Genomic DNA, 288,358 nt, shown 5'->3' on the forward strand with positions numbered 1-288,358 from the left:
GTACCACTGGGGTGCAGTAATCGTTTGTTTTTTTGTGTCTATAATTCACTTTAAATCAGACACAGTAAGCACAGATCAGAGGACAATTATCGGCACATCTGTCAGGTGGAGACGGATGATAAAATAACTCAACAACAGCTCAGTAAACAGAATTACGCCCTGATGCCACAGCTGCTGGGTTATTTAGAAGACTCAAAACAAGTGAAACTACAGGGCGAAATACAACAAACAACTTCACAACTTAGATCAAGCTTTTTCCAGGACTTTCAACCTCATCTTACGGTCTTCATCAGTGGATAGAATTTGCTCTTTTGACAAACTACTTTTCCCAAGGTCAAGAATGAACGTCCACACTTTGTTTTAGTAAGGTATAAAGTAGGTGGATATTACTAATATACTATTCAACATGTATTCTAGAGTGGTGGAGTACAGATGTAAAACATTAACACTGTGTCAAATGGTAGCTTTAAAGAGACAGTTCACCCCAAAATCAAAAACACATACCTTTCCTCTCACCTGTAATGCTGTTTATCAGTCTTGATTGTTCTGGTGTGAGTTGCAGAGCGTTGGAGATATCAGCCATAGAGATGTCTGCCTTCTCTCCAATATAATGGAACCAGATGGTACTCGGCTTGTGGTGCTCAAAGTGCCAAGTCCATCCATCCATCTTCCATCTTCTAACTGCTTCATTCTCTTGAGGGTCGCGTGAAAACTAGAAATATTCTCTTGCGACTGTACGCCTCCACAAACCTGTCAAGCTGCAGTTACAGTCTCCATCCATGTCAGTGAAAACATGGACGCTTCACACACAGAAGATCTATACAATCAGCACAGTTTCAAGATTTGAGTCACCAATTCAGTGTTTGACCAAATGTCTCCCCTTCTGTTCCTGAGATATGATGTTGGGTAATGGATGCATGTATCATGCAGAACATTATGATGTCAGAGTGAAGCCGACCTTTGACCTTTTGGATATAAAATATCATCACTTCATCATTTTATCCTGTTCGACATTTGTGTAAAATTTTGTTGTACTACGCTAATTAATTGCTGAATTATGGTCAAAACCATGTTGGTGAGGTCATTTGACCTTTGAACTTTGACCACCAAATTCTAATCAGTTCATCTATGAGTCCAAGTGGACGTTTGTGCCAACTTTGGAAAAATTCCCTCTGGGTCACAGTGACCTTGATCTTTGAGCTGTGACCATGAAAATCTCATCAGCTCATCGTTGAGTTCATGTGGTCATTTGTGCAGAATGTAAAGAAATTCTGTCAAGGCGCTCTTGAGATATCTTGTTCATGAGAGTGGGACAGACGGACAACCTGAAAGCATAAATCCTCTGGCGACAGATATTGCCGGTGCGGAGGCATAAAAGCTCAACATCAATGTCTCTTTCCAGACCTTGTTGTGAGCAGTTCCATGTGGGAACTACACCCACCAACCGTATCACTGTGCTGATGGAAGTGTGCATCTACTCATGGAAGAGAGGCTCCAGCACATGGCAGGTTGACTTGTAAACAATAATGGCGTCCTCCTCGGCTGAGCTGTACCATTAGCTAGCTCAGTGGTGCTACGTGAGCTAGCAGCAGATGCACTCCCCCTGTCAAAGGAGAAAGAAGATAGTTCCAACATGGAACTGCTCACAACAAGGTCTGTGGATTATCTTGAGTGACCTGGTCATGATTTCTGGAAAGAGACATTGATTTTTTAAAAATAGGTTAGTACTTAATACAAGTATGTAAATAAGATCACATTTTAACAACGATCATATAAAGTTCCAGAGTCACAGTGCTCTCACATTAGTATCCAGATCTCAGTGCAGACAAGGACAAGTGCTTGACGGGGAACACAAACTGAAGAAATATCAACTTTATGAATCAGCTTTAGTTTTGATTTTATAGAAAACAAAAATATGATTACAACTTAAAACAGAATGAAAGGAAAGAATATCTTCTAGTCTTGGGAAAAATCTAAAATAAAAAACAGCTGTAAATAAATAACAAATAAGATTCATAATTTAATTAAAGACACACTGTGCAAGATTTTACTAAAAACAATGTGTGGTCTCAAACAGCAGTAATCCCTCTCAATCATCACTAATGACCCACTAATGAGGTTGGGGCTTCAGAGTTTCATTTATAAACATTGTGTACGCACAAAATGAGGTCTGAAAGAGGCGTACGCAACTTCACACGCAAAAAGTTGTGATCTATAAAAACAGACTTCATGGGAGAAACTTTGACCCATACTTAAGAATGTTTTGGAGACGGGAAATTAGCGATGCAGATGGTGAGGTGGAAGCCTGATTGTAGAAATTGCTGAATATTTTTTGGCGCCAACATTTTTGGCTTTTGTCTGTACGTACGTTTTTAGTATGGATCCTACACACTGTTTTATAAATGAGACCTCAGGGGCCAGACTGTACGCAGCAGACATCCAAGAGACACAGCACAGACACGCCAAACGAGAGTGAATCTGGGAATGGTTTTTACTTTCACTTTCCCTGGTGAGTGTGTTTTCAAACAGTAACCGACAATCCTGCACAGTATATCTTTAAACAAAGTCGGGGCAGGTGGAATGTCACATAAGCAGTAACATTTAACAAAGTCAAAGAACAGATATTCAGTCACTTTGACCCCTTTAGCTTTCTTTAAATGTTCCAATCTTCTTCAGTGCCACTAGTATCACTTTACAGTAGGTTTAGCCACACATGAAAATTCAATTTCCGTCAAAGAAAAAGTCCACAAAGTTTTCACGGTAAACTGAGACATCTGTTCTGAATCAGCTGAGGTGGCGGGGTTGCCAAAGTCCTAATTGAGGGCTGATACAGTTCCCTGGTTTTGTGCTTCCCTCATTGTTTTTGCTGCTATGGTTCCCCGAGTTCCCCCTCCATGGTCCGCACCAGCACGTACAGCTCAGCAAGCCCGACGACAGACGCAACGATCACAGCTGACAATACTCTCTGGAAAACACATGACAGAATCAACAGAGCCAAAGTTAGGGAACCTTAAGGTAGATGCAACTTAAAGGTCCAGTGACATCATGTCCACGAGAACTCAGTATGATCATCAATAAAATAAAAACAGGAGTAGTTGCACTTAATCGCGTGTAGCTAAGTGTGTCTACGTGCCAACTACGCGTACAGTATACATGTAAAACTAAATGTCCTCTTACCGCCGCGGTGTCTGTGAACAGATACTGACTCCCCATATACGAACAGGCAAAAGCAGCGACCACTGTGACCAGGAAGTTGAAGACGGTCGCCACCACCGCTTTGACTGATCGCACTGAAGAAAGAGAGGGGGAAACAAGTTCAGAAGAAGAAGTTCATTTACAATATGATGTAAATATAATTCAGCCTCTGACTGCAGGAATTATGATTATAATAAAACAAGCTTTCACTGTAATAAAATATGAAGCACAACACTGACCTTGCCGTCCAAAATCTGCTAATGTCCCAGTGCGGTTGATCTCCTGAAGACAGAGACAGATGTGTGCAAATCTTTATTGTACCCAGTAAAACTGTCTCACTATAAAAACAATCAGTGTCACGTCTTGACCTGGACGCATCAAAGATAAGATGAATATGTTAATTTTATGTTAGCATATACCAGAACGTACCTGAGTGTTGACGTTACGTGTGATCCTGTTGTATTCCTCATTTGCCAGTTTGGCTTTGATCCTCTCCAGACGTGCGACTAACTCTGGGTTCTGAGAGAGAAGTCACAGTTTGACTTTAGCTGTTTGCAGCAGAGGTTTCTTCATCACGTAGTGACGATGACGGTTTTATATCAAGCTCTTTGTGCCCTCATTGCATTCAAATTATAAAGGGATGTAGAGGAATGAGTTGCACAAACCGGGCTCAGTCATCAAAAGTCCCCTGGTAGTTTTAATCATCTCAAAGCTTAAAGGGATAGTTTAGGATTTCTACCAAGCTTTGGGGAGAAGTAGGGGAAAATAAACACTATATGTAAAAGCAAAATGGGAAGCTGAGTTAAAGATTCAAATAACAGAAGAGGCGTTTTCATGACACCCAAAATATAGAGCAGGAAGCTCAGTACACAGCAACGATGTTGGAGGCTGTGTGGGAGCTTGGAGGTCGATCACCTGCATATATTTTAGGAACTGAACAAAGATCAGGTCATACTGGGAAATATTAATGTGGCTGTTACAAATGTTTTGGAATATGAAATTAAAGGTGTTGTGATGAGAAAAGATATTTACTTCACATGATGTAAGAAAGCTGTCACCAGGCTCAAAATAAACCTCCCAAAACAGGAACACTGGCTGGAAACTTTTAGTGATGGAAAAGTTGACTCACATTTTGAGAGTTAAAGAGAATAGATTTAAAAATAACTGGGAACATTTATATAAGACATGACACCAACCGAAAGAATGCCTGACTTATCCATACACAGTATATCACATACAGTAGACATCTGACATGTGAGTCTGACATGGAAGCTAAGTGATGTACTGCTGTGGAGGGGTCAGCCACAAACGTGTTTTAGCCACCTAAAGAAAAGTCCCACCTAAGAAAATCAATATCAGTTTAAGTGTACGCTACACTGAGAGTATTTTCACTGCTTTACTTTAATGACAGACTGTTATTTCCTATGAGAAAATGGAGACGTTCTATCTGTCTCTTCAAAGCCAGACTCCATTGAGAAAAACACTGATTTAGCACCACTGAACACAGGAGCTGCTGGTCTACTGCTGCCTCCATCAGTTAGTGTGTTTGTGTTATTGTGTGACTTCTGCATTTAAAAGGTTTAGCTCAGATTCACCAAAGTCACACAGTAACACAAACTAACTAACTGATTGAAGCAGCAGTAGACCAGCAGCTCCTGTTTTTGGCAAGCTTAAATTACTGTTTTTCTCAATGGAGTCTGGTGGCTTTGACGAGAGCATAGATGGGAACTGAAGCCGTTAATGGCTTCCCTGTTAGAAAAGGCTGTCTGACAGAAAGATAAAGGGGTGAAAATAGTCTCAATATAGTGTACATTTAAACTGTTATTGATTGTTTGGATGGGAAAAATTTGCGGTCCCCTCCACAGCAGTAAATTTCTTAACTTCTGTGTCTGACTCCAGCCTGCTTCTCCAAACTTGGTGTACCTCTCACAACCCCACTGCCAAAAACACTGGACTATCCCTTTAAACAAATGCTATTTGAAGTTGTTATCTTGTCTCTCTGCCTTGTTCGTGCATCCTGTGAGTGCAGCTTCACACTCATGGATGTGTTCTTGGTTAAACAGACAAATATAACACTTCTATATTCAGATTAAATCACATCAATGGTTTCACTCACTCTGGGAGGCTTCACCACCTCAGGCAGGTGCAGAGAGCTGTCCTCCAACAACTCATGCAGGTAGAAAGGATGTCCTGGAGGAAAACAGCAGTAATATCGTGGTTAAATAATACGATATAATGTAGTTTATTTCTACACTACATATATTATAAATAAGACATTTTACCTTTGTCCTGGAGGAATGTCTTCAGTCTTCTGGCTGTGCTGAAGGACAGAGTTGTTGGCTCTGGTTTATTCAGAGTCTCCTCCAGTTCCTCTCTCAGTCTTTGAGGCAGAGACGAGTCCGTGTTTTCCAATAACTGCGTCACTTTATTTCTGAATTTATCACCGACGACAAATGAAGACGCCATTTTGAATCACACTGACTCTGACTGGACGGTCTGATATTACACAGCTCTCTAGATAATACACCGTTTGTCGAGCTAACAGCAGCTAAAGGTAAAAACTACAGCCAAGAGAGCGGCCATGTTGATTGCCTTGTGACACAATGGCGTCATTGCTCACGTGACCAACTGTTTGATATTTATTATTATTGGGGTTTTTTTTAATTATTTTTTATTAATACTCGTCGTGAGCTAATTATACGTTGACATTAATCAATGAATTAATTCGTATTAAACTCAAATGTTGCTCGCGACTGTACACGTGAGTTCCTGTGGTACCTTCATGGTCTCGAATTAAAATTACAAAAGCCAAAACTGTATACTGTATACAGTCTGTGGATTGAACACATATGCAGTAAGGTGTTTATGTTGAGAAATAAAACTACAATTTAAACATAAGTACTTTTTGGAGCCATCTGTTTTCCGCGTGGCATCTCTACCTTTAATAACATAAGATAAGATAAGATTTTATTAAGCCCACACAAGGGAAATTCAGCAGCTCAATATTCAGAAGCAAAAGAAAAACAAGCAAAGATTCAGTGCTAAAAAGGATAGAAATATTACAAAAATACAAATTAGATAATAATAATATTAAATCTATACACACTGGGCCTATATACACCTCTACTTATACAGATTCTGTATGTCCATGATTTATACAGTAGCTGCACAGATTAAATGAAATACACACATGGTGTGCAGTATATTGACTCTAGGGTTATAGAAATATAGCCTACAAATATTATTGCACAGTAGTGATGAAATATTGAACAGTAGAAAATTTTACAGGCATGGATCACAGAATAAATATAAAAAACATGGATATATGCATATTAATGTGAATATGTATGGATATGAATAAACAGAATATGTTTATAACCTGAGGTAGAAATAGTGTAAATTAGCTGTTGTGTTGTAAGTGGTTGATGATGGAGACAGAGACAACAAACAGTGTGACATGATGTCATGTTGTCTTATTAAAAGTTTGGCTGCTGTTGGACTGAAGGACCTGTGGAAGTGTTCTTTCTTGCACTGTGGGTGTCACATTCTGTTACTGAAGGAGCTGGTGAAGGCCCCACAGTCACATACAGGAGGTGAGAGGTGTTGTCCATGACTGCAGTGGTGTAAGGTAGATACAATAGGCCCCAGTGCACATTATAATGATGGGCCCTCTCTGATTTCAAACACAGACTTTACACTTGACAATTTCAACATCATTGCATATCTGTTTGTGACAAAAAATACCAAAGAAAATAAGAAATTATTCATTTAATTTTATAATTGTAATTTATTTATAGTTTATGTAGAATAAGCATATCATTTGTTTAAGATGCTACTGACTTTTTTACAAAAGAAAAATTAAAAATAAACATGACAGAGTTGGGTTAGCCTTCTTCGAGGGCATATATAGCAAATGGCACTGGTCTTAATTTAATGAAAGATGAACAGTTGTGTTGTCTCCTTTGTAGAGTTTAAGGTGTACGGTGATATAAAAAAATTAATGGTTATCATACCATGTAAGCTTGCCTACAATATTGAAAAAAGACAATGCAACTGGATGGAGAATCTCAACCCCCAAACTTTTTACTTTTTAATATTGCATTAAAAGAAAGGTTTCAGGTAGGGTTGCAGCCTCAACTTTATTTTACGTTTTACACATACTTCCATTAAGAAATGGTTTCAAGTTTCAACTGAAGTAATAAAACATTTGCTCAACTGAAAATAACCCCTCTCTTTCATTCCTTTAAGAGTCATTTTGTCTTTTAATAATACTTCTGTAGTACTGTCATACACTATGATATTTTCTGGACGGTTATTGTACTGTGAAAATCTCACACCATTACAACCCTACTAATTTGTATGTGATTTTATTTTTGAATGACTCATTTGATGCAAGGAGCAGCTGGTCCCTTCTTAAAACATACTTTTATCAGAGAGCCTTTCCTGATTTTATTTGAGTTCATTTAAACTGTCTTTTATTTCTTCAGTGTTTATGCACTAAAGTGTTTTTATCAGGTCTTGTCTGTTTTAATTTTCAACATGTAAAGCACTTTGTAACTCTGTTTTGAAAAGCGCTTCATAAATTATCATTATAACTATCATAAATAATCCTTATTATTATAATATAAATATATATCACATTATAAATTATTATTATTATTATTATCATTATTATTGAGATTATTATGGCTCACGTTCCAAAAAGTTTGGACACCCCTACCATAACGGCTCAAGCCAGGTTTTGATAAATACGACTCTTCAGTGGTTCCCTGAAAGCAGCATCAGCACAACGCTGTAAATCGTGTGTGTGCGCGTGCCACGGCTGTAAAGATGGCGGCCTGTGCGTTACGCCGAGGCTTGCTGAGCACTGTCAGTAAATACAACAAGAAGCACACACACAGAATACTGAGTGTGGTCGACAGCAGCAGCGGGTTTGACGGGTTCAGACCGCGGGTTCAATGCCGGGCATGCGGCCTGTCCGGCGGGGTCCAGCAGAGGAGGTTCATGTCGTCACGGTAAGAGACGCAGCCAGTGTCCTCCCCCGTCAATGCTAACATGCTAAAGACTTTAGCTGGGTACGAGCCCTTCAAGATGGCACCGTAAAGACACCGGCCACGTTGTTGTTGAGCGGACAGATGGTGTGTGATGGCGTGTGTGTTTTAAACACGGTGTGTGAACACGATGTGACGTTCAGGGGCAGGTAATGAGGAAAGTACAGGTGTCCTCTGGAGCTCAGCAGCTAGCTTGGTAACTAGCCAGCATGGATTGAGCAACACCTGACACCGTCTGACCTGACTGTCTCCAACATGCTGACTCAATCATGTCAAATCACGCACTAACTAAAAGTTTACACCCACAGTGGAAGATTATTCTTTAATAATCTGGCATGATAAATATAAATTAGCATTAGTAGCATTGTTATAATCCGTTTATAAGAGCCATGCAGTGCTCAGGAAATTATCTAACATACTGGTTTATGACATAACGTTATCTGACTGTTATCTAACTGTGTCTAAATGAATGAATTAATTAATTCGATCTTCTATTGTCAGTGATGGAATGTAATTAAGTATATTTACTCAAATATTTTTACTTAAATACAAATTTAAAGTTCTTGTACTGTACTGGAGTTTTTCCATTTTTTGTCACTTTCTATTTCTACTCCACTACATCATAGAGGTGTTTACCTGGTTTTGTCACCAAAACATCAGCCATATGTCTTGACATTTCCTTTAAAATGTGTCGTTTTGTCACCAGAACAATTTCTGCTAAATGTCCCAACACCTCTTTAAAATTACCTGGTTTTGTCACCAGAAACACGGCTGTTAAATGTCCCTATGTCTCATTAAAAATGTCCAGTATTGTCAACAGAATAAAAGCTGCTAAATGCCCCAGTGTTTTGGTAAAAATACCTGGTTTTCTGACCAGAACGCCTGCTAAATGTCCTGATGTCTCTTTAACAACACCTGGTTTTGTTGACAGCAAAAACGTCTGCCTAGTGTCTCAATGTCTCGTTAAAAATACCTGGTTTTGTCCCCAGAAAATGTCTCCTAAATGTTCCAGTGTCTCGTTAAAAATACTTGGATTTGATACCAGAACAATGTCTGCCAAATGTCCCAGCGTCTCATGAAAAATGTGTGGTTTTGTTGCTATAACAATGTCTGCGTAATGCCTCAGTGTCTCATTATATATACCTGGTTCTGATAACTGAATAAAAGCTGCTAAGTGTCCCAATGTTTCGTCAAAAAATCCTGGTTTCGGGGCATCGTAGCGTAGTGGATAGTGCTGGGTGCCCCATGTACAGAGGCGATGCCTCGCTACAGCAGTCGCATGTTCGACTCTGGCTTGCAACCCTTTGCTGCATGTCAACCCCCACTGTCTCTCTCACCCCATTTCACTCTGTCCTGTTCATTAAAGGCAAAAAGCCCCAAAAATAATTTTAAAAAAAATCCTGGTTTTGTCGACACTGAAAATTTCTGCTAAATTTCCTGATGTCACATTAAAAATATCTGGTTTTGTTGCCAGAACAACATCTGCAAAATGTCTCGACGTTTCATTAACATTACCCGTTTTTTTCGACAGTAAAATTGTCTGCTTAATGTCCTGATGTCTTATTTAAAATACCTGGTTTTGCACCTGAAACACGGCTGTTAAATATCCCGACATCTAGTTAAAAATACTGGTTTTGTCTACAGAATATCTGCTAAATGTCCCAAAGTTTTGTTAGAAATGCATGAATTTGTCGCCAGAAAAATGGGTGTTAAGTGTCCCAATGTCTCATTGAAAATACCTGATTTTGTCAACAGAATAAAAGCTGCTAAATGTCCCGACGTCTTGTTAAAAATATCTGGTTTTGTCACTTGGCAGTCTGCTTAAGTAGCTGGTTTCGTCACCAGAAGCACAGCTGCTTAATGTCCCAATGTCTTGTTGAAAATACCTGGTTTACAACATTTGTTAAATGTCTCGGCATCTTGTTAACAATGCTTGGTTTTGTCGACAGTAAAATTGTCTGCTGACTGTCCTGATATCTTTTTTAAAATACCTGGTTTTGCACCTGAAACGCGGCTGTTAAATGTCCCGAACATCTAGTTAAAAATACTGGTTTTGTCTGCCAGATGTCCCAAAGTTTCGTTAAAAATGCACAGACTTGCCGGCAAAATAATGGGTGTTAAGTGTCCCAATGTCTCATTAAAAATACCCGTTTTTTTGTCAACAGAATAAAAGCTGCTAAATGTCCCAACATCTCATTGAAAATATCTGATTTTGTTGACAATAAAAATATCTGCTAAATGTCCCAATGTCACATTAATAATATTTGGTTTTGTTGCCAGAAGCACGTCATGTCCTGATGTCTCGTTAAAAATATTTGATTTTGTTAACAGAACAAAATCTGCCAACTGTCCCAACATCTTGATAAAAAAATGTGGTGTTGTGGCCAGAAACATGGCCGTTAAATGTCTTGACATCTCATTGATAATACCTGGTTTTGTTACCAAAACAGCACCTGCTAATTAATGTGACATGTTGTTAAAAATACGTGGTTTTGTTGCCAGTAAAGGCTGCTGAGTGTCCCGTCGTCTTGATAAAAATACCCAGTTTTGTTGTTGTTTACTTTTACTGTTCATACTTTAATTATATTTGCTGATTATACTTACATACTTTTACTTGAATAAGGTTTTGAATGCAGGACTTTTACTTGTAACAGAGTATTTTACTCATTTTACTCTTGTAAATGAGCTGAATACGTCCTCCACCGCTGCTTGTTGTTTACAGAGCACTTGTGCTGTTTGACATTATCCTGTTGGTGCCTGATAAAAGCTCAGTAATTTTACTGTTATAACAATTCTGCTATTTGCTATTATGTAAGATTATTCACTATGAGGTTATGAAATCCTCCTCCACACACACACACAGGAGAAAATAAACCCAAACAAAATAACAACATCATTAAGGGACTGCTGGTTATTTATCGGGGGGAGGAAGTGATAAAAGACGACCTCACACACCATGACGAGCAGTTTTTGTGGATATGTAAGTTTACAGATGAGTAACATGGGGACAGTCATGGTGACGCTGCACATTACTGGTGGTTTAGTCATGAAGCCCAGACTGCTGCTCTACATTCTGAAGAGCTTTCAGCATTTGTTGTTGTTGTGTGGGTGGAGGTGGAGATGGAGGTGGAGCAGCTCTGTATGTCAGCCACACACTTAACTTCGGTGCGTGGCGTTCACACCATCAGCAGCGACTTATGATGGAATAAAAGAAACCTGGCTGTGACCCAGTGCAGAGAGAAACCAGTGGGTCTTTGTTTCTGTAGCCGCCTTCGTCCGATCAGCCAGAATTAAAAAGTTGGGATAAGAAATCAGGTCGGGTTATGACAGAAAGCGAGCGAAGTGTATGTGTGAAACGCAGCCTCTGTGAGAGAGAGGTGGGTGTGCAGGTGGGTGAGTGCCCCCTCAGTTGTTGGAATAGCAGCAGTGATTCAACACCAGCTTGTATCTCTAACTTTAGTTTATGTAACAGTTTTATTGTGTAATCGCTCCTCCTGTCTTGTTACTGTGGCTGCCAACCTTTCCCCCGACATGATGACAGCTCAGTGTCACACTGACCCGACTACACTCCATCAGTACAGGAGGCGAGGGCTGATGTGAAATGGATAGATCCTGTGCCGATTGGCAGGACAAGTTGTTGACCAGGGTAACTTATCTGAAGCAGGTTCTTGTATCGGCTAAATTTAGGTCTGATTATCTTGGTCCACACAGTGTGTTGACATTTGTCAGGTTGTTGCCGGTAGAAACACAACAGAAGAGCATGTTTTAAAAGTGTTGAGCTGCTGAGGCCTCGTGCTCTGATTTACAGGTCTATGAAGACAGTACATTACTGAGGATCTTACATCATGTATCTGTCTACAGTGTTTTCTATCAGAACACTGGGGTAATAATTAAATCATTTTAGTATCGCAGAGGGAGGACAAGGCAGTCAAAGAGCACTACATGATGGCCTTACAGTTGGCTCAAAGTTGTCATTTCAGATAGAGTGCTCCAGGGACGACATTTTTCTGAAGTTAGCAATGCACTGGTTCCAGTGTCAAAAAGTAGGGATGCATGACAATATCGACACGTCTGCGGTAACGGCAGATAACAGCATTCAAATGAAATATTCGCATCAGCATAGGCACATGTCTGCTGATATGACAGGCCAATAAGATGGTGATTTAGTTACGCAACTTCATTAGTTGAAATAGGTCAAATTTGGCAGCACGGTGGTGCAGTGGTGAGCATTGTCGCCTCACAGCAAGAGCTTTCCTGGTTTGATTTTACATGTTCTCCCTGTGTCAGCGTGGGTTTCCTCCAGGTGCTCCAGCTTCCTCCCACAGTCCAAAGACATGCAGGTTAACTGGTGACTCTAAATTGTCCCTAGGTGTGAATGTGAGTGTGAATGGTTGTCTGTCTTTAAGGACGCGTTCACACTGGCACTATTGGGTCCGCTGTAAACGAACCTGGTCCGCTTCCACGGATAGTTCGGGTCGTTTGGAGTGGTGTGAGCGCTCATTCGAACTCTGGTGCAGACTAAACCAGCGAAACCTGGTCAGCTTGAAAACTGGGGGTCTCGGTTCACTTGCAAGTGAACCCTGGTGCGGTTCGCTTACAGCGGGAAATGCTAATGGACTATCTGGCAAACCAAAGACAGGAAGTGACATAGAGCGTAGTGCATGTTGGGTAGGAAAAAAACAAAGCTAACTGGGAGAAGCCGAGGTAAAAAAAATAAAAAAAGAAAGAAAGAAAAAGTTGTAAAATGTCTTGTGGGCAGACGTGGAGTTGTAAAAACAGAAACCCCAAGACTGCATACATTTGGTGTTGCTCCATTGTTTTTGTGGTGACCAAGCCGGCTGAAGGGGATGGATTTCCGTTTTCTTCTTCCTCATGCTTTTTTTCCTTCTTGGTCAGGGGTCATTTCAGGCAATACCCCCCCGAACGAGCAGCTGTTGGTTTGGTCCGCTTTAAAAAGTGCAGTGTGAAAGTGAACCGAACCAAATGAAGGTGTGGAATTTTTCAGCATTCCCCGTCCAATTGAATGGAGCCCCCCGGAGCATCCTGGTGTGAATGTGCCCTAAGTTGAAGTAGTTTAGTAAAGAAGAGCACTGCTAACAAGGAAACGTTAATGGAAAAGCATGACTGAAAATATTTTTAAACATCTGCTTTACAAATGAAATATAATCTCTGATGGATCAATGCAGAACTAGGCTGAGCCATCATGAAACCAAAAAATATAAAACATAAATCTCCCCGTCTGGTTAGTGGGTCCACACCATGACCTCACCTCACCGGTGTATTTGACAGTTAGTGTAGCCAGAGATACAACTCATCCACAGAGCGGCATTTACGTCACCACGACCACTTGGCCACAAACAAGTCAAGGGAGATTGAGGCTTACATAAAATCATATCCTGTCCATGTAGGTAATTATTTGTCAACTAGGACAGATACCATGGCTTTTCCCCCGTAGGCTGACATTTGTTTTGTCAGCTGACACAGTTACGAGTTAAGTGGTACACCGGTGCACTGAAATGGAGCGTATCATAACACAGGAGACATGATGTACAGAGCAGAGATCCTACATGCTGCAGCAGACCATAAAAAATTTAATTTAATTTCAGTCCGTCATATTTCTCACAATAAAATCAGGTTACCTTGTGATTATTCTTGTGTAACACACCCATGATAAGAAAATATCCTTGAACCAACGTAGTGAAATATTAAATCCTACTGTCCATATATCCACCTCATTAATCCCCACTGTGAAGATTAGCTCTGTAGGACGCACACAAGTATGCGTGTTATTTATTTCAAGTGACCAGCTGTTGTTGTCAGCAGTAGTATGTACTGTAAGTCTGCGTGTGTGTGTGAGGCTGCAGGCGAGGATGTGGAGATTAGGTTGAATGGTCCTCCTGTTTGTTGACGCGGGACAAGACGAGGTGTTTTATTCAATCTTGTCAGAGTTGTGATTGAGATTATGACTGAATGGGAGGAGACAGGCCGCAGGATGTTCCCTCCTATAGGGACGGATGTAAAGAGTCTCTATAGGAGGACAATCCTGAAACCTCTTCACATCACAGCGCAGGGATTTCCTGTCGAGCTCCTCAGGGACTTACGGACTGTTTGTCCATATATGATGTTCTTATCTCAGACTCCATGTTGTGTTGTTGCCTGTATGTTAGTCTGTGGTCTGGTGTTTTTCTTTTGATGGCTAAAGTTGGTGACACACACACACACACACACACACACACACACGGTCCAGTGTGTAATGGTGTTGCCTGTTTTTGGCAGGAACAGGCCCGAAGGGAAGATTTTGGAGACAGTGGGAGTGTTTGAGGCGGTGAAGCAGCACGGCAAATATGAAACGGGACAGGTAAGTAACGTTCAGTCACCAAACACACTCACACACTATTTCAAATGGGCTGGTATAGCTGCGAGAGCCCCCTTGCTTATTCGAAAACCATTAGGCTCAATATAGGATTTATTTTTAAGTTCTGCGCCAGCGATAGCCGTGGCCGGATGCATTATGTTTTCGAGTAGTCCATCCATCCGTATGTATGTACATCCCAGTCTTGTGAACATGCTATCTCAAGAACGCCTTCACTTGGACTCACGATTGAACTGATGAGAGTGTGGATACCCAGACCCAACAGGACCCATCGAGTTTGGATAACAAATCAGAAATTTTGCTCGGGTTCTGTGCGGTATCAGCCCTCTTGACATGCTGCTGTGTTGTGCTATGGCCTATTTAAGTGCTGGATTATGTTATTTACGTGACAACGCCTGAACACAACACAGGCCAGTAGTTCCATTTCAGGCAGCAGGTGATAAATGTTCAGACTGAACTCAAGAAAATGGAGGACAGTAGACAAAACTTGTTATCAGGAAAGTTTAAAACTGCAGAGAACCATGTCAGGTAACGGGCTGGGCTCGGTTTTAACTGTCTCGGACTCGGGTCAGGTTTGGTGAGGAAAATGTGGCTTGAGCGGCGCCCTAGAACTGATCATAATTTAGTGGTTGAAGATCAAAGGTCAAGTCACTGTGACCTCCCAAAACATATTTTTGGCCATGTTTTGGGGGTTGCTTCTTGCTTCCTCATTAAATTCTGAGGTTTTGTGGGTCCCTGAACGCAGCACAGGCGAGATTCTTCGAGGCCTTTTTGGGGCTGGGTTAAAATAATCGATTCATCCGGTTCAGTCTTCATTTGAATGACCCGATATTGATTTAAAAATCAGAGATCAGTCTGTTACTATATGTTTTTCCCCACAGATGTGTGAAGCTTCAACCTGTTAATCTTGCTGGTGGTAAATTATTGATGGTAGTATTGTGAAGCTCCGACATCACCCGCTTTTTTATCTGACTTAACTGTTTTAATATCACTGTTGCTGCTCTAGAAATGTTTATTCATGAAATATTCAGATTTAATCTATTATTCTTTTTTTTTTTAAATAATTCCATGTCAAATTTACAGTTTTAGTTCTCTGAGAATCTCTTTCACATTCAAGCTAAAATTGGTGTTGTAACTGAAATATCCCCGATTGAATTGAATCGGGAAATCAGTGACGATACCCAGCCCTGTCCTTTTTTAACCCTCAGCAGCAGTTGTGGAGTTTTGAGTCATGGTGTTGATAATTGATCAGTCGATCTGATCAGATCGATGGATCTGTGAGTGAAAGCAAACATTTAGACCCAGCACAATGAACGGTAACGCATCACTTTCACTGCGCCTGGTGTTTCTGCTGCTCCGTCTGTGACCAGAGTACACTTTTGTAAAAGCAACTTGAAGGGTTTGTGTAGGCGTACAAGTGCAAGGTGTTAATTGTAGTTTGAGTATTACTAGTTTTATTTTTACTGTCCTGCATTATCTGGTCTGTTAAGTTTTGATGGATCTGTAACTTTGTGATGTTATGATTTGATCCTGTCAAGTAACTATAATCCCATCTAATTTCTGCCTCAATCAAGTATAATCTCTCAGCAACTCGTCTAATCTCTGCTTGTTGTTTTGCTCTCAGCTGTTCCTCCACAGTGTGTTTGGCTACAGAGGCATTGTCTTGTTTCCCTGGCACGCCCGACTCTATGACAGAGACATCACCCCTCCCATGTCTGACAGGTAAACCTGCATCTCTGGCTGCAGACCGCACCAAACAGCCCCTCAGTGGCTCGTTATTTGGGTGAGACTTATTTAACTGAGATCCTTTTGTCTCTCCTGCTGTCTCTCCTCAGCAAACCTGAACCTCCAGGAGCTCACGGCTCGAAGGAGGTGAAGGGGAAGACTCACACCTACTACCAGGTCCTGATCGACACCAGGGACTGCCCTCACATAGTAAGTCACTGTGAAGTGTGTTTTTCTTTGAAGACCACCAACTACTACTCTACATGTCACACACATCCTTACTGCTCTTAAGAGAGAGACTATGGGGGCAGGGGGGTGTCAGTTTAAATGTTAAACAATGCTGTTCATTACGGGAAGCGAAAGCCCCTCAATCATCAGTTTCACTATGGAACACTGATACTAATTGAGGTTTAACTAGCGACGGGAACCAAGGGCATGGCTTAAATTGGTCAGAACCGTACTCTGCTCCTGCAGCGGTCTGTACTGACTGTGAACATTTCTCCAGCCTGACAGACCCAGTGACTGTTTACAATCATTGGACAGACTGAACAAAAAGATTTTCAAAAACCTGAACTATCCCTTTAAGCTGTAGCGACCCTGAATGAGACACCTATTTTAACACATGAGCATCAGTCTGGAGGAGAAGGTCGGTTGCTCACACATTTCTCCTCTGTCCTCTGCAGTGAACAACAATTATTAGTTAGCTAGAAACATTCTGTACCGCACATACCGCACATTCTGCTATCATTAACCATGTTGGTGGTTCATACCTCCTGCTGTTAGAGAGTTCGTAATACACCTGTATACTTTGACTGTGTGATAGTGCTGTGCAATGACTGGACATGTTACAGGGAGACAAAGGCACCACTGTGGTGGACTCTAGCTATGGTTGTTCATTAGTGTCTGACTCATCAGTTGTGTGACTGTTGGTTTGTGTTTGACAGTCTCAGAGGTCTCAGACAGAGGCAGTGACGTTTCTGGCCAACCATGATGACAGCAGAGCTCTGTACGCTATCCCAGGTATGCACACTGGCCAGGACGCCACACTTTATAATACGTCACTGACTGTTGGCCACATATCAATACTGGTTCTCCTGTATATCCCATTTGTAACAGTTTTAATAGGGCATTCATGATAAATGAAAAAAGATGAAAGATATTACCACTTGAGGATAAAATATTCTGATTCTTGTTTGACCTCAGTTTGATCCTCGTCACCAGTTTAGCTCCCATAGCATATCAACCTTCCCATCTGAGGTGGTTATAAGCGTTGTCTGTCTCATCCCCATGTGACCGTGTGTCTGTGTTTCTTTCCTTCAGGTCTGGATTATGTGAGCCATGAGGACATCCTGCCCTATAACTCCACAGAGCAGATCCCCATCCAGCACGAGCTGTTTGAGCGTTTCCTCATGTACAACCCTGCCAAATGTGAGAGCTCCTCTGGAAAGTCCACGAGTTTTACACTAGACTCACAAGTCAGTCTTTAGACGCTTTGCTTAACTAAAGACTGATGACTTTCTCCCTGATTTTGTGTTTAGATGGGCGGATACAATTTCAGAGTTTAAAAAAACTCCCTACGTTGCAGAACCAATAGTAAATCCACAGGGCGGTCCTTCGGTGGCTCGCTGAACTCTTGTGCTCGTAAACATAGTCCCACTAGAAACACGTGTAGCGGTACAAAATGGCTCAGCCGCGCTCGCAGAAAACGCCGTCAAAGTTAGTGGATATTTGACGCGTTTGCGGCGACACATTCTCGCCAACTAAAAGAAACAAACATAATCTTTTACAAGGCCATGACTCATCCGTCCGGCTGGACTATAGAGGGAATTGCCTTGTTGTTTACAAATACTTCCGGGTAGAAAACCAGCAGAGCTTTTAGCTATATATACATATACATATATATATCTCACATTTTTCACATCACTGTATCACCGTTTAGACTAATCCGATGTTTGTAAAGTCTATAAACACAATGATTGAACAAACATTACTATTTCTGTGTGCACGTTTAGCTGGGCTAACTGTTAAAAAAATATTTTTTCCAGCGGATATCTTAGTTACAACATGATTGAGCTAGCAAAGCAGTTTTGTGTTTCTATGTGTGGTATTTATTCAGTTCTGGGAAATCACGATGTCTAGAAAGCATCAGTGCCTGCAGCTGACAGGGACAGCTAACACTAGCAGCAAAGCTAACATCAGGACGCCATCTGTTAAAAGCCTCCCGTTGTTGGATACAACATGAAACTACTCCAGTTAGCTCAATCATGTTGTAACTAAGACATCCGCTGGAAAAATTATTTTCTTCACGGATGAGCACACGTTTGATAAAACGGAGTTAAATCTCTCGGCATCCATTTTCAAGCTCTCTGTGTGTTTGTTTCCTTGCGGACGAGAAAAGGGGGAGCACACATTTCCAAGAAGGCGTGTCCTTTTCAAAAATGCAAGAGGCGTTGCTTTGTTGCCGGCCGTTTTCGCCGGTGTGTTAAACACACTTTAGAAAGGAGTGTCCCCAGACTATCAGAAGGCGGAGATCTCTGATTGTCTGGTGGCGAGACTAGTTTTACACAGATCTTTTACAATGGTCACATGTTCACCTCACTGACTGTGTATATAAACAGCCATGTTTGTAAGATTCGTGACGAGACAAAACCGTTTTAGAAAGCTGTGGAGAAAAGTTGCAGCGGTGTGAACTGGCCGGTCTGAGCTCAACTCAAGCCGGCTGATGGTGTCACCTGCAATTCAGTTGGTCAAATGGCCAGCAGCTGGTTTTAAAGCACGTCACTTGTTTCAGCAGCCAATCAGCTTGTAGTGAAGTCCGCTGGTCAAGTCAAAATGACTGCAGACGGCGTGCTGCTTGCTGCAGCAGGTGCTCCGTCCCCACTGAGCCCTCTGTTTCTGTTGTTATGGTGTGCCGGTGTCAGACGGTGGGTCGCTGCTGCTGCTGCTGGCTGTATGTGCTTATGCCCCGCCCACACACACATTCTCAGTGACTGATTAATTGGCGCTGGTTATTTATATTATTGTGGCGTACTGATTATGAATACAGTCCATCTGATGCTGGTTTTGTTTCATCACAGTAGCCAATATCTCACTGTGACTATTCTCATTCAGATTTTAAGATGCTACAAATTATATTCAGCCACAAAATAAGTCTGAAAAGCTGCAAATCAGAACAGAAGTACAGAGAGTTGTTGACAAGAGATGATACACCGTCTCATCTAGTTACATTGGTGTGAACTGGCGGGCTTTTGCAACGACATATTCCAAGTGGTTGTCTGTTTCAACTCATCTCATATGGATCTTTGGTCTGAACTGGGCTTAAGTGTTCTAATGAACATACAGTGAACACATTTCATCCTCCACTAGTGTCACTGTTACTTTATATAGTCAAAACAATATTTTATTCTAATGCCAGGTTCATATTACACCACATGTCACTCCGCTCTGACAGTCAGTACGTCAGATTAGGCCATTATTGAGTTATAAAACCCTGCTGTGGCGTTGCCACAAGACATGACAGACTACACGTTGGTCCATGACCTATCATCACTGGTCGTCTTTCACGACATGCATGATGTCGTCTGGCTATTCTTGTCCTATTTTTATTATGATTTCAGTCACTGTGTCCGTTTATGTCCCGGCCAGACTGTTTTTGTAGTAACACAAAGTGCCACAGGAGCTACATTTGAAATACCTCATGAAAACTGTGCAAGTCACTGAATCCTCCACAACAAGTTTCTTCAAATGTTTCACAATAAAAGCCTTTTCATAGGAATGCATGATATTGGATTTTTTGCCAATATCCGATATGTAACTTTTTTGGCTGATAACCAAGATAGACATCTCCACTTTTTCCTTACCTAATTTTAGTGATCAAGTCTCTTCTGTCGTGAAATTAACATCATATTATTCATGCATACTCTTGTTGTGACGGCCCACCAGCAGATGGAGACATGAAATATAATACTTTTCAACGTATGTGATATTCATTGATTGTGCAACGTAAGAAAAAGCATGTCAGCTGATTCATTTTAAAGCCGATGTCGGATAATACTGATGACGTACCGATATTATTGTGCGTTTATAATATGAATGGATTCTCTCCACCAAAACGATAAGTGGCTTTTAACTAATAAATGTCTGTATTTCCCTGATAAACAAGTCTTATCTAGTTTCATCTTTAGTTCTGACCTCTGACATTAACCAGTGACTTTGTAGAATCAACAGGAAACAGTTTGTCAGTAAATATTTGTGTTCCCTGTCGTCCTCTGCAGCTCCTCCGTTCACAGCCAGAGACACCCTGAAGGCGTGGCAGGAGAAGAACCACCCCTGGCTGGAGCTCTCAGACGTGCACAGGGAGACCACAGAGAACATCCGAGTCACCGTCATCCCCTTCTACATGGGCATGAGGGTAAGTCACCAACATAACTGTTCGGACACTGCCACATCTTTAACTGCCTGGGAAGCTGGGTGCTACTCTGGTGCCTACTCTGTGCCAACTTTGAAGGGCACGGAGGCAGGTTGCATCTGAAGTTGCTAAGCGACAACAACCAGCACCGTATGATAGCCTACTTACTAGAAATCCTCAGTTCAGAACTGACCTTCTCCCAGGCGTTGTATTTTAACTGTGTTTTAGGCCTAAAATGTCCTAAAACGAAGCTGCTGCTGGATGCTCTCTAAACATGACCTGTAGTCTCACCAGCTTGAAGCTCATCTACGTTGCATTGATGTCATTTTGGCAATCAACACTCTGGCCTTTGGGCTCCTCATAGCCATTTTCTGTTTTTGTTGCCTTTGTAAATGCTAACAGATTTTTCTCTTGTTCTCAGGAGGCCCAGAACTCCCATGTTTACTGGGTGAGTAGCAGATTTTTCTTTCCTGGGGGGAACATCCTGTGGAGTGGTCCTGAAGGACCGTCACTGTGGGACATTAACACCAGCGAACCAGCCAGGCGCCACTATATTTAATGGTGACTGTTAGACTCATCTTTTCCAGCAGACTCAGTGTGTTAACGTGTGTGTGTGTGTCGTCCTCCTGCAGTGGCGGTACTGTATCCGCCTGGAGAACATGGGCAACGAGGTGGTGCAGCTGAGAGAGAGGCACTGGAGGATCTTCAGCCTGTCAGGAACCCTGGAGACGGTCCGTGGACGAGGAGTCGTAGGCAGGGTAAGTACACCACAAACCACACACACTCGCGCTCACATGCAGTGTCCAAAACCTCAGCCATCTGAAGATAATGTTAGTTTCCTTTTTTTACCCAGTGAACAGTATATTTTGTTGTGGCTTGACTTGCAACTGAACATGTCGCCTGTTTCATAGAAAATACTGAGATATGACTTTTTGTCCACATTGCTCAGCCACAACTGTAGTATATATACAAATTATAATAGATATGCAGTACACACAGAGTTTGTGTAACCTTGTCACGTTGTACTCGTCTCTGTGCCGTCGTCACAGGAGCCGGTGTTGTCTAAAGAACAGCCTGCCTTTCAGTACAGCAGCCATGTGTCTCTACAAGCCCCCAGTGGACACATGTGGTGAGTGTCCTCATTCTTACATCAGGTTACTGTCACAAAAATCACATCTCTGCTACAGTTTCTACTGCGTACTACATCCTCCAAAGGCTAAACTTAACTTCTTACTGGACGTGTTCGTAAGCGTCCCCTGTGTGCACAGTATTCCTCGGTCTTTTCTTGTGCTCTGCCACTAATTTAATTTTGTCTTTAGGGGGACGTTTCGTATCGAAAGGACCGATGGATCCCACTTTGACGTTCGCATTCCCCCTTTCTCCCTGGAGAGCAACAAAGACGACAAAGCCCCCCCTGCTGGCTACACGTTCTAACTGCGAGTCGTCACCTCCCACCTGTGAGGCCCCGGACACGCCGTCAGTCCTGGTCCTGTCTGGGATGTTTAGAATTGTCCTCCCCCGTAACATCGCCTCAGTCTTCAGCATAAGACTAACGCAAGTCAGGTTATGCAAAGGGAAAGTATTGCATCTGTGAGAGCGCACCCCACAGCAACATGTCACTGATTAAATCATATAGGATAGACGAACTGATGGCTGTCCTGTGCGTCTTCACTCCACGTCGTGTTGTAAGAGACGTGCACGGTCAGGTGGAAGAGCACTGGGAGTTTTGGAAGGGGAGTCAGTGTTACCAAGCTGAGCTGGACATGTTGTGAATCCAGTAGCTGAAATATTGAGCAGGTTGTTTTTGAGTGTTTCCTGCTGAGCTCTGGGTTCATGAAGAGAGCAACAGCTCCAGCTGAGCTTCACACTAACACTTCAGTCGTGAAAGTCAAAAAGTAAGCCATCACTCAAACTACATGTTACAGGCTCCTCCCTGATATCCATGTTTGAAGTTATGACAACAGGACGTATGACTTTGATCCTGGACCCTGTTTTCCTGTCATGTTCTTTTTAATTATAATACATCACAGTTTAGTTATGTCAGACCTCCGTGGGCCACTGAAGAGAAGGAAACAGATGGAGTTGTGAGCTGGTCGTAGTGCTGACGTTACAGTGTTGTACATTGATGCACAGTGGATGGAATCAGGAGTGTTTGACACTGATCAACAGAACAAAAGACTCTTTAATGTCAAAACTAAATCACATCTCTACAAATTAATTTCAGCCAATTTCTATTCACCTTCGTGTCATTAAGCAGATGCACCTTTGGCAGCAATTTTAGCCTTCTGCCGTCTGTGCAGAATTGTCTGTCAGCTCTGAACATCTGAATATACAGCAGGGATACCTAACTTGCTTTGTCTGGGGGCCACTTTGGCAAAATGACCAGGGGCCAGTTGCAGCAGCTCTGAGGTGTACTCAGGAGCGTTTCCAGGATTTGAGGACATTCAGGGCTCAGCCTGTACGTCTATCAGGGGTCCAGGGGATCTTCTCCCGGCACCTTTTTTCGATAAACAAGCTCTATTCTGTATCTGGATGCATTGATTGTGAAATTCAGGGCCAATACCAATGTTTAAAATAACAGTTTGTCCGATAGCGGATACTTATACCAGTGCTTTTTTGTTATTTATTCCCCCTTTTTAAGGAAACAAAAAAAACACTTAATTACAATCTTCATTTAAAGCCATTCAGTCCTTTGACAGAGCACAAATTCAATCAAACACATTCATCAAACTACCTCTCAAATGACCTTCTTTCACATAACTCATTTTTTTAATTAACTACTTCAGAGGCCTTTATACTGTATATGATATATGACAATTCTCTCTCTAATATCTATTTTATATTGCTGTGAAAACATCAACAAATTTCACCTTCAAACAACTTTATTTTTTCAAGTTTCTCGACAAAAAATACATTTTACAAGAATACACTGAACACATCATGGGAACATTATAACTTACCTTCGCCCAGTACTCATTTTTACTGACTAGGGTTTGAACGCATCACACTGTAACTCAATCCAACCGCTGTTCACAATCATTGATACAACAGGCTGCGTCCTTTCTTCCTGAAGGCGTCTCGTGACGATCTCTGTTCTTCCTAAACACGTTTTCTATCATCCCCGGGATGACAGTACGCTGTTAGTCTGGAGCCCTGCTTTATAGCGTGCGCAAAATCTATGTGAGGTCATCTTATTTGCCCATAGGTCAATGGCAGTCAACAAGGTGAATATCAGCTGATATTCGGCGGCCATTAAATCAATGCATCCCTAAATTTGATGCTTTTTTATTCAGTCAGGCACCTTATTGACATCAGAAGAACAAAAAACTGTCCCAGTGTGAGTCCATTTATTGTCACAGAGAATTAGAAAATGGTGGTGGTGCCAGATTTGGCCCGCAGGCTCTAAGTTGAGTTTTACTTGCATACAGTCTCAGGTCTCTTGGCACATGGACACGCAGTTTTTAAGAGCATCTTGCCCTCTTGACACTTACAGCTGCGCCATATTCTTTAAATTCTCGTATGACTGATTCGACTGAACTGAGTTACATTCAGCGTCTCTAAAATGCTCCTGTTTCCCCTGAGTGGAAATTTTTGATGAATGTGTTACAGATTTGTGTGAAGAGCTATTTGCCAAGAAACCAGCCGTGGAATCCTCCAGATACAGATGTGTTAAACCCTAAAATCACTCGTCTCTTCTCGACTTCACACTGATCTCTACAGTTAGCTGCCCCACTTATATTTAGGTGTGAATACCTACACCATCAGTTATGAAGAGATGTGGTTCATCTTTGACATTAAAGTCCAATTCTATTGATCAGTGCTTCAGAAACTTAATTCCATCTCTGTGATTCGGTGTCGTGAAAGATCAGACTAAAGACGTCAGTGGGCGGGATGAATGCTTTCATCAGCAGTGAACTGTACGTGTTGACGGCCAAAAAAAGAATCCCGTCTTAGCTGGGAAGGAGGTGAGAGTCAGGTCTTAGTCGTCACACCATAAAGTAACAGGAGAGAAGTGTGAGAGTGTGTGTGTGTGTGTGATTTCTTCTCTGCTCTCTGTAGAAACCAGAATGAAGTCTTTATCCCGTACACACACGCTGGATGTCGTTCGTTAAGGCTGACTGTTTGACTCTGTGACGCGAGGCGAGAACTTCTCTCTGTTAAAATGAGGAAAGAAACTAAAATCTGTTTTGATAAGTGACCTGAAGCAACGACGATGGTTGAAATACTACTGTAAATAGAGTTGTAATTAAAAGCAAAACAAATAAATAATACCTTTTGAAAAGTACAGCGACATTTCTTGTCAGGTTGTTTTTTTAATGCATGTAGCTGTTAGCCTCAAACGTGCTCCTGTGAGGTCACAACAGGTGTCGTCTGCACATGGAAGGGAGGTTTGTATCTGTTAAATGAGCTCTAATCTTAAGTGGGAGTTTTTTTTTTTATGCCTCCGCACCATCTCATGCTGGTGAACACAATCTTGGGAGCACCTTGTGTGAGTTTCCCCAAATTTGGCACCAACGTCCACACGGACTCAAGCATGAACTGATTAGAATTTGGTGGTCAAAGGTCACTGTAACCTTACGTCCGTCTCATTTTGTGAACGTGACATCTCAATAACGCCTTGGACGAGTTTTTCCAAATTTGGCACAAACATCCACTTGGACTCAGATGAACTGACTAGAAATTAGTGGTCAAAGGTCAACATCCCTGTGACTTCGTCTGTTACATTCTTGTAAAGAATATGTGATAATCTCAAGAACACCTTGAGGGATTTTTTTTCAGATTTGTCTCAAACATCTATGTCACTTCAATGATGAACTGATTAGAATTTGGTGGTCAAAGGTCACTGTGACCTTGCGTCCATCTCATTTTGTGAGCATGATATCTCAAGAACTCTGAGGGGGATTTTTTCCAAATATGGCACAAACGTCTACTTGGACTTACAAGTTAACTGATTAGAAATTGGTGTGCAAAGGTCAAGGTCCCCATGACTTCATCTGTTGCACTCTTGTAAATGTGATATCTCGAGAACACCTTGGGGAATCTTTCCAAATTTGGCACCAACGGACTCAAGCATGAACTGATTAAAATTTGGTGGTCCCTGTGACTTCGTCTGTTGCATTCTTGTAAAGAATATGTGATAATCTCATGAACACCTTGAGGAAATTTTTCCAGACCTTGCGTCCATCTCATTTTGTGAACATCATATCTCAATAACGCATTGGGGGGGGGGGGGGGGGGTTTTCCAAATTTGGCACAAACGTCCACTTGGACTTACAAATTAACTAATTAGAAATTGGTGTGCAAAGGTCAAGGTCCCCAAGACCTCATGTGTTGCACTCTTGTAAATGTGATATCTCAAGAACACCTAGGGGGACTCTTTCCAAATTTGGCACAAATGTCCGCTTGGACTAAAGGATGAACTGATGAGTTGATGGCCAAAGGTGGTCGTGACCTCGTCTGTTGCATCCTTGTAAAGGCAATAATCTCAAGAATGCCTTAAGGGGATTTCTTCAAATTTGGCTCAAACACTGACCTCCACTTCAACGATGAACTTATTAGAATTTGGTGGTCAGAGGTCACTGCAACCTTGCGTCTGTCTCATTTTGTCAACATGATGTCTCAAGAACGCCCAAATTTGGCACAAACGTCCATTTGGACTCACAAATTAACTGATTAGAATTTGGTGCTCAAAGATCAAAGGTCACTGGTCATCTACCTCAAACTGGAACGACCATCATTGACTTGATTAAGATCTTAAGATCCTTCCGCAGACGACTTAACACCCATTCACACCTGCACCAATCTGCCCCTAACGACACACATGATGGCCAGGTGGGTCCACCTGGGACTGGGACTCTGCACCAGTCAGTTAGAGCTGAAGAAGCCTCATGAATGAGAGGCAAAACGTCTTCACAAGAAACTCAAGCAAGTCCAGTTGCCTACGATTACCATGACCTTGACGACTGAGAATCTTCACCGACGACCCTGCTAACAGAACCGTACTTTACTGACATCATAGTGTTATGTGAAAACAATTTCCTGTCTATTATTCAGTATCATATCTCAGGAACGGAAGGGGAGATATCTGGTCAGAAACTGAATTGGTGACTCTAATCTTGAAACTGTGCTGATTGTATAGATCTTGTGTGTGTGAAGCATCCATGTTTTCACTGACATGGATGTAAACTGGTTCAGGGTGGCACACAACCACACTGCAGTAACTCTAGTTGAACACTGAAAACTTTTAAGCATTATACAGTATATGTACCTCCTTTTCTAATACTTAACCACTGCTATTACAAATTATATCTGTTGTGTGTTTTACAGCCACATCATAATTATTAGCAGTCACCACCAGAGGTCAGCGCAGTCCCATCCATGGTCACTGGCGTCCTGTAGATCAGTGATCACATTTACTGAGGGCTGATAACATGTAAATAACTCATGTGTATCTTCTTCATGAAACTGAAGATATGCCCATGACTTCATCCTGGTTCATGTTAGCCTTTAAATGAACAGCTCAGACTGACAGTGTGTCTTGTGTCATCTATGCAAATGACCAAAATCAATAGGAAAATCTGCCTGTTTAAATTAATGTCCTGCTTCCTGGTGCGGACAGAACAAGACTCAAGGTCATTTATTAACTACCAGACTTTATTGCTTCTAGTTTTCTCAGCAGTAGAAACAATTGCACAGCACTGGGTCTGTTTAATTAATGTGGGGATGTGGTTTTGTGCAGACCAGCTGTGAGGAAATACAGGCAGGGGGACAACATTTTATAAAGAGGGCCCTTCATCCACAAACATGGGGGGTTCCTGATTCCTGTACATTATGTCTTGTAAGATATAATCCAATCAATCATATTTCCATGTGTGTTTTGTATCTGCTTGCATCTACTGTTTAGACCTTGTTTTCTTAGTTTGAAAAGCAGAAGTAATCACATGTGTGCTGGGCTGAAAAATGTCCTTTGAGAAAAGTAGCTACAGAGCTGTACCACACTGTGCAGAAGAAAGAAAGATTAAAGACAGGATGTATGACTCTTCCTCAAACACACAGCGACCCCAAACCACATTTTACCCAGTGCTACTGTCAAAGAGGGACACTTCAAACACACTGTTCAACTTGGTCGGTTATTGTTATTTGTAAGTTAAGGGGACCCAGGGCGGGTGAGTACAACAATCATTGACTTTCACCTAGCAGGCCAGTGTTTCCTCCCATATGAGCGTAAAACCAAAGCCTGTTCTTTCTTCCTAAACTCAACCACCTGCTTGTGTTGGCCACATGTAACCAAGTACATCTTTACTATATAATGAGGAAAACTCTGTGTGTGTGTCTGTTCCATGTTTTTCTCCTCACTGACTTGGTCAATCCATGTGAAATTTGGCACAGTGGTAGAGGGTCATGGGAGGATGCCAATGAAGCATTATTACATCAATTGACCAAAGGGGGGCGCTATAGCAACTGATTGAAATTGCAAACTTTGAATGGGCGTATCTCATGCCCCGTATGTCGTAGAGACATGAAACTTTGCACAGAGATGCCTCTCCTCATGAGGAACACATTTGCCTCAAGAACCCATAACTTCCGCTTATATAGATTTTCCGCCATTTTGAATTTTTTGAAAAACACTTCAAATGGATCTCTTCCTAGGAAGTTTGAGCGATCTGCATGAAACTGGGTGAACATAATCTAGGGACCAATATCTAAAGTTCCCTCTTGGCAAAAGTTGGAAAACTTACTAAAACTGAGCTTCTATAAGGCAATGAATATTGCGGAGGGCGTGGCTCATCACATAAAGGTGTATAACATCTCAAGGGTTTCACCCATCACCACGCAACTTTGTAGGCATATGACCACACATAATCTGAGGGGACCCCTCCATTATTGACCCCATCAAACAAAATGGGGGCGCTAGAGAGCTCATTTCTTATCTAGGCCTAACCGCCATATGGATTTTTACTAAACTTGGTAGATATGTAGAACAGGACGCCTCAAGGTGACTGGAGAAATTTAACTCTAATTGGCAACTGGGTGGCGCTATAACAACAGAAAAATGCTTCAAAATGGCTAAAATGTGACCGATCGCTGTGGCTCCCCCTGTGGACCAATGTTGGTGTTTTCTAATGTTTGGTATGACTAAGTCATGGTATGGTATGCTGTACATAATCACGGAAACTGTCAGTGTGTCATTCTGTCAGTCAGTCATTCTGTCTATCCCACGTTTTTCTACTCACTGACGTGGTCAATCTATGTGAAACTGCACATAGGCATTGAGGACTGGCATAGGTAGAAGGTGACAAAGCTACCAATGTCTATGGACTAGTTTATTACTGAAGGGAAAAAAAACAACGTCAATACATGGTGTTGTACCATCATAGTGCCTTTATTTTGAAAGAGACTGTATGCAAACTGTACATTTCCTGTGAAAACAGAAGTGTATTTTGAAAACAGACAATGCATGTAACAGGCTGAAGTTGACACGGCGTCCCAGAACGTCAACAACCAACACACCCAGGGTACCTTGGACGTCATATGTGGACGTGACCAAACGTCGATATGTGAGGAGGTCAGAGTGAGAATGTGTTGAATTGTTATTTAAGTGAGATGGCGTCAAAACCACATTAAATAAAAGAGATTAATATGAACATCATGACATCCCATAACAAAATAACATTTACAAACTATCCCTCATAGCCGCAGAACCCATGGGTGCATTTCAAATCATGTACTTTTTCTTTAGTACTTCAGGTTTGAACTCCAGCTGCCCTTAAAAATTATATACTGTACTGTTGCACGCAGTATGCACATAAGCAGGATATACTACTATTTCAAGCACCCTGAACTTTGACCCTCTCTTTCATATATCTGTTACCTTGGAGATAAAACAATGTTCACCGAGCGGAGGTCGACCAGTTGAGCTCTGCTGTTGTTAACTGCATGCATTTTAAAGTCTGACATATTGATGATAAATTACAGAGGTGATTTATTTCTCCGTCACCTGTGGCCTTTTGTTGTTGTTTATATTTATGATTATTTTGTTCAATTAAACAATTAATATCCCTGTTATCACTGCTCCACTGGTCATCAGTCACTTTTATGTGTTGTCATCCGTCACTGCAGCTTCTGTCACCTGTCAATCACCTGTTTGAGTCTCAGTGGATGTGACGTACAGCTCTCGAGACTGTTTTACTGGTCGCCATGGAAACGTTAGAGAGACGATTACAGTCATTGTAACAGCTGTCACATTCTGTCTGCTCATGTGTCCCTGCAGATAATAAGATGGAAATCTCATGTATAGGGTTGTTCTGTGAGTGAACAAAATGAATGTCTGTATAACATGTAGACTGCAGACGCTCAGATACAGAGATGGTTGTGAATGAGGGCCGAGCTATGACTAAAAAAATCAGGTTGGCCTGTCAGTTACATCAGGAGATCTTCTTTTCTCGCCTTTATATTTGGCGTTACGCAACCTATAGTGTCCACTGCGATAATACACTGCATTTTGATTTCCCTCTACAGCGTATATTTCTACATATTTCTGTATCATGATGTTGTTGAATATTATTTCTAGCCGACATGATTCAGGTAGTGCTTTAATAGGCTACACTTCCTGTTTTACATACACATAAGTTTTGATTTTTTAGTCAGCTACTGAAAAATACTACAACATTAATGTCTATATTGCAATGAACTGTGGATATGGAGCCTTTAACACTTCCAGACTTCCCATGAACACGCCCACAAAGTCTGCAAGTTTGCAAGAACGATGAAGTCTGGATATTTGGATTCAGCCATACTGCAAAATCTGACCAAATGTAGTAGAACATCCTGTATTTACTATGTAAAGGACATAATTAACTATTTTTGGCACACTATATAGTATAGTAGTGTGGGTGTTGGAAAGCACAGTATATTATTTAATCTCATACTTGCTAATGATGAGCTCAGTGCCCTGTTCCCACCAGCACTAACCCTTCAGACATGGTACCTAGACCCTCGGTCTGTTCAGACAGTCCTCTTAAATGTGGGCGGGGTTGTTGTCACTCACTGCTCCGTCCAGCACTCGCTGTATTTCCTCATCAGCGGTGACACAGATGGAAGTCTGCACCTGGTTTATCGTCCACAGAACGAGGCTGCACGCCCACATTTTCAGAACAAAATAGAACAGGCTGCAGTGAGAGTCTCTCTCCGTGGGATATTTAAAAATAGCAGCTTTGTGCATTTAGTCCTTCTCAGGCAAGCTCAGGGGTTTAGTGTTGCTGTAGCCCACAGGAACGACGCTCCACGACCCTTTTTTTTCTCCACATGATGATTAGAATATTAGATTAGATCCACTCATCACTAAAAGTGTCTATCATCCAAGAGAGACAATAAAAACTAAAGTGATGGTCAAAGTTGTCACAGTGAAATTTAAGGTGTGCTGATGGATTCACGTCATCAACTCATGCATTGAGTAACATTACAAGTTAACGTTCCACCTTAAAAGTTGCCGGCAGTCGGCCCAGTGAATGAAGTTATTGTTTCTCAGACTCCAGCTGCTGTGAGAGGCAGCAAAGCATCCTTTCATTTTATAGTTACAGTTTACTAATAAAACTCTCCACAGTATGAACAGTGGTTACATGAGCCTCAAAACCAGACACAACTCAGCCCTGAGCAGAGTGACCGTCCTCTACTGACCAATCAGACTGCAGTGTTCACAGCTCCACCTTTTAGTACCACATCTGTGTGCTAGGTACCCCAACAGAGCGGGGGACCAAACATGGGGACGCTAAGGAACGCTTCTGTTGGTACCATCCACAACTTTTCACAGTGGAAATGAAAAAAAGCGAACTGAACTGAACTGAACTGAACTGTACTGCTTGGTGGAAATGGGGCTATAGAAATAGAAGTATACACATGTAAAGATAAAAATGATAAAGCTTAGCACTTTACCCATTGTATATATAGCCTATATAATTTTATTTTGTTTAATTTTTTGAGGGATGCATGATAATAGATTTTTTGCCGATATCCGATATGCCAATACATCCATTTTTTCCCACCTTATTTTAGTGATCATCAAGTCTCTTCTGTGGTGGAATAAACACCATATAATGCACGCATACTCTTATCATGACGGCCCACCAGCAGATGGAGACATAAAATACAATACTTTTCAAAGTATGTGATAGCCTATTTATTCAGTGTGCAAAATAAGAAAAAGCATGTTGAAGCTGTTATCGGCCGATATCACGACGTGCCGATATTATCATGCATCCCTATTTTTTTTTTTTTTTTTTTGTCAATAAATTGATACTACTGATAATCACCTATATGCCGATTTTATTAGAGGACCACACATAACTTTATAAGCTATGACTCATCTTGACCAGATTTATGCATATGAAGGAAGGAGCAACACAAAATGAAATTGCCACATTAATGAATGGAGCCTGGCACCTCCTCGCCCTCCCATAGAAGATGCATGTCGTCCCTTGAAGCTGAGAAACTGCAAACTTGACCGTACGTGGTGCTCGTGCTCCTCCCTCCATCACTCGGTGAGGCGGGTGGACTCGTGCTCACGTGCACTCGCCGCGCGCCCCCATTCAGTTGCACAGAGGGTGCGATACATAATTCAGTCCCAGTAAGGGAACACCTCAGTCTGTCCTCTCCTGACGAGCCGCGGAGCTGCAGCCTCCTCACAGATACTGCTGCGGCTGCTTCCTGCTCCGGAGCTGAGCGGAGGAAGGGAGGATCAACCTTGGAGAAGGACGAAGCAGCCCGGGCTGGTCGGATGGTTTCAGCCTGTGCATGACTTCCAGCGGCGGAGGAAGGACAGACCGTCCGCGGTGAGCTTCAGGAGACGTAAACATTGCCATGCCCTGCTTCATGCACCACCTCCTCTGATCGTCTCCTCCTCCTCCTCTGGGATCTGTTTTGGAGGATAACAGCAGAGGAGAGTGAGAACATATCGCTGCTGTCGAAGGTAAACATGTTGGGGAGGTGTTGAAGTTGTGTTTGGGATAGGAGGCTGCAGCGGGCCACGCTCTGCTCCGGAGGGAGGCATCCTGCATCCTGACCGTGTCCGTGCTGTGCGGCCATGCTGCAGGCGGCATCCTCAGACCTGTTCCCGACCTGAGCTGCACTCTCTGGGAGCAAGTTTACAAAAGCAGAAAACTACACTTCAACTTCTTGATGTTTTGGAGTGTTATCTTGTTTCACTCTCTGCTCTGTGTCACTGGGTGATGATGAGTATTGTTCCTGAGCAGTTTGGGATCTTATTGCTCTCACTGCTTCACACATCAGCCCCAAACTGCAGATGTGATCAGCTGCAGACATTTTGATGAGCAAAGCATCTCAGACATTAATCAGACGTGCCTCTGTGGGACCGGCCTTGTTCTTATCAAAGTTCACGTTAACGCAGCACCATGGGCGCCAAGCAGACCAAAGGCCAGGAGCCTGGAGGGGCCAGCCCTCAGCACAGCTGGAAGCGAACGCCCACCAAGGAGCGAGGAGACATCTTGGCCTCCCTCATGCTGAAGTCAGGGGACCGACTGAGCCGTGGTGGGACGCCGCCGCCCTACCAGCGCCGCATCGGTATGATCCAGGAGATGATGCTGATGGCCAAGCAGGGGAAGCAAGACGAGGCCACGGAGATGCTGAAGACACTCCGACAGGTAGCTGCTAGTGTGTGTGTGTGTGTGTGTGTGAGTGAGTGAAGCTCTCAGGGGTCAGAGCATGGATGTATGAGGAGAACTGGATACAGCACTGAACGTGGGGCCCCGTTCATTCCTGGGAGCTGCTCAGGAGCCAAAATGGTTAAACTGCTGTGTTTAAAATTACCCGATCAGACGGCTAATTACATACCAGCTGCCAAGATGGCGCCTCATTCGGGTAGAGTGGCTCACCTGGCACATATGGCAAGAAAGTTTCTAGGTTCCAGGTTTACTTTCGTGGTATGGGGCCCACCAAACATGCCTCGCTGAGTTTCTCCTGTCGGCCCCGCCCGTGAGTTTCCGCTGAGCCCGTAGACGATGACACTTTTCTTGGCATGAGGAAAGTTTTACAAACGTAAAACCTCCATGGCTCAAAAATTCATGACATGAAGAGTTATATTTGATGTTTGCAGGCGAGGTGTCCTGTCAATAGTTTTATAGAGTTCTCTTATATAATAGTGGTCTATGGGAAAAATGATTTTGGGCCACAGTGTCTATTGGGAAAAATTTGCTGCAAGGCTGAACTGCTTTCCTGGACACCTGAGGCGCACTATGGCGTCTGAGCTTTGCCAAGTGCAACCAAGTGGCTAACTTCCGCCATCTAAACTGGTAGCTTCCGGTTTAGCACTCTGCTAACTTGAATGGGGATGAAATGATTTAATCTTGCGGCTCTTCTAGAGTTTCCGAATGTTATCGGACTGACTGTATCAAGTCCTGATAGTGAAAGGAGTAATTTGCAGGGATTGTGATGCTCAAATATGTATCCATTGATTTACAGACATCTCTTTCACCATGTAAGTCTATGGGAAAAAGTCATTTTTGGCCGTAGGGCATCACATGACGGACCTCAGTAACTGCTGTACAGCTGTTTGGCCCATGGATGTATTAGGCCCAGATAAAAAAAGATTTGCAGGTTGCAAAACCCGAGGCGCTGCTTTTTATAATTGAATGCCACTACTGGAATAAAAAAACCCAAAACGCTTTGCTGTGTCTTTTTATTGTTGCCAGGCAACCACTTCATCACCTCCTTACCCTAAGCTTTGTGTGTAATCAATCTACTGTTTATTTTATTGATTTTATTTCACAGTAATTAGTAGCTACTCACTAAAATGTTGAGGCAGAGGGTACTGTCTGTAGCTCTGGTTGAGGGTGAGAGGCTGTCAGCAGATAAACAGAGATCTGTGTGGGTACATGAGACCCTGAAAAAGAGGCTGGATCATGGGGAGTACCACCAGTTGGGCCAGGAGCTTCTCCTCCATCATGGACGTTTACAGGTATATTTAGGATGACTCAGGGGCAGTTTGACAACCTGCTGTTTATCATCAGGCCGTATAGCTCTGGGTATCCAGCAACCGCTACCACCAGTTGGTCCAGGAGCTTCTCCTCCATCATGGACGTTTACAGGCAGATTTTAGGATGACTCAGGGGCAGTTTGACAACCTGCTGTCTATCATCAGGCTGTATAGTTCTGGGTATCCAGCAACCACTACCACCAGTTTCTCCTCCATTGTTTACCAACTGTAAACTTGTTGTCATGACCACCACAGAAGGCCCGCCTCTCAAATCATCTGATTGGATAATGGGAAAAGAGATGACGTGGGGCGCTTTTCTGCTTTGAATTAAAATTTTTTCAACTCCAGGAGTTCAGAGCGCTCTGGGAAACACGCCAGGTGCCTAGAGTGCAGAAATACCAGGCCCGTCCCAACACAAAAACAACAAGCAAAAAGCTTCATTCTCCTTAACAACAATTATGAAAAGCCGCCTCCATCTGCTAAAATGCTTTCGACATCTGCGGTGGCCGAGAGAGGTCACAACACACGCAAACTCGTGTTTGCAATGAGGCTAACACATGGGCTTTTTGTGCTAAGGCTAGTAATACAAAGCAGACAAAGACTACTTACCCATTTGTGGTGCTAAATATTATTTCTCCAAGCGTTGGAATAATCACTGGTGCGCAAACTTGCCCAGCCTGGGCTTTGGGTCCAAACTCACTTCTTCTTCTTTGGGGTTTATTGGAGATTTGCAAACACGGTGCACTACTGCACAAACTGTTCAGGTGTGGTTTGTACGAACCAAACTTCTGAACGTCTTTTCGGTTTTGGTGTGAATACACGTGTGCTGCTGCTACGCTTGTGGACCGCTTCACGACCACATCACTTGCGGTGTAAATGAGGCCTTAGGACACCTGAGCAGGACCGGAAATGCCAACTTCCGCCAGCCAAGCAGCTGACATAGGGTTAAATGCTCTGCTAACTTGAAAGGGAATAAAATTATTTAATCTTGCGGCTTTTCTGGACTTTTTAAATGATATTAGAAAAAGTGGATCAAATTTCGATAGGAAAACAAGTCATTCCGCAGGTGTTGTGCCACTTAAAGAAATGTATCCACTGGTTTACAGATGTCTTTTTCCACATGTAAAGTCTTTTTGGGTCCACTGGCATCACGTGACGGACCCTAGATTGCAGAACCACTGGTTTGGCCATTACGAAAATTAGCTTCAAAGCCCGGTGTACTTCCTGGGGGCCTGGGTCAGAGGTGCGCATTTCTAAAACAAGGCCACAACATCCCTGACTGGCTCGCTGTCTTTCTCCTTCCTGTGTTAATTTCCTTGGGTGTAAGCATGTTGGTTGATGTCATCACTGCTGCTGAGACAGAAGCCAGGCTCAGACTGACTGAAGCAGCGACTGACTGCCAGCGTTACTGATGAATTGAGCCACTTTCTGCTTGTATGACTGAACATGAGCCTCCTGGCTGGACCTGTTGTGCTCAGCCTGGCTCTGCTGCACTGGCAGAGTGTCGACACTGCTACGATTTATAGCCTCTCTCTGTCTTTCAAGACATTTGCAGCGCTCGGCTGGCTGCTGCTGCTGCTGCTGCTGTTGCTACAGAGAGGAGGGAAAGCCCAGCAGCACACTGAAAGAATCTGGTGAGGTGGGAAACAAAAGAGATGCAGGAAAATGAAAATGCCACCAGTTGAAATGTGGGATTTGGGGAGCTGTAAAGAAAGAGAGGATCTGAGCGTAACAGGAGTGATATTATGTGAAGTTAATCGAATACGTGTTTGTCGTTGGGATGAAAAGAAAACGAGAGAGGCCAGAGAAGATGGTGAAGAGAGAAACAGACTCATAAGCTCTTATCCCTGAAGACAGCACGGCTCACAATCCATATGCTGCCTGTGTTCACTGTTTATCCCCCGATGACTCAACCATGAGGAACAGCCTCTCGCTTACACACACACACACACACACACACACACACACACACGCTGCTTTCATAGTTTATTGTTTGGGCTTTAGAGATTTCCATCAGCTCCTTTCTGTTACTATTTACAGTTTCCTGGTTGAACCCATTTAGACAGTTAATCCTTGAATCAATGGTGAACAGTGCAGCGAAGCAAACAGGCTTAAAGATGAAGGACACCTCTCCATCCATCATCATTAAGAGCGAGGGATTACCATCTCTGACACTGCTTGATTAAGCCATGATACCCCAGAGGAGAGTCGCTTTCTCCAGTCGGACAGTAAAGGCACAACAAAACATCAGTGTGGTTACAGTCCCTCCCATTAAGACCAGTATAAAACACACCTAGATTAAGACTGGGCTTCATTTCATTAAAAAAATGAAGGGTTATTTTATAGTGAGGGAAAAAAGCCAATTAATTGTTTAGTCAGTCAAAAGAAAATTGACAATAACTTTGGGGTCTCTTTGGTGTAAGTGCCAAATCTCCGTTTGTTGCTAGGCTAATTTATACAATGTAAAATGCCATAGGCTTGTGCTAATAACGTTAGCATGTTGTATTTGTTTGGAAAACGTGTTTAGTATAAGACAGTTGTTTTGTCAGTGAACCTTGTGAGTTGTAATGGAGCCAAATTTTGTAACGTTATTTTTTATTTTTTTTTTTTTAAGTGCATTTATTTCACACCAGACCACAACAACCAGACAGAACAAACTACAGACACCAACATACCAATACAGCGACAGCACAGTTAGAAAACAACAACGCCTGGCCTGAAAAGGGGATGGACGAAGCATAGCTTTTAAATTTCCATCCCCCATTTACATACATACATAAAGACACATAAAGACACCATCAAGAAATACATAACAACAAATAAATAAATAAAAAAAACAAGCAAGCAAACAAACAAACAAACAAACAAAGACATTGCGAACTCCTTCAACAGTCTTACATTTGTCCTATATTTATTTATTTATTTAATTTAATTTAATTTAACCACCCCCATCTTCCCTACTGTACAAATCAAACATCTGTTGTTTAAACTTTCTTTTAAACTCACTTAGGCTTTTACTATTTCTAATGCTTTCGGCCAAACTATTCCACATAATTACTCCCCAAACTGAGACACTCATAGATTTAAGGGTTGTCCTTGTGAGCTGCTGTGCCAGTTTATGTTTACCCCGAAGGTCATATCTCTTGGCACTTTCCCTTTCACAGAAAAGTCCTTGGATGATAACAGGTAGTTGATTATGTTTCGCCCTGCAGGCAATTTGTACAGTTTTTAATTTAATCAAATTTAGAAATGCAGCTGCCCTCAAGAACAAGTCATTAGTATGTTCATTGTACTTTACATTGCAAACGATACAGATTTCCTTTGTTAAATGTTGCTGTTGTCCCTGGCTTCATATGAGTAGAGGAAAAGTCTGCTAGTTGCTAGGCTAATTTATACAATGTAAAATGCTATGAGCTTGTGCTAATAATGTTAGCATGTTGTATTTGTGGGGAAAATGTGTCCAGATAAAGACAAGTGTTTGTCTGTGAATGCTGCGAGTTATAGTGAAGCTGATTTGTGTACTTGTGTTTGAAATTGTCTCTATTAATCCATGTTTAATGTGTGTTTAATGTGTGTTTTGAATCACTAAACTTTAGAGCACTTCACAGAAACCTCCACTGCCGACTAGTGTTTTGGAGGTGTAACTGCAGAGTGACACAGACACACCACTGCACAAGTATAAATGCTCACAACGACGCAGGCTCTGCCTCACAAGTGTAAATCCTGCTGCTACAGCGGCAGTGTTCGGCAGTTACTAACTTGACTACATTTCTCAGTAGCATGGTGGTAACGTCACAACTTTCTGAGTAAAATAGCTTTTCAGTTATGAAGTTGATTAATTGACCGAGAAGCGCAGCAGTGTCCACAAAAGTTACAAGCTCTTTTTCCAAGGAAAATTTATGAACTGTAGCGGACTTTTTTTTTTCTGCGGCGGTCAGGATAATCTTGCGGCTCCAGGTCGTGGCCCTCTTGGATATGCTTTTTCATATCTTGTATTTTCTCTTTGTACTTATTTTTTGATAATTTTCTTATTTCTAGTTATTTATTTTTCTTCTTCTTTTTTCTGTTTATAGTTGTGTTTTTTATGCATTTGTTGGTGTTCTGCTGTCATACATTGGTGTTTGAGGATGTTGTGATACAGTCAGGTCCATAATTATTTGGACAATGATACAGTTGTCATCATTTTGGCTCTGTACACCACCACAATGGGTTTTAAATGAAACAATGAATACCTGCTTAAAGTGCAGACTCTCAGCTTTCATTTAAGGCTTTGTTCAAAAATGTAGTATGAACCGTGTAGGAATGACAACCATTTCTTCACACAGTCCCCCGACTTTAAGGGCTCATAAGTATTTGGACAAACTAACATAATCATCAATTAAACAGTCAGTTTTAATACTTGGTTGCAAATCCTTTACAGTCAATGACTGCCTGAAGTGTTGGACACATAGGCATCATCAGATGCTGGGTTTCTTCCCTGGTGATGCTCTGCCAGCCCTTTACTGCAGCCGTCTGCACTTCCTGCTTGTGTTTTGGGTGTTTTGCCCTCAGTTTTGGCTTCAGCAAGAGAAACGCATGCTCAGTTGGATTCAGGTCAGATGATATGACTTGGCCATTGCAGAACATTCCACTTCTTTGCCTTAAAAATGTCTTTGGTTGCTTTTGCAATATGCTTCAGGTCAATGTCCAACTGCACTGTGAAGCATCGTCCAATGAGTTTTGAAGCATTTAATTGAATCTGAGCAGATAATGTAGCCCCAAACATTTCAGCTTTCATCCTGCTGCTCTTGTAAGCAAGACAAGACTTCACTAGAATAAATACAGAGGGTTTATCACAAGATGCAAACCACTGGTTAGCCTTGAAAATGGAAGGCCAGATTAGAGTTTGTCAAAAACCATCTAAAAAGCCTGTACAGTTGTGGAACAGCATACTATGGACAGATAAAACAAAGATCAACTACCAGAATGATGGGAAGACAAGAGAAGGAAGAAGGGAAGGAACTGCTCATGATCCAAAGCACACCACCTCATCAGTGAAGCATGGTGGAGGTACTGTTATGTCATGGCCATGTATGGCTGCCAGTGGAACTGGTTCTCTTGTATTTATTGATGATGTGACTGCTGACAAGAGCAGCAGGATGAAAGCTGAAGTGTTTGGGGCACCATTATCTGCTCAGATTCAACCAAATGCTTCAAAACTCATTGGACGATGCTTCACAGTGCAGATGGACATGGACCTGAAGCATACTGCAAAAGCAACCAAAGACATTTTTAAGGCAAAGAAGTGGAATGTTCTGCAATGGTCAAGTCATATCATCTGACCTGAATCCAACTGAGCATGCGTTTCTCTTGCTGAAGCCAAAACTGAGGGCAAAACACCCAAAACACAAGCAGGAAGTGCAGACGGCTGCAGTAAAGGGCTGGCAGAGCATCACCAGGGAAGAAACCCAGCATCTGATGATGCCTATGTGTCCAACACTTCAGGCAGTCATTGACTGTAAAGGATTTGCAACCAAGTATTAAAACTGACTGTTTAATTGATGATTATGTTAGTTTGTCCAAATACTTATGAGCCCTTAAAGTCGGGGGACTGTGTGAAGAAATGGTTGTAATTCCTACACGGTTCATACTACATTTTTGAAAAAAGCCTTAAATGAAAGCTGAGAGTCTGCACTTTAAGCAGGTATTCATTGTTTCATTTAAAACCCATTGTGGTGGTGTACAGAGCCAAAATGACGACAACTGTATCATTGTCCAAATAATTATGGACCTGACTGTATGTACAATACTCATATGACAGGTGATAGTGATTTGGTCGTCAGGCCTCTGCTCCTCAGAGTTGATCTCATCTAATTAGTGGCAGCAGCTGACTGATTAGGAGTCTGTTTGTGTCTGAATCTGCTCTGTGAAGCACTCATGTCAGTAGCTGTGATGATAGTCAAGGACTGAAATGTTTGCTGCTGTTTTTGACCATCTTTTATTATTTTTGGCACTTTGAGCACCTTCTGTTTGTGCACGCATGTTCTGAATATGTTGATCTCAGCATGTGAACCTTCTTGTGGCTGTCCAGCTCAGTTGCATTGATGTGTGGGTATTTCTGCTGCCACACTTTAAGACAAAACATGAAGTGGTTTTTGTGCGTAAACTTAAACCACACTGTTGCTGAAGCGTAAACAAGTGTAAAGTTTCAAATGTAACGTATTCGTGGCTTGCAGAAATGTTCAAAGTAGAGCTGTACCTGACTCCGAATGATGTCAGTTGAATCGTATTCAGCTGTTTAATATGAATATTCGACGATTAGTTTTTTTGTTGTTGTTTTTTTCCTATAAGGATTTAAAGTTTGAACGGACTTCAGTGTGACAGTAGCATTCATGTTTTACAGTAAACAAACTAACAGCGCTAACGACGGCTCAGAAATGTGCAACAACATTTTTTGCTGACTCTAGATTTCAAACAAAAGCCAGAGACTTTCATATTAATCTCGCACTTCCAAACAGAAGAGAGAAGACAATAGCTATGTTTCCATCCAAAAGTGATTTAAATCATTGGGAAATGCGCATTAAAAGAAATACAAATCCTGTGTGTTTCCATTAAATGTACGGACTTTGGTGAAAACTACGAACTCACGTGAGTTTTCCACAGAACCGGAAACAAAACAAGTCTCGCATTCTTCTTCTTCTACGTTTTCTGGCGGTTGGCAACCAGCTTGTAAATGCAGTACCGCCTTCCCGACCCGGAGTGTGGATATCACCATGGAGAGAGGTGCGCTACGTCAGACTTAATTCGAACATAACTGTTTCTATCCCCCGTTTTGCGAATCAGCATTTTTTCGAATCAACCAAAACCCGGCTAAAGCGAGCGTATTTTAGTTTGTGCGAATCAGGGGACTTTAATTTGAATTTTGGAGTTTCTCTGAGCCTTATGCTGGAAAGTTTCTCCTTCTCTGTATCGCTGCATCACGTCTGCAGCTGTCTGTGCCAAAGAGTAGTGTGAAAGTCCAGAGCATTCACTCTGTAGCAAAATCCAGGGACCAAAATACCTCAGAAGTACACTGACCTGCGCATTGAGTAGCAAAAAAAAAAGCTGACTGAGGAGTCTGACAATTCGAATCTCTGACTTTCAGGGAGCAGCCCCACTTATATTAATTAACTGACCCTATTTGGAAACCTGTGCTGTAGCTGGAGATGCAGTGATGGTTTTTAAAGTAATGAGATATAAAACTGCTTGTTGGTGAGCTTTACTGGGAATCTGTCCCGTCATCCAATCCACACTGACTCCATCTTTCCTGAACGTCTCAGCCGTCTGTCAGCAGCAGCTCCTGGGGAGCTGAGTGGACAGCTCCAACCTGCCCTCACCAAGCTGACTGACAGCAGAATTTTACTGAACAAAAATAGCTTTTATTTTAGCTCCAGTGGAAGAAATCAGCAGTGTTTTTATGTTTCCTTCCCCACAGTGAGGGAAATCTGCCTGTAGTTACCTGTCAAGTTTTGGATTTGAAAATAAGGGAAATTTTCCGGCGCCCGCCGCGAGCCGTCCCACCACCCCAACCAAGCTCCAGTATCCCTTACATTTTAAGACAGGTGTACAGGACATCTAAAATAATCACTTGTCAACCACTTACTAACTACAATTAGGTGATCAGAATCTGATAGGCCTACCTTTGTTGACACTGAAATGCTGTGAACATTCCTACGTTATAATACAGCGTAATTGAAAACACAAAAGGGTATATGAAGCACATTTATTTATTTTACATATTGACAGCTATGAGTCAAACAGGCAAGCTCAAGGACTGTGGGAGCCTTGATCAGTGTAGATACAGGTTATCATGCTTCCCTGGTTTGTTTCAGTTTTATGCTCAGTTGGTACTAAGAAAATCTCCCCCACACCATTACACCAGCAGCAGCAGCCTGAAGCGTTGATACAAGGCAGGATGGATCCATGCTTCCATCTGAATGTGGTTTTTCCAATCTTCTATTGTCCAGTTTTGGTGAGAAAACCCGTGTGAATTGTAGCCTCAGTTTCCTGTTGTTAGCTGACAGGAGTGGCACCTGGTGTGGTCTTCTGCTGCTGTAGCCCATCTGCTTCAAGGTTGGACAAGGTGTTGTTGCTTCAGAGATGCTCTTCTGCACACCTTGGTTGGAACCAGTGCTTATTTGACTTCCTGTTGCCTTTCTATCATCTTGAAGCAGTCTGGCCATTCTCCTCTGACCTCTGGCATCAACAAGGCATTTTGGCTCACTGGATATTTTCTCTTTTTGGGACCATCCTCTGTAAACCCTAGAGATGGTTGTGCTGAAATTCCCAGTGGATCAGCAGTTTCTGAAATACAACACAGCTTTACTAAATCCAAATGTAGCTTAAATGGCTTTTACATTCAGTTTTCTCCCGTTGACTGGGTGAGTACACGTGATAACACAATGTGATAGATTTTTCCCACCTGACAGAAGAAGCCACTGCTCTATAAAGGCACTGTTATTCTGCTGGTAGCTCATCTAAAGAGAACAGCTTAAATTGTCAGTTTGAAGTATTGTTCCTCGTCTGGCTTCTTGGTAATAAATTTAGGCATCATTTACAAACAGCCACTCTCCATTGGACCTCCATTATGGCGCCAGATACAGCTGCTGGGAGATTTGTGGTGAACTATAAAGCCTCTATCAGCACTTAGTGGACCTCTTCTAACGTCATTAAGTGGCTTGTGCGCAGTTTACACATTTAAGATGTGTCCTTGTCTCGTCAGTTGTCATATGAGGACATTTGTGTTGGTTATTTCAGCACCAAGCTGTTTGTTATGCTGCAGTATGAAGGAGGACGGAGGAATGATTGTGTAAACACACAGAACCCACAGCTTTGATCCAGTGAGTCAGGGGTTGAGGTCAAGCTCTCTTGACCTCTGAAGGATTTTTCCTCGCTGCTGTTTGTGGAGCTGGGGATTAGAAAGAAAGTAACGTCCATGAGCATGATGCACTCCAACAAGGTAAAAGCATGGATGGATTACTGGACAGGTCTATTGGGCACAGACCCAGGGGACCAAAGTGTCAGGGCCCCCTGACCCTCACTTGAACAATGTCACTCAAATTATCTGACCAGGAAGAGCCTCAAAATAACCAGAAAGGGACACAAAAAGACCACAAAGAGATTCAAAACACTGCAAAGAGTCACATAATAACAACATAAATGGGCAAAACGACAAGAGAGACACCAAACTTTTCCAAAGAGAAACAAAAAGACCACAAAGAGATGCAAAGAAACTGCAAAGAGACAGAGAATAAATACAAAAAAGAGGCAACACAACCATAAAGAGACACAAAGCGACCATTAAGAGATGCAAAAAACTGCAAGGAGACACAGAATAACTACATAACAGAAAAAAACAATGATAAAGACACAAAAGACCAAAGATGCAAAGAGACACAACATAAATGCAAAAACGGGCAAAACAACTACAAAGAGACAAAAAACAACAAAGAGACTCAAAACAACTACAAAGACAAGCAAAGAGAGAAATAAAATAAATATAAAAACAGGCATAATAACTGAGACGCAAAATGACTACAAAGAGACACAAAACAACCACAAAAGATGCAATGAAACAGCAAAGAGACACAAAATACAAACAAAAACAGGTAAAACAACAATAAAGCAACACAAAACAACCACAAAGAGATGCGAATAAATATCAAAGAGACACAAAATAACTACAAATAACTACAAAAATAGACAAAATAACTACAAAGAGACAAAAAAAAACTATAAAAAGATGCATCAAAACTGCAAAGAGACGCGACACACATACAAAACAGCCAAAACAACATCAACGAGACACAAAATGACAATAAATAGATGAAAAGAAACTGCAAAGAGACACGATATAACTGCAAAACCAGGCAAAACAACCTCAGAGACACAAAATGACTACAAAGAGACAAAAACAACCACAAAAAGATGCAACAAAACTGTGAAGAGACACAGAATGCATACAAAAATGGGCAAAACAAGAAAAAAGAGATGCAAAGAGACACAAAAAAATGCCTAAACAGGCACAACAATTACAAAGAGACACAAAATGACCACAAAGAGATGCAAAGAATCTTGAAAGAGACACAAAAGGAATCTAAAAATTGGCATAACAAAAACAAAGACGCACAAAACAACAACAGGGATACACAAAACAACAACAAAGACCGTATGTCTTGTTCCTGTGTAGGAGAGGTGGTGGGGCCCTTTGCATATCTGTGCCCAGTAGTCTCTTGATCCGCCTGTGGGTCAAAGTAAACACTATGAAGAGACGCTGCGACAGGCCGAGGGATGAGTGTGTGTATTTTATGTATTTATCAGCAGAGAGTTGGAGGCACGGAGGCTAGAGGAGGCTGAAAGATGAAAACAGCAGGTGTCCATGTTGGGTCAGGAAAACTAAATTGGTGACATAACCATCATCGGTTGCATTTGGCTTCATATTTGGGGTGTTTGTGCTCCGGTGGAACAGTACACGGCGGATAGATCGCACTGTGAATTGGATAAAGACAGTTACAGAGGATAAAGACAGCAGAGAGGGAAAATCACCACGAGGGTTAAACTGCAACAGACACTGATGAAGAAGAGAGGATTCAGTGTTGAGTGATTACAGAGACATTACTGAGAAAACCAGAAGAAATGACACAGAAGGAAAAGAGAGGAGAGACCGTGCGAGGGGAGTCGCTCTGGTTCTCCTCCATGTTGCCCGGAAACCATGGCGATGGCCGGAGGACTCAGGCTTAATAGACATTGATTAATCAAGCAGGAGCTCTGTTAAGAGCTAATGAGGAGGCCACCTTCTTAATCACTGCCCTTCAATAAACTAGACACTAAAGCTAGCGTCTCCTCACCACTTCCCCCGGGCTGCCTCGAAGCCGCTCGCAAATCTATAACCACCAGGGTCTGTGGAAACCTCCACAGGCTCTAAATTTATCCTCAGTGGTTCCCTCTGCAGTCTCTGCTAGTAAACAGTAGCCGTGAGTGGGATTGTTAACTCGTCTTACGTTATGTGACCATTGTTGAGTCAGATAATTAGGGGCCGTTTTACGACTGAAGCTTTAAGCCATGATGATGGCGTTGTTAGGCCTGAGTGTCCGAGGCTTCAGCCCTGAATGTTTTATGTTTAGCCTCAGATCTATAAGAACAGACCTATCCATCCATCGATCCATTTTCAACCACTCATCTGAAGCCAGGTTGCGGGGGCAGCAGGCTAATCAAAGCACCCCAGACATCCCTCTCCCCAGTAACGCTTTCCAGCTCCTTCTGGTGGACCCCGAGACGTTCCAGTGTGTTCTGGGTCTGCCCCGGGGCCTCCTACCAATGGGATGTGCCCTGAACATGTATAACGGGAGGCGCCCAGGAGGATCCTGATCACATGAGCAGAGGAAATCTCTGCTAGTTGCTAGGCTAATTTATACAATGTAAAATGCCATAGGCTTGTGCTAATAACGTTAGCATGTTGTATTTGTGGGGAAAATGTGTCCAGATAAAGACAAGTGTTTGTCTGTAAATGCTGCGAACTATAATGAAGAAGTGAAGCATCTTTTCCAGATTGTCCATCTGCTCCAGATGCATTTTTCCGACTCAGCTCCTCATAATTATGACATCTGAATGATATGACGAGAGGGCAACAACAGTCTGTTTCTACATGACTAAGTAGGCTGTGCTTCCTGTGTGGTGACATCAGTGACATCGCTGTGACATTTCTTGCTTGTAGTTTGAACATCTCGTCTCACCACACTAACAGGTGACATCGTACACAAACTGGCACAAGGTTGAATGTACGTCTGTAGAAAACTGCACTTGAAAGAACTTAAATTAGCTGTCGATGGAACAGACTGTACAGACGGCAGGCAGCTCTCGCACCACTGTGATTCAAAGTGCAGCCAAGACAAAGCTGAATCAATCAAACAGCACCATGTTGAGACGCTGCCCTTCAAGAGCTGATAAGACCTGAAACAAAGTAAGGAGGAGGATGTGAAATTAACAGCACAACGTATGTAAAAGGTTGTCGTCTTTTATTGCATTAAATAGTTTAATCAACACAGTGTAAAGCACCACAGGGAACATCCGCAGTGAGCTGAGCTGAGAATTAAATCCTCAGGAACACTGGGGGGAAGTTCAGAGCTTGAAAACAGACTAATGAAAAGACGGTGGGTAAAAATAAAATATATTACTGAGACAAACTTTGTGCAGAATTAATATTGTGTCGACTATAGCATCATCATCAGGGGCGTTTCTAGGATCTGAGGACACTGGGGGCTTAGCCCATCCAGCAGGAATTCTTTTTAATGTACAAGCTCTACTTTGATGCTTTCTTATGCACTCTGGCAGCCTGTTTACCCTTTAAAAACTGGGAACCCTAAATAGGGACTAAATTATAACGTTAGCGATCTGGAGTCCTGCAGGTGAGAAATACGCTTCACCCTGCTCGCACACTACGGCTCGGGAGAAAGTGGTCTGGACGTGAACCAGAGATGTGCCATATCATCTCGCTTACGATAACACCAGTATGATTTTTAATATGATATGAAAACGTATTGATACTCGCAATATTTTGACTTGTTGACATATTGACATCACACTGTTACCCACGGCAACAACAAGCTAGCTGAAAGCAAAAAGAGGAGCAGCTTCAGTAGTGTGGAATAAACTGTGGCATCCTGAATGTTTTATGAACAGCTCCGGACTTCTCAGACTCTTTTAGTGACTTACCGCTCAGAGGGAACTCATTCAGCGGCTCCTCTGGCAGCAGCACAGCGTCTCTCCCTCTCCTCTCTCACTGGTACTCAGTGTCATCAAGTGATTTTGTCATACACCTTTGGTAATGTAAACCTACGTGACGCTCGCAGCTCAGCAAAAAACTCCATACATGCATAGACGTTGGAACTAGGGGTGCGGGGGGTGCGGCCGCACCCCCTCCCATCCGCACCCTGCACCCCAGCCTCCCTACCCACTGCATTACACTTTAAAAAAACATAAAGAATCTGAATTTAAACTCAATTTGTCTGACTTACATTTATCTCTTTAATATCATTAATGCATAGCTCTATGCTTTTGATGTGATATGCAACCTGCCTGACTACATACAGTAGCCTTGGCATCCAGGATGTTGTGTCCATCCTGCAAACCTTGCAGCCCCAAACCCGCTCCATGCTGTCGGAAGTAGAGAAGCTCATTAAGCTCTGTCTGGCCCTGCCCTGCATCCCAGCATTCTTTCTCAGCCTTGCACAGGCTGAAAACCTGGCTGCGCAACACCATGACGCAGGAGAGACTAACACATTTGGCCATTATGAACGCTCACAGTGACCTTATGGATGAGAGCGATGTCTCGACCCTGCTTAAAATCTTCATCAGTAGGTCAACTGAGAGAAGGTCCACTTTTGGAAATGCATGAAAGCTCTGAGGGCCGAATTCACAAAGAATGAACTGCGGCCGCTGATAGCACCTTGAATTGCACTTCACTTGCACCTGCAGTTTGCTCCGTCTTAACGTCCTATTCACAAAGGATATTGCGCTAATGATATACCAGCGCAAACATGCCCACAAAGTTTGGCAGCTGAGTGCAGTTTGCCCCTGATTTGCCCCTGATTGCAATAAGCCACACATGGTAGAGTTATTTTTTTCACTTAACTTTGTGTGACTATTAGTGCTGGTATTAATTAGACTTTGTTTGTCAAAGTACTGAATACTGTATACCCTCATGTAGTGATGTCTGCTGGTGAGTCAGTCTAACAGTGTCGGATGGGTTGAGGCTGTGGATTTGACCAAGTTTGACCACTTTATCACTATTCCCTCTCACTTGTAGCTGTTTTTTCGTTATCTTTTGAATTTAATATGAATTATGGAAACGTTTTTGTTCACGTTTGTTTCCCCCGTTTCGTAAAATAAATCATTGAAAGTTGCTTTTGAAGTGCGTGACAGAAGTGCGTTTTGAGAACGACCGCAGACTGTCACCTGTTCAACACATCAGTATCTTCAGATGCCATTAAAGTAATAATGATTATAATAATAATGTCAAAATATTATTTACAGACTGATTTAACAGACGATCACTGCTGCCACGATCACTGGAAAGTCTGGGCGAGAGGCTTCCACAGAGGAGCGCCCAGTTTGCACCAGCTTTCTAAAGACGTTATTTACTTCACTCAAACTGCGTGTGGCTGTTAGCGCTGGTGTTAGTGAATTAGACTTTGTTTATCAATGAGGCTCATTTGCATAAATATATATTATATTTTTGCGCCAAATATATGCATATTACCTCATTTAAATACGTGCAAATAACACCGGAGCGCCGAGATGCAATCTGCTTGGCAGCACAGTTAGTGGAGCATTTCACCCTCTGCGCATGCTTTGTGTTTGCTCCATTTTTACCGGTTTAGCGGCTGCAAAAGCCACGCAATCCTTTTGTGAATTCGGCCCTGAGTCAGGAGTGCAGACTTTCCTTTTTTGCATTCAAGGTTACCAATAATGTTATGTTCCTTAAATGGCTTGATTTAGTTATCAAAGTTTAATTTTCTTAACAATAAAGATACCGTGTTCATCCATTCTAGTTCTCTTATAACTACATGTTATTATAAAATAACTTCAAATCAAATCCTTAATCATTGATAAGTGTGCGTGCTTCCCTCCCCCTCCCAACAAAAATCTCGCCCCTCCTCTCAGAAAATAGTTCCGATGTCCATGCATACATGTGACTGTGTGATAGTTGTGGTATCATAACAGCCTGTCATAGGTTACAGTGTGATGATTAGAGGAGAAATGGCAGAGCATAAAGGTCCAGGTGGAAAAAACAACTCAGTCATTTAGGATTTTACTAAAAGAAGGAAATCATGGGGCGTCGGTAGCGTAGTTGATAGTGCCGGCACCCCATGTACAGAGGCATTGCCTCGCTGCACAGGCTGCGGGTTCGAATGTGGCTCATGGCCCTTTGCTGCATGTCAGTCCCCACTCTCTCTGTCTCCCCATTTCACTCTCTGTCCTGTCAATAAAGGCAAAAAGCCCATCAAAATAATCTTTAAAAAAAGAAGGAAATCACCTGGGCCCGTATTCACAAAGATTCTCAGAGTCCTCTCAGAGAGCTCCTAACTTGGCCTAAAAATTCCTAGCAAGGAATCTTAGCTTAAGAGTGATTCAGGAAGTTTCTGAGAGCAACTCTGAGCAAGGAGGGGACAGAAACGTTTATCTTAGTGAGGAGGTGTGGTTGACCCCGTTGCTAGGTAAGACGCAGTCTTCTAAAAGCTGTGATTGGTTGTTACAAAAAAAAGCGCTCCTAGTAATGAATGGACAGTGAAATGAACCAATCATAGAACTTAGACTGTATTAAGAAATGTGTAATCGTGAAAATAATTTTATGTCATGATGATGAAACTCAGCAAAATTAACAAACTCTTAACAGTTTTTCACCTTAGGAGCTCTCTTAAGGCCTAAGATGCTTTGTGAATAACTTTAATCTTACAAAGGGAAAATTCTAAGAAAAATCTTAGAATTCGAGGAATTCTAAGATTTTTCTTAGAATGACGTCACAAAGAGCTACTTTTAGTCTTAGGATTCTTTGTGAATACGGGCCCTGTTGATTTACATACACTAGTCCATACCCATTGGTAGCTGTGTCACCTTCTACCTATGCCAGTCCTCAATGCCTATGTGCAGTTTCACACAGATTGACCACGTCAGTGAGTAGAAAAACGTGGGACAGACAGAATGACTGACTGACAGAATGACACACTGACAGTTTCCATGATTATGTACAGCATACCATACCATGACTTAGTCATACCAAACATTAGAAAAACAACACCAACATTGGTCCACAGGGGGAGCCACAGCGATCGGTCGCATTTTAGCCATTTTGAAGCATTTTTCTGTTGTTATAGCGCCACCCAGTTGCCAATTAGAGTTAAATTTCTCCAGTCACCTTGAGGCGTCCTGTTCTACATATCTACCAAGTTTAGTAAAAATCCATATGGCAGTTAGGCCTAGATAAGAAATGAGCTCTCTAGCGCCCCCATTTTGTTTGATGGGGTCAATAATGGAGGGGTCCCCTCAGATTATGTGTGGTCATATGCCTACAAAGTTGCGTGGTGATGGGTGAAACCCTTGAGATGTTATACACCTTTATGTGATGAGCCACACCCTCCGCAATATTCATTGCCTTATAGAAGCTCAGTTTTAGTAAGTTTTCCAACTTTTGCCAAGAGGGAACTTTAGATATTGGTCCCTAGATTATGTTCACCCAGTTTCATGCAGATCGCTCAAACTTCCTAGGAAGAGATCCATTTGAAGTGTTTTTCAAAAAAAATTCAAAATGGCGGAAAATCTATATAAGCGGAAGTTATGGGTTCTTGAGGCAAATGTGTTCCTCATGAGGAGAGGCATCTCTGTGCAAAGTTTCATGTCTCTACGACATACGGGGCATGAGATATGCCCATTCAAAGTTTGATATTTCAATCGGTTGCTATAGCGCCCCCCTTTGGCCAACTGATGTAATATTGCTTCATTGGCATCCTCCCATGACCCTCTACCACTGTGCCAAATTTCACATGGATTGACCAAGTCAGTGAGGAGAAAAATGTGGAACAGACACGCACACAGAGTTTTTGTCATTATATAGTAAGATATGTCCCAGGGGACATTTTTTGTATTTGGGAGCTGTTTAAATGTGTAATTTGTGGTAGATTTTATTTAGTTGAACTATTAATATTGTAACAGAATCTGAATCTCACTCTGAGTTACTGTTGTTGTTCACAAACTAAAGAAATGAGAGATCATTTTAGTTTTTACTGAATATTTGAAGCAAACTCAAACTATATTGCTTATTTTGTTGCAGTTTCATGTTCTTAAATTAATAATACAATTTTAGGGGCCATATCGCTCACCTCTTGTGGGCAGAGGAATGTGTGTGATGTATCAGGTTTGTTAGTCTTTCTTGCGAGAGAAACGAAACTCTGATGCAAGTCTCCTGCCGATGGCTTAAAGAAAACGACGTGACCATTTATACTCCATGTTTACGATATAGTAGTTTTATACATCCCATGTGGAACAAGCTGAGAAACATCGAGTATATCCAATATATCTCCCACCTCTAGTATCAGTACTTAGGACCTGGAAAAGCTGAATGGAATGCAGCCGCCATTTGTGTTATTAAATACGTGTTTTTCATCCTGAGACGTATCAAAATGTCACCCTGCAGAAGAGCTCTAATCAGCAGGAATAATCAACAACACCTGTGCGTCTGCTCAGACCTTTAATATATGAAAATATTAATAACAATAATGATCAAAGAACCTCCGTCATATCAGGGGTGGAGGCAGCGTCTGGTCAGTGTGTGATTTTTAATAAAGGTCAATACCAGCTTCGTATATGGCTCCTCCTGCCTCGGTTGCCATTTCCTTTTATTTACCCAAGAGCCTGCACTTGAGCCCTGGTGTTTGCCGTGTCTGTCTCCAGCTCCGTCTTTGTTCGTGTTCGGCCGGGTTCAGGCCTCCGCTTTGATGCTGACCGCCACTAATTAGTGTGGGTGGTGCTTTCTAATGAAAGAGGAGCCCACACTGTTTTCCTCGTAGCATAAATGGTTTCTGTGTGCGTGTGCACTCTGTCCCCTCAGAGTTCAAGGAAGTAGACAGCGCATTTTTATGTTGTCCTCGTCATGTATATTTCATGAGAGGCCATTGTTAATAATGTATGGCTTTTCTGGAGGGTGAATGTTTATGAATACCTCGTGTTTGCTGTTGTTTCAATGTGTTCGTGATTTTTGTTTTTCACTCTTGTCACCACACACACACACACACACACGCACACACGCCGTCAGCACTCTGTCGTACATACATTAGTGGTTGGTTGGTAAACCTTCTCGTGTCTGGGCTCAGATTAGAGCGAGCTGGGAGATTTATTTCCATTCTGGGTTGATCTACAGTATTTGCATAGCGCTTCAAATCCTTATCACACCATGACGAAAGACACATTGTGTGCTCCTGTGACTCACCCTCTCACACAAACACAGAAATCATCTGCATGCTTTGGTTCGTCTGGTACCAGCGTCATGTCTTAATGCAGGAGAATTTATCAGAAAGCTTTCAAATGTTGCTTTTTCATTGAAGTTCGCTTTTATTCAGGACAAATTTCCTCTGAGGAAATGTGGTTTATTTCTACAGATTGCAAAAACAAATTGTCATCGGCTGTTTAAGGAAAGTTTGATAGTGTGGGGGAAAAGGTTATTTGCTTTCCAACCGAGAGAGACATGAGAAGACTGACACTCCTGTCACATGGACTCTGTGGGCTCTAGTTTCCCGGCACAGCGCAGGGTGGAGAACCCCGCGCAGAGCTAGTTTCGAGCAGCGCAACCCGAGGCGCGCTCAGTTTGGTAGTTTGGCAGACCGAGGTGCGCTGAGATGGGTGTGGCGGCGCAGCAGGGGGAGGTGTCGACAGATCCAGCTTGGCGCAGTGACAGTTTCGTGCCAAAAGGCTTCGCCGAAGGTGCGCTAAAAGCTCGCCATCTGAAACCAGGTCTACTGTCAGCGCAGGCGGAGCGCAGCCAGTGTAAGTGGCAGTTTGGCTGACTGGCGGACAGTGCGCACATGTCACCAAAACCTCACAGGCAGGTTTCCAGAATATCAGACACATTAACGATGCAATAAAAAAACACTTTTCAATGCAGCTATCTGCAATCAGCACATAAACGTGTCTCTATATCGACTGTCCCGTCACATCTGATGTCAGATCAAAGGGGATTGGCACCGTTTGGCACGTTTGGCACGCGTAATGGAAACCCAACCTGATTTGATTAACACAGCTGCAAACTAATGAGTTCACATCCCTCTCAGCCAACCACAAACAGCCACAGCATCAGATAGGGAGTATATATTCAGCATCTGTCATCTTAGAAAAGTCAAAAGAAAAGAAACAGAGTGAGACTGCGAGAGAGAAAGAGAGAGCGCGCACGCACGAGGGAAACGCAACATTGATTTACAATTGTGGTGACCCCCTCCCAGGCTACCTTTGCATCATCAGCCCGTGGAGGTCTGCTCGCAGTTCCGTATATTCGGACACTGCGAGCTTGGACCTCCCGGACCAAAACATCAGTTTCCTCCTGGGAGAAGTTTGTCCGTCTGACGCTGCTGCTCTCTTCTGCCATGGTGAATTGAGTAAACTGTCATTACGCCTTCGTGCGGCGCATTTAAGGGCGAGGAGAGGGGCTCATTTGATTGGTGTGATGTGTGTAAAACCCACTCCACGCCTTCTCTCCTCCCTCTTTCCGACTTGTGCAGGTAGGAGGGACGGAGGTGGGAAAGAGGAGTAGCTGTGCCAGCGCGCACGGTGTGCCAAACTTGCAAAATCCGCCTGGCCACACCCAGTTGGCGAAGCGCAGGTGCGCTGCGCCTCTGCCTCGCCCGGTCTGCGAAACTAGAGCCCTGTGTGTCTCGAACAGGGGTAGGCAACCTGCTGCCCCAGAGCAATGTGCAGCTCTTCAGCCCCTCTCCTGTGGCTCCTGTGGCTTTGACCAAAAATGTTATATGGAAATGAATAATGGTTATTTTTTTTAACATGTTGTAGGCCTAAAGAAATTCTTACATTCTTCAATCGTAAAAATGTGAATGTGAATTATATGGAGGCTGATCTCGTCCTCTACTTGGAGGGAACGAGCTCCCGTTTGTCATTTATTTCCCATTCTTCTTCTTCTTTGAGTTAGCCGCTAAGTCCCAAACATACAGTAATACTTAATGAAAACGCGATTGTACCTTTCACACAGTAGAACGAGGCGGCATAATGGTGCATTATTCCCACCCTGTAAGTGGCTTATGAGTCAGACCCACCCCTCGCTCCTCCACAGCTCCACCCTCTCGCCCAAATATGGTCATGTCAAGCTCCAAAAATAAAAAGAAGATGGTGATGGCTGAAATCCTGAACTCAACTGCAGTCCACAAACCAATGGGTGACATCACGGTAGCTATGTCCATTATTTTTTAAGTCGACCACAACAATAACCACATACTGGACGCCAAGATGGCGCCCCTGTTCAGTTCAATAGAACAGAAGCCAAACCAAAGCAAGGCTGATGAATGTTCCTGTGGGCTGAAACTGCAGCTGATAGAAATAAGTAGTCAGCAGTCTGTGTTCGTAATACACAACCCACCAACCAGGCATCATGGAAAGACTGATAAAGAGACGACGTACCCACAATGCATCTTGTTTGATTGTGTGATCTCAAGTGGAAACTGTGTGGGTCTGTGTATCCTGGTCGGCAGTGGCGACGGCACATATCATAACATACACCTGTTGATGCACTAATCATAGGTTTCTGCTGTGATGCTATTAATGTCGCTGTCATCTGAAAATACAGCAGCTGATTCATATGTGTGTGTGTGTATGTGTGTGTGTTTGTCACTCAGTCACGGCGCCTGTCATTATTTACTGCCCCGCCCACACAAACAATAGGCAGCATGGAAACCTTGGTGAGTCATACCTTTCTGTAGGAGAGCGAGCAGCTCTGCCTCCCTCTGTCTTTCTCTAAGATGCATTCACACACACACACACACACACACACACACACACACACTTCCAGAACATGTTTTGAACCCACTGTCATTAGCAGTAAAACAGTGAAAAACAGACTCATTACATATTGTGTTGTGCCGCAGCATTATACAAAGGATGCATACACCCCCTCATATACGTGTCATTAACCCCGCAGCTGCTCACAGACTGTCGTCTTCATGATGGTTACTGAGACAATAAAGAAGGAGGGGACAAATAAACATAAACACCTCATGACATAACACGGTCCAACACACAGAATTGCCTTAATTCTTGGTGTCACAGATTCAACAAGGTGCTGGAAACATTCCTCAGAGATTTTGGTCAATATTGACATGATGACATCACACAGTTGCTGCAGATTTGTCAGCTGCACATCCATGATGAGAATCTCCCGTTCCAGCACATCCCAAAGGTGCTCTATTGGACTGAGATCTGGTGACTGTGGAGGCCATTGGAGTACAGTGAACTCATTGTCATGTTTGAGATGATGTGAGCTTTGTGACATGGTGCATTATCCTGCTGGAAGTAGCCATCAGAAGATGGGTACACTGTGGTCATAAAGGGATGGACACGCTCAGCAACAATACTCAGGTAGGCTGTGGTGTTTAAACCATGCTCAGTTGGTACTAAGAAAATCTCCCCCACACCATTACACCAGCAGCAGCAGCCTGAAGCGTTGATACAAGGCAGGATGGATCCATGCTTCCATCTGAATGTGGTTTTTCCAATCTTCTATTGTCCAGTTTTGGTGAGAAACCCGTGTGAATTGTAGCCTCAGTTTCCTGTTGTTAGCTGACAGGAGTGGCACCTGGTGTGGTCTTCTGCTGCTGTAGCCCATCTGCTTCAAGGTTGGACAAGGTGTTGTTGCTTCAGAGATGCTCTTCTGCACACCTTGGTTGGAACCAGTGCTTATCTGACTTCCTGTTGCCTTTCTATCATCTTGAACCAGTCTGGCCATTCTCCTCTGACCTCTGGCATCAACAAGGCATTTTGGCTCACTGGATATTTTCTCTTTTTGGGACCATCCTCTGTAAACCCTAGAGATGGTTATGCTGAAAATCCCAGTAAATACTCAGACCAGCCCGTCTGGCACCAACAACAATGCCACGTTCAAAGTCACTTACATCACCTTTCTTCATCATTCTGATGCTCCGTTTGAACTTCAGCAGCTCGTCTTCACCATGTCTACATGACTAAATGCATTGAGTTGCTGCCACGTGATTGGCTGATTAGCTATTAATGAGCACTTAGTGAGTGATTATGATGGATTATCATATTGGGCTGTTTCCCTCCACAACTGGTGCCCTAGATTCAAGTCTGGGGTCAATAATGAGAAATTACAGCCTGACCCGCACCTGGTGGGTTCGTTGGAGCCTGATCAGGCTCGGGCAGAGAATCAGACCTCTAAAACGTGCAAGCTACATTTCCACGTGTATTTTAGAGGTGTCAGTATCTAATGAGCAGATTACCCAGACTTTAACTGACCATGCTGACGCCCCACAGAGGATCAAACCTCTCCATTTTGCACACTGTGTGAGCTCGAACGAAATGTCAGGATTCCTCATAATCTAATAGGCCGGCTGCCATGAAGTGAGCACATTTAAGCTACCAAGGGAGCCCGTGACCTTTCCTTTACTCCCACACTCAGGACGAACTTTACATTTTTTTTGTACAGTGACTGAGGCTCAGATAACAGCAGAACCATGATGTCATTCATTGTGTCCAGTGCTTTTATTCTGCTATGAAGGAATATGCAGTGCTAGACTTCAGTCCTTTGGATGTCTTTAATGTAGCATGATGGATAATTTAATTATTAATGTCAAACAGGCTGAATATATTCCGACCAGCACGTTGCTTTGACTTGGTGTTAGAGTTTTGTCACAGTCCTCAGAACACCGTAACCTGCTGCAGTCTAATCCTCTGCTGTGTCCTTGTGTGTTTTTGTTTTAGCAGAGTTGTCAGTCATGTTGACTTTTTAAGATTTAACAAGAGCGGCGTTCATGCGTGACGCTCTGCCAACAGGTTAATGCTTCGCCGCCTTTGATGGTGCTCGAGATGTGACAAATTTTCATTCCCCCCACCAGCAGGCAGGCTGACAGTCAGACGGCAGGAAGCGATGCAACAGGTTTTAATTTAATGCTGAGGGGGGCAGAGAGTTTACAAAGCAGCGTGGAAAATGTAAAAGCCTCTCAGATTTAAGCTCAGTCTTGCACACCAGAAAATTAAGTGTTTGTGTGTGGACTCTTATGTGCATGAATGATTTTGTACCTTTAGTTTTGTGGAGTTAATGTGCTGTCCTGTGTTTGAGTTGCTCTTGTTTTCCTTTCTTGTCCTCTTTTGCCCCCGCGGTGATACCTGAGGCTGGAGGCATTGTGTTTTTCAGGTCTGTCCATCACATTATCATGAACACGATATCGATAGAAAACCTTGAGGGAATTTCTTCAAATTTGGCACAAATGTCCACTTGGACTGAGTGATGAAATGATTTGATTTTGGTGGTTAAAGGTCAAAGCTCAAGGTCACTGTGACCTTGTCTGTTACATTCTCGTGAACACCAGACATTCCAGAATAAACTGGTGACACTGTGACATCATAATGTTCTGCATGCAAAAATGTTAACTTGGACTCAACGATTAATTGATTAGATTTTGGTGGTAAAAGGTCACTGTGACCTTGCATTCAACTAATTCTGACTGTGATATCTCAAGAACACCTTCAGGGAACTTCTTCCAATTTGGCACAAATGTCCACTTGGACTGAATGATAAAATGATTTGATTTTGGTGGTTAAAGGTCAAAGCTCAAGGTCACTGTGACCTTGTCTGTTGCATTCTTCTGAACACCATATCTCAAGAATACCTGTAGGGAATTTCTTCAAATTTGGCACAAACTTCTTCTTGAACTCCAGAATAAACTGGTAAGAATTTGGTGGTCAAAGGTCACTGTGACCTCACAAAAAATGTTTTTGCCATAAGTCAGGAATCCATTTGCTAATTATGACAAAATTTCACATAAAAGGACATATGAAGAAGGTGATGTTTTTTCAAATCCCAAATGTTTTTGCCATAAGTCAGGAAACCATTTGCTAATTATGACAAAATTTCACATAAAAGGACATATGATGAAGGTATGACGTTTTAAATCCCAAAGGTCAAAGGTGCGACACTGTGACATCATAATGTTCTGCATGCAAAAATGTTAACTTGGACTCAACAATTAACTGATTAGATTTTGGTGGTAAAAGGTCACTGTGACCTTGCATCCAACTAATTCTGACTGCGATATCTCAAAAACACCTTCAGGGAATTTCTTCAAATTTGGCACAAACATCCACTTGGACTGAATGATGAAATGATTAGATTTTGGTGGTTAAAGGTCAAAGCTTAAGGTCACTGTGACCTTGTCTGTTGCATTCTCGTGAACACCATATCTCAACAATACCTGTAGGGAATTTCTTCAAATTTGGCACAAACGTCTACTTGGACTCCAGAATAAACTGGTAAGAATTTGGCAACCAAAGGTCACTGTGACCTCACAAAAAATGTTTTTGCCATAAGTCAGGAATCCATTTGCTAATTATGACAAAATTTCACATAAAAGGACATATGAAGAAGGTGATGTTTTTTCAAATCCCAAATGTTTTTGCCATAAGTCAGGAAACCATTTGCTAATTATGACAAAATTTCACATAAAAGGACATATGATGAAGGTATGACGTTTTAAATCCCAAAGGTCAAAGGTGCGACACTGTGACATCATAATGTTCTGCATGCAAAAATGTTAACTTGGACTCAACAATTAACTGATTAGATTTTGGTGGTAAAAGGTCACTGTGACCTTGCATCCAACTAATTCTGACTGCGATATCTCAAAAACACCTTCAGGGAATTTCTTCAAATTTGGCACAAACATCCACTTGGACTGAATGATGAAATGATTAGATTTTGGTGGTTAAAGGTCAAAGCTTAAGGTCACTGTGACCTTGTCTGTTGCATTCTCGTGAACACCATATCTCAACAATACCTGTAGGGAATTTCTTCAAATTTGGCACAAACGTCTACTTGGACTCCAGAATAAACTGGTAAGAATTTGGCAACCAAAGGTCACTGTGACCTCACAAAAAATGTTTTTGCCATAAGTCAGGAAACCATTTGCTAATTATGACAAAATTTCACATAAAAGGACATATGATGAAGGTATGACGTTTTAAATCCCAAAGGTCAAAGGTGTGACACTGTGACATCATAATGTTCTGCATGCAAAAATGTTAACTTGGACTCAACGATTAACTGATTAGATTTTGGTGGTAAAAGGTCACTGTGACCTTGCATCCAACTAATTCTGACTGCGATATCGCAAGAACACCTTCAGAGAATGTCTTCAAATTTGGCACAAATGTCCACTTGGACTGAATGATGAAATTATTAGATTTGGGTGATTAAAGGTCACTGTGACCTTGTCTGTTGCATTCTTCTGAACACCATATCTCAAGAACACCTATAAGGAATTTCTTCAAATTTGGCACAAACATCTTCTTGGACTCCAGAATAAACTGGTAAGAATTTGGTGGTCCAAGGTCAAAGGTCACTGTGACCTCACAAAGAATGTTTTTTGCCATAAGTCAGGAATCTGTTTGCTAAAATGACAAAATGTCACATAAAAGGACATATGAAGAAGGTGACATTTTTCAAATCCCAAAGGTCAAAGGTGTGACACTGTGACATCATAATGTTCTGCATGCAAAAATGTTAACTTGGACTCAATGATTAACTGACTAGATTTTGGTGGTAAAAGGTCACTGTGACCTTGCATCCATCTCAATCTGACTGCGATATCTCAAGAATACCTTCAGGGAATTTCTTCAGATTTGACACAAACATCCGCTTGGACTCCTCAATGACCAGATTAGAATTTAGTGATTGAAAGTCAAAGTTCAGTGGGACCTCACAAAACATGTTCTTGGCCATAACATCAGGAATCCTTGCACTAATTATGACAAAATTTCACAGTGTTGAAGTGATGACATTTTATATCCAAAAGGTCAAAGGTCAGCTTCACTGTGACATCATAATGTTCTGCAAAAACTCTTTTCTGGCCATTACTCAACGTCATATCTCAGGAACAGAAGGAGAGACATTTGGTCAGATACTGAATTGAATCTCTAACAGTTTGTTGCAGCTTGGTCTCATGAAGTGGCAGTGGAAGTGGGTGGAGCTATATGGTTGTCTGAGGGTAATTGCATAGCAGGGACTTCCTGGACCCACTGGTTTCCAGTGAATAAGCAACCCCCATCAGTAGCTCCCAGAGGACTGGGGCTGAGCTTGTATAGTAGCTGTATGTTTAATGGCTGAGGTTGTGCGAGACTCCAGTTTGTGTGTGTGGACCACGTTTGGTTTTGTTAGTAGATTCAGCACTTTAGATTTGTGTGTTGTATCAGGTTTGTTACCTTTCTTTGACGCAGACACCAACCTAAAGCACTGTCTTTTGTTTGGAGTGTTGTGAAGTTAAGGATTGGGCCTTGACACACTCACTGTGGTCTTGTGCATTTCTCCTCAGCCTTTTTTGCCCTGCCTTTAACCCTTCCACTATAATCTTTATCGATTCCCTCTACAGTTCTAGAGATGCTTCCTGTTGTCCCATGGTTGCAGATGTCTGAGTGTGGGGAGTATTGGTGGGGGATTCTTAGGAGGGGCACTTTGTTTGTGTATCACCTTGTTTTAAAGGGACTAAGGACTGGATAGTTCAGTGTGGAATGCCAATTTTAAGTGTTTATTTTCTGTTTTTTTTTTTTGTGGGGAGGGGTGGGATGACTGTCTCCGATGGGCCTCTCCCTCCAGGAGCCTGGTGGGCGGAGTCAGGTCATCAGGGAGATTCAGCTCACCTGGGCAGGCTGCAGGACTCTCCTCTGGCCTCCACCCTGTTTGGTTTTGTTACGTTTTGCTCATCAGTTACATTTTAGTTCTGTAAATTAAACTTCATTTTAGTTTAAACTCATGTGTTGTCTCCACTCCTTCATCCAGCCTTGAGCCGAGTTGCAACAGTGACTAACCTCGGGTGTCCACCTTGAAACTGTGTTGATTGTAAAGATCATCTGTGCTGCCTGGGGAAGATGTGTGTGAAGCACCCATGATTTCACAGACATGGATGTAAACTGTGACTGCAACTTGCGTAGAGGCAAATAACCACACGGCGGTAATTCTAACATGAGCCCACTGAGCTCTCCCATGTGTATGAAATCTGATACATAAACACATTGACTGTCTTGCTTATATGAGTGCTGCCTATATATGTATACGCACTGCATGTACAGTTGTGTAAGTGATGATATGATGATCTCATTTTATGTGTGTGTGTGTGTAGGACCTGGGCATGGAGTCAACATCTCTGGATGATGTGTTGTACCGCTACGCCAGCTTCAGAAACCTGGTTGACCCCATCACGCATGACCTGATTATCAGCCTGGCACGATACGTCCACTGCCCCAAGACGGTATGACACACACACACACACACACACACACACACACACACACACATATATATCATCTAACATGAAACATACTTAACGAAAAGTGGCAATTACAGTAAAGACGTTTATGCGCGCTCACACACACACACACACACACAGGCTGATGTGATTCATTTCGTCGCTGCTATCAGATGATCTCCTGACTCATTTCGTCGACACTATTGGGTTACGGAAGTGCTCTAAGTGGTTGTGTGGCTGTGTGTGTGTGTGTGTGTGTGTGCCCTTGAGGGAAGCACAGCTCCTTGTGTTTGTTCATTCATGTCGTCCAGTGTGTCATTGAGGGAAAGACGGGGTGACAGCGGCCATACTGGATGAATAATGCCGGGAGGAAGGAGGAGTGATGGAGATGAAGATAGGAATTAAAAGGCCTGATGTGTAACTGTAGCGTGTAGGGATGCTAATTTAGAAGCTTGTTTGTGAGCCTGTGTTACAGCAGACTCTGCTGTCTCATCATCTCTTCTTGTAACGCCTGTATTTTATATTTAATCTATATTTTTACTGTTTAACTGACGGTGTTAATTGTCAAATGTCTGATAAAGTAAATTGTTAACATCCGTAGTAGCATGGTTTGTTGTGCTGACACACCATTGCCTCAGCTCTGGCTGCATTTTTATCGTTTAACTATAAAAAATCTGAGAACAGCCATCATTTTATTTCTAGACCTCTGAATGACATCTCTCCTCGTGCCTGAAATGGTGCTAAAACATTTCTGAGATGATAATTGTTCTAGTCTATGTCTAAGCACTGTGTGTCGATTCCATTTTCGGCTGACCTCGCCAAGAGCTCATTAAAAACACCATCTCCGCTCCTTAATTTGATGCATTTCCTGTGAAAACAGGATGCTGGAGATTTATTTATTTATTTATTTATTTATTTATGTATGTATTTATTCTTTACACAGACATAAAACTGCATAAAATCTAAATAGTAAAACAGAAAAAAAAATAAGAAGAGTGTCAGGAGAGGTCAAGAGGCCACAGGATTATACAAACTGACCTCACCTCAACTTATGGAGAAAAACAACAGCAAAAAAAGTGGACAAAAGAACTGAACTAACATTATACAGAAAAATACACCAAGAGATAAATGACAACAGGAAGCACACCGAGCAGTCAGTGAAAAATAATCCAATAAAAACCAAGAAAGACACAGTGCAGAGAAAAAAGGAAATAAAAAGGAAAAATATATTTATATACGAGTCAAGAAATAATTAGACATGAATTAAATGTGATGATAATTTAGTTTCAAATGTTCTAAGGATGAAGAACTCGTGACAACATGTACTTTGGTGTTCCACATCTGTGGAGCTAATTAAGCTGTCTAGAAACTGCTGAATGATGATGGTAGAAAAGAAGGTAAGAACATATATTTATATATACACATATGTCTGATGAGTATTTATATCATATACAAAGCTTAATACTGTGATTTAAAGTATGCATATCTACACCAAGACCCATAGAAAAAAATGAAGATATATACTTAAGAGTCTTCAGACTGTGACAAAAATGATTATTTACCTTTTGTTCATGAGAGAAATTAGGCATAATCCAAATAGAAAGTGGCTTTTGAAAACAAGAACTGCAGCATTTTTAAATCACCTGCTCCGTTTGTTTTGGAGAAGAAGAGGACTTCTAACCAGGAGAGCACAATGACAATTTCCATCAGCAAATAAAAACTAATTTATAATGTGAGATACAGACGGATGGACAAATAAACCGACTGACCTATGGCTAAGCCACGCCCCCCTCCACTCACTCGGACAAACTATCAACATTCAGTGAGCAGCGCTATGGCAGGTGTCACAGTACACGGCATTTCACAGGAGGCAGTTGATGATTTTTGGGGACATAACAATCAGATGTCATTGAGAAGTAACCAAAAGGGCCTAAACTACGCATTGGAGGGATATATTCATCATTTTATTGTTGAGAAGGTCGATGAAAAGCTTAAATTACAAGCCAAAATTTACAGGTCACAGTGTACGCTTGTGAACCGCATCTGGTTGCCGTCACCATCAAAGACAACAAGTTAAAGTGCCACTGAAGTTAAGGTTTTTGGCTCAGAATATGAGAAAAGGATAACGGCCTTTTTACCATCTTTACCAAGAGTGTCTCTCCGTTAGTTTGGTGCTACAGTATTTACACTGAATCATTCAGCATAACGTTTGCCAACCTTTGTTATCTCTGCCATTACAGATAAGTTAATGAAGCTAAGCTCCAGAAGTTAACGTTAGCTTAACTAGAGCCCTTTGGACAACAGCTAACAATGATGTACGATCACCAAAGTACAAAACTAGAACAAAATAGGCTAATGAACTCCCAGCAAACAAGGTGACATGATGAACAACACAGCTAGGAGCTAACGTTAGGCTAACTTTAGCTAACGTTAGCTAGAGATGTTAAAGATAACTTTATATTTCTTTCCAGCAAAGTGACAATATGTTGCCTCAAACACAACGTTGACTTACCTTAGAACAGATGTAGACATCATTGTTAATCTTATTCACGTTGAGTTGATGTTGTGGTCTAACGTTACCACACAACTTTATCCAAAGGAGACACTTTTCTCGGTTGAGATGTGGTTTAAAGTGTAAAAAATACACCTGGTCGCCCAGCCTCTCAGAATACCTTGTGTTGTACATGTGCCCCATGCACACCGTTTGACCATTTTTAAACTTTAAATCTCTGAAAAAGCTCATAAAACCGAACAACCTGACTTTCTGTAATGCATTTCAATGAACGTCCAGGCAGAGAATGTCCCAGTGTATGGGAATGGCTATACGCACTGTGATTGGCTCATCGCGTTTGAGGGCGGGGCTTAGCCATAGGTCAATTAGTGTTTGGATGCAAAGTCAACAACCTGCACGCATCTTTATAATTACAACCCTCCGCCCCCAAGAAATATCTGTTTTGCATTCAGTAACATAATCTCTGCCAGTTCCTTCGGCACGTTGGGCTAAAATCATCTGTAGTCCCACCGAAAATTTAACAAATTAAAAAAAAAAAAACACCTGGGACAAACCACAGAAACATGCAGCAGCACAGTCTTTAAAATAAGTAAGCTAACGTTAAAGGAACAGCATGTACGATTTATAGGCATCTAGCAATGAATTGCAGATTGCAATTCAGTGTTCATGGTTCGGGTTTTTTTTATCGTGAGCTGAATTATCCACAAAGGTCTCTTACTCCTCCTTTCCCCCCTAAAAAACAGAGGGACTGCGAACTATAATGGCCAATGCAAACAGGTGAACGGCTCTATCTAATGCCAGTGTTTGGATTGTCCATTCTGGGCTACTGTAGAAACATGGCAGTGCAACATGGCGATCTCCGTAAACGAGGACCTGCTCCCTATGTAGATATAAACAGCTGTTTCTTAGGCAACGAAAACACAAAGAAAAACATACTTATTATATGACATTACATTTCTGCCAATTCACTAACAAAGACCACGCCGATAAGATAAAGATTTCGAATGGTTTATTGCGTATGATGATTTATGGGTTCAGAGGAAAGCGTGAAGGGGGTAGGGATGAAGGCTGGGTTTCTGGGTAGCAGGCGAGCGCATAGATGGATGTGTGTGTGTGTTGGGTCGAAGGCAGGAACACAGGAGGGATCCTGGGAGTGAGACCGAGTGGGGGAGTTGTCTCTTTGTGAGCTCGGCTTCAGATAGAGCCCCCACTGGTTCCTGTCTGCAGAAAGGAGCAGAGAAAAAGATGTAAGAGGCGAGAAGGGATTGGGTGGGTGGGATGTGAGAATGCATCTGGTGTGCTTAAATACTTTTGGGCGGAAATGGGATGTGTTCGAGGCGTGGTCTTTGTTCCCTAGCCTAGTTATAAAACTACATTATATCCCCCTAAATCCTAAACACTGGACCTTTAATGTGACATTATCGAGGGCTGTGGATGGAACCACATCCTCCTGCTCGAGCTAAATCCACAACCTGATCAGTGGTATAGTGAACAGGTCAGTGAACGCAGCTTCTGAATGATCAAAAGAGACTAAACTTTTCACTCTGAAAAATCTAAATCTTTTTCTAATGTTGCTTTGACTGAAAAGTGAACCAGATTTGTATTGTAACTCCCAGAATGCACTGTGGGAGCTAAGAAATGCGCATTATGAATGCACAGGCCACATCCTGAGAGAGACTTTTCACAGGTGTTGAAGCTGCAGAGGAAATGGAAGATGAGTATTGTGTACAGGTGGTGATGGGTGAAGAGAGAAAGGCTGAGAGGAGCAGAGGAGGAAGAATAGAAACACCAGAGGGGGTCGTGTTCTGTGCAGAAAGGAAAGCAACAGGAGGGAGGAGGTAAAGAAGGAGGTAGAGGTGTTGTTCCCTTGTTCCTGTCTGACACGTTTGATCGCTGCTCTCTTCACTTTCATGAACCGTCAAAGATATTTGAGGCGTCACTGCTTCTCTTTTGATTCGCTTTAGCAAATGCAGCCTCTATGAATGTCATCCCTTTTTATCCAAAATCATCTTTGTATTGGTGCAGTTTTTACTACAAAACAGAAAAAAATAATCCAAATCATCACATGCTCTGATTGATCAACCTAAATTAATCTCATACATCAATTTTAGCTGTGAAAGTATTTGTAAAGCTGGTGGATTTTGGACACAGTTGTCCCCCTGTCCTCGACCACCCAAACTGGTCTGCAGTCCATTTTATAAGGAGTTAGTGAGTCACAGGTAGACTGACTCAGTTTGTGTCTAAACACCTGGTCAGGTGTGGCTTGATGAGGCTGACTGCTAGCGTTAGCGTCAGAGGCTGTGCTAGCTCGGACACCCAGGGTCACTGCCAAACACTTTGTGTTGAGGTGATATTTCAGGCTTTAAAGGGAAATTTCGGTTTATTTCAACCTGTCTCCTATCGTCCTAAATTTGTTTCAAGTGACTAGTGACATAGAAATAATAGTTAGCATGTTAGCCGTTAGCCTAGATACACCCGGGGCGCACAGTAGCGTCAGACCTATTAAAACGTAAGTGAACGGGCAACCTTCAAGTGCAAAGTTAGTCCACTTTATCCCTTTAGCTCTGCTTTCCAAAGCGCAGCCGAAATATATCTGGCGAGCTCTAGATAAAGCCCAGCTGGATACTATTCCAGGTGGAGGTGTCTCGTCCTCGGTCACATCCAGACCTTGAAAATAAGGCTGCAACCGGTCCCATTCCTTGCAACAGAGGCATTCCTCTTCTGTGGGCACTGGGACACAGCATTCACAGGTACACCACCAATCTCCAGAGCTACGCAGCCTTGCAGCAGCCATTCGTTCTCTACCTGTTGCGCCTCTCTCTCTCTCCTCCTCTGTTCTTCAATTTCACGAAGCTCTTCTTCAGTGTATCCTTCCAGCTGTTGCTGCTTGTTCAGGCACACTATGAGATCGCTGCTTGTTCTCGCGATATTTCGGCCGTGCTTTGGGAAGCAGAGGTAAATGGTAAACAAACATGGCAGCACACCGGTAAGGTAAGACAACACGTTTACATGTCATTTCTATATGTTCTCTGACATTTATCCTAACGATATGAGGCGGTCTTTGTGGAAAAAAAAGCTTGTTTAGTGGACTAACTTTGCACTTGAAGGTTGCCCGTTCACTTACGTTTTAACAGGTCTGATGCTACTATGTGCCCCGGCTGTATCTAGGCTAACGGCTAACATGCTAACTATTATTTTTATGTCACTAGTCACTTGAAACAAATTTAGGATGATAGGAGACAGGTTGAAATAAACCGAAATTTCCCTTTAAGTTCTCCGATGGTACAAAAATTCCTCACTGCAGAAACTGCAGACAACACTGCTCCTATCAACAGTTCCATCTAGGTGTTTTTTAAGTGTAAATGTTCCATTCACGGGGCTGAGCAGCGTTGTCTCGTCTGTCTCCATCATGTGATAAAGCCACAAAGTCTTCCACAAAGGATAAACCAGTGTATCCTGACTTATAGCTCTTTCACCAAGCCTCCTCGCTCCTAGAGATGTCAAGCACAAACTGGAAAAAGGATTCACAAAGCAGACTCACAGACTCAGACAAAAGTTCAGGGTCTTTAATCAGGCTCGGGTCGGTACACAGGCAAAAGTATCCAATATATCAACAGGCAGAAAGAGTCAGTCGGAACACAATTAATCAGCGTTAATTACTTTAACACATTATTTTCTCTGTGATTAATCAAAATTAACACATTATTTTGACAGCCCTAAAAATGTCATGATTTGGACACAGTCATTGAATATTTGCAATCCTGTTACTGGTGAGGTCATGCGGTAATTTAAAGACAAAAAAACAAAACTCAGTCAGACTTCAGTCTGTCGTCAGGAGGTCAATCTAGTTTTCTACTCGATTAAAGGTTAAGTGTGTCAGATTTAGCAACCAGGTTTCCCTCCGAAGTCATCGAAATCTGCTTGGGCAGTGACTTGTGGTGTCAGACACCAACAAAAAAAGCTGTCCTTTCATGTCGGCATGACACTCGGCCCGTTGCTGTGATAGTTTAATGGTTCCCGGCAGCGTCCGGGGGAAACATGGCAGGACAAGAACGAAAATATAGGCAGCGAAAGTCCGAGTTGGGCAGGTGGGAGGGGAGCAGTGTTTGCTTCCTGTAAGATTGTTTAGCCAAACACTGTTCTTTTTTCCTAAACCTAACCACGTGCTTTTGTTGTTGAAGGAAGAAAAAGTAAATTTGCTGTGTTGTACCGACATAGTGCTTTTATTTTGAAAGAGACTGTACGCAAACTGTACATTTCCTGTGAAAACAAAAGTGAAATTCAGGCCCTCATTGGCTATGGAGGCCATATCAACAGCATTGGAAGCTCCCATTGGCTCGAGTGAGGTGTCAATCAAAAGGTCAGGAGTTCACCTCCATCATGGCAGCCCACAGTCAGTTTGTTTAAATGCAGAACTGCAGATAATATGAATAACAGCTAGAGAAATATGAACATTTGAAATGATGCAACAGTAGTTAATGGAGATCTATGGATGTAATAATGTGTTGGACTAAATATTTTGCTGGATTTAGATCGTCTGAACCTCAGAAAGTGCATGAGACTTGAAGTGGTAGCTGTGTAAATAGTGATTTGGTCTGTGGATTATGATGAGACTTCATAGGTGAGATATAACTGTTTATTTGTTTGTTGTTTGTCTGACAGAAGCATTTATTGAACCTGCTGTGGTGGCTGTATGGCAAAATAGTCCGCATTAATGGCACTGCAAGGAGTGTAGCTTTCTAATGATAGGTCACATGACTAAACTGTTGAAACAACAATAAATACAGCAGCTGTTTTACATATCATAATCATCAAAAATCGTCTAAGAAGAGTTTGAGGGCAGGCCGTCGGATTTCTTACAGTGTAATGTTTTATGTCCAGTTTTGTTTTGTAGAGATTTAGACACGTCAGTGCCAGAGTTGCCTCCCTATGTGCAAATGTTCCACCAAAACAAATTCCCTCACTGCCTCGTGGGCCTGGCGCTGCCCAAGACAATTGTGATCGGTTTCCAGAAATACACACACCCCAGAGCGTTTTTTCCCTTTGTGCGAATTATACGGTGTTTAGTTAGACCTTCCTCCAGAGCTGGCACAGCATGAGGCAGGTCTGGGTATGTAACCTGCCACTGTGTTATTTCATACAGCTGTGGTCGTGGACATTCAGTCAGTACGCTGTGACAGAATGCATACCACGACTTTAAATGGATGTCCTCTTTTAGTCTCGTGTGTTTCGGTCAGTCCAGAAAGCAGAGAACTAATTGAATGAACCTCACTGAGCTCACAGCCTGAGTAATTTGTCTGATTAATATAAACACGGCTGGAGGATTAATAACACCTTTCCACAAATAAACAAAGGGACTGAAAAACCTGGTTAGTCAGACGCAGGGTTAATAGATTGATGTATGACGGTGCATAAATAGAAATATAATCATTCATTACATCGGCGCTAATCTCCTCTGAGCTACAGTACGTGCATGCATCGTTCAGGGAAATAGAAGGAGAGGGAGAAATAAAAAGATAATCACAGTTTACTCAGTGGATCACTAAAAATCAGGCACGAGCACAGATCGACCCAAGGTGGTTTTCTAATTCATTCAGTAATTTTATAATTTTTATTTATTTTTAAAATTTGCAGCATGGCATCAATTCTTAGTTTAAAGTGTACTGTGTGCCCGACAGCTGCATTTAAGTTGAGTCCCGGCCCCTTCCTCTTGAACTTCCCTTGTGTCAGCCACACACTAGCGCCTTGCAGAGCAGCATTACGTCTCCCTGACCTCCCGTCATGGACAGCCAGGTAACAATGGTGTTTGGCCTCAGCCTCAGCATTGTTTGTCACTGCTGTGAAATTAAACCCATATTAAAACATCTCAATACAGCCGGTCTAATTTAGGCAATAACTCAACATTAAAGGGATAGTGCACCCAAAAATGAAAATTCAGCCATATGCCAATGGAGGCTCAGGTGAAGTTTTAGAGTCCTCACAACACTTACGGACTTGTGCGCGAGACCAACGAAAGCATGTGAACACACATGAATGCGATGCCCATGTCTTACGGTCTCACGCAAGCATGCACACGAGTGTGGTGCACAGAGAGGCAGTCAGAGCTACAGGCTCCAATGAGGCTAAAAACAGAGTTCAAATGACGTTTTTCCAAACAACTTTTTATGTCGGGGCTTCAGGACACTTGGATCACTACGGACGAGCAGTATGGAGATACTTTGTGGTTTCAATTATGTGTTTTTGGACGTTTGAATCTGGGGCGCCGTCAGCCTCCATTAGGTGGAGTTGTGTTGCTACCTCCTCTCCCCTTGGATCTCCACAAGTGATGTGAGGACTCTAAAACTTCACCTGAGTCTCCCTCGGCATATGGGTGAGTAGATAATGGCTGAATTTTCATTTTTGGGTGCACTATCCCTTTAAGCTTAACAACAAGTAAGATATTTTAGCATAAAATCACACCGTCTCCCTTCAACAATCTGGCAGATTCGGGTTCACCAACTGCCCAGCATGAGCAGCAACAGATGCTGAATTGCTTTCCCCCTTCAACACGTCTTTTTAAACCAAAACTCAATTTGAAATTATGTTTACATCTTCTATGTCTCGTCTCAGATAATGAATTAAAACAAAAATGACATGCAGTTCAGGGCTACGTAAGGAGCGCAGAGGAGAAGAGGAGGAGTGCGGGGTGCATGCGTCTGTTCTTTGGGATTCTTTAAGAATATTTAAAACTTATTCAGAAGATAAATTGACTATTTAAAAAAGAAAGTAGGAGAACAGAAGGAGGAGAGGAGGAGAACTACTTGAGAAGAGGAGAGCAAAGAAAAGGATTTCCTTTGAGAGGAGAGGAGAGGAGAACGCACTTAGCCTGATTGTTGCAGCTGAACACAGTCCTGTTTTGTAGTTTGGAGGGTTGATTGGTTGATTTATTATTTTAATAATTCAAAGCGTTTTTCAGGGCAGGTAAAAACCACTTTGCATGTGCAAAATTTTTTAAAATTGATTAAATGATTTTTTTTTCTTTGCACCAGCACTTTGCACACTAGAAAAAATAAAATAAAATATGATAAAATAAAATAATATGAAATAAAATAGAATGAAATAAAATAAAAATATGCCAGATGCCCTTTTTCCACTTGAGTACCTGCCCTGCAAAATGTCTGTGCACGACACTGCTAAAAAAAGTCACTATATGCCACAAACAGCAACTGTTTTCTATATTTCAATATCTTCCAGTCATTTTATTTATTTGTTGCAATATTACACACACATCATTCATAAAACTCACTCCAGTGAATCCCTGGATGATGCTGCTTCTATCAATAATAAAACACACTTGTTTGTAATTAGATTACAGTCAATCCAGTTTGAGTTCCAGCCCGGGTGGTATCGATCGATTCTATAGTAAATATGAAATCAATCAAACTGCATTATCTCCATCATCCAATCAAATAAGAGCAAAACTGTCTTTTAATTAAAGGTCAGTGTAAGAACGTGAAATATTGATCTTAATAAAACCACGCTGTGTTGAGTTGTTGGAGTGGATTTCCTGGACGTTTCTTTTATATAACGTCATTATTTTATTATGTAGAAGAAGAACAAAGTATGTGTGTGTGTCGTCCATGGACACAGTGTAGACTGAGGGGAGATTTCTATACAACAGGAGAGTAATGGGCCTTTACCTCTGTCACTTTTGGCCACGCCGATTTGATTTTCCATTATCAGTTTAGACACGCCGGGCCAGGTCGAGCTGCTCCATAGATGGACCTTGCCCTCCAGCAGGTAGAGGTGACGTCTCGCAGACCCTCAATGACCCCTGTTCTCTCCCCAAACAAGTCGTGTGTGTTATGAGACTCTCCTCACCTCTGTCTGCAGGAGACCAGAGAGAAAGGAGTTTTTAAAAGTCTCTGTGTGTTCAGCTCTCAGTACGTCTGTAGCTTCTAACTGAATCTCTGTGGTTTGGAGTTTAGTTTCTCTTTTTAGATATCTGCTTTATTTTACTGTTTCATGTTCACTATCAGCTGTATCAGAAGTTGTGTGAAGTTGCTGCTTGAAAACTCAAAATTACCTTATTTTACTGCTTCACAAGTAAAGTTTTTACGTAACAAACGGGGGACTTTTATTGTGTAGAATCTGCAGGAAATGAAATGTGTTTATCACTGAATTAGCAGAACTTTGTTAGCGGCTTTTCTTCAATAAAGACAAGTCTGATAATACGGCAGGGAGGAAGAGTGAAAGCAGAAACAGCCACAGTGAGATGTTGATGAAGAACTGCAGAAAACAGGCTCTTACTGCACGTGAAACTTGACAGGAAGCTGGATCTGAAATGAGATGAGACAGTGGTTACCAAAATAAAACAGGAAACACAGGGATGACAAATAAACATGAACTCAGGGAGCTTGACAGGTCATGACACGAGATGCATTTAAGGACCTGCGACGTCCTTCAAGATGGAGCACTGAGATTAAATTTTTGGGTCACAAGCCAGAGGGTGGAGGAGATGAGAAGAGCAACAGCCTGCTCAGAGCTAACATGGCTAACGTGGCTAGCTTTGTGTACTCACTAATGCTCACACACAGTTGCTCATGCACGTTCTCCCTTTATAAAACACCTAATCACTCTGGCAAACATTCACACATAAAAACACACATGCACACGTACAGATAAATGCAGACGTGCTCATATGCAGTTTCTTCTTCTTTTCACTTTCCCCCTCACACTCACACTCACACTCACACACTTCCCTCCTGGGTCTCACACAGACACACAGCAGCCTCCACAGAGTCTGTGAAAGGTCTAATCAGTGCAGTGTGACTGCAGCTAAGCAGGGAATCTATACAGCAGCTGAGAAACTTTGCTGCTTTGTCACTGCAGCTGCCGTGATTCTCTCTGCTATTCTTCCTATCCCACACCTCCTCTGTCTCCTCTCTGCAGCCTTTAAGTCCTCTCTGTTTCTCACTTATCTTCTGTGTCATTCCATCCATCCGTCCGTGTGAATCCCTCTGCTCACTGCTCTGCTTTACTCGGCCCAAAACACAGTGTTTGTGTTTGGCCCTGCTGTTAGTGACAGTTCATTACACTTCAGATATGAGCGAATCAGCTCGGTCCAGCTCTGCTACACAGCGTCTGTGAAGGTCATGTGGCAGAAGTGCATTGGCTTCAGGATTTAAAGGTGAAGTGTGCAAGATTAAGGAGGATTTGGTGTCGTGTAGCGGTGAATTGCAACCAGCTAAAACTTCTCCTGGTTAGAATTCATTCAGGGTTCATTGTTCAGGAGGTTTTTATAGGGAGCTGAATTATCCACAGAGGTCTCTTCTTCTCCAAAACAAACAGACCAGGTGATTTAAACTCTGAATAAAGCAGCATGACGTTACAAATCAGTGCATCCCCGACGCTGTTCGGCATCAGGGAGGCAGGCAGTCACATGACACATTGTTTGGGTTAAACATGAGCATGTTACAGTCCTGGAGGATTATTAATGTGCACCTCCTCCTGTACTGCCTTAATATGCACATTCAGCACATCCAATGCATCAAAACGTTGTTTTCTAGTTGGAGCCGCGCCTCGTTTTCAAACTGTATGGTTTGACTAAAATGAACAATGACAGCAATATAGTCCACGATGAGCAGCGCTAAAATCAACCTGCGTAGTTGTCCCTCCATTGTGACATTAGAAAGTGTCACATTTATCTTGCAAGTGTACTCTTCTTCAACGTTTGCTTTACTTCCTGGATTTTTCCCACATGGAAATTCTGACCAATCAAGAGCAGCTTTCTCACACAAGGCATTTGATCTGGTCCTCTTGTAAATGCTGCTGTGAGAACACGAACCAACTGTATATCTCACACCAACCCTCCAAAAACACAGCAGACATCAGTGTGTGTTATCGACGCCCCTGTCAAGAACATAAACCTGACATACAGCCATGACAGTGAGTCAGCTGTCTGCCAGGTGTCCCCCTGCACCTCCTGACCACTGAAACGAGAGCAATATGATTTATTCATCCAAACAATTTATCTGCAGAATGGATAAAGAGTTTTTCCGTAATTTACCAGAGCATGCAGTGAAAAATAGCTCTGAAGTAATGGCTCCATTTGTACCGAGCAAAATAAGTTTATCAGCAGGCTGGCCTGAGGGGAGGACCAGAGATGAAGCAGACAGATAAATAAGACAGAGGGATGGAGACAGAGGAGAGGTCACGAGTTCTCTGGAGACCGCAAAGATTCATAGATGTGTTCAGTATCAATAATGTAATGAGAGAGAGGAGGGGAGGGCGGGAGAGACGAAGGCAGGTCAACAGAGGAGGAGGAGAGAGGAACAAAACAAACAAAGGAGGAGAAACAGGGACATGAAGAGAGAAGAAGTGAAACCATGAGGCCATGACCGGATGCTGCAGCTGCTCGTCATCGACCCGAGCCTTTTCTCATTCAACACAATCCACTTCATGAAGCCTCGCTGACATGACAAGACTTCTCTTTAGTGTACGTTACCAAAACATCAATACATCTCTGCACAGATAAACAAGAAACAGAGATGTTGCACCAAAATGTTTCTCTAAAAACTAAAATATTATTAAAGTATCAAAATATTTACTCCTAAATGTGTCTGCTGTAATCATATTATTATATATTTAGAAGAATATAATATCTGTGTGTAATGAAAACCTTGGGACGTCAGTGTTTCTGCAGCCACATTTTATTTTCAGCTTGACATTCATGCGTATTTGAGTTTATCCACTGTCTTTTAAAAGGTTTTCAGCGGACCAGGAGCTAAAGGACTTTCTCAAGCCTTTAAGAGAAAATCTAAAACAGCAGAAAGGTATTATGGGAACACAGGAAGTGACATCAGAATAAGAAATTGAATGCACCACGTGTACATGTAGACAAGGACTTTGGTTTATTGCAGGTGTCACGGCAGAAAAAGATGATTTAGGTGATTTAAGATTAAAATCGGTATTTTTCAACCTGGGCTCTATTTCCCCATGTGTATGTGTGCGTATGATTCATGGGTACAACTCGTTTTAAAATTGGTTCAGTATTGAGGGAGGTGGATGCAGCCGGCAGTCGTGAGGTAGATATGGGGGCAGATGCGTCCCGTATAAGTTTGCACATTAAAAGAGCTTTTTTTCGCCACTGACCAGTTCAGATCACCAGTGTTATCTCTGTAAATAGCATACTAAGAGTTTCCCTGACCCTTCACTTCCTGTGAGCTGTGTGACATCATCTCGCGAGAGCTTTGCTTGTTGCCGGAAGAAAACAGAGGAGCCATGCAGAGCGCTGCTCAGAGTGACGCTGGTTGTCCCGGAGTACAGCTGAGAGTTTTACTGCATCGATTGAAAACAATGGTTCGTGTTTGTGCTTATCCGAATTGCAAGAACAGGATGTTGCGCAACACCCTGTACAGCTTTCACAGGCTGCCTTTGTCAGACGGCGAGATGCTGAAGTTGTGGCTAGTTGTGCTACAAATGGATGCTAACACTCCTGTCCAGATGCTGCGCCTTGCAGACCATCGGGTCTCACTTCTCCCAAGATGACTACTGCCAGCCGAAGAAGAGAAGACATCCAATCCCGAAACACCTCTTCCTCAAGAAAATGGCTGTCCCACGAGTAGAGAGAGCTACAGACACAGTGGAGCAAAGGTCTCGCGAGATGACGTCACACAGGCCAGAGGTAAGGGAAACGCTTAGTATGCTATTTACAGAGATAACACTGGCGATCTGAACCGGTCAGTGGCGAAAAAAAACACTTTTAATGCACAAACTTATACGGGATGCATTTGCCCCCGTTACCGTGTTAGCTCGTTTCGCAGCTCCCGGCTTCATTCGCCTCCCTCAATACTGAACCAATTTTAAAACGAGTTGTACCTATGAATCATACGCACACATACACATGGGGAAAATGCAAAATTGTCGGACTTTTGACATTACGATAACACGGCAGTTAGTGTAACTATGCTGCCTCATAATGTTAGCTGGTTAGCTAGCTAGCAGAAGTCCCCTGTCGTCTGTCGTTCATCAAACGAAGCATGATGAATGCAGCAAACATGATAGGTAGGATGAACTCAACCCGAGACTCTATTATAGAGAGTTAGAAATGTAGATGGCTCGCAGCTTCCTGTTTAAAATAGTTACGTATGCGCGAACGTAATCTGAGTGGACGGAAGTTCGCTGCATAGATCAGCCTCTCATTGGGCGGAACGAGCCACCCGCTGAAGTCTCGCCCTACCACCTCCGGTTGCAGTTTTCAACACGTCCTTTACTAACTTTTGCGGTGTTTGATCTTGCGTGGATGTAGCCATTTTTCTGCCATGGTTCACGTCCTGTAGGTGATATTTTTGTGGGCGTGTTACACCAAAACCTGTCCCACCCCCCGCAATATTTTTGTAAGCGCACAGTTGCTGTGGCACCGCCCAGAACGATTGTGATTGGTTGAAAGAAATACAAGCAGCCGGGGCGTTTTTTTTTCCAATCTTAAAGTGAGAGTCGGCCCAGCCAGACCTTTCTTTTCTTGACAAAGGTCTGGTGAGCGAGACTAGCATGAACGTGACCGACGCAGTGACGCAGTGAGTGGCGTCCCAGTTCCTAGGGAAAGATTTCTACCCCTACCCCTCGTTGCTTCATTTTGAGGGCTAAGGGGTAGTGGGCAAGGGGGGTATTGGGATTGGGCCTAAGTCTAAGTCTAAGATACACATTATTGAGCAGATTAATAGCGATAAATTAAGTTCTATTATGCTCAGATTAGATGCTGATAAAGCTTTTGATTCAGTTGGGTGGGAAGTTCAATATTTGGTAATGAATAGATTTGGCAGTCTCTCTAGCTCCACAACTCTACATCGGGCGGGGGAGGCTGCTGGACAGACCTGGTAAACCCAAACGTGCAGTGAGGGTGAACTAGGAACGTCAGGCTGAGGCCTCTGTCTGTGAGATCTTTGACTCCCACCAGTAGAGTATAGAAGATAGAGTTTATACAAGATATATATTTTAAAGGAAAATAAAGACGTTACAGTTAGCAGCGCAGCAGAGCCAAACACTGAGACAAGATTACTGAGAATATGAAGAATTATGAAACTCTGTTCTTTCACTATGAATCTAAAAATGTGTATTTACACAATAAATACAAAGTGTCCTCGACTTCTTTCTTTCCTGCAGCGTCCGACCACACAGACACATTTCCAAGAACATCTTCACAGTTTCTCTGCGGGAATCATCGTCGCTTCATTTAATTTGAAAAATGAGAAAAAAAATCATTCGACAGCCAAAGAAGTGGAAGAACTCGTTCTGTTTCCCTCCGGGCATCAATTCATTCACTTTCACAAAGGCTGTCTGCTAGAAAATTGTTTTTCTGCTTTACTATCCAACTTCTGCCCTTCACACACACACACACACACACACACCTGAACAACAATGTGGTACCTCACAGTTTAGGGAACTGAACGTCTTTGTTGATAGCACTTCGTCCCCTCACCATCTGTTTTAGACTGGATACTGGGGACCTGCAAACCTGACTCACCACCTGAATAAATGCATTTCAATATGGGTGGAAGCCTCAACACACACACATACACACACACACACACACACACACACACACACAGGCAGCTCTGGTACAGTGGAGGGTTGTGATGACATTGAGTCAGGCGGGTAGAGATGAGGCAGTGCGTCACTAACTCGTTCACTGCTCCCCACATGATGGAAACTCAGAGGGTTCATTACACTGAGTAGTAAATTGAGACGTTGGTCGTTTATGAATTGCCGTTATTTTGCGTCACGGCCAGAAAATGTAGTTTCTCATGACTGTAATTTAGATGTCAGTCATCGGGGGTGCTGAGGAAAACCATTTCATCGTGAGAAGGTCGTGCACATGCTTTGTACAGAACATTTTTCATTTCATGTTTAATCATGTTTAAGTGCACTGCACGGAGCACAGACGTACAGTTCAGACACTTGATGGCGAAGTGAATGTAACGCAGCGCACCAGGTGGGAAATGGAGAGTGATTATGGACACAGGCAATCAACGCAGCATGTAGCGTTGAATTCCCCAGCTTCACAGTGTGTGTGTGTGTGTGTATGCTGTAAACGTGTGTGTCCTGTCAGATCAGAAAGTTAAGTTTGACAGAAGGTGTTTGCTTATTCTTTGCTCCACTGGTCCTTAAACCCTTTGATTATCTGTCTCCTGTCTGTTGCTGCTGTAACACTTCACTGCTCTGTCTTATTCTGGCTGATGTTGTGTCCAACATGACATTTCCTCTCTCTGTTCCCCTCACTCCTCTGAACCACACACCTGCTGCAAATACATACCTGTCACTTATTTATGTTCTTTTTCTGCTGCCCTTTGTGCTGAACGATTGACCGTCTACTAAGGTCCGTTGAAAGATTGTTTTGCACCACCCGCATTTCGACACAGGGTTGATGCAGAATAAAATCCTCTGACGCCAGTTTTCGTTGTGTCCAAACAGTGGAATTACAGTCTGTCACTTGATGCCATTGGGCCCAAGAAGACTTTTTCCCATTGACTTACACCGCAAGAGAGACATTTGTAAATCAATGGATACATTTTTTTTGAGTGTCACAACCCCTACGAAATGTCTCGTTCCGCTATAAAGATTAACAAGATTAAATGATTTTATCCCTGCTCAAGTTAGCAGAGTGCTAAACTGGAAGTAGCTGGCTGCTCTGAGCGTCTATCGCCCTAGTTTTTGCGGTGTGTCCCGCACCGTCGGCACTTAGGCGTCACCAGCGGCTGATTGAGCATGTTGAATCGGCGGCGGAGCTTGTCGGTGAGAGAGATCACTCTGATTGGCTGTTCAGGTTTTATTTCCTCCCCCCTGTAGCGAGTGAATCTGCCTGTAGTGAAACCGGGGCTAACCGGTGCTTCCTCCTCAGGCTCCACTTCACTCAGCTGCCCCACAGACCCGCTGCTTCTTCCCACTTTAACCTGAATAACAAACTGGCTGGGAGCGGCTAGCGGAGCGTTAGCCGCAGCATGACCGGAGGGAAGCACAGCCAGTTAGCCTCTGCTAGCTTCCCAGCTAGCTCCAGCTTTCCGTTTGGATCCAACTGGAGCACCGAGCCCTGGTTTGTTATTCAGGTTAAAGTGGGAAGAAGCAGCGGGTTTATCGGGCAGCTGAGTGAAGTGGAGCCTGCGGAGGAAACACCAGGACCGTCTGGATGTAATAGTCCGTGGAGGTGCTGCGGTGCTCGGCTACACAGATAGGAAACCCCTCGGCTGACAGGATGTACCACTCTCTCACTCCGCTCTCTCTCACGCAGGCGCAGAATGTACGTGCTACTTGGCCATCGGATGTAGTCCGTGTAGTGTGTTCAAATGCAACTGACACAGGGTGACATGAGGCGACGTAGACGACACAACAGTTGGCTTTCGTTGCCGCTAGTTCTTTGATGTCGGTTTGGTGTGTCCGCACCTTAAGTCGCCAATCACAAACGAGTCAAAGAAAGAGTCCCACTTCTTCTTCTTTGATGCATCACTTATTTTTCACATCTGTGTCCATAAACCATTCAATGGTACAAATTTTCACCAATACATTGAGCAGCACACCTGATTTCTTGCAACACTTGTCCTTCAGTGAATGGTTCCTACCTATACTGACAAGCCCCATGACAGAACAGTGACCCCTACAGGACAAATTAGGAAGGTTTCTGTTTGTAGTCCGTTTGTAGCGCCACTAGTGTTGACCAGTGATGTTTAAACAGGCTTTGGTTGCATGCAGGTAAACAGTCTTTGTGGAGAGTAAAAGAGGGAGAACACATTGACCTAAATTCAATCTCTGAACCCATCTGCTTTCATCTGATGACGATTTAGCTTTTTATTAGCTTTTATGTTTAGAGGGGTTAGCCAAAATGTTGTCTGGACCTCTACCAAGTTGCAGACTGAACTGGATACAAGTGAAAGAAGAAGTGTTGGTCCGGATATGTGCTGGCTCATAATTAATGATATGAGTTACATGTGTGCTTTTCAGTGTCATGAAAACATCCCTTTACATTTCCAATGCTGTTGTCACATATCTATGTCACATAGTAAACTAGTAAACGTCAAGCCAGTCACAACTCATGGTTTGAATGTCTTGTTTCCAGAGGTAGGACTCACACAGTAAACTGTCCTTCCAGTGATCAGTAATCCATGTTGTGGATCAGCTTTGTCGGATATTATATATTTACCAGGTTTATGTATCAAGGTATCGACCTTAGTGATAGTGAGTGCACTGAGTGATTTTGGTTATTACAGGACAGAATCAAAACTAGCTTACAGATGTCTTTGCTGATATATGAGCAAACAGTTGCCTTGTTTCACGTTCAGCAGACACAGAAACATTAGCATTCATTTGGAGTTAGCTGTCTGGCAGTTTAGCTCTAATATTCACCCTCTTTGTACCTCTGTTTTGTGAGTAACCCAGATGTAATAAATAATCAGATGAGTAACTTGTGCAGATATATATTGATGAGGCGACAATTTGTGAAATAATTAAATAGATTATTATAATTGAATGTTTTTCCATCATTGTTTTTGATAACTGTATTTTTTTTTAAATGTCACACTGCCTCTTAATATGCCCTTTATTTCACACGTCTGTTTTTATGTCATGATGACATTTTTCCCAACAACACTTTCATTTCATGTCAAGTTTTATTTCATAATGTCACTTTTCTTGAGTGGTGCTGTCATCGCCCCCTCACCCTTCAGCTGACAACTTGTTGTTACCTCTTATAGTGACAGTTTACCGGCTAGTGTCAACAGCCCATGTCACGCCCTCACAGGTTACCTACAAGGCCACTGCCCTTAAAGGAGGAAAAAGGGTGATCCAGTAACATTGTGAACACAAAATCTTAAGAGCACTTTTAGAGAATTTCTCCCAATTTGGCACAAACATCCACCTAAACTTAAATATAAATTATATTAGAATTTTAGATTTGGTTAGATTTGTTGGTGGAAGGTCACCGTGACCTTGCATCCGTCTCATTCTTGGGAACATGATATATCAAGAACACCATGAGGGACTTTCTCCCAATTTGGCACAAACATCCATTTTGAGGTGAATGAATCAATCCACTTTGAGTCAAGGATGAGGTGATTAGAATTTGATACTCAAAGGTCAAAGGACACTGTGACTTGAACTTCAGCAGGTCGTCTTGACCATGTTTACATGCCTAAATGCATTGAGCTGCTGCCACGTGATTGGTTAGATATAGATGTTAACTAGAAGTTGAACAGGTGTCCCTAATAAAATGGCCAGTAAGCACTTGGTTACAGACATGTCTAATTTGTCCTTTTGAATCCCGGCAGAAGGTTATTCTCATTAGCTGACGGTCGTCTGTAACTGAACTGATCGTGTGTGCGTTTCTGTCTCTGTGTGTCCGACAGGAGGGCGACTCTCTCGGGGCGATGGAGAAGGTCTGTCGTCAGCTGACCTATCATCTCAGCCCCCACTCTCAGTGGAGGAGACAGGGCCTGCTCAAGAGGAAACCTCAGGCCTGGTGAGTGTGTGCGTGTGTGTGTGTTGCTATGGTACAGTATGTGTCCTCTGTTTTCGTTAAAATCTCAGTGTGTCACCAATGTGTCATCATCTATTGCCCCTTTGGGTGTCATGGAAAAATCTACTGATGTCTCTGTCTCTTATTTTCTCACCGTCTCATGGACACAGTTGGAGGTGAAATCAGCTCCTTCTGTGTCACCTCTCTTTGCCTTCTTGTTTCCCTCTTACTGTCGTATAGTTCATATTTTTATGCATACATTAACATCTAAATTATATTTGAATTATGTGGTGCGGCTCTCAGTGAGTCTTCCAGAATCACACAGCTAAACGCTGCTGGATGAGTCGGCATTTGAAGTTTTAGGCAGTCAGTTTTTTCTCCTCTCTTACTTTTTGCACCTGCATTATGCAGAAACTTCCTTTTAAAAGTCTGCAGCCAAATAAAAATGGAGATTTGGATGGATTTAAAACATACAGCAGGGTTACACAATATGCAAATCAGTCATGGAAAGTAAATACAAACAACTAATCCACTTGTGTCTCCAGCTCTGTAAAATACAGCCAGCAAAGAATTAACTTCAAACTGCTGGAAGCTGTTTTCAATATGAAATATTTTATGTATGCAGAACACTCCAACTGTTCAGCGTTCAGCTCCACTGAGGCTTTGAAAGCACCTGCCTCCTTAAGAAATGTTTGTTGTTAGCTTTAGGTCACTGGATCTCAAACTATGGTACATGGTTCACATCAGTGGGGGTATGCAAGCTTTCAGTAGTGGAGAGTTGCTCAAACTTTCTTTTTACCTGAGGGCAGCTACTTTGTGTATCATGTGGCCTGTTATAAAAGTAAAACACATTCAAATGAGACTGAATGGATGGGGCATTTGGTGCGGTGTCTGCAGTGATGCAGGCGCTGCGCTGGACCGTCGTGGTGAAGAGGGAGCTGAGCCAGAAGGTGAAGTTTTCGATTTACTGGTCCATCTACGTCCCAACCCTCACCTATGGTCATGAGCTCTGGGTAGTGACCAAGAGAAAGAAGTCACGGATACAAGCGGCTGAAATGAGTTTCCTCTGTAGGGTGTCTGGGCTCAGCCTTAGAGATAGGGTGAGGAGCTCAGACATCTGAAGGGAGCTCGGAATAGAGCCGCTGCTCCTTCACGTCGGAAAGGGGTCAGTTGAAGTCGTTCGGGCATCTGATCAGGATCCTCTTGTTAGAGGTGTTCCAGGTACATCCCACTGGTAGGAGGCCCCGGGGCAGACCCAGAACACGCTGGAGGGATTATATATCTCATCTGGCCTGGGAACACCTTGGGGTCCTCCAGGAGGAGCTGGAAAGTGTTGCTGTTGGAGAGGGACATCTGGGGTACTTTGCTCAGCCTGCTGCCCCCACAACCCGGCCCTGGTTAAATAACGCAAATACCGCCATCTTGGACATCGCGCAATGCATTGTGGGTATGCACCGAAGCACTCTGGGATTGAAAGCGTCCACCGCAAGCACCGCAACGTGTGTAAACAATGGAGTCTCCCTGTTATTTGGAATAACGTCGTCGTTTGTATCGCTAGCCATGGGTGGATCCAATCGATGTGCTGTGTACGGGTGTAGCAATGATCGCCGATATAAATCCAAGTAAGTTTAAATGCATATGTCCGTAGAATTATTGTTAAATGTTCTCAACTTTAAGTAACTTCTCTCTCCTGGGTGGATGTGTTCAAACAAACGAACATGTTTCACTAGTTTTTATTTTGAGTCGTTTACATTTATTATTGCTATTGTCGTTATGTTAATAATTTAATCAGTTTACCAGTAGTTTCAGTCAGATTACAGTAAATACATGTACCGTAAATAGTTGTACATAAAGTATGTTCTGTCTGTCTGTGCGTATGAATTGGGTTCACGGGAGCACAATGGAAATAAACCAAGGACTTTTGTGTTATCCTTTTTTGCAGTGTTTCTTTGAAAACTGCAACTGTACTGTTAATCAGAATTTGCAAATAAAAACCTCCAGCTCCATCCATTTGTTTGCTATTTCAGTGCAGTCTTGCATGCAGACTGCACTGTTCCATTTCTGCAAAACAAAACTGAAACGAATAGTATATAATAATTAGGTGTATTCGTTTTAGTTTGTTTTTTTAATCATAATAGGGGATATTTTTCAGGGTCAACATGTAAGAAGTTCATAATCTGTATTACAATAAAAACACAATTCAGTAATGTAATCCCAATCTCAATAAAAAATGGATGTGTTAATATGCCCCCTCATGTTGACACACATTTGACTAAACTGACCCATTAAAACATGCTATGTTTGAGTACACACATAATTTCAGTTAGTTGTTAATTTATTGGTATACATTCATGTTTTAATGTCATTACTTGAGTCTCATATCGTAAAATGGAGGTTAACTGAATGTTTACCAGATTTAGACATGAGCTAAACTATGCTATTTGTGTACATTAAATATCTGTTGTGATATTTTAGGTGGATAATCAAAGATCATGTTCCTGAGCTTAAGTTCCACTTATGCCCTCCCAAATGGCGACCTCTGTGGGTGAAGCTCATCAACAGAAAAGACCTCCCCAAGATCACTGATCACACCAGAATCTGCAGCAATCATTTTGTACTGGGCAAACCAATTGGAATACAGCCCCATCCATCCCTGTACATGAGGGGCTATTCAGACAAGGATAGCCACAGTGACAACATTGAGATTCAAAGAATCATTAGCAGCTGGTCTCCAGATAATGATGAAAGCACATATCTAACTACAAGGCATGGTAAGGTAGGTTTTAAATCTAAGCAGACCGTAGGCTATCTCTGCTTTTTATTAACGTGTTGTTAATGCATTCTTATAGTTATTTTGTCATTTGTTGTTTCTGTTTTATATTGACCTGTTAGTATGAGGGTCCAAGGAAAATGAATTTGACCCTTTGCAATGTTTTTATTGTGAAGTATTTTTAAGGTGTGATAATAAAGTCTTTCTGATTGTAAAGGTGAAGAAAAAGAGTGCTGAGGACGTTCCCACAAAAAAAGAGAAGAACAGACCTCGAGGATGAAGCTTCCAGTCAGTCCCCAGGACCCAGTGAGGAAGCCACCAGTCACACTCCAGTCAGCCCAGTGTCAGGTGACCACAGCTACAGTGATCATCATGACACTGTACCAAGTGTTGGGTTTGAGTATGCTTCACAGCCATTAACATCCCAGTCACCATACAAATCATCACCATACAAATCACCATCATACAGCACCTCTGACCTGCAGGAGCAGCACAATTACTGTTTTAAGCCAGCAAGTGCCTGCACATGTTCCTGTGTTTGTGAAAAGTGCCAGATGAAATCAAAGCATGTTGTGCAGGAGAGAGAGATGGAATCTTATCTGACAGAGACATTCAGGAAGAACTGTTGCATGAGAGAGATGACTTTGAGAGAATGTTATCACATGAGAAACAGTCATTCCCAGTACTTTATGATATTTCTGCCATCAAGCATTCAGATGAATTGATGCGTCTGCACACAGGCATAGAAAACTACGCCATCTTCCAGTGGATGTTTAATGAGGTGCGGTCAAAACTGCCCTCAGTACATTATTTCAAAGGTGCGCAGTCTCAAAAAGTAAAGAGGTACCAGATTGTTGCAGAAAAAAAGCCAGGGCCGCAGAGAAAATTGTCCCATGAGAATGAACTTTTGTTAACTTTGATGAAACTGAAGCTCAATTTGTCTCTCAAGTTTCTTGCCTATCTTTTTAAAATCTGCACCAGTGTTGTATCTCAGATTATTTCTACATGGCTGGCTCTGCTCGCAAAAGAATTACGGCCGCTTCTCTATTGGCCTACACAAGAGCAGATACACCTTTACTACCCTGAGTGCTTCAAAAAGTACAAGTATGTGCGTGCCATCATAGACTGCACTGAGATACCCATACAGAGGCCTTCACTGGCAAAAGCCAATAGCCAGATATACTCACAATACAAGGGAAGACCTACTGCTAAGGTTTTGGTGGCATGTACACCAGCAGGAACGGTGTCTTTTGTATCAAAATCTGCAGGGGGATGCATGAGTGACAAGGAAATTGTCAAGAGGTCAGGTATCATTGACATGGTAGAAAGGGGTGATATCCTGCTTGCAGACAGAGGGTTCAACATCCAAGAGCTACTTCTAGACAAAGGAGTGAGCCTTGTAATCCCTCCATTCTTGAAATCCAAAAAGCAGTTTTCAGATGCTGACGACAGGAGAACCAAACAAGTTGCTAATGCTCGAATACACATTGAACGTGTTATTGGCAGGATTAAGGATTTTGACATCATGAAATCTGAACTCCCATTAGACATGTTCGATATTTTTGATGACATTGTTGTTGTTGTGGCAGCGCTTATTAACTTACAGCCACCCATAATTCCACTTAAGTGTCACTGAGATATTGGACTCGAGTACAAATTTGACTAAGCAACCTTGTACCTTGAACTTGTAGTTGGGTAATATTTCCCTAAGAGTATCTATACTTTGACGCAATTACTGGACTGAGTACTTAATCCACCACTGTCAATACTGTAACAAAACAAAACAGGAATATTGTATAGCCACCCTTTTAGTGTCTTGTCTTTGTACATGCAATGTATTTGTAAAGAAAAACTAAAAACCGTACTTGCAGACTGCAGTATTCTTAATGAACATTTATTATATAAAAGTGAAATGTATTGTAAACAAACAATGCAAGAAAATGGGTTCACAAAAGTGCCGTAGAGCATTGTGCATTTTTGGTTAACAAAACAATTTATGCATTTGTAGTGCAAAATAAAAGCAAATAAAACAGGTATTTTGTGTGTTCCCTTTTTTGTTTTCTTTTTTTTTTTTTACAAATCATGTGTACTTTTTCTTCAAGTGCTGTATATTAGTGCATTAAACGGTACACAGTACGCATAGGCTGGAGGAATGTTCACTTCTATATTTCAGTGCACTTAACCAGGGTTTCTCAAAGTTGGTGCCATGACACCAGTCCAGGGGTGCCACATATCATACTTGAATTAATGTTTAAACAGTTCACATTTTGCACAAAACCAATTGGTCACCGTTTTTTGGAGGAAGGCCTCCTGACCATTTAACCCTACACATGTCCAATGTGACCACTCCTTGCAAGAGTAACAATAAATACTCATTTCTTCCATTGTGTGTGGTGTTGGAGCAAAAAAGTCAAGGTCCTGAGCCGTGCCAGAAAGCTCGCGACCTCGCTCTTCTCTTCTCAAACGGACTTTCTTTGTCTTCCATTAGATATCAAAAACTCAAATACTCAGAGGTCAAAAAAAATCACTGGAGACACGTAGAATCAGATGCAACTGAGTTTAATGTGCTCGCAGGCAACAAACACATCACAACTCAATGAGTCAAGCTCCAGAGCAAGACTGAAATTTCACTTTTGCGCTGCTCCCTTTTATGCTGGTGAGGATTCGAGAGAATCTCCACCTTTTTCCTTTAGTCCATCCTACCCACTGGTGGCAGGCCTTTTTGCCTTTGTTCAGACATGCCCAGACATGTCCCTATGGTTTAATCTTTTTCTCCCGGCCTACTACTACTGTCTACTATTACACTTCCAGGCAATACATGGTATGGTATGTGTGTGTTTTCAATATATGAATACGCAAACTTGTGTAAAAGTGCTTTGCCATACATGGATACATAAAACATGGTTACATGAACTCCAACCTTAATCAACTTATGCAAAATAAAACATTTAAATCTTACACTAAATTCCCCCCTTTGGGGCTACATAGTCCCACTAAATACTGAGGGAGGAAAATATACATTTCCCCCTTTGGGACCAGAAGGTCCCATACTATAATCTACATGAATCAGCAAGCTTGACAGAGGAAAAAATATATTCCCTCCTGTGGGACTTGAAAAGTCCCATACTACAGAACCATTATCAATATACATCACACATAAAACAGTTCCAGCAATAATTCCCGTGAACACACTTCTATCTAATTGCTCTGAATGTTATTGATGTAGTAGTGTTTTGAGTACAAGAGTTATACTGGGTGCCCTTGCTGTCATTTTCCATTGCATGCATGATTAATTACAATAACCATCTCATATACAGGTCACAGTAGGTATGGTACATATCAATCTTGGCTATTAATGCTGCCCAGTTACTGTCCGTCGGACACATAGGTGGATGTGCCAGTCATCCGCAGGCGCCGGTAGGACGCCACCTGGTCCCTCAGCATCTCGATCTCCTGTTGCAGCTCGTGGTGGTTGACCAGTTGTCGCTGTAGGTCATCCCTAGCCTGGGCTCAAATGGGGCTGGTCCTCTGACATGGCTGGGCGCTCTTGGTAGGCCAACCCTGGATTCTGCTGCTTTGGATACAGGGATCTCCACATGCTGGCCATGCTCTGCACCTGTGTGTTGGAAAGGACATTGTTTAGTTCAATTCACTTCCCTCCTTTTCCTCCTAATTGCCCCGTGGTATAGATAACCTATATATGTTAATCAGTCGATTGTTAGTATGGGTTTGGTAACAGCAAGGTTTTTCCTGAATCTATTGCCAATTATTTGGTTATTTCTTACCCTGAATCGGCTCTCCCTCTATACAACCTCGTATTCCCCTTCCAGGTTCCCCTTCATTGGCTCATATAAGTTTATACTGTCAGCCATATTCTCACTTCCTTCCGTATTGTCAATCATGGTTTCATATAAATCGTTGTTCAATCTAGGTGCATAGGATCTTATCCACGGTTTATCTAGTTTCCACAATTTGCCTTTCTCGGGGAGCTTTTCCTGCTGTTGTATCAGTTTAATAAATTGTCCCGTGGCCATTCTCATGGCCCTTCTTATCAGGATCTGTACTAGGGGAAGGACGCAAGAGATTATCAAATATTACTCCTACAGAAAACTTTTCTAACCAGTCAAGAATTGATGAGGTTTTAGTGTTCCAATTAGAGTGGTGTACCTGTTGGTCTCTTAATCTACGTATGTTTTCTAAAGCTTAAGTCAGGTTGTCGTCTTCGCCTGTATTCATGGGGATGGCTGTACAGCATTCTTCCCCTATTACATCACAGACACCTTGGTCTGGGGCTAGCCACTTTTGCAATCCAAGTCTGATTAGTTTACTTATGGATGGCACTTTCCCACCGGCATTGGAATTCTCTAACCAATATTCGATATCACCTCGGGCTACACAAAAGGGAAATACAATATCTTGAGCCAAATGCACTACTGGTGGTACTTGAAATTATTTTTTAATTTGCTCAGGAGCCCCCTTAAGACTTGTTGGGCAGATTTCCCTATTACTGGCATAATTGGTTTTCACTGCCGCCATCCACATAATACACTGCGCAAAACAGGTATCTCGTTGTTCACAATCCTCTATACCCGGGAGGGGCCTAACTCTAGGTAGGCCTAATTTTCTATGGCAGGCTATGCACAAGCTGTTGGTTACCTGTTTGGTGGAGTACTCTAACCACTGATAAAACATATTAGATCTCCATGTGGTACTTCTAATTAGTTCGGTGTCTCGTACTGGCGTATTTCTGGTTCTTCTATGGGGGTTTCGGTTTTAGTTTGAGCCATTGCTAAGCCAGTTCTACGGGTACTGTGTGCCAGGTGTCTACATTGGCACATTTTTCATTATCACACCAGACTCTTGCTGTCACCATCCCTTCTACATTACATTATGGTCCTATAGACCGGCCATGCAACCTAACATTTCCTGGACCTTCCACTAACACATCATCATAAGCATGTGACTTATAGTAAGTCAGCTGCATGATCTCTCTGTAAGGTATCTTGCCCTGTTTTGCGGCCATGGTCCCTAGTGCTACTGCACACTCGCCTTGTTGTGCCTGGCCTTGTCTGTCTGGTTCTGCCCCTTCACTCTGTTTTACTCCTACCAGAATAAGCAACAGGGTTAGTAGCATTATTATTCCCACTTTAATTCCTCCCCCCATGTTGCCTGTGTTCTCAACCTTTCCCTGTGCTGGTCTATTGGGGGGCTGTTCCCTGGGCTGTTCCTTCTCTGGGGTCTGAGTCTCCTGAGTCTGTGCTGCCTCTGTCTGAGTCTCCTGTGTCTGCGTCTGGCCTTTCTGTGCTTCTAGTTTCGCCTGTTTCTAAGCTGCTACTTTCTTCTCCCTGCTCTCTTTCTGCCTCTGCTCTCTCTCCTCTCTCTGTTCTCTCTGCGCTTGGGCCCTCATCATCAGCCCTGCGGCTACTAGGTGGCGACTCATGAGGTTCATCGTCAGCCACTGAGGATGGGGTGTTTTCCTCTGAGGTGCTCTCTGTCGACACCCTCTCTGGGTTGTTATCTCTGCAGCAGTGGTTAAGATGGAACCAAACGTCCTTACCTTCAACTTTCAAGGCAGTTGGTGTAGCTAATATGACCTTGTATGGACCTTCTCTGCGTGGCTGGTCCCACTTCCTTTTGAACACCTTGACGTACACCCACTCTCCAGGAAGTATGCGTTGAAGGTCTTCTGGGATTTCGACCCCTCTGTCCTCTGTGGTGCCTTTCACCTGCTGGGAGATAGCCCTATGGATACGGGTTAGACTTCGTAAATAGTCAAACATTTCATTTTGCAGTTGCTCCAATGGGGGCCCTTCGTAGGGACCCCTCAAATATGGTATTGGCATGGGTGAACCCATAAGCATTTCATGCGGTGTTAGATGCGTGATTCTGCTAGCTTGTGAGCGCATTGACATTAGTGCAAGCGGTAAAGCATCCACCCAGTTAAGCTTGTCCCCACTATCTACTACTATTTTTGCTATTTTTGTTTTCAGAATCCCATTTGCTCTTTCTACTGCCCCCTGTGATTGAGGGTGGTAGACACAGCCAAACTTTTGTTTGATGCCTAGTTGCTTCAGTATTTCTTGTATTACATTAGATAAAAAGTGTTTTCCGTTATCTGATGATATGGTATCCGGCATCCCAAATCTCAGGAAGACTTCTCGGCAGAGGAATTTTGTAAGTGTTCTATGATCTGATCGGCTGTAGCTGTTACTTCTACCCATCGGCTGTATCTGCATATGACCACCAAGACGTATCACATTCTTCTTACTCTGGATTGTGCGCCCATGTCTATGTAGTCTAACGTGAGGTGTCTGAAAGGACCGTCTGGAGGTGGTATATGTGCCAGTGGGGCTGTAAAAACTCTCCTGATGTATCTTGCGCAGATCTCGCATTCGCCTAGTACTAGTACTCTATCTACCTCTTGCACAGATCTCGCATTCGCCTAGTACTAGTACTCTATCTACCGTGGCTGCCATGAATGGTGACCACCATGTTGCTCGCAATTTCCGTAGGATCTCCCCCCTTGCGCAATGGTCATTACCATGCGCCCAAATTATAGCATGTCGCAGCAACAGGGTTGGTAGTACTAAATTGCCATGATTATCTCGCCAGAGACCAACACAATCTTGGATGGTTAACATGGGTGCCATTACTGCACCCATTGCTGCCTGTTTGGCTGCTATCTTGCTAGCTATCAGCTAGGTTATTATCTTTGGCTATCAATGAATCAGTCTTTTGGTGGGCTGGACATTTGATTATAGCTAGGGCTTTGGGGAGGAGCATAGCCTCCCACAAGTCAACAATGGCCTCCCCATGTGTAGCTGGGGTGCCGTCTGCTCTACAAAACCCTCTCTGTTTCCAAATGTTTGCGTGGATGTAGCACACTCCATATGCATATGCTGAATCTGTATATACATTCAGTGACTTTCCCTTTGCTAATCTACATGCTGCTGTTAGAGCTTTTATCTCTGCAAGCTGGGCGGAGCAGGGCTGAGCAAGTTTACATGATCGTATAGTCACAAAATTCTGATGGTTATTGAGCTGTACAATTCCATAGCCTGCATGACTACCTGTGGCGTCCTGAAAACAGGAGCCATCAACGAACAACGTGAGATCAGCTAAAATGGGCTGATTATGTAAATCTTCCCGAGCGTGCATAAATTTGTCTGTGTCATGAAGACAGTCGTGGTGTACCTTCTGTGGGTAGAACCATTTTGGTGGCTGGATTAATGATGGTACAACGTTGAATGAGCAGTTTTTATAACATAGTCACAAATCCATGGCCGACTGTATCCTGTCATGCCGAGAAAAGACAGCATTTGGCCCACCGTCTGTGGTTGAGGAGCCTAACTTACTGCCTCTATCTGAGATGGGGCAATGCACTTTTTATCCCCACTCAACTGTCTGCCCAAGTACTCTACAGACTGCTGGCAGAACTGCAATTTGTCTTTACTGACCTTGTGTCCCCTCTCTGCTAATGCTATGAGCACTGCAATGGAATCTTTTGACATTATTCTTTTGAAGAGCTACAGACAAGCAAATCATCTGTATATTGTAATACAGTGCTTGGCACGTTCAAATTAGCTAGGTCATAATGCTGACATTCATAAGTGAACGCAAACAAATATTGAGAGTCTGGGTGTAGTGGTACACTGAAAAAAAAACAGAACACAAATAAATGACTGTATACCACTGTGTGTCGGGTGGTATGTCTGAAAGCAGCGTGTGTGAATCTGGCACATGTGGCGTCTCTGTTTTCCACCACTGTATTAGCTACTATTCTGAAGAAGTTGGTTTCTTGATTGGAAAAATGAGCGTTTTGCACGGACTTCTAGTTTTGACCAGAACTCCGGCCTTTACCAAGCCCTCAATTGTGGGTCGGATACCATCAATGGCATGCTGCTGGAGAGGATACTGCCTCTGATATGGTAGGCTAGCATGTGGTTTTAGTGTGATGCGAACAGGTTGCGCTGATTTTATCAAGCCTACGTCTGTTTTATGTGCTGTCCATAGCTGTGGTGGAACTTTACTCAACAACTGTGCGTGTTCTTCTGTGACTGCTATCTGTGTGGGAGTAGTACCATCTACATGTACCTTGTCTGCGACTGTTTCATCACCTGTCTTAGTTGAGATTCTGATGTATTGTTTGTCATCTGAAATGTGGATGTATTTGTTCTTGGTGGGTAACCGCTCTCGCACCTGCAGTGCACGTCCGACCATTGGACCCAGATGATGAGACTCATAACCTTCTGCTAACATCAGTGTAACGTGTGGTGCAGAATTTGGCACCTGAAACCATCCTGCTAATTCTTCTGGGAGGCGGACGGTTGCCCCCACACCTTGAGGTCCTAAATACATGTCTTCACTAATGATCAGGCATGGTTTTTATTTTATTTTTATTTTATTTTATTTATTTATTTTTTTTGAGCACTGTGTCCCTGCATTCTTTACAATCTACATGAATCTGGTCCGCGTCATACATGAGCGTGCAATGCAGTGGCAGATTGGGAGTATGTGCTGTGTCAAAATGTAACCTGACCCATGGTTCCTACTGAATCCATGTCTGTTTGAGGTGAGACTCTTCTGATGTCAGTTGGAGCCAGTAGACCAACGCCTGTGATGTCTCTGTGGCGTTCCCGGGCAGCTGTGGCATCATGCTTTGTGGGGGGTCGTCAGAGAAGTCTAAATATAGTCCATCTTGAGTACTCATGATCTTAGTTTTGAGAGGTCACAATATATCTCTGCCTAGAAGGTTCACTGGCGTATGAGCTGAGTAGAGTAGGGGTGCAAAGATGACTTTACCGGCGATAAGCATTGGAACAGGCTCTGTCAATGGTATGACTTGTGATTTCCCAGAGAAGCCTATGGTCTTGATGGATGACTTAGAGAGGGGGAGTTTAGAGCCTTCTTTTCCAATACATGAATACGTAGCCCCTGTGTCCACCATAAAGGGATATGCTTGTTCGTGGGTGACAACAGGTATAGTTGGTTCGTTGTGTGGCTGTAATGAAATGACTGGTGACATTACTTCCCCCTCAGGCTTCTCTGGGCAGCCCTATCATGGGCACCCTGTCTCGTCTTCGGCCAATTTTCTGCTGGACCTTCCCATGGGTTGACTGGACACTCCCTGTGTCGGTGGCCGGGCTGGTAACAACCCCAGCACAGCTTGTTAGGTGCTGCAGGATTCACTCCTGGAAATCCTGTGTTCATTTCCTGGGAGCCTGATTGCTGATAGGGTGCGGCTCGCTGATAGGTTTGCTGTTGCGGTGGCTGGGGTCCTGGAGGAAAGTTAGGTCCCCTTCTCCATCCTCCTCGGCCTGCTGGTCCTCCCCTAGGTTTGCCTCGACCCCGCCCCCTCGGGGGCCTCTGGCTATCGTTGTTTCCACCTGCTTATTGTGGATAACAGTAGTGGTAATGTGAGGCATTGCATTGTCAGTGTTCTGCGTGTGGGGAGCGTCTTCTTTCATCTGCTCTCGGTCTTCGTATCCCTGGCCAAGGTCACTGTGAACCTTCCCTCCACTTGGCCTTCCATTGTTGTTGCTGCTCTTGCCTCCCCTACTGAGCGTAGTGGGTATTGTCCCGTCTCTGATGGTGATGTGTCTTGTGGGTATGGTGGTGGTGATGCTGGTAGGGGTGGGGCTGTGGGTATCACACCCGTCGGTGCCTGTGGGTCCTGTGGGTCCTTGCTGCGCTCTGCTTGCACCATTTGCTTCCCACCCCCTGTCTGTCTAAACCACCCTAATACCTCCCTTTCTTTAACCCTTTTGTTCTTTTTTTATAACTCGCCTTAGTGTCTTTTGCCTCAATGTGTCTTAGTTCTGTCTCCACCTCGTTGCAACATGCCAGGTTGAAGGTTCCATCTTTAGGCCAACAGTTTTTCCCTGATGTTCTTTTGTGCCATTTAGTCACACAGCGTTGGATTCAGTTTCTCCAACCTGGATGTTGTGTCATCACTATCTCTGTGGGTGTCAGAACCCCTCTTTCCATCTTTCCTTGGTTGGCTCCCATGAAGCCTTGTTAACTTTACTCGTTCTTGGAATTTGTGGTTGCTTGTCTGTTTCTTTTGTGTGTATCAGTGCTAGTAATTTCCCTACTGTGAAGGCAGTTTTGTATTATTTTTCTTCAGAGGTTATATTCTAATTTATGTGACCCATCTCCTCCCAAATTAGCTTTTCTAGGCATGACAACAATCTGCAATCTTGGATTAAATTCCACTCCATTCTCTAAATCTTGAAATATTACCTGGTTCAGAGGAAGTGAAGCTACGGGTCTGTTTTTATAATCATCACACAAATATTGCAGCAGTGGATCTAATGAGCGGGGAGTCCACAAATCATTTAAAATCGTCTCCCACTGTATACCTGAAATTCTTCCTTCACTTGTTTCAATTGGTAAATTTACTAACTATCCAAAGTTTTAATCGAATGTCTTGCTCGTCTTGCCACTGCTTCTCACCCTCGTTGTCTATGTAGGTTCTTTCTAACCCGAAATGTGTTCTTTATGCCTCTAGTATCTACTTCTCTATGAAAATTGGGCTGAGCAACATTGTATGACTGATGGCTTCAGTCATACAATGTTGCTCAGCCCAATTTTCATCACTACTGCTGTCACCCTCTTCCACCCAGCTCTTAACAGCTTGATCTCAACTTCTTTTTTCTTTATTTTATTACTTATTTTATTTATTATAAAACTATATTTATCATTTATAATTTATTTATAATTTTATTACTTATTCTATTTATTTATGAAACTATACTTATCACTTATTTTATTTATCTATAAAATTAAATTAAAATAACAGATATTTCTTTTTTATTCTCCCCTTAACAGCCAAACAGTTTGTATGGAGTTCACCCGAGCAACTTGTTCACTCAGTGAAACATGTGGACTTTTTGTTGGCACCGTTAGGTTTCCAGTCCCCAGACAATTTGTTGGCACCGTTAGGTTTCCCTTGTCTGGTTTTGTTTCACTGAGACACTGTTAATAACTACCTCATGTAACAAAACTTCGAAACAAATCACATAAAACAAACACACAGATACCAGATTATGATAAAACATTCAGGCCCCAAAATGTCAAAAGAATTTTCTTTGTAATGACCTTTAACCCAATAGAGATCAGAACCAAAATATCAAATTTTAACAAAGCTTTGTTTTTTGTATAAGCCCACTTCTGTTGGCTGTGTTCCTCACTCCGTGCTGGCTGCATTCCTCACCCCCTCCCTTTGTACTCTCTGTTAAGTCAGTCTCCCAATGATTTGTCAGTCTTTTTACAGTTACATTTTATTCAACACTTCACTGTATTTACAACACTTTATACAACACTTCATGCATAACTTTTTTAGGCAGGTTACATTGTGCTCACTATAGTTAATTCCGATGCTACTAAATATATTACAGTGTATGCACAACAACTTTATAGCTTACAGTTAACTTTTTACATACATTTACACTTTTGATCGATCTGTTTACTGTTTTTTCTTTTTTCTTATTTCTTTATCTCTTTGCTTTTAGCGTTCTGCCCGTTTCAGACCTGTTTGTCTGTGGCGACTCTCCTGCCCTCTTGGCTGAGAGATCATCCTTTAAACAGCGGTATCCACAGAAGCTTTATGTCTCTTTAACCCTATATCCGCCCGTGCAGTCCTGCCGTCCAACACAGCACACCTGCCCCTACAGGCTTAAAGGTGCGCCGAAAGGATAGGCAGCGGTATCCACGGATATGGTTTTGTATATCTCTGTTTCTCTTTTGCTTTTTCAACTCTTATTACCGGTTTCTTTTTCTCTTCCCTGTTTTAACTCTTACAGGTTTTTTTTTCTCTTGTGCACTTCTTATTCTTGTTTGTCTTCTTAATACTTTAAATACTTTACTCTTATTACATTCCTCACTACATTTGTTACCGTACATTCAGCATACACACATTCACTCTTTCTTTTGCCTGCTTGGTTACTCTAGCTCACTCCCCCACATTCCCCACACACACATACACTCACTCACTCCCACATTCACTCTCCATGTTTATCTCTCTAACTTCCACACACACACATACACTGTGTTGCATTAGATTCAGTTGTCTCCAGCAATATATCAGCTATGTTCCAATGTTGTGTTATTAGTTAGTAATTTTTACATCACATTTTAGGTTCTTTAGGAGAGGAATTTGTCAAATACCTCTGACCTGGGCGGCTCCCAACTGCACCGCAGACGCACCCGGTTTAGGCAGAAAAAAGGCTCTGCTTACCTTATCTGGTGGCCACCTGTACGTCTGATGCGTAGCCAAGCGTCCCCGATCTCAGGATCCGACCTCCTCGTCCTCCTACGCTGGCTCGCCAAATAATGTTGGAGCAAAAAAGTCAAGGTCCTGAGCCGTGCCAGAAAGCTTGCGACCTCGCTCTTCTCTTCTCAAACGGACTTTCTTTGTCTTCCATTAGATATCAAAAACTCAAATACTCAGAGGTCAAAAAAATCACTGGAGACACGTAGAATCAGATGCAACTGAGTTTAATGTGCTCGCAGGCAACAAACACATCACAACTCAATGAGTCAAGCTCCGGAGCAAGACTGAAATTTCACTTTTGCGCTGCTCCCTTTTATGCTGGTGAGGATTCGAGAGAATCTCCACCTTTTTCCTTTAGTCCATCCTACCCACTGGTGGCAGGCCTTTTTGCCTTTGTTCAGACATGCCCAGACATGTCCCTATGGTTTAATCTTTTTCTCCCGGCCTACTACTACTGTCTAATATTACACTTCCAGGCAATACATGGTATGGTATGTGTGTGTTTTCAATATATGAATACGCAAACTTGTGTAAAAGTGCTTTGCCATACATGGATACATAAAACATGGTTACATGAACTCCAACCTTAATCAACTTATGCAAAATAAAACATTTACCTGATTAGTGATTAAATCTTACACTACAGTGGGTCACCCACCCATTCCTTTGTGCACACAACACAAGGACACTCCACAGCTGATGAGGTGGGTGTAACCACGTTTCCTGCACTGGATGGTGGTGGCTCATCGCTTGTGGCACTTTGGAGAGCCTCTGGACCAGATGAACTGGCTGTCCCCCTTTCCTCACCTTTCTCCATTGAGCTCTTCAACATCCCTTCCAGTAACTCTGGTTGAATCACAGACTGGAAGAAAATTGTTGACTTTGCAATTATCTCCTCCACTAGCAAGGGGTCGAAGCTGATTTCCTCTGTGTAGTATCTGTTGTATGGGGAAGCAGTTTGAAGAAAGAAGTATCCCACATCTGCATCGGTGACCAGCATCTGTAGTTGAACTTGGAAGTAGTAGGGATGTGTTGCCTTCAGCTTTATTTCACCTGTTTGTAGGGAACAGCAATATTTCAATTTATACTCTTTTTTTTATATGACACCCATTTGATAGACAATATGGCAATATAAGCAAGTTAATTCTAATCAACTCTTAAGTGATGTTACTTCCCACAGAATGAGTTAAACATTTTATTTTTTTGGAAATTCTATATTCAATCATTTCATTGTAGCTTTAGAAGAAACCACTGGACCAAACCTGTTGGTGTGATATGAAGGCAAGAATCTGGTTGTTCAGCAAACTTCGGGATACTGAGAGCTCGATGCTTGAAGGGGTTCTTCACCTCAAGGGGACGAGTGCCACAACACTTGCAAGTTACAAGTGCATCTGGTGATGCAGCCATTATGGGCAGCTGGCTGTACAGAATAAGTCCACAGGGGGTTGTTTTCATGCCCTTGTGCTTACGTCGGTTCAGCTTCTCAAAGTTGTGCACAGCATATTTTTCATTATAATTGCCCCAGTGGATAGCTGGTGAGTGAACTGGTGGCACATAGTTCATAATTTCTTTCAGCAAAGCAGTATTCCTACTGTTCACTTTTTTAAACACTCTATGTGCTTTGCTGGCTGTAACACGCCCTACTCTGTAGTCACGCCATCCATCTGAATTACTCTGGTCTATTGTGTGCTGACACACGGCTGAAACATCATCTTGGTCCAACTGCTGTACAGCTGCCTCAAAGAACTGATCTTTGGAAGAGCAGTGTGTAGCTGCTAGGGATGGGAGTGTGGGGGGCAGCACAACATTCACTTGCTGTAGTGGATCTTCAAGGGCCTCCTCCCATTGTACTACACCACAGTCCCTCATGTCAGGTAATGCATGTGCTGGATCAGGGGCAGCTGGCAGGAACATGAGAATCCCAGCGCTTCCATTTGTAGCTTCTCGGAGCCCCTGAAGGTCCATGCCATAGATGGATTTTTTGGTTCTGTGACGTAGAGCTCGAGGGTCAAACTGGAACCTCCGGGTATGACACACTTTCTCCTCAATGACACAGTTTCCTGAAAATATAAGTACAAATGAGTACAAATTAAAAAACTGGTCTTAGGTGACATGATTTGGCAGGCTGAGGTGAATAGGATTTTGTGGCTTCACAGATGCTAGAGAGTAAAAACAAGACAGGAGACTTGTAGCTCAGTGGACAGTAATATGAAATGGACTTACTACATAATGTTTGGGTTTGTAATACAGTGAGTTATTAGCATACATTTGTAGCAGCATGTCACATCCATAGAAGGGAATAACAGAATATAATAAATCACAGAAAAGGACAGCCAGCTACACCAAATAATTGATAAATTCAATTATTAAATGTACACAAAACATCACCTTTAACTTTCTGAATATGGATGTCTTCAAGGAACTCTGCACTGTGTAGCTTTTTGGATGGCGCATGCCACTTTTGCCTCTGTTGAGTCACTGTTGTGTTTTCCCCCCTCGCCACTCTCTCGATCACCGTATGGCAAAGGGATGCCACATGCTTGCATGTGCCACGTAACCTTTGTATTATGAAAGGACATGAGAAAAACAATGGTTGAGTGTGTTGGTCAAAACATTTTCAAACTGCAAATAAAATAGAAGAAAGGGTGTTTGTCTTACTACAAGTCCAAGGAAAAAACTCACATCAGGTGCGTAGGCCAAACAAAATGTCAAGAAGAAAACAGGAAAAGCCTGCACACTGATCAGAAAAATGGAATGTCCACTCCACTCCAAAGGTAAACGGATGTAAAAGTTCCATATTTAATGGTCCATCAAAAATATAAAAATATAACAGGTGCAACCAATAGTGAAAAAAAACAAAAGAAACAGATGGCTGTGTAGCCAAAACATTTCTGTTCAGTTTTCTTCTGTTTCTTTTGGGGGTTTTTTCACTATTGGTAGCACCTGTTATATTTTTATATTTTTGATGGACCATTAAATATGGAACTTTTACATCTGTTTACCTTTGGAGTGGAGTGGACATTCCATTTTTCTGATCAGTGTGCAGGCTTTTCCTGTTTTCTTTCAAAATGAAAATAAAAAATTGAAAATGTGATTTTAATAAGAATGATATTTTCTTGAAATGAACGTGATATTGTTTGTCAAATCAATATAGGCTTGCCCTGCAGGACAGGAGCAGAAGGCATCCGCCAACAATGCTTTTGCCTTGTGTACAATCAACCAGCATTTATAGGGTGCCAGAGAGGTGTTGGTTTCTCTGATCACTGTGGCCTTCACGTTTTCACCATTGCCATGATATTGCACGTTATGGACATGGTCTGACATGTGAAGGGACTTTCCATCCCTCAAAGCCTCGGCACCATCAGTTAAAATGTCAATTGCTCGGTTTTCTATAAGAGAAAACACATAGGCCTATTTAGTTGGCATCATTACTAAATGTATACATGGCAAAGAAGTAAAATGTATAGCCTAATAGTAGCCTACATGTCATGCAAATTGCCAGAGCAGATGAACAAGACAGCTAACAAGTGTTAAAAAAAGATTAGGAAACATATTCTCATGGATTACTTACTTTCGTCAAAGTATGTTTCTATACCACTCTGTAACAGATGTGGATAACTCGATGGGCTGTCTTCCCAACCATCTCGGAGGATATCAGGATCAGGTAGGCAGATTATGCCCCCATCTAAAATTTATTTGGACAACCTCTGGTTCGCGATTTCTTTATTATATTCTTCCGGTGTAGCCTTTGGTTGAAGATTTAACAAACATGCTGCACGGCAACGGGCAACTAAATCTTTTTTTAATGCATTTGACACTACAATATCGCGTTCTGATAAATACTGTTTTAATTGACGAACAGTCATATTACTAAAGTGATCTTCTGTGTCCATCGCGGCCGTCTGTCAGAGACATGATCAGAGACTGTACACGGTGCGGAGATGGTGTTTGGACGCTTTCAATCCCAGAGTGCTTCGGTGCATACCCACAATGCATTGCGCAATGTCCAAGATGGCAGTATTTGCGAAACGGGTTATGGCCATGCTGTTTTTACCTCGCCAAAACTTTGGAGCGTTATTTAGCCCCCTTGCTGAGAAGCTAGTATAACATGGTTGGTCTGACTAGATTCCTTTGGTCTTCTAGTTTCATAACTATCATCACTCTAGCTTTAAAAGTCAGCCATCTCTATCCTCTAAAAGACAGGCTGTGTTAAGAGCCGCATGAGATTAAAACAATTAAGAAACATGAATGTGTTGTGTTTGGGCGTTGTTCTCATCACAATTAACACATTAACATTAACAGCTCTACTTTTAATATTTGGAGATGATTTCCAGTCTTATCTTACTATATAATGACAAAAACTCTGTGTGTGTCTGTTCCACATTTTTCTCCTCACTGACTTGGTCAATCCATGTGAAATTTGGCACAGTGGTAGAGGGTCATGGGAGGATGCCAATGAAGCAATATTACATCAATTGGCCAAAGGGGGGCGCTATAGCAACCGATTGAAATGTCAAACTCTGAATGGGCATATCTCATGCCCCGTATGTCGTAGAGACATGAAACTTTGCACAGAGATGCCTCTCCTCATGAGGAACACATTTGCCTCAAGAACCCATAACTTCCGCTTCTATAGATTTTCCGCCATTTTGAATGTTTTGAAAAACACTTCAAATGGATCTCTTCCTAGGAAGTTTGAGCGATCTGCATGAAACTGGGTGAACATAATCTAGGGACCAATATCTAAAGTTCCCTCTTGGCAAAAGTTGGAAAACTTACTAAAACTGAGCTTCTATAAGGCAATGAATATTGCGGAGGGCGTGGCTCATCACATAAAGGTGTATAACATCTCAAGGGTTTCACCCATCACCACGCAACTTTGTAGGCATATGACCACACATAATCTGAGGGGACCCCTCCATTATTGACCCCATCAAACAAAATGGGGGCGCTAGAGAGCTCATTTCTTATCTAGGCCTTTACTCCATTTACTTTTTACTAACTATGGTTTACATAGCTCTTCACTGACTCTTTGCTGTCCCTAAACATTCCTGCAGATAAATATTGTCACTGTTTCATCTCATATAATATGAAGTACCTTACTTTACTTACAGTATGGTTCTGATGATGTCACTCATAATTAACACAACACCTCTTTCAGCTGACTCAACTAGTTGATATTCAGCTTCGTGGTAGCAGTTATCCAGACGGCTAATATTGCAGCTAGTGAGGCCAGGTAACCAAAAGATATCCTGCATATGTTGACCTGACTCTGTAGTTCAGGCCTCTGGTAGGATGTTATGTTATGTGTAACTCTTTTTATTGGGGTTTTCAAAGTTAAGCAAATCATGACAGTAGTATAAAAGTGAAGACAGAATTTCTGGTACAAAAATATAAGAAATATTCTACAACTCAAAAGTCCAAAATACCCTTAAAGGTGATTTATAGGATGTCAGATTGACCATGTTTTGTGTTATTTAAACTCAGCTGTTGGTCTTTGAAGAGTTGCCAGGTCTGGTAGAATTTCTCTTCACACCCTCTTAAGTAGAATTTAATCTTTTCCAAATGCAGATGGTGCATCACGCCCTTCACGAGAGCAGAATGGACAGGAGCCTGTGTTTGCTTACAACTTAATGATATCAATCTACGTGCTGATTAACACAAGAACCTTTATACCAAAGAGTGCGGTCAGTGGATTCGGATGTCTGATAGCGACGACTGAAAAATATTTCACCAATATGCTTTGACTCTCGGGCAGTGCCAGAGCATTTGGGCTGGTGAGGCTCGTGACGGCCCACAACGGCCGCACGCTGGACTGGTGTTTGGACACATTTAACAGAGCTCTTTTTTGTGTGAAGTGAAGTCTATGCAGTATTTTAAATAGCACAAACTGAGGAAGAATGTACCAGTAGTTGGGCTTTTACCCGTGACTCTTCCAAAATAACAACTTTAACAAATCATTTACCAGGCTACTTTCGAATAATCTAGGGAGGTGATACAGTCTATACACAGAGGTGCCTCCTTTGATCAGAAATATAGATTCAGTTGGTAAACTAAAGTTACCTGTAAATATCTGAATAAATGAGTATGTGGTTTAAGTTTAGTGCGTAACAGCTGAAATGTTGAGAAATACCGTCAGTAAAAAGATCTTTGAAGGATTGAACGCCTTTTTTGTGCCACAGCAGAAACTCTGCATCAGTGAGAGATGGAGTAAAAGAGTGTACGTCATGTTTTTTGACTGATATGTGGTGATAATTAAAATCAAGATGATCTTCTTTTATTTTCTGAGGTGCTTAATGAGAAATAGCTCAGTAACATGGTGAATAGCGACAATCTAAACACTCTTGTATCATAATCACCGTATTGAGTTTTATTCCAAAGGGATAAAAAACACTTTCCTGTTCCCCTGACTCGCCTCGGCTGTGAAGCTGCTCACTGTGTGACGCTGCACAGCCTAAACCTATAAAATGCGTACTGGTGGGAGCAGATGGCAGAGAAATGACAGTGTAGCAGGACACATTTGGAGCGAGGAGTCCCACTGCTGCGTGATTGGAGGATCAGTAGGGACTGAAAATCTCTGCTTCTCAGCTGTGAGCATGAACACCAGGTGTCACCTCCGCTACAACAACAGTTTGCAGACAAATGCACAAGTGTAGAGGGGTGGAAATAACGATTCAACACGGACCATAAGATTGGGTTCCTGCTGAGTGTGTTTGGGTGTGCGTCAGTGTTTCACAGTCAACAGAATTTATAGGTTGTTTTTGTTGTTGTCAAAGAGCGAGCTGAGAAAATGTGCCGCTAAAGCAGGGTGTCACCTGTAATGGAATTAAATGATAGTTGGAGATGAAAATGGAAATAAGTTTGATAATTATCTTAAGTAATTCTGGACTGGAGGGTGAGATTTAATCAACGCAGCGCTGCAGTCGGCACTTCAGGCTGTCATGAACTCCAGTCAGAGTGATTAGCCAGAGGAGAGACAGGTCCCATTTACTCTGAGTCTCAGGGCAACACATGAGATTGAATCATCTTTTTGCATGAAACACACGCCATTAATGGCCTCTGCACACACACACACACACACACACACACACACACACACATATATCTCCATGCTAATTACATCAGCCTTTCCCAGAGCCAACTAAAAACGGATGAAAAATCTTTCTGTACAGACGTAGACTGTATATCAGAAGCTGATGAAGCCTCCAGCTCTGACAAGTGAAGCCAACACTGAAGTGCCTTAAACCTGCACTCTGTCTAATGGCCAGCAGGGGGCGACTGTACTGGTTGCAGAAAGTCTTCTTAATGTCTTCTTAATTAGATCGAAACACAATGTTTATCTACAATAAGTTCCAGGTAGAAATTCCTCACATCATGTAACATTAAAATCAAACGACGCTGAGCAGATGTTGCCTCAGTTAGTTTGTTTTTATTTGAGTGTAAGTGATATTAGGTTTTTGAAAATGTGGATTTTTTTAGGTGGCTAAAAGAGGGGCGTACTGATATATTGATGCAATGATCAACAATCCAATATCATCGATGCAATAGTGAAAACATTGATCTCTGTCATCATCTTTGGGTTTTGCCTCATTTTTTTGAAATTCTGTGTCACCGTCAAACAGCAGGAGGCAGATAATGACAAGCAGCTGAGAGAAAGACAAAGACAAACGTTATTTACTCAGCTTTAAATCAGCATTGGGGAAATAATTAAGATTTCGTGCGCGCTGTGACACCATTGTGACACCGTCACTGTAACTGTCTGAGAGACAGTTTTTACACAGATTTCATTCAAATGTTTATTTTATATTTTTCAGTAATAATTTAATCAATGTTTTAATTCTTACAGTCATTAAAATGTGTTAAAATGTAATAAATAAGTTGTTTAAAAGGATAACTTTAATTTAAAACTGGCCTAAAATACACTACCTCAAAAAGAATTTTTGGTTAAAAATCCAATGCTTTTGAATGCAAGTTTTATTTTGATGTTGAGTGTCACAGGCCAAATGAACAGAGTTTAGTGAAGGGCACACCTGATGCATTATGGGTCAGGAAACAATAGGCAGCAGAGAGAGAGAGAGAGAGAGAGAGAGACAGCATGCCTGCAGAGAAAAGAGCCAAATGTGGCTGCAGAGGAACAGAGTCTACGGCCTAAATTAACAATATTCTGCATGGTTCAAGAGGCACACACGGTAATGTACCTTTGATTGTGTCATATTTGTGCATAATATTTTTGAAATGCCTTTTGTATGTACTTTTGATATTTTTTGTTGCTGTGTTCACGGACTGGGATCTGTCTATTAACAGATGTTAACATGATAGACTTAATTGCTGGGCCAGTCTAATTATAGACACTTGATAAAGAGACGTTACAAAATGACTGACAGATGTATATTTTGACTCATTGGTTTTATATGTTTTATTTTTTGTAGTTTTCACAGTGTCTGATGAAAGAAAGGCGGCCATAAATCATAAAAAAACATCTGTATGATGTGTGGCCATTATTTATTGGACCGGTGCAGTTAGTCACTCTGGCTCTTGAGTGTGCCTGTCGCACATCTACACTGAAAACAATGAATTTGAGGGTGCAAAAAACACGACATGTGTACTCCCCCGACTCTCACTCCGGTATCTTGTCTATGGCAACATAAGCTGCTCTGTTTCAAGAATGTTCGGCTGAAAAAATGTGCATCGGTCAGGAGATGCCGTGACTTAAACCAACGGTGAGTCAGAAGATGTATAAATAATACATGTAGTTTGTTAAACTATGAGTGTGCTTAAGCTAATGATGAGTGACTAGTTAAAAACAATTGCATTGTCCATGAACCTTGACAGTTGTTACTGAGCTGAATGTTATGCTTAAGTGATGTTGTTGTTAATCTGTGTTTCATGGCTGTTGGGAGAAGTTTTCCTTCAGGGCTTTAAGACAGATAGTTTTATGAAAAAGATGGTTTGGGTTAAAATGAAAAGATTTCCCACACTGACAGAGACCAGAAAGGTCTCTGTCAGTGTGCGATCAGTTTAAAGCAAACTTGACTGCACTGAAGTGGTTACAGCTATTTACATTATCATGTGTCGTTTATATCTTTCATGGCCAAAACCAAAAAGTAGTAGCTTCTCCTGTAACAGACTGTGTTAAATGGGCAGATATTACATCATGTGTAAAGAATCGATTTGATATCTGTCGTGATGATGCTAGTTATTTACACCCCTAGGCTAAAATATGTTTTGCTGGGGCCCCCTCCGCATTTTACATCGTTCAGCTTCCATGTCGTTTATCAAACATGATAGCAAAGCAACAAAGTTTATGTGTTTAACCAAATATCTTTCAACGTTACAGTTACAGCTGAAAATGACAACAGAAATCAACAAGTTTGCCGATATCACACACCTCTGTGACATATTCTTATAGGATGGTTGGTATGATATACTACAAATTTGTGCCCCAAGAGTGATGTTACGTCCTTAACGCACAGTTACGTAATTATGGTAAAGTTATTGACGTTACGTTTAGGAAAAGAAACATGCTAAGGACCTACCTTAAAATGACTCAAAGTTGATTAGAAGTTCACACGGCTCCGAACACATGACTCCACGTCCCGGGAGAAAGTCCGTTATTTTTGTGACCCATCCACCACCCCAACCTGCCTCCTTACAAGCACTCGGGACTGTTTCTTGTTTACTGCCATCAGCACATTGGTCATGTCATCACAACCTTTCAAATTACGTGGGATATGTAGGAATTTGGGTGCATAATGAAGAACTTTGTGAGGACAGCCTGACCTCTGAAATTGTAATCAGCCGCCAGTTGTGACAACAAGTGATTGTTGTTGTTAGTGTGACGTCGAAAGTCAGTTGTGCTGCATCGATTTTGATCCTAATTTGGAAACATAACCTCTTCATCATGAGTCCCACAATGTTGCAACAAAGACAGAGTGCACTCCTGCATCAGTGGAGTCAGTTTGGGTGGAGGCAGTGCCGAGTTTGGCTTTGAACCCTTCTAAACAGACTAACTGCAGTGTTTTAAGTGCTGGTTCAATAGTTGCTGTTGCTGGATAACATTTCACGCCAGTAACCACAACAAACACCACAGTTTCATTTTGGTAAGTGGGCTTCAGTGAACACTGATGACTCAGGAAGCCCCGCTCTGAGAAGGAGCCTCGAACAATGAGGTATTTTTAAATGAAACAGATTGAAACAGTCATAACGCTGAGATGTAAATGGCAGACAGGTTAAAGAGAGATTTTTAATTAAGCCTGCAGTAATTGAAACAGATATTGGCACACAGGAACACGTCTCACTACGAGGAAGGTCTCACCTCCTACCATGTTACTGCAGCCTCCAGGAATAGTTTTGAGAAATTCTGACGGTAATGAAAAATTCCTCTCTGCTTTTCTAAGTGTGTGTGTGTGTGTGTGTGTGTGTGTGTGTGTGTGTGTGTGTCTGTGTGTGTGTGTGTGTGTCTCCAGCTCTGTGTGACAGCAGTGTTAATCAGGTGTTGGTCTTCTGCTTTTAGCTACGTGCATCTCATGTGTCCACAGCCCTGAACATGAGGGAAATGTTCACTCAGATTTGACAAAATTTCCTAAAGACAGAAAGCAACAGTGCTGATTTCATAATAGCTAATAATCTCTTTTTAACCCTTTAAAAATGGACCTCACACAGACCGCAATGGAACATCGTTGTTTGCATGATCCAGTTTAAATAGATCTAAAATAAAAACCATAGTAAGTAGAGCATTCATTCTTTTTGCAGCAGAAAGCTAAGCCTTCTGTCTTCTGTGTCATCATGTCATGACCTTATGTTGCCTTACATTATGTGCCGTGTAAGGCAAGACAGCCTTATTTGAATAGCACATTTCATACACCAGGGCAATTCAAAATGCTTTAAAGACAAAAAGAAGGATAAAGATTTACAGTAAAAGAATAAAGAGAAAAAAGATATAAAAGGTTAAATTAATCACTAAATATTGTACAATAAATAATCACCATTAAATAGCAAACTTGCAGATGAGGTGCAAAGATAAACAAGATTAATTAAAATGATTTAAAACTGAGTTTAGAAATAAGGTTGCAGTCATGACGGTGGAGCAGGCAGTGTTAATAAAGGAAAGTTTTTAGCTTTTTAGCTTTGTCATCTGCATAGTTATAGTCCTTTATTATTCTGTATGATTTGGCCTGATAGAAGCATAAAGAGATTAAACAACAGGGGTCCCAAAATGGACCCCTGTGGAACCCCACATGTCACGGCCATCTGCTCTTATAGTTACCAGTTGAGACAAAGCACTTCCTGTCATGAGGATGTGACTTGAACCATTCAAAGACAGTTCCTGAGAGTCAATCAATTATTGTGGTTTATTGACTTACATGCCCTTTTCGCTTGGGTTGTTCAGATTTTAGGGATACGACGCATTTGCAGATACTCCAAGAAATGACGTCACAATAAGCAAAACTCTAAACTCCTAAAATCATGAAGTTTGTTCATCATTTGAATTTCATACAGGACTTATTTTCAGAAGATTCATGTCATTGTATTTTATATTTCTTTAAAAACATACTTTAAGATGTGTGTTTGAATTTTTGGACTGGATTTTGTTGGATCAATAGCATCTCCATCAGGCCAACACTGTCACATTATTCAATATTTTTTAATCATATTCTCCCACAGTTTGAGTTAATCTCCACTAAATGTCACACACAGCATGACTCACATATTCAGACTCATCTGTTTTTGGAAGAATAAAGATAAAGATGCACAAACAGAAAGGGAGAGATGACTTAATGCCTCACTTAGAAATAATTCCCTTGTTTTTATCAGCAGTAAAAATTGTAGCCAAATTCTAGCGGCTTTTATAAAACAGACAGCGTTTCAGTTTAATTTATCTTCTTTGGATGAAGACATAAAAAGCTCTGTTTGCTCCCTGACTCTCAGATTCAGGTCTTACATCACTGACAGTGTGGTGGACGGAGAACGGGGGCATGATCAGGCCCAGCTGGACCTGGCAGCTCTGGATCTGATCTGAACTTTAGCTCACCGATCACGATCAGAAAAAGACACTGAAGTGGTGAAACCAGCCATCGCTGCTTGTAAGGACGGAGCGTATATAACATGTAAATCAACTGGCGGGCAGTTTGTTATTGTCCATTCAACAAGAGTAGTCGTGGTTGTGAATTGTGAAAACAAAGCAGGAGGATTAACAAGGCTTACTGTTCGTTGTCTGGCTGCTGAACAACACCTCCTTTCAGTGCGCTCAACAAGTCCACTCAGTGGTTTGAAATGAGGCAGCTGCACAGCTGAACGTCTGGAGCGGCCGGCAGATCTCCACTCTGCTTTACGGCCAATGTCTGAGACCCCTGCAGAGAGAGCTGTGAGGTAAACACTGTGGAAGCACGCACTCTCAGGGCAGGGCTATATTTAGCAGCACAAGGACGAGACATCTCTCTGTAAAAAGGAATTTACTTTATTTGCCCATCAGCTGTGTTTGATTGAAGTCGTACTCTGGATAGAGCGAGACAGGAGACAGAGAAGCAGATGGAGATGCATTATTTCAAGATCACCACCATCAGTGACTGAACAGCTGCTTCATGCAGATATCATATTTACAGCAGTCTTATTTTTCATCCATCATCACAGTTGTAGTTGTCGCCACACTTTCTACTCTTCTGACTACTCAGAACGCCCGTTACCACCAAACCCTTTCAGTCCAGTACCTTTGGAACCAACAGTAACCCTTCAGACATGGTACCTAGACCCTCGGTCTGTTCAGACAGTCCTCTTAAATGTGGGCGGGGTTGTTGTCACTCACTGCTCCGTCCAGCACTCGCTGTATTTCCTCATCAGCGGTGACACAGATGGAAGTCTGCACCTGGTTTATCGTCCACAGAACGAGGCTGCACGCCCACATTTTCACAACAAAATAGAACAGGCTGCAGTGAGAGTCTCTCTCCATGGGATATTTAAAAATAGCAGCTTTGTGCATTTAGTCCTTCTCAGGCAAGCTCAGGGGTTTAGTGTTGCTGTAGCCCACAGGAAGTGAGGATTAGATTATATGACCTTCACATAATCTGGTCGAAATTAATATGTATAAACACTTGAAGATCAACTCATTACTAAAAGTGTGTGTCATATAAAAACTGAAGTGATGGTCAAAGTTGTCACAGTGAAATTTAAGGTGTGCTGATGGATTCACGTCATCAACTCATGCATTGAGTAACATTACAAGTTAACGTTCCACCTTAAAAGTCGCCGGCAGTCGGCCCAGTGAATGAAGTTATTGTTTCTCAGACTCCAGCTGCTGTGAGAGGCAGCAAAACATCCTTTCATTTTATAGTTACAGTTTACTAATAAAACTCTCCACAGTATGAACAGTGGTTACATGAGCCTCAAAACCAGACACAACTCAGCCCTGAGCAGAGTGACCGTCCTCTACTGACCAATCAGACTGCAGTGTTCACAGCTCCACCTTTTAGTACCAGATCTGTGTGCTAGGTACATGGAAGTAGCTACATGCCCATTAGCCCACAGCGTCATTAACAGGCGGCTCGCTCAGTGTGTGACGTGCACTTGTAGATAAAATATAGGCCTATATTAATGAAGGTTCATTAGTACGGTTTGTATTTCTCTGTAATGTAGCACAGTGTTAACAATGTTACTGATACTATTCTTTCTCACACCTTCAACTCAAACCACCAAAATATATCATTTAATCATTACATTCATATCAGAAACATGCAGGAGACTAGTCGACTGATGGACCTAATTTATGACTATTGTTTGACGAGGAATATTCTTGGTCAGGGGGCAGCTCTACTGGAGAGGCTCCATACAACATTCAGTGTCTTTAAGGAGCAGCGAGCGAGGAGCAAGATGTTGACTGACAACCAGCGAGTAAACAACTGCCTGTTTGTCCACCACTGCATCAGTCTGTCTTTCTGCCTCCTCTGGGTTTTTCATCCTTTTTCCAAATGGCTCGTTTAATTTTCACAGTGTTGGAAAGGAAATAATGAGGTCTCGCTGAGGTTTTGCTTGACCACAACATTGTTTGCCATGGAAACTCACAACACACTGTTAGACGCCCACACACACACACACACATATATACATGATCACTCCTCACCTTGAATAATAATACATTTACCTTCTGTCTGCCTGTACCAGTGTCTCCTTCTGTCTGTCCGCCTCTGTTGCCGTCTGTCTGCTGCCTGCTGATTGGCTGGCTGTGACCGCTGCACCGACAGATTTATTGGCTGCCTCCCACCTGTGCTCCGACAGCCAGCAGAGAGAAGTTGAATGTAGACTGAGGTTGTCTGTTCCTCGTCTGCTTCTTCTCACCAGCAGGCAGAGCGAAGCAGGGAGGATATTAGCCCTGATCTAAATTTACATTTATGTGTCAGGTAAGGACGTGAAGGATAAGGCAGCCAGTTAAGGCGAACACTGGATTCCACCAGGTTTTATTGTGAAGCAGCTGGTGGCCGACACTCAGCAAACACTTGATGCGACAAAATCCTAAAGCCACTTTTTAGCAGTATATTAAAACCCTGCAGAACTGCTGTCTGACAGAGAATCAGGCAAAGAGCAGTTATTGGAAATGTAACGCTGCTAGTTTCGAACCCATTTTCCTACCTGTAGGAAGTCATTGATTGGCCGTCTTGTATCCTGCTGCTTTTGTTGCAAAGCTCTCACAGGCGTTTCTTTACACTGATCAGCTCCTGGAGACGACTCAGGCTGCAGAGGAAGGCTGATGGTTTCAGTATTATTTGTAGATGAAAGCACAGAGAGGCAGTAAAGCTTTACAGAGACTTGATGCAGAGCAGCTAAAACACCCCGACTACAGAAAGCAGAAGCTTTTTTATGATGCATATTTTTGTGCATTTTAACCCTTTTAACTTGGGAATTTTCCTAGCCGACCAACAGTTGTCATTACGATCCATTAGTGGACTAGTCTCCTGCATGTTTCTGATATGAATGTAATGATTAAATGATATATTTTGGTGGTTTGAGTTGAAGGTGTGAGAAAGAATAGTATCAGTAACATTGTTAACACTGTGCTACATTACAGAGAAATAGAAAACCGTACTAATGAACCTTCATTAATATAGGCCTATATTTTATCTACAAGTGCACGTCACACACTGAGCGAGTCGCCTGTTAACGACGCTGTGGGCTAATGGGCATGTAGCTACTTCCATGTTTCAGATGATACGTCATGTTTGTAGTCGACCAATGAAGATGAGTTTACATATCACCTTGGGTTCGTCCTTCACCTTCTCAAAATGATCCCACACTTTGGATTTCCTGCCCGACATGTTATTAACTAGCCTGTGGAATAACCGCAGGTACCAGCCCTGGAGATTAGGGGCCATACACATGCTGTGTCTTTGACCGCCTGGAAAACATGAGGTCAGGCAGTGGGTAGCATTAAACAATAACCGGGTAATGACCGGCCACGTATCATGCCAACATGAATAGACGGCTTTTTTCATCGGTGTCTGAAGCCGGAAGTCACTGACCAAGTGCTGGATTTTGACAACTTTGGAGTGAGTGAGACAAGAGCGGCTGTGGCTCAGAGGTAGAGCGGGTCGTCCACTAATCACTTTCCACCAAGCAGTATGGTACGGTTCAGTTCAGTACACTTTTTTTAAAGGAGGTTGTTGGGTTGGTGCGGGGAGCAGTGAGACCTGGCATTAGGGGAGCAGCCAGAGCTAGCCAGTGAATCTGGATGAAAAAAAAAAAAAAGTCAATTGGGGGCCAGCAGGGGGAACTACTAAGCAGGGTACCTAACTATTTGAGATCAGGTGGAAAGATCCACCAATCAGTCCTCTCAGGAGAAAATCCAGGAAGAGTAAGGTTATTTAAGTGTGTATTGTATTGTATTGTATTGTATTGTAGTTATGTAGCGTGTGAAATAGAGTATGGTGAATGTGCTAGGGAAGGTAGTATCAGCACTGTCTCTACCTGGAGCTCGCATGTACGGAGCCTGGGTTTGGTTGAAGGTGGCAGTGCTGTTTGGGCTGAGAAAGCCATGTGTAAGTAAGGTAAAGGAGGTTGTTGGGTTGGTGCGGGGAGCAGTGAGACCTGGCATTAGGGGAGTGTCTCTGGGACGCCAGAGATCACTGTCTAGCCTCCTGGAGGTGTCGTGGGACCAACTAGACGAAACACTGGTGAAAGGAGGTTCCCACCTGATGACTCCAAAGATCATAGGGATTAGGAGGTTATTCACTGAGTGCTGATCCTCTCTCTAGAGCACAAACTTCTTGTGTTTATTTGAACACAAAGAGCAGATCATCATAGTCCAATAAAGGTAAAAAAAAGTTGCCAAAATCAAGTGTTTCCTTGTCTTGAGGGAGAAACAGGATTTATTTCTGACAAAGAAACTAAATTAAAGCTTGAAATCAAGGTCTTCAGTGTGTGATTTGATTATCCATAATAATACCCATACTTATATGTCGTGACCATTTCAATTTCAACCTCTTGAGCAGTTTGAAATCTTAGGAAGATAAGATGTTAATTTGTCGCATCTTACACTAGTTGAAGTCAAGCTAAATGGAACATCAAAGGCATGCTGCAGGAATTCAGGGGTTTGTACTGAAGGGGATGAGCAATAGATGACTGTGTCATCTGCATAAAAATGGAAAGCAGCATTTGATAAATTATCACAAAGACTGTTTATCTAGATGTCTCGGCAGTTTTTCTGCATTTGAATGGGAACAGAAAACGTACAAAGCAACAGCAGAAGCATGATTTATTCTTGAAGCAGGACCAGAGCTGTTTTGTTGTTTGCTCTTGTCCCTCTGTTTCCCTGTGTCATTGTTATCAGTGTTAATCCCTCCGTATGTCTATAATTTCCCAGATGATTTGTGTCCTGTGGTGTTTAATATGTTGGCTCGCTGCTTCCGTCAGTGTAAGGCCCCTTTTCTCCCTCAGAGCGAGTAAACCTGTGCATAAAGACCCCGTTACAGTAAATTTACATTTAGTCAGTTTGAATGCGGACTTGTTTTCAATCCCTCTTAACTGGCTTCGCTTAAACTCATTTTAAAACCATGTGATGTGTGTTTTTGAGCAGCCCACATGTTCACAGCTTTCAAATTGAGTCGTAGCGTTAACTTCAGTCTTCAAATATTAATGCAGGCTATAACTTACACACTGGAGATAATGAAGTTTTGAAATTAATCTGGGCACTTCAAAAGCACTCTGATTCATTTTCTTTCTCTCCCTTTTTTCATTTTAATCCAAATCTTTTTTTTGTCTCCTTCCCCTGACTCCTCTGAATCACTCTGGCCCCTGAATTGTACACTCCTGCCTCCCCTCGCTGAGCAGCGTCGTCACTCTCAGGCTGTTGCTGGCTTTACAATGACTGTGATCATAGCACACAGACGAGAGCAGGGAAAACAATGAAACACCCATTTCTAAAAATACATGAGATTATGACAGAACCAGCAGCAGTGATGTGTGAGAAGGAAACAATGAAAGAATCAGTAGAAAAGGTGATTCACGCGGATTATGCTTCTGATAAATTTAAATGATCTGCTCTCACAGGGCTTAGAAGGAAGACGCTTTAATGTTTTTGAGTCCAGATGTTGTACTGGAAAACACGTGTTTAATCCCACCACTTCCTTCTCGCTTCATCTCGTCTCAGAGTGCTGCGTACTGTCCTCTGTTGTCTACAAACACGTGCATGTTTGGAAAAAGGATCATTCTTCTTGCAGCACACAAACATATAAAGTATTGTGGCGAAGCGAGGAAATTCAAATGTAACCTTTGCTGTGTGCCCGTGATGTAAAGCTCAGTGCTGCACGGTGACACGGGGCCACGCCAGTCATCTGCTTTAAATGCATTGGCATGGCTGAGTATGAATTCATAAGGCCGTTTGAATCAGATAAAATAGGACTGATGGTTCGCCATCTCCAGCCTCCTCCACAATACAACACCGTCATTTGTTTGCGCCTCAGTGTGACTCATGTTTATTCCCAGTGGACCAGTGACCTCTTGTAGCTGTGTGAATAATGCTATTACCCACTGAGCTCCTCTGCTGCCTGACACAGATAAAGACACTCTGTATAACTCTTGATTGTGTTTTGTAGATGAAGAAGTGAAGAGAAGCCAACTGCCTCGGTCACAGTTCTTCTTTGCATTGTTCAGCTGGAAGATGAACTTTCAAACAGCGTGAGACATTCTGTCCTTTGAGACAGAAGTTTGGGAGTTTTTTTATGGATTTTTAAGTCTCAACACATGAAAAAGTTGCTCAGTTTGGTGGCGGTGAGGGCAGCTCAGAGAATGCTGCTCCTAAAAAAGGCTGCACGATATCAGGAAGATCTGTCGAAAGGTTGGGTTTGAGCCAGGAGGGAGCCGGTGATGTTGAGAGCGGTTTCAAGGCGAGAGAGAATGACAGAATGGGTGATGGTGTCGAATGCTGCGCTCAGGTCAAGTAGGATGATTATGTGCAGTTTGCCGGCATCAGAGGAGAGGAGAAGGTCGTTTGTGACTTTGAGGAGGGCAGATTCAGTGCTGTGGTGGAAACAGAAACCAGGCTGTGAAGGATTGGGAACAGTTGTCAAGGAGTTTGAGGAGTTTGTTGATTGTAGTGAAAAGTTTTTTGGGGTTTCCGAAGCCAGACTGTATGAGCTGAGAGTAATAGGTGGAACAGGCATGTCAGAAGGCGTCTTTATATTTTTGAAGGTGGTCTTTGTAGGCTTGACATTGAATTGAGGAGTCTTTCTAGCTGATGGTCCCGGGTTTTCATCTGGCGAAGTTCAGCAGTGTACCATGGAGCAGAGTGGTTGAAGGAGATGTTTTGGTTTTGATGGGAGCAAGCTGGTCAAGGCAGGAGGAGAGGGTGTTGTTGGTAATCATTTTAAGTAGGTCGGATGTGGTGTGGGGGTCGGGCGGAGGGGAGGTGGACATTTTATTCATGAGAAGGGATGAGAGAGAGGACGAAGAGATGGAGTGGAGCTCGCTGAAGTTGATTGTTCGTTTTTGTTTAGGCATGGAGGCGGGCAGTCAGTGTCAAAAGTGATCGCTAAGTGGTTAGAGATGGTGAGATCAGAGCCAGGTAGTTGGTGTATAGTGGGACCAGTGGAACAGACCAGGTCCAGTATGTTGAGTGAGGTTGAAGCAGTTTAGTGTTTCAATGAAGTCGGTGTTAAAGAGCTAATCTAGTGAACCCAAATGCAGACAGAGACAGAGACTGGGAGCAGGATCAAAGAGGTACTTTATTTACAGATAAATGAGTGGAGGAGTAATAGGTGGATAAAGTCGGAGGCAAGGAAACAGGGCAGGGGAGCTCAGAGGCAGGGTGACCAGGATGATGCTGAGGGCACGAGGATACAGGTATTAGCAAGAGTATCAACAGACAAGGAAGGCTCGAACGGGACTGACTGTGGAGCTGAGCGTATGATCAAGCAGCGTGCTGAAGTTGGAGCCCGGTATTTGAAGCAGAGTAGATCGTAGATGATAGCAGCTGCTGCCTGACTCCAGCACACCTAATTCCACTCCTGCAATCAGAGGGAAAGAGAGAGGGAGAGAGGGAGAGAGGGAGAGCTCCTGGCTAGGAGGGAGAGGAGGCTGCCGCAGAGGGTGTGACAGAATATTGCGATGACAATAAGACTCATGATAAATAAATATTGAAGAATGCAGTTTTAATGTCTCTGTGATAGGTAGGGGTGGGGCGGTTCATCAGTTTGCAAAACATGTGGCAGTAAATTAAGCTTCACCTGGTGGAAGCGTGAATTTCTCCAGAGAGAGAGCTGCAGCTGAGAACCTTGCCTACAAAGTGGAAGTGACGTCTCACAGGAAAAAAAGTGCAGCGACACTCGAAGTGAAAGCATCCCGGAGCGCTTTGTCAAGACAGCAGCAGAAAGCACCAGTGGTGCCAGCAGGATTATATTTCATAGTACGCACAGGAACCACCTCCCCAGATCAGCCCTCAAAGTAACTGAAAACAAAATGTTGTGTGTCCCAATTTGTCTTCATTCAGAGGAGCTAAGCCAATAACAGCACCACCTGACTCTCTGTGCGTCCTGCAGTTCAGCCAGAAAGACGCTCATGTGGGTCACCTGGGCAAGAGGGAACAATAGACATGATGTCGTTTGATCAAGAGATGATGCAGCAGCTGGGCAAGTGGTGTCCCACCTGTGTCACGGAGAACAGTGCTGGATATTCATCCACCTGAACACTCGACTTGAGCGGCTGATTTTCCAAGCTCCTCCTCTCCGGCTGAAGTCGACCTAATCAGTGTAATCAGATGCTGGAGTGATTACTGGGAATGTGACTCTGCAGCTCCTGATGGCACATGATTAGATCAAACTACTGGAGTCAGTGAGGAGTGTTTAAAATATGTCACAACTTTCCATTCAGACAGAGAGCAGTCCTGCGTGTACGATGGAAGGATGAAATGTTCCTGCTCGTCTGTTGTGTGTTAACAGAGACACAGTGAGGCAGACATAAACAAGAGCACCCACAACCTCTGTGCTACCTGAGTACAGCATGTTGCACAGGAGGAGACGGAGCAGGAGGTGTTATCTCACCTTCTCTGTCACAGCACAGGAGGGGAGAGGAGACAAAAGGAGACTCGCTGTCTTTGGTGTGCACAGGGACAAGCTGACTGGGTGATAAATGATCGCTGAGGGGGACAGACGCACAGGCAGGCACGTAGAGGAGAAATATCTGAAGTCTTACTCTCAAATAATAAAATGCATTATCTTACGAAACACCTGTATTATCTCCTCCACCTTTATTTATATACATTTCATGTCTGAGGAGGATGCAGCCGGTGACATGGAGGCGCTTTCACCTGGATTCACCTATTGAGTCAGTGCCAGGAAGCAAGTGGGTGGTTTCAGATCTTTCAGAGGAGCAGATCAGGCAGAAAGGCGAGAGCGCGCATGATGTCGATATATGTGGCTGGATGCACGACATGGAGAGAGACAGGGACAGACACGGAGAGGGAAGGAGGTGACATACAGCTACGCCTCGTGGTGACACGCCCAAGAAGAGCTGAGGGGAAAGAAATCCAGGCTGTGACGACGTGTCTTAAAACATGACTACATTTGTGGGGATAACTGAGGGAGGAGCTCATCAGACGATCAGCATGGGAACGTTGATGAGGGAATGATCCCGTGATGATCTGATTTCTGGTACATTTTTTCCCTCCATTATAATGCATCAGTGTCATACTCAGTGCTCAGTTAGGTCATCCTGGACCACATTCTGTTCTGTATAATGATGTCACACACAGATACAGGGGGGATTAAAAGACCTTTTGAGTGGTTGTCATGTTTAAACCAAATACTACCTGCTGACACCTTCCATTAATGCCAGTCATTATCCAAAGCATGCAGTCGTTGCCATTAATGTCTTGCTAAAAACAGCTACTTTTGATCACACAATCGCTGCTGAGAAATGCTGTTGATGTCTCGCTAAAAAACTCCTACATGTGGTGGCAAAATCGCTGCTGGAAATGCCATCAGTCTCACTAAAAACAACTGCTTTTGGTCACACAATCACTGATGGAAATGCTGTTGATGGCTTACTAAAAAACACCCGCTTTTGGTGGCACAATTGCTGCTGAAAATGCCGCCAGTGTCTCGCTAAAAATCAACTGCTTTTGGTCGACAATTGCCACCGGAAATGACGTCAAATCTTGCTAGAAACACCTGCTTTTAGTGGCACAATCACTGCTGGAAATGCTGTGGATGTCTCAGTAAAAAACACCTGCTTTTAGTCGCACAATTGCCACTGGAAATGACGTCAAGTCTTGCTTTTGGCCGAGCCATCACTGCTGGAAATACTCCCAATAACTAACTAAAAATGAACTGCTTATGGTGGCTGGAAATTCCAGCTGTTTTGCTAAAAAAACAACTACTTGTTGTCGTACAATTGCTGCTGGAAATGATGTCAAATCTTGCTAGAAACACCTGCTTTTGGTGGCACAGTCACTGCTGGAAATGCTGTGGAAGTCTCAGTAAAAAACACCTGCTTTTGTTGCACAATTGCTGCTGCAAATTAAGTCAGATCTTGCAAAACAAAAATCCTGCTTTTGGCCGAGCCATCACTGATGGAATTACTCCCAAAAACAAACTAAAAATGAACTGCTTTTGGTGGCACAGTTGCCGCTGGATATTCCAGCAATCTCGCTAACAAACAACTACTTGTGGTCGTACAATCGCTGCTGGAAATGCTGCCGATGTCTTGCTAAAAAACAACCGCTTTTTATCACACATTCACCTGGGAAAATGCTGTTGAATTCTTACTAAATAACACCTGCTTTTGGTTGCACAGTCTCCGCTAGAAATGCTGTCAATCTTGGTAAAAAACAATTGCTTTTGGTGACACAAAGGCTGCTGAAAATGCCGTCACTCAGTACGTTTACATGGACAGTTTAATTCCACTTTTAATCGGAATGGAAGGCCATTCCGATTAAAAGTGGTCATGTAAACGGTCATTCCGATTGAAAAACGGTCATTCCGATTGAAAATTAAATCCGATTAAAGGGGGTGGTTTATTCCATTCGTCATTCCGAATGAAAGAATTTTGTGTGCATGTATACACTCATTCCTCTTTAAGTTCATTCCGGTCGTTCTGCGCATGCTCGTTTCCTTGCCCTTCTGGCGCGATGACGTATATAGCGCGCATAGCAACGGGCTGCATAGCAACGGGCTGAGATTGAGCAGTCGGACTCGTTGCACTCACCGGTTTCCATTCGCCACAGCACGGTCTTCTATCTCCCTTCTTCGACCTTCTACCTCCCTTCTCCTCCTCAACAGACGAAGCATTAGCAGAACAAGGTTGTTGTCGTACTGCTGCTTCAAGAATATAAGCAAACACACCCGAAAAAGGCACTAAGAACGGTACCGTCAAGCATCTTGTTATCCGGAGCGAGGACTACAGTGTTTTCTTCCGGTAAACGTAAACACGTAACATCCGCCCCGCCCCCTATCCAATCAGAAACCTTCCCTGCCCCAAACCTTGCACAGACCTGAATAAAGGCGATTGAACTGATCTCCCATGTAAACCCTCATTCGGAATGAATATTTCCCATGTAAACTACCTGGAAAGACTTTAATTCAGAATGATTTCATTCAGATTTATTTCATTCCGAATGAGAAGCCATCATGTAACCGTTGCCAGTGTCTGGCCAGAAAAACAGCCAGTTTTGGTTGCACAGTTGCTGCTGGAAATGCCATGTCTCGTTAAAAACACCCACTTATTTTAGCTTTTGGAATATTTTGTTGAGTTATATATACTTTCAAAATGAAATGCTCGGGGAGTACACCGACCCAGACGCCAGAATATGTGTTGGCATTGTATGTTTCACCAAACCAGGGATAAGTAACATTTGTACGCTGTTGTGTCACGTTAATGTTAAAACTTTATATTTTTGACTTCTCCGTGGTCCATATGTGGTAATGTTTAGGCACAAAAAACACTTGGTTATAGTTAGAAAAGATCATGTTCGGGCTTAAAACACCTGTCTTTTGTGATAAAAATCACCATTGGAAATGCTGCCCGTGTCTCACAAAAGAAAACACCTATGTTTTGTAACATTATTCAGCATCATAGCTACATATAAAGTGCAGGTTTTTGTTTTGTTTTGTCTTCGTCTGTCTATTTTATATGTATATCTTTTGTGTTATTTCTGAAAATCCCAATAAAACTAATTTTATTTAAAAAATACCACCGATTTAATGCTAAAAAAACGATCACTTTCAGTGGTACAATCACAGATGGAAAATTCATCAATCTCGCTAAAAACAACCGCATTTTGTCGCACAATTGCTACTGGAAATGCCGTCAATGTCTCGCTAAATATCACCTACTTTTGGTGGCATAGGCGCCGCTGTAACTGCTGTCAATCTCACTAAGAAACACAGCAGCCTCCAGATGTTGACTCCACTAAACTCACTCCAGTGTGCAGCTCTGTCCTGCTCTATTACATCTGGGATTACACTTGTCAAACAGATCAGTCCTCATCCTAAACACTTTTTCAGTTACTTGCCCACACAGAGCAGGTCAACAGCTTAGCGCATTTGTGATCCGTTTATCTGGCTATTTGGTTCATTTTATCCAGATTGTATGTGATCACACAGACAAAAAAAGTTATGTCACGATTATGGCTTAATGCCAGCCAGGTAGAAAAGTAGCCATCTGAAGGCAGCAGGTATCTGTTCTATCTGGAGTCTCTAACTGGAGTGACGTTGCACACTGTCAGTCTCCAGTAACACGCGGCAGCTCTGCTGGTTAAAGCACCAGATTGTTGTAAAATAGCTACAGAAGCCTCTGTGCAGATTTGCTGCAGTGTAAATCAACAGGTGTGTTAGAGATGCGTGCATTGAAAACAATAAACACAGCCCCATAAAAAATCGTAGATCAATTAAAACTTCTCTCTCTGCAAAGACGTCCCTCAGGTCCATGCAGTCCTGCCAGTCCTCCCCTGGTGTCTCCGTCCAAACTGCCTGGAGCTCCACATTTCTAATTACAGTGGCTGTGATGAGCAACATGATGTGATGATCAAGTTTTTTACCCTCTTATTTATAGAGAACGCCTTCATGAACCCTTAAAAAAACATGTAAAATATTAATTTTCTGTGGTATTATTATCTACTTTGAGTTTGGACTCAGTCCCGATGTGTTTCCCAGCTAATTAGTCCCAGTTCTGCAGCATCTGTTTCAAAGAAAATATTCAGGCGGTGATGCAAACACAACCTCCTCTACTTCTGCATGTTGAAACTTCTATTACTTAACGCTTGCAGCAGTTATTCTGACTGTCATCTTTCAATCGAGACCATATATGTGCATGTACTCCTGCTCTCAGTTTTACTTTGGGGACGTCTTCGACTGGTGTTTTAGGCAGATTCCACAGGAACTGTAAGAGTGAAGTCGCAGTGTGAAGATTAAAGAGGCAACTGTCTCTCTCCCAGATCGTCAGATGTGGCAGAGTGAAACACCTGACAGGCATAGCAACAGCAACCAACTGTTGAAGCTCTGATCATTCTGCAAAGTTACAATAACAAGAGTAAAAAGTCAGTTTATATCTGTGTGTGTCTCAGATGACGTCCTCAGCCCTCCGTCCTGCTGGTTACTGTCCAAGCAGGGGTGGGTGACCTCACTGTGGAGCGGGGGTGTGTCTCTCTGTAGCGTGGGATTCTGGGCTGAAGCCAAACACATCATGAGCTCTCTCAGCATCTCAACTGCTTTTTATTTGCACACTACTACTCTTTCCTTGTGTTGTTTATTGCTCTAAACGGAGGAGGGTGGAGTGTTGCTGCAGAGAGGTGGCGGATTGTCTGGGTAAAGAGCGAGGGACGGGCTGAAGCATGGGAAAGAAACATCTCCCCATGTTTGTGTCACGTCAGACGGAGGTTAGGGAGGGTGTGTTTCTCACTGAGTGCAGACAAACACAGGGAGGGGAGGAGCAGCTGAGCATGGGAGGAGAATATGAGCTGTCACGATTAGATCAGCGGTCTCAAACCACGCGAAGCGGAGAGCTGAGGGCACGGCTGCACCAGCTGTGTTAACTAATTAGCACACTTTCAATCATGGGCTGCTGAGTAGAGCTGGGCTGGTGCACAAACCTCCAGGGCCTCTGTGGGAAGTGGTTTTAGACGACTTACCCACAGACAGTGAGCGGCAGCCTCATCAGCCTCAAGGTGCTTTTTTTTCTCAGTTGATTTGCATTTACAAGAAGAAGTGACTCAAAGTTTTTAGTCAAAGAATACAAACAACCAAAGCCCTCCATCTAAACACAGTGGGCAATATGTTAACTTTCAACAGGGGGGACGGGCTGTCAGAGCAGCATCATGTGAGATGATTTAATGCAGTGGTTTCCAACTGGTGCAGCCACAAGGTCCAGATTTCTCCTTAGTCATTAGTTCAGGGTTCACACACTTTAATACATTCAGTGTCACACTTGCGTTTCATGTCTTCGAGCTAGTTTGCTGTCTCTGTCAAGTGATGGGGTGTTTTCTCAGAGTCCAGGAAGGATCCTCAAACAAATTTCAATGACATTTGCAATGTCCCTATAAGGCGGGTGGGAGGGGAGGCGGATGGTTCCAACTAACCCCAGACTTTCACCACAGAGCCTGGTGTTCACTTCCCGTATAGATGTAGAGCCAAACCATGATGATTTTTTTCTAAAACTACTGCAAAATCTTAGGGCTGCTGTGAAACTGCACTTCACTGGGGCAACAAAGAAGAAAGGGCCGCAGAGGAGACACCTGCATATCAATGTAAAGGCCCTGACACACCAAACCGACAGTCGGCCGTCGACCAAAGTCGGGCTGTCGGTGAGCGTCTGTCACCCAAGTTTTTGTGGTGTGTCCCGCACCATTGGCACTTCGGCGTCTGCAGTTTTTCGGCTGATTGAGCATGTTGAATCGGCGGCGGAGCCTGTCGGTGAGAGAGATCACTGATTGGCTGTTCAGGTTTTATTTCCTCGCCCCTGTAGTGAGTGAATGTGCCTGTAGTGAAACCGGGGCTAACCGGTGCTTCCTCCTCAGGCTCCACTTCACTCAGCTGCCCCACAGACCCGCTGCTTCTTCCCACTTTAACCTGAATAACAAACCGGAGCTAGCTGGGAGTGGCTAGCAGAGCGTTAGCCACAGCATGACCGGAGGGAAGCACAGCCAGTTAGCCTCCGCTAGCTTCCCAGCTAGCCCCGGCTCTCTGTTTGGATCCAACTGGAGCACTGAGCCCTGGTTTGTTATTCAGGTTAAAGTGGGAAGAAGTAGCGGGTTTATCGGGCAGCTGAGTGAAGTGGAGCCTGCGGAGGAAACACCGGGACCGTCTGGATGTAATAGTCCGTGGAGGTGCTGCGGTGCTCGGCTACACAGATAGGAAACCCCTCAGCTGACAGGATGTACCACTCTCTCACTCCGCTCTCTCTCACGCAGGCGCAGAACGTACGTGCTACTTGGCCGTCGGATGTAGTCCGTGTAGTGTGTTCAAATGCAGCTGACACAGGGCGACGTGAGGCGACATAGATGACGCAACAGTTGGCTTTCATCGCCGCTAGTTCTTTGATGTCAGTTTGGTGTGTCCGCACCTTAACTGAGCAAGAAAGTCACAAAACGTCCACAGACTGAGATCAGTGCAACAATAGTGTATTTATTTAGGACACTTGTGCACAAAAAGGAGATAAGGAGTGAGTAACAACAGCAGCAAACGTTTCAGTCCTTCCCTGAGCACTGATGAGAGTTAAGGACTGAAACATTTGCTGCTGTCTTTTATCACTTTTTTGCACTTTGAGCACCTTTTTTTGTGCACAAATGTCTGAAATAAAATGAAAAATGTTTTTGCATTGATCTCAGCCTGTGGACCTCTTTGTGGCTTTCTAGTTCAGTTACGTTGGTGTGCAGGTACCTTTCCCTTCAGCCCTTTTTCTAAAACTCAAGAGTCTGTCACAGCATCGCCTGTTTCTCACCTCAGATGTTTTCAGAAACATATTTTAGTGACTGTTTGGCTGTAAATGGGACAGTTTGCTCCAGCTGCCATGTTGAAAACAGTCGAGCCAAAAAGCACCACCCACTGGCCGGACCAACTCTCATTTTACAGCTGAACAGTACACTAAAATATGTTTTTTATGTCTAATGCAGGATGTTTTTTGTCTTTCTTAACACTTGTGGAGGCGTGTCACCTTCAAAATGGCCTCTCATTGTGTCATGTGGTCACCCACCTGCAATCACTTATTAATCAGCTTATAAAATGTTTGCTTGACTCCTGTCAGCCCTTTTTGCACCCTGATGAAGACCTGAGGGTTGTTTCAATGTAAAGCAGCATATTTTCTTCCCACACTAAAGTATAAACAGAGTCTTGATTCAGATTTGATCAGCGCTGTTTAGTTTGACAGTTTGACCTCAGTCCATGAGCAGTGATTGACATGATTGACAGCTGCGTTAGAGACTCATCTGCTCTGATTGCTTGTTTCATTCAGCCACAGAGAATTATAGCAAACGCCATTAGAAGCACAACATGATATTTTTCTCATGCTACTGTCAGTAAACAGTTCAGCGAATACGAGAACAAGTTGTTTTAGTAAAAGTTACCAGCTGCTGCTTTAAGTGGCCGAAACACCAGTGAATTGATTAACATCTTATTGAATACGGTTGTTTGCTGAGTGTTTTGGTCCATGCTAATTTCCATGTGTGAGCGTGTCCTGATGTTACGGAGAGCAGCTGTGCTGAAATATCCAGATTTCCCGCAGGGTATGTGTAAAGGTAGTGACGGTGACAGTGATGCAGAGGGTGGAGGCGACCGCAGGGAAACAAGCCAACCTAATTACAGCACAATAAATTCTGTGGGAACCTGGCACTGATTCTGTCGGCCAGTTTGGTTTAATACGCAGCAAGAATAATACACAGAGTGTCTAAAAACCCTCAGCAGCAGTTATTTATTGTACCTTCACAGGTATATGGGTTTATGTTGACTGTTTCTCCTGCCCTGATCGTAAAGTGCTGAAGGGAGCAGAGTTTTGTTTTGGTCACATTTGAACTGGAGATGTAAGTGATTGCCAAATAAACTGCAGCGACATGCTGAGGTCTCCTGAGGATCACTGGCTGTGTAGTTCATGGGAGATTTCTTCAAATCCCATCACACAGAGGGAGGTTCATAATAGAAAAACACAGTGATGTGAAAGAGCACATAAACCAGATAAGAGCTGTCCGGACTGTTAACATGCTTTAACAACATGTCACATGGGCCACAGTACTTAAAGTGAGTCAGTAGTGTGTGTCCCATTGTAAACCACGGCTGTGTCTCAGGGCTTTGTGGATAAACCTGAGCTTCCATAGTTCCAAGTTGGAGGCAGCATGGTTGCGCATCAGTTATGCCACCATTTGTTGGAATTAATTACAAGCACGAATTCTTCACTAGACTTACTGGACAAAGATTTAAACGCAACCGTTTTGTTTTTGCTTCCATTTTTTACAGGTTTAAGTTAAAGATCTGAGAATTTTTAATGCACTCAATAGATATATTTATGTCAAATTTTGGTCACAAATTGAGCATAGTTAGTTCAGGCAGGACACGATGTCAAGCTCAGCTCACATCCCAGCTACATCAGCTGATCCCAAGCAGCCCAATCAACTGATGGATCAGCTGATTGATTGAAAGCAGTGGTGTAATGGAGGGTATATGCAGGTATACGGGGTATACCCTCCTGTTTTTATGGCTGTTTGTGGTATACCCACCCATCAGCCAAAAAGCCATTGGAATATATAGGAAAGTATACCCACTTCTTCCATGGATAAGCTACCCATTTACCGACTGCTACACCCACCTCATCATCTACCACTACACTACTGGTGCAGAGCACTCTCAACAAGATAAGAGAAAAACCATTTTGTTTTCACTATCCACAATTGAATGTTCAACACAAGGAAATGTTTTAAATTTCAGGAACATAAAAACGTTCATGAGTGAGGGTAGAATGGAGCATGAGATGGATCGGTGGTTGGGCGCTTCGTCTGCAGTGACGCAGGCGCTGTGCTTAGCGTCATGGTGAAGAGGGAGCTGAGCCTGAAGGTAAAGCTTCCAATTTACTGGTCCGTCTACGTCCCAGCCCTCACCTATGGTCATGAGCTCTGGGTAGTGACCCAAAGAATGAGATCGATGATACAAGCGGTTGAAATCAGTTTCCTCTGTAGGGTGTCTGGGCTCAGCCTTAGAGATAGGGGGAGGAGCTCGGAGTAGAGCTGCTGCTCCTTTGTGTTGAAAGGGGTCAGTTGAGGTGGTTCAACATCTGATCAGGATCCTCCTGAGCGCCTCCTGTTAGAGGTGTTCCAGGCATGTCCCACTGGTTGTTTTTAGTTATTTTATATTTTATTATTTTAGATTATTTTTACAGTGTGGTATTAGTACTTTTGCTAAAGTTTATTTAAGTCTATTTAAAAGTATGTCAATTTCACCACTGCTGAAGTTTTTCTTCTTTGGTGACACCTCTCTAATTCTTGGGCATGTATCAGAGTCCTTGCACAGTGCACAACACCTGCCCTTATATAGTGTATAGGGGACGTTATTCATCACGATTCATCATCCAGAACACCTGGGTAAGAGCAGATTTGGATGGTTAAGGACGTCTGGTGCATCTAAGTCGACTTCTTTTATTTTTTCTCCTAACAGCAAAATAAAAGAAAATACAGGAGACATTTTAGAGAATGTTGCTACATGAGGCCCAGTGACTCAGGATGACCTCTCAGAACTCTTGTGCTTGGAACGTCTCTTGTCCAAGTCACCAGGAGCAGACTAAACAGGATTAAAACAAGGTTTATTTGGACAGGATCAGGTTTGGCAACAGGTTGGCAGACAGGAGAGGCAAACTAGGCCGAGGGGCAAAGGCAGGCAGCCCATAAACAGGCACTTTACACAGGCACACAGACAAACAGAAGGCTGGAGGGCCGTGACGTAAAACAGAGGGTCTGGCAGAGACCTCAGGCTGGAGGTGAAGGAGATGGATCATCTGGCTGCAGGTGTGCTGGAGGTCAACAGTCAGTCAATATGTTTGAGTTTTGGACTGCTGGTTAGATAAGACAAGACATTTGAAGTCATCACAAAGGACTCATGGAAAATATGATCTTTCACTGTTTAGTGACATTTTCCACATCAAAGCATCAATACAATTAAACCTTTTTCTTGGCCGCAGAGTCGGGCTGTCTGTGTGAAGTCACAGATCCACCCCTCATTCCTCCACAGCTCCACCCTCTCGTCCAAATATGGTCACTTTGGGCTCCAAAAATCCAAGATGGCGAATGCCAAAGCAAAAATGCTGAACTCCAGGCTTCAAAATGGCAGTCCACAAACCAGTGTGTGACGTTACGTTAGCTACGTCCAATATTTATAGAATAAATGTCCGAGGATCACCAGAGTCCTTATGATTCATCCTCTGAGGACCATGAATGTTTGAACAAAATTTCATGCCAGTTCTTCAGATATTCCAGGATCACAGTGGTGGGCCAACTGACCAACAAATCCAAAATCAGCACAGTTTCTGTCTCTTTCAGCCGCCCAGTCCCAAATGATGTTGAGTGACAGCCAGCTCCGAAATCAAACCAGAAATAAAACATAGTGACAGACCACTCTGTGTGACCCTTGGGAGAGTGAGTAAAACATTTTTGGAAGGCTAATTTTGACCCACGCTGGCTGCTTAGCTTTGGGCTGCTCTGGCCTAGATTCCTCTGAAGTCCCTCTGGTACGTGAACAGATAAATATATTCAGCTGTTAGCTGAAGACAATAGTCGGATCCCACAGTCTGCAGCACAGTCACTACTTGTTTGGCCAGCATTGTGCTGATCAGAGCTGTAGGTCTCTGCTGCAGCTCATCTTCTGTCAGTCTACAGTAGAGGCAGATTTACTGCCAGACGGTTAATCCTAAATAAAGCACCCTACTGTGTGTGTCCCTAAACCTCACCTCCCTGTGTGTTATATGTGGGTGATAATCAACACTGGCCTTCACATCGCCCCCCGTGTATTACAAGCATTGTTTTCACTTGTAAGCTGGGATATTAAACTTCTGATCTCAGTTCTTCTTTTTGACGGAGCAGACCCCAGATCAGTCCTTTGTGCTCGGCTCTCTTCTCTGCCAGGCGCCCCACTCGGGTTATTTTTAGCCGGGACCATGTGGTTGGAGAGTATAGCTTTAAGTGTTTTGCTGCTCAACAGCCATTTATCATTCCCCTAACTTCAGTTTCTTAAGCCCCAAATCCCCTCAGTGTCTCTCTGTTTTTGTCTGGGAGCCACACAGCTGCAGTGTTTGTCTGCTTATGTAGTTTAATCAGTGTAGTAGTGTAGTTTTCACTTTCTGTGCACATTAACTCATGCAGTGTGGACTTGTCTTCATTCTTTCCTGTCTTTGCATTGACAGTAGGACTCACCACAGGGCTGTAGTGAGCAGATATAGCTGGTATTGCTTTTTGATTTTGGTTTGAAGGTGCTGATACACCTGAAATTTACACCTAAAGAAATAGTTTGACATTTTGTTTGAGTTTGACGGTTGTTTGCTCTCTTGCTGAAATTAAAAGTTGAAGACTACTACTATAATTGTGAGCTTTAGAGGAGCTCACAGGCAGTTCTTTCTTACTTACCAGGCTAACTGTTTCCCTCCATTTCCAGACGTTGTGCTAAGCTACGCTGCCGGCTCCAGCTCGTAAAATGTACATAACTATTGGACATAACCAACTTGACCCACTGGTTTGTTGACTCTTATTTTGAAGCCTCGAGTTTGGCATTTTGGTCGTCGCCATCTTGGATTTATGGAGCCAGAAGTGACCATATTTGGGCGAGAGGGTGGATCTGACTTGTAGTGACCCCTTGCAGACAGCCTGTCAAATTGGCCTCATAGCTTCATTTTAAACAGACAGATATGAGAGTATTATTCTTCTCATCTCACACTCACCTGGTAGCATGAACAACCGGCCCCAAACGTTACCAACTGAAAATCTGCATTTTGTGGCAGATATGACCGATGGAAGTATGTCGTTGTGTCAGGGTGTAACATCTGGAGGGTCTGCTCTAAACTGGGCACATAAACCAGAACATCTAAAGAAAGAAACAGTGGAGTCCATTATTGTTTGATGTATTGTGCACTGGCTTCTTCACAGTGAATAAATTACAGCCAATAGGACACAAACGTGGTAAAGGAAACATCACCACATTGCTGAGCTGTCACTTTGACAAGTGTGAGGTTGCAGGTTTTATGATTAGTGGAGGTGTTATTGTATATGATTATTATGAGCACCTGCAGGTATGAAACAAGAGTGACCATTAAAATGATTACAAGTGCAACACATGATGAAATATACATACATTTAAGATAATCAATCAGATGCATGGTATCACCATGGCTCTAATATTTCTTCATATGTCCATCTCTAGTTTGAAGGCGGTGCTGTCGGCCCCTCTGTCCAGCGGAGCATTGGATCTGTCCGGTATCCCTCTGGTGCCTCGGGACATGGAGCGTCTGTGTGCTCACCTACAGCGCCACGCGTCCATCGTGGTCAGCCTGGAGCTGGGCTTCACCGAGCTGACGGACGAGGCGTTCCTCCTGCTCCTGCCCACGCTGGCCGCGCTGCCACACCTGGAGACTCTGGCTCTGAACGGAAACAGGCTGACCAGAGCTGTTCTGAAGGAGCTGACGGACGCCCTGAAGGTCAGAAAGTCACTTGTCTTTTTAAGATTCAGTGAAAGAACAGAACATATTTACTGTGCGCCAATAAACAATAACACAAACCATCAGGAGACGTCTCTGCTAAAGAGATCAATGGATAAAGAAAAATAATCTTTATCTTAAAATAATCTTTAAAAGAAAATCTTTAAAATAATCTTATATTGTAATATAATAATATATATATATATATATATATATGTATATATATATGTATAATATTACAATATAATAAGATGATGATATGTTAATACAGTGTGTTGATATTTCTCCCCTCAGGATCCCGGCAGTTTCCCCAGCGTGACGTGGATCGATCTGGGCAACAACGTGGACATCTTCTCCCTGCCGCAGCCCTTCCTGGTCAGCCTGAGGAAGCGCTGTCCCAAGCAGGGGAACCTCCCCACCATCCTTGAGTTCGGAGAGAGTCAGGCCAGCGACCCCCCCGAGAGGCTGAGGGGGCTCGGGGAAGAGGAGGAGACGGACGACACCAACCGGACTGAGAGCATGGGAGAGCTGCGGTCGGAGGTGGAGGAGGAGCTGGACGGAGAGATGGAGATAGAGGAGATGATGGAGGAGCTGCTGGACTTCGACAGGGAGGTGCAGGGGAAGGAGGATGAGGACGAGAGCATGTGGACAGTGGAGGAGCAGAGGAGGCGGGTGAGGAGAGGGGAGGAGAAGAGGGCAGAGAAGGAGGCGGAGAAGGAGGTGCAGAGGAAAGAGCAGTGGCGGGCAAAGAAGGCGGTGATAGCAGACGATGACGACGACACACACAGCCTCTCCTCCCACCTGTCATGCTCCAGCCAGTCACAACACTCCTCCGGGGCCGTTGAGCCAATGAGAGTGGAGGAGGATGACTTAGACGAGGCGACGGACCAATCGGACCACTTGACCTGATTGCTGCTCCCTCCTCTGCTCATATTTCCCCTCCTGTGTCGAGTCCTGTGTGGAAGGAGGCAAGAGACGACTTTGTCTCCTGCAGAGGAGTGTGCTCAGAGTCAGACAGGCTGCAGCGCTGGAAGGATGTAATCCATACGAACACTGGATGCTCCGCCCACTGATCTGATTTGTGACCAGCCGCCGCGGCGTTTAGATACTGGCAGAGTGACAGCTGAGCCCTGGCAAGTCATGGTGACTTTAACACGAGAAGACAATCCCCAACAGGACGCCTGTTTCATCGTAACTGTCTGTTTTTAAAGTAGGATGCCAATGTATAGAATAGACGGATTAATTATATCACATGAGGCTTTTATGTATAGAATGTTAATCTTTATTCAGGTCCTTTCCTCCTGGTTACCCCGGTGACACCTACATGTGCCTGTGACACGTCCCGTTACTGGTTAAGAGTGTGTGTCGAGAGATAGAAGGAGACCAGAAGATGTAAAAACAGACACACACACACACTAGACAGGGCCCTTAAACCCTTTTAAAAAATATTTTTGCCAAAAAGTAGAAGTGGAAATGTATAAAATGTTTCCCTCCCACGTACGTCGACTTTTAGCCAGATGGACGGGAAGATAGGCGGGAATCAAAAAGTCAGGCCAACTGCCTCGTGGAAATCAGTCGCTTCTTTAGAAATGAACAGATGCACGGCGCTTTAGTGGAGGAGAAGTCCACTGAAGATGAGATTAGTCAGCTGAAACCAAAAGACACAAACAACTGGTAAAGAGAAGGACTGTGAGGAGAGCAGGAGACATGTTTGGAAGGACAAGGGCTCGCTGTGGCGTCTGTGTACAGAGGATAGATCTGCTAACCTTATTGCCATGTGTCCCAAAGCAAAGTGCTGGGGTATCAAGTTGAAATATTTAGTAGCCTTTTTCCTCATAATCCAGGTCATGTTTCACTCCGCAGTGCTGTACACTAGTGTGTGTGCCACATGCTTACGGTGCTGTGTTTATATATAGGCCGCAGCCATGATCGCACTCACGTCCGCTGGGTTACAACAAACTATATCCTTATGCAGTATGTAGCTCTCACCCGGCCTGCGCTTTCCATTCATGTGTCACTTGTAGTCCACGCAAAGCTTTAACATGACAAACTGTACATGTGGGTGCACAGTATATACTGTATATATGGTTGTTCTCTGTGCAGGAGCAGATTGTTTAGACTGTAGATGAGCTACTTAAAGAGGAATACCACTAAATTTAAGAATTTATATATGTTATTTTTGTGGTCTGGGATAGTTGAAGCTATATTTGTGTACAGTGTAGTGGAGAGGTGTTATAAAAATGTAAATGAAGAGACTATTAAGGTGCCTGGTGAGACTGTCCTGATGGCGTGAGCTCAACATCCTGTTTCGCTCTTTGTATCAGTCTGGACTCGTCGCCGCCCCAAACACTTGCCAGACATTAAAGTCCAACCAGGGCCAATCAGGGACTGTGTTGTAGTAGATGACGTACAATGCAGGCCACAGCTTCAGAACAGTAATGGCGGGTCCCGAAGCAACAAGCGCTAACTCTAAGGCTGCTGTCAGCCCTCGAGTCGTCTCCTTTGGTCTGAATCAGGGACTCATGTTGTTCCAAAGTTGTATAATTGCCTAGAGTTGGTTCGTGTTCTCACGGCAGCATTTACAAGAGGACCAGATCAAATGCCTTGTGTGAGAAAGCTGCTCTTGATTGGTCAGAATTTCCATGTGGGAAAAATCCAGGAAGTAAAGCAAACGTTGAAGAAGAGTACACTTGCAAGATAAATGTGACACTTTCTAATGTCACAATGGAGGGACAACTACGCAGGTTGATTTTAGCGCTGCTCATCGTGGACTATATTGCTGTCATTGTTCATTTTAGTCAAACCATACAGTTTGAAAACGAGGCGCGGCTCCAACTAGAAAACAATGTTTTGATGCATTGGATGTGCTGAATGTGCATATTAAGGCAGTACAGGAGGAGGTGCACATTAATAATCCTCCAGGACTGTAACATGCTCATGTTTAACCCAAACAATGTGTCATGTGACTGCAGTTGCTTCACATCCAGGTCGGAACACCTTCTCACCACAAACCAACCGCACCAGAGTTCGTCTGTAACCAGACCGAGACCACCTCTTCAAGAAGGTCTCAGTCTGGTTGTTTTGGTGCACACCTGAGTGTGATTGCTGTGTTCACACCTGCCCAAATGAACCACACTGAGGGGGCAAACGAACTTGAGTTTGATTGAACCGAACCAAACAGGGCAGGTGTGGAAGCATTCCAACTCTTACGTTAGTAAACACAGCAATAAGTGAAGCTATTGCAGAAATAGAGTCAACAACAACAATTACACAAGAACAAGAACATGCGCTAGTGGAGTTTCTCAAAGGAAAAGACATTCTCCACATTCCTCCGACACCTTAATAAATTAAATTCAACAGAAAAATCCTCAACAAAGCATTTGAATGGCGTGAGAGCTATGAGACGAAATCTGTGTTTCTGTCAAAGGAGTCTGGTGACTGTGGACGGGGGCAGCAGCAAAACATAATTTAGTCGCATTAAAATATCACCACCTAAAAAACAGTCGTCAGTTTAAGTGTACAATATATTTACAATACTTTCACAGCTTCACCTCGCTGTCAGACAGCTCTCTATAACGAGAAACGGACGTCACAACGTTATGCTTTCCTCAAAGCCACAGGACTCCATTGATACAAACAATCATCACATAGTCAGAACACAGGGAGTCTGTGGTCTTCTGCTGCCCCTCGATCGGGCAGTTAGTTTGTGTTCTGCTGTCACTTTAAGAACGGACCTAACCTGTCCAAACTGGGAGCGTAAGATCAATAACACACAACCTTCAATGAAGCCTCAGTCACGAAGGATGCTCAATGGCGTCCTCCCCGCTGCTCACCCTGCGTCTGCCCCAGGCCCAGCTGGTGCCTGCACAGTGCTGCTGTGCAACAGAGGGGAAGAGACTTAGCAGAGGAGCTGTAGACTGTGATTATTCTGTGCAGCATGCATGGGAATAAAATACAGTATATCTGAATACATTTCTTGCTTTTAACCTGATGGTGTTAGAAAGATGCAAAATTTGTCATAAGTCACGTTTTAGAATTAAAACAAATCTAGCGAGGAAGTCACCAAGTTGGGGACACCGTTCCTCAGGACAAATCCAGTGTTCATAGTCGTTTCACCACTGACTGACTGAAGGAGTTTGTCTGTCAAGGCAAGTTTTCCCGTGTTTGGGGTGGTTCAAACTGATACAGAGAGCGAAACAGTCTTTTGAGTTCATATCATCAGGACGGTCTTATGAGGCTAAATATTAACTTGTGTAGAGGAAAGCCTGTAAAAAAAAAAATGAATATATGCATTTATACTTTTCCCAAGGCACCAATACATTCACCTTTGGAGCTGTTAACTTGCATAAAAACTTAAGGCCTTTAATGCAGATGCTTGCAGTTGCAACACATAATCAGACTAAGAGCTCATATGGATCATATGGGCATGTTTGCCCATGCACCTGTCACATAGACTTTCTGGTGTGCAAGAACTTCTTTGAAATTGCAAGCCAGTGTAAAGGTCCAGATCTCCTCAAGAAACGTGCAACACTAAGTTGCTGGAGTACCTGAATATGGTAGTTGTTGGTTATGTAATGCAGGATCTCACCAACAGACACTGGATTGGAGCTGTGTTTTCATTTCATGATGTCTGTCTGCTCGCAGGATATATTACCTCAGACGGGATTTACATTGGGCTTTATTTAAAGGTCAGTGTGTGAACATGGCAGGAATCCAACATGAAGTACAATATCTTCTTGACAGCTGTGTATCATCGGTGGAGGTGTATACACTGCACTAAACAACAGCTCACACACAAAGCTATTTTATGTTCGATTGATTTAATTAGACTGGGAGTTCAGCAATTTAGTGTTTGCAGTTTTTAAAACTCAATTAAGCATCCCCGATTTAATAATATGTTTGTGCATGTCAGTATAATGATCATAATATTCATTGTTGCCCAGGAAACTGCTACAAGTCTACGTAAAGGTGCAGTCAGCGTTTTTAATCCAGTAGACCCTTTTAGGGCCGACGTCATGACGGCATCAGGTTGTTAGCTGGAGGTGCAGCTGCCTCTCCCCCACAGGGCTGTAGGCTACATAGGAGTCTTAAAATGTGTTTGTCTTGTTGTGTTATTGGAGCCAGAATAGAAGGAGTCATGGCTCCAAAGTATTTCCTGTTGTAGGGATGAATAAGGTTATGTGTATTAAGGGTTATCATGTCCACCTCATCAGAAACTGGGGAGGGATTAAGAGGAATATTGGATTTCTCTGGAACGCTAACTATTTAGCACATTAGCTAACGTTAGCTTCCATAGCAAAACAAACAAGTGTGGTCCTCCTTTGTAAGACTGGCTTCCTGTGACATCATCCATCCACTGAGTGAGAGCATACGGGTCGGCCAGTCTGGTCCCGTTGGTCAGTGTTTACTTATTCAAGTAACACTGGCGGTCCCGGAGAGTGAGTGACCTGACATGGTGCGTTGGTAAATTCAGTCTGACGCTCTACACTAAAATGAGAGCCCTGTTGGTGGAAGAAACGCAGCGTTATATTTCTACATGAATGAACCAACGGTTAAGTTAATCACACATTCACTCCGCTCGGCGCTCTGCTGCTCCGTCCTTCACAGACAGAGTGTCCAGAGTGCGCTCTGCCACTCTGAGAGTGCGCTGCTCTGGATAACCCAACGCTACATTCAGACAGCGCTCTGAATTTGTGTCAGACTGCGCTCCGACACTCAGAATGAGTATTCCTGAATGCACCACTCACATCATCTTCCTCCATTGTCTAAATCAAGCCAACAGTACTTGCTAGCTCGCACTAGCTAATGTCTGTGGAGAATTGTTTTGCCTCCAGCTAAGCCCCGCCCACCAAAAAACATCATACTGTTTACTAACAGTTAAAGGGTCTATATCAACAATCACTCTCCTGAATCGCTGACTCCACCTTTAAAGCCACAGTGTGTTGTAACCTACCCTGTATCGTTTATCAGTGAGCGGGGGGTAACTTGTGTCTGTTGCACATTTATAAACATTGTGTACGCACAAAACGAGGCCTGAAGGAGGCATGTGCCACTTCCAACACAAAAGTTGTGATCTATAAAAACAGACTTGATGGAAGAAACTTTGACCCATGCTTACGAATATTTTGGAGACGGGAAATTGGCGACTCGGTGAGGTGGAAGCCTATTTTTTGGCGCACACCATTTTTGGCTTTTGATCATACGTACACATTGTTTTATAAACAAGACCTTTGGTCAGTGGCAGCAACGTGACACTGCATGGATTATATAAAAGCTCGTCATACAGCAAACAGCTCCCGAACACCTCATTAACACAGACTGCAGAGATTTAGTGGTATTGCACTTGAAGGTGATGGCAAAGAGAAACTTCCCTTTAACCTTTACAATAAGCTATTTTTGCATTGACCCTCCAAAATCAACTTTACAAACAGCTCAGTTAAACAAACCCTTTAAACAGACAGACAGACAGACAGACAGACAGACAGTCAGTCAGTAGTGGGTAGGTCAACCTCATCACACATACAGTGACTGAGACAGAGGTTGTTCTTGAAAACCAATGTAAATATCAGCCATTGAAGCATCATATAGAAGCATGTCAGATACCGATGGCTGTAACGAGAGCTCAGATCGCGATGTTTGTAAACCATCAGCTATGGTTCAGTGTGCATCACTGGGTTTATACAATATACAGCCGATGGTTGGACCCGACGCTCAGGGTCAAACTGACTCAACATCTTGTTTCAGCTTATTAACTCTCAGGTTTACGGTGGTTTTCTGCTCACTACTGTAACACGAAACCTTCTGACTGCAGAGAGAGATTTGGGTGGTGGAGATGAGAGTCATGTGTACATGTTTGTAACGTGCTGAAGCCATGTTTGCTTTTATGTTAAGGTCAGTGCAAATCAAAGCAAAGAGATCACAGGAATTAGACATCAACATCGATGCAGGCTTTTAATTTGAAACCTTTCATCTCGGCTTGGGCGGTATCAAGGTATAACAGTACAAAAAATCCTGAAGGTAAGACTATTAATCATCAAAAGACGATACTCTCTCTACTAACCCTTTAAACATGGACTTACCACAGAAACCGTGGGAGATTGTTGTTTGCATGACCCTATTTTCTTCAAATTTGGCACAAAAATCCACTTGGACTTAACAATGAACTGATTAGAATATGGTGGTCAAAGGTCAAGGTCACTATGACATCCACTTTGAGTCACGGATAAACTGATCAGAATTTAGAAGTCAAAGATGAAGGTCACTGTGACCTCATCTGTGCATTCATAAACATAAACATTTCTTCAAATTAGGCACAAACGTCACCTTTGACATAAAGATGAACTGTTTAGAATGTAGTGGTCAAAGGTTAAGGTCACTGTGACCTTGCATCATCTCATTCTCGTAAAAGTGGTATCTCAAGAACACCTTGTGGGATTTTTTTCAAATTTGGCACAAACTTAAAGTTAAGGTCACTGTGACCTCATCTGTGCATTCATAAACATAAACATTTCTTCAAATTAGGCACAAACGTCACCTTTGACATAAAGATGAACTGTTTAGAATGTAGTGGTCAAAGGTTAAGGTCACTGTGACCTTGCATCATCTCATTCTCGTAAAAGTGGTATCTCAAGAACACCTTGTGGGATTTTTTTCAAATTTGGCACAAACTTAAAGTTAAGGTCACTGTGACCTCACAAACCTTAATATACTGTATACTCTGGTGAAATGTCAGGAAGGTATGGAAGTATGGAAAAATAGATACAGCTCAAGCCTACTTTTGTCATTCAGAATCACCCGACACAAAGTATTCGTTGCGGTTTGATCTCTAACCGATTACCGGACATTAACCTGAACTGATGCAGCATTTTGATCTGATTCCACGCCAGAATCCACGAACATGGCTTCTTTAATATTGTTTCAAATGTTTATCCTAACAAGTGTGTTTGCAGCATGGAATAACATGCCCAGAATATGCTTGAATATAAAGATGTGTTATTGAAAATGTAGCCACATGTCTATTGTTTGGTGATTTCCTCCCCAGAGTGCTTCATGTGTCTGTTTTACCATCGGCTGTTTGTACAGAGGTCAGGCACAGTGACTGCAGACTCTCTCTGTGTGTCACCACAGGCAGAACGCCTCGTCATTTCATGTGTTACACTAAGAGTTGACATGATCGTTGTGTTTACCTTGGACTCATGGAGCAGGAGGGGCTTATGAATGCTTTAAGTGACCAGTACATGTGAAGATGCCATGTTTGTCTTGCTCAGAGACTGCTGATATTTTGTGAGATGTAAAAAGACACATGTGAACCTGAAGGCATGCGTGTCTGTAGCCTTGAATCTTTTCTCTCTCCATGAATCTTTATTCGATATATATTTCTCGATCTGCAGTATACCTCTGTATTATTCTCTATACAGTAACTTCTTCTTTCACTCTCCCTCTTCCCCAAAGCTCCCATGGCTTTTATTTTCAGGCCACTTTATCAGGGTGATCCTTTGAAAGGAACTCTCTGTGTGTTCTTTACAGACGAAACTGTATCATTTTCTGTTGTGCCATGGATCCCAATAAATTCTACGATACAAAAACAAATCCTGCGTTTTCTTATGTTTGTATCTGACCTGTCGTCCACAGCAAAATTTTGGATTCTAGGTGTCAGCTACATCCAGAGTTGGTTCCTGCGATGTGAAGGAGCATTCATCAGCATCCACATGTTCTGCTGGTGGTAGCCGTGGTTAATAGCACACCCTGAAAAGAGCATTATGTGTTTTACTTACACCAATATTTGGTAGTAATTTCAAACTGGCTTATTTGTGCATCCTTTTTGGAAAATCTGATGCTTGATTTTAATTGGATTTTATTTGTTTATACAGTAACTACTCCCTGTTACATTGCCTCTAACATAAGGTGCTACAGATCTTAACAAAATGTAATAACTAAATGTGTCTCTTGTGTTGCATAGTAGCTGGTAAACTGCTAACTCACAATGTAAATATTGTGTGTATACCACTTTTAAATGGTTCAGTAGTTCAGGAATATCCCTATCATGTTTTTCATCTTCCTTGCCCGATGGTTCAGTGGATAGAGCAGGCACCCTGTGTACAAAAGGCCGTGTCCTTGCTGCAGCAGCTGCGGCCTCGGTTCCGAAGATAGTGTTTCATACAGAATATAGTGTACACATTAACATATGATTTGTGCTGATTAAGATTCAACAGAAGTCTTTGGCGCTTGGACACCAGAGGGAGAACTTTGTGATCGAGGGACATCTGAGCGGCAGCAGGATCAACCCCCCCATGGAGTCCAGACACTGGTGGTGGTGGCTGATGACTCTGAGGCTGATGAGGCTGATGAATCCGTAAACACTAGGTGGTGATATGGAGGTGGAGGGCATGCACGACTGCAGCAAGAAAGACCTACGGCAGAAAAAGAACCATATTTAAAATGAGGAGCAGTAAGATGATAGGCGGACAGAGAAGGTGTTCCGCTGTGCTGTTGGTTGATTGTGAACCAGATGAAAACAGCTGGTGACTCAGCTGACATACCTGGACTCAATGATACCAAAAGATAGTGAGTGAGCATGCATTGAGGAGTGAATAGCAGTGTGAGAATGAAACTTCAGCCTAAGTATGAAAAGTATTGTCTTCCTGACTGAACGTTCGTGAGAGCTTCATGTTTGGGATAACTGAGAATCACCATAATGGTTGAATATTACAATATTGAAAAGGAAGGGGTGTCATTTTCTGATTATGTATCCTTTATAAATGTTAGTAAGACAAAATTAACAGTTATAAACCATCAAGTCTGAACTTATGAATGTTAGTAAGTCATTAAAAACAATAACAATCCAGAAATACTGCAGTTATAAATGTCGCTGTCTGTAGCTACTGCATTGTCCTGCTGCCTTTAATAGTTAAGTAAATAAACGACAGCACCTGAGGATTTATTTTTGTAATGGATTCTTCCAGCATTATATTTATTTGTGAATTACTCACTAAAACCACACTTTTTCTGTTGCAAGCATCGGCTCTGCCCCACTTGACCCACATGACCCATCACCTCTAAATGTTGTTGATACATCATGCTGATGGTGTTGATTAAATGAATGGTTTCTGTTTGTGACCGAAATTCTTTATCAGTTAGGTTATGTATTGAGGACAGCGGCTCTTATGGTGGATACATAACCACAACAGTTACGTATGACAGTATCGATATTGACATGGCTCTGGGTTTCTAATAGTGTTTGGCTGACATCTAGTGGTCAAGCTTACAAATTGCAACCAAGCGGCTCTTCACTGGATCAGATGAGCCAGATTTATTTTTCAGAGCGTCTAACTGCTCCTGGGAGCAAAATAAAAGGTGTGTGTGTCCACAGTGAAATTGCTGCTGATCTGGTGCAATAATGAGGTAAGCTTGAGGTTTCACAATATCAAGCCAGCAACATGAAGGACAGGGTGTCAAGTCAGACAGAGTTAACATGAAAAGGAAGTGCTGTTAAGTGACTTCATCTACAAAATTAAAGCTGACAAATGTGTCAGCTTTAGAAAATAAAATATACACCTCAGTATTTAATGGTAAGAGAGACAAGTTTATAACAGGGGATTCAACAGAGGGTATTGTTATACACCATCAAATAATTACAAGCTTGTGTGAGCAGCAATTTAAAAAAAAAAAATTTTAGATTACATTTCATTGTTTATGGGTGGTTTGCAACATAATTTATGATGAATTATCACAAATTTATTTTCAAATATTGGATTTCAAATAAAGGAAAATCCAAGGCTCTCTTCTTTAAATGTATAGAAAGCCTTTATTAAAAGAAAATGACTGTTTCATTTAGAAAAAGTTAAAACATGATCATGTTTTAACCTTCCTTTTTTTGACGTCTATATTCCCACCAAAGAGCACCTTCGTCACATGATTAGATGAACCTTCTGAGCACTCTGGACTTTCTTTTTGATTGGATTTCAAATACTGTATTATTTTACTTAAATTCAATAATAACTTATTGATATAAAAGCATTTTTTAAGACTTTTAATTTGCGTTGCACTGTATTTAGAAGCAGTTCAAAACCTTCCCCCTGCAGTGTAAGTTAGGATAATCAGCAATAAAATTAATTTTAGCAACTTAGACACGTTATAAATATAATTTACATACAATATAATCAGTTAAGGGCCTAACACTAAACCTTGCAGAACCCCACAAGTAACCTTCAACAAATCAGATTTAACACGATTTATTTGTATACATTATCAAGTTAGCTTCTTAGCCATGAATATACTTTCCCTCCTGTATCATAACACTCCAGTTTCTTCACTGATAAGACCTGATCGATGGTATTGAATGCTTTTTAAAGTCTGTAAACACATCTGTAGAGGTTGTCTCGATTGGTGAGTAAAGGAATTGTATTTATTTATTTATTTATGAAATGATTTTATTGACAGTTTACTCAATATATTTGGCAACAGGCATGTTCCATACAGGTACAGTTCAGTGTAATAGTTGTACAGTAATGTTGAGAAATGTTTACAAAGTGAGTGCTTTTAACCGCAAGTTGAATAGAAATGGAATATTAGAAAAACAAAGAAAAAGAAAAGAGTAATAATAACAGAATAAAATAAAATAAAATAAACTTTAATTTAATTTAATTTAATTTAATTTAATTTAATTTAATTTAATAAGTTACCATGTAAGGGGAAAATACATTTATTCCAGTTATCTAATGCAGTGGGAAAATGTTTAGGGTATCATATAATTGTTGTGGGAGTGATGTTAACTATAAGTTGAATAGAAATTAAATATGAGAACAAAGGAAAAGACGAAAAGTAATATTATTGAAATGAAATAAAATAAAAGACAATAAAAAAGTTAGCATACAAGGGGAAAATACATGTCTAATGCAGTGGGAGTATTATATAATTGATTTTGGGAGCGCTTTAGTTGTAAGTTAAATAGAAAAGAAATATTGAACAACAACGGAAATTGAGAAAAGTAATTACGAAACAATAAATTAAAATAAAATAGTAATCTAATGCGGTGGGGAAATGTTTTAGAGTAGTATTATGTATGTGCTAGTCTCCCTTTCATGACCGGAAGTGAAACGTTAGCATCGCTGATTCTGACTGGCTTGACACTGGTGCGTCTACGTCACATCCGGTGAGTGGGGTCTTTTTTTGTTTTCCCGTATCCGCCATTTCAGTTTTTGAAGTTAGTTGTCATCGGTCGCTGGATTGTAGCTGGAATTCTGTCGCTATAACGCGCTGTCTGGTTATTAGAGCTGATTTCCGGTCACAAACCGAATAAGAGTCGTTTTTATTTGGTGGTTCCGGTTCTGTATCGGCGGATTGATGTCCAAACGGCCAGCTGCGGATGTCGCCTGTTTACTAAACGTGCTCTAGGCGCTAAAGTTTTTGTATGAGTTGAAGGCTTTGCTTGTGGATAACGGGAGGGAGCGACGGGAAGGCCCGGTGAAGCCTCGGCTTTGGAGTGGTTATCATGGCCGGAAATTTTGACGCGGAGGACCGTGGCAGCTGGTACTGGGGCCGGTTGAGCAGGCAGGAGGCTGTGTCTCTGTTACAGGGGCAGAGGCACGGCGTGTTTCTGGTGCGGGACTCCATCACCAGCCCCGGCGACTACGTGCTCTCGGTATCAGAGAACTCCAAAGTCTCGCATTACATAATTAACAGCATCAGCAACAACCGACAATCCGGTCCAGGTAAGATCACAGGAGTGGTTTTGGAGGGGGCACGGTATTATGGAGACGCTGATGTGACCATTCTTGCATGACTTGCACCAAAGGAGATGCGCAATAGTGTATTTTCTACTCTCTTATGGAGAATACGGCAGGCCAGACACACTGGAGCATGTGTCAGTGTAATGTTGGCTTCTTAATAGGCAAACACACCTCAGGTCATGGTTTCAGTTCATGTGTGGGCGCTCAAACAGACGACCCACTAGATGTTACACCACACATTATATCAGTAAATCATTAATACAGACTGGGGCACGTTTCTGTCTCTACAAGCATCATGGTGGGTGGTGTGAGTTTCCTAATAGCTGTGATTACCGGCCTGGTGCACCCTTAAAATGTGCTTAATTTCCCAGCTGACCCTGAGAGAGTTGTGAATGAAAGAGTCTGTCATATTGCCAGGTTTTAATAGACTTTGACCAGACGCTGTCCCCTGCCTCCGCTGGTTTTTTCCTGTGTGGATATTGCAGGAGGATATTTGTTGTTTTTCCTCATACCTTCTCAAAAATACAGAGCTGTCATTGGAAGGAACAAAACAAACATGGCAGAGGAAAGAAATGCAGAATAAGGAAACAAAAATCCTTCCAGGTCATTTTGGAAAGCACCTCCATCGTGCTCGGAGACAGAAATAGACTGGCTTCAGATCTGCAGGTTGTCTGTTGGATGAGACTTTATCATTTTGTCTTTCTCATTCCTCTTCCCTCATTTTCACCAGGTTTGGCCCATCCGAGGTTTCGCATCGGTGACCAGGAGTTCGACGCTCTCCCTGCTTTGCTAGAGTTCTACAAAATCCACTACTTGGACACCACCACCTTAATAGAACCCATCAACAAGTCCAAACACACCTCCTTCATCAGTGTCGGACCCGGGGGCCCCCCGCCACGCCTGGAAGACGAGTATGTCCGAGCACTTTTTGATTTCCCCGGCAACGACGAGGAGGATCTCCCGTTTAGGAAGGGCGACATTCTCCGAGTTCTGGAGAAGCCAGAGGAGCAGTGGTGGAACGCCCAGAACTCTGAAGGCCGGGCGGGGATGATCCCAGTGCCGTATGTGGAGAAGTACCGACCGGCGTCTCCGAGTTCGGCGGCGGGGCCCGGTGTACCTGGGGGACCCCCGGGAGGAATGGGAATGGTAGGGAACTCTGACGGCTCTGCAGCCCAGTCCGGCCCTCCACTGCTGGGAGACCCCAGTCAGTACGCCCAGCCCACCCCCCTCCCAAACCTCCAGAACGGACCTGTGTATGCCAGGGCCATACAGAAGAGGGTGCCCAACGCCTACGACAAGACTGCCCTGGCCTTAGAGGTAAATATGGACCAGATTTTCTTGACTCCGTGCACATGCAAGGAGGCACTTGGCGAAGAAGCTTATCGAGACAGAGCTCACATTCTTTCACTTTCTGTCCCTCTGTGGTTTTGGTTGTTTCTTCCTTGGTATTTTTTGAGGGCGTTGAAGAGGAATCAAGGTCAGAAAGTGCTCAAACAGCTTTCTGTTCAGTTTTCTAGAGTGTCTTCTACAGAGATCAGTCCAGTGACATGACAGATTTATCTTCATGCAGTCTGCCCAAAATGTGTTCTGTAGTCCAGAAAGACAAACACCCCAGATCTAACCCTAACAGGGTACCCCAATATGAAAACTGCCATTAAACTCTGCTCCCTGCTCTCAGTGGCTGGGCTGTTTAACTGTCCGGAAGCGAGAGCGGGGCTCCCACGGAGCAGGTCGTTGGGGGAAGGAAATAGTTTGTGTTTGGGAACAGGACCATTTCCTCTGGTCTCTGTGAAGCCAGGAGTCAAGCTGAGCCAGGAGTGGGACTCTGAGGCAGGCTGAGCAGAGCATGCTCTTGTCTCTCCTGGCTTGCTGGACTGTATGACACTAATACAGATCCATGGACTACTTAAACCTGCAGCCTTTGTGTTTCTCCAGCTTGTCTGTCAGCTTGAAAAAACTTTGGTTTGTTTAAAGTTTGCTGAGTTGCATATGCCAGGTAGATCCTTTGTATGAGTTGGCCTCTGCTGGCACTCCCACCTGTGGTAGACTTGTCTGGCTTTGACCTGTGTGAGGCTGCTTGTTTTCTCCACTCCAGTTTGCTCGTAGTGACTCAGCAAGGCGCCACTGACAGTTAATAATTAGCTCACATTTCCTTGTCCCGTCGTCTTCAGAAAACCCTTTTGGAGAGCACTCTTTATCATCAGGAAATGAAACTAACTTAAAATAATCTGTTAGTTGAATTATATTCCGTCTGTGTTTTAAATGACACGTAAAGCTCAGAATGCTGGATCACAGTTTCAGGTGGTTATGGCCTATGTCTGAAGAGTTGTTTCTAAATTTGGGGACATAGAGAAAACAGTGCAACATCAGAAAGTTTAGGCAGTGATTACATGCTGTTAGAAATTTGCACTCAAACTCTAATTTATGTCTTTGTGAAGAGTCCATGCATATGTTAGGTGTGGAAATAATATATTTTTAGATGCATCGCGATGTGGATGTGGACGCTTCGGCATTGATTCACATGTAAATAATCGATTATCAAAATGTTCATTAATAACATGATGTTGAGAGAATGAAAGAGGCTGAACTGAGCTTTAATTTAATGTCTAAATAATGATGTTGGCGAGGTGAACGTGAAGTATATCGAGCATTCTTTGTTCTGCCATCACTCAGAGATGAACGGAAAAAGTGGAGCAGCGTTCGGTAGTAACGGTAACAAACAAGACCAGCTGACCAACACGCTGCAGCATTAAACAACTTAAACCAACTCTGCAGCGGCGGAAATAACTCTCAGCTCTTGGCTTTTCTCGTAGCTAACAGTGTTTTGTACAGAATTACAATATCTACGTGTGGCGGTAGCTGACGGGGGGAAGCTAACTTTCCGCTTTTTATTTATTTATTTTCTTATCTGTGTGTCCTTGTATCAGTCTGTGTCCCTTTTCTAAATCTGGAGTGTTTGCAGGTCCGTGTAAGCAGCACAGGTGGAACTCTGTTTAGTTTCAGCAGCAGTTTCTAGAGTTTTAAGTAACAGCGGGGATAATTGATCAGTCAGTCCAATCAGAGCTGATCAGATCAGATTGATGGATGAGAGGATTGAAGGCAAACTTAAGACCCAGCACACTGAAGGTTAAATTTTACTGTCACTGCGCCTACTGTTCTGCTGCGCCATCTGTGCCATTTGTCTGTAGAGATAACAATAACTGAATGGTATGTATATTCTAACGACGCCTCTAAGAGACTTTTGCAAGAGCCATACGTCATTTTAATTATGGATCACTACAAATACAGTATGCTATAAAGTAGCTCGTAGTCACACAGTGAGAAAAGTAAATTGTGTAGAAATAAAACATTTTGATGTATTGATAATTGATTTATCACTGAGTCGTTGCCATCTGATTTGTAACCAACATTTTATTATGGGACCTTAAAAACTCCTGGAAGTGTTTTGGAATTTTTTTACCACAAAAAATGTTTGGGAGCCCTGTTTATACAACGTCACTAAAGTTCTCTAAAAATTCATCAATCATATTTCTCTGAAGTCTAAGGGGAAGTTTTCAAACCTTAATTTTTATCCAGCCAGCAGCCTGAAACCCAAATGTATTCACTTTACATCATAATAACCAGAGAAAGGTTGTAAATCCTCACATTTTGGAAGATGGAATAAAAGTATGTTTGTCATTTTTGCTTTGAAATTGGCTATTATCAACTAATTGATTTTCAGCTCAAGAAGAGAGACTAAGGCTGATGCTGCTCAGTTTTTGTATAACCTGTGTCAAAGATGTGTTGCTTCAGCTGTGAGGTCATTTTTAAGGCGCCGTCTGTATTGAATAGCATCATGTTGGTTTAATGGTATTTTGTCTCCCCCTGTGTTCTGCATACAGGGAGCCAAATGGCACAAACACCTTTCAGTATGTTGTGAATCACTGCATCAACAAATGTCTGTGACCAGTATGTGTCAAACGGCTGTGGCTATGTGTTACATAATAATAATGAAGTCTTGGTGCCTTTCATTACGCAGACACATCAGCACCTCTATTTAAAACATCCTAATGCCTCAGGATGTCCTGAGTCGATCGTGCAGACGGACACGGGGAGCAATCAGTGCTTCTTTGAATGCATCGGTACCTGCTGTATAAAGCCTTATCCATCACTAATCCATTACTAATGACCCACAAAACACACAAACAAGCCGCAGCCAGCAGTTTAAATTAAAGATATCCACAAGCTGCAGCACGGCACTCAGGCAAATTCACACTGAGCTGAAACTGTTGTGTTTTTCTGAGCCATGTTTCAAGCAAAGATGTCAAATATTCACTGGTTTCAGGTTCTGACATGTGAAGAGTTGTTGCTCTTTGTCTTACGAGGTAGAACACTAACTATGACAGATTTTTGGATCATAAGACGGACATTAAAATTAGAAAGACTTTGCACAACTCTTCTCCAGCACAACATGTCAGACTCCACCCTGATGAAGACAGGATATCGTGAGATTGTTTCCAGTTTCCTTATTTTCAGCCCATTGATCAGCCCTGTGACTAATGGGTCACCAAAACTGTCTCACCAAAAATTATACAAAACAGCATCATCATCATCTTTCGGAACACCATATTTAGTCATCACTGATGCAATTCTTCTTAAAAATCCCTGCTATGAATAGAAATATAAAGAAGTATTGGGACACATTAAGCTATTTGAAGATGTCATCTCAGCATATTTAACCACCCTCTAAAAGTTTATAGAACAAATGATTTATTGAAAGAAAAATAATTGTTAGTTGCACACACTACATATTTAACCATTTATGGAGTTCCCATGGTCCTTTAAAACCTGGAAAAGTCCTGGAATTTTACACCTGAACAATTTCAATCACTCCCTTTCAGTGGCCAAGGAGCAAAGTAGAGAGGCAACTTTTTATTAGTGATAAATCTGCAGATTATTTTCTCAATCAATGATTAATTGGTTATATACATGATTCCTAGGGTCTTGGAAAACCTGGAGAGGTCATTGAATTTCCTATCTATACCAATAGTGACTTGTGATCAAGTGGATTTCATCGTTCAGCACAGCTGGGTAGGAGCAGATTTGGATGGTTAACAACGTTTGGTGCGACTCCTCTTATATTTTCTCCTTCTCTTTTTCATGCGTTGTGTACATGTGACGTAGTGTGGCGGCATTTCTTATGTGAAACGAGACTCCTGCATGTGTGTGTAAAAAAAAAAAAAAAAAGTACTGTAACCAGGCTGGCAGGAAGGTGTGCATGCTTTAGCGACTTGCAAATTGTGCTATGGGTCCTTGACGAGTCATGGAAAGTTTTAAAATGTTGTCCCTGCATTTTGTGTTCAAACACACCTAAATTGCTTCTCCAATTTTCTTTTAAGATAAAAAAAAACTAACTAAATTTAATCTCTTGCATCAGCAAGACAAAAAACCCCAACTGAGTCATGCTGCCAGTTACACATTTATCACCAGAAACATTGCCTTTAACTGGAAACAGGTCATCAAACTGATAGTACAAGCTCTACAGAAGTGTCATAACCTCTGACTGCTCAGTCGCCAACAACAGCGACTTGAACTTTGGAACTGTCTGTTAGTCCTTGTTTGCTGAGGTTCAGTGAACAGCCACTCCTCTTCCTGTGCAGGTCAGCTGTAACCATACATGCTAACACCTGACAGCAGTGCTGCAACTGACGCTTTGTTCTCTAGGGTTTGTCTTTAATTCTCATTCATCGATTTAAATGTCACAAAATAGCCTCGTACAAATCTCCAGAACCTGAGGTCTCATATTCATGTTGCTCTTTGCCTCTGACCAGCAGTTTTTAACCGAGACATATTCAGTCTGCAGTGATATAAAACGGACAAAAGCAGCAGATCTTTCTATATGAGTAACTAGAGCTGGTGGATATTTGGGATTTTTGTTTGATAAATGACTGAAACAACAACGTAATGATCAGAAATGTAATTATTCTGTTTATCCAATAATTGTTTCAGCTCCCTCTGGAAACAAAGGATTCGATAAGATGGAGGATTATCTGTATTTTTATTATCTTTAATGTTGATAATAAATCTTGTAATGGCTCCTTCCTGCTGAACTCTCACACCTTTTCTTTCTCTGTTCCCTCCGCAGGTGGGCGACATGGTGAAGGTGACCAAAATAAACGTGAACGGCCAGTGGGAGGGTGAATGTAAAGGCAAACGTGGCCACTTTCCCTTCACACACGTCAAACTGCTGGACCAGCACAACGCCGAGGATGAACTCAGCTGAGAGCGGACAGCTGTGCCGCATCCTGGACACTAGTATTAGACCCTCCCTCACCCCTCCCTTCCCACACACACCACACACACTCACCTGCTCCCCCCTCCCTCACGTCTGCTCCGGCTTTTACCTGCACCAAGTACAGTTTCAGAGAATCACTGAGAACAAAACAAACAGACCCTCGTCGGACCCTCGTACCGCACACACCCTCTATGTCTACCCCTCTGAGTAACCATGCCCGCCCTCCTCCACCTGCTCCGACTGACTGACTTATAAATGGGTCACACACTCTGCAGTGGAGCTGTAAACTGAACCTCCTGTTCCACGGATGTGGCAACACCCTTTAGATCCTCCCCTCGCCTCGTCCCTGCCGTGGACACGTTATCAACACTCACTCCTCAGGAGACTCCTCGCCGCAGAGAACATCCACTTCCTCTTCCTGTGTTGCAGCCAGTAGATAACTGCTCAGCGCTGTGTCATTTTTCATCGTCGTCCTCATCTGTCACCATGGTTACAGCGCTGCAGGATCACTCATGCTGCATTCATCTCAAATGGGAATACAGAGAAACAACACAGCCTTCATGTGTTTTGGTGCCATTAATGAGTTTTTTACAAACTCTGTTAAAAGCAATGGTTTTCAGGAATGTGCTGATTAATTTTCTTGCCAGGAGTTGGATGAGACAATTGATTCAGTTCAGTCAAGCTTTATTTATCCCAAAGGAAATTCTTGTGCCAGGGAATGCTTCAATTACAGTAACACAAATTACAGTCACAACAATAATCGTTCACAATACGACTCTGTGTCTGTGCGGCACACTGGATTTCCCACAGAATTACAGAGTATGTGTGGCGGTTGCTGCTAACAAAGGAGGCGATACAACAACAATGACGACAACCTTTTTATTTCTTTTAAATGCCTGTCTGGCCGTTTATATCACTATGTGTCCCCTCTCTAAATTGGGAGGTTTGTGTGGGTCCATTAATGCAGCGCAGGTGTAGCTCTCCATGAGTTCTTTTCTTCAGCAGCAGTTTGTGACTAGCAGGGTGGATGTTTGATCTGTCGTTCTGTTCACAGCCGATCACATCAGATCGATGGATGAGAGGAGCAGCTGCTGTGAGAGAATGCAAAGTTTAAGACCCAGTAGAGCAGTTAAGTTTCATTTTCAATTCGCCTGAGATTCAGCTGCGCCATGAAGTTTTAAACAGGGCGGGCCACCACATATAAATGACCGTGTGGGAAATCCTGATAGATATGACACAATCGCCAGCAGTCAATTAGCATAGCTTAGCATAAAGACCAGAAGCAGGGGGAAACATGTAGCTTAGCTCTGGGAGAATGTAACAATATCCACTCACAGGCACCTCTATAGTTTGCTGATTCAAACATTTATCTTGTTTGTTTAATTTGAGAAAAGGCAATGTTTAAAAGTTCAGGTTTATGGGGATTGTGTGCTGGACTGTTTCTTGGCTCGGACCAGTTCCCAGGCACACAGTCACATTTCGACAGAGCCAGGCTCCCTGTTTCTGTCTACTTCAGGCTGCTTAAGCTAAGCTATCGTCTGCTATTGTATTTATTTCAAATATAAGACTCACATTGATCTTCACATCCAACTCTGCAAGAAAGTTAAGTGTGTTTCCCACAATTCTTTTAATCCTGATGTGCTTGTTTCACACTAAAGGCGGATTTATAGGTTTACGCTGTAGCCTACGCACATGGCCTACGCCATTGTGAGCATTTATACTTGTGCGGAGGTGTGTCTGTGAAGTGCTGTAAAGTGTGATTGATTCAAAACACACATTAAACACACATTAAACATGGCTTAATAGAGACAGTTTCAAACACAAGTGCACAAATCAGCTTCACTATAACTCGCAGCATTCACAGACAAACACTTGTCTTTATCTGGACACATTTTCCCCACAAATACAACATGCTAACATTATTAGCACAAGCCTATGGCATTTTACATTGTATAAATTAGCCTAGCAGCTAGCAGACTTTTCCTCTTCTCATATGAAGCCAGGGGCAACAGCAACATTTAACAAAGATAACGGCACATAATTTGGCTCCATTACAACTCACAAGGTTCACTGACAAAACAACTGTCTTATACTAAACACGTTTTCCAAACAAATACAACATGCTAACGTTATTAGCACAAGCCTATGGTATTTCACATTGTATACATTAGCCTAGCAACGATTGGAGATTTCGTCTGCTCATATGAAGCCAGGATAAATCACACACAGGATTTAAAAAGCCATTTCTGAAGAGGTGCAAGTCAGTCCACGGCGTAGGGTACATGTCTGTGATGTAGATACAGCATCAGTTTGACACTGGCTTTACAGTACATGCATGTAGCGAGGGATGAATTTGAGCACAAACTTGCAGCGTCATCCTGCGTTCGCTTAAACCTTAAACCATTTTTTTTTTTACCCCCATTGCCCTTCATTTGTCCAAACTGATGTCTCCTTAGTGTTTGTTTGATGGCCTTATTGAGGACATAAAAACACAGCAGTCCTGATTAATATTTAATTCTAAAATGCTGTTAAAGGGATTAACAAGAGAACATTTACAACTCCAAAACAGGACTGAACAGTACTCCTGGCAGAGTTTACCACCTACATAAGTTGAGCGCCGAGTTTGCATCTTACATTGTTCCTGTTGGACATGAATGCAGCATCATTGTAGGGTAACCTGGGGCAGCGAGTGACGAGAGCAGCGAGGCTCAAATACAACAATCTATCACAGGGGAGATTTAGGATTTCTCTCACAAAGAAATGAAAGCGCTGCACAAGGAGCAGACCAAGGACCAGTCCAACACCCACCCCTCGAACCAAACGGAGAGATACTGAGTGGAGACCAGCAGCTAGGAGCAGCCTCATGTCGTCCTTGCCGTAGAGCAGCTGTGACAGCTGTGAACCTGAGAAACTTCCAGACTATTGTTGAGGTGGAGATAAAGGCAACACTACATTCAACCTCTCCACACCTTCCACCTTGGCTCCCCTCAGCCCCACCCACCCATCACCTACGACCAAGTACCACCAAGTAGTCTTTTGTAAGAAGAAGAAAAGAACATATTGTTATGAGATGATGTACTATGTGATTATCATTACATGCTAAAATATTGTTTCTCTTTGGTTACCTTTGTAGTTTTCTTCATAGCTGATTTTGTGCGGGAGGAAACCGTTTCGATGTACACTTTTTACTGCTGCATGTTGGGAGGGAGGGAGTGATGGGTCGCTGGTGCAAAACGGATAAACTGACTCGAGGGGGCCGCGTGTGTCGCCCACCCTCCAGCCCTCACAAGGCCACTTGTGTTCTCATTCTGCGTCAGATGTACATGAATGAAGTTGAACGGAGTGAATGTAGGCTGTCCACCATGTTAGTTAGTACTGTCTTCTCATGTTAGTGCTCTGCATTCAGCTCACTGAGTATACCTTAGATAAAGAGACTGCTCTGTGTTCAGATCTTGTCAAATGTGTCCGAGAAAAGAGACGGTGGTATTATTTGGTACCTGCCCTTTGTTTTTAACCTTTAATAATCTCGTCGCCACCTCGCACCGCTTCGTTCTTTTAATCCTCTGGTTTCTTTTGTGCTTTCTCCACGACTCTTTTATTTAAAGCCTTGTCCGTTTATGATGCACAACTTGGACTTTTTATGTTACTGTTTTACCTTCTGCCATGTCTGTGTTGCCAAGACAAGTAGAACAGATAATTATGTTATCGTCCAAATTGCCTCCCCCCCCCCCCCCCATGACGTTGTTTTCTGTTGATTGAATCAATCTATGTGTTGACACCTGACAATCACCACCCTCGTGTATCATAAAGCAGACTGGTTTGGATTGAAGCAGGCTGGGTGTGTCGTTCAGACTGTCGCCAGAGTTGAGCCACTCTGAATTTGAGCTGTGAGAACTCACTGTCTCTTCCAGGCGAGGGATCCTCTCAGATGTCACGGCTCAGTATTTCTGGCCAGAGCACCGTGTCACCTTTAGGTGGCACTGTAACAGCATTCAGAGAGATGGGGTCCCTCTGGAGAGCATATTCAGCCAGTGCTTATGAGATTAAAGGAGATGAAATTTGATTTTTAACAGGATGCACTTACCGCTTTTACACTGAGTTTGCATTATATACCCTCCTGTGAAGGTTTTTAATTATCCCTGAGTGCTCCCACAGTCATCTCTGTGATCTTACGCCTGACAAGCTCTGTCTTGCTTTCACACTTCAAGTCGGCCATCTTCCAAATGATTTAATAATAATAATTACTATGTAAAAAATATTTGGCTGACTTCTTGGAAAAAATCTGGCCGAGGAAAGTAACACGTGTGTGCTGCCAGCTTTGGACACGTTCTGTTTTTATCTGTGTAGTAACGATCAAATCAAGCTTCTTTGTCACTCACACTGCACACGGCAGGTGCTAAGCTACATGAATCATTATCTTATAAATTGCCAATGAAACCACCAACAAGTATTTTTATTTTTAGTCACCCTGCATGGAGTCATTCATTTCTTTTCATCAAAAGGAAGGGGTGGTGAAATGCCAGTGGAAATTGTGTTAATATCAAAATGTGCCATTTTATTATAACACTATATTCTTTCAAGACAATTGAAATTACCTTTTTATTTTCTGTAGCATGTAATGTGTTAATATACTAGTAAATAAAGTCAAACCCATGACAAATGATCTGTTCAATGTAGTGACTTTTTTAAGGGTTCCCACAGTCATGGAGAACCATTACAGTCTAATTTTCCAGGCCTGGAAAAGTCATGAAAGTTTTGGAAGAGTCAAGAAGCACCTTGAAGACGTCACCTCGGCATGTTTCACAGTTTTCTAAAGTTTTGTAGAACAAATGATTAATCAAAGGGAAAATAATTATTAATGCACACAAAACAATCTATAACTGTAAATGCAGAGCCATTTACAGGGTTCCCACCGTCTTGTAACACCTGGAGAGGTCATTGGAACTTCACAGTCTCATTTTCCAGGCCTGGAAAAGTCATGGAATCAGCTAAAATCATGGAACTTTTTGGAAAACTCATGGAATTCAGTTGCTTTTAATTAAATTAATTGTTACAGTAACCTTCCACATAATGTAACATAACAGCAAATGTATTTTTTGTAAGTTAGCTGTTGACATAACTTAGCTCTGATGTGCGTCAAGAATGTGCAATGTCAGGTAAGGCAAATTAACTCAACTTGATGCAAAATAATATTTTATACTTCCAGCTTCTCAAATAAGAGGATTTGCTGCTTGTCTGTTTAATTAAATTATTTTATTTATTCAATTTATTTCAACTTCTCTGCATGAGTACTTTTACTTTCTATACATAAATACATTTCCCTGATTGTACTTAACATACTTTTACTTAAGAAATATTTTCAGTGCAGGACTTTTACTAGTACAAAAGTATTTTTACAGTGTGATATCAGTACTTTTAGTGAAGTAAAGGATCTGAATAATACTTCTGCCACCACTGCTACCGACACAGCAAATGTTTAGCCATTGCTAGGTTTTTGATTTTCTGCACTGACTGTCTGGAAAATCACATTTACTTTGTTTAAGCTTATTTAACAGTACATCAATTTGAATACTGCAGACGTCCTTCGTTTTACAGCCTATTTTTGGTGACATTCTTGGCCATTTGCCATAGTTTTTGAACACGGCACACCTGACCTTATATGGTGTTTAGGGGCATTACCTGTACCAACAATGATTTATGATCAAGTGGGAGAATTATCATTCAGCACAGCTGGGTAGGAGCAGATTTGGATGGTTAAGAACGTTCGTTGTGACTTCTCTTATATTTTGTCCAGGGTTCCCACAGTCATGGAAAACCATGAGATTTCACAGTCTTATTTTCCAGGCCTGGAAAAGTCATGGAATCAGCTGAAAATCATTGAAAGTTTTGGAAAACTGATGGAATTTGCAATGAAATTAAGTGTTACAGTAATCTTCCACAGATAACCTTCCATGTAATGTCACATAACGGCAAATGTATTTTCTGTAAGTTAGCTGTTGACATAATGTAGACGTAACGTAGATGATGTAACGTAATATGCGTCAGTGTAGGGTTACACAATATATCATTTCAGCATCGACACTGTGATGCACAACAGTCACATCGAAGGACGTGCAATGTCAAGAAAGACAAATTAACTTATCTGATGCTTGATACAAATGTAAAACTTGCACAGTTCTCATTCTCCATGACTTATAGCGGCCAAGCCTTCTGCTTTTAGACGTTACGTGTATATGTGACGTAGTGTGGTGGTGTTTGTTATGGGAAGTGAGACTCTCCTGCATGTGTGTGTGTAGAAAAGCACCGTAACCAGGCCGGCAAGTGCAGGAGACACAGTGACACAGTTCTGATGCATGGTAATGTGTGGGAGCTCTGCTTTTTGTCTGACCTCATGTGCTGCTGAATCATGAAATCCCTTCAAACATACTGTAAAGAAGTCTAACAACTGTTTTAATGCTCGCTGTGTTCACTGTACAGTCAATGAGTAAACCCTATTTTCATTCATGCTGCACATGGCAGTTGCCTAGATACAGATATTATTGCTATTCATGTAACCAGGAGGTATTTTTAGTAGCACTGAATGAAGCTGTGTAACTATAGTGTCAATGTACAGTAGGAATGATTTCAGACAAGCACACAGAATGTGAATCAGCCTGTTAAACCAATGAGGACTAACACAGCACATGTCGTGCGGCCAGTAAGAAAACTGACATGAAATATGGTCGATTCAGTCTGTTGCTGTTGGCAGGGTAAAGATACAGGGATCTCATAATACTGTGCTAACAGCACTGGGCCTCATGCAGCAACAGCCATCTTAAATTTCTCTTATATTTTCTCTTAATTTTATGTTAAGATAAACAGGGTTCCCACACATGTTCATGGACAAAAACTTTTCCATGACTTTTTAAGGATCCATAATAAAAGTTTCATTTGGGAAAAGCATGCACTTCACTGTATCTGCTGCACTTGCCGGCCTGGTTACGGTATTTTTCTACACAGAAAAGCACCGAGTCTATGCTGAAACAACACAAATTGACACAGTTTTTTTCCCTCCAACAACTAACGCATGTGATTAGGTTTAGGAAAAAAGAACAGGGTTTGACTTTGTAATCTGATGGGACATGAACACCACTCTCCCGGGTGAAAGTTGGTGATTTTCGGTGCCTTAACTTTTGTTCTTGTCCCGCTGCATTTCCCCCCGATGCCGCCGAGCACCAGTAAACTAAAATGGCAGCTGCCCGCGTATCATGCCGATGTTAAAGGAAATGGCCACTTCAGAATGAAAATACAGACAGTACTTACTGACCCTCATGCCGACAAGAAGTCCAGTGTAGTTTTTTAATCCACAAAACTCGTTCGGTGTATCGGAGGATAACAGCTAGCCGGATTTTTCTGTACACTTGAAGTGCATGGAACCCACATCCAAAATCATTTTGAAGATGTAATAAAGCTCTGCTAATGCATTTCGCAATACATAATTTACTCCACTTTTATACCATCATTTCTCACCGTGGTCAGTTAGCCTGCAGGCGTGCTGTGTTTACATGACAACTCACGCAAGACTCGAGAACGTTCAGAGACGCTCTTGTTCTCGTGTCGCATTCTAACTGACTGCTATAAAAGTTTAGTAAATGATGTCTTTTCAAGTCAATTTTGCATGTCGCGGCTTCAGGGCACTTGGATTACGACGGACGAGCCGTTCTGACGTTTTTTAAATGCATTAACGGAGTTTTATTACATTTTCAAAATGTGGGTTCCATACACTTCGAGTGTATGGAAAAATCCGGCTAGCTGTTATCCTCCGATACCCCGAACGAGTTTTGTGGATTAAAAAACTACACTGGACTTCTTGTCGGCATGAGGGTCAGTAAGTACTGTCTGTATTTTCATTCTAAAGTGGTCATTTCCTTTAAAGGACGGCTTTTTTAGTAAGTGTCTGATGCCACACGTCACTGCCCAAGCACCAGATTTCGACGACTTCGGGGTGAGACCAGGTTGATTGATGACCTGCAAGCTTTTGTTCTGTTATTACAGAAATGTGTTGGACCAGTTATTAATGAGCCCACTGCAAACTCTTTCTTTTCAGATTATTTCTCACGTAATGTCTCGGTTATTGTTTTCTACATTCTCTCTTTCCAACTTGTAGAATGTGACATGCCCAGTGATGTTATCACTGTTTGCACTTTAGGTAAAAAAAAAAAAAAAGTGACTGAAAGTGAAATTATTACCGACTCTGTGGTGGTTCCAACAAGAGGAGCAGCTTCAGTAGTGTGGTTTTATGAACAGCCCCGGACTTCTCAGACTCTTTTAGTGACTTACTGCTCAGAGGGAACTCATTCAGCGGCTCCTCTGGCAGCAGCACAGCGTCTCTCCCTCTCCTCTCTCACTGTGCGCACACGGGAGTCAGTGTCGTCAAGTGATTTTGTCATAAGCCTTTGGTAATGTAAACCTACGTGACGCTGGATTGCTCAGCAAAAACTCCACATATGTGAATGTGTGTTAGTTGTGGTATCACAGGGGTGTCCAAACATTTTTTGGGGCCAGATAAAACAATGTGAAAATAGCTGGGGGAAAAAAAGTGAGACAAATGCATTTTTATCTTTTAATGAACAATTACGCAATGCCTGTCTACAAACTGTATGATAGTCCTATATGTGAGGTGAAGGGTAAAAATGGGAAGGGATCTTGCTCGGTTAACCATTGTTGTGTAACGGGCCACATATGGTATATTTTGAAAGTCAAGCTGAGGGCCGATTAAAATTGGTCTGCGGGCCACAATTGGCCCCCGGGCCAGACTTTGGACATGCCTGTGGTATCATAACAGCCTGTCACAGGTTACAGCGTGATGATTAGAGGAGAAATGGCAGAGCATAAAGGTCCAGGTGGGAAAAAAACTCAAGACTCAAGTCATTTAGGATGTTACTAAAAGAAGAAAATCACCTGCTGATTTATATATATGTCAGTTGAATTTTTATTATTATTACAATATTCGACTGGGTCTGTACAAAAAGTTATGAATGAATGTTTAACTGACTGTATCAGTACACTGTGCGCACCCATTTCCCAATAAAGAGGCAAACTCCAGCTAAGAAATATAATTTAATCATAAACTTTCACATGGAATCCATTTGTTGCCGTACACATGTGGGAATTATTAGTGTGTGACACCAAAGCCCTGACTGGCAGCCAGTGAGGGATGATAACATTTAGAAGGAGAAAGCCGTGAGTGGGACGATGGATCAGTTTATTGTACGCAGCAAATTACAACAACTTCTATTGTCTTATGTCGTAAAAAGAGTGATAGCACATGTTATAGAAGCTACTGATATAAATATAAATCCATGGGTACATTTTTTTTGTATTTGGGAGCTGTTTAATGTGTAATTTATGGTAGATTTTGTTTATATGAATGTGAATCTCACTCTGAGTTACCGTTGTTGTTCAAAAAACTAAAGAAATTAGAGATATATTTGAAGCAAACTGTAAAACTACATCACTTACTGTGTTGCAATTATGTTTTCTTAAATAATACTACAGTGTTTTCCACGAATTTTTCATATCGTCAAGAATATCGTTATCGCAAAGATACCCTGAAATATCGTGATGTTATTTTAAAGGTTGTATCGGCCATCTTTAGTGGGAAGCGTAACCAAACTGGTTCATTTTGGTGTAATAAAGGTATGCAGGGGCTCAAGGAACAGTATTTGTAGCTTCAGGGAGGGTCAAAATACTACTACAAAAAAAACAAAACACAAGTCACACCCAGCCACCCCTCTCCTCTGATGAGTAAAGAACAGTCCCTTATAAACTCAAAACATGTCCCTTCAGTGTTTGCTGTTATAAATGGTGTTGCGGAGATTCTAGTGACTGTTTTCTCCTTATGAAAATTAAAATGACTGGGGGGAGGTATCAGAGCCGGTGATTCATGTGCGTATGTGCAGTACTCGGATGAGGCTGGTCGCCATCTTTACTCCATCCCAGCACATCGCTGCCGGTGGGGCGGAACACCACTCATCGACCCAGTTGATTTCTAGGAACCGCCGACAGACCTGGCTCAGCACCGTGTTTCACTGAAGATTAGTCACCTTTACTAGCACGCTACTCTACCTGCACCCGGACACACAATGGGAGAGCGAGAAGACCTAGTTTATCAGGCAAAACTTGCCGAGCAGGCAGAGAGATATGACGGTAAGACACACTTTGAGCGCTGGCTCCGAGTGGGACATGTTCGCCGCAGGGATTTTTTTCACGTTAACGGAGCTTTGCTCGGTTAGCTAGCTAGCTAGCTTCATGCTAGCCGCGGCTAGAAAGCTAACCTGACTCTTCCACCTAATTTAACTCGTCACTGACATGACAGCTGGCTTTGTGTTGGAAGGGATTAAAGCGACATTAAAACAAGAGCAAGTGTCATGAAGTGTGTGTGTGTTTTAGTAAATCTGTACGGATGTGACAGACAGGGGCTAACGTTAGCGAAGGGGGCTACAACAAAATGGCGGATTACTGGAGCGTGAGCTGTCAAGAGTTGCCTCCCCTGCACCATGCTAGTGCTACAGCTTAACACTTGAGCTACTGGCCTCATTACCTGCTATGAGCAACAGAGTCATGGCACTGTGTGCACGCTCAACAACGTAGGAAGTGTTTGCGTGATTTTGTTTATCAGTGTTGGCCAACTTTAGCGAGGCGTTAGCCACAAGGTTAGCTACTCGGGGCTTGCTGTGTGTTAGAGTCAGTGGGAGTGGGAGGGCAGCTGTTCACTTGTGGTGGGGTGTTCCCCCTGCAAGCAGGCTACACGGATCGATTGGCGAAAATGACTCCCTCTTCCTCTCCCTGGTACACTCCTGTCAGACTGTCATACCATTACAGGCCTGCTGGAGCTGTTTTTAGACCCCTGCCTTTGCCTCCGGTCACACGTTGCCCAGTGACGTTAAATGAATGTGCCATGAGTCATTCACGGGATTTGGACCGAGTGTATTTACAGAGTGATTTATGGTTAACTGGCCAAATGGTAACGTTGCTGGAATACATTCACATTGTTATTCATCTGCAATATGTTAGCATGCTGCTGAAAGGGGAGTCTCCACAGGGCTTCACAGATGAGCATGGGAAAATTCACGTTTGCAAATTATATCGGCCACTGTAAGATTCAAGAGGACATCCAGCCTGCAGCTATTAACTATTAACTCACAAAGGTAGTGGGTGTTTAAAAGTTAAAACCCTGCCAGCTGTAAGTTTATTTGCTATGTAACAATAAGGTAAAATCTAAAACAGTCAAAGTGAAAACTGGGGATGCATGATATTTTTTTGATATGCTGATATATAACAATTTATTTGACCGATAAGCAACTTTGGGGCGGCAGGAGCTCAGTCCGTAGAGACTTGGTAGCTGGAGAGGTGCCACTTCACAGCCAAGGCACTGTCAAGATGGCCTTTAGCAAGGCACTAAACCCGTAATTGCTTAGGATGACCCCTCCCTCTGACATCTCTCCATTTAATGCATGTATAGATCCTGTTTGTGCATGTGTCTGTATGAGTATACACATAATAAAGTATATCTTCTTCTGCTGATATCGATATATTTTCCCCACTTAATTTTAGTGATCAAGTCTCATCTGTAGTGGAATTAACATCACAATATGCATGCGTAGTCTTATCCTGACGGCCCGCCAGCAGATGGAGACATGAAAAAACAATAATTTTAAAAGTATGTGATACTCATTCATTGTGCAAAATAAGAAAAAGCTTGTTGACTCATTCTGATAGTTCATTTTAAAGCCAATATTGGCCGATAAAGTGCTGATATTATCATGCATCCCTCGTGAAAAAGCATAACTAAGAAATGTAGGGAACTTAAGTCATCTATAAAATAACACTAACAGCAGAGAGTCATCACTCATGGCAAACACACATTTTTAAGTCCTGCTGATGGTTGATAGCTGCATCTGAACGAGAGAGAGGTTGGCTGAATACGGTCCAAACTCTCCTGTCACAGCAGATCAATAGGCCCACATTACGACAGGTAATGTACAAAATATAGGAAACCACCTGGAAAGCTTGCACTTTAAATTAAAACTAAGGATATCACAGATGACAAGGACTTGGGGTCTCATTTATAAACATTGCGTAAGAACAAAACAAGGCCTGAAAGAGGCTTCGAACGCAAAAGTTGTGATCTACAAAAACAGACTTGACGGGAGAAACTTTCACCTGTGCTTACCAACATTTTGGAGACATGAAATTGGCGACGCAGACTGTGAGGTGGAAACCTGATTATTGAAATTGTCAAATATTTTTTTAGCTTTTGTCTGTGTGTACATTATTAGTTTAGATCCTATGCATTGTTTTAAAAATGGAACCCAAGGAGAGTTGGGGTGTCACGTGAAAGAAAACAATACACATAATATACCTCACCCACCTGAGGGTGGGGTGTTGCTGCAGCACCCCACCCACTTGAGGGTGTGGTATTGCTGCAGCACCCTCAGCACCTCTGCTTCCCGCAGCTGTGTCTCAGGGCGGTGTGTTTGTGTGGAATCTCCTCAGGCCCAGCTGTGCCTTACGTGCATGGTGCATCAATCAACACTCGTCAGTGAAAACCTTCCCATAATATGTTCTCAGTCATTGCAGTGGATGAACCAGTTCTTAATCAGTCTATTTTTGCCCTTTTAGTTGAAAATGAAAATGTGTGGGAACTCTGAAATTAATTTTGGGAGGTTGAGGTGTGTACGCCATGGGCAGGTGTTGCACCTCCATGTCCCTCCTTTATTTTAAAGTATGTGGAAATGGATACCTGAGTACATCTGAATCTCTGTTTGCTACAGTGGAGGTGTTATAGACAGTAAAATAATGGAATTGACTGTAGTTTAAAGAGGTCAGACATCAAGTTTCATCAACTTTTTGGACTCGATTAGTCAGACAAGATGATAAGGTTAACAGCTAGTTGTTAGGTGTAGTCTCAAGATGTAAAGGAATGTGACGTGTGTCTCCTCTACAGAGATGGTGGTGTCTATGAAGAACGTGGCAGGCATGGACGTGGAGCTCACAGTGGAGGAGAGGAACCTACTATCAGTGGCCTACAAGAATGTGATCGGCGCTCGGAGAGCATCCTGGAGGATAATCAGCAGTATCGAACAGAGGGAAGAGAACAAGGGCGGAGAAGAGAAACTGAAGATGATCCGGGAATATAGGCAAACGGTAAAGCACTCAGCAAAGGCTCAGGGTATATCCACCAATAAAGAAGCTTAGTGTCTGTCAGGAGCACTTACATGGATATACCATGTCTCATTGTCCCACATATGTTTTCCATATTTAAAGAATCTCAGATTGGCTGTGCTAATGTGCAGCTCATATTGATAATAAACACTATAAGCAGCTACTGGACAGACTGCATATGAGTCATAGTTGGCAAATCCTCCGCTCTCTTTTGCTTTTATGAAGGGAAATAAGAGCTGGCTATTAATCTGGGAGGGGCCAGAGTGTGTCAGAGAGATGGGAGAGGCAGTTGGGCTGCAGTCAATGACCTAATGGGATTCAGAGATTGGTAATCCTGCTTTTGTACCTTTTATTTCTTTTGTCGTTCTCCAACTCCCTCAGGGGAACGCATTTTTTTACAGGTTGTTAGCAGCAACAGTGGGTGTCTGCAGACACAGACGTCGTCCACACGTTTGTCGGCACATACAGCCCACATGGTCATATGTTACACCCTCAGAAACATGAGCAGATGACAGCATTTACTTTACATGGACCCTTGTGCTCAGGCAGAGGTGGAAATCAAAATGTTCCAAATGTTTCTGCTGATTGAATAATCATATTTATCGTGTTTGTTTGTTTGGTGGCAGGTGGAGAAGGAGCTGAAGCAAATCTGTGGTGACATTTTGGATGCACTGGAAAGGCACTTACTCCCCTCTGCTGTCATGGGAGAGTCGAAGGTCTTCTACAACAAAATGTAAGCGCTTTGTGGTCTGAATGTAAATGAGTGAATGATCCCTCTCCCTCGCATTATGATGAGCGCTTCAATTCATTCAAAACATTCAAAGCAGTCACACATATGGGCACAGATGCTGTCAAAAGTGCTGTAGCATGTTGGATGTGTCTCTATTCACAGACCCTACAGTGGTGGAGCGACGCCAACACACTGTCCTCCTCGTCTTATACACAACTCTCTCTTTTGCTGCAAGACCCCGCCTTTTCATTTGTGCTCGCCAAAGTGTGATGGACTCATACGCCAATGCACTGTGTTGTGCTGACCTCAGCAAATATTGCTAATGGCCTACGGCTAAAAGTTTCCAAGCAGAGCTCACGCATGTGAACTTTGGTTTCTTGTTACGTGTCCCAGTCCACATGCAGTATGTTCTGCGTGTGGCTGCGTGCACCGGACTGTGACAGTTCGGTATGAATACACAAAACTTTACAACCCTGGTTTAGACCTTTAAGATATTGAGAGTTCAGTTCCAGACAGCAAAGGTAGTATTCGAGGAGACCATACAAACTCAGGGAGGTTCACAAAAGGGACACTCTTCAGGAATGTTTTACAGTGAATCCATCAGGACCAAAAAAAGCACAACAATTAACTTGTAATTTTATTCTACTCTTAAGACTTCCATCCAAAGGAAACACTGTAGTCCTGAAAGTTAATTTTATCACCTTTCTTTCTCCAATTCCAGGAAAGGTGACTACCACAGGTACCTGGCAGAGTTTGCCACCGGCAACAACAGAAAGGAGGCAGCAGAGAACAGCCTGGTGGCCTACAAAACTGCCACCGACCTCGCCATGTTGGAGCTGCCACCAACGCATCCCATCCGCCTCGGCCTTGCCCTCAACTTCTCCGTCTTCTACTATGAGATCCTAAACTCTCCTGATCGCGCTTGCAGGTGACTGTTTTTGCAATTCACTCTAGAGCAGAGTATAATCTTTTATTAACATGCCACCCTCCAGAATTTGATCTGAAGTGTTTTGAAGGATTTAAAGTCTCGGAGATGGTGATCATTTTGAGTCAGATTTTTCTCTGATCCCTTCTCAAAGTTTGTACTCAACATGATACCTTATTATGTCAATGAAATGTACCGAAATAAATGTGTATATATATGACACAAAAAGGCAATATATTATTTTGGCCAGTAAGAGATGAGTTCAGCTGGTGGATTTTTTCATCTACCAGCCCCTTGGCCTGCGAGTCAAAGGTTAATTTCAGACACTGAGCTCAATTATGTAACACAGAAGTCGGCATTTAGGAGTGGCACCTCTGTGTGCTGCAAGTCCCCCATTCGTGTTTAAAATATGGCTTTAACTTAAACAGCTTTTATAGTTATGGTTATAGTTGAACAGCACTTTCAAAGTTCTGCAACATACTCTGGATTAGACTGAGAGGTAGACCGCCATACTGCCATTGTTGATCCTGTATCGTCTTTGGCTTTCACATATATTTAAAGGAATATTATCAGAAGCTCATTGCAAGCAAACAAGAATTAAATGACTTGCCTTGACACAGATGGATGATGTAGAAAATATATTTCCACTTACTTTCTGCAGCTTAAAATGAACCAGTAAAGTGTTAAGTATGACCACATGTTCTGATACAGTCAGAGCTCAAAGTAACAGAAGTGTGTTTGTTCAGGTTGGCAAAGGCTGCATTTGATGACGCCATCACAGAACTGGACACACTGAATGAAGACAGCTACAAGGACTCCACACTTATCATGCAGTTGTTACGTGACAACCTGACACTATGGACTTCAGATATGCAGGGAGAGGGTAAGAGTCTCACATCATGGGGCCCCCATTCATCGTATTGTATCTGACGTTTACCTGTTTGTCACTGCAGAACCTCTTTTTCCTCGACTAGATGCTGATGAACTAACGCACTCATCTGTTTCTGCCTATAACCATTTCACACTGGATTTATAACGTGTCCAAATACTGTGAGCAGCGTGATTCATGTCCTGTTGTTCTCATCATCGACAGCAAACACTGAATGCTAGCTTATAATACTGTTCTTCCATTTTTACAGAGAGAAGTAAACCATGCATCTAACTACTCTGTAACTACACCAGTCAGTTAAAGGGATAGTTCATTTTCTTATAAGTGGGGTTGTATGGGGGTACTTTACTTTTTGCTGACCCCTCCATATGTTACAGCTGTAACATGTATTGCACTCTACGGCTGTTGTCAACCAAAGAAAATTTTGGTTGACTGAAATTCTCTTCAGCCAAATGATTGGTCAGTGGGGCTAAAAAAATAAAATCTGCATGTTATCTTTAGCTTAACTAATGCCAGGTTCAGACTACACGACACGTTTGTCCCTTTTGAAAGTCACTGTCAGATTAGGCGATTATGGAGTAATAAAATTTTGCCGTGACTTGGCCGACAGACGATAGGTTGGTCCACGACCAATCATCACTGGTCATTATTCACCACGTGCGTGATGTCATTGAATTATTCTATTTATATTATTATTACTATCATGATTATTATTTCAGTCGCTGTGTCTGTTCATGTCCCAGTCGAACTGTTTTTGTAGTAACATAAAAAGTTCCACCAGATGTATGCCAGTGAAAAAATAAGTTCCTGCAAATGTTTCACAATAAAAGCCTTTTTTATAATATGGGATTCTCTCTACTGAAACTATAAAAGGCTTTTAATTTCAAATGGATACAGCTGTGATGCATTAAGTCAAACAGGACCAGTGGGAGTGGATTAAAAAACATTTTTTTTTAGAAAAATACAGTGGAAATGAAAACACTGACACACTGACTTCAGCTGAAGCTTTCAGGACCTGGATCTTTCTGCTCACAGTGTGCATGCTCAGCTACTGAATTGGTCTGTTACAGACTTCCTGTCTTACTGGTCTACATGTGTCTGAGCTGACATCATAACCATCCTACCTCATAAAGATCATTTGCTTCTCCACCTTACAGCATACATAATGAACGACAAAACAACTGTAGTAGCTTGTTAGTTTTTTTTTTCCAAAGCCAGTCAGTTAGATAAAAGTCAAAGGTTTGAAGTAAACTTGCCTAATTTATTTTATGTATAGGGGGGAAAAGGAGGTAGAATGACGTGAAACACAAAAGGCCTTTCATTTAGGTCCAGCGCTCCATTGACCCAGTGTGAGCTTTAGCACCACATTTCAAAGCGCTTTCCATTCAGAGGTGGTGAAATTGTTATGTTTTGTGATTTTAAACGTCTTGCCTTTTATTTTACTTTCTGTTGACTTTGCTGACAAACAGCTGTCTAGCAGCGTTAACATGTGGAAACATAGTGCCCACCCTCTGGTCTGCACGGGTTAGCTGACGTTAGCCTCGGCCACTCTGCACTACACACCAGCTGGGTCGGTTGGGAGCTAGCTAGCGTCACAATACCTCTGGTAACATCGTCCTTGTGGTGAGACAGCGTTGCTTTGGAAACATGGTGGCCACTCCCAGTCTCCCCTTATGTAGCCCTGGTGAGTAAGTAGCTTCATTTTTGAGCTGCAAAACCCCTTTAGCATCGTTTACAATGTTAGCACCACTGGCTGTGCTGACGCAGAGCTCAGAGTGATGCTAAAGGGTGTTTGTGGCTCAAAAATGGAGCTGCTTACTCACCAGGGCGTCCTGGTGGGAGACCACAGAAAGGGCAGTAATCACCGGAAGAGTGGCGCCGCTAGCTAACATTAGCTCCCACCTGGCGGCTGCACAGTGCAGAGCTGCTAAAGCTAGCTAACCAGTGGAGACTGGAGGCTGGGCAGTGGGCACTGTGCTTCCAGGTGTTTACAGCTATCTGTCTGTCTCCCACCAGACCCGGTGGGTGCGCAGTGCAATAAACTGAAGTAAATATTCTTGCTGAATAATGGCACCCTTTGAGGTAGCAGCTTGAGCTAATGTTAGCTGTACACACTGTCAGGACGAGCTGCCTCACTGCTCTGAATACAGGAGGTCCTGATTTTAAGCTTTATTCTTAGAAGATCAATACAAAATAATGTGCTTAAGTTTAATCAGGAGATTCTTTTGACTCTGTCTACCAGTCGTCTATCACGTAGTGCTCAACAGCTGTCACGCTACCTGCTGTTGACGTTAGACAAAGCCTCGCCACTCTGTTGGTCTTTATAAACATGATAGAAACAACAGTCAGTATCTCTCCTCTGTTGTTTCACCACCTCACTGAATAAACATTAAGCCACAGCTGAGTAAATCTGCCTCAGACGATTCTTTTATAGCCGTTAAATTGTCACGAGCTACAACTTGTGAGACGCTGAAAATTTAAAACAACAATAACCCGTTCAGCTTCACTGATTCATTCTCTCTCCTCCTGCATTCATTCCAGCAGTTTGCTGTGTTGCAGAGCGTCCACGACGCCTCTCACTTCTCAGTGACTCGTCATCTCTTGTCTCTCTCTCATTCCCTCTGGTGTAGAGTCCTAAAGGAAACAAAGCTGACTGTTCATTTCCCATGTTAACTGTACTTTGTAAGTGTTGCTCACCCCAAGCCTTGCTCTGTGTGTGTGTGTGTGTGTGTGTGTGTGTGTGTGTGTGTGTGTGTGGCTGCCTCTTTCCCTCTCAGCACTAACTCACTCACAGTTTAATAATTCAGTCCACTCACCTGTTGCTTCGTCACTCACTCATTCAGATGGATTTTATATTAACGGTTGGTAACAGGCTGTGATCTGTGATGTTCCCACCACAGTCCTGTCAAACAGGGATTATTGAGTTCAGATAGAACAGCTGAGCTTGGCTCATGTTAACAGAGAGTGTGAGTTTTTACTTTGCTGCCTGTAAGACTTGAGACAAGGGATGTCCTGATCCAGTTTTTTTGCCCCCGATCTGAGTCAGTTGATATTGAAAATCTGCCAATATAGGGTGCAGATCTGATACTTCTGGCGATTGCATTTAGGCTTCAATAATCATGATAGAGGTGTCCATTTTAGATTTATTTATTCATTTATTTATTAATATTTTATTTTAATTTTGCCTTGAAGCTGTCTCAAGGGAATCTCTCTGTCCGTTTTAAGAGAGTATTTTCTCTAGTGTTTGTTACTTCGGTGCAGCCTCTGAATCAGCTGTGTTCAGTGTTTGCGTTAATTGTTTGTCTTTTGCGCAAATTAATTAAGAGATTACTGTTACAGGCTTTTTGCTCGTGGAGCTTTTGTTGAGTCTGCAGCAATGTGATGGGTGTCGTTGCCGTCGGCTCTTCGCTGTCTGTCTCTCCCGTCTCTCCCTGGAGCAGGGAGGTGAAACACCATGCGCCATAGATGACAAAGGAGTTTCTTACACTGAGCTGAAATTAAATGAGCGCAGTCTCCGTTTCTCTCTGTGTTTTGCTTTCATATATGGCGTGTAGTGTTTCGCTGCGGGCGGGGCTCAGCACCTGCTCATGCTCAGAGGCTCAGCTGAGTGGAGGAGAGACAGGCAGCGTTGATGACAGATGCACTCATTGTGTCTTCGCGAGTACAAAAAACATGAGCTGATGTTAAATAAAGGTTTGGATCAGGCGCTGTTTAACTCAGTATAACCGATCCCGAAGTGTTAAACAAAGCCTTGATCAACTTGATTCAGATATTTGAGATCGGATCAGGACATCCCTACATGTGTGTACACCAAGGAGCAGAGGGTTAGATCATGTCATTAGCATGCAAGACTGCCTGCACTGTAGAGTTGGGCGATGTGATAAAATTTTCCAACTAGCGATTGCTAATGTATATTGGCGTGTGTGCGAAGACTCTGTTACTGTACGTTCACACCAGAAGCTTCCAAAGAGGCAAAGTCTGTCACGGATGCCCAAGAAGCACGACTGTCAAAAATATTTGTGGCAGCTGTGGTCGCTCATCACTTGAATCATTGTCAAACGTGTCAATTTAAAGGAGCGGCAAAGCGGACTACTGGCTTGAAAGCAGCGTAGTTGCTGCTTGCTGTTGTCCAGTCAAAAAGCAAATAGTTGTGTTGATAAAATGCTTTGCAGTATGTCATCCCGTTCAAGCCAAGCAAGGAAGACCTGCATGCTACGTCGCAACATTAGCCTGCAATTCTCTCCTCTGTTAGTAACATTACACACTTTAAAACTCACCAGACCAACCAACTACCTCCGCGACACAGTCCCAAGCCTCATTCTTTTGTTTTGGTCTCTGTAACCGAACAGCGACACATTATAAAGGACTGAGTGGGCGCGAACGCAAGTAATCAACTTCTCAATATCTATTGTCGGAACAAGTGCGCTGTAGGAACCAAAGTTACATGGCTTGTTCTCTGGGACCCGCTTCATCGGAGCACGTCAAAACTTTAAAACTTGTTTAACTTTACAACAATCATCCGATTGGTTGTCGCAGAACTGCGTCAGAGCTCATTACCATAAAGTTAAACCAGTTTTAACTCCCCTCTGGACCACTCCGGTTGCTTTGGTCACCCAAGACGCGCGGCTGACGACCAGGTCGCCCAAGTCGCCGGGCTCTCATTGAAAATTAATGACTTCTGCCGTTTTGGACGCTCTGGTCGCTGTTGGTGTGAACGTACAGTTAGTCGTCTTCTGTTCCAGTAAACACCAACTCTGGTTTGGTTGAAAGGAACCCTTAATTCACTGAGTTAGATGTGAAAACATGGTTCCTCTGCCTGCTGAGCTGCAGCAGCGCTCACAGACCATTAGATTGAAATAAAATGACAAACATCACCCAAAAAGAACAGCTGACGACGCACTCAGCCAGTAGCCGATATCTTTTGCCGTCTCCATTGAGAACAGAGTTGTTAAATGTATCTGCATGTACAGACTGTTTTGTCAAAGCTCCCCTGATTTGGTGAAGTTTAAACACTGTTCACACACTCTTTTTCTTCCACTTTCTGATGTCTTCAGTTTTCACACTGTCAGTTTCCCAACACTGAACTTGAATGAGTGACTATGATTCACAGTTTGATTCCACGTTTCACTCCTCACCAAACACTGGGAACAGGTACATTTGGGTTCAGCATGCACCTTTGACTGATGATAAAGATGTTTTAAAAAACATTTCCTCTCGAGAGGTCCAGATTTTTAGAAACAGGTCAGTTGAAACAGATTTTCACCTGCATCCTAGTGTGTGATCCAACAAACGCTACCGGTCAAAAGTTCAAGAACACCTCCATCTTTCCTGTTTTATTGAAATTTACATAGTGTGATGTTTCCTGTTCTCTGGAATTAAATCATGGAGCAGTTTTAGATTATAATATTTTATCTACAGCTTCGACTCATTGTCACCTTTTGAGGATGCAGCAGTTGCAACCTTCGTTCTACAATGGAAAGTTTTCCTAACACTGTCGGCAGAAGTTCCCACAAATGAGTTCATGTGGCCGCGGTGCCAAAATCAGCTGACAGACAGATCAGTAACTCCAGTGGAGGGAATGTGTCTTTTTATTTTGTCTCGTATTGCAAATTTTTGCAACAAAAAGGACAAGTAAACAAGGTTTCTGTGTCTTTTTTCCCAGATGACAGGTTGATCAAACACATATGAGAATAATAAACTTAGTGTACAGAGGCCTTTAATTTACTTCTGCTGCAGCAGCTGTTAACACATTACATGTTCCCTGAGCAGAGCTTTTGTAGTCATCTGCATTTTACATCATTTTACAGTTTTCAGTGACCTAAACTTTTGTTTTTAGCCTCTGGCAGTTACCTGTCACCTTTATACCAATTGTCAGGTTATTCACTGGACTTAAACTGCTGAGATTGCTGAAGTAATGGAGGTGTTGTTGAAGCTTTTGACTGGTAGTGTGTCTAAAAATTCTTTATCCTGCAGCAGTAAGAGCAGTTTATCAGCAGCAGTGGGAAATAAAAAAGCACATTGTTTGTACTGAAGTACAATTTTGAGGTACTTGTACTTCGGCTGCTTTATATATCTACCTCACTACATGTCTAAAGCGAATATTGTACTCTTTACTCTGCTTTATTTATCTGACAGATGGTTTCTCAGCAGATTGATGGCAGAACATGAGGTTATAAGACTCAGTAATGCACAGATATGACTAAGTTTGGGACTACAAATTAAACTCATAACGGTATACAAAGTCGTTAGCTCCACCCTCAGACAGCTACAACGAGGCTACACACAAAGTCGGGGTGTAACAGTTCACTGAAGTCACGCTTCGGTTTGATACAGTGCTGTCTCGGTTCAGTAGCCTGGAAATCCAGACCCAAATCTAGAAAGATTTAGGGTCTGGCTGTGAGTAATGAAAATGGCCCAACTCGAGGGGCGGCACCAAGCATGCATTTGAAAATATCACTGCACGCAATTGGATAACACTACGACCAATCAGAACAATACACAGGGTGACGTATACGCTTAGCTACCAGCGGAGCAAACTGGTAGATTAGACTCTTGCCGTATCCAGTCGGCAAAACAGCAAAAACGTCCTCCTTGCAAAGGAAAGATTCGAGCGCCGTCTTCTGTTCCTCTTTTAGAGAAAAAGCGAAGTCTAACTCGTTCATTGTAGCGGCCAAAGCCATCCGTAGCCATCTTGCAATGTTTACTGACTGATTCCGGACTTCGTCTTCGCAGCGCTGTCGTCATCTGTTTAGCTCGCCTCTGGCCCGCCTATATCAGATACACCGATGTGATTGGTGCAGCTGGGCTCCAACGGCATGGGTAATGAGCATCATTACTGATTGCCAGAGTGACTCGCTGAGCAAATTCAAATTGTGCTCTCGTGAGAACTCTGGATTTCCAGGGTAGCGGTTCAGTACATTTTCGATGTTTTTGAAATTTGAAATGCCAGACAAATTTTCTTCATTTTCAAAATTTTATTTGGAATATTTGCAGAAGAAGAGAAAGATAGTTTGTATCGTGTGTCCTGACTGCTGAGCGTGGACACTTCCTGTGTCTGTCCCTTCAAATTAAGTTTTTGATATTTTTTTTTTTTTTTTTTTTGACAAGGCGCAGTTTCAAGTTGTTGTTTTTTTTTCTGCAAATAATCGACCAATGAAATCTTGGCGACTAACCTTTCTGGTCGACGAATGTTTGGTCAACTGTTGGGGGGCAGCCATACTGATTTCTTGCTACTTTTTTGGTCATTTCTTCTTTTGATGCTCATCGCCTTCTTCCCATGTTTTCAAAAGAAATCAAGCCAGTTTGTTCAGGTTTTAAAGGGTTAAACACAGTTAAGACTGTAGATTTTATCCTCCAAATTTAACAAGATATTTCAACGTACTGTTCGTAATGCATACTGAACCGAAAACCTCGTACCGCACAGTTCAATACGAATATGTGTATTGTTACACCCCTGATACACAGTAACATATATTTTTTTGTTATAATTCGACACCATCAAACATGCACACTGGGTACTTTTCACTTGTGATCATTTTAATTGTTCTAAAAATGTAAAATAACGTTAGCATAGCTTTGTTCTTGGCGAGTTCACAAACAGGTTTTAAATGTAACTGTGAACGAACCCTGACGTTGTGTTTTCTGTCGACAGGTGAAGAACAAAAAGAGCAGCAACTGCAAGACGTGGATGATGAGGCCCAGTGAGACAATGCCACCAACAGCCAACAACTTGAGACCCTCCCCTCACCTCCTCACACTCCTCCTCCCTCCACCTGCGGTCTCCTCCTCTTCCCTCCCCTCCCCCACCCTCCAACTCTTCGCCCCGCTCTGCGAGTTCCCCTCCTCTTCCTCCTCTCCCCTCCGTTTCCTTTCTTCCACCTCTGCAGCTCCGTGATCCAGCAGGGCCAAGGAGTTAACAAGTTTATTTTTCTCTTCTTTTTTATTTTTATATTAGTCCTTACATCATTCAAGTAAATAGCACTTAATTGAGACAGGAAATACAATGTTAGAAAGACAAAGATAAAGAGCGTACCTGGGTTGTTTCTTTTTCTGTCGTCCCGGTACAAGCAGTTCTGAAACATTATCTTTGGTTTCATTATTGTATTTTTGTTTGGTTTTTTGCTTTTTTTTCCTCAATATTTTTATCAGTTGCTGGATGTATTGAGAATTTTTTTTCTTAATGTAATTACAGAAATTAACTTTTATTACTGAAAATGTTGACTATTAGTTATGGGAGCTATTTTATCTCTGTTTTAGTGAAATGTCATGCGAATCATTTTATCTGGGCAAAAAAACTACAAGTGCCCTTTTTGTTAACTTAGGTTTTCAGAGGAAGTTGGCAAAATTCGCGATATCCACGTGGGGCAAAGACGTGCTTAACTTTTACACCATAGTGATTCTGTTACCATGTTTTTGTAGTTGTCCTTGGACTGTACTTTGTGCTGAAATACTGTATCTGTGCACACATGCTGAAGGTTGACTTATTGCTCGCCAGTGGTTTTGGGAGATGTCACACTTGTGTAAAAGACGATTCGGCCCCGCTCCTCGACACAGAGCCCTAAAATGAAGATAGTCAGTGCTTGCATGAGTTAACACTTTGTTTTCTGCTGCTTCTCCCCTACGTTTCACTAAAGCTCCTCTGGGTTTAGAGGTTTTCTTTCGTCGCCGTCTCCTTCGTTTCTCCTCTCGTTTTGCTTCATTATGTGTAACTCGGAGCTGATTTGTACTACTGGATATCTGACTGGAGCCACAGACAGGGAATCTGTATTGTTCTTACTGAAACACAGCATGGAATTAACATTAAACAATCTAAATTAAACCTTAAACAAACCGACTCGCTGCCTTTTTTACATTTGTCTTCAGAAAATACTGATGGTTTTGCAGCCTCTTGGCTCAAATATAGGGAACTGTTTTAACAAGATATTGAATGCAGGGTTCACAGGGTCATGGAAAACCTGGAAAAACATGGAATTTCACAATCACATTTTCCAGGCCTCTCTTTATAAGTCTCGCACAAGTTGACACCCTGCAGACCCAAACAGAATCTGCAGATTTTTTTATTTGTTTTCAGCGATGATCCAAAATTAAAATTTGTGGAATTTTGTGGGATTTTTTTTTTTTTTTCCGTAATGTAATAGACAATATTCAGGTATTATAACAATTGTTTTTGAGCCAAAATGACCTCACACAACACATTAAAACCTAAGATAAGTCAATAAAATCCTGAAAAATAAAATGTTGGACACATGGACGTTAGATACCCAGATCAACATCACTTTTCTTGTGCTGCTTTCTGATGCCTTTTGCAAGTTTTAGAAATGGAAGGTTCAATATGGAGCCATTAACAGTAAATCTTATGTTTGATTTATGATTGTAATTCTAACTTGAATACATGATTGTCACACACATGCACAAAGAGGTGGAGGACACTGACAACATTCTGAGTTTACAAGCAGCATCTGTATTCCTAAAATCTGGAGTCCTGGGGGCGCAGATACATATGGGTGTGGATATAATGAGTCGTGCACATTAGCACAGGCGTGTCTTCAGATCAGTGTCAGTCCTGGCTCTCTGAATGTAGATGAACAGTAGCAGAGTTGCTGCACAGAGCAGATGTTGCTTCTGGAGTCTGGTTGGCAACTGTGAGCACGATCATTAATTTATAAGTTCTATTTTTAGTGTCAGAGACAAATATAATCTGCAGCCTGTGGTTCTGCTGTGAGAGTGAAGCTGCTGCTGCTTCTGTGTGAGCAGCTGACGATGGCGACAGACGTCTGGTGACGTGCACGCAGCAGTCGTCAACACTTCCACACGAATGTTTCTGTGAGACAAAGATGGTGTCACTGCGTTTGTGTTGCCTGAGAATTAATCACAGATTAGCGACTACTGTGTGTCTTCATCTCAACTGTCTTTACCTCTGACTCTGTTTCTTTTTCAGGCACTCACGTACGTGCTCGCTCTGGGAGGAGCCTGATGCTTTAACCTTTTGGCTCCCTGGTGTCAGTTACTTGTAACCTCTGCAGCAGTTGCAACTCCTGCTACTGTTACATCATCCATAATAACAGCCCCAGCTCAGAGCTCAGCCTAAATTTAGACTCTCAGGTGAAAGTGGAGGAGCTGGTCAGACAGAAGGAGGGCAGCATGCAGCAAAATGACTTCCTGTGTGTGAACTGCTCAAGATATCTGACCATAAGGGTGACTCCCACCCTTTTTTATGTGCCGCCACTGCCAGGTTAGACTTTCTACTTGACCAGATTGTTGGGCCATGACAGCGTTACGAGAACACACATAGATTCCAGATAGATTTGCGGTGAATATTCCTGCTCCCCAGAGGATGAAACTTTAGGTTATTGTTGCCCCTGTGACCTTTAATCCAGCAGAACTATCAGGACAAAGTTGAGCAAGAAATTACAAAATCTGTTAAAATCTTAACGCCCTGCTGTCGGTCGGTGTTGGGCTGTTAGTAGTTGGTGCAGTGTGTCCTGTCCCATTGGCTTTTTTTGGCTGATTCAGCATGCTGAAGTGGCGACACCAGAGCCATAGAATAGTATTCAAGGGCTCTGGGTGACACAGAGCCTGTTAGTGATTGAAATCACTCTGACAGAAACAGTTAAGCTCAGTGCACGAGAAGAGAAACAGAAGTGAGGCAAGTAAACAAAAAGCTAAATTCAAGAGGGAGTGAGACCAAAACAAACTTCGTACATAAGGTAAAACTATTTTTCTTTAGCTACTGAGTTCTTTATCAGAAACGTCTCCTGATGGTTTGTGTTATTGTTCACTAATGCACAGTAAATATGTTCTTTCAACACTCGATTGTGTTGTTAATGTGCTAACTGGCTAACTAGCATCAAGATGGTGCTCTGGTTTCCCTTTCTGAGTGACGATTACAGATGACCGCCATCTGCTGATGTGGAGAGCTACTTCCTTTTGCGTACATGCTGGTATAAAGCACACCGGGTGCCACTGTCCGTTCCCATCTGCTTCGAGGTTGGACAAGGTGTTGTTGCTTCAGAGATGCTCTTCTGCACACCTTGGTTGGAACCAATGCTTATTTGACTTCCTGTTGCCTTTCTATCATCTTGAACCAGTCTGGCCATTCTCCTCTGACCTCTGGCATCAACAAGGCATTTTGGCTCACTGGATATTTTCTCTTTTTGGGACCATCCTCTGTAAACCCTAGAGATGGTTGTGCTGAAAATCCCAGTAAATACTCAGACCAGCCCGTCTGGCACCAACAACCATGCCACGTTCAAAGCCACTTAAATCACCTTCCTTCCCCCAACTCAGTTAGTGATGTAAAACCAAGAAGCTGCCACACATCAGACCCTCATGAGCCTCTGAGATTTGTTGACAGCCTGGTTACCACATGGTTTCTCCTCTGAGCTGCTTCTTGTAACATGAAACCTCAAGAGGGCAGCAACTTCCAGCTAATCTGACAATACATCCCTCAGCCCTGAAATAATTTCCACAGCACATGGTTGTGGATGTGCTGTGAGGTCCATAACAAAGTGCAACAGCTTGACTTTGCATTTACCCTGTGTGAGGACCCTGATGGTCAGAGGGGTGGGCTCAGGTTGGAGAGTCCTCCTCTACATCTGCAGCCTAATTGGCGTCCACTGGCTTCCTCTGCCTTCCTGTGGAAACTGTGGCGGCGTTCAGTTGTCGGGGCAAGATTACTGCTGGCAGAGTGTGACCCAGGGAACAAACGTCAATGAAATATTATGAACTTCCTCCTCTGCTGCAGAGACAGCAGATATAAATAGTCGGGGTTATTTTCAGGCAACACTTGTGAGATTTACTCAGCCCTGCACTCTTTTTCTCAACACATCTGCTACTTAAACACACTCTGCATCTTTTCTGTGTCCTTGAATCCAGAGTTGAAACTTTCTCTTAAAATTTAAATACATTTTTTAACCCTTTAAGGTCCTGCTGCACGGCTTGGTAGAGCAGATTTAGAGCTAATATAATGTGTTGAATTTGACTGATTGAGCTATCTGTACCTCTCGGTTTAGGTATGTTACGCTAAAATAATCCACTAGATGTCGCTGTGTCTTTAAATAATGTGCCTTTGCATTTTGTCTCCTACAGGAAGTTAGTGACATAAAGTCAATCCAGACATGAGGGCTCTGTGTGGAGGGATTTAAGAGGGATTTATAGTTGTGCAGCAGGTGTAGCCTACGCACTTGTGAGCATTTATTCTTGTGCGGTGGTGTGTCTGTGTCACTCTGCTGTTACACCTCCAAAACACTAGTTGGCAGCACGGCTTCTGTGAAGTGCTGTAAGGTTGAGTTGATTCAAAAACACACAAACACACATTAAACACACATTAAACATGGTTTAATAGAGACAGTTTCAAACACAAGTACACAAATCAGCTTCACTATAACTCGCAGCATTCACAGACAAACACTTGTCTTTATCTGGACACATTTTCCCCACAAATACAACATACAACACAAGTCTATGGCATTTTACATTGTATAAATTAGCCTAGTGGCTAGCTGACTTTTTCTCGACTCATATGAAGCCAGGGACAACAGCAACATTTAACAAAGGTAATGTTAAAAAATTCAGCTCCATTACAACTCACAAGGTTCACTGACAAAACAACTGTCTTATACTAAACATGTTTTCCAAACAAATACAACATGCTAACGTTATTAGCACAAGCCTATGGCATTTTACATTGTATAAATTAGCCTAGCAACGGGGAATAAAAAATTAAGGGAACACTTAAATCACACATCAGATCTTGATGAACAAATTATTCAAGTTAAAAATCTTTATAGATGTACACTGTATAATTTGTTGAGAACAAAATGACGTAACAATGGTCAGTGGAACCCAAAATCATCGACCCACTGAGGGCTGGCTTCAAAATCACACCGAAAATCAAAGTAAAAAACTGAACTCACAGGCTGAGCCAACTCATAATGTGACTCAGTAGTGTGTACGACCTGTGCGTGTCCTGGGGGATCTCCTCCCAGACCTGGATCAGGGCATCAGTGAGCTCTTGGACAGTCTGTGGTGGTACTTGGCGGCGTTGGATGCACCAAAACATAACGTCCCACACGTGCTCAGGTGGATGTAGGTCGGGGAACGAGAAGGCCAGTCAATGGCATCAGTGCGTTCATCATCTGGGAACTGGGCATTGTCCTGCACCAGGAGGAACCCAGGGCCCTCTGCACCAGGACCCAGGGCACTCTGCACCAGGAGGAACCCAGGGCCCGCTGCACCAGGAGGAACCCAGGGCCCGCTGCACCAGGAGGAACCCAGGGCCCTCTGCACCAGGAGGAACCCAGGGCCCTCTGCACCAGGACCCAGGGCACTCTGCACCAGGAGGAACCCAGGGCCCGCTGCACCAGGAGGAACCCAGGGCCCTCTACACCAGGAGGAACCCAGGGCCCTCTGCACCAGGAGGAACCCAGGGCCCTCTGCACCAGGAGGAACCCAGGGCCCGCTGCACCAGGAGGAACCCAGGGCCCTCTACACCAGGAGGAACCCAGGGCCCTCTGCACCAGGAGGAACCCAGGGCCCTCTGCACCAGGAGGAACCAAGGGCCCGCTGCACCAGGAGGAACCCAGGGCCCTCTACACCAGGAGGAACCCAGGGCCCTCTGCACCAGGAGGAACCCAGGGCCCTCTGCACCTATTTTACGCCTGTCACATGTGCTCAGTGTGAACCTGCTCTGTAAAGGCGGAGTCTCTGTAGCAGGTAAAGAACCCCACTCTGCTCCACCCACATGACGTGATGTGTTGTGTCTGTTTCCCATGTATTTCAGCTGTAAAACAGATGTAATGATCTGGGTGGGAAAGTAGGAAGACAAGTGCTTTTACGACTGTTATGTGACTGGAATTTACAGTAACTGTGGAGGAACTTCCTCTTTCCAAAGCCTTGCTTAATCAGCGCTTGAAATCCACATCATTATGATTGTTCACAGGCATCAGGTGGACGTCTTAGTGTCTTTATCACTCCCTCATGACTTCACCACAGATGATCTGTTTGTGATCGCTGTTTTATTTCACTTTCATTCTACGTGAAACAAAAGCATGTGTGTCGATCTCTGTTGTCAGTTCAAAACTATGTGTTTCTAAATTTAGAGTAAAAGTGGGCAGAGTGTTTGCTACAAAGCTGCGGAGTGTGTGTGTGTGTCGGTGTGTGTCAAGGCCGCAGGTTTCCTGTTGATGCCAGGCTGTCAGGAATGCCTCCAGCTGGGGTCAGAGGTCAAAGGATGTGTGTCACTGTCACTTCCCCCCCTCTCACCAGCAGCCTGCGATGCCGCTGCACACAGAACACACAAAGAGCCTGAGCCAAACTCACACTGAAAGACGGAGCATTCAAGTTCATGGCTTTTTTTTTATTACTGCTGCTGCTCAGTTAATATTTATTTTAATCCAATACAGGTACAAAGGTCTCATTTAAGCAAAGAAAGCTCATCAAATGTTTCAGCAACCACATCTGGCAACATCAGGAACGTTCATTATACACTGAACTGGCATTAAATTCATTATTGTAATATTTTTAAGTCAAGCGAATAGTCTGGTGAGTCAGACTGGAATCCTCTTCTTTTTTAAACATTAATTTCTGACAAAGACAGGCAGAAAATATGGGGGAGGACAGAACAGTGGTACAAGCCACTAGCTAGCTGCTCATTTATACAGTGTAATATGCCCAAAGCTTGTGCTAATAGCGTTAGCATGTTGTATTTGTGGGGAAATCGTGTCTAGTATAAGACAATTAATTTATTAATGAACCTTGTGAGTTGTGATTGTGTTGTAATTAACATTACTTTTGTTAAATGTTGCTGTTGTTCCTAGCTTTATATGAATAGAGGAAAACTTTGCTAGCCACTAGCTTGCCGCTAATTTCTACAATGTAAAATGCCATAGGCTTGTGCTAATAACGTTAGCATGTTGTATTTGTGGGGAAAACATGTTTAGTACAAGACAGCTGTTTTGTCAGTGAGCATTTTGAGTTATAATAGAGCTGGATTTTGTTATGTTACCTTTATTAAATGTTGCTGTTGTCCCTGGCTTCATATGAGTAGATAAAAACTCTGCTAGCTACAGGCTAAGTTATACAATGTAAAATGCCATAGGCTTGTGCTAATAACATTAGCATGTTGTATTTGTTTGGAAAACGTGTAGTATAAGACAGTTGTTTTGTCAGTGAACCCAGTGAGTTGTAATGGAGCTGAATTTTGTAACGTTACCTTTGTTAAATGTTGCTGTTGTCCCTGGCTTCACATGAGTAGAGAAAAACTCCAGTAGCCTCTAGGCTAATATGTATAATGTAAAATGCCATAGGCTTGTGCTAACTGTCCTAATTAAAAGTGTTCAGCTGGACAAAGATAGTGTGGCATTTATTGTGGCGACAGGAAACATTTCTCACTGATGTTGGCGCCGAATGCCGCAGTGAGCTGGTAGATACAGATCTGCAGGTGACAGGCTCAACACCTCCGACTCCTCAGCACAGAAACCAACTCATATTACTGAAACTATCTGAGCGTGTGCAGCATGACATCAGCTCCTGGCTGGTTATTGACCAACTTTATTAAAACAATGACAGGTTGTTTGGTTGCACTGTGAACAGACACACCAGCTGCTGAGCACTGTCTTTAATATTAAACTGCACTTACTGTAACCATAGTAACCATTATCATTATCCTGCATTTCTTAAGATTTATCCTCTCCACTCCATTAGCAGGTCCTTAGGTGGGAGCCACTGTTCTACAGTTGTGGTCAGGCCACATTTCGCCCCAAAAAATGATGATGAAATGCTCATTGTTCACAGAGGGCACAGAGCATACTGTGTCAAGGTACCTGGACGTCTGCCACGATGCTTGAGGAGAGCAAACAGGAATGCAGGGCGGAGCCTGGGGTCATCAGAGAGGTCAGCAGGGTCATCCACATCATGTGTGTTTGTCTACAGCTGTTTATATGACTCTGTCACACAGCAGAACAATGTCACATTTTACCCTTCACCTATCTGTCAGTATGATGTGTGTGTGATGGATCAGTGTGTGTGTGTGTGGCGTGTCAAGGCCCTGGTTGGTGTGGTCCTTGGGTACAGGAAGCGCACGGCCATGAGAGCACAAGTCCCTTATTTGTTTGTAGAAAGTGTGTGCCTACGCGTGCCTCTTGCTTGTATATCCTCGGGGAAGCACAAGTGAGTTCTGACATGCACACACACACACACACACACACACACATACGTCACACACACTCAATCTATTGGGCGGGTACTGGGAATGTCTGAGGCAGGATGCTAAGTCTAGGAGGAAACCCCGTTTAGACCAGCCCTGTGTGTGTGTGTGTGTGTGTGTGTGTGTGCACGCTTCATGTTAAACTTGTGGACCATTAATTATCCAGTAGGAGCTGAGGGGAAACAACAAGATGAAAAATAGTTCAGTGATTCCTAACCAGGAGTACTCGTACCTCGTACGTCAGGATGTCAGTTCTGCATGTGCCAGGAGGAATGTTGAAAGATTGCAGAGTAGCTCAACTAATATGAACAACAATTAATGTTCACAAACCAGTAGCAACCAGTAGCAACCAGTGGGTTCCTTAGGTCAGGGTCACACACCACTCACTGGGCCCAGTTTTTCAAACTATAGAGTATTAAATATCAGTCAAAATGTTCAAAATATACAGGATATAAAGTATTTAAGGTACAGAAAGCAAAAACCAGTGCCTCACAGAGTAACACTATAAGTAAGAGTTACTTAAAATGAACTAAAATGGTGGAAACATGTAGACTGATATTTAATGTTATATAGTGATATAACAATAAGAAGCAGCGCTGCAAATTATTTTGAGAAGATGACACTGCACTACATTGACAAGTGATCATGATATTGAAAAGTACTACTGCGCATGATGTTGTGAAAATATTGCACATTAAACTAAATAATTAAATAACTTTAAGATTAAATAGTTGAAGCTAAAAGTGATGACTACACAGCTGAAGTATATGGCTAACTAAATGGTGATAGATCAAAGGTGGAAAAGCAAAAAGTAACCTGATGGTTAAACAGTTGAAAAGGTCAGCTGATAAACAGTTTAACAACATTACCTAAAGGTCATTGATAAATAGATGAAAACTTTATCTAAAAATAATTTATAAATATTTGAAAACATTATCTAAAAGTAAATGATAAATACTTTAAAAAGTTAGCTTAAAGTAATTGATTTTTTTAATTATCTAAAATAATTAATAATTACTTATTGATTAAAGCAATTCATAAATAGTTGAAAAAGTTATATAAAAATACTTGATAAATACTTTAAATAGTTACCTACAAGCAATTTATAAATACTTAAAAATATATATAGAGAGTTACTACCAAAAATAAGTTATCTCAAAGTAATTTATAAATAGTTTTTAAAAAGTTCTTTAATAATAATTGATAAATAGTTAAATACGTTAGCTTAAAGTAATTGATAAACAGTTGGAAAAAAGTTATCTAAAAATAACTGATAAATAGCTAAAAATGTAACAAGAAAGCTTTTTTAAAAACATAGTTAAGAGCAATTTATAGAAAGTTTTTTTTAAAAAGTGGTCTAAAAATATTCGATAAAAAGTTTAAAAGTTAGCTAAAAGTAACTGATAAATTGCCGAAAAAAGTTACCTAAAAAATAATTGATGAATAGTTGAAAAGTAACAGATTTCAAAACATGATCTAAAAGTGATATATAAATAGTTTTTAAAAAGTTATTTAAAAAATAACTGTTAAATAGTTGAAAAAAGTGATCCAAAAATAATTAATGAATACCTAAAAAGTAACAGATAGGCTTAATACTTTTAAAAATAGTTACTGAAAGGTAAATTTTAAACAGTAAAAAAACCAAAGTTAGCTTAAAACAAAAAAAGTCAGAAACCGCTTAACTAGAACTTCTTGTTTTATTCACCAGCTAAGACTTCACACACAGAACGATGTCATAACTTAATACAAGATGACGCAGACGTGTTTACCACTCCCTGTGAGCACACACACTTTTATCTTTCCATGCACACACACACACACACACACACACACACACACACACACGGCAGTAAGACAAAAGACACATATCCTCTGCATGTGACATCCATCTCAGGCCGGGCCGAGCTCCATATCCTCCCCATGATCCCTCAACTCAAGAGGCAACATCCTCTGGCTGCAGCGAGGGGAAGCTGGCCTCACTGTGACTCTCCGCTCTGCAGCAGGTAACACCCCAACCCCAAACCTCAGAGCCAGAGCTACAAACCTCCAAACACTGCTTCACGCTTCTTGGTGTGGGTGAAACTTGTCTGTCAGGTAAGATCTCTGATGTGAACTATGAGGTATTTCACTTCACATGTACATAGGACAGAGATATGATCTATATGTGTGTGTTTATGAAGGTCTATCTGCTCTCAGGCGTCTATGGGACGGTCTTCAAGGCGTATCTTCTCTCTGCCTGACCTGAGGACTTGCCAACGGACCTGAGGAGAGAGGTGTGTTCAGACGGCACCAAACAAGTCGGACTCACTTTAAGAAAAGAGACGGTAAAACAGGAGAAACCAGCACGATGATGGAACTGAGGATCCAGCTGATCCCAACGGGGGAAATCATTCTTCCTCCGGGGAAGAACGGAGAGAACTACTGCCACAGCTGCAAGGTCAGTTCACACACTGTGTCCACGTCTGAGAGCTGATCTGGAGTCAGGTTTTTCCACTCGTCCTTCACTCTGATGGGTTTCAGTGGTGCTGACACAGCTGATGTTACAGGGTTCATCTCCCTCAGGGACGAGGCTGAGGAACATTTACATAATTTAAGAACTGTAAATTGCCTCAGAGTATAACTGTCTGTCATTTAAATTGCATTGATAAATCAGAACAGCTGTGTTTGGTAAATAAGTTTAAACCCCCTCTGGCTCCGAGCTGAGCACATGAAGAGGAAGGGATTTATGCAAAGTCACAATCAGTGCATCATAAATAGATTTGTTACAAACATCAGGAGAGTGAAGGAAGCTACTATGAATCATGGAAAACCTGGAAAAGTCATGGAATTTCACAATCCCATTATCCAGACCTTGAAAACTCATGGAATTTTGTTGATGTAATGACATTAATTGTTACAGGACTCTTCCCAGAGATAATATTCCCTGTAATGTAACTAGAGATGTACCGATACCACTTTTTCCTTCCCGATACCAATTCCGATCCCTGACCCTTAGGTATCTGCCGATACCGAGTACCGATCCGATACCAGTGCGTAAAATAAAAATGGATGGGATATGAATTGTTGTGTCTCAACTCCTAAAACTCTATATAAAATATTAAGAAATTAATACATAATAGTAGAATGAATGCCATAAAACTTTTTTTATTATTATTATTATTGTCCAGTGTTGACACAGATCAAGACACAGGTCAAAGAGCAGCCACACAATTTGGTAAAAAAGACATTTTAAAGGCTACAGTAGAATGCTTTTTAAACTCTGCTCCATTTCTGTTTCGTTTGCCTGTAGCGTGCGTATGCGTAATGACGTGAGGCATTATGTGGTATCGGATTGATCATAGGCTGTACTCGCCGATACCCGATATCGCATATTAGGCAGTATCGGAGGCATTTCCGATACTGGTATCGGTATCGGTACAACTCTAAATGTAACATAACGGTGAATGTATTTTCTGTAAGTTAGCTGTTGACATAACGTAGCTCTAATCTGCGTCAACTTAGGGTTTCATGATATATCGTTTCAGCATCGACACTGTGATGCACAATAGTCTCACTGAAGGACGTGCAATGTCAAGAAAGACAAATTAACTCAACTTATCTGATGCTTGATACAAATGTAAAACTTGCACAGTTCTCATTCTCCATGACTTATAGCAGCCAAGCCTTCTGCTTTTAGACGTTACGTGTATATGTGACGTAGTGTGGTGGTGGTTGTTATGGGAAGTGAGACTTTGCTGCATGTGTGTGTGGATAAAAGTACCGTCCTTGAAAAGTCATGGAAAGGTTCAGCCCATTGTCATCCTGAAGACGTCAAATACCACTGCTTTGTCAGTGATTGTGGCAGCAGACACCGACGCCAACAGGCGCCAACCCAAAATGACTACAAAGAAACACAAAACTACCAATAAAGACATAAAATTACGAGGGCTGTCAGCGTTAACACGTTAACCACAATGCGATCAAAGTCCGATCATACTGCGTTTTTGTTTTTCAATCGCATTCATCACGTGCTGCCATTTTCCCCCACCGTAGTTTCTGCTTCCTGCTGCCACAGTGATGGAATATAAGACACCACTGCACTTTTTTAACGACTCATTTCACTTTTAAAAAAAGTCCCAGGGGCTTCAGTTGACAAGTCAAAGTTAAATGCGCCTGCAGAGAAAAAAATATTTAGTGTCTCTGAGAGCTGCCTCTACTGTTGGTCAGTGAAGAAGAGTATGCTAGCTTTACCCTCAGCAGCAGGGCACGAAGTAAGACCGTGTCGTTTAGGCCACAGGTGGAAAGGAAGCAGAAGTCAGGAGGACGATCTTTGCTGTGATGTGTGTTCAGCCTATTATCATTCCAAAGTTGGCTAATACCGCTGCTTTGTCAGTGGTTTTGGCATCCGTGTCTGATATATCGCTGGGCTGTGTCAGTGTACGTGTCAGTGATGGAGCCTTTCACAGTGTTGTGATACACAGTTGGTTGGCCAGACGGCACCTGTCACGACAGTATGATATGTGTACAAGAGGCGTCAGTTGATATTGCGGCTGGATGGCACCTGTCGTGGTGGCATGATAAGCTGCTGGGCGGTGTCTGTTTTAAATGCTGCCAGTGATTATGTAATATAAGGAGCTGGAAAGTCCCTATGGGGTGTCAGGGAGGGGTGGTGAAGGGCCCCAACAAACCCTGGACTTTCACCAGGGAGCCCTCTGTTTGCTTCCTGTATGAATGCAGAGCCAAACCATGATGTGTTCCTCTAAACCTAACCACATGCTTTGTTGATATCCCATTGTTGTTTGTACATGGTGGAGCATTTAGCAGCTTAAGAGTCTAAATATTTCCAGAAGGAGTTAGTGGAGGATGAGGGTGGAGAATATTGTACTTATATTTATTAGATGACCCATATTGGATGCTAATGTTGCTCCCTTGTTTGCTGGATGTGCAACTAGCCAGCTGTTTGCTAATAAGGCGGCCATATAAATGTGAGAGGTGATAACATGTGTCAGTGTTTGTTTACAGATCAGTTGTTGTTGGTTTAATTAACAGATGCTCAACCACACAAACACACACACACACTCCACTTTACTCAAGCTACCTTCAAGGTGATTCCCATGGTACTGGTGTTGTCTGAAAGCTGTGAAAGGGGATTCTGGGAAATGTAGGAAATCACTAACTTAAGAAGACACAAGTTTACCGGGCATAAGCAGTTCTACTCAGACAGTCGTATCATGTCTTGGTGGCTCTGAAGAGAGCTTTCTAAAGTGAGAATATAACCCTGATGATGTCATTATTATCCCAGCTCAGGAATGGAGACAACAAAATTATATATAACATATTATTAAACAGATTATTTTGTAACAGAAACCTGTGTGACACACTGGGGGCATCTGGTTTGAAAGCTTTAGCACTTTTGCCTCAGTGATGTTTCCACACAGGAATAAGACGTACGAAGAGACGTCCATCTTTAAAACATCTGACCTGTGTTAAATATGTGATCCTGTCTCATGTAGGAGGGTGGTAATAAAGACAGCTGCTGTCTCACAACTATAAATCCTGTATCTGAGGAATGAAGGGAGTGGGCCTGTCACAACCGATCCTCCCGTGGTATAAGGTACCATTTGGTACAGTAAAGCGTGGGCTGGCGCAGGATTAGGATGTATAGCAGGAGGAATGTGGCGGTTAATGCAGCGCACTGTGCGCCGGTCAGTGATGACTGGGGAGGTGTGGAATTTACTGTAGCCTGGATGGGAGGAAACAACAAAGACATTCCTGTACACAGCTTCAGTTTTTCCCCGTCCAACATTCCTCCGAGGTCAAATCACGCCGCATCCGTGTGTGTGTGTGTATATGTATGTGTGTGTGTGTCAGGGTCATCAATTGTTTACTAAACTATGACCAAGACTCTATGGTGAGCTGTGTTTGTCATTTGTATTATTTGTAGCCTTTGTACATAGACGGACTACTGAAATGAGCTTATCGGGCACAGACCCAGGGGCCCAAAGTTTCAGGGTCCCCCGACATCACCTGCAAAATGTCACTCAAATTAACAGAAACCAACCAGTAAGAGACTCAAAGAGATACAGAGGAACTGCAAAGGAACTGCAAAAGACACAAAATGACCTCAAAGAGACACAAAATGACCATGAAGAGACACACAATGATAAAAAAAAAGTAAAAAATAACCATAAGCGAAATAAAATTATGACAAAAAGACACAAAATTACCTCAAAGAAACAAAAAAAAGACTAAAAAGACACAGACTTACCTAAAAAACAACACAAAATTGCCTCAAAGAGACACAAACTGACTAAAAAGAGACATAAAACTACTATTTAAAGACACAAAATTCCCTCAAAGAGACACAAAATGACAACAAAAAGACATAGCACTACCAATAAATACACAAAATTACCCCAAAGAAACACAAAACGAATAAAAACACACAAAATTACTAGGTCTGTCAGCGTTAACCCTTTAACCACGATACACTCCATCCTCTTGGACCACCTTAAGCATGTTGTTAGCAGTCAGGGACTGGCCCCACAGTGGTTTGTCTCCTTCCTACAAAACTGATCTGCCTCAGTTTCAGTCGACGATGTGCCTTCTTCCTTTGCACCCATCTCCTGTGGCGCACCACAAGGCTCCATATCAGGCCCCATGTTATTTTCCTTGTATATGCTTCTCTTGGGGTCTGCCTTTAGGAGGAATAATATCTCTTACCATTTTTACACAGACAACACTCAGTTGGATCGCAAAAGGCTTTCTTCAACTTAACCAGGATAAAACAGGGCCTGTCCCAATACCCACACTTCCCCTAGAAATACCCACTTGCACTTGGTTGTGCGCGTTCATGTTTAGGCTAGTGGTGTCCCAAAACAGAACTGAGGTAGTGGAAGTGGTTTCCCACACTTAAAACCCGCCCTAGATTCCAAGGGAGCCCTGACCCACACTTTCAACCAAGTGGAAGATGAAATTTCCCAGAACACCTTGCGAAGTCAGCAACTTTGGCAAGTTTTGGAAAACAATTTGTTACTGTACGATCGGAATGTAGGCTATACAAACAACAGATAGTTGGACAAGCGCAAACTCATCAGCAACTCTGTTGAACACAGCGTCAAAATATTTAAACAAATCGACTTACCCGAACAAGATCGATCAGAACTAGAAGACGCCGTAGGCGCCTCCTGTTTTCAGCATTTCTTCTCCGTTGATTCATTGGATGGAGAAGAATAAACGTAGCACACGCCACAACACAAGCGCTGGAGCCGGCATTTTCAAACCTGAATGACTACCGGTATCTTGTGTTGCTACTACGCGTGATGTATGCCTGCATGCCTACTATGTGTGACGTATGCCTGCACATTGGCCACGCAGATTTGCCTGAAGTGGTGTCTCATTTCTTAGGGAAAGATCTCTATCTTAATATTTCTCACTTCCCTCATCAAGGGTTATCTCGCAAACAAGGGCACTCAATACCAAGTGGAAGATTTAAGTGGTAGAAATGGGATTGGGCCTTAATCTTTGGCCTAGCTGTCAAGTCTGCTTCCACGATCAGTGCCTGCGGGTCTCTGTTATTAAACGTAAAATCAAATGCGAAAAATATTGGTGTATTCTTTGATTCTGGTTTAAAATTTGCTAAACAAATCAAAGGTCACTCGCAAAATTAAAACCTCTCCTGCCCGTCAAAGATTTGAGATTTTAGCCCAACGCTTTTATTTCCTATGGTTAGACTGTTGCAGTTCCCTCTGTGTAGGAATCAGTCAGTCAGCCCAGTACTGGCCTCTCCTCACTGGTAACCAGTGAAGTACAGAATTGATTTTAAAATTCCATACCGTCTCATATTGATCTGACTCTCAGGGACAATGACTGTTGTGATTACGTGGAGTTCACCTGACCAGTTTAGCCTCCAAAGAGATGGATGACAAACTCTGTTGGATCTGCTCTCTGCATTATATAAAGGAAATCTTAAAGTCAGGAAAGTTCTGGAGTTAAAACTAAAAATAACGTGAGCATGGCTAAGTTTGGCAGCGTCAGTGTTTCCTGGTTGTGGTTCAGCGGAGGTGGAGTTTGGAGAGTGAAGGGGCCGGTGTGGAGGTTGAGGGGGGGTCAGTGTCACGACCGGCCTTTCCGTCCAGTACAGCCTGTCTGTCTAACATTGCCTTGTCAACAGGATATAACCTGTGTGTGTGTGTGTTTGTGTGTGTGTGTGTGTGTGTGTGTGTGTGTTAGAGTGTGTGTGTGTCAGAGAATGCCATTGCCAGGCTGGATCGATCACTCCCCCCTCTGGCAGTGCGGCCATATTACAGCCCAGTGACACTGACAGCGAACTGACCAGCTGGTCGAGGTCACCTTCTCATGGGCAGGGCACATGTTGCATAACTCTGCAGTGAGATCTGAGATGACACAGAGAGGAGCTGCTGTAGAGTGATTTTTCTTTTTTATTTCATCTTTATCAAGTTGTATGCAGCACACTGACCTCCTAAACTTTATTATGTGAAGGACCCTGTAACAGATACACACTCCCAGGGCTGCAGGTGCTGCTGTGGACACTGAGGTCATGACACAGGGAACACAGGGAACACAGGGAACATGTCGCCCTTAATACTAAGAACGTGCATTTGTCCTCCCAGGTGACGTTGTCAGGCCGGGGCGTCTGAGGCTTTAGCTTTGAATGTTTTATTAATGCCCCAGGATCTAAAGATATAGGCTATAAATATATTTCAACAATAAGAAAAGCCCTAATTAATAATATATTTTTTAAAAGCCCAGCATGGAATAATCTGTCATTTCATTTATGTAAACTGCAGTTATACATCATCATTTATAAGTTGATTATATTTTGTATTATTAATCTGAGTCTTCAAAGTAACAACAGCAGAAATATAAATGTAGTGGAGTGAAACAATATTTGTCTCTGACATGTAGAGGAGTATAACATAGCATTAAATGAAGATGCAGAAGTACAAGTACCTTAAAAATTCTCAAAATTTCAATGATAGCAGTTGCAAAGTTTCTACTCAGTACTAACAACTAATATTTTTAATAGGGGTGGGAATCACTGGAGGATCCACGATATTATCACAAAACAATATGTTGCGATATGCTGAGTATTGCGACAAAATATACTGTGATTTATCAACTTTTTATGAACTGTAAATTACATTCCCAAAGGAAAACTTGTTTTATCTAACAAGATAAAGTTTCCAGTCTGTTCATCTCACCTCAGCAGCAGCAAACTGTACCTACTGGCTACCTACAGTTTAATTTCTATTTGTAATATTAATAATATATACAATAAAGAATCGATACTTGGCACTGTGTGACGATACGATATTGCCACACAAATACATCACGGAACAATTGTCACCGCTCTCAGTAACAGCTTACCAGCTCTGAACCATAGTTGGGAACGCGCTGGCTTTTAGCTTGGCTCGTTATTAGCTGGTAACTAGCTTCTCGCGGTCTGGACTGCTCTGCAGAAGGAAGCATGGCGAGGCGTTCAGGTGCTGTTCACCAACAACGGCTTTATTGCAGTCTTTACCACAAAGAAACAAACATGGCCGTCTCATGAGGTTTAACGGCCCTGAGCTCATCTAGTCACTGAATTCTGCTGCTAACATCACTGTTTGCCTCCTGCTTTCTTCACCATGACACCCAGAGAAAGCTGCTTCCCTCCACATACTTGTCACACCCTCACAGGTTACCCACAAGGCCACCGACCTTAAAGGGGAAAAAGGGTGAGCAGGTAACAGACCCCTAGTTTTTAACATCACAATTTATAATCCTTGATGTCCTCAGATTGTAGAAACGCCCCTGGTCCCCCCATGTGGAAATATGAAAGTGGCAGAGGACATTTGCTTTGATGAAGTTAGACATTTCCACCATAAATTCATGCAGAAATTAAAAATGGATGCATAAAATAGAGAGCAAGAAATTAAGTGTTTGATGCTCAGAACGCCACCTTTTGTACACGTCCCCCCAGCATTGTATTGCAGTAGCTCCCAGAGGTTCAGCTGGGTGTTTAGCACTGCTATAAAAACCCTTCGCCTCTCTGAAATGTTTTCATTTTAAATTCTAGGGCAGGGTCAGCAAACTTTTGGATTTGGTGTCCATAGCTCGCCTCGCTCGGGAGATTCAAGACTATCCACCGCTGCTGAGGTTCATTTAGACGTGACCTCAGGTCATAGATGTGGTTGACAAAATAAAAACTTCTTTTTTGAATTCTGTGTATAGGCTACACATTTTTTACAATAAGACAGTGTACGAATTTTAGAATAATTATTATTACGTAAGGTATTTTATTTATTTATTCCAATTTTTAATTAATTTTTTAAGTCACGGGGAGCTAATGGAGACGGTGTGAGGAGCTGCATGTAGCTCTGGAGCTGCAGGTTGCCTTCCCCTGTTCTAGGGAGTGAAAATGATAGTGAAAGTGAAACAGTTTGTCAGCCTGGGACTGGGGACACCTCACAAAATTCCCCTTGGACCCCCTGGAGGTTACTCCATTACTGCTTTAGACATTTAATTAATAAAATATAATATAATCACCCTGGTGTCTCAGTCTTGTCCTGAGGGAGGAGACTGTCTCAGCTGCTGTGGGGAGGAGCTCTGCTCAGTCTGCAGACTCAAGGTGCAGTGACATCCTTACAGACAGCAGAGGGTAGGAGAACTCTTTGAAACTGATATCAGCAGCTGCGAGAGCAGTTTGATGCAGTTTGATTACACCACTGTGGTTTAATATGCAGCTGAATTACACTGCATGGAGGAGAAAGATTAATTTAGCGCCAAACTCTGCACAAAAATGTGGTTGTTATGTTGATATCTGACATTTGTGCACACTTTGCGTGTATCACACAGCAGCAGCAGCCAGATGATAAAGTTTTATGTTTGATTTTTTTTTAAAAAATTTTTTGTTAAACCACTGGAAATTATTTCTGCAGGTTTAATCAAAGTCTGTGACTGATGGTGAGATGTGCTGCAGATGATGCAGAGCAAACAATGACGACACGGTGCATGCCTCGTCTAAAATAAACCCTATCAGTCATGCACGAGCTGTGGGCTGGGTTTTTGGTGAACTTCCTGGTAGTTCAGGGCTGAGCTGCCCTGCACTGAGAGAAAAGGAAGAAGGGGGAAATTACCACACCACTCCCAGTGGGGGTGCAGGGGAACAACTGAACCACACACTGTCTGTATCTTACCTCACTTTAACACCATTATAAATGAGTCTCAGCTCTGGTATATGCTCATGTGTGTGTGTGTGTGTGAGGAGGTGAAGCCCTGTGCTGAGGCTGCAGTCTGTGAGAAACCACAGTTGGACTGGAGCCCACAGTGGGAGTGCTGGTCTGTGCTGGGAGTGGTGGGAGGGTCCGGAGGAACCCGGCAGCACTGTACGCTACCTACACACACACTCACACACACACTAGTCACTAACTGACGGACTGACCGGGCTCACACACTCTCAGCGGAGGGACTGAACCAAATATCTGGACCATAAGAGGAGACACCACCTCACTGACTTTGACTCGGCTCATTTAAGGTACGTTATTTTACCACAAACACACAGTTACTGCGTCCTTTGCGTTACTTTCACTGTCACTGTAACGGTAACGGCTACACTTCATTTCCCTAACAGTTACTTAAAATGGCAGAGGGGTTGTATCAGTTACGTTTGTGACATTTTGGAAAGTTTCCGCAGAGTAATTTGTGACATTGCAGCATGCTTGAGTGAGTGGGCAGACAGCCCTGATGCGTGCCATATGGGGGGGAAAACGCTGCGCCGAATTCCATTAGAAAAAGCGTCAATTTAACACTACACCAACTTTTGGCTACTTATACACTCGGATAAACATAATTTAATACGTACATCAACTCAGTGAGAGCTGCTGATCAGTTCGGCATATGTTTAACATGCTAATTCTGTACTATTTTGATAATATTCAAGCGTATACACTCGACCTGTCTACGGCTACTCCATATCCGCCATTGCCAGAATGTTGTATTGTGGTGCGATTGCGGTTTGGTGATCTAACCAATCGAAGTGCAGACGTTGCAAAGTTTTTTTAAACACCGGGTTGTGTGTTTTATATGTAAACAGTTGTTGCTAGCTGTTATTATTCTTAACGTGTGTTCCGTATGGTTTGTTCGTTGACCCCAAATTTCAGCTATATATTGAATGAAACTGTCCTTTCAGTTCCAGCTGTAAGCTCATGTGAGTTTGACTCTTTACAGGCAGGGTTGTGAACTTTCAGCCACGTACTGATTTGGCCTGCAGCCTACAACTTCAAATCCTTCAGGTTGGGGTTGTCTTTTTATAGACGCCAGACAGACACAGATTAAGACAGGTAACTAAAGTCATGTCACACCTGTGAGCACGGGGCTGCTGTGAAGTCACTACATGTGTCAGGAGGGAGGGTTGTTTCTAACTGCAACACAAGCCATAATCAGTGGTGTTGTGGAAAATGAATGGTTGGTTACTGTCTTTGTCGTATGGATATCAACCATGGACATGTTGCTCTGTATTTTGTTCCTGCAAATATCTTTCAGCTGTCGGGTGAGAAAGTGCATGTCCACCTGGTAATGTGTGTTTGCACGTGATGTAAACCAGTGATACTCAACTCAAGGCTCGTAGGCCGAATCTGGCCCCAATAAGGTGCCAGGTGTCCTCCCAACTAGGAGCAGGCGATATGGCCCTAAAATAATATCACAAGCTGAAAGAGTTAAATATTTTAAAATACATAGCTAATTTGTTTGTCGATAGTTTGGTCTGTGACGGAAGGTCCATATTGCATATCTCGGACTTCTTGAAATCTGTTCATCTTCACTCTGATAATTAGTAAAACAGAAGTGACCCACCCAGCAGGGAGGAAAAGACAAAATAACCCGTGTTGTTCATTAGGATTTTTGAAACCAAAACCAAAAAGGAGAAGTGTGAAGGAATAAACCAGATAGGACAGCCTATCCTACAGGGGTCAAACTGCTTAGAGTAGCTGCCCTGTTGCTTGAAGGTCACATAGAGATCAGGACCTCCCAGTGTCCCCTGGCTGCCTGCAGCTGCTGCTGAGGTGACTGTCACTCTGCTGTAAGTTTGATGTAAGCTCCTTTAAGTGACAGCTTGTTATTGGAGATGATTGGCTTTGAAGGCAGAGTAGAAAAGACAGCATCGGCCGGCACAGAGTTTTTATGTTCACCTCTGATGTATAGGGTTCGCACGGTCATGGAAAACCTGGAAAAGGCGTGGAAGATTTTTGTTGTTTGTAAGGAAATTAACTGTTATAGTCCCGAGGATAATATTCCATGTAATGTGACATATGGCAAATTTATTTTCTGGCCAGCAGTTGCAGCAGACACAGTGAAATGCAGTGAAGTGAAAGGGTCCTTGAAAAGTCATGGAAAAGTTTCTAATCTTGTCCATGAATATGTGTGGGGAACCCTGAATTTAACTGTCTAATTTAAGAGTGGTGGCTATTCAAAGGCAGTGCAGCGATCAGATGTTTCAGTAGCCTGCACCGTTCTCTAACTTGGCACACGACACACATCAATGTGCTGCTGTCAATACATTTTTCCAAAGCAGTTCCCCCTGTCGTATGCTCCCGGGTGAGATGTAGTTTCCATCGGAGTGATGTGGCGTAGATGGTTTAAGGCCGGCTTCTCCCTCAGAGCTTTGCTTCAGGCTTTTTATAATCTCGCTGGGCTGGGTCTTTGGTCGTATTCCTGGTTCGTGGCTGTGACAGAGCTGTGGTGAGAGTGGTGCTGGGTATTTTGGAGTCAGAATGAGCTTTCCCTCCAAATGTCAACCTGCTTCTGCGTGGTTAGGCATTTTCCCTTTGGCACTGTATACTTATGTAAGCAGAGACGCATGGTGTGTGGAGTAGTTGAGTTTGTATGTATGCGGATTCCTTAACTTTCCAATTCCATATTTCAAGGAGGATCTAGTGAGATAGTAAAATATAATGAAATCAAATGGGGATCCCAAGAACCTTCCCATTGACCTACTATGAGAACCACCAAGTTCTGTTTTGGCGGATGTAGGACCTGCTGTTGACAGGGTGAAGGTTTCCCCGGTCATATAGTCTCTCAGTGACATGTGTTGTGGATCCTGGGTGGAACCCATAGGATACACCTGACTGCTTGGCTGTTAGCCATACCTTCACCATCACCTCTACTACAGGAAACACTCTCACGTTCACATATGCACTCACACAGACTTGAACTGTGTTATAGGAAATGCTCAGGGGGATTTATTGACACTTTAATGACCTTGTGGACATCAACAAAGGGCATGGCCGTCAGGCTGGAGGAAGTTTACACCACACACAAATGAGAGAAATGGGCAAAACACTCTTGTCATTACCGATGAGGGATCATGACCTTGTAACTGCACATATGTAGTCCTGCTGCTTGATTGAGCTGCCTGCATTAGGGGTTTGGATTTAGACATACATGTAACTTTTTGAAATATAAAGTTTTGCTTTAAATGGCAATAGTGAGAGCTAAAGCTTAGCTCTATCTTGAGTTTGCACTGGAAAAACAATAGAAGTCAATGGAATAGCTAATCATTTTAGCAAATACACTTAGTGACATAACCATGAGAGTGTACGCCCTCAGCCAGCTGATTGAATTGGAAGCGGCATAAAGACAGGCTTCCCAGTTTAAAGGGATAGTTCAGATTTTTTGAAGCGGGGTTGTATGGGGTACCTATCCATAGACAGTATATTACACACAGTAGATGTCAGTCAGCACGCCCCCAGTTTAGAGAAGCAGGCTGGAGTCTGACATGGAAGCTAAGCAGTGTACTGCTGTGGAGGGTGTTTTAGCCACCTAAATAAATTACTATCAATTAATTGTACGCAAAAGTGAGAGTATTTTCTCAGTTTTATCTTTATGTCAGGCAGTGATTTCCAACGGGAAAATGAAGCCTTTCTATCTCTCTCTTCAAAGCTAGACTCCACTGAGAAAAACAGTGATTTAACACTGCTGAACACAGGAGCTGCTGGTCTACTGCTGCTTCGATCAGTTAGTTAGTTTGTGTTATTGTGTGACTTTGGCGTTTAAACAGGTTAGTTCAGATTCACAAGAGTCACACAATAACACAAACTTAACTACCTGATTTAAGCAGCAGTAGACCACCAGCTCCTGTGTTCAGCGTGCTAAAATTACTGTTTTTCTCAATGGAGTCTGGTGGCTTTGAGGAGGGCATACTGTAGATTTGGAACTGCAGCCACAATGGCTAGTTGTTTGGGGCCAAGAACAATTACTTCGTTTTTGTCTGAATTTAACATCAGGAAATTGGTGCTCATCTAGGTTTTTATGTCTTTAAGGCAATTATGAAGTTTAGTTAATTGATTAGTTTCTTCTGGCTTCATCGATAAATACAATTGCGTATCATCCGCATAACAATGGAAATTTACAGAGTGATTTCTAATGACATTACCTAAAGGAAGCATATATAGAGTGAATAGGACTGGTCCGAGCACAGAACCTTGTGGAACTCCAAAACAAACTTTAGTATGTAAGGATGATTCATCGTGAGCATGAACAAACTGAAAATGATCAGATAAATAAGATTTAAACCAGCTTAGTGCAATTGCAATTGAAATGGACTCATTGCGCTGAAAATACTCTCAATATAGCGTACACTTGAGGCGCCCAGTAGCTCAGTGGGTAGAGTGGGTCTTGTGTACAAAGGCAATGTCTTGGCTGCAGGTTTGATTCCAACCTGTTGAACTTTGCTGCATGTCATCCCCCTCTAACTCTCCCCATTCATGCTTAAAACTGTCCTATCAAATAAAGGCAAAAGCCAGAAAAATAACCTTGAAAAATGTATTTATATAGCACATACTTGAAGTGATAATGAGTTTTTAAGTAGGACTTTGTTAAGGTCTAAAAAATGCATGTTGTTGCTGACCCGTCCACAGCAGGAGATTACTTAGCTGCTATGTCTGATGCCTGCCTGCTTTTCAAAGCGGGGGCGTCTTGACTAACACCTACTGTAATACACCGTCTATTGATAAGTACCCCATACAACCCCACTTCAAAAAATCCAAACTGTCCCATTAACTTTCTCGAAGCCAACTAAAATCTAACTTACACAACTCCATGTTTAAGTTCAGTCATGGGACATCCAGCTGTTTCCTGTCGTACCCATTACACCAGATGTGCCTAGTTTAAACTGCGGCATCTGTGACTACAGTTTGAACCCAAGCATGAAGATACGGTCAGAGCTTTGGACATGTTGCTCTGATAACATTAAGCACACATATCACAGTAGACTAAGTCTGGAATAATAGCGCTGATAAGGGTGTAGTGCAAGAACAGTTTGCAGTTCAAAGTGGATTCATGGCCTCTGGACTCATTTCTTAAGACGTGAAGAGTCGGGTCAGTGTGGGTTATCGGGAGCAGAATCAGATTTGATGTCTCAGGCTGATGATAGTGTACATCTTCAAATTTGTTGTCATGCCCTGGATTGTTTTACAGGGTGGTAAAGGTTAGGGATGGGTATGAGTACTCGTTTGGACGTCAGTATTCGCTCAAGGTATGGAGTACTTGCCGCTGCCCGTCCCACGTGAACATTATTGTTATATATTTATATATTTTTAAAATATCTTAGATAGTAATCAGTTTACTGTTTTTATATTGCAATTGAAATGGACTCATTGCGACTACGTGTTGCTACAATATTTATCCAAGTGCTCGGAAAGTTATTTAAAATGCCCATTTTAAAGCAGCTCAGCTGCAGTTCCAGCCTCTGAAACTGAACACTTTGCCTAAATTTGGCTCCATATCAGCTTCTCGGCCATTCGCTGTACGTAATACAGTTCTTTCCCCCTGGTCAGAGCTGTATGACACAAACAGGCTGATATCTGGCGTGAGTCGGTAATGGTGATGGTATGTGTTGTTGGTGGTTGTTAAGATGACTACTGTTGATAGAGACTGTGAGTGTATGGACAGTTGAGTCAGACTTGAAGATGGGAATGTGTTGGAGACACTGGACTGGAATGACTATTGATCTCAGCTTTGTCAGGCAGACAGCAGGAGACACAGATACAGATATATGATGAGACATTTTGCATTAGAGCGTGTATTGTCATTTGACCTCATGCTTGTCTTGCAGAGATGTAGTGGAGGTTTTAATAACTCAGATGAGCTCACTTATCTTTTTGTTTTGGAGTTCACAGTCGTTTAAAGCGAATAATCACCATCACATACTCTGTGAATTCATCACCAAATTGCACATTTACTCCAAAGCTCCACTGGACAACTTTAAACCTTGGCTGCTGTGAATGTCACTGAGAGGTCAATGTTTGTGAACAGTTTGTACTTAAAGAAGAACTACGCCCACTTTCAAAATTCATACATGTTATTCCTATGGTCAAAGACAGTCCAAAAATACAACAAAGCCTGAACAACTGTCTCCCAAACCAAACACCACAGTGCTAAAACAATTTGTGATGTCATAGGGTATAAAGTCTGGAGCTGCTCGATAGACAATGAATTGGAAGAGAAAGAAATGAAAGCAAGTTCAAGCATGAAAGAAGAGAGATGAATGAATGATGCGTGCATTTGAAAAGTCTGTTGTCTTAGTGGTAAAAGTACTTGAACTCTCTCCATCGCTTTCACTTTAACAGAAATTTCAGGTGTGTGCGCTCAAGTGTGTGCGTTTGAAAGCGGGATTTATATGTCTGTGTCATGCAAATGACATGGTTAATTGCACCACCCTGGAGATGTAACCGCACGTCATGGCAACGCAGACCTCCTGTCTAATTCTGTAAGCTGAAACCATTTCCCTCAGTGGAGACAAAGCTTTAATTTACATTTAACAGATAAGAAACAATAAATTGTGAAGACAATAAAGCCTCCACAAAAAACATTTTAAGTCCTGTGTGTGATTTATCCTGGCCTTTTATGAATAGAGAAACATTTAGCTATCCACTAGGCTAAGTTATACAATGTAAAATGCCACAGGCTTGTGCTAATAACGTTAGCATGTTGTATTTGTTTGGAAAACATGTTTAGTATCAGACAGTTGTTTTGTCAGTGAACGTTGTGAGCTGTAATGGAGCTGAATTTTGTATCTTTACCTTTGTTAAATGTTGCTGTTGTCCCTGGCTTCATATGAGTAGAGGAAAACTCTGCTAGCACTACGCTAGTTTATACAATGTAAAATGTCATAGGCTTCTGCTAATAATGTTAGCATGTTGTATTTGTGGGGAAAATGTGTCCAGATAAAGACAAGTGTTTGTGAATGCTGCGAGTTATAGTGAAGCTGATTTGTGTACGTGTCTTTGAAACTGTTGCTATGAAGCCATGTTTACTGTGAGTCTCACACGTGTTTTGAATCAAGCTTTCAATCACTTCATAGAAACCCCTCTGCCAACTGGCGTTTTGGAGGTGTAACTGCAGAGCAGCACAGACACAACACTGCACAAGTATAAATGCTTACAGTGGCGTAGGCTGGGTTGTAGAGCAGACACATAACTAGCAGCCTTAAGTAGTATAAATGTCGTTTTAAGTCGCTGAACAAAGTGTTCTAGTGGCATTATTGACATTTTTCATACTGGGGTACCATGTCAGGTACATTTAAATTATTCAGTTATAGACTGTACCTTTTATTTGGGTTATTCGGGGTTAATGGCCTCTCAAGTAGTGAGCATTCCTGTCTTTACTGTTGCAGCACCACTTTGCAGAAGAATTTAGCCTGGTGCAGAATGTGTTGGGCATTACGCAGAAACACTTAGTGTGGAGTGGAAGTAATGAGCGTATGTGTCTGGCAGTGATTCAGATGAAGTGTTACCTGTGTGTTGATGACTCACAGTCTTAGAGGGTGTGTATGTACAGTGTGTGTGTGCCTGGTTAGTTTGAGCCTGCTGCTGTGGGCATCTGCTTTAGCCTTTCCATGTGATTTTTTTTATTTTTTCCCACATCCCAATGCTAGCGCAGTGGTAGAGCGAGCCCCGCCCTGCTGGGAATAAACGTTATGAGTGACTGAGCCCTGCTTCCCCTCAGTATTACAGCCTTGACTGCTGTGGGACTAGAAACCACCCTGGAAATGACTCACAATCCACGCCAGCTTCACTGCCATTTTTGTACATGCAGTGTGCCTGCAGGAGCTGGGAAGTCCTCAAATGACTTGAAGATGAATTCTTATGACAAGGACTGCAAAATATAATATATCATATCATCATAGTATTAGATTTCTTTCACTTAAAGTATCTTTGATTTGATTCAACAGTTAAGGGCGTAGGAATTTAGCATACTGTTTTCTCTGTTAATCCAGAGCCTCAAAAATCAGTGAAACACAAATACAGTGCGTTGGTCACACAAGGTATCCTTGCACACACACTCTTAACGCTCCGAATAATACCTAACTAATTAGCGCCCCAAGATTTGAGCTTTTAATGTTGCGTACTTAACATCAAGTTACATTGTTTAGATTTAGGTTAGTAAAGTTACGTAGCTTAGGTTTAGGAAGAAAACATGGTTGGGCATCGTCATGTTATGCAATTTACATAAAGTTATTAAACATAATATACTTAACATAAAGTAATGTAGGTTAGGTTAAGGAAAATAAAGTTACAAATGTTAGGTTTAGGAAAAGAAATATGGTTGGGCATCATCAAGATACATACTTAATGTAAAGTTACATACACGTGATGTACTTAACATCAAGTTACATAGGTTAGGTGTAGGAAAAGGAACATGGTTTGGCATTGTCATGTTTTGTACTTAACATAAAATTACATACTTAACGTAAAGTTACGTACCTCACGTAATGTACTTAACGTAAAGTTATGTAGGTTAGGTCTAGGCAAGCAAATTTAAGTAGTTTAGGTAAGAAAAGAAACATGCTTGGCCATTGTCACGTTACACACTTAACATAAACTTACATACTTAACATAAAGTTTTGTACTTAATGTAATGTAGTCAACAGAAATATATGTAGGTTAGGTCTAGGAAAAGAAACATGGTCGGGCCTTGTCACATTTTGTGGCAAGTTAGCACATTTTTAAGGCAAGTTAAGTTACGTAGGTTAGGGTTAGGAAAAGAAACATTCTTAAGCATCAGTTACATAGTTAACATGAAGTTGCGTACTCAGTGTAACATACTTAATGTATATTTACGTAGGTTAGGTTTAGGAAAGTGAAGGTACGTAGATTTAGGAAAGAAACATGGTTGAGCATTGTCACATTTTGTACTTAACATAAAGTTACATACTTAATGTAACGCTATGTGCTCAACGTAAAATTATGTAGGTTAGGTTTCGGAAAAGAAACATGCTTAGGCGTCATCATGTTACATACTTAACGTTAAGTTATGTACTTAAAATAAAGTTATATAGGTTACATTTAGGAAAAGAAACATCTACTTGGCACAGCTGTTTACTTTGCTTCATACATGACACAAACACCGATCTCCTGGGGAAAATCTTGTGTTTGTTTGACCCATGCACCGCCCCCTAACGAAGACTTTTGCTCTTTATACTACTTCCTTCCTGTATTGGTCACATGATCCCAGCCTCCCCGATTACTTGGCTTACATATGAATTAATGGCTCATGATGACGTGGGTAATGTACCCATTCTGGTGCACTACTTTTCGTAGATATACATACAAATGGATGAGAACAGCCTGATTCATACAAAAGATTTAACCAACATAATCGAGATATTCTACAGGAACTCATTTTTGGTAGTTTTTCAGTGCCGACTGCACATATTTTTGTTAATGTATTAAAAGAACACTTGAAAGACTGTTAGGGTTAGGGTTGGGTCTTTTGCCTTCCTCCCTCAGTCTAGTCTGACAGGATGAAGTTGGTGTCGGCTGAGGTCAGAACTGCTCATTCATGTTTACTTACCGCAGTGCTGACTTGCCCACTTCCTAATCCTGTTCCATCCCATACTCTCACACACACACAGTCACCTGCACACCTTCACTCAGATTAACTAGATAATACAAGATAATTGGTAATCCACTTTCATCTGCTGCTGCACATCTTCAGGCCAGAAGGAGACGAGCTCTGTGTTCGGTTTAACATGCGTGCCTAGATCTCAGGGTCCGTCACGGGGATGTTCTGTTGAATAACATTCTGCATATTTGACCAGACTCATTTTCCAGAAACCTACTGAATGTTACTCGAGCTCTTAACCCCGTGTTAGTTACAACAATAATCCATGTACAATAATAGACTGATGTTTATTTGAATACCTGTTAATGTATTGTATTGTATTCCAGCCTCGCCTCCCACACATGGAGAAGGTAGGTGGTCTAAGACATGAAAACCACTCTCCTTGTTCCCTTAGTGTGCAAGGTGAACAGTGTGTTTATCAATCCAAAATAAACCTATGACACCATTAAATGTACCTCTAGTGAGCAAAAAATTTGAACCACCTTCAGTTTTAGAGTTATACTCGTTTGTGACGTGTCTGTAGTCACCTGTTAAAGGGATAGTTTGGATTTTTTTAAGTGGCGTCAAAAGACCCGAACTATCCCTTCTACACTCAGTATGTGCGTCATCATCCCCTCTCCATCTCCATCCATCCTTATAATCATGACAAACTGACCTAATCCCTGTGGATCCTGTACTAGACCAGCTATAACTGTTATTATGTCAGCTCCTCTCCTGTATACCTGTGATTTTCCAGCTGCTTCCTACCTATACAGCCGTGCTGAGACACACCCAGCCGCTCTGTTTGCTGTGACATGACACCAAAGGCAAATCTCAGTTTGTTGAAACAAGGGTACATACGGCGTGTCAGAGTTTGAGTGTGTTTGTGTTGGATTGGCGTGAGACTCTGGAGCACACTGGAACATTTTAAGGCCACTCCCACTCTTCTCATTCCTCTCCTCAACCCCCCCAACCCCAGTTAAAGATAAGATAAACTGTAGTTTTACTATTTTTAGCTAACTCTATATATTGTTGGAGTTAGATGTGTTCAGATTGAGTGAAAGGAAACTGGAGGTGGTGATAATGAGGCATATTTGTATCCAGAGAAACTGGATTCTGGTGACTGGGAAAGACATGGGAAAGGAAAAGTTGGACTATAATTAAAAGAATAAAATGAGCTTAATGGCTTCACTTAAATTCCACTCAAGCACATTTTATTTTCTTCTGTGGGTGACAAACTTTTCTTATCAGGAGAGTTCCTGCCAGAGCAGTTTTGACTAAACCTTTGTGATGTTTCATGCACTTTTTACTTGCTTTACTATATTTTGAACTTATCAGGCTGATATCTTTAAATTGTTAGAATGTATATGAGGACTTTTATAATTGCATTTGTTCATACATGTTTACCTACACATATTCTACATGTTTAGAAACATTCACTCCACAAGGTGGTAGTGAAACTAATTTGTACGTGTTTGCGAAATAAGCAGTGCTTAAGGCCCAGACACACTAACCAAACTTTGTAAAACTAGCAGTGATGAAGGCCCCGCTGCGCCGCCTGACATCGCTGTGTCCCGGTCAAACAGTTGCACATGAACACATCGCAAAGACTACAGCCAACAGCCAACCAGCAGGCACATTCACATGCTCCCCACACCGGCAGATGGCGATAGTATGTAATTGTCACTCAAAAAGGGAAGTAGGAAGTCTGTCTTGATGCTAGTTAGCCAGTTAGCACATTAATAACACAATCCAGTGTTGATAGAACAGAGCGTATTTACCATGCACCAGTGAACAATAACATAAGCATCAGGAAACGTTTCTGCTAAAGAGCTCAGTGGCTACAGAAAAATTATTTTATCTTTTGTAATAAGCTTGTTTTGGTCTCACTCCCTCTTGAATTAGCTCATTGTTTACTTTCCTCACTTTAATTTCTCTTCTCGAGTGCTGAGCTGAACTGCCAGTCAGAGGGATTTCACTTACCAACGGGCTCCACAGGCGCCAACAGTGATTTCAAAATAGTGAATTGGCAGAAAAACCCAGACTAGTGCCGACAAAGGCCAATGCACAGTTGCTCTCACAAGCCCCAACATTGGCTTGATGTGTCAGGGCCTCAAGACACTAGTAAGCTGGCAACATGCTAGCTCTAGTTCGTCACAGTTCAGCACAGTTTACCTCCCCTTGGCATTTTGTTGTTTGGACTGAACACTATTTCACTCAATAAAAAATGTATTACAGGGAGGAAAAGGCTCTCTGAGCTAGCTAACTGTCAGTCTAAAAGCTTGTTAGCTTAGTTGCTAATGGGACATTGTTCATGAAAGCCATTTTCTCATATGAACTCCAGACAATATCCAGAGAATCAGGTCCAGACATCTCGCTGATCAAAACGTGCAAGTATCATAAATGTTTGTTTGCCACAGAGCTTATTCTTTGCAATAATTCTTTGTCCAATGTTAAAATCCTGAAGGCTTTTTGATGAGAGAACTGGGGCGACGCTAACTTCTATGTTGGCTCACAGAAAAACACCATCCCTCGAGCATTCTATACTCCATTTGGTTAAGGCGAGTGTGGAGCGTGCAGGAGGCAGGACATGACCATATCACATGATAGAAACATTAACAAAGCACCCAATGGCTCGCTGTAAATTCTCCGGACAGTTATGGGCTCTATTCATACATGGGCTCAAGTGGACATTACACACTCTTTGTTCTAGGGAGCTGGCAGGGTAAAGTCCGTTTAATGTCCGATCCAACTGATTCGTTCTTACATACAGTACAGCTCCCCTCGGCGATGATAATATCACATTTGCAGTGCATGTGTGAAGGGTGCTATAGTTTAATAAAGGGACATATTTGTACCATTAACAATGGCCTCATTACTCTTTAAAAATCAACAGTACAATACAGAAAATATACAGGTGCAACACAGTTAATAAGCTGCGATAGCCTCCACCATTTTGGACTCTAGCACTTGGTCAATGGTGCAAATTTGTGCTCTGAAATTCACTCAAATTGAACTTGACATTATAAAATTTGCAGGGATTTAAATGCTGGTGTGACTGGGCCTTTACTGCATGAGGAACACTCCTGACAACAAAGGCTACGTATTAAAACTGTGTTTATCACCAGGTCCTGCAGCAGGACAATAGGAGTTCTCTGAATGAATGGTTTAACTTAGCGGAAAGAAACCATGCCCATGTGTGTTTTCCAGCAGACGTCCTTGGCTAAGACTATGAAAGCTTCCTCTCTCACTCAGTACCTTTTGTTAACCTTTAACCCAATCTTTCCACGGAGCTTTGATAATGTCGGCACAGTATGGGCAGGTGTGGCCTTGGACCTAGAGATACAGAGAGGGAGAAGGTGGTGGCGTAGGAGGTCGACTGTGGGGAATGACAGAGAAAGCAGTGTATAAATAATGTGATGTGTGTTGTGAGGTTGAGAGAAGAAAAGTAAATGTGGCATGAAAGCTTAGCTCTTGGAAAAGAGAGCAGCCTGTAGAGCCTGAAGGAATGCAAACAGCTGATGAGGACGGAGATAGCTGGGTTTTTCTGATGGTCGATACAGATACCTGACTGATATTCATTCATTCCTTGTCTTTACTTGCTCATTTCTGTTGAAGGTGAAAGTTTGCTGGAGTGTATAGCCGCATGGATTGAATGAAAGGAGGCTAACACCTTGGCCTAGTGAGCAATCCAAGTTGACATCGATATTGAGGAGCGTAAAAGACAGTCCATGTGAAATCCTTATCAGACCACTCTCCCTCTCACTGACAGTCCTTACCCTGCTGTGGAAACCATGTTGCTCTACTCACTGACGGGGTTAATGTTCACCTGTTGTGCAACCTTTTCCACTGCTGCAGTGTCTAGTTTGGGCTGTAAAAGCCTGACAGTGAGCGTGTACCTCGGGTATTGACAGTTTGAATGTGTGGAGGTCTCCAATCTTACGATCTGATACAGTGAAGGAGTTTAAGGGGTCATTTATGCTCAAGGTTAGATATGGAGACGGAGATGGACGGAGCCCTCTGTGGGCACTCTGTGTTCATTTCGTCTGTATTTGTGCACGTTTTCTAAAGCGTACAGATATAGACTAAACGGAGCAGTAACACTAGAAGCAGTGCAGTGTAGTTCAAGAGATAGATGGACAGATCTGAGGACCTGAGGAATTGCTTTGTTGGAGAAGCCCCCTTGGTTGGCAGAACTCAAACTGAGAGCGCTGCGATAACGCGGTCAGAGTGTTACAGACCACCAGTATCTCCCAGTTGTTTCCTAATGAATGTATTTTCATCCCCACACAGCTGTGAGCCACATACCTCCTTAACAAACGCAGATAATCAAGGCTCACTATCTGACATACCACAGCAGCCCTGCCCAGTCTAACTATGACAAGTGGTTGGAGAGTGTTGTGTGTTGAACAACTGTTGGTTCAGATCGGTCCCCAGTGGGGTCAAATTGTTGCGGGTGTGGCACTGAACTTCACAGCGGACATTCTCAAAGTCCACCTGAATTTAAAAAGCATTTTCTGTCTGCTACACGTGTCTACTCTGTAAATCACCGTTATCCTTTGAGAAGTGTAATTTCTTTGGTTTCATATTGGCATCCTGTAGTTTTGCATTAATTCGACGGAGTCATTTTATTGTTTATCAAACGATTTGTTCCCAGGCACATTGTCACAGCTTTTTGGCCTCAAGTTCACAAGTGAATATCAGTGTTTGTTATGAGCAAAACTTCAAGTTGCTGTGTTCAACATTTTAACAACAATAAACATGAACATTGAGTCAGTGTAATTACTATAAACAGTTGAGAACATCACTGAGAAGAATGACAACCTCTACTGGCCTCTTGGATTGGGCCAGTGTGAAAACTTTCACACCAGTTTGATATTGGAGACGTAACGTAAAACCTCAGTTAAAAGTCTAGTTCCAATTAAATGCCCAGTGCCTTTTACTAGCCCGGTGTGGCTACAAATTTTGACAGATAAACTCTGGTCTGGCTACCAAGCAGTACATTTTCTTATTAGAAGTTCGGATGTATAAAAGCAGGTTGTTGGCTACCTCAATTTATGTCTCCATTCCTTGATTACCCTTTTAAGTTATTCATATTCCTTTAGTCCATAAGGGTCCTCAGATCATAAGAATCAAAAAGGTTTTTACAAAAATTAATCCAAGTTGTGAGTGTAGTTTTAACAGGATAAAGTGGTGTTGTGTCAGTATGCTGTGTGCCGTTACTCTCTGATGCTGTCTGTCAGAGCTAGATCAAATGAATGATTCACAATTGATAGATTATCTGAAGCCTATGAACAATTTGATTGTATTTTCTGATCTTTGCTGAGCAACAGTTTTGTGTGACAGGAATTAAAGGCCTGTCCCAAATATAGGCCTGTTGACTTGAGTGATTCAAGCAAATAATAGCCCAGGCAACTGACTAAGTTTTACGGTAACCAGTGCTTAATTTGTAAAATTAGAAGTAGGGGAACACTTTGGGCCTCTGAGAAAGCAGTGTTTTTAACACTTTCTTAAGTGGCACCCGAGCCGCCTCACTGCACAACTCCGAATGAAATGGTTGTGACATCTAGTGTTGTCATGGTACCAAAATTGGGACCCACGGTACGATACCAGTGAAAGTATCATGGTTCTGAGTAGTATCATGATACCACAGCAAAAATGAGGCAGATGTGCCTTTTGTCATTTATAAAAAGATAAATCACTTTTCAATAATACATCAGTGATATTTCAATGGAATAAATTACTTACTGACTTATTCATACTTCAAACAGCATCAATAAGTGATTAACATAGGGGGGATCAAAATAAAATAAATAAATAAAATAAGAATCAACCAGCCACCCTCCTCCCCTGACAAGTAAAGAACAGTCCCTTCATAAGTAAAGAACAGTCCCTAAAGTGCGGTGAGGTTTGTGGACCGTTACCTGCCACAAAGAGAGAAATGTGAACGGCTCGTTTCTCCTCTGACACGCCACATACCTGTGTGCCGCCACGGCTCGACTGTCCAGGTACTACTGGGCAGTCATGACGCCAACGAAAGAGGAAATTACGCTACTGGACCTGGAGTCGGGCTTCTCTGCCGCCGGTAAGCTGTTATCTTGCGCTGCGGAGCAGCCGTAGGCTAGTCACAAATGCGAGTAAAATGCTCACACGTAGAGCTCTGTGGAAAACAAATCACTGCCGACAAGTAAAAAGAAATAAATAATAACTTTCACTGCTCAAAGATACTCACATGTCTGGAAAACAAACCACTACAGCAGCATACTGAGTGCCAGGTGGCCAGCGCGCGACGTTATTGGACAGCGCATGGACACTCACCCTCTTGCGACTGGACTTTGAACTTATCCCACAGTAGTGGTACGTGAGGCACCGCAGTACCCTGCAACACTAGTGACATCAGCCAATACTGTATGTAGTTTTTAGATGTGAAAGGTTCTAGACCCATGCAAATTAGTTCCGGAATGCACCAGGGCCTTTTCTGAAAAGATCCTGGTATGCGTTCCAGTACGTTGTGGCTCAAATTAAGCACTGACGGTAACCACTTAAAAGATGAGTGAGTAGCCTACTTGCTATCTTTCTACCTTATAACGTTACTTTTTTAAACAGAAAACACGCTTTATATTTTGATATTTACTGGAAATTAGGATAAAGCCAACTGGAAGTCACCTAGCTTGTTATTAGCGAGGGTCATTTAGCTCACCAGAAACTTTGTTCTCAGTTGATAATTCATCTAAACTTCATGAATCAGCCGTACCTGACCCAATACGGAGCTTTCAAAGCTAGCGACGGATATAAATAGACAGCATCTGACAAAAGTACAGGCATCACTGCGTTGATCGCAGATATTTAGGACGCCACTATTTGTTGGCTTCAAATCCAAAAAGCTGCCGTATTGGTGAAGTTTTAGTTGTCTTGCCGTGTCTCCTCTCGTCACCCCAAAACACGTGAACTTTGTTGTAAACAAACGCTGCGTGTGCAGTTCTGCCGCTCCCATGTCCTAAAATTTGATGTCGACACTGGCCTCGACTCACAGTCTGTAATATTATGTTTATAAGGTTGTCATGTAGCTTATTATTAATGCAATACATGTTGGATGTAGCACCGTGACGCCGTCAGCACAGACTTAGACTACTTTTTAACTTGGCAGAATGTGTAATAATGACAAATGCTGGTTCAGTTGGTTTACGTAAAATCAAGCCGGTGAGAGCTTACACCAGACTGGACCGGCAAATCTGTAAATCGGTCTCTGTAAATAAAGCTGTGTCCTATATGAGAAACATAGTCTTTAATATACAGAAACAGTACCACAGATGTCTGACAGAGGCTGCCATGGTCTCAAACATACTCATTGTTTACATCCAGTGGCATCCACACACGGTGTTCCCACACACACAAAGCCTCTGTCACAGTGTCTGTCCCTCAGACTCAGCAGACACTCGTCATGCCTGGCAGTGTGTAACATTTCATCATTATCATGGGAATGGCTGGAGGGACGGTGTGTCTGCATGTCGTAAGGCCTGTAGCTGTCTGGTCACTGCTGGCTGACTCCGACCAAATGACCTGTGACACAACAGACGTAGAGCTTTGGTTGTGCTGAAGTGTGTATGTTTGCAGATCAGTGCAGTGGATGGATGATCCTCACAGCGTAGTGTCAACATGCGAACAGTTGTGCGTATATTTTCAATCTCAGCAGCCCAACCCTTGGTAATAAATCTCCGAGGGGATTCCAGAGATGTTGCAATGAACTGTGTGACCAAATTGCTGAGCTATCCTCTCGTGTCGGGAGACAGTCTGTGTTAAGTTACTTTCTCCAGAGATTCCTCTCAGAGTTCAGGCAGTTCACACATAAATCCTCATCCATTTGTCAGGGCTAATGTAGGTGGATGCTGACATGTCAGCAGCACTTTAATGAGAAACCGATGGCCTCAGAGGAGCCATCATTCCAAACTGTCAGACGTCCTTTCATATCTTTTCTTTCTCATTTTTCTATTTTTTCATGGAGTGGTCCTCCCGTCCCCTCTGTCACCCCATATGCTTCCTTCTGTCCCTCTGTGACAGCTGAGCACTTTAATGACTCTACTGTACGTATGTGTGTGTGTGCATACAGGTAGTCTGTTCAGAGGCCAGCTGTCCCCCTTACATAAAGATGTATAGAAGCTGAATGTCAAACCTAGTTTAAAAACGTGGAAGATGGAGGGAAGGGAGAGAGACAGTATGCACGCACTTCTGAATCTGATGATTGTGTCTGTTTGTCCTAATCGTCCCGTTTTGTTTAGTCCAACGGTTCAGCTGCTACTAATGTCTAATCAGCAAAGAGGAAGTGCTCGGAGTAAACAGGAAATTCTCTGTTAAGAAATTGAGCAGCTTTGTTCAAGCTGTAATAATACCAGACAATAAGTGAAGACTGGACACATGTTGATGGGCCACACTACTTACAGTGAGTCGAGTCTGATGAAGTACTTCCTTATTTGTTTTGTGCGGTGCAAATATTATTGTGTGCAAGTTTGTTTGGTGGTTGAGCTAATTTGCGTACAAAATAATGACAAAATAGAAGGAAGACAGAAGAGAGGAGGAACAGGAAGAGGTGGGGGAGAAGGAAAAGCTCAAATTGCTTTCTTCAAGGGTTGTATGGCCAGTGTTTCCTACAGAATTGGAGTGCATGTGTGGCAGGGGAACGACAGCAAATTGCCTGAGTGTCCGGCTGATGTTTTAATCGTGGCAGGCCGCCATAAATACAAGAATAAGTGAGAAACCCTGAAACCGTCATGCTCTCTTCCTCGTTGACGATGATGTTCCCAGTGTCCTTAATGGTCAGGTAGTCAAGGAAGGCGTAGAACAAGATGTGTTTCAGCTTGTCTAGGGTGATTCTCTGCTCCAAAAGAAGACAATCTCTTTGTGACAGCAGATGTATTAATGTTGAAGATGTTCCCAAACTCCTTCATGGTCAGGTCGTCGAGGACGGCAAGAACAGGATGTGTTTTGGCTCCTCCTGTATGATTCTCTGATCCAGAATAGAAAAGCTATCTGTGTCTGCAGATGATTTCGTGGCAGGCCGCCACAAATAAATGAATGTGTGGAAAATCCTGATCTCAATTTTTACTTTGAAGTTGCAGACTAGATATGTTTTATTGTCGGCCTTTAGCCCCTCATCAGACAGTAAAATTGCATTAAGAACCATATTATTTGAAGCATTTTAGGGACGTTGACAGTTTTATAAGTTGGGGTAAGAACAGGGCAGGGTAATATCCAGTTTTCCATAAAGCGCCAACACTGTAAGTGCATTTTGTTGGCTGTGAAACATGCAGAATTTAAAGGCTCTGATCATAGGCCCAAATATCAGCTGTAATTAGCATTGCATAACAAGCCTGTATCAGTCCCAGAGTCTATTGTGCTGGTGTGTAACTTGGGCTGGGCTGCAGGGTGCAGCCTTGCCAGCATTGTTTTAACCTACAGCCAAAGCTGGTCTCCATGTAAGGCCTGCTGGGTATAAATAAGACCAGGAGGCCCTCTGTCCATAGGGAGGAGAAGACAGAGGAGACGTGTGGAAGAAAGAGAATAAGACCGGAAGGAATAAAAGCTTAAAAGAGATAAAGAGGGGATATAGAAGGGCATAGAGACGGAGCAGAGGAAGTGAATGAGATGTAGAGGAGTAGAAAAAGACAGGAGAGCGGAGGAGGGGCAGGATAGATATGCAGGGTAGGTAGAGAAGGGTGGGAATGGGGGTTGGAGAGGTTGAATGTTCCTAATGTTTGGAGTTCCTTCTCAGCAAGTCACCACCTGCCCTGTTGACTGGAAGGGCCTGTCGAGTGTGGGAGAGTCGAGTCTTTGTGCTGTTGATATCTGTACAAGGGCCAGTCATAAAAGAATTGAAAACATGTCTCAGTTCCCACTTTCTGCACAGGGTCAGTTTATGGTTTAGACTTCTTGGTTTCAAGTTTGGATTAGAACAAAGATGAGGTAGTTAATGGATGTCAGGTGAAGCAGCAGAAAGTTACAAACCAAACCAACATGCTGTGCAGCTGAGTGTGAAGACTGGTAAAAAGCTACACATCTAACTATACTTAGCACCCAGTACCTGTACATGTTATTATTGTTATTAGAGGGCTGGTCTTGTGAGTGTAGTAGTGTTCTGTTATTAAGGGCTGAAGCAAGCATTGTTGTTTACAGCTGCTCACATATGAAGGTTTCCTGCTGTTCTGTGTTTTATACTTTTGTTATACAGTTGTAAATTGATCAATTTAGGGTTTTTGGTTGTCATTTAGACAAAATAAGACATTTAAAAGTGTGACCTAGGACTAGGGCTGGCTGTTGTTTATAAAATTATAATACTAGTACTCTTAAAATGACACCAATACCAACAGTACTTTATTTGATACCTTTTTTATGCCTTGTGCCAGCAATAGCTGTGTCCGGTGGCATTATGTTTTCAAATTGCTCGTCCATCTATCCCATTCTAGTGAACGCGATATCTCAAGAACGCCTCAAGGGAGTTTCTTCAAATTTAACACAAACATCCACTTGGACTCAACTCAACTTAAACTGATTAGATTTTGGGAGTCATAGGTCCAAAGTCAAGGTAGTTGTGACCTTGTCCATCTCATTCTCGTGCATGTGATATCTCAAGAATGCCTTGAGGGAATTTCTTCAAATTTGGCACAAGTGTTCCCCACAGTCAAGGATGGACTGGTTAGATTTTGGTGGTCAAAGTTCAAAAGTCGATGTCACCGTGACCTAGCAACCGTCTCATTCTTGTGAACGTAATATCTCATAATCACCTTGAGAGAATTGCTTCAAATTTGGCACGAGCATCTACTTGAACTGATCAGACTTTGGTGGTCAAAGGTCACAGGGTCACCGTGACATGGTTTGTGTCTGTCTCATTTAGTAAATGTGCTATCTCAAGAAGGCCTTGAGGGAGTTTCCTCAAATTGGCTCAAACGTCCACTTGGACTCAAGAATGATCTGATTATAATTTGGTGGTCAAAGGTCACTGTGACCTCACAAAACCTGTCTTTGACCATAATTCAGGAATTTGTTCGCAAGTTATGGAAAAACAGGATAAAATGATGAAGTGATGATATTATATATTCAAAAGGTCAAAGGTCAGCTTCACTGTGACATCATAATGTTTTGCATAAAACACTTTCCTGGCCATTACTCAGCGTCATATCCCAGGAACAGAAGGGAAGACATTTGGTCAGACACTGATCTTGAAACTGTGCTGATTGTATAGATCCTCTGTGTGTGAAGCATCCATGTTTTCACTGACACGGATATAAACTGTGAGAGAAACTGATGCAGCTAAATGGAATTCAGCCATCAAGCATTTGATCATTCACACCTGTGTTTATCCAAAATCTCTTGTGTGAAATTAGGTCCATTACACAGCGTACATGACTGTGAATGTAGGCTAACACACCATGAAGTGTCAGACTCGTTGGCCTTGTACAGAGCCTGTATCGCACTGACATCACCAGCTGTGAAAAGCCCAAGTTCAAAATAGGGTGTTAATTCAGAGCAGTGTTTCGTGGCCTGAGCTTCATATCCGAGGTTATAATTAGTCAGAAGATTCTATGGAAGAGTCGGTACGAGCTTCCATTCATCCACACAGAGATCTCCTCCGAAAGATTCAACCGCCTCCTCGACTCAGCCTGGGATTATGGCTTTACAGAAGACACTAGACACTTTAGGAAATGCCTGCATGACCAAAGTGCTGCCACGGTGGAAAAGTTGCTGTGTGTGTGTGGAGGGCAGGGAGTGTCTCCTTATTTGGTGTGTATGTGTGTAAGAAACGAGCCCAGTTTCCCTTATTAACTTAATTTCAAGCCTGCTGCTTTGGTCTCTTTGTCTCGTATCTGTTCACAGTGGAAACATCTCACTTTGCCACGGTCTGGTACACACACTCACATAGACGCACGCTGTGGTGATTCGCTTAACCCAGAGCAGCGAGGGCAGCGGCAGAGGGGACTGCTAAGTAGGTTGCAAAGAGAGAAAGAGAAACAGGAACCATTTGACTGGCCCCTGGGAACCCCCTCGTGTCAATACAGCGCTGTGCCACCATAAGCTGACAGAAAACACACACACACACACACGCCCATTTAATATCTTTATTCCTCCTTACTGTGACACTTTCACCATCTGTCATCAACTTCCTGCCTCTCATCCTCTTTTCTTGATACTTCTCTTTCATTGAATTTCTCTTGCTCTCGTCTGTCTTCTCGTCTCTGTTCCCCGACTCTTGTTTGCCGCCCACATGGCTCGCATTCTTTCGCTCTGACATCACCGCCGCCCCGCTCTGCCATCTATTTTTTCACTCCTTTTTTTTTTTTTGTCTAATCTTTGCTTCTTGGCCCCACTTGCCAGCCCTGGATCACTCCCTCCTTTTCCTCTTGCATTTAGGTTCTTTAAATGTTGGCTCTCAGGTTATAAAAAGAGGACTGAAGCAAGCGGTTGTTGACATGTTGCAGTAATGTCAGAGTGTGAAAGAGTGAGAAATGGGACATGAGAGTGAGGGGAATAACCTGGGAGAGATGGTGCTGGCTAATATCAGGATCTTGTTTGCATGTGTGTGTTTGGGTTAGCGGGGGTTAAATGCAGATTTACAGCGACTCTGAGCTGGTATTTAACAGTTCAAAGGGGCACTTTGTATTTTCTCTATTCTTTGATTTGTAGCCAGTGGCTTGTGGTCTGATCCATCCCTGGCTTTTCTCTCACGGCTCACATTGACAGTTATATTCCACAGCAAAGACAGGCCAAAAGTTCACACAGTATTTATTGTTGAAGACATTGTAATGGCTTGTATTGGTACCAATTACATGTTTGTTGGGGTGGAAGAACCTGTGGAGTGTCGGGACGAAAGCCAGGTCGGCTGGAAGGTAACAATACACAGACACAACCAGAGGAAGACACTCAGGGAGGAGACAGAGTTATAGTGCGCTCTCCTCTCACTGTGTGTAACTGACCTGATGCTTTGTAATGCTTCAATTGCAAGACAGTTTGCTTTCTAATCCTTCCATTGCATATGTTTAAGTTTTGGCATCAGGTAGGGCTGCATGATTAATCAGAAAAAAAATCACAATCTCAATTCATACATCTCTGCAAACTCATTTCTAAATGACGATGTCCCTGTGCATTCATGTGCAGTCATGCTGCGTTCACGTGTCGACTTTTTTTGTTGCGAAACACTCCCAGATGCTGTCAAGTGTTTCCTCTACCAATGGTAGAGAATAAAGAAACAAAATATTTTATGTTATTCACCTAGCATATGTGCACTAATTTCATTTTAGTTCAGTATGAGAGCCTTTACTGTGTTTCCTGTCACTCGGCTGCGTTCCTCTCCCTCCTCCTGTGTCAGTCGCGACAGAAACATGACAGGTGACGTTACTTGAATTAACAACCTCTCGTTACAGTATTTATTCATTCATCTCTTTTCCATAACCGCTTCTAGGGGTCGCAGGGTGCTGGAGCCTATCCCAGCTGACACTGGACAGGTCACCAGACTATCACAGGGCTGACACATAGAGACAGACAACCATTCACACTCACATTCACACCTACGGACAATTTAGAGTCACCAATTAACCTGCATGTCTTTGGACTGTGGGAGAAAGCTGGAGCACCTGGAGGAAACCCACGCTGACACGGGGAGAACATGCAAACTCCACACAGAAGGAGGCTTACAGCAAGAGCGTTCGTGATTCTTGTTACATTATTGTAAATGCAAAAAAAAACAACAACTTCCGAACAAGTGTGATTTTATCATTGTAATCAACCTAAAACCAAAGATTAGACACATGTCAAGTCCAAACTAGTCAAGCCAAAGCTGACCGGCTTTCAAACCACTTTACAGCACACAAGATATTGCAATATTTTCTATCATTGCTTTATTAGAACATTTTAACCAAGATACAACCAGCTTTCAATTGTCATCTCAAACAAACAAACAAAAACAGTGACACAGGTTAAGAAACATTTTCCATTTGCTCAAATATAACTTCAGGTACAGTATTAAGATAAAAAAAAGGCATACATAAATAAAGAAATGGATAAATAAAATAATCATTCTTGGTGTATAGCATTTGTGGGTAATTTCTTGAATAGACAAATAAGTAAAAATATCTCCTGTGGAAAATTCACATAGGTCTTCAAGACCGCAGTTAACACGGACAATTAACAACTTTCTCCTTCTCTCTTTTGATGAAGGTGAGAAGCCGCCCATGTTTCACTTCCTCACATTGTCCAAGCCCTGAGTGTGTGTGCGCTGCTGATGTTACACGATGTCAATCATGTGGCGCGGCAGAAATTTGACCGGTGTTTAAAATCGGCATATTTTAGACTGACCGGCCGGTCGCAGGTCACGGCAGATCACGTGAAAACCGGCCCGATTCCGTGCACTGCCGATAAATCGGTGCAAGTCTAGTAACTTTATATTCGATTTTTTATATTCAGCAGCATTTATGTGAAACACTTCGATGTTCTAAACTGAGAGACGAAAAGACACTGGTTGTGTGATGTTAATTCCACTACAGAAGAGACTTGATGATCACTAAAATTAGGAGGGGAAAAAGTGGATATTGGTATCAGTCATTGGCCAAATAAGTTGTTATATATCGGCATCTCGGATATCAACACAAAAACCATCCCTAGTCTGGACAGCAAGCATCACAGAGGTGTTTTTTCACTTGAGCATCTAAGAGTGCAAAAGATTGTGATCTCAATTCTTAGGGAGAGTAATGGAGAGTCACATTTTGGCATTAATCGTGCAGCCCTAATCAGCACCCGTAAACCATCGATAAAGAGATAGATTATTGGATACATCTCATCACATGACGACTAAGCTGCCAAACATCAGCCAAAATCCCCCAAACTAAGTATGTCCCTTAGCTCATTTCCTCTCTGGGATTAATAAAGCATGTCTTCTTCTGCTTCTTCTTTAACATAACTATAACTGAGCTTGGAGGAGCAGCCATGTTGCTGTTGGTCTAAAGCCAGCTATAGTGTAATGCTGCCCACTGGGACGGAGGTTTGGGATGACGTGTAAAACGATTCTTTATTGTAAGAGAGAGACGGGTGGAGTCATCGTATGGACTGTGCTTTACTCTCAGTGTTCTTACAGAGGACTTAACTGTGGAGTGGAGTTTTGCTCCTTCACTTTAAACCAGTGGATCCAGATGTAAACATAATCTTTTATCTCCCCATCTTGTCTCAACTGTAGGTGTGCCAACTGTGACATATTTGCCATCACCGTCCCGTCCCAGGCTGATCCTCCTGGTGCCAGAGTTGATTTTGGTTTATGGTGCTGTACAGCAGAAAGGGCTGGTCCCACACTGCATTACTGATGTCATAGCCCAGTGTATATAAGCATCCCTTACGCCTGGGATTCGTCAGTCTGATGAAACCTTTACAGCAGCATAGGCTGAAAATGAACCGTGCAACCTTGAGCTGAAGGGTGTGCTCAGAATGATGCAACAGTGCAGCGCTGATAGAGATCTCTAAAGCTTATAAAGCCATTAGAGTTATGGCTAACTCTGGGCTTTCACTGAGAATTCACCTAAATTCCCTTTTCCGTCAGTCCCGTCACGCTCTGACGTCTTTTATTAAGAGCCTCCTGTGTTTTTCATTTATCTGCTGGTTTCACAGCCTCACACTGGAGGACACAAACAGTCTAAATTGCATTATTAAAATCTGCTCTAAGATCACAGGAGTGACACAACAGGACCTGCTTGCAATCATCAAATCCTCCAGAAAGTGACAAATATTTTAGCTTCTTCTGGACGTGCTCTTGCAGGCGAATTTTCTCGATTGCCGTCAGGGTGTCGTCACGTTTTACCTGCTTGTATCCGCTTTTGAAAAGTGTTTTATCCCCTCTGCAGTCCGTCTTTTAGATTCTCTGCATGTTTTCTTATTGATTTTGTTGTTTTTTTGCTTTTATTGATTCAGATTCAGATTCAGATTCAGAATACTTTATTAATCCCCGGGGGGAAATTGTTTTTGTTCCAATGCTCCGTGCAAAGTAAAAATAGAAATACAGCATGAATGGAAACAAGAGATAAAGATGAAGATATAAATAAGATACTAAAATAGACAATGAAATAAATAAAATAAAATATTAAAGTAGACATTAAAATAAAATAAATAATAAAATAGTAGAGTAGACAATCTGAAATATATACAATATACAATGAAATGGTTGTAGCGTTATAAATGAAATAAGAATGAGTAATTATATTGTGTGTTTTGTTTTATAAATAGCCAAATGAGTCTGATCATCAGAGGGAGGAGTTGTACAGTTTAGATGCTCAAACTATTAATTTTTTTCCTCTCCATGTGTCTACCTGTACATTAGAGTATACAGGATGTGCAAAGCAAGCTGTTCAAAGCAGTTCAAGTTGCTTGAATCTGAAGACTGTATTTTTTAAATTCTTTTTATACAAAAGAAAATCCCTCTGTCCCCTTAAATTATTATAATGATGATAGCAAGGCCCTAGAGCTCATCACTTAAATCTAGTTAAATGTGCCCTGAGGAGTTTTCTGAACTAACTTTACCTTCAGTGTTTCTCCAGTGTATCCTTGAGGCTTAAAAAATGAGTAGTAAACATTTCCTTCCTCATTTGCAAACAAGTTTTGTCTCAGTAGTAATGTTTTTTTTCCGCTGCCTTCTTTGGCACATTAGTGCTGCTAACGTCTGATAACCGGAACAGAATGAAACTGATGGCAGGATGTGTCTCTCATAGCCCACACGGTCACGCAGCATGCACGTTCTTAATACAAAAACACTGCTCTGTAGAGCTACTGGTGGTTAAAAAAACTCTTTGTCAGTTAGTAAGTAAAATTTATTTCTATATCGATTTTCACAGACAGCACTTTATTTCTCGGTGCCAGCAAGAGCGATACCCGGAGGCATTTTGTTTTCGGGTTATCCGTCTGTCCCTTCACACATCTGTCCCATTCCCTTGAACCCGACCTTGAAGGAACATCCTCAAATATGTCACAAATGAGCACTTGGACTCAAAGATGAACTGGTTAGATTTAAGGGGTCATAGGTCAAACATCAAGGTCACCTGATCTTGCATCTGTCTCATTCTTGTGAGTGATATCAGGGAGTTTATTCAAATTGGGCTCAAACATCCACTTTGAGTCATGAGTAACTGATGAGAATTTTGTGGTGAGAGATAAAAAAATCAAGGTCACTGTGACCTCGTCTGTCACATAATCATGAACGTGATATCTCAAGAACACGAGGAGGGAGTTTCTTCACATTTGGCACTAACCTCTACTTGGACTCAAAGATGAACTGATTATAATTTAGTGGTTGAAGGTCAAAGGTCACTGTGACCTTACAAAACATGTTTTGGGCCATAATTCAGGAATTCATGCACTAATCATGACAAAATTTCACACAAAGGTCAAATAGAGTTAAATCATAAAGTGATGACATTTTATATCCAAAAGGTCAAAGGTCAACTTCACTGTGACATCATAATGTTCTGCATAAAACACTTTCCTAGTCATTACTCAGCGTCATATGTCAGGAACAGAAGGAGAGACATTTGATCAGATACTGAATTGGCGACTCTAATCTTGAAGCTGTGCTGATTGTTTAGATCTTCTGTGTGTGAAGCGTCCATGTTTTCACTGACATGGATGGAAACAGTAGGAGAAACTTGACAGATCCGCAGAGGCATACAGCTGCAGGGCGGTAAATCTAGCTTTGAATAAGCAAAAAGTGGAGGTGTGAGACACTGGCTGGTGATCTTTTATCAGGTATATTTGATTATAGTAAACAATTCACCCTTCGGATCAACAATCACACTGAGACACAGGTACACTGATCTGTCATAGAGGCCACACCTTTGTCACACAGCGAGCGGTCAGTGGTTAGATCATCATGCCACACCTCTAGGTATATACCAGTTCAACTTATACAGCTGTTTCTGTCCTGACTCTCTCTGACTGAGAGAACCATTCCCTGGCGTTAATGCAGAGGTGGATCTGCTCTCTCTGTATCCGTCACTGTGATGAACTCACCGGAGTCATTTCTGTGTAGGGTAACATGAGACCTCTGCTGTGGCAACTAAAAGCTGAGTCAGCGGTCTGCTGTTACTGAATGAATGTATCATACAGAGGAAATGTTATTATGACATTGACAAAGAAACTGTAAACTGTAATGTGGATCGATCATGTTGTCCCCAATAACCCGACCTGCAGTATCTGTGCCACTAACGATCAGGCGCGTCAGGTCAGTGCACTCCTAATGTCCACTGAGAGACCTACAGACAATACAATCATTAGCAAGTGAACGGCTCATGGTTATACCTAACATATCTAACATTAATACGTTAACAGAGGGTGTTGCACATGTTGAAATAGGGAAATCCTCTGTATTCCGTCTGTAACCAGTATGTTCTCATGACACATCTGTATGGAGCAATATTTGGTGCGTAAGCCGTTAGTATGAGCACAGAGTGTGACTGAATTGAACTGGACATGTCCAGTATGCTGTGATAGTGTGTAGTGGGTGTTTTCACATATAGTCCTTTTAAATGAACTGATTCAGTCCTCTTAAAGTGCACCAAAAGTGGACCAGCAGAAAAGAGACTCAGATCTTTTTGTGTTCACACTATATATATTTACATAGTTTTGTTTTACATGTATATATTCAGTCTTTGCTGTAGACTGTTGCTGTTTGATGTATTCTACATTCCACATCTGGAGACGTGCAGTAACTTCCGTGGACCAAACTACTCCTTGTCCTCCTTGCTTTTTGTTCACAATGCACATAAAGCCTCCACAAAAATAGCATTTTAAGTCTTGTGTGTGATTTATCCTGGCTTCATATGAGCAGAGGAAATCTCAGCTAGCCGCTAGGCTAATTTATACAATGTAAAATGCCATAGGCTTGTGCTAATAACGTTAGCATGTTGTATTTGTTTGGAAAACGTGTTTAGTATAAGACAGTTGTTTTGTCAGTGAACCTTGTGAGTTGTAATGGAGCTGAATTTTGTTACCTTTGTTAAATGTTGCTGTTGTCCCTGGTTTTATATGAGTAGAGGAAAAGTCAGCTAGCCACTAGGCTAATTTATACAATGTAAAATGCCATAGGCTTGTGCTAATAACGGTAGCATGTTGTATTTGTGGGGAAAATGTGTCCAGATAAAGACAAGTGTTTGTCTGTGAATGCTGCGAGTTATAGTGAAGCTGATTTGTGTTCTTGTGTTTGAAACTGTCTCTATTAAGCCATGTTTAATGTGTGTTTAATGTGTGTTTAATGTGTGTTTTGAATCAACTAAACTTTGCAACACTTCACAGAAACCCCACCACCGACTAGTGTTTAGGAGGTGTAACTGCAGAGTGACACAGACACACCACCACACAAGTACAAATGCTCACAACGGCGTAAAGGCTCTGCTGCACAATTATAAATCTCGCTTAAGACTCAGACATAGATGTTGTGGCCCGCTGCATTGTGGGAACTCCACAGGGCAATCCACCATGTGTGGCAACAGTTGTCTTTTGTTTACGTGCAGCAGCAGCTGTAGACGTCACTTTAGTTGCACTGTACTTAATTACCCCCAAATAATGAGTGAATGATCCAAAGACAACATGGCATGGAGTCTGAGAGGAAAGATCACACACTCTTTGGCTGAAGCTGCAGGCCAGAGAAGACAATACTGCCAACTCAGGCCAGTGCAGTCGGCCTGCATCAGCACAGTCTGGATCAGCTTCTAATACATTTTGCAGATTAGTGTGGCATGATGTTTAATGACAACACTTTCCCATGTGTTATTTCTGGAGCGTATGGGCAACGGCGGGAGAGTGGAAAAATGTCTATATATATCTGAGATAACTCTGAACAAACTTTGCTGGAGAGGAAGTGAGAGAGGAAAGAAGAATTTGAGGGGAGGGGAACAGAGGAGAGAGGGAGAGCAGGAGAGGAAAGGCAAGTTCCCATTTCTGATTTCCCACAGAGTCAAGGTCACATGTGCTTCACTGAAAGTGGTCAGTGGGATTTAAGATTTTTTTTTTCTACCCTCAATCTAAACAACACAGTGTTTAATTTGGTGTTTTTCCCTAAAGTGGTGTGTGTGTGTAAAGCCTACTTGTACTTGTTACATAGTGGGGACCGAAGTATGTTTTTAACCATGAGAGTGAGGACATTTTTGGAAAGTGAAGACATTTTCGCTTCCTCTGAGGTCTGATTGAGGGTTCAGACTTGGTTTTAAGGTTCAGGTTACAGTAAGGTTGGGGTTAGGGGTTGGGGTTAGGCATTTAGTTGGGATGATGAAGGGAACGTTATGTCAATAAGGGTCCTCAAAAAGGTTTAAGTATATGATTGTGTGTGTGTGTGTGGTTAACAAAATCAACATAAGCTGTGCATTGAATATGATTGTTGGCTTCTATTAATGACCTAACACACACATAAGCCCCGTTTCCACCAAGCAGTCCGGTTTGTTTGGTTCGGTTCGGTACACATTTTGTCTGTTTCCACTGTGAGAAGTTGTGGATCATACCAATAGAACAGTCCCCATGTTTGGTTCCCCCTCTGTTGGGATACCTAGCACGCTGATCCAGTACTAAAGGGTGGAGCTAGAAACACTGCAGTTCGTTGACTTGTCGAAGTTATTCTTGCTCAGGGAGCAAAGAAGCTTCTATAACCACTGTTTATGCCGCGGCAAGTTTTTCATACATTAGTGAACCATACGTAACTATACAATAAAAGGATGTTCAGCTGCCTCTAGTAGGAGCGATAGACTGATAGAAAAATACTTTAACTCACTGGGCCGACTGCCGGCAACTTTTAAGGTGGAATATTTGCTTGTAAGGGGCCGCATCTTTGACCACCTGGAAAACACAAGGTCAGGCGCTAGGTGCTACTCTTGAGCCTTTTTTGTTCCAGCTGTCAAGAGCACGGAGGCAGGTTGTGTCTGAGGTTGCTAAGCAACCTTGGCAAGCACCGTATCACAGTCTATTTACCTGAAATCCTGAGTGCAGAGCTGATCTTCTTCCGGGCCCTGCACTAAAATGATCGACTTCTTCTCAGTATTTGTCACAGACTGATATTTATGGAAGAAGGGAAAGATATCTGGCGGCTGTGCACTGCTGCGTTCCAAAAGTTGGAACTGTTTATGTCGGGGCGCAGCCATCGTGTCCTGAAACATAAGTGCTCGGAAACGCTTACACACCGCATCAGCATCGGTCACACAATTTTGAGTGTGTCTGCTGCACATCTACACTGAAAATAATGAATTTGAGGGCGCAAAGAACGTGACATGTGTATGGCCCCTAATGCTACTCAATGCAGGAGTTGCTGACATGAATCCATCAACACACCTTAATTGTCAGTACGACAACTTTAACTATTCCATTAGATTTTATTGTCTCTTTCGGATGACATACACTTTAAGCAATGAGTTCATCTTCAAGGGTAAAATATGTACTAATTTCGACCTGATTATGTGAACTGCATATAGTCTAATCCTCACTTGGAGAAAGAAAACATCTCGGAGCGTCGTTCCTGTGGGCTACAGCAACACTAAACCCCTGAGCTTGCCTGAGAAGGACTAAATGCACAAAGCTGCTATTTTTAAATATCCCATGGAGAGAGACTCTCACTGCAGCCTGTTCTGTTTTGTTCTGAAAATGTGGGCGTGCAGCCTCGTTCTGTGGACGATACAAAACGTACAGACGCTCTTCTGCATCACGGGTGAAGAGGAAATACAGCGAAAGCTACATTTAAGAGTATCGTCTGCAGTGGAAATGCTAAACCGATCCAGAGTCTAGGAACACGTCCGTAGGGGTTACTTTTGGTTTGAAAGGTACTATATCTGAAGTTTTTGGTGGAAAACTTTGCTATGGAGTATCTGGTAAACCCTGCAGTCATTAACCCCTCAGTGACCTCACACAAAGACAGTATAACTGCAGTCCATCTGTGTAAATAACAGATTTGATGCACCTGCTTTGGTTAAAGGTTGTATACGACATCATAGTCTGTGGTTGAAAAGCTCCTCCACTGGCCAAATGTCAGATACAATAAAACAATGTTTGGATTGTTTCCATGGCTTTATGCCCCATAGTGCTGTTATTATGTCATATCATTTATAGCCTGAGAGCTGTAAAAGACAGATTGAATATGTTGTATTGTAGCTCAGCTTGTGTGTAGGCAGGACGGGCTGTCAGGCTGTATGTGGGAGGAGAGGACAAATGCTTATCTGGTACCAGTGGATCATCAGTATGTCTGTGTGATTATGTTTTTGCACCTCAGTCTTTGGGTGTTTGTGAATTATGCTCCAATCTATGTCCAGTGAAGGAGTAAACTTTGGATGGAAACGGGATCAGCAGAGAGGATAAGAAAGGGTTAAAGTCTGACAGCTGTGAGATACTGGTGGTCAGATACAGCCGCTCCTTCCTCCAGCTCAGCACAAATATGCTGCCTCAGCATGAGCCTGCAGAAACACACACACGTACACACACCTTTCTGCAGGTCTGCACACTCGCCAAACGTCAGATTTAGCCAGAGACATTAGCACAGACGAATAAACGGATGATTCCAGTTGATTCGTGGAGTGTTAAACAGCTGCAGCCCTCTATCTTCTCGTGTATCTCGGCCTGTTTCCTGCCGTCTGCCCGGTGTATTCAAACACAGCGCTGAGAGGGAGAGAGAGAGCGTCTGGAAAACATTACTCAGATTCCTGCAGCAGGGGCTCTGATTATACTGGCAGAGAAAGGAGCTGAGAGGGGAGGCATCAAACGAGGTGGACAGAGTTTAATCTCTGGCAGAAACACCGCTAAGTCCAGCATAAAGTGTGTGTTTTCTCTTGGCCGCTCTGAGCGTGCAGAGAGATGGAGATGGAGTTATTTTCATGCATTTTGATGGCTGCCTCAGCAAAAACCTCCATATAGAGTTTCATTCAGACGGGGGTGACCAGTAGAGGGCGGTGTGGAGGACACAGAGTGTGCCCTTGTTGTCTCAGGGTGTGTTCTCCCTCATTGTTCCCATAGTGCTCTGTAGTGAGAAGTGGAAGATACACCTGCTCTCTGTCTTTGTATGAGTGTAGCTGAGCTTTATGCTGATTGTGGTCCACTTTTAATTCTTCTTCATGGCCTGGTGGTTTAGTTAAGAATGTAAGAGTAAGTAAAAACTGCATTCTTTTGATGTATTTGCCACGTACTCATTTGTAAAGAACCTTTGTGTCAAGTGAGCGACCTTAAAGGATCGTTTTTCTTCTTCAATAAAGCTTGAATAAAAGCATGAATAGAGTGACCTTGACCGAGACTTTACCTGAGCGCTGTGAGCCTCAGAGCTGACTGAGGGAAACAGAGCTGATGAAGGTTAGATGGCAGTTCAGATATCCAAAGAAAGAGGAATTAAACCCATTCTCTGTCTTTACTTTTACCTGCCTTCATTAATTATCTCATTTCCTTTTTCTTTCCTTTCTCATTTTGAGGGCTGTGTTCAAATAATCGATTTATCTGATTCTTGTCAGTCTTCATCTGAATGACCCGACAACGATTTATAAAATCCAAGATTGCTTTTTCCCACTGATTATTCTCACCAGTAGTAAACAGGCCCTGGTGCTAAACCTGGTGCTACTGTCGAATCTCGCTTAAACTACGCTACACTGCCTCTGTGATCTCCAGTTATACTGCTTCGCTTTGTTTCATTCATATCCGTAAACTTTGTGAAAACATGCACAAATACAGACAAAATGAACAGACCGAGTGCAGACAGCTCCGTCCACCTGTCTCCGGATCTTATGTTGAGCATAAATGAGTCGTTACACTCACCCTGGGTCTGGGTCTGCAGCTACCTGCACCAGAGAGCAGCAAGAAAGCAAGGAGCGCTCAGTCTGCAGCTGCATCTGGAGACCAAAACGCCCCCAGAAGTACACTGCACACTGACCGACAAAAGAAAACACAGCTCTACTTGAAGTATCTCAGTCGACTGAGGGGTCTCAAACTGTTGATTCGAACCTTCAGCTTTCAGGGGGCAGCCTCACACAGGTCTCTATCTTTAGGGTGGATGTTGGCAGAAGATTAAAACAGATAAGATGGACGTAGAGACGTGGGATACACAGCACCAGCAGCAAGCGCCACGTCTTTGGTTTATGGGCCTATTCTCTCAGATCAGCAGGAAGGAGGGAGTCATCCTAATGAGGCCTATAAAAAGTGGCTTTCCTGCTGCTGCTGCTCTTTGAAGCCTTTTCCACCTCAGTCCAGAGTGCCCGACATTGTCCAGCAAAAGGAACTCTAGAGATCCCTTTCATCAGGTTTTCAGTATATGGAAAATACATCCTTACTGATGCTGAACTTGCACCCATAGAGGTCCATCTCTTATACTCATAATCCTTTGTGTTTTCAGTGGTTGTTGTAGATCTTTGGCACTGCTGTCACACTCCTGACAAACTGCACTGCAAGGTGAAGTGTGTAAGATTCAGGGAACTATTTTCAGATTGCAACCAGCTGAAACTTCTCCTGGTTAGAATTCCTTCGGTGTTGACGGTTCAGGAGGTTTTTATCAGAAGCCAAATTATCCACAGAGGTCTCTTCCTCTCCAAAACAAACAGATCAGGTGATTTAAACTTGTAAAAACACTGACACTGGGAAACACTGTTCCTTTAGGCTGGGGCTGCCCGAGGTCAGATGGCGTTCTCCCTTCGACAAAACACTACAGTGAGCAGACACTCAGGCCCCGTTTATATGACAACGATTTCAACTGAAAACGGTAAACTTTAGTTGCGTTTTGGCCGATCGTTTACACGACAGCGGCGTTTTGGGTGCCTGAAAACGCAAGGTTTTGAAAATGGGTTCCAGAGTGCAACTTTTTGGAAGCGGCAGCGTCTCCGTTGTCATGTAAACTTGCAATATGCAGTTCCTCTGAAAACGGAGACTTGTCGCACATGCGCATTATGGTTCCAGTCACTAGGCATGCCGACCGTCACAACAACAATGTAGAGCTCTGTTTGTGCTGCTCACCCTGTTGATTTGAAGTGAAGTGTAGATCTGTTACTGTAGCAACTCCACCTCGCCGTCCATCCAGTCAAAGTTATCTGTGCATGCTTTCGCCATTTTGTCTTCTTTGTTTTGGTTTGTAATCACTGTGTTGTAGAGGAATGCGCGTGGCGTCATGCCGTGGTGTTGCTTTGCAAATTTACACTGCCACCCATTGCCCTGGCGTGCATACTACAGCGTTTCCAGTAGATTTTGCTGCTCCGTGTGAACGGGGATCGTTTCAATAACGTCGTCATAGAAATGCAGAAGTTTTTTAAAACGCAAAGGACACACTTTTCCGTTTTTAGAGAAACCGTTGTCGTCTCAACAGGGCCTCAGTAACCAACAGGTGATTTTGAGACTGCCTTCAGACAACTCCCCATCACACCTCAAACTATCCTTCATTAATGTAAAAGTCTGCAACTGTAGTGGAAACCAGTCTTCCTCTTTGTGCTCAACAACACACGCCCACTGCCTGTAAGATGTCAGTTGTCATTAGTGTTAACAAGCAGATGCATTAGACTGCTGAGGCCTTTGATCTGCAGCGAGGCAGTGTGTACGTGTGTGTGTGTGCGCAACACTGGTCTGGAGTAATTACACTCCCTGTAATGATATCGGACTAATGATGATAAGTTCCTGTGCATGCATGCGTGCATCATTGTATACATGCACGTGTGTGTGCAGCTGTATTTATGACAGTGGGACTCCTGGCCGCCCGTATGCTTTCTGCCTCAGCTTGTAAATCGCAGAGCGAGGAGAGAGGGAGAGGGGGAGAGAGGGAGAGGGAAGGAAGAGGAAACTCTTTTGGCTCCAATAAGATGATTAAATATTGGCTCATGCTGCATTTACTACTTAAGAGTTCCCACTTTCACACAGGCACGCCTGGACGCACACACACTCTTTACCACTCTGGCACCAGGACACTGTTTTCCTTTCTCATCCTTCTTCTCTCCAGGGGTGTTCAGGGCCAGATGTGTGTGTGTGTGTGCATACGATATGAGATGTGCTAACTCCCCTCTTTAGGAGGACAGAGGAAAAATGAGAGGAGCTGTGGTGAGTTTCTGAACATAAATGCCTGTTGGACTGAGGAGAGGGCGACAGGAAAAAAAAGCACCGAGTGAAAGAGAGGGAAGGAGGAGGGGGGTTATGTGTCACCCAACACAGGGACTATTTCCTCTGGAGGGAGGGAGGGAGGGAGAAGAAAAGTGGGTGAACGAGTGGCGAGCAGAGAGAGTCAGAGTGAGGTGTGTGTTAGGCGTGTGTGAGCAGCAGTAAGAGGAGAAGCTATGGCAGCTGGCTCTCAGGACGAAGGGGAGAGCTTCTAAAAACAAACTCTCGGCTAAATAGTGGTCGTGACGCGGCGTTGGAGGCCACATTCTTAAAGCTGGACTATCGAGGCGGTGGGAGAAAAAAACCTCGTCCAAATCACTCAAGAGCGGAGCAGGAGCCATGAAGTACAGACCTTTGGTAAGACTCCAGCCACACTTGTATCTTTCAGTCAGGAGAGCTGATCAGGACACACTTTGATGGTTTAGTGTTGTCAAAGACTTGTGTGTGTGTGCAGGTTCGCAGTGAAGAGTGTGAGAGGTAAAGAGGTAAGGAGTTCTGTGTGAGATGGGTTCACTCCTGGTCAGGCTCCTGCAGTGGGGGATGGAGTTTACTGGAGTGGAAGAGAGAGTTTACAGGAGCTGTTTTATCTGTAATGAGTACCTGCAGTGGCGTTCGAATTGTGTAACAACCTTGCCAGCGTGCTCTTGAGCTTCAAGGACGCAGGTGAGAGCGGCGCAGGTGAGAGCCAGAGGCGTGACGGCCTGCGTTGTGTTTCAGGTTTGTCTTTGTCATGCGTCCCTGCACTGTTTTTAATCACCCAGCACCCTCTGCACCTCAGCTCTGTATTTGTCGTGTTGATGTCAGGGCTATTTGAATTTGAATCTGTTTGATATCTGAGAAGGTGTGTCCTCATCGCCGCATGTGTGTGTGTGTGTGTGTGTGTGTGTGTGTGTGTGTGTGTGTGTTTGCACCGCCCCGGGACGAGGCAATCACATGGTGGTGTTGTGTGGCCGGGCAGCATTCTTTGGCTCTCACTGAGAGCAACAGTGAGCACGTTAATGAGGAAAGTGTGTGTTGCTGTATCGCTGATGAATGAGTGTGTGTGACTTGAACCTTCTTTTTGGCGCTGCGTGTATTGCCTCTTACTGAATAGTAGTGCTGGTATGTCACAATTGGGTTTTTTCTGTTGCATAACTGGACCTTTATATAGGGTTATAGTGCCATATTCCACTGTCAGGACTACAATAAATAACTAAATACATTTTAATGTCCTCTCATATACACACTGAAGGCTTTGATTACTATAAGGTTTGCCTAACTCCACAACAGAATAAAATAATGATGAATCAGGAGCATAAAACAGTTGCAGAATGTCAACAGTTTTTATCGCGCAAACTGCAGCGTAGTAAAAGCAGAACTTAAAAAGCGAAATGCCAAAAACTTTGAACACTGCTTCTTAAAAAAACAAAATATTTCCAGATTGTTGTGAAACATGTGATGATATAAAATGTTTTTATATTATATATGTATGTGTATATGTACAACTGACAGTAGAATAGGCCACGATAAATGTAAATACTCAAAGGTATTTAAGTATTAAAAGAGATATTTCTCAAGTATTCTACAGTACAAGTAAAGCCCTTTTTAAACAGGAGTTGTGCAAATTTGCAGGAAAGTCCAATCAGTCTTTTTTCAGCATTGGCAGTATAAAAACAAAATCGGGGAGTTCAGCAAAATGCCGCCTACCTACTTTTGTTTATACAGAATGTGCCTTTTTCGGGGCAATGGGGGGCGTGAGCAAGTAACAAAACGTGTAGCTCAGCGTGTGACGTAAACAGTGACGTGGGAGGGAAGCCGCGGCTGGTCAGTCCTTCTGCGATTCTCTCGTAAGTCGGCCCGTTCTTCACCGTCCCCGTCATCTGACGGTTAATGGCCTCTTCGTTTGCGAAGACAAGGAGGGTGCACAATTCCTTGTCTCCCCAGTTGCTCATCTTTACAGTGTCTGTCAGGTTTGTGTTTCCCTCTTGTTACTAGCTGCTCACTAATTCCTGCTATCAGCTGTTTCCTGTTTATCCACCACTAGACTCACAAGTCAGTCTTTAGACGCTTTGCTTAACTAAAGACTGATGTCTTTCTCCCTGATTTTGTGTTTAGATGGGCGGATACAATTTCAGAGTTTAAAAAAACTCCCTACGTTGCAGAACCAATAGTAAATCCGCAGGGCGGTCCTTCTGTGGCTCGCTGAACTCTTGTGCTCGTAAACATAGTCCGACCGTGTTAAAAGTTTTAAACAAGGTTGCTGTAAGTCCTTCATTTCCACAATCTTGTGGACAGAGCACGTTTGATAAAACGGATTTAAATCTCTCGGCATCCATTTTCAAGCTCTCTGTGTGTTTGCTTCCTTGCGGACGAGAAAAGGGGGAGCGCACATTTCCGGGAGGGCGTGTCCTTTTAAAAAATGCAAGAGGCGTTGCTTTGTTGCCGGCCGTTTTCTGTGTTAAACACACTTTAGAAAGGAGTGTCCCCAGACTATCAGAAGGCGGAGATCTCTGATTGTCTGGTGGCGAGACTAATCCACCACCAGTGGGTCGCACGTGTGGCGTCATCAACAGCTCCTCCCACAAGTCTTCAACAGCCCCTCCCGTTGCAGAAGGCCGCCTCAGTCTGTTTAAACCAAAAAGGTTCTGCCAATATGTCTACCCTACGAGGAGGAAAATTGGGCAACTCGGATGAACTCGTCAATCCGGCTCTGTGTGTCTAAACGCTCGCAGCTTGCCGGCAAAACGGCCCAACATTCGCGGAAAATCTGGCAGTGTAAAAGGGGCTTAAGACGCTGTATATGTGATATAAAAGTTGACGGTTATCATACTGTGTATATTTGCTTATCTAGATCAGCACATTGGATATTGGCAAAAAAATCCAGTATCGTGCATCCCTAACCGTGAGCAACGGAGCTTCTCCCAGGTGTTAACAGACTGTTACGCTAACAGACGAGTGGTGAGCTGTACCCATGTTTGGCAGTGTAATTCTGTTAATGAACAATTATTAAAGTTACAAATTGTTAATGTGTCACATGTCGTGTGCCTTGGTGTTTTCCAGGGGTGGGGGTTTTGCAGCCTACTAGAATCATATTATCAGTCGCTTTTATAGTTTACTAGATAAATTCTGCTGCAATAAAAATGATTAAAGTGAGATGAACAGACTTAAACTTTATCGTATTACATAAAACTGTAGATAGTGATTGAGTTTTCTTTTGGGGACATAATTTTCTGTTGAAAAAAGGTAATACATCGAATATAGTTTATGGCTTTGTGTCATTGTATTGTGATAATACGGTATCATGGGGCCTCTGGTGATTCCCACCCCTCGTGAGATTAATTGTGGGTTATTATTTGCTTCATTCTCAAGTTAAAACAGTTAGTAAGAAGGGTTTGCATGTGCTGGAACTCCTGCAGTTAAAGTGGTATAAAGTTTTTACCCTCACATTTTGCCAGATGCATACGTATCCATAAGGATGTGATGTCTTTATATGAGCCTTCTGTGCTCCTGCAGCAGTGTGTGTGTGTGTGTGTGTGTGTGTGTGTGTGTGTCAGGAGGAGGACTGACAGATTCGTCAGGGCAGAACTATTCCCTGACAGCCTCCTGACACAGTTGTCATTACTGCCTGCAGGGCATCTGACTTCACTCCAATAGGTAGTTTATGTTGGGCTGGCCTCTCCCTCTCCAGGCTATCTCCACTCTCGTTGTTTTCTAGACTGCGTCAAGTCCAAGTTGAGATGAAGTTTGACAAGTGAGAAGCGTCTGAATGGCTGGTTAAACTAGCTCATTGTACCTGGAATACAAACCTAATGAGTTGAAAACCTCAGAGCTGTCTCTCCGTGGCGTATCGTTGGGGTCAGGTGAGTTAATGTTGCTAAAGTCTTGAGCCTGACTGACCAATAAATGTCTCATAAAAAAGATGGATGTGTAATTTGAAGGTTAAAAGTAAAGGTAGTTATTTAACCTTAACTGACAGCGTAAAGGATTCATGTTGAGTTAATGCTAACTGGAGTTTCAGTGTTAACCAGCTCAGTGAAACCAAAGTTAAACTCAGCTGTCCGTCCAGTTTAGATGAATGAAATCACTCCTGTTATTCCAGCTGTGGCTTTATGGTATCAGTAATCTTAGGTGGGTCTTTACTATAATTTGGGTGCTGCAGCTTCTTTTTACTTCTATGAAAGTCGATTTTGACACCATGTGGAAACATTTCAGCTCCACACAAGGATTTATTTGTCACTTGTAACCAGTGACACTAAATGATATTTGTAAGAGAAACAGGGTTGAATCCACAGCAGCTTGCTCCCTGCCTCCTCCAGAGAGATCCAGGGTAAGCCTTAGAAAGTCACACCTGGAGCTGGTCAGAATGCAGCAGAGTAGTAACATGCTCAGAAACACTTCATCAGGTCGAGTCCCTGGTGAAATCGTGACCAAATACGACACGTAGAGTACGTCCAGACTGGCAGCTGCTGGTCGTGTTGTTTTGGCCCACATGTCCTCAGATAGGCTGGTTTATTTCTGCTGCCTGCGGGAGACTCAGCAAGCTCGTCTCACCTGTCTGACTGCTCTGTAGTGTTGGGACTGAAGTGAACACACTCGCTGCCAAAGCCTGAAGGGGCGTTTCCGCAGCAGTGATAATCAAAACATTAATAAGCTCGGTTCCTGGACAGGTGCAGGTGGAATGGGAAGTTGTTTCAGTGGTGAGATATATTTTAATTTCACCTGCAGCTCACCTGGTAATACAGGATACAGGCAGCAGACCAGTCATACTCAACGTACGGCTTGTGGGCCAGATAGGGTGCTGAGTGGACCACTGAATGTTTTCTAATTTACGATGAAAGTAAATTGATTAATATGGGATTTGTTTTTTTAAAAACCCTCAATGTAATGTATTAAAATGCATCTTAATAGAGCTCGTTCATGAAAAATGTGCAGATTTGTTCATTTTAAACAGGGCGGATGTTTGTTTCACTGCCCCATGTCTACATGAACATGGATTTCTGTCAACACTTTGACTTTGAGTCATTGATTTGCTCTCTCTGATTTTAAATAAACAAAGTTTTGCCTTTCAAAAGATAAACAGGAGTCACACGGTCGTGGGAAACCTGGAGAAGTCTTTGAATTAGTAAAAATCATTGAAAGTTTTGGAATTTTGTTGTTTGTAATAAAATTAATTGCTACAGTAATCTTCCAGGGATAACTTTCCACGTAATGTAACATCACATTGAATTTATTTTCTGTAAGTTAGTCGTTGACGTAACGTAGCTCTGATATGCATCAGGTTAAAGGGAAATTTCGGTTTATTTCAACCTGTCTCCTATCGTCCTAAATTTGTTTCAAGTGACTAGTGACATAAAAATAATAGTTAGCATGTTAGCCGTTAGCCTAGATACAGCCGGGGCGCATAGTAGCGTCAGACCTGTTAAAACGTAAGTGAACGGGCAACCTTCAAGTGCAAAGTTAGTCCACTAAACAAGCTTTTTCTCCACAAAAACCGCCTCATATTGTTAGGATAAATGTCAGAGAACATATAGAAAACGACATGTAAACGTGTTGTCTTACCTTACCGGTGTGCTGCCATGTTTGTTTACCATCTAGCTCTGCTTTCCAAAGCGCGGCTGAAATATCACGAGAACAAGCAGCGATCTCATACCACGCCTGAAATCTCGCGAGGAGATTGTGGAGGAGGAATTTGATTTTGCAGAGTTTGATGGCCGCCCTTATTTATTTGAGCCAGAATACACTGACAAAGAGCTTCGTGAAATTGAAGAACGGAGGAGGAGGAGAGAGAGAGAGGCGCAACAGGTAGAGGATGAGAGAGGAGGAATGGCTGCTGCAAGGCTGCGTAGCTCTGGAGATTGGTGGTGTACCTGTGAATGCTGTGCCCCAGTGCCCACAGAAGAGGAATGCCTCTGTTGCAAGGAATGGGACCGGTTGTAGCCTTATTTTCAAGGTCTGGATGTGACCGAGGACGAGACACCTCCACCTGGAGTAGTATCCAGCTGGGCTTTATCTAGAGCTCGCCAGATATTTTGGCAGCACTTTGGAAAGCAGAGCTAAAAGCTAAAAACGTCAATGTCACTAGCCACTTGAAACAAATTTAGGACGATAGGAGACAGGCTGAAATAACCCAAAATTTCCCTTTAAGGCTTCAGGATATATCAATCCAGCATCGACATTGCAATGTGCAATATTCGCGGCGAAGGTCGTGCGATGTCAAGTAAGGCAAATTAACTCGAACTTATCTGATGCTTGATACAAATATAAAACTTGCACAATTTTCATTTTCCATGACTTATAGTGGCCAAGCCTTCTGCTTTTAGACGTTATGTGTATATGTCACGTAGTGTGGTGGTGTTTGTTACGGGAAGTGAGACTCTCCTGTGTGTGTGTGTGTGTGTGTGTGTGTGTGTGTGTGTCTGTGTGTGTGTGGAAAAGCACCGTAACCATGTCCCTCGATTTTTCTGTGTATATTTTTCACCCTGGGACAGCATGTACTCCCAGTTTGGAAAGCCAATGCCCTCTGTCCTCTGTCATGTACCTTTGCAGCCACCGTACAGCAAACTTTGAAGGTCTTTCTCTCAAAATCATGGCTCAGTGACAGTCATTATGTAATGTGACGGATTTTGCTTAATATTTGGAGAACAAAGACAACACTTGGTTCTGGACCCTGACGGAGAGGGATGGTTTTCTGTCCTCTCCCTGCTAATTGCCTACTGAGCACAGAGCTCACTTTCACTTACTCAGACATATTTTTAGTGTGTCTTCTATTTCATCGTCCTCTAACCTCAGTGGAAGTCAGACATTGACTGATAGAGCATGACTTGTGATGTCACACTTGGCATCATTACGACCTTCCTTCACTTTCACAAGGACCACGTTCATGTCTTAAAAAATTAATCTAGACGTTGAGTGTTTCTTCACTTCGTGCCCCTTTCTTTCTACCAGCTAGTGCAGAGCACATGAGCGAGGAGGAGAAATCAGTGCCAGACAACTGATTCATAATGGAAATATGCAGAAAAAGGGCAAAACACTCTCAGAGTAATCTAACCGTTTCTCCATCAGAACCACACGTCTCGCTCATTTGGTTATCATTAGAGAAGTTTCATAAATCATGTGAAACAGGAGTCAGAAGAAACAAGTTTTCTCTCTCTGACAGGACTGACTGCAACAAACCTCTGTTCTCCTGTTTGCATATTTAACCTGGATCTTTTATATGAGCAAATATTTCAGTCCAGTTGGTTTAACGCTCTGGGGACTGATTTGTTTCTTAGCTCTTTGAATCCTGTTCAGTCTGAGAAAGACAAACTGTACGCAGGTCTGCTGTTTGTAGCCAAGTGTGAGACAAAGTGGACAAACCCTGACATCCATCTGAGGTCAGAAATGAGACTGTGTATTAGGTCTTGTTAAGTGTCTGTGGACTGGTGCAGTTCTTAAAGGGACTCTCCAAAAGTTTTACACCAAAAGCAGATGTGGAATTTGAAAGAAATGGGGATTTTAGAAGATGTTAGATGTTAGAAGATGCAGTCTTCTTGGAGCTTGACCCATACTGGGGACTAAAAGTCAAACTATTGTGGTTTCTGCTGCTTTGATTTTGACCATGCTTTGTAAAAATGTGTCTCTTGTAAGTCCCCCAACTCCATGAAAACCTTTTTCTTGTCGCCTTTGCATTTTTCCCAAGAACCAAACAACCGTGCTATCACGGCACTCCTGTGTGTCATTTTGGACAACATTCGGGGTAAGGAACTCCTGGACCTCATTGTTTTTCCAGTTTGGGGACATTTACAACCTCTGCTCTTCTTCTTTGAGTTAGCTGCTAACTGCTATCAGGTCGGACACATTACATGTCATCAAAACCGTGGTCACAGTCTTCAACAGACATCGTTTCTGGGCTGTTATGACCTCCATTCCCATCTTAGAGGCGAGGCAACTCTGTCAGCCAATTCTGCAATCGTACGTTAAACAGAATGGCGAATTGGCCGAACGGCGTGATACACCCGCCTTGAACAGGCAGTATTAAAGGGGCTGAATTATGTTAAATCCAATCAAGTACATAGGTAATCATTGTAGGGCTGTAACTATCGATTATTTTCACTATTCTTTCCCCAATAATTGTTTTGTTTGGAAAATGAAATCAAATTTTCCAGTTACCAAGGAAAGGTCTTCAAATTAGTTGTTTTCTCCATCCAACAGTCCAAGAATTTTATGCGTGTAAAATGATTAGTTACCTATCAGAATCATTGTGGATTTATGTACTAATCAGCAAGCCAACAAATCTTTCAACTTACTTAGATATGTGTGAACGAGTGGAGTTAAGTGACAGGCCTCTGTGATCCACAGCCGTCTTTTTAACTGTACCAAAGGAGGAAAACAAGCCAACACAAGCAGAAACGCCATCAAACTTCAGTCCTGGTTTATGTGGGATTAGATGCCTTTTCATTCCCATCATTATCCATCCACTCTTCCATCATGCGCACTGTATGGCGCACTGAAAGCAGCAGGTTAGATGAGGTTTACATAAACAGTGTGACATCTGAGCTCTGTGAGCGCACCCAGGGCGATGTAAAGGTCAAGCTGCTATTGTTCACAGGCCGGCTGGATGATCAAATCCCTTGGCTTTCTCCCCCTTTCTCAGCCTCTCTCAGATGTGGTCGCTTGTTCCGTCTGTCCTTTGAAACAGGAAGGAGGGACCAAAGGGAGGAGAAAGCACAGAGGAATAAGAGACATAAAATATGAAACCCTGCTGCAAAACAATTTAGTGAGATGTAAGATACAGTGAGTAAAAACAGTTGAATACATCAGATGCAATGCATCAGAAGTTTACATGTCTTGTTTACGTTGATCAGATAGTTCTTTATTTCTTCAAGTCATTATTTTACGAATAAATTTAAAAGGTTTTGTAGTAAAAATATAGTAATATTACTCAAAATAATGTACGTAACATACGTATCATATTGGCTACAGCCATGCTAACAGCTCTGTGAGGCTGTACGTAGACTCAGCACTGCTTTAGGCTACATGCTACTGTCAGTGCGCCAAAATACTCACAATCACAGAGTCAACATGACGTTTAGCAGGTGTAATGTCGATTTAAACTTTGACCTGATTGTGACTGGGGCTTCGAATCGTTAGTCCGAGACCCCTCAGTCAACTCAGATTGCTTCAAGTTGTTGTGCAGTGTGCTGTGCAGTGTACTTGTGGGGATGTTTAGATCCAAGATTTTGCTACCGAGTGAGCGCTCTTTCACGCGACCATGTGGTACAGACAGCTGAAGACATGACGTAGCGGCACAGAGGAGGAGATACTTCGCACCATAAGGCTCTGAGATATTATTATTTTGTCTCCTCTGCTCAGAAGTGGTGAATTTACAGCTCACAGATACTTAATACGACGCAGTCTCTGGCTTTTGTCTGATATCTAGGGTTGGAAAAAAAATATTGTAGCACATTTCCGATCCGTTGTTAGCGCCGTTAGCTTGTTTACTATGTTACATGAATGCCGCTGTCACACTGAACGTCCCGCTGAGCCCCGTTCAAACATTAAAATTTGAAAAAGAATTGTCATATATTCGTATCAAAGGGCCAAGTCTGATTCGACTGATAATTGTGAGTCAGGTACAGCCCTAACAGGAATGTGGTTGTGTTTAAGTGGTAACACCAGATTCATGGAAACTCCTGCAAGATTACATGTTCCGTGATTCATGTGATCATTTTAACCCAATCCGTGATCTTTCCCTAACTTGAACCAAGTGCTTTTTGTGCCCAGGCCTAGGAGACCATCTAGCTGCGACCCATGATTGTCTGCACCAGGTGTCATGGCAGTCGTTCGTTAGTTACTGACACATTTCACTTAATTTCAGAAATGTCAACTTCATGGTGACGCTAGAGGACAGGTCAGGGGATCACCAGAGTCAGTTGGATTCACCCCCGGGGATCATGAATGTGTTAAGACAAATGGACGAGAGCGGTAGATAGATTTGGGGGTGTGGCAGTGCGGTGAAGGATTGTTTTAGACTTATATCCGTCTGACACTTCCCTTTGGAACAATTTAAATCAGCCAGTCACTCTTCTTTACCTCTGATAAGTATAATGTGCTGCAGTTTGTTTATTTATTTGTTTATTTATTGGTACCTGTCTTCAAAAACACATACGAGTAAACATTAGTTTTAGTTTTAAACATTAGTTCAGGTCTCCTCCTGCTAATCTGGCTCATAGCTGCCTTGTTTGCTGCACAGGATTTGGAAAACATGACGACATGTAGGAGCTGGGTAGGCACATACTTGGCGTGTTCCTGAGACCGGGTGGAGGTCCGGTGTGTGGCACTACACGAAGGAAAGCCAAACAGTGAGAGTGGTACTGGGAAACAATGAAGTAATGGAGAGAGGGCGAGAGCCTGACACAAGGAGGGAAAGTGATAGAATGTATAGAGGAGGAAGAGGAGGGGAGAGGGGAGGAAACACAGCTCTGGTTTCTTTCCTCCCCGGCGCCATAATATTTGGAGGGTTCTGTAATAAACTGTGACATCTTGATGTAAATGTGTGTCAGTGCTGCTCCTAAAAGGATTGAACCTGTTCCCAGATGATGGATTCTTTACGTTTGGTCTAAACACCTGCTGCCTCGTAACTCTTTCCCAGGAAAAGTCCTCGGCTGCACAGGAAGTCATATGCCTCATATGTTTCCAGCTGCAGTAGCATGTTGGGGTTTAGAAAAAGAAGTGGTCAGTTAGCATTAGCAACAAAATAGCTCAACATATAAGAACAGACATCATGAGAAAAACAAAATGAAGAGGTCAAAACTCGGCCCGTACTTATGAGAGCTGAGAAGAGCAGCGAGTTACGGTAACAGGGAACGCTCGAGACACACACACTCAGCTCTCAGAGTTCACACATACACACCCACACACACACACAGCTGCAGTTTCTTTGCTTTCTGTAGAAATGTGTGAAACAATAGGTGTCCAGAGATCTCGGCGTCCAGGGCTTAGAGAAACAAAGATGTATGGGTTGAGAGACGTGTGACCTCACATGTGCTTTTATTAGTGCTTGAAAAATATTAATCCTTGTATCAATAGCACATCGATTCAATGCACTACAAAGCTATTTGCTCCCCTCTTTCCCTTTAAGTCATAAACTTTAATATTTCAGCCCTGGTTGGTTTGGAAACACCTGTGGTAACTGTGGTAACACAAGGTGTGGTGTTGCTTGACAATAAAAGCTGACCAGTGTTTGCCAGTCGAATGCTTTTAATGTGAAGCAGCAGCAGAACGAAAAGTCTATTAGAAATATTAATGCAGCTCTGGTACAGCTGTAGGAGAGTGATCAATCAGGGTTTCCCTTTGTAGCACACGGCCACATCATCATCATCATCATCGTCATCCGCCACATGTAGATTTTCTAGTTTTGAAGCTGCATCTCTCTCCATCTCTCTCACAGCAGAGTGTAATCTGGGCACAGATGGAGCAGCAGAATGCCGAGTAAAGTCAAAGTGAAACCTACTCGTTCATCATTTCATCTAGTTTTAGTGTTGGCTATAGTTTTACGAAACTACTTTCGGTCAAGCATTTGGTTTCACTAAAGTAACAGCAGCAGAAAGTTGCTTTCTCTTGCCTCTACACTTGCACCGATTTATCAGCAGTGCTTGGAATCGGGCCGGTTTTCACATGATCAGCCGTGACCTGCGACCGGCCGGTCACTCTAAAATATGCCGATTTAAATCGCCGGTCAAATTCCCGGCGCGCCACATGATTGAAATTGTGTAACATCAGCAGCGCACACACACGCACATGTGCAACTCACAGCTTGGGTGATGTGAGGAAGTGAAACATGGGCGGCTTCTCACCTTAATCATTCACGGACACACATCAAAAGAGAGAAGGAGGAAGTTGTTAATTGTCCGTGAGCTCTCACTGCTGCACTGTGCTGCTTGAAACTAACGAGGCGCATGTCCGCACGCTTACTGGCGGGCGCGTCCTGAAGACCTGTGTGGATATTCCACAGGAGATATTTTTACTTTTTTGTCTATTCAAGAAATTACCCACAAATGCTATACACCAAGAATTATTGCCTCCGTCAAGGAGGTTATGTTTTCACCGGCATTGGTCTGTTTGTTTGTTTGTCCGCAAAATAACTCAAAAAGTTAACAGATTTTGTTGAAATTTTCAGGAAAGGTGGATAATGGGACAAGGAACAGATGATAAAATTTTGGTGGTGATTGGTTGAAGCAAAGTGGATAAAATCATAAATAAAGTCTATGGTCCGACAGCCTCAGCAGCTATTCTGCGTGAGGACTGGGCGCCTGTGAGTGGGGGGAAGGGGCCCACGGCAGCACACACACACACACACACACACACAGGTGAGCACACTAGAGCATGGTTCGGGCCACATTTACCTGACCAAAAACGCAGCTCATACAGCAGCGCAGCACAGCACTGAACAATTGGAGCGGAGCCTGTGTTGCGTTCAGGCGTTGTCACGTAAATGACAAATTCCAGCACTTGCTGCTCCTTCCACCCCCACACGTTGTGACAAAGTGCCGCCCTGGGCAAACGCCTATTCGGACCATATCAGGATTAGGGGTGTAACGATACATCGATCCACATCGATACAACGATTCATTGATTAACAATCCAATTATATCGATGCAAAATGAAAACATCAATCCATATCGTCATCTTAAAGATACACATTTATTTTGAAATTCACATAGTACGTCTGTGTCACCATTTCTGGGCAAGCGCGCCTCCGCTCAAACAACAAACAGAGCTCAGAAATAAAATGGTCAAATCATACTCTAGTTGTTTTTGTGAGTTGATTGTGTTAGATGGGCATATGATAAAGCGTCATATCGATTGCAGGCTCCTGAATCGAATCGAATCAAAATTGGATCGTGACAGACTTTATGATATCGGCAAACATCGTATCGTCATCCAAACAAATCGATATAATATCGTATCGTGATGAAGCTGGAGATTTACACGCCTAATCAGGATCCGCTACTGTCGGAGCTACTGATATCCAATCAAGGGGTGTGTCGGTCGGTAAAAGACCTCCGCTGAAGGCTGCACTCGTGTATCCTCACTTCCCTCTCCTCTGAAAGCCTCCTCTCTCCTCAGCTCCTCTGAGTGCATTTAACCAATTGAGATGTCGTACAAGATGGCGCTTCTCGATCCATTTCCGGGTCAAGTGACAGAGGATAGAGGAGTCGAGGAGGGATATTGGGATGAGTCACTCACTCTACCTACATACTTCGTAAATACATGTACTGCTGTATTTCAATAAACCAAGCCAGAAATTAGCACTGTTTTATTTTATGCCGCTCACGATTAGGGGTGGGCGATATATTTCGTTAACGATAATATCGTCATTGTTGTTTAAGGATGTGCAAATTTATGTTATCGAGTATGCAAATGACGTCACAAAAACAACTGAAAACACGTTGAAACCAGGCTGAACCCCCAAACATTCACTGAACAAGAGTTACGTAACTTGCGTGCAGCATCACGCCGCAGTAACGTTACGCCCAGGTGGTCACATGATCTCTCACTGGCACCTTCGCGGCAGGTTAGCCTGCTGCTTAACAAACATTAGCGAGACAACAACACCGCCCACGGATGCTCCAGCAGCTTCGGAAGACGTGGGTCAACTGTAGTGACAGGTCCCAGCCATAGACTGTATAAAGGTCCCAGCCTGTCAGGCTAAAGTTCGCAGTACCGGAAGACTATCTACGGAGCTACCTAGCCTAGCCACAGTTAGCGAAACAAAGCGGCGACATGGCCGGGTTTCAAGTCTCCCCGCTGGTAAAGTTCACCTTGAAGGCTGAAGACTGGCCTAAATGGATTAAACGCTTCGACAGATTCCGCGTTGCTTCTGGATTGGAGACGCAAGCAGAAGAGAATGGCAGGAATGTGATCTTTGAGACAGTAAAGTTTAATCAGCGGCTTCAAGAAACGGGCGAGACGGCCGACAGTTTGATTACAGCGCTGCACTGCCTGGCGGAGCACTGCTGTTACAGGGCTCTACGTGATGAGATGGTGAGGGACAGACTTGTGCTGAGTCTGCGGGACAAACGCCTATCTGAACGGTTGCAAATGGACCCGGAATTGACGCTACAAAAGGCCGTCACCAGAGTCAAACGGAGAGAGCAGGTAAAAAAAGCAGCAAGAAATGTTAAGAACATTTTTCCATTAATATCATCCATGAGAAACAATTAATGAGCTATAACTTGTGCCAAGCTAGCGTGTTAGCTATGTAACTTGTATGCTGCTGGTGCTCTGTTGTTGTCATCCAAAAGCCAGAACCACTTGTACAGTTAATTATCACAGTGAGCATTTTTTGAACATGTTTCACTGTCAGAACAGAAGACAAAAACTCCTCATTTTTAGTCAGCTGTTGCAGCAGAATGACAGTCTCTGGGATGTTTGATCAGCAGGAGCCAGCTGGTGTGAATCTCCACTTGTTTTTAATGTCACACAGTGTGCTGCCGGTGCTTAGCAACGGTTGCTAAGCTGCAGTCATTTGTTTAGGGGGAGGAGTTAAGCAGATTTGCTTGGTGATGTCATCAGCTTTTAGAATGTCTTTCTGAAATATGCCTTTGTGACATCACGTTACACTCGACTGTGACTTGGTAAATAGGGGTGCAGATCTGAATTTTATAAGACGCGCATCGCATTGCACGTGCTGTTCTAGACCGTCATTGTCGTTTTAGATAAAATGGCAGAGACATCCCAGTTTGGAGTGGACCAATTTCGTCCTTTTGTGGATAGATTTTTGGAGCAGCTGTCAGGAACTCAGCTTCTAGTGATTAGAGATGGTAGACCAGATAATGCCATCACACTTAGGCTGGCGGAGCTACTGTTAGATATGGTGGTATATCTTATAGACTCCCATTCTGCCAATTTGACAGCTAATACAAAGATATCTGAGGATCATGTTGTGTCCACGATGGGCAACGCAGTCCCAGAAGCTTTTGCTCAAGCTCTGGGAACAGACACTGCAGACCCTGACATCAGCTCACAGAGCTTGATTAAAATCATGTCCGAGGAGGTATCTAAAAGCGTCAACTCCGCCATCACGACGAGCAGAGATGCAGAGAGTCGGTTTATGTCTCACGTGACTCCCTCCCGTAGACTTAATGACATGGTTGAGCACGCTCGATCCATGATACAGTCATTTATAAGCAAAACTACATCAATTGCTTGCCTGTGTCGAAAATCTTCACCTGGAGATCTAGAGGTTGTGGACATAGAGGATGATGATCATGATGAGAGCTGCAGTTCATTACCTGTGCAGGTAGGAAGCTCTGAGACTGACTCAAAGCAATCGGCGGACAGCTCAGAAAGTAGAAAATCTCAGGCCCAGAAAATAGTGTCTAAGGAGCTGGGAGATATCCTAGACATTTTACTGGACGATGCCTCTGACGCTGAGCGAGATGTCTTGCTGCGTGACACCTACCAGGAGAGTGATAGTGTCGTGAGTGACATCAGCGAGTCTGCTGGTGCAGCAGTCAGGGCAGATAACCCCAAGATAACTCTTCTGTTGGCTAAACAGTATGCCAAACAGTTGATACATCGTGCTGCGAGAAATCTGAAGAAAATTTTCTCGCCAAACAGCAAAGTGAAAAGCAGAGAATCACTGCAATCCTTTGCTGACTCTGTATCTGAACTGCTCCAACCAGAGGGTGGTGAGAAACACCCAGCTGATGAAGAGAGGCAGTTAGAAAAACTGCAACATATCGCAGAGGGTAGAGACCTGGTCTTTACAGAGGCACTGAGGAGCCTCCTTTCTGAATACACCATTGACGGGATGACTCCAGAGTCATTTTGTCAGCTTGGGCCATTCAGAAATACACAGGCCATCAGGAGGGCTACTTGCAGCACAGTGTGGCGTTTCCAGGTACTGCTGAGGTGGTGGCTGACATATCAGGCTGGCATCCATTGTGACAATGTCATGACGGCTTTAAATGCCACTGAGCCAACCTCACCAGCACCCGCAGTCACAGTACCTGAGACAGGTGCTGAACCGGTGCTCCACTTACCACCAGACCAGGATTCAGAGATAAACAGACTCTCTGTCAGATTACTTGTTAACAAGCTTGTCACCAGAGTCTGTAAAAAGGCTAAGATCCACGTCAGATCTGAAGACCTCTATGTCATCGTTGACCACCTTTCCAGTAGGATATGGGCAGAGGTTGAGGAAGCTGATTTTGAAGTCTCCCCAGCAACTTTTGAAAGACTCGACAAGGCTGTTTTCAAGGATTTGTGTAAATCCTGGGGCTGTGCTGAGCTTGTTCTTCTGAGAATGAACCGAGGAGAACAAGAAATCAATCACGTAGCCAGCACCTTCAAACATCATCTGATGAAGCCACCGAAGCAACGAAGTGCCATCTGCAGACTCTTTTCCAGTCTGGGCCAAGCTATCTCTAAGCCCTTCACTTCGACCTGGGCCAGAGTCACTCCCATTTAGGTGACAGGATTCATGCTGGAGGAAAAAATTGGCGTGAGGCCTTTTTCCTCCAACATGAATGCAATGGGTGCTGTGCACCAGCATGAGTATTTCCTGTCCTATACTATGGGATTAAGTGATTAATCAGCTGTGTGCTGGGTGTACCGCACACCTGATTAATCACTTAATCCAATAGTATAGGACAGGAAATACTCATGCCTACTTCCTTTCAGGAAGTAGTGGAGCTGGTGCAGAGCTCTTAGGACCACCTTGGTAGTCAGCAGCACAGTCTCACAGTTGAGGGTTCGATTCCCAGTCCTGAGCCTTTGTGAGTTTGTGTGTAGTCTACCTACGTGGTACGGGTTTTCTCCGGGTGCTCCGGTTCGCCCGTTTTTTTTTTTTTTTTTTTTTTTCAAGCCATGCAGCAAAAGCTAATTGGTTTCATGTTATACAATTCGATCACAACTACACGAATTAAAAATAACAAAATTGATCTTATGTCTCTTGTCATTATCTGACATTGCTGTAAATATTCAAGTCAGGCTGAACTTCTGTTGATTCAGTTTCACTCAGGTTAAAGGTTTTGTGTAGAAAATACAGAGAAAAGACTGATCTTTTGTTTCTTTTTAATGTGAAAAGCATTTTTTTTTAGCATGAAAGTTTGCTTTTGATACTTGAGCTATGTTTTTCTAATATCACCCTTTTGTAGCAAGGTTCTGTTTCAAAAGAAAAACAATAGACTATTAGGGCTGTACCCAAATATTCGGATATTCGAATATTCGTTTCTATGGTAGGTATTCGTTATGAAAATTTGGTATTAGATATTCGTTTTTTATTTACTTATTAATTAATTTATTTTTATTAATATTATTGTCATTTTATTTATTTTTTACATATTTTTTTGGTGCTAAATGTAGTTTTTATGTTGTTGGTAAATGTAGGTTATCAATAAAAATCAAAACTTTTAAATTGCATTGTTAAAAATGTGAAAATATAGTATCGCCTACCAACTGAGCTTGTGCGCACGGCACGCTTGAGCGCATCCGTCTGAGGCTGTGGATCAATGCCAAGTTTTACCACTTTATCACTATTCCCTCTAACTTGTAGCTGTTTTTCGTTATTATAAAATTCAGCTATTCATGTCTGCACACATGTGAATGTGCGCATCTGAAACATATCTAGCCCACAACAGACAAATATGAAATATTTCCCATGTAGCTCCTTTTTCTGATTCCGTATACGAGGAAATGTTAAAAGACAGAGCTCAATAATAGTCCACCTTGATGCAGGCAAGGAAAAACATAAATAAGCAAATTGAAATAGTCAGATGCATGTGTCATCTGGTAAGGTTAGTTTAGGTGAACAGGGGAGCTGATGAACTTTCTTGACCTGGGAAAATAGTGTGCCAAATAATAATAATGAACACTAATATAACAATTGATTACATTTGAATAGATTGCGAAGTATTTAATTTGAGGATTTGTAACACATTTAGAAGAGAGAACAATTTAAAAAGCCTAAAATGAGCTGATTTAAAACTAGAAAAGCACTCAGAGAGTGCAGACCTCCTCCAAGTAGGTGATATTCCCTCCCCCTCTGCATCAGATTTTGCAGCCTGCATCACAATTAAGGTTATTTGCATCACTATCATTATTAGGTTATATATGCTTTCACTATGGAGACACTGTGGTGTGTTTATTTTGTTTTTATTTTGTACTAGGGCTGGGCGATATGGCTGAAAAATGTATCACGATATAAGTGTTTCATATCAGTCGATATCGATAATTATTGAATTTTAGGACCAGGAGACAAAAATGTTAAATTTAAACACTTTTATTTTAAATGTAACCTTTCCTCAGTAATGAACAAATGAACATGGGGAAAAAGAGGTCAACATAACCATGAAAAACAGTCAAATAAATAAATGTACTGGTTAATGTGCAAATGTAAACATTAAATAAATACTTAAACTTCTTTAAAAAAAGAAATGTGCAAAGTACTTTGGAAAAAAAGAAATTAACAGGGATTAACATAATTGACCTGTAACAAACAGTCAGAACCAGCATAAAAATATAAAAAATAACTCAAAAACAACTCAAGCATGGTTTCACTCCAGTTTTTGGCCAGGTAAACTGTTTCACCTTCTCAGGCTTTAAGGCCATACAAGTACATGTAACAATATACACAAATAAATTCTAACAAATTATCTTGTGCACAGTGCAAAGTATTTTGTAAACATAGAAATTAGAATAAACTTGAGGTAGTCACTGTCTGAACATCTGACATGACACAAACCTGTTAACCAGTCCAGTTATTATGGCAATATCAAACCAGCATGTACATGAAAAAAATAACTCAAGCAAGCACCGTTCAACCTTGGCTTCACTGCAGATTTTGAGCAAGCAAAACTGCATGTTCACCTTCTCAGGCTTTAAGGCTGCCCTGGTACAGGTGACAATATTATCCCCAGTGCACTCTTGGAAAGTTGCGCTCGTGTAACCTCCACCACTCCAGGGGGTCAGACTCACTGTCTGCATCAAGGCACATCATGTAGCTTTCCAGCTCACTTTCAATGTTTTGCCCACCAGTGAGAGGTGAGGCATCATCTTCATCTTCTTGACTTTGTTTTTTGAAGAAACTGCCTAACGATTTCCGCTGCTTCTTCACACCCAGTGGCAGAGGTGATTCAGTGGCAGCTCCTCCTTCTGCACCCTGGTCTGCTGTTCCCTCTGGAGCCCCTGCCTGTGATTGGCCTGGGTCTTCATCCATCATCTCAGACACTGCTCTTTCTTTAATGTCCACTACCTTCTCTGGTCTGATGTATTGTGCCTTGAACATAGGGTCCACCAAGGCAGCCATGTCAAGGAGATCATCTGTTGCAGAGTCGGCATATTTCTCATCAAGATAGGTCATTATCTTGGTCTTCAGGTCTTTGATGAGTTGGGTGTCCTGTTCATTTATTTTTAGCAAATTTGTTCGGAACAGGTGGAGCACTGGCTTCACGAAGGAGACCGTCACATATGACTCCCCAGAAAGGGGGTCTGTAAACTCCAGAAGAGGAGTTAAGTGACTCGAGAACGTCAATGTCCTGCCACATTGGGATCAGGTGCCTGCTGTTTTTGTCTGCAGACAAAACTTCAGCGATTGCCTTTTGTTGTTCCAGGACCCTTGACACCACCTTCTGTCTTGAGCCCCACCTGGTTAATGACTCTGTGACCAGCTGGTGTTTTGGGAGATGGAGGCGTTCCTGAGCTTTAGAGAGCTCCCTCTTTTTCTTCCACGAGTAGGAGAAGACAGAGACCACTTTCTTGCACACACCAACAGCTCTTTCCACTCTTTTATCCTTCCCTGCAGCACCTGCAGAAATACAACAACACCAGTGTAAGTAAAAAGTAAAGTCGATTGGCTAATAAAGTTAAACATTAACATTTTCAAAAGATAATACTAGTTATCATCAATTCCAAAAGTTAGGAAATAAACAGTGATACAGAAAGAAAGATTTTTAACATGTTTTTATTCATCGTGAAGCACTTGGTGCATGTAACTCTGTTGTTAAGTGCTTTCAGTTGCATTTCTTGTATGAAAGGTGCTATACATTATTGTTATTAACATAGTACTCACCAACTGCTGCGTGCAAACGATGGCCGAAGCACTGCAGCCGTGTCCAGTTGTTAAGTGAAGTAGCCTTCACTACACTTGCACCGCTGTCTGTGGTGATGCACACCATTTTTTCCTCAGTCAGACTCCAGGACAACAGAGCCTCCTTCAAGCCATCTGCTATTATCTCCCCTGTGTGGTCTTCGGGAAAATATGTGTTTTCAAAACCCAGTCATGGTTGATGACATGAGTAGTCAAGCTAAGGTATGGTTCACAAGTACGGCTTGACCACATGTCCGACAAAATACTTTGCTGTCATCATCTCCTTTTCTACAGATTCCCTGCACATCAGGCAAAGGTGAGGAACAGCCGTATTGGAAAAGTGCTTTCAGCCTGGTAGAATATATCAGCGGTTAAGAACTTGGATAAGATTCTTGTACCCAGGCTTCTCAACCGTGCTTTGCAGTAGCATGTCCTTAGCTAAGTGATAAGCAACTACCTCCGTTATTTCTTTGTAATGTTTGGAGGTTTTGTCATAAGGCACTGCTGCCGAGTACCTCTCCATGGTAGTCTGCTGCCGCTTCTGTGGTGTTTCACTTGTACCAGCAGTTGATGGTGGTTTGATACTGCTGTACTCCAATGGGTGAGAGCAGCTGAGGTGATAAAAAAGGTTCGTTGTATTCCCAGTCTTGGCAGGGACGGCAACCATGCACAGTTTGCAAACAACATTGGTCTGACTTTTGTCGGATTTATAAAATCCGAAGTTCTGCCAAACTGGCAAACTGACCATTCCTCATTTCCTCATGCTCTGTCACACTCATTTTCTCCTTTCACCACTTTGTTATGAGTTGTAGACACGAGTCACGAAGGCACAACCAAACATGAAACTGCTAGTCTGTGTCTCACTCAACCAGTTATTGGAATGTTACATACGTTACCAGCAGGGAGTGAGTGAGTTTGTTCATGCAACTAAACTTGCTTAGCTGGGCCGGGAGCGCCAGGAGAGTTTGAAGCCCTTGCTGGAACTGCATCCCCAGAATGCCTTGCGGTTCAGGACCGGGATTTTCTTCCTGTTTTATTAGACATTTTATTGAACGTATTTTCTATTGATACCGATCACGTGTCTATCACGATAGATATCGTTTTATCTATTTTGTACCAACACAGAATATAATATGTTTTTTTGTATATTTCACACAGAACATTTATTTCAACTTTAGAATTACAACAATATTTAGCAAGTAGAACAAGTTGTGCTGTCCGGCCACCAGATGGCGCTATTTTCACCGTCTTTAGAAATCAAATCAAATCAATTTTATTTATATGGCAGTTTTCAAACAACAGTAACACAAAGTGCCTCACAGAGGTTAAAAACAACAAAGATCCAAACAGAAAACAAAAAGAAAAGAGAAAACCCAACCATCCCACCCAACAAAAAGCTATTTAGCTCATAAAATTGAGTTATTAGCTAGGTAAGAATGATCTAAAACAGAGACATAAAATGCATCAAAACTAAAACCTATAGGCTAACTAAAATAACAAAAGATAAAGGTTAAATGAGATAAGAACGTAAAAAGAGGAAGGGTAAGAATATAAAAAATAAATAAAAAATAGATAATAGATGGATAAATCGGTTATAAGAGGAATATAAAATAGATAAATAGAGAGATCAGTTAAAAGCCTGTTTAAAAAGATGAGTCTTGAGCCTCTTTTTAAAAACATCAACAGTCTGCAGCTCTGAGGTTCTCCGGCAGGCTGTTGCACAGTCGGGGGCCATAATAATTAAATGCCGCCTCCCCGTGTGTTTTAGTCCTAACTTGTGGTATGGTTAAAAGGCCGGTGCCGGAGGACCTCAGGGTCTGCGAGGGTTGATATGGTAAAAGCAGGTCAGATAAATAAGATGGCCCAAGACCGTTAAGACATTTAAAAACTAATAAAAGAACCTTAAAATCAATCCTGAAGCACACAGGGAGCCAATGCAGCGATTTTAAAACTGATGTAATGTGCTCCCGCCCTCTGGTCCTCGTCAGCACTCGTGCAGCTGAATTCTGTAATAACTGCAGATTTGAGATACTCTTTTTGGGAAGACCAGAGAGCAGGGCATTACAATAATCTACCCTACAGGAGATAAAAGCATGAAATTGGAATTGCTGCTGAGGCTGTCCACTGTTAGCATTGTTAGCTTCTTTAGCATATTATATGAGTGTCACGGTCACACTGATCAAACTCTGAAATTCTGTGTGGGGAAAAAATAGAATAGTTGAATATTGACCAGCAAAATCTGATTTGACTGAATTAATGCTGAGCCCTAGAATTTGTAACACAAAGCAAAGCTGATATCCATTAAATGTTCCATTTGTTGTCACTTAATGTTGGAGTTGTATATTTTAGTGTCTTGTAAAATCAGCAAAAGGCTTCTCTTCTCAAGAGCTGACATCAAACTGACCCCACTTTGGATTTGTGCCACTGTTATGTCCCTGTGAGGACGTGTCCACACCAACACATGAGCTCAGCCTGGGTCAAGAAGTGAAAGTGGGGCGCAGATGAAAGCTGGAGTCATGGACAGGTCATAAAGATGAGAGGTGAGACAGCTCTAACAGCCTCCCTCTTAGCCGGGCCACGCTCCTCTCTGAAAGGCAGTAAAGATAAAGTGCAGGGGCGGTTCAGTTAATTAAAGAGCATAAACAGAACAGGCTGCGTTAGCTAACGTTATTAGGATCATTAAGTGCTGCGGTGTCCAAGATCCACACCAGTGTCCCATAGCTTCTCCTAATGTGTGACGAATTCTCCCAGGATTCAACGTATTCACGCACGCTTGTGTTAAATCCGATCAAGATGTCGTGCACGTGTGTTCTGCAGTGCAAAGACAGGCGATGCAGTGATTTAATGGGCTCAGTGTTGTTGAGTTCGCTGCTGTGTGGAATTTCAGGGAGTATTGTTAAGTTTCCAGTCCAGTGCCAGACTTGAATCACAACCTGGCATCATCCATCACCTCCTCTCTCCTCTCCACTTATTTTCTCTGCCTGCTCTGACACCTCTCTCCTCTGTATTTTTCCCCACTGTCTCACCCAGCACTAATTAATATGTCCTCTCGTCCCTCAAGCTTTCTCTTCTGTTTCTGCGTCTCTTCTTTATTGTCCCCTGAGAGACCCAGGCTACTGTACCGCTCAGTACAACAACAACACCTGCTGTACTCAGTGTCCCTGCCTCTACCCTCAGCACAAAGTCGAGCTGGTCTTAGTTCTGTCCAACTCTGTACATGTTAAACATGGATGTGGCCGACATTCGCAACCTAATGCGTAAAACCCAAGTCTCTATTTTAGAGCACGGCTTCCTGGACAAATGTGTCGATGGGCTCAGAGATGTAAGTGTTGCAATTTAACTTCTGCCTCTAAATATGTGCTGTATATTTTCAGATATGTGCATCGTGGGTGGGGCACTTCGGTTTAAGTGATAAATTTCCCCCACATCTGGTTTGGCTCAGCGTTTAGAGGTGGTTAGATAACTTTGAGCTGTTTTAAAGAAAAAACTTAAATTTCTTCTTTTTTTAGTCGTCTGTGTTTGAATGAATGTGCAGTCTGTGACTGACTTGTAGTCTTCAAACTGTGCCTCTTGGCATTGGTCTGAATGTGCTCCATTGTAGGGTTAAAAGCTGTTGGGACTTTCTGTGAGTCCTGAAAGGTGTGAGAACTTATGAGACAGGAAGGACTTAATGATGTGCAAACTAATAGTTACACCGGCACACATTTGGTTCCAGGATGCAGCTTATTTTTGGAAGATGATGACAGCTGATAATTTGGCCTCACATTTAGATCTGAAACCATCAGTCACCTGGCAGAAAAGTGATCGGCAACTTTTTTTTTCAAGCTAAAACATTTGTTCTCATGTTCCACTTTCTGAGGATTTGCCGTTCTTTGTTTTGTATCAGTGTAAACTAAATATATTTGGGTTTTCAACTGCTGGTCAGACAAACAAGACATCTGAAGACTTCACCTTCGACCCGAAGGAAATGTTTTGGGTCTTCGAACTAGGAACCCTCTTGCTGTGAGGCGACAATACTAACCACTGCACTGCTGTGTATCTACTGCTAGCTCTTCTAGCACCACTAAGCTAGAAAACATTACAGCTCAGCCGAGGAGGAGGCCATTAATGTTTGCATTTTCACTCTTATGAGCAAGAGTCTTTCATCCATGAGTAGATGCACGCTTCCTTCTGCGCAGGGATATGGTTAGCAGATGTAGTTTGGTAGAAAGAAAATGGTTCCGACATGATTTCTACAAAGAGACATTGATGTTGAGTTTTTTTCAAATGTATGATTTTGGCACTTTGAGCAACACAAGCTAAGAGAAGGCAGACATCTCTAAGGCCGATATCTCCAACGCTCTGCAACTCCAAAACAATCTTAATCAATAGCACCACAGGTAAAATAGAAAATATCTATTTTTTTATTCTGGGGTGAAGTGTCCCTTTAATATCTTCTGAGTTTATTTCAAGGCCCTGCAGCTTCAGTTCTCCATCTGTATCTCCTCAGGATGCCTTCAGGCTCAGTATTGACTGTAGGTCAGTGGGTTTTGGCAGCACTCAGAGCGAATTACGTAATCACTGCAGTTATGCGCAGAAAATAGACTTGAATCATAAAGATAATGTTCGGGTCACATTTACACAAGTAGAGCTTGAGGAAAAATGCAAGACGCTGTGCAGCCTGTGCAGAGAGCTGGGCTGGTTAGAATAGAAGCAAACCTGTCCTGTCAGACGTGAGTGAGACGGACGACTCAGGCACATTTTCCCTGCATCTACCTGTTATGTTTCTGTGTACCTGCCTCTTTCATTGGTGGAGTGTTAAAGAAGGGGAAACGCAGCCTTCAATGTTTTTTACCTGTCATTTGTCTCGTATTCAATGCAGCACTGATTTATGATTTTAATTTCTGGTCTCTCCTTGTTGTCTCACTCCTTCCTCCCTAATAAGGATGGATTATGTGTGTGTAATGTGTAACCTTTACTCATCGTTGGTGCCTCCCTTCTTCATCTCTCTAATTCCTCCTCATGTGACGAGCATTCTGACTGATGAAGTGTTATGTACTCTAGGTTATGTTGTTCAGTCACTAACCCCGCCCACTCTCTGCCTGTCCTCCTCCAGGTGGTGGCTAGTGACGGGGTGCGGGCTATGATGGAGTCGGCCCTGACAGCCAGAGACCGGGTGGGCGTGCAGGACTTTGTCCTGCTGGAGAACTACACCAGCGAGGCGGCCTTCATAGAGAACCTGCGCAAACGCTTCAAAGAGAACCTCATCTATGTGAGTGGGTGTGGCAAGGAGGGCGGGGCTTTAACTGTCTGGCTCCACTAATGATGGATTTATCTGGTTGATATTGATGTTTTTTTTCTCCAGCAGTATCTTTATTGATTTCAACAACAATAAACAAAGACATACACATCCAGTATGATTACATATGTATGTCCACAAACATGCCAGAACAAAATCTCGGTACAAGTATTTAACACACATTTAATCCACCCCCACACTAAAAGTATGAATTTAAAGATGAATAAATTAGTTAATAAATTAATAGATAATCATAATAATTGTAAATTAATAAATTAGAGAGAAAAATCAATAGCAAATTAATAAAAACGGGGAAAGAAAATTATAAATTACAGGTTGAGGGTCGTGTCAGTGCAACACAATACACTTCAATTTAAGTACACGTTATATTAATGTACAAATTCCTTGTACCGTTTTGTCCATAATTGATAAGTAATAAAAAGGCTATTGAAAGACACAAAAATGTTAACAAGAAAAATGATATTGATATTTGAGAGAAAAACATCGGCTGATAATAATTTTTACAACATAAATATTTTATTTTATTTTATTTTTTTTTTCTTGATGTTTTCTATTGAAGGATAAGTGCAAAACATACAGAACTACAATTTAAATATTTTTCCTTTTCATTTTTCTTTTAACATCAAAATTACCTTAGATTTGATTATTAACGATTTGTGATCAAGATATTTTTAAAAATCAACGTGTCACTGCTCTTTGATGCCACATGTAGTGGAGACTCTGCTTCTAAATAACCGTAAACATATCTTTTGTATTTCTCTACTGCGATTTCTTGTTATTTATTGGCTGACATATGAACCAGTGTTTCCTCCTGTCAAGATAAAGTGGTTAGCTTAAACAAGACAGATTAATTCAAAGAAACAGTAATAATTTGTCACAAAATCACAGCTACAGTTTGTTTCCTTTGTCCAGAGTTACAGTGACAAATCTGCCTTTTATGCCGACTTGGTTCATTTAAATACACACTGTAACATTTAAAGTGGACCAAAGCTTTAAAACCAGAACACACACACACACAGAAAGGGAAAAAAAATCATAAATGCTGTTTGTCCTGGTGAGAGATTTGTCTGAAAGTGACGTCTGTGTCGTCCATTAGCAGTTAAACACAACAGACTGACATATAAGCTTCTCTTTAAACCATTTTAACCTCTGATTTTTAAATGGTTTACTGCATTTGATCAGGATTATTTCTATTTTTACGACAATAAGCAGTTTTATGTTTCACTTAGAGGAGTAGATGATGCAGACAGATGTTTGGTCTCATCTGAATGTGAACGTACTCACTGCAAAGTTACTCGACAAAAGCACAGGCGGTGAAGTTTGAAAGAAACACTCACGTGATACTGATGAACACAAACACACACTGGACCAGTAAAATGGTGATAGAGCCAGTAAGGTATGGAGTAAAGATGATCATCTGTAGAATCTGTATCAGAGGCCTCGGTCCTGTCTAACAGTGATTACACCACGACAGCAGAGTCTTGGTCAGGTGATGTGACTGTGTGTTCCCTCTCTGTCAGACGTACATCGGCTCAGTGCTGGTGTCAGTCAACCCGTACAGAGAGCTGGAGATCTACACCAAGAACCACATGGAGCGATACCGTGGAGTCAACTTCTACGAGGTCTCACCACACATGTGAGTACACGACCTCTGCACACCTCACACCTGTCCTTCTCAAACCTTTTTCAGTAATGTACCCCCTTCGTCCTCTGCACCGGAGATAGCTGTGGCCAGAGTCAATATTTCTGTTCCCTTCTTGTGAGTGCGACACCTTGAAGCAATTTCTTCACATCTGGTGCTGAGCGTCCACTTGTACTCATGATGAACTGATAAGATTTTGGAGGTCAAAGGTCAAGGCCACTGTGACATCATAATGTTCGGCAGAAACCCTTTTCTGGCCATTACTCAACTTCATATCTCAGGAACAAAAGGGGAGATATTTGGTCAGATGCTGTGCATTAGAACTACAGTGCCCTCCAAAAGTATTGGAACAGTGAGGCCAATTCCTTTATTTTTGTTGTAGACTGAAAATATTTGGGTTTGACATCAAAAGATGAATATGGGACAAGAGATCAACATTTCAGCTTTTATTTCCAGGTATTTACATCTGGATCTGATACACAACTTAGAAGATAGCACCTTTTGTTTGAACCAACCCATTTTTCATGAGAGCAAAAGTATTGGAACATGTGACTGACAGGTGTGTTTTGTTGCCCAGGTGTCTCCCAATTACATTGATTATTCAAACAATAAATAGCACTGAATGTCTGAGCTCAGTTTCAGATTGGGTACGATAGGTTTTGCCTGTGTAGACTGCATTTAGAGGTGGACCCAACATGAAAACCAGAGAGCTGTCCATGGGTGAAAAAGAAGCAATTGTGAATCTGAGAGAAGATGGACAATCAATCAGAGCCATTGCACAAACATTGACCATAGCCAGTACAACCATTTGGAATGTCCTGAAGAAGAAAGAAACCACTGGTGTACTAAGCAACAGACGTCGAACAGGTAGACCAAGGAAAACATCAGCAGTTGATGACAGAAACATTGTGAGAGCTGTAAAGAAAGACCCTAAAACAACTGTTAGTGACATCAGCAACAACCTCCAGAGGGCAGGAGTGAAGGTATCACAATCTACTGTTCGCAGAAGACTTCATGAACAAAAGTACAGAGGCTACACCAGAAGATGCAAACCACTCATTAGCAAGAAGAATAGGAAGGCCAGGCTGGAATTTGCCAAAAGGTACAGAGATGAGCCTCAAAAATTCTGGGAAAAAGTTTTATGGACTGATGAGACAAAGATTAACTTTTACCAAAGTGATGGAAAGGCGAAAGTTTGGAGAAAGAAAGGATCTGCTCATGATCCCAAACATACAAGCTCATCTGTGAAACACGGTGGAGGTAATGTCATGGCTTGGGCTTGCATGGCTTCTTCTGGGACGGACTCTTTCATCTTCATTGATGATGTAACACATGATGGCAGCAGCAAAATCAACTCAGAAGTCTACAGAAACATTTTGTCTGCTAATTTAAAGAAAGATGCAACCAAACTGATTGGGAGATCCTTCATCATGCAGCAAGATAACGACCCAAAACACACTGCCAAAACAACAAAGGAGTTCATCAGGGGCAAGAAGTGGAAGGTTTTAGACTGGCCAAGTCAGTCTCCAGACTTAAACCCAATAGAGCATGCATTTTACCTGCTGAAGAGGAAACTGAAGGGAGTAACCCCCCAAAACAAACAACAACTGAAAGAGGCTGCGGTGAAAGCCTGGAAAAGCATCACAAAAGAAGAATGCAAAAGTTTGGTGATGTCAATGGGTCACAGGCTTGATGCAGTTATTGAAAGCAAAGGATTTGCAACTAAATATTAAGTCTCATTCACTTTAATCTATTTTAAATTTATATGTTCCAATACTTTTGCTCACCTAAAAAATTTGTGTTCAATTACAAATAATGCTATCTTCTAAGTTGTGTATCAGATCCAGATGTAAATACCTGGAAATAAAAGCTGAAATGTTGATCTCTTGTCTCATACTCATCTTTTGATGTCAAACCCAAATGTTTTCAGTTGACAACAAGAGTAAACGGGACTCACTGTTCCAATACTTTTGGAGGGCACTGTACAACTGGACTGGTGCGGGATTACGGGGTACTGTGGTCGTTGAGACAAGCCATGAGGTCCCTGTATGACCAAAATCAGAGCTGCATCCACCTACTCAGTGTTAAGTCAAACACGTTCTCAGTGGGTGTCGGCCTCTACCAGGTTTGTCCCTTTTCACAGATCCTGTTTGTGTTATTCATGGACAAGATCTCGAGGCGCAGCCGTGGGAGGAAGGGGTCCGGTCTGGGGACCTTGGAATTGTGGTTCTGTTGGCTTCATCACACCGTGTCCTCCAGCATGCACTGGGGCGGTTAGCAGTGGAGTGAGAAGTGGCTGAGACGAGAGTCAGCACCTCCAAATCTGAGGCCATGGATTGCCCCCTCTGGGTTGGGAGAAAGTTACTGCCTCAAGCGAGGGAGTTCAAGTATCTCAGGGTCTTGTTCACGAGGGTAGAATGGAGCGTGAGATGGATTTGTGGTTTGGCACTTCGTCTGCAGTGATGCAGGTGCCGGCCGTTGATTTACTGGTCCATCTACGTCCCACCCCTCACCTGTGGTCATGAGCTCTGGGTAGTGACTGAAGAATGAGATTGCGAATACAACCGGCCAAAATGAGTTTCCTCTGTGGGGTGGCCAGGGTCAGCCTTAGAGATAGGGTGAGGAGCTCGGACATCCGGAGGGAGCTCGGAGTAGAGCAGCTGCTCCTTCACGTCAAAAGGGGTCATCTGAGGCGCCCAGGGATGATTAGGATGCCTCCCATTAGAGGTGTTATGGGAACACGTCAGGGTCCCCAAAAGGAGCTGGAAAGTGTTGCTGGGGAGAGAGACGTCTGGGGTGCTTTGCTTGGCCTGCTGCCCCCAGGACCCGGCCCTGTTTAAGCAGATGAAAATGGATGCATGGATAGAAGGAAGCTGGTTTCGGCAGATCACCCATCTCCAGAACATAGTCATTAAAAACAACCTGCCGTGTCGTTCTTTTTGTGCCTGACCATGAATGCATCACTATACAGATGAGTCAAAGCTGGGAGAAATGATTCATTGCACCGCTGTGCTGTTACAGGTGAAACAGGTTTTCCTGATTGGCCCAAACATTACCTGCATCATTCATGGTGACCACATGTTTACTGTTGCCTTGTTTTTGCTCCAGCGCTCTAAAAGAAGGAGTCTGTTGATGCTTCATGAAGCGTTTTACACGAGGATGACATAACATTTGTTGCACCTGCCCTCTAAATGCTGTCACAGTCTGTATGTTTAAAGCACATGGGAATATTTGCTCTGAACGCTGCTCTCACAGTCAGCCGGCTACGTAATGCTCTCATGCTCTGACCGTCCTTTTCTCTGTCAGTCAGACTGTTTGCGAGACGTCATGGCTCGAGGCAGACTGTTTGTTTGAAAGGTTGCCACGGGTATGGTCAGAGAATTCCCAGTTAAATCCCCCCAGACCCCACAGGACAGCTCCAACACAATCAGGAGCATTATGTAGAAGTGAAGTGGCGTCATCGAAGCATTTCAGATCCTCTCACTAGCTCTTTCTCTCCGCTCTCTAACCACTGGTGGGTTTTTTTCTCTCTTTACTTCAACACTTGAGCGAAGGGCCAAATGTTTCTCTCCCTCCGAGTGGAAAGAAAGATGTATATTGGCACGTCGAGGCGGAGGGTTGGAGAGAGAAACAGGAGGGAGAGGTGGAGAGAAATGTAAGCAAATGATGGTACCAGGCGAGAGGTTTCCTCGTTTCCTCCCATGAGAGGGAATTCCTCTAACCTGAGTGTGGACCCCCCCGCCCTCCCTAATATCGCACACATACAGTACACACACATAAAGTACGTCGCAGCGATGGCCAGGCTGGTGGTCTTATCTCCCAGCAATTAGTCTGGTGTCAGAAATATGTCCAAACAGGCTGAAACAACAAAGCAGTGCTGATAGCAGAGACAGGCTGACAAATGAGACTGTAACTCAAACAGGCTGCGCTCCACTCCGGACGTCATGATTCATACTGCTGTCTCACACCGTGAGGTGCTTTCATGTCACGTTCACACTCAAGATTTCCGAGAGAGTTTGACCCATTCATTCAGTTTGGTTTTATAATGTTGCTTCTTATATTTGATCAGTATTTAATGTAAAGTTTTTATGCCTCTGCATCGGTGATAGCTGTGGCATGTTTTCAAGGTGTCCGTCTGCCAGTCCGTTCCATTTCTCGTCAAATATTTCAATGTCACCTTGAGGAAATTTCCTCAAATTTGGCACAAATGTCCTCTTGGACTCAAGAATAAACTGATTAGAGTTTGGTGGTTAAAGGTCCATCTCATCCCATGAATGTGATATCTCATGAAGGCCTTGTGGCAATTTCCTCAAATTTGGCACAAACATTCACTTGTATTTTAAGGCCAGTTCAGAGCAAAGATTCAGAATGAGATGAAACTGTTTTATAACGTTGAAGAGAAAAGTTGCAGCAGTGTGAAATGACTGTCTGAGCTCGGCTCAAGCCGGGTGATGGTGTCACCTTCAACTCAGCTGGTCAAATCACCGGCAGCTGATTTTAACTCACGTCACCTGTTTCAACAGCCAATCAGCTCGTAGTGAAGTCAGATGGTCAAGTCAAAATGACCACAGGCGGCGTGTTTGTTCATCGTGAATCTTTGGTCTGAACAGGGCCTTAGAATGAACTTATCAGATTTTGGTGGTTGAAGGTCAAAGGTCATTGCGACCTCACAAAACATGTGTTTGCCTATAACTCAAGAATTCATTATGCTAATCACGATTACATTTCACACTAATGTTTAACTAAAATGATGATGTGATGACATTTTATACCAAAAGGTCAAAGGTCAAATTCACTGTGACATCATAATGTTCTGCAGCCTTGAGGAAATTTCTTCACATTTGGCAAAAACGTCCACTTGGACTCAACAATAAACTGATCAGATTTTGGTGGTCAAAGGTCCTTAAATCCGTCTCATTCTCATGAACGCGATATCTCAAGAACACCTCAAGGGAATTTCTTTAAATTTAACACAAACCAGGGACCAGATTAGAATTTGATGGTCAAAGGTCAAGGTCGTGATGACCTCACAAAACACGTCCCGTTTCAATAACCATTGCTTCCATTAGTCTTTCAAACTGTTCTAATATTGGGAAAGACCTCTCTAGCCAGTAGCAGCCTAATAGACTGTACTGAACCACTCGAGGCAGCCCATCAATTTATGTCCATTAAAGTTGCTTGTTTTTGACACTGACAAGCTCAGATTGTTATTATGAGTGTGTTACAGCATTACAAAAATGGACCCTACAGAGAAATGAAATGTTTTCCTTACCTTTTACTTTTTCTGGTCTGTTTTGTGTCCAAGTCTCACTAAAGGAGTCGTCTCATTCTGAAATGTCGCCAGCCGTGATGTTAAAAATAATTTAGATAAATATGCTTTCTATACTCACAACACAACACACAATTACCGGCACTCCTCTCTCCAATTCTCACTAATGTTTCCACTAATGTTTCACCTGAGATACTAGAATGAGACCTGTGCTTTAGAAAGACTTGGACACAAAACAGACCAGAACAAGCTCCCTGTTGTAAGACACTCATAATGATAAACCTGAACTGTTTGGTGGCAAAAACAAGCACTTTTTAGTGGACGTAAATTGACACAGTTTGACCCGTTTTGTCTGTGACCCTCTCTCTCAATACTGGACCAATTTAAAAACTCGTTCCCACGAGTCATTCAGACACACAAACGTGGGAAAATAGGGTCCAGGTTAAAAAAAAAATCAGTTTCCCTTTAATTTGTTTTCCGATCTGCAGTCCGAGGCCTGTTTCAGTGACACGTTTGTTGTTCAGTTTTCCAAACTCTTCTTCTTGCTGCTGAACATCTGCCTGACCACGTGTCTCCTTCCACTCCTCCAGCTACGCAGTGGCGGACAACTCGTACCGCTCCATGAGGACAGAGAGAAAGGACCAGTGCATCCTGATCTCTGGGGAGAGCGGCGCCGGGAAGACAGAGGCGTCCAAGAAGATCCTGCAGTACTACGCCGTCACCTGTCCGGCCAGCGAGCACGTGCAGACTGTCAAAGACCGACTGCTGCAGTCCAATCCCGTGCTGGAGGTGAGATGCCACGGCACTTCATTAATCTGTGTGAAGCTCGGTCTGTTGACCACACAGAGAGACAGAGAGTGTTTCAGCATATTGCATTTGAGTGATGGGCTGCTGAGGCAAATATTTTAAATGTCTTCACCATGAATAATGCAGAACAGAAATCTATCATCCTATCAATCCTGTCTTCATGGTCTCAGATATCAGTATAACCAGCAGCTACTCAAAAGTAGCCAGTTTGTTAAAGAGGCATTGTTTTACTTTGATTTCACTTACAGTCAGAATGAGTGCCCACAGGCCTTAAAAACAGATTAATAACTAGTGTTTTAGTTACATTCATTGATTATGATGCTGGATTTTATAAAAGCGTATGAATGTCCTGCAGTAGGGATGTCACAATTATAGATTTTCTTGGTACGATTGTCAGAGAAATGATCACGGTTTTACGATTATCACGATTATTATGCATTAATTAATTTCACACTATAAATGTATAAAATCACATGAACACTCCTTACAGATCTTTAAGTTTCATTTATTTCCAACATAACAAAAATAATTTAGCAACAAAGAAAAGTAACCAAAAAGTACAAGATTTAGTTTCCCACTGGAATTAAACAAAAATCACCTCTGTGTTAAACATCCACAGCACGATTTCCCTTTTGGGAAAAAAGGTTTCAAATGCTACATGTATTTCTTTACAGACTTTCTGTTAACTATATTACAAAAATGTTTCTGAACATTTCTTTTGGACCTGAGAAGAGAATTTTTAAACAGTAAAAAAAACATCTCGCTAGCTTTTGACTTATAGCTGCCCTTTGAAACATAAATAATCCATACTTCATCACTCGGAGACCAGGGATGGGGCTAGGGGATGCTATAGCCCCGTCAAAAATCTGTGTAGTACCAGTTAAGCCCCTCAAGCATTTTATTTTATATTTTATAATATATATTTTTAAGTTAAACAACATTAAAAAGTCTTTTGTTTATACTTGCGTGTTAGGCTAAGGCTAGCTAGCCTACAGTCTGTTGCAATGGATCGTTTTGTGATCAAGAAAAAATGAGTGCAGGTAGAAAATGAAGACCAAGACAGTCTCCCAGTGGGACAAAGAAGAAGAGGGAGTTTCGAAAAATGAATCTGAGAGAGGAACTCGTGAGCCCGGCATAATCTTTGGAGAGTGACGGTGTTGAGGAATCTTTACGAATAATTAACCATGGCATTTAAAATCATGGTTAATAGTGAAATCAAGTAATCGTGACATCCCTATCCTGCAGTCTGAATCCGTCTGACGTAAGAAGAGTCAGCAAAGACAGAACTAAACAGGGTTCCCACTGTCATGGAAAACCCGGAAAGCTCATGGAATTAGTAGAAATCATTAAAAGTTTTCAAAATATATTGTGAGAGAGGGCGGATGACAGATGCAGAAAAAGGCCAGGGTTGGAATCGAAACCCACTCCACATCGAGTCCACAACGATAGGTGGAGATATGCCCCCTTTCAGCTTGTTAGTATTGGACCTTTTCCAGTTGACCAATTACATCACAGACCAAACAGTCAAGCATCATCCTGCTGTCTGTCCAAAAAGTGCACAGCTCTGGATGTAGATTTCTCCATGTTGTTACCGTCTTCTTCTTCTGTTACACATTCAATGCTACTCAACTTCGGGGTCAAAGCCTGAGGTGGAAACTGTGGAGCATGCTCAGAGCACCTCAGCCAGTTTGGGTCTGATTGACTGTATGACATGCAGGAGTCACATTATCTGGGTGTGTTGGTCCAACTTTGAGAAATTAGATGTAGAACTATTTCAGTCGGACTACTGAGGGTCAAGTGCATGAAAACTTTATTATGGGTGCTGAAAGGTCATGGAAAAGTTTTGTTGTCCATGAAGATGTGCGAACCCTGAGTCAGATAGTGGAGCTTGCGGTCAGTATTTGTCACCTCTACTGTCAGATACAGTGTAGTTATTTTGATGATGCTGGAGTTCATTAAAGCGTATGAATGTCCCACAGTCTGAATCCTCCCGCCACAACGACAGCCACACAAAAACAGCACTAAAACTTTTGTATCTTTTTGGTATACGTGGCTCAGTTTACATGGGAATGCTTTCCATATTCGTACTGTTATGGCTCTCAAAAACCAACTTTGATTTAACACATGCAGACAGATGTATTTTGATACTCACATAGGAACATTTGAGCATCATGAGCATCATGAGCACTCCTCGCTCACACATACAGTTGAAATATTTTTGGGACATTAGCGCAAAACTGTAAAGCAGAGAGTGATGAATGTCTCTGTGGTTAAAGGCCAGCATGTTTGGAGAGTGAAGGTGATACAGAGGTGCAGAAGCGCCTGTTTAGAAGTCTGGCATGTCTCTGCCAGATGTGTTCCAGATGTGTGTAGGTGTGTGTGTGTGTACACTGTGCCCTGTAATCTGTGCTACTGTCCCAGACACACACTGCAGGGACTCTAACGCCTGTGGCTCCCTCTTTGCTGCTCCCTCTTCACCTGCCCTCCTGTCTTTATCACACTCTTCCTCTCTGTCCCGTTATCTGTCCACCTCCTAATCCGTCAATCATCACTCCTCTCTGCTCTCTATCCTCTCTGCAGGCCTTCGGCAATGCCAAGACGTTGCGTAACGATAACTCGAGCCGCTTTGGCAAGTACATGGACATTCAGTTTGACTTCAAGGTGAGTGGGACAGTCTGATTCACAGTGGCAGCTACTTTACAGTAGGGTTAACACTGTCTAATAAGTCTCCTGTCAGCAGGAGGTTGTTGCAATAACCAAAAATATTGTCACCTCAACATAGTGAAAACAAAACTGTACGAAGCTCTCTGCTCTGTTGTGCTGCATGGAGATATTAATTGAGTGTATTTAATCACTCCTCCCTCCTGTATCCCTTTTCTGTGGATACACAAATTATGTTATGGACCACCAAATCCCTGCATGCGATATCAAACCTACGTCACACTTCAGTACCCCAGCCTTACCCTCTCCTCCTCCTCCTCCTCCTCCTCCCCCCCTCCCTTCCCTCCCTGGCCTTTATCCCGTCGACAGGGCGCCCCAGTTGGAGGCCACATCATCAACTACCTGCTGGAGAAGTCCCGCGTGGTGCACCAGAACCACGGGGAGCGGAACTTCCACATTTTCTATCAGCTGATCGAGGGAGGAGAGGAGGACCTGCTGAGACACCTGGGCCTGGAGAGGAACCCTCAGCAGTACCAGTACCTGGTCAAAGTAAGTGTCTGCTACTTTAAAGAGTCAGTGTGTAGAGTTTAGGGGCATATAATGTTTTCTTTAGTGTATAATCACTGGAAAATAAGAACTGATGTCTTTTAGTTACCTTAGAATGAGCTGCTTATATCTACATACCAAGCACTATGTTGTTTTGATCGCACAAACCAAACTAGCTCTAGATCCGACCATTAGCATCTCTGCCACCGTAGTTGCTTGGCACATTAAAGAAGTTTCAGTATTGCAACCTCACCACTAGATGCCACTGAATCCTGCACACCAGACCTTTAATAGAGTTCATAATGACCGGAGCTGTTTTGGAAGTCTTTGGTTCCAGAAATGAGACGCTAGAGATGCGGATGCTTCAAAGATGCTTGAAACGCTGGAAGCGCTTATTCAATGTGCGCTAGCTACTGCCGTCTTATGCTCAAAAAAGTTGAAAATATTTTTACTTTTCAGCGTCTACGCGTGTCTAAAAAGAAGCGTCTACAAAAATGTACGTTGAAAAAGACGTCGGAAAAACGCCCGTCTAAAAAGACACTTGAATGCCGGTCAGATGCGCCGTATCATAGGAAAACAATGCTTTTACTGGCGTCGCGTTTCTAGCGTTTCATCTCGGTGTGATCGCTCCCTGAGGCTGTTCAATTAGGGCTGGGACACAGTCTTTGACCCCATGGGAGCTCTCTGTGTGCTCCCTGCATCTTGTTTTTTTTTTTGTTTGTTTGTTTTTTAGTTCATAAACCTGCATTAATGCTAGGTCATGGTTAAAGGGATAGTTCGGATTTTTTGAAGGGAGTTTGTATGAGGTACTGATCCATAGTCAGTATATTACACACAGTAGATGTCAGTCGGCACACCCCCAGTTTGGAGAAGCAGGCTGGAGTGCGTCACGGAAGCTAAGCAATGTGCTGCTGCGGAGGGGTCGGCAACAAAACGTATGTTTGCCACCTAAAACAATCTACATAAGTTTACGTGTACAGTATATTGAGAGTTTTTTCACTGCTTTACCTCTCCGTCAGACAGCCTGTTGTGACAGGAAAGCTGTTGATGGCTTAATCTATGCTCTCGTCAAAGCCACCAGACTCCACTGAGAAAAACAGCCTGCTTCCCCAAACGGGGGCGTGCTGACTGACATCTACTGTGTGTAATATGCTGTGTATGGAGGAGTAGCCCACACAGCCCCACTTCAAAAATGAAACAAACTGAACTGTCCCTTTAAATATTAGTAAAGTTGTTGTCCATAAACCCCCTGATGCTGGTGTGGAGGGAAACCTGTGTGTGAATATAAATCATCTGTAAATACTGCAGGGAAGTTGCAGTAAATCTTTCTCTCACTCACGCCTGCTCCCTCTCTCCATCCTGTCATAAGCCATTGGTCTGTGTGTGTGTGTGTGTGTGTGTGTCCCAGTGGGAGTTCTGGTTAATAGGCTCTAAGTCAGGGACTCTCAGCGCAGCGAGAGAAAGCTTTCCTCAGGGGGGAAATCTGCCTTAAGGCACTCGTTGAACCCTCCACTCGATAAACACACACAACGACAACCACTGAGCAAAAACAACTCATACGTGTGTTTGTCTAAAGAGGTGTTTACATCACACATAAATAGGTGTTTACTTTACATGTAAACAGCTGTTTACACATCACCTGCTTTATGGATTCTGCCGGACGTGTTAATTAATTCACCAGGACATGAAACACTGACGTAGGTGATAAACATATTATGTGTGTGTGTGTGTTTTCCACAGGGTAACTGTCCCAAAGTGAGCTCCATCAACGACCGCAGCGATTGGAAGATTGTGAAGAAAGCCTTGACTGTGATTGGCTTCAGCGAGGAAGAGGTGGAGGTGAGGACCAAGTGTGAGCTGCGTAAATCACGCCTGACATGTTTGTTTGTCACTCAGAGTAGCACAGATCTCCAGGCACCTCACGGTTTGATTCCATTACGATTCAGGGTTTAATTATAAAACGATTATCGATGCATAAACTTGAGAAACTTGGAGCACGAGTCTCTTTCTCCCTGAAGAAGACAGAGGAGGTGGAAGCTTTGAAACCTTTCCACCAGGGCCGGGCGATATAAAGACCATGTACGATGTATCGCTATATTTCCAAGCAAGATGTAAATTTATACACCAGTTATATCGATATAGGGTCGAGTTGCGTTACATGACACATGCCAGTGTGCATCTCTCACTCACAAGTTCTCCTGCAACACCTCTCAGAGCCGTATCCTGATGTGCACCTCCCCAGAAATGTAACTACACGCCGCAGTGACGCAGACCTCCTGTCTGTTTCTGTAAGCTGAAACCATTTCCCTCAGTGGAAACAAAACTGATTTACTTTAATTTCACAGATAAGAAACAATAAATTGTGAAGACAATAAAGCCTCCACAAAAATAGCATTTTAAGTCTTGTGTGTGATTTATGCTGGCTTCATATGAGCAGAGGAAATCTCTGCAAGCTGCTAGGCTAATTAATACAATGTAAAATGCCATAGGCTTGTGCTAATAATGTTAGCATGTTGTATCCCCGTGTTTTAGAGGTGCAGCTGCATATTTTCAAACAGGTGAATAAAATCTCTCTTTGCATTTTATTTTGATTTTGATCTGTTTTTATAAAAGTGCTTGTGACGTCTCAAATGTAGACTCACAAGTCAGTCTTTAGACGCTTTGCTTAACTAAAGACTGATGTCTTTCTCCCTGATTTTGTGTTTAGATGGGCGGATACAATTTCAGAGTTTAAAAAAACTTCCTACGTTGCAGAACCAATAGTAAATCTGCAGGGCGGTCCTTCGGTGGCTCGCTGAACTCTTGTGCTCGTAAACATAGTCCCACTAGAAACACATGTAGCGGTACAAAATGGCTCAAGTCGCTGTAAGTCCTTCATTTCCACAATCTTGTGGACTGAGCACACGTTTGATAAAAGGGAGTTAAATCTCTCTACATCCATTTTCAAGCTGTCTGTGTGTTTGTTTCCTTGCGGACGAGAAAAGGGGGAGTGCACATTTCTGGGAGGGCGTGTCCTTTTCAAAAATGCAAGAGGTGTTGCTTTGTTGCCGGCCGTTTTCGCCAGTGTGTTAAACACACTTTGGAAACGAGTGTCCCCAGACTATCAGAAGGCGGAGGTCTCTGATTGTCTGGTGGTGAGACTATCTCAAATGAGGCTTTGACTTGCAGCTGAAAACATGTAGTCCATTGCACAGGAAATACCAAGATATACATTTTTGTCCGTATCGCCCAGCCCTACTTTCAGCTACATTTTATGAAGCTTATATATGAAATATGTTGCATTTACACTCATCTGACGACTACTACATTCTTAAAATGACAAAAAGTTGAAGTTTACCTCAGATAAACTTGAACAAACATTCCAGCTCTCCCAGTATGTGTGTAAGTGTCCCAACACCACAGGTTGCACCATGAACAGTGAAGTACTCCATGTGCCTGAGGGGGCCGAGCTGTTTCTGCTTCAGACTGACACTGTGGATGTTTGTGTTTGAAAGTGTTTGTTGGACAGAGCTCAGTGTGTGTGTGTGTGTGTGTGTGTGTGTTATTATATGGTGAGAACTTATTTGTGCTCAGCGTGGGAGTCTTCCTACACGCTCATGAGTCTGGGCTTGCATCCAGAGCCTTGTAGATCTCACACTGCTCATAAAGTGCGGAGCAGGTGCTCTGATCGTCGGTGCACATTCGTGTCCTGCTCCAGTCTTAACTTTATTTTAATCAGAGCCACCTTTATCTGCCCAGAAGTCGGTCACAGTCGTAAAGATAGGCAGCAACTACAGACCTGTGTAATCTTATCGTGCTGCGGCCTCTCATCTCTTCACCTTTGTTCTCTCTCTCTCTCCGCCTCTTTGTCACACTTTATCTTTCATTTTCCTTCCCTTATCCTTATTTCTTCCACCCCTCCCTCCTTCCCTCCATCTTCTCTCCCTGCAGGAGCTGTTGAACATAATTGCCAGCGTGCTCCACCTGGGGAATGTGCAGTACGGCGGAGAGGAAGGCACCGTCTGCATCACCTCTGACACACAGATAAAGTACCTGACCAGGGTAAGATGCAGCCCCGAGCAGGCTCATGAACACCCCTAACAGGCCTGGAGGGAGATGGGATATTTGTTTTATATATAAAGCCCAGGCTGGTGTTTATCAAGCATCTCACAGTTCCTCTCACACTAGCACTGAAAGCTGAGTTATTTATGAAGCTTCCTTCACTTACTTTAAGCGAGAGGAGGGATCACGTTTAGCAGAGGGTGCAACATTTTTGTTTCACAACATTCTCAGCAGTAAAGTAGAAATTATGATGGTGTGTTGGAGTTCCTCTGACAGTTGCTGTTTGGAACATTAGACAAGGATAAAACTGGAAATGCAGAGAACAGTATCACAGGTGTTAAATACAGGGCTGTCAGACTCCAGTACCCCTCCACCACCCGTCACCTTCTGACATTCTCGATTATGTTTAGGTCAATTTGTATTCGTACTACTACCACACAGAGAGGCTGAAGCTGGATGTTTCAACCATTTATCTACAACTACTTAATGATTTATTGATTATTTTTAGCCTATTATCTCAGACAGTTGTCTGTCACTTTTAGCTAAATATTTCAGTTGTGTATCCATTATCTTTAGCTAAGTGTTCCTCATTTTATCCATGACTCTTAGCTGTTTTATCCTTTACTTTTAGCTCAGTTTTTCAATTATTTATGTATAACTTTTAGCAAAATATTTTAGTGGTTTGCCAGTTATCTTTAGCGAATTATTTCAGCCAATTATCTATTACTTTTTGCTCAGTTTTTCAATCCATGTATTCACTACTTTGACAAAACTGTTTCAATACTATTTGGATTTACTATTTTGGCACTTTATCACTTTTAGCTTAAAATTTCAGCTGTCTACCCATTATATTTAGCTAACTATTCCCCAGGTTATCCATTAATTTTAGTTGACTTTTTCAGCAATTTATCCTTTACCTTTAGCTCAGTTTTTCATTCATTTATCCATTGCTTTCAGCTAAATGTTTTAGGTGTTTGCCAATTATCTTTCAAAAATATATTATTTTTAGCCAGTTGTCTCAGACGATTATCCATCACCTTTAGCTAATAAATTTAGCTATTTACTTACTATCTTTAGCTAACTACTCTGCAGTTTGTATATTACTTTTAGCTGACTTCTTCCACCATTTATCCATTTTTTTCATCTAGATATTTTAGTTTTTTTGCAGATCATCTTCAGCTAACTGTTTCTGCCATTTATCCATTACTCTTTGCTAAATATTTTAGCGGTTTGCCCATTATCTTTAGCTATTATCCATTAATTTTCTGTAATTTTTTCAGCCTTTTATCCAGTTTTTCAATCATTTATCCATTGCTTTGCACTAAATATTTTAGTTGTTTACCAGTTGTCTTTAGCCAAGTACTTCAGCCTTTTATCCGTTACTCTTACTTAATTATATCAGCCATATATTTATTACTCTGAGCCAACTACTTCAGCCATTCAGCCAATTTTCTTGGTTAACTAGTTCAGTCATGTATCCATTACTTTTAAATCTCAAACATTTTAGTTGTGTACCCGTACCTTTAGCTGACCTTTTCAACATGTTACCCATTACTGTTAGCTGTCTATTTTAACCATTTATCTGTTAGCTGTAGCCAACTATTTTAACACTTTATCCATTACTGTTCGAGAACTGTTCAGACTTCTCTGTTCACTCACCAACTGGTTTTCACACACTCTCAATTGCTACATGTAGTGTTCAGGTGTGTGATGCCAAAATATCATCAGCTTAATTATTATCATGTTTCCTAAATTTCCATTTGAGGAGATTATAAGTTACCATTGGAAAGCTTTATAAATTATAGCTGCTGCGCAGCGATGGGTCGGGTCCAGGCATTTTTAGGCAATTCTGAGCAACAAGCAGAAGAATTGAAAGACATTTAGGAATTTAGCAACACAATCTGCCTTTTGCATCAGCTGAGGCTTGAACTCACAACCTCTGAGACTAAGAATCAATTTCTATCTCACTGAGCTAATTAGTCAGTGACAATTCATGTGTAGCTTCACAAATTGACTAAGCCAGACGTGCAGGTTTAGCAGCCGTCCATGCATGGAAAAGCAGATTTCAAACCACTGTAAAAAATTCAGTTATTGAAACAAAAATCTGAAAATACACATATTGCATCTAGACAGCATGGAGATGTTGGTAATTTATTTTAACAATGACTGATTTGCTTCATAACTGATAAACTGATGTTTAACTAGTTGAGCTATGTGCAAAGTGAGAAGCCTCAGATGGTTTCACACTGAAGTATTGACACTGGATCTTTGTGCAAAGTTTGGTTTATTTTCAAGCATGAGAAGGCAGATTTTCTAGCAGAAAAAAGACCTGAAGATGCTGCACAGTGATCAGTCACGCTCAGGCAATTTTAAACAATAAGCTGGAGCACAAGAAGATGTTTACATTACAATGTGGATTCTGCACCAGTTGAGGCTCAAATCCACAACCTCTGGAATCTAAGACGGTCATCTACCGCTCTGAGCTAATTGGCAAGTAGCAACTCAACAGTGGCTTCACAAACTGAGTAAGCCATTCACTGTTGTGTAGGAAAGCAGCCATCTGTGCATGGAAAGGCAGATTTGAAACCACTGTAAAAAATTCAGTTATTAAGACAAAAATCTGAAAATACACATATTGCATCTAGACAGCATGGAGATGTTGGTAATTTGTTTGTAACAATGATTGATTTGCTCCATAAGTGAAAAACTGATGTTTAAAATTGCCATTTTTACATTGACTCCAATTGTTCACATTAGAGCAAAATTCAAAATGCTGTCAAAAATTCAGTTTTTGAGATAAAATTCATATTCATGAACATTGAAGATTTGTTTAGCAAGAATTTGCATGTATATGTTTACAGTACCGTTTACAGTCAAACATTTTGATGCACTGTAGGCTCAATTTTTGATAAATCAAAAATCTGAGAAACGTAGTTTTTGTAGGACAGTCTGAAGATGCTCTGTAGCAAGTTTGGTGTCAACTGAGCAAAAATTGTGGGAGGAGATAGGTTTAAGAAGTTTTACAGTTTTTGAAAAAACAGAGTGATGAACTTCATAATTTTTAATAGGTTTAAATGTACAACAGTTTCTTCAGTATTGAGGCTACAGTTTGATGGAAGTTGTGAAGTTGTAGCACGTATGGTTGATGTGTTATGAATTTTCAAAGTTTTGAACTTTAGACGCTTGCTGTAGCGCCACCATCAGGACTATTGGCTTGAGTTTACAGCTGAGGATATCTGGCATGAGACTGGACCTTTGTGCAAAGTTTGGTGAGTTTTCACCCATGGGAAGTATGATAGAAGAAGAAGAAGAAGAAGAAGAAGAAGAAGAAGAGTTCTGGCAGCTTAGCTGCCCGGACCCTAAATATAGATCAACAATAAATGTGTACACAACTTGAAATACTGTAGGTATTTTGGCGCAGCTGCGTAAATTCTTCCAGCAAACCCTCTCTGATAAACAAGTAATCTTCTCTCCGACTGACCACATCCTCATCAGTGATACCCCTTGTTAGGTGCCCCATACTGTTTTGGGAACGTCATTTCTGTAAAGCCACAGTCTTGAGAAACACACTGTGACAATATGAAGATGTCTCCCAAATATTATAGCCCACAGTAATTTAAAATAAAATACAAGAACGTTATTAGACTCTCCTTGTTGTAATCAACGTAAGTAACAGCATCACATCTTAAAATCGAGGTCAGCAATTATTATTTGGGGGTACTCCTTTATTCTGTTAAACAGGTCGCATTCAGGGGAACGCAGATATGATTTCAAGTTTTAGTCGACTCTCTCTAAGAATCCTTGAGTGGTGCACAATATCTGAGGCACTGTATCGACAGCTGCAGAAATATTTGGCTGTTTTACTCAAAATCAGTCACAAAAATTATCTGTTTTTGTCAAAAATAATCTTTTAATGAATCATTTAATTGTTGATTGTTTCCCAGAACATCTCTCTTGTCCCACTCACTGTTTCAGCCAGAACACATTTCCTTGTAACTCCTAACAGGTCAGGATTCCTCTGGAGCTTTTACTCCCAGTTATTAAAGTAGAATGAAAATGTGTCATTGTGAGGATTTGCCAGCTAAGACTGATTCCTAATTTGAGATGCCTGATAATTATGGGCGTGGGCTTGATCCTGGGCTTCTTGGGAATTGACATATTCATATTTCCTTCAATTACTGTTAAAGACTTATTTGTTTAAGTCGTCCGCACACTGCTTCAGAAATGTGAGTCATACAACACTCTCCTCAGAAACATCTCCCCGTTCCTTCCCATCTCAATTTTTCAATTACACTTCATTAGACATAATCAGTAGATACCATACTCAGGATGTCACTGCTGCCGAGCGCAATGACGTCTGTTTACACGGCGAGCGAGATCACTCACGTGTCGTTAGTGTGTCGTACTAATGTTGCTGTGCTTCTCCAGTTGTTAGGAGTGAATGGACCAGTGCTGACAGAGGCACTCACACACAAGAAGATAATTGCCAAGGGAGAGGAGGTGGGTTTGGACACACACACACACACACACACACACACACACACACACACCCACTCATTGTAGCGTGAGCGTGTGATAAGCATTTATACACAAAGCTTTCCTGTCTGTGTAATGTCTGGTCTGGTCCGCTGTAATTATGTTGTAACTTGTCTGACTGTCCCTGCTGAACTCTATGTAACACTGTTATTGTCCGTCTGTCTGTCTCTCCTCCTCCTGACTGTGTGTGTGTGTGTGTGTGTGTGTGTGTGTGTGTCCTCATCAGCTGGTGAGCCCACTGAACCTGGAGCAGGCGTCATCGGCTCGGGATGCTTTGTCCAAGGCGGTGTACGGACGCACCTTCACGTGGCTGGTTAACAAGATCAACAGTTCACTGGCATACACGGTACTCACACACACACACACACACACACACACACACACACACACAGCAGTGACCCTGGTGTGACTGCTCAGGTGAAAATCTTCCACTTAAGGATGTAAAGTTTTAAACATATTCACTCACTACATTTTTCAAACTAGATCCAGACACTATCCAACACTGTAGTTCAGAGCATGTTGACGTCTCCTCTTTATTCTGTTACAGTACAGCTCCACCTTGTGGACGCTTACAAATCCACAACATGAACATAACTCAACATTAAACATCCAGTTTGCAGGATTTGGGGGGAAATATTGTCAGAAAGGGAATGTAATATAATCAGTGTGTTTCCTTTAGTGTTTAAAATAAGAACTGTTGTGTGTTGTTGTCACCTTAGAATGAGCTGTTTATATCTACATAGCGAGCAGGTCTCTGTTTATGAAGATCACCATGTTGCACCTACATGTTTCTACAGTAGCCCAGAACAGACAAACAAATACTGGCCTTTTAGGGCCACCATAGTAAGAAGTCTCTCTGCAGCGAGCAGCGTCAGTGTTCTGTCTTCTCTCGGCAGCCAGGTCTGCCTGTGTCTGTCAGTCTCTGTGGCCAGGCTGTGATCACTGTTCAGTGTTTTTACCAGTTTAAATCACCTGGTCTGTTTCATTCTGAGAGGAAGAGGCCTCTGTAGATAATTCGGCTCCTGCTAAAAAGTGATCTCACATTAACAGGTGGTGGACAAGCTGCCAACACCGACCTGCCAAACACCTTCAGAGATGCACTGATGTGTATCGTGAAACTGCTTTATTCAGTGTTTAAAGCTGTTTAAAGCACAGGTTCCATTTGTTTTGGAGAAGAAGAGACCTCTGTGGATAATTTGCCTCACGGTAAAAACCTCCCAAATGTCTTGATCAGAAAAAGGTGATCATACATGAAGTTGTCAGAGAAAAAAGGGGTGAGCACATAAGCATGTGGTGGGCGAGCCGCTCGTCTCCGAGATGCCAAAAAGCGTAAGAGAAACATTGATTGGTCTGTTTATTTTTGCGAGGAGACCTCTGTGGATCATTCAGCTCCTGATACAAACCTCCTGAACAATGAACACTGAAGGAATTCTAACCAGAAGAGGTTTTAGCTGGCTGCGAAGCACCAAATCCCCCTAAATTGTACACACTTCACTTTCAAACAGTATAATTACTGTGTCAGTTATTACATGCCAGGTTAGACCAATATACAGGCTGTATACTAATGTTATTGTCAATGTCAATTTGCAAAAGTTGGAGTGAAATTAATTTTGTTTTAATGCACATTTTATTTAATCCTGATTAAAATTTGTGAGCATAGATCTGAAGTTTTGTTGTGCTTCTCTAACAGGATGACTCCTACAAGAACTGCTCAGTCATTGGCCTGCTGGACATCTACGGCTTTGAGGTCTTCCAGAACAACAGGTACAGTGTTCAGGATTTATGTTAATGCTGCATTTAAACCTTCGCTTGAAAAAAAAAAAAATCTGCACAAGGTCGACTTTCTGGAATTTTCTGGAGCTTTCAGCTGCATCTCATGGCCTTCATCGCCTGCTGAAGTTTCCTCAGTTGGTTATTGAGCAACCTAAAAGCCCCGACACCACAATTAGTGGTGATGAACGCCCCCCGCTGCGTCGCCTTAATCGCCATGTCTCGGCCAAAAAGTTGCACATTAACACACTGCAAAGACTTCAGCTGGCGGCCAACCAGCACGTTTGTTCTGGCATATGCTGAGATGTAGCTTAAAGCTCCAGAAAATAACCAGTAAGTGGAGCTTGTGCCAAGACTTTTGTCAAACCACTGTTTCAAAGGTCAATATTTAACCTCCAGTCTGAACCTACACAGTGTTTATGTAACCTGTATTCATACATGCTATGAATTATGGGTAGTTATTTACTCACCACCAGCGTAATGTGAGTTAGTAAGAACACCAATAACATGTTGATGGCTTTTTTCACTCAGTGGTTGTGTGTGTTGTTGTGTGTGTCGTTGTTTGTTGCAGCTTTGAACAGTTCTGCATCAACTACTGTAACGAGAAGCTGCAGCAGCTCTTCATCGAGCTCACCCTCAAGTCAGAGCAGGAGGAGTACGAGGCCGAAGGCATCACGGTCAGACACCAGTTTCTTCTCTCCCTCAGCGTCCACACTCTCACCCCCACCTGCCTCCATTGTTTAGTCCAGAATTTAAAGGGACAGTTCACCCTAAAATCTCAACTAGATTGTTTTGGTGTCGTGTTTAAATCACACCGACTCCGCCCTGCGTTCAGCGTTTGTCCACAGAAACAGCTGTGTTTGAGCTTCATCTCCTTTCGAAGCAGAGAGGGCAGAGACAGACCTGTTACACATCTATGGACCGGTCAGACTGTCTCCACCAGGCTGACTGACATTTACTGAGTTAAAATATTTTTCATGTCAGCGCCACAGAATGAAATCAGCGAGGGTTTTTTTTGCTGCTCACAGACTGGGAGCTGATCAGTCAATAAATATACAGTTAATCAGTTCAAAACACACACACTCACCAGCCACTTTATTAGGTACACCTGTTCAAGTACTCATTAATGCAAATATCACGTGGCAGCAACTCAATGCATTTAGTCATGTAGACATGGTGAAGACGAGCTGCTGAAGTTCAAACGGAGCATCAGAATGATGAAGAAAGGTGATTTAAGTGACTCTGAACGTGGCATGGTTGTTGGTGCCAGACGGGCTGCTCTGAGTATTTACTGGGATTTTCAGCACAACCATCTCTAGGGTTTACAGAGGATGGTCCCAAAAAGAGAAAATATCCAGTGAGCCAAAATGCCTTGTTGATGCCAGAGGTCAGAGGAGAATGGCCAGACTGGTTCAAGATGATAGAAAGGCAACAGGAAGTCAAATAAGCACTGGTTCCAACCAAGGTGTGCAGAAGAGCATCTCTGAAGCAACAACACCTTGTCCAACCTTGAAGCAGATGGGCTACAGCAGCAGAAGACCACACCAGGTGCCACTCCTGTCAGCTAACAACAGGAAACTGAGGCTACAATTCACACGGGTTTCTCACCAAAACTGGACAATAGAAGATTGGAAAAACCACATTCAGATGGAAGCATGGATCCATCCTGCCTTGTATCAACGCTTCAGGCTGCTGCTGGTGGTGTAATGGTGTGGGGGAGATTTTCTTAGTACCAGCTGAGCATGGTTTAAACACCACAGCCTACCTGAGTATTGTTGCTGAGCGTGTCCATCCCTTTATGACCACAGTGTACCCATCTTCTGATGGCTACTTCCAGCAGGATAACGCACCATGTCACAAAGCTCACATCATCTCAAACATGACAATGAGTTCACTGTACTCCAATGGCCTCCACAGTCACCAGATCTCAGTCCAATAGAGCACCTTTGGGATGTGCTGGAACGGGAGATTCTCATCATGGATGTGCAGCAACTGTGTGATGTCATCATGTCAATATGGACCAAAATCTCTGAGGAATGTTTCCAGCACCTTGTTGAATCTGTGACACCAAGAATTAAGGCAGATGTACCTAATAAAGTGGCTGGTGAGCGTATACAGGAGGATATTTGTGTGATTTTTAACAGCTGTCTGTGCAGATTTCATACTGAACGTGACAGAAATAGACTCACAGGTGGTCTCTGGTTACCATGGAGAAACCTTTCGCCGAGGTGTAAATTGAAAACGTGGTGCTGCTCTTTAACTTCAGTCGAGTAGGAGTCGAGTTCTGTAGGAGACACTGAATGCTCATAATAATAAGCTCTGAATCTGAGACAGCATCGCAACTTATGTCATTGCAAAAAATACACCTTCACCAGCTCTCTTATTTTTAATCCCTCCTCCACTCCTCTTCCTCTCCGTCCACCTTCTTCATGCTGTTTTGACATTTAGTTTGAACCCTCCATTATCAGCCCATTCCTCCTCCTCAGCCACAGGTCAGGCTTCACACAGAGCTCTTAATGTGATTGCGGTCACAGTTGTGTTTGTAAATTTAATTTATAACTCTGCTGTTTCACTGACGCTTTTACTCAAAGTGATTTACAGTAAGTGCACATATTCTCAGAAGATGCTGCTCCATCAGACATTTAGCCTCTAACTCTGTTATTGCTGAGTCAAAGTGTCTGTTATTTATTCACAGTTAAGTCTTAAATGATCCCTCTTAAGGAAATGACATGTCAGAGGAGGTCTGTGTTGAAAGATGATCTCTAATTCTCCTGCTCCGTTTATATTCAGTTATAGTTTGTTTTGCCTCTTTGGAACAAGGGCCTCTTGTGTCAGTCTGATATAAAGTCAGTGGTCAGAGAGCAGGTTGTGGGAGAAACTTGGACTCACCTCTCAAAGAGCCCATTATCATCTGACATCAGGGCCGTGGGCCGTGCTCTCTGTCATCTCTGTGGAAATTATGTGGCCGTTAGTGCTAACAGAACCTAACGCTGCCGCGCTCAGCATGTGGAACTCTGTGTTCATGCGTGTGTCCACATACGAGTGGGCGAGCGGCGTGTCTGTGTGCCAGGATTTCTGGGATTCTCTAGATGACGGACTTTACAGTCGCTGAATAGTGTGGAACAGTTGTAATGGTTTCAGGTTTGGACTGATTTATCTGGCAGGAGTTACGTCCAGGTCAGAGTTCAGACTGAGAGAAAAGTCAGCTGGCTGTGGCTCTTTATAAACAATTTCTTTCTGTTGTAATTTATACCAATAAATGCTTTTATTCTCATGATGTGTCACTGAATCAGTGCTGGTGTCTTCGCAGTGGGAGCCGGTGCAGTACTTCAACAACAAGATCATCTGTGACCTGGTGGAGGAGAAGTTCAAAGGCATCATCTCCATCCTGGTGAGGAGACACTCTGAGCTGTCTCTGCTGCAGAAGGGTCATTCATTCATTCACACTCACTTATGAAATGAATGCCATGAGTGAGGTGTCGTAGTTCAACATTTTAGAAAATCTTGGAGATGGTCGCCAACATGACAAAATATATAGTACAGTTCATAACCCTATAAAACTATAGCACTTTTACACTTTGGTTGTTGTACAGATTAAACAAACAAGATATAACTAGTCCATAGCCATTGGTAGCTTTGTCCCCTTCTGCCTATGCCAATCCTCAATGCCTATGTGCAGTTTCACATAGATTGACCACGTCAGTGAGTAGAAAAACGTGGGACAGACAATGAAAAATCCATATGGCGGTTAGGCCTAGATAAGAAATGAGCTCTCTAGCGCCCCCATTTTGTTTGATGGGGTCAATAATGGAGGGGTCCCCTCAGATTATGTGTGGTCATATGCCTACAAAGTTGCGTGGTGATGGGTGAAACCCTTGAGATGTTATACACCTTTATGTGATGAGCCACGCCCTCCGCAATATTCATTGCCTTATAGAAGCTCAGTTTTAGTAAGTTTTCCAACTTTTGCCAAGAGGGAACTTTAGATATTGGTCCCTAGATTATGTTCACCCAGTTTCATGCAGATCGCTCAAACTTCCTAGGAAGAGATCCATTTGAAGTGTTTTTCAAAAAATTCAAAATGGCGGAAAATCTATATAAGCGGAAGTTATGGGTTCTTGAGGCAAATGTGTTCCTCATGAGGAGAGGCATCTCTGTGCAAAGTTTCATGTCTCTACGACATACGGGGCATGAGATATGCCCATTCAAAGTTTGACATTTCAAACTGTTGCTGTAGCGCCCCCCTTTGGCCAATTGATGTAATATTGCTTCATTGGCATCCTCCCATGACCCTCTACCACTGTGCCAAATTTCACATGGATTGACCAAGTCAGTGAGGAGAAAAACATGGAACAGACACACAGACACACAGTTTTTGTCATTATATAGTAAGATGTATTGATTAGTGAGCTTTAGAGGTGCCAGCAGACGTATAGAGAATAGGCAACGATGTCATGCCACATTGCATTCTGGGTAGTAGCACTCACACTTCAGAACACGCTTCTTTAAGGGAGACAAAAACAAGAATTAACTGGTCAAAGAGCAAGTGCAACATTCCCTGAGAGAGAAGCTGAACAGGGAAGTAAAGTAGCACTATTTTTCAAAACTAAAGGACACAGACGGACCTGATCTGTACGAACTAGTGATGCGATTAGTTCAGGTAAGCTTGTCGAGAAGTTTCACAGGTTTTGGGCGGGCAGGCCATAAAAGCAGTGTTCTGAATAAATGAACACTTTCAGAGACCTGCAGTAATACAACTTCCACCTTCTCCTCCCCTTTACCAGTCTCTCTCTGCTTCTCTCTCACACAGCAAATCCAGCATTTTTAAATTTCTCTGTCCATAATGTCCGGTATAAATATTTCCCTCTGCAAATATGTAGGCCTAGCACAGTGCCCTGACAGCAGGCAAGCGTCTCTATCCTCAATGAATCTGTTCAGTACAGTATGCACCTCTGGAACTTCATGTGAACAAACCACGTATGTAATCAGTTGTGCGTTTTGGATCGTACTTAAAATACAACCCCTTAAAAGATGGGTGAGCACATGCTATCTTCCTACGTTTGTACTTTTTAAACAGAAAGCCCACGTTTTACATTGTGATATTTACCTGCACTTGTATAGTGCCTTTGTAGTCTTTCTGGGGGTTCAGTATCTTGCTCGAGGCTACTTCAACATATGGACTGACGGAGCTGGAGATCCTATCATGGATAAGCTTCTCTACCTCCTGAGCCACAACTGCGCCATCTACTGGAAATGACATTTGATATAACCAACAGCAAATCAGTTACTAGTTACTAGTGATGGTCATTACAAGAAGCTTTCAGCTCCGGTTTGTGGGTTGCAGTTTGGGTCACTGATTAACACATATCTGTACGGGTCAGGCAGAGAACAGTTAATAATTGCAGCAGACGTTCAACATTCCACCGTGTTCTCAAGCTAGTTAAAGTATATCACAACCTGTTGTCTACTCAAGCTGCTGTGTCCTGAAGTCGTGTCATGAACCTATTCTCTATAAGCCAAGCTAACTGGTTCCTGGCTCCATATTTGCTGTCGATCTTCTGATGTAACTCTCAGCAAGACAGTGAATAAGTGTATCTCCCAAAATGATTAATGTTTAATGCTCAGGAGCAAAATCTGGCATCATCTGCATAATAAATTACAAAGGACTCGGTTTGATCCTTTCACTGATTTATGCACTCTGAATAAATACTGTACTAATAAATACTGTGACATGATATGAGACGCAGGCCTGAGACTGGTTTTTGGTTTGGAAAGATAATGTCTGACCGACTGCTCTTCTTGTCCTCTCACAGGATGAAGAGTGTCTGAGACCCGGAGACGCCAGTGACCTCACCTTCCTAGAGAAGCTGGAGGACACTGTGGGAGGACATCCACACTTTGTCACGTTAGTTTGGTTTCTCTTCTCGTCTCGTGCCACAAATATACTGACAGCAGTTTGTTCTGGCTGTTGACCAGCTCGTTGTACCAGACTGTAACTATTGAATATGTGTGTGCGATGTATCCGTGTGTGTGTGTGTGTGTCTGCAGTCACAAGCTGGGTGATGCAAAGACCCGGAAGGTAATGGGCCGTGACGAATTCAGACTGCTGCATTACGCTGGAGAGGTCAACTACAATGTCAACGGTATGTGTGTGTGTGTGTGTGTGTGTGTGTGTGTGTGTGTGTGCTGTAAACACTGTCCATATTGAAACTGTCCCTCTTCTGTTTGTAACTGCAAACAAGCAGACGCAGCGTCGCAGCGAGGCCGGCGTGACCTCACGTCCTCGGACGTTTGGTGCTGTGGTGAATTTAACACAGAGCTCACACATGCAGAATTAATTTCCAGCTCTAAATATCAGCACCATTTGTTAAATATAACGACAGCGTGGTCGTGTTATATCCTCCAGTGTGCTGCTGTGAGTTTCAGAACAGTATTGTTGAGGTTACATTTAGATAAAAATACCCTGCTCAAGCTGCCACATCGACCAGAGTATGTTCGCCGGGCTGAATGCTTCTGTGTCAGAGTTTAGTGACAACAACTGCTCTGTCCTGATGTGTTGAATACGGGGAAGTCGACACTCCAGTTAGCAGAAACACACTGATTAGTCCTCTTTCTGAAACACTTTTCTCGTGTGAAGTCAAAAGTTAAACGCACTGTTGGAATCTGTACGTAAATCTACTATCAGTACAAGTTTGTAAGCTAAGCAGCTAAACAGGATGAAATGTCTGATCATATCTTTCTCTTGTCGTACCTATCACACTAACTAGCTTTATGCTGAAACACAAGAACAATGTTGCTTCTTTATTTCCATGTCTTCTACATGGATCATCATCTGGTGACATAGGCGCAGACTTGGCAGATCAGCTGGTTACGTATTATGCAGCCAACATCAGCCCATTGTAAAATAACCACAGATTGATTTTTATGCCTCTGTGCCGTAGATAGCTGTGGCTACATACCACGTTAGAGCACTGAGGTCGACAGATCAGATGCTCCTGGATGCTCCCTGAAGCAAACAGTGGCGACCCAGCCTTTGTGGTGGTCACACCTAAAGTACTCTGACTATAGAAACCTTTAAATCACAGCTGAAGATCCACCTCTTCTCGCTGGCATCTGATTGATTTGAGCTTGACACCTTGAGTAAATTTTCTCTTGAGCCTTGTGCTCTGTTGTGCTGCAGTTTGTTCTCTATTGTGTTTATTGTTCTCTTCTGTTGGTGTGTTGTGCCTGTTCAGCACTTTGGTCAACTGCGGCGTTTGTTAAATGTGCTCTATAAATAAGTTTAACCTGACTTGACTTAAAGGGGAACTAACTGATGTTTTTTTCAACCTGGGCCCTATTTTCCGATCTACTTTTGTCTAAATGAGTGATAGGATGTTCAATATGTGACATTTCTCCAGTACAAAGCTAGGGCTGACCTGCCTGCAGCCCGTGAGCGCTCGCTGTATTAAATAATAGGGCACTCAGACAGCGTCAAACAACGTCAAAATACGTCCACTAAAAGTGCATTTTTTTCACACAGATAGGCTCGGATTGTTAGTATAATTATCTGACAACATAACGGAAAGGAGAAATGAACGTCTGTGTTTACCTTTAGCTGGATTCAGACATGTTCCTCTGCCTGTTGCTGCTCCCTCTCTCTCCTCGTCCGCTCTTCAGTTTCAATGTGCTCTGCCTCCGTGTACGTCCATGTGCTCCGTGTTCAAATAAATACGGGCGGTCATCAAATTCAAATGGCTCATCCAGACCCAGTTGGTCAAAATTGGGTAAAAAGTCAGCCATGACTACTCCAAACAGAGTAACTCCTCGCGTTTGTAATGTCGCTTCAGTGGTAACTTTCTGCAGCAACTCAAATCTCGCAAGATGTGAGATTTCAGAGCCAGACTTTCACTCTCTGAGTGAGTGTTTTGACTTGCCACAACAAACTGTCTGAATTTTTACCTGATTTTGACCAACTGGATCTGGATGGACCATATTTATTTGAACACTAACACTAAGTATACTACCAATCCGAGCCTATCTGTGTGAAAATAATGCACTTTTAGTGGACGTATTTTGACGTTGTTTGACGCTGTCTGAGTGCCCTATTATTTAATATAGCGAGCGCTCACGGGCTGCAGGCAGGTCAGCCCTAGCTTCCGAACTTGGGCCGACCCCAGCCCGTACCCAAGTACACTAAAGGCCGTGAAATTACCAGAAGTGCATTTGGTAGGCTCCTGATGCTCTTGATTCTGATCTGGGGTCTTATTTATAAAACAGTGTGTAGGATCCACACTAAAAATGTACGTACAGTCAAAAGCCAAAAATGGTGTGCGGCAAAATGTGTATATATATATATATATATATATATATATATACATACATATGTGTGTGTGTGTGTGTGTACCTCTTTCTGGCCTCGTTTTGTGCGTACACAGTGTTTATAAATGAGACACCAGGTGACCAGACCAGTGTGCGACCATTTGACAAGGTTTTAGCTTTAAAACAAGTCAACTGGAAACATGAAAGAGACTGGAAAACTGGAAAAGTCAACTAGAGAGTTTTCAACTGACACATCAAGCTAACATTAGAAATAATCTAGCTGCAGCCGGTCACATCTGTCAGCCAGAGTTTTCAGTTCAGCAGAAAAAAGGACAAGAGAGGTGCCGGCTATAAACGAGAAAGCGCTTTTGTTCACTTTGGTCTGGAATCAATGAGCCGTTGTTACAAAAATTACTCAAATGTTTGAGTGGAAATCTGCTGCTGTTAACTGCAAATGTGTCGCCTGAGAATGTAACGCTTGATGGGACTCAACAAACACTCCACTCCAGTTGCTTTTACTCCATTTTTTGTCCAATACAACACTTCCTACAAGCATCTCCCTGCCATGTGAGGGTTTAACCCTTCTGACTGCTGGGAGGCTTTTAATGTAAAATCAAAGTGCATCTCATCTCATGTGAGACCCTCAGTGGAAGTGAATGATCAGGACATGTATCAGGACTCATATTCCATCTTCTCTCTCTCAGGATTTTTGGACAAGAACAACGACCTGCTCTTCAGGAACCTAAAAGAGGTGAGACAGATCTTAAAAAGGGGAGATAATAAAGTGTGGGGATCATAAGACAAAGCAGCAGACTGTGCTTCTGGAACAGTGTGTGACCAACTCAGAGGTTAAAACGTCCTCTGTGTGTGTGCAGGTGATGTGCATGTCCGAGAACAAGATCCTGACCCAGTGTTTCGACAGGGAGGAGCTGACTGACAAGAAACGTCCAGAGACGGTGAGATCCCGTGTTCTTCATGTGTGTGCTCCCGAGGTTTCTCTGCATGTTTCCACACTGCTATAAATCATGCGCTCACACATCCCAACATAGTTTCCCACAGCAACACAAACAGTGGTGTGTTTCCCCTCTCCGGTGTGGAGTGGGTGGTCTGATGGGGATTCTCTGCGGCGTCCCACTCACTGAGGAATGCCCTGACACTTGTATGCCCTTCACACACACACACACACACACACACTTGAACAGGGTACTGTCACAGGCTGGCAAGTTAGATTCCCAGTCCTCCACACTGGGCCCAGTGTTCAGTCTCCACTGGACTGCCAGTCACATCAGCCTCCCCTCTGCTTGCGTAGCTCTTCTTAGGTCATCATCTCTGCCTGCGGCTTGGAGTCGCGTACTCATCTCCTCAACAGTTTCTACCTCTGGTCACTGAGCAGCTTCCTCTCTGTCCTCTGACCTCCATCTCTTCATCCCTCTCTAACCAGCCTCCATCTGTCTGTGTGTCTGTGTCTGCCCCTCCAGGCAGCCACCCAGTTCAAAGCAAGTCTGGCGAAACTAATGGAGATCCTCATGTCGAAGGAGCCGTCATACGTCCGCTGCATCAAGCCCAATGACTCCAAGCAATCAGGTATGAAGTCAGCTCCTGTTTTCTCAGTTTGGTGCAATAGGAATAAGTGTGTGATAAGTGAACTCTAATCGCAAGTAGTAAGTCTAATAAGTGTCATATGTCGTATTTAAACCAAAAACAATTCAGTTCAGGCACCTCGTCATCTTAACACCATTCAGTTATTTTAGCTCCTGTGTGCATTACATCACAGATTATTTCAAAACTATTATCAAAGTTTCTCCTCAGCACTCTAAACACTTGTTTGTAAGGCGTGTTTTCAAGTCATGTATCAGAATATGTTTGTTTTTCTCTTTTTAATGATGGACTGATGGAAAAATGGACTGACATTAACATTGGTCAGTAAAAGTAACTGGACTTGACATTAGGAGAGGGGAGGTGGTCAGGACGGAGTGATGAGATGGAATTTTTAAAGTTAGCTGTTGACATTAAGTAGCTCTGATATGTGTCAGCTTAGATATATCCATATATCGTTTCTGCATCGAAGGACGTACAATGTCAAGTAAGGCAAATGAGCTCAATTATTTGATGCTTGATACAAATGTAAAACTTGCACAGTTCTCATTCTCCATGACTTATAGCGGCCAAGCCTTCTGCTTTTAGACGTTACGTGTATATGTGACGTAGTGTGGTGGTGTTTGTTATGGGAAGTGAGACTCTCCTGCGTGTGTGTGTGTGTGGAAAAGTACCGTAACCAGGCCGGCAAGTGCAGCAGATACAGTGCAGTGCATGCTTTTCCTAAATGTAAATTTTATTATGGGTCTTTCTGTCCATGAAAATGTGTGGGGACACAGTGCATACAGTGCAATATGGCAGGTCTAATATGGAAGCAGATAATGGTTATAATCATTTGAATTGTGTAAGTAACTAAATGCCTGATTGTGAAATGTAATCACTGCTGAATAACCAAAGTTGGAATTTATATATCACTGAATTCATCACGGCGAAATGTTTTACTTTGAAATCCTGAATTTCTTTTTTTTCAGAAGGTTAAGTTAAAGCTCGGGTACGCAGTTTAATTCTGGCGTCACTGGGCAAAAATTCCATAATTAACTTTGAGCATATTTTAATTCAAGTGGTCTGAGACAGCTATAGACTAATACACGTCTGCTCACCTCTGTTTTCAAGCTTCTGAAAGTGTAACATGTGACAGCTTTGGCTGACCACAGGTCATTTTCAGAGAGCAGCTGTCAATCACTGCTCGTGAACTGTCAAATGAAGCAGCGCTGGTCAAATATGAATCAAGATTGTGTCACTGCATCGTCTGTTTCTCATCACAAATATGTTCAGAAACATATTTTAATGACTGGCTGTAAAATGATGATGTTTGTGACCCAGCCGCTACATTGGAGACATTTGACCGACGCACCAAGCTCCGCCCACCAGCAGCACCAACTGTCTCATTTCACAGCTAAACAGTCACTAAAATGTGTTTCTGGAAACATCTGAGGAGAGAAACAGTGACAGAGTCTTGATTCATATTTGATCAGCGCTGCCTAGTTTGACAGTTTGACCACAGCTCAGAGCAGTGATTGACATGATTGACGGCTGAGTTACAGACTCTGCTGCTCTGATTGGTTGTTTTCGTGATTCTTGCAAATGCCATTTGAAGCGCCATGAGGAAGCAGAGGAGCATGACTTTTTTTCACAGATTATCTGATTGATGTACCACTGTCAGAATGCAGTCGTTGTCAGGCAACCACCCCATCACCTCCCCACCCTAACGTTTCGCTGTAATCAATCTATCATTTATATATTTATTTATTTTATCTCACTTATCTGACTAATCAGTGTGTAGCTGCTGACATGTTGAGGCAGAGGGTGCTGTCTGTAGCTCTGGCTGAGGGTGAGAGGCTGTCAGCAGATAAACAGAGATCTGTGTGGGTACATGAGACCCTAAAAAAGAGGCTGGATCATGGGGAGTACCACAAGTTGGTCCAGGAGCTTCTCCTCCATCATGGATGTTTACAGGCACATTTTAGGATGACTCAGTTTGACAACCTGCTGTGTAACGTTGGGCCTAGCATAACAAAAATGAATACCAACTACAGAGAGTTGATTGATCCTGCTGAGCGACTGAGCACCACCAGTTTCTCCTCCATTGTTTACCAACTGTAAACTTGTTATGACCACCACAGAAGGCCCGCCTCTCAAGTCATCTGATTGGACAAAAGCGGAGATGAAGTTGAAGTTTTTCCGTCTCAAGGAGTTCAGAGCGCTCTGGTAAAAACGCCAGGCACGTAGCAGCGCAGAATCAGTGAGCAAAAGGGTTAATTCTCATGAGAAACAATTACAAAAAGCTGCCTCCAGCTGCTGAAACACTTTCTCTGTGTGATCAAATGTTTGAGGTCAAGTCATAAAGTGGATTAGTGAAACTCAACTTGAACATCAAGTCCACCTGATCTTTACCTAGCACATTAGAAAGGTGCAAAAACAAACACACCTGATGACACAGACGTCTGACTTCAGACCTGGTTGATTATCCTGCATCACCTGGGTCAGATTTGAAGTTTCTATCTTGAATTTTGGTGTCTGAGTTTGACCAATCCAACCTGCAGGACCAGATGAATCTGGACTGAACCTTAAAGATAAAGACTTTGTGAAATGACTCACTGATTAGATTTAAATCATTCTGGCCTTAACGTGCTTCCACACACTGAGTATAATAATAATAGTTTTACAGGTTTGATGTGAGTTTAAAGCAACAGTTCCTGTAAACACTCAGATGAAGCAGCTTAGCAGTGTCAGCGAGCTAATATATTTCCCAGAAGCATCACGTTAATCCTGTGCTTTCACTAATTCCAACCCAAACAGTTTGTTTTCAGCTGCATGAGCGGCGGCAGTGTAACTCTCCGTGTGGTCGTCAGTATATCGGGCCGGCCTTTGTTTCCCTCCACAGTCGGCCTTTTGTTGGCCTCACACTGCGTCTCTGTCCCTCGTCACTCCTACTGCTGTTGTTTAGCATTTACTGGTTTTCTCTGGTTCATTTGGTCCCAACAGACGTTACATTTTTCTCCGACCGATCTGACCCTGCTCTGCCTCCCCCACACTCTCTCCCCAGGTCGGTTTGACGAGGTGCTGATCCGTCACCAGGTCAAGTATCTGGGGCTGATGGAGAATCTGAGGGTGAGGAGGGCCGGCTTTGCTTACAGACGGCGCTACGAGGTCTTCCTGCAGAGGTGATCAACTACTCTCTATTTTTTTTACTTAATGTACAATCACATGGAGGTGTTTCAATAATAAATCAAGTACATGTGCCCTTCATGTGTTGAATAATCGACCATTCAACAGTCTGATCGAAGGAGCCTGATCCAACTGCCAGTCTCATGGTCGAATCCTCGCCTTTGTGGGGAAATGTGGTCATGAAACAAAGGATCATTCCATTCAGGCTGTATCAGTGGTGAACCTTAAAAATTCTTAATAGGCATTAGATTTATCAAACTATAAATAAGGCCTTAGTTGGTATAAAAATGTGCGTCCTCAGAGTGCTCAGACATGAGAAGTAGGATGTTATGAATCATTTTTTCAGACATTGCATCATGAAATCTCAAAATAATTTTGTAATATCTACTTTCTTAAATAATATAAGTGAGTTTAAAGAATTTAAGAGACATATTCGTTTGCTTTCACCGCCAACCCTGCAAAGTTAAAGTACCACACAATCATAAACAGCCCACTGTGAAGTCGCCACCTTGTGGTAAATCATATTAAAAAAACCTATTAGTAATGTTAAAGGGATAGTGCACCCAAAAAAGAAAATTCAGCCATTATCTACTCACCCATATGCCGATGGAGGCTCAGGTGAAGCTTTATAGTCCTCACATCACTTGTGGAGATCCAAGGGGAGAGGAGGTAGCAACACAACTCCACCTAATGGAGGCTGACGGCGCCCCAGATTCAAACATCCAAAAACACATAATTGAAACCACAAAATATCTCCATACTGCTCGTCTATTTTGTGGTTTCAATTATGTGTTTTTGGATGTTTGAATCTGG

General features: G+C 42.6%; 6 protein-coding genes, 3 long non-coding RNA genes and 1 pseudogene across 15 annotated transcripts in view; 6 read left to right on the top strand and 4 right to left on the bottom strand.

Annotated features, from left to right (window-relative positions):
- Positions 1–1,882: 1,882 nt before the first annotated feature.
- Positions 1,883–5,788, bottom strand: vma12 (vacuolar ATPase assembly factor VMA12). Its single transcript, XM_033630843.2, has 6 exons — positions 5,478–5,788; positions 5,312–5,385; positions 3,625–3,714; positions 3,435–3,477; positions 3,178–3,290; positions 1,883–2,965 (listed from the first exon to the last, which is right to left on the bottom strand). The coding sequence occupies exons 1-6, from the start codon at positions 5,659–5,661 to the stop codon at positions 2,870–2,872; spliced, it is 600 nt and encodes a 199-aa protein (XP_033486734.1). The 5' UTR covers positions 5,662–5,788; the 3' UTR covers positions 1,883–2,869.
- Positions 5,789–7,985: 2,197 nt separating this feature from the next.
- Positions 7,986–25,037, top strand: poldip2 (polymerase (DNA-directed), delta interacting protein 2). 2 transcript variants are annotated; one of them, XM_033631640.2, is made up of 11 exons: positions 7,986–8,210; positions 14,523–14,604; positions 16,244–16,341; positions 16,455–16,554; positions 17,289–17,364; positions 17,665–17,772; positions 20,619–20,755; positions 21,174–21,200; positions 21,385–21,510; positions 21,802–21,881; positions 22,072–25,037. In XM_033631640.2, exons 1-11 carry the CDS (start codon positions 8,026–8,028, stop codon positions 22,184–22,186), a joined length of 1,134 nt encoding a protein of 377 aa, XP_033487531.1. In that variant the 5' UTR covers positions 7,986–8,025; the 3' UTR covers positions 22,187–25,037. The 2 variants fall into 2 exon arrangements, with proteins under 2 accessions (XP_033487531.1, XP_033487533.1); XM_033631642.2 differs by having other exon boundaries at positions 7,987–8,210; positions 14,529–14,604.
- A 7,182-nt stretch (positions 25,038–32,219) lies between these two features.
- lrrc75a (leucine rich repeat containing 75A) lies at positions 32,220–138,530 on the top strand. The gene is made up of 5 exons (XM_033632026.2): positions 32,220–33,408; positions 61,649–61,777; positions 81,659–81,771; positions 129,668–129,941; positions 130,236–138,530. The coding sequence occupies exons 1-5, from the start codon at positions 33,160–33,162 to the stop codon at positions 130,848–130,850; spliced, it is 1,380 nt and encodes a 459-aa protein (XP_033487917.2). The 5' UTR covers positions 32,220–33,159; the 3' UTR covers positions 130,851–138,530.
- LOC117260134 (uncharacterized) lies at positions 67,839–73,875 on the bottom strand. The gene is made up of 2 exons (XR_013490988.1): positions 71,966–73,875; positions 67,839–70,123 (listed from the first exon to the last, which is right to left on the bottom strand). It is a non-coding gene; the product is annotated as an uncharacterized LOC117260134 (long non-coding RNA).
- On the top strand, positions 83,244–84,770 carry LOC144462766 (uncharacterized). The gene is made up of 3 exons (XR_013490987.1): positions 83,244–83,390; positions 84,244–84,544; positions 84,756–84,770. It is a non-coding gene; the product is annotated as an uncharacterized LOC144462766 (long non-coding RNA).
- LOC144462767 (uncharacterized) lies at positions 98,407–109,136 on the bottom strand. Its single transcript, XR_013490989.1, has 3 exons — positions 109,017–109,136; positions 99,201–99,370; positions 98,407–98,872 (listed from the first exon to the last, which is right to left on the bottom strand). It is a non-coding gene; the product is annotated as an uncharacterized LOC144462767 (long non-coding RNA).
- Positions 138,531–142,104: 3,574 nt separating the features above from the next.
- Positions 142,105–151,364, top strand: crk (v-crk avian sarcoma virus CT10 oncogene homolog). The gene is made up of 3 exons (XM_033632299.2): positions 142,105–142,651; positions 143,400–143,986; positions 148,794–151,364. Exons 1-3 carry the CDS (start codon positions 142,432–142,434, stop codon positions 148,929–148,931), a joined length of 945 nt encoding a protein of 314 aa, XP_033488190.1. The 5' UTR covers positions 142,105–142,431; the 3' UTR covers positions 148,932–151,364.
- Positions 151,365–158,885: 7,521 nt separating this feature from the next.
- On the top strand, positions 158,886–173,522 carry ywhae1 (tyrosine 3-monooxygenase/tryptophan 5-monooxygenase activation protein, epsilon polypeptide 1). 2 transcript variants are annotated; one of them, XM_033631515.2, is made up of 7 exons: positions 158,886–159,131; positions 161,932–162,131; positions 162,776–162,882; positions 163,601–163,807; positions 164,551–164,687; positions 167,324–167,375; positions 172,345–173,522. In XM_033631515.2, exons 1-6 carry the CDS (start codon positions 159,068–159,070, stop codon positions 167,329–167,331), a joined length of 723 nt encoding a protein of 240 aa, XP_033487406.1. In that variant the 5' UTR covers positions 158,886–159,067; the 3' UTR covers positions 167,332–167,375; positions 172,345–173,522. The 2 variants fall into 2 exon arrangements, with proteins under 2 accessions (XP_033487406.1, XP_033487405.1); XM_033631514.2 differs by lacking the exon at positions 167,324–167,375 and having other exon boundaries at positions 158,889–159,131.
- Positions 173,523–182,823: 9,301 nt separating this feature from the next.
- The window catches only part of LOC117259231 (unconventional myosin-Ic-like), a 115,071-nt gene continuing 9,536 nt past the window's right edge, over positions 182,824–288,358 (top strand). The window contains exons 1-20 of one of the 5 annotated variants that reach the window (XM_078167357.1): positions 182,824–182,991; positions 183,078–183,334; positions 253,005–253,160; positions 254,729–254,844; positions 260,710–260,908; positions 263,507–263,587; positions 263,957–264,136; positions 265,874–265,972; positions 268,064–268,174; positions 272,603–272,674; positions 272,937–273,056; positions 274,401–274,474; positions 275,052–275,157; positions 277,791–277,871; positions 280,294–280,385; positions 280,529–280,623; positions 283,486–283,532; positions 283,657–283,737; positions 284,260–284,365; positions 287,424–287,541. In XM_078167357.1, the coding sequence (XP_078023483.1) occupies positions 183,245–183,334; positions 253,005–253,160; positions 254,729–254,844; positions 260,710–260,908; positions 263,507–263,587; positions 263,957–264,136; positions 265,874–265,972; positions 268,064–268,174; positions 272,603–272,674; positions 272,937–273,056; positions 274,401–274,474; positions 275,052–275,157; positions 277,791–277,871; positions 280,294–280,385; positions 280,529–280,623; positions 283,486–283,532; positions 283,657–283,737; positions 284,260–284,365; positions 287,424–287,541 (2,024 nt within the window). In that variant the 5' untranslated portion in view covers positions 182,824–182,991; positions 183,078–183,244. Of the gene's footprint in view, positions 182,992–183,077; positions 183,335–192,082; positions 192,416–228,002; positions 228,214–241,767; positions 241,975–253,004; positions 253,161–254,728; positions 254,845–260,709; positions 260,909–263,506; positions 263,588–263,956; positions 264,137–265,873; positions 265,973–268,063; positions 268,175–272,602; positions 272,675–272,936; positions 273,057–274,400; positions 274,475–275,051; positions 275,158–277,790; positions 277,872–280,293; positions 280,386–280,528; positions 280,624–283,485; positions 283,533–283,656; positions 283,738–284,259; positions 284,366–287,423; positions 287,542–288,358 lie in introns of those variants that run through there. The other 4 variants (XM_078167356.1, XM_078167359.1, XM_078167358.1 and 1 more) reach the window with 4 other exon arrangements.
- On the bottom strand, positions 246,731–247,997 carry LOC144462795 (E3 SUMO-protein ligase ZBED1-like; annotated as a pseudogene).

This window comes from Epinephelus lanceolatus, chromosome 4, assembly GCF_041903045.1.
Source record: "Epinephelus lanceolatus isolate andai-2023 chromosome 4, ASM4190304v1, whole genome shotgun sequence".
Taxonomy (NCBI): Eukaryota; Metazoa; Chordata; class Actinopteri; order Perciformes; family Serranidae; genus Epinephelus; species Epinephelus lanceolatus.

Excerpts from the sequence above, each read along its gene's own strand:
- vma12 (XM_033630843.2), bottom strand. The coding sequence starts at position 5,661 with ATGGCGTCTTCATTTGTCGTCGGTGATAAATTCAGAAATAAAGTGACG. Across the intron at positions 3,715-5,311 it reads AGGTGGTGAAGCCTCCCAGA|AACCCAGAGTTAGTCGCACG; the intron begins GTGAGTGAAACC and ends CTTCTCTCTCAG. Across the intron at positions 3,478-3,624 it reads CACGTAACGTCAACACTCAG|GAGATCAACCGCACTGGGAC; the intron begins GTACGTTCTGGT and ends CTCTGTCTTCAG.
- poldip2 (XM_033631640.2), top strand. The coding sequence starts at position 8,026 with ATGGCGGCCTGTGCGTTACGCCGAGGCTTGCTGAGCACTGTCAGTAAA. Across the intron at positions 17,365-17,664 it reads AGCTCTGTACGCTATCCCAG|GTCTGGATTATGTGAGCCAT; the intron begins GTATGCACACTG and ends TCTTTCCTTCAG. Across the intron at positions 21,882-22,071 it reads GCCCCCAGTGGACACATGTG|GGGGACGTTTCGTATCGAAA; the intron begins GTGAGTGTCCTC and ends TTTTGTCTTTAG.
- crk (XM_033632299.2), top strand. The coding sequence starts at position 142,432 with ATGGCCGGAAATTTTGACGCGGAGGACCGTGGCAGCTGGTACTGGGGC. Across the intron at positions 142,652-143,399 it reads CAACCGACAATCCGGTCCAG|GTTTGGCCCATCCGAGGTTT; the intron begins GTAAGATCACAG and ends CATTTTCACCAG. Across the intron at positions 143,987-148,793 it reads AGACTGCCCTGGCCTTAGAG|GTGGGCGACATGGTGAAGGT; the intron begins GTAAATATGGAC and ends TTCCCTCCGCAG.
- lrrc75a (XM_033632026.2), top strand. The coding sequence starts at position 33,160 with ATGGGCGCCAAGCAGACCAAAGGCCAGGAGCCTGGAGGGGCCAGCCCT. Across the intron at positions 33,409-61,648 it reads TGCTGAAGACACTCCGACAG|GACCTGGGCATGGAGTCAAC; the intron begins GTAGCTGCTAGT and ends GTGTGTGTGTAG. Across the intron at positions 81,772-129,667 it reads AAGAGGAAACCTCAGGCCTG|TTTGAAGGCGGTGCTGTCGG; the intron begins GTGAGTGTGTGC and ends GTCCATCTCTAG.
- ywhae1 (XM_033631514.2), top strand. The coding sequence starts at position 159,068 with ATGGGAGAGCGAGAAGACCTAGTTTATCAGGCAAAACTTGCCGAGCAG. Across the intron at positions 159,132-161,931 it reads GCAGGCAGAGAGATATGACG|AGATGGTGGTGTCTATGAAG; the intron begins GTAAGACACACT and ends TCTCCTCTACAG. Across the intron at positions 164,688-172,344 it reads TTCAGATATGCAGGGAGAGG|GTGAAGAACAAAAAGAGCAG; the intron begins GTAAGAGTCTCA and ends TTCTGTCGACAG.